The sequence below is a fragment of the Mytilus galloprovincialis genome, chromosome 12, assembly GCF_965363235.1.
Source record: "Mytilus galloprovincialis chromosome 12, xbMytGall1.hap1.1, whole genome shotgun sequence".
NCBI lineage: Eukaryota > Metazoa > Mollusca > Bivalvia > Mytilida > Mytilidae > Mytilus > Mytilus galloprovincialis.
In genome coordinates this window covers 46,495,532-46,740,102 of record NC_134849.1, presented here as the reverse complement: position 1 = coordinate 46,740,102, position 244,571 = coordinate 46,495,532, and the positions used below count along the sequence as shown (strand labels likewise).

The window sequence follows — 244,571 nt, the reverse complement described above, 5'->3', positions numbered from 1 at the left end:
TTAATAGCTCATCAAAGGTCATTTAACAAACTTTAAGCAGATTCTTGATTTTCTTTCTTTTAATTTGAGACCAAAATAATATCAATGCAAATATAAGGTAAAAGTCTGAGTCAGCCTTTTCCCGCCATATTTTATAAATCAAATATCTCGAAAAGGAGCTCCATGACCTATTAATATTTTTAGCTTATATTGATCCTCAACTAATACTCTTCCAGCTTACAATATCAATTTTAAATTCTTGATTTATTTAATTTCACCTAAGTGCATCCTTAAGTATTGTATAATATCAAAGAGTATCATATCCGTATATTTGATAAGAGAGTTTGTTTTACTGTACGTTAGAAGACGGCAACCAATTACACAAAAACAAAAGGTGACCAAGAGGTCCACTCTTCAATAATACAGTGTTAATCTATAATTTCAGATTTGCAATGAATTTAAATTATGTTTCTGAGGGCAAATGCTGTAATTTCACTCTCAATCAAATAAAGAATCCATTTACGAAGTTCAATGCTTGTGACTTGTAAGAAGACAGGACTGGTTGTTGGTAACCGTTACTTAACATCAACATAAGGCAAATATGAAGCAGACATGAGATGGGATTTTATCATCAAGAAGGTCACTAAAAACACCTTAAATTTGGTTGACATCTCTTTCGACGACATCAAACTAGAGACACTTAGTTCTCTTTTTACTTGACAAGATCTTAAAAGTCTTAAAATCACAAAAATACTGAACTGCGAGAAAAATTAAAACGGAAAGTCCCTAAATAAATACCAAAATCAAAAGCTAACACACATCAATCGAATGGACAACAACTGTCATTATCCTGACTTGGTACATGCATTATCGTATGTAGAAAATTATGGATTAAACATGGTTTTCATAGTAAGCTAAACCTCTCACTTGTATGACAGTCGTATAAAATTCGATTTTATTGGCAACGATGTGTGAACAAAACAAACAGACATAATCGGTATAAATGTAAAAATAGGGGTACAGCATTCATAATTGTTTTATATCTTAATCACTATAAAACAAATAAATATATCAACAAAACATTTACCATGCGCAACAACACAATGACAGGATGTATAAGTACAGAGCCACGTCATATGTGAGAAACACATACAGGCATATAGGCAAAGCATATCAGCAAAAATGAGCTACGGTAACGGTGTGTACAGGACAGTTACAGCTTGCTATAGACATATTGTCAAGGTTTCCTGTCTGCAATATTTTTGGCAGCATTTATACATTCTAGTTCTCGAAATTTGCCGACATTCTTCAAATCAAATGGGTTGAACCATTCTAATGGATTTAAAATTTGGCTGTATTAGTAATACGACTGGATTTATATCACATATTATATTTTACACATTTTTTTTTTCTAAAAGAGTCTGCATAGCTTACTTCCATAGAATGTCGGTTTTGTCCTCGTTATTTATTTTTGTATAAATACTCGATATTTTCAATTCCATGAAAATTACATAGTTGAGCCATACATGTATATGCATTTGAATTTGTGTTGTATAAGCTGGTATCGAATATTAGACCTTACAAAATAGAAATAGTTGTCTAAAAAATAATATGCATGATAGTTTGCCTGTTGTAGGAATAAAACAAACTCTTAAAATTAATTATCATGGAGTTCTAACAAATGACCAAAATACCGTGGTGCAATTTCGGTTTTAGTATATAATATCTTCTGTGTTATATTTTTGAATGCGTGAAACAAACAAAAAATCAATCCACAATAAATAACTAACAAATTACTCTGTCATCTTAAAAAAATAACCTTTCACACCAAAAGGCAACTGTCTTTCATATAAGTACTAAACAAAGTTAACGTTTAGACTAGATAAACTTTGCACAATATTTGCTTACAAATGTTACCCCTGATATAAGTATTCAGTAAACAAACAGTTGATGAGCAATTGATGCAAAAAATGTACAAGTAAAAGCATGATAAAAAGAGTTATACTGCACTCGTTCTATTTGAGCAGTCAAAATGCGTTGACTGTATATTTATCCTTATATCGTTGATATGTCAAGTCAATGCACTATTATTGTCTTTTTATATAAAATTCCAGAAAGATTTGAATCGAAGTTCATATCAAGCATGCAAATTCACAGAAAACTTCATTCGGTAACAAGAATAATGATGTAAAAGGAAGTCAATAAGCGGCAATGCTTACTTCATACCAAAGGAGTAGGTCCGGTAAGGACCGATTTTGGCCTCAAATTTCAGGTTCATCTGACGAAAGATTTTGACCACTTTTTAAACACTTAAGTGTCTATTTTATTTGAATTAATTAGTTTATGTGAAAGATTTTAACAGATTTAGTCAGTAAAAACGATCCGATTCAAGCTCAAATATGAAAATCTACCTAATATGCCGAAAAATGTCACTTTTCAGATGGTTTTTGGTAAAAATGAAAGTGGCCGCATCCGTGTTCATCCTCAACCTTTATATATGTTATGTATTATCATAAAATACAACTTACATTTCAATATTAAGGATGAACACGAATGCGGCCACATTCGTTTTACACGAAGACCGTCTAAAATTTAACTAAAATGCTAGAATTATGAGGATTTCAGTAATTTAGCATGACTTAATGGTGCTAGTACCGGATATATGTGCATTGTATTGTCAAAAACAGCTCATATTTATGTAGCAGAAGCATTCTACTGTCCAATAAATAACTAAAGGTTTACATTTTAAAAATTTTGTAAAACTGCTATATTTTGGGGCCAAAAAGGGGTCATACTGAACCTACTCCTTTGAAGAACTCCAAATAACTGTATAGTTCCTTATGAAAATGCGACGAATATTGCATAGGACGGTCAGAGGGACTGCCAGACACCAAACAGAATACCACTATTTTTCAGTGCGCGTTGGGTATAAAATACATTCTAAAGAAGCACTTCACCAATAATCTCAGACCTGTCCACAACCGTTTGTAAATATACCACTTGCTCTGAATCCAATCAAAGATTAATGTAACAGCAAGGTAAGTATTTCCATCTATTACATCCATTACAAAACCAGTGGATCTGCGTGAATGGTAATCCATTCTATCTAATTCCACAATGATACTTTAAACATTTAAAAACGATGAATTGCATTACATGTCTAACGAAATCTATATTGTTATGACCCGGTGAATATCGTGCAGGAGGACTTCTCACAATGTCACTGGAATGCAAGTTAAATTTGATACCGTAATTCAGTCCGTCTTTTAATTAGTTCAATGTGTGCTGTTTTTATGCCTTAAAGTTTCCTTTTCAATTTTTGGCGGAGTTTTAGTTTGATATTTGTGTAAAGTATTTCTTTCATTTTGAACATGAATTTTTGTTTCAAATAAATTATGTTTATCTGATATTTACATTTGAATCTCACTGAAATCAATTGACTGCTCAAATATCTACCATTACAATAATAATTTACTGGTATATGAAACATAATTATAAATATAGAAATATTATAAATATTTAAGTGGGGATCATGTAAACCAATTATTGGCCTTATTATATCCATAGAACTTTTATTTCCTCAATTTTCAGATTTCCTTTGTGAGATTTTTCTAAATTAGAATGTTATTATTTAAAAAAATTAGTAGTACATGTAACCGCTATACATACAAGTTGTTTGGGCATGAACAGTTTCAAGTAAATTACTGCCAAAAGGTAAAGTTTTGATTCTTTGCAAACAAACGTATTTTGAGTATTTCAAATAATTTGGTGAAAAGAGGATAAAAATACCAACGAAACAGTCAAAACTCATGATTCAAAGAGTGGCCGAAATGTTTAAAAACAAACAACAGGGTTTAAAACACTACATTTACAACTAAAGGTTGAGCAGCAAGAACCTAATAAAACCCGACCCTGGATAATTTCAAATGGTACAGTAGAGCAAGCATAGCCAGCTCCATAGGTCTCGGTAGATAGTATGTTTTACATAATTGTGAAGGGTGAATTGTCAAATTATATATTTTCGATGATGTTCAAAAAGGGCATTTCTCGTGTTTAAAGACTCAAATATTTCCTTAACAGGTAGTGTTTAAAAGCAGTGCCATTGCTTTAATACTTCAATGTAATCTTGGTTCGGCTTAGTTTAGGTATTCAGTCCAAGGTTCTAATTTTGAAAAGTGCTTCGAACGCACCATGATCTGTCATGATCTGTGCTGGTGTACTGCTTGTTTCCGATGTTTTTTCCAGCTCAGAAGTAAGTGCTTCAATTTGGTCGTAATATCGTTTGCGACATAGTTGTTCTTAATTTCCCCAATAATAAATTTACAAAGTATAATTATCATACAAGTACTCCTCAGGTAAAGCTGACCTAGCTTGATATGATAAATGTCATACAATATTTAGGTTTATAAATTGATACATGTTCAAACGTTTTTAACAGGGTACTTAGGAATTCTGCACTTTCATATTAAGGCTTTAAACGTTCTTGGAGAAGGTAAATCCAGATAAGCACTTTAAACAAATAAAACTTCAAATTTATTCTGTATTTTTTTTAACAATTGTCCACGATTGCTTAAGACAACTGATCATAGCTTATACAATGTACTTGGCTCTTAAGTCATAATTATTTTCAAAAACATTCACATATAGTATGTTGCAGTCACGATAAGCTTCTTTAATGTATATCCAATATTTGTACGACTTTGCCCCCCGCAGAGCTATAGAAAAACAGTACATTAACGGGTGTTACACGGACTCTTTTTAGATGATACACGGACTCTTTTTAGTTGTTACACGGACACTTTTTATGAATAGAATCACTCGTGCATGATCAGTGAGTTCATGGGCACTTTAACTTTCAATTAGATTTGAACTTTTTGGTTCACCGACTTATTTCCTGTCTTTTTATTGAACAAAATATTAACGTTAGCATCAATATCTATTTTCAAACATTTCCATTAAAATACTATTCATATCAGTACACTAAGGGATTAGACATTTAACTTCAAAGGGGGGGGTATGGTTTTTCCCTAAAAAAAGATATTTTGATCACAAATTTTATCACAAAAAAATTATTATGGTCAAGCAGATGACAAATTAATGTTTTGCATGATTCCTTGATTTCCGAATACCGTATACAGTGCTAATTTAAACAAAAACATTTGGGTGATGGCGTTGAAAGTAAATAGTTAATTAATGTACTAAAAAAAAAAGAACATACCGCCCCCTTTATGAAGCAAAATATTCGGTCAATAAACGTTTTCTTCAATATATGGATATGAATAGTATTTTGGACAATGCTCAAAGTAAAGCAATGATGATACTGACGTGTATATTTCAATAAAATTAAGACAGGAAATAAATAAATAAAAATCAAATCTTATCAAAAGATAAAATCCCTATCAACTCACCAATGCACGATTGATCCTATAAACAAAAAGTGTTCATGTAATACACGTCCAAATAAGCAGCAAATCTAAAAGAAAATCATTCAACTTATGTCATCAATTTTGGGCGGTAAGCTGCGATTGGATCATATAGTAACACGTGTTTATTCCCGATCAACACTTGCAGATCTAGAGACGAGCATGAATTTAAAAAAAAATTGAGTATATGCCTGAATATATTTAATATTAAGACAAAATTCATTTTTTCATAAACATTTCATTTACTAATGAAGTAGGAAATTCATTCTTTTGATACATTTATATTGTTATCGAATTTATTTCAGTGGCGGATCCAGGTCCAAATCCAGGACAAAACAGGGGGTCCAACTTTATGTCCCCATTTAAATGCATTGATCATCCAAAACAAGGCTGTTCCAACCCCCGGGACCCCCCCCCCCCCAACCACTGAATATTAAATTCATGAATTTGGCAACAAACGTATTTTTTTAAGGGGGGATGGGGGGATGGAATGGCATATCCTGCATTTTTCATCAGAAATAAAGATTACAGCCTGTTTATCTTAAAATAAATTAGCCCCCCCCCCCTTCTTCCCCGCTTTCCGTGTCATCCATAAAGATCAAACGTATATTACTTTTTTACGAAGACAGTTGCCTTTTAAAAGTCTAAAATGTGTACAACATTCATCTTTTCCTTTAAATGGCTCTTTTTTTTATCAAATAATTACCTAAATAGATTCCTGTTTTTTTTATTCTTTAAAAAAAATCTCGGTTGAAGGGAAATGAAAAATGTTTATACTACAACTTACATTTACTGCTTTATGGCTATCTAAATATCTCAAATGTTTAGTCTTGCAAAATGTATTATAACTTTCTTGAAACGTCGTACAAGTCAGATAAAAATCAAAAGTAACAAAGGAAAGAGGCCGGTAACAACCAGCCGAATAGTTTTTTCTGCACTTGTAGTCAGGTCAAGGTCCTCGGCTATCGTACATTAATTAACTATTTACTTTCAACGCCATCACCCAAATGTTTTTGTTTAAATTAGCACTATATACGGTATTCGGAAATCAAGGAATCATGCAAAACATTAATTTGTCATCTGCTTGACCATAATAATTTTTTTGTGATAAAATTTGTGATCAAAATATCTTTTTTTAGGGAAAAACCATACCCCCCCCCCCCCTTTGAAGTTAAATGTCTAATCCCTTAGTGTACTGATATGAATAGTATTTTAATGGAAATGTTTGAAAATAGATATTGATGCTAACGTTAATATTTTGTTCAATAAAAAGACAGGAAATAAGTCGGTGAACCAAAAAGTTCAAATCTAATTGAAAGTTAAAGTGCCCATGAACTCACTGATCATGCACGAGTGATTCTATTCATAAAAAGTGTCCGTGTAACAACTAAAAAGAGTCCGTGTATCATCTAAAAAGAGTCCGTGTAACACCCGTTAATGTACTGTTTTTCTATAGCTCTGCGGGGGGCAAAGTCGTACAAATTACAATAAATAATAAAGTTACCTACTCATGAAGCAATACAAAAATATGAAATTAAAAAAAATGTTGCGGCAAATATAAAAAAATGAATAAAAACGTCTATAACATCAAAAATATAAAATTGTAATAATAAATCCATATTACGAATATTTGTTTTTAGTTTTTTGTTATGTACATAAATCAAACCGTTAGTTTTCTCATTTGAATTGTTCAACATTTGTTATTTCGAGGCTTTTCATGGCTTACTTTGCGATTTGTTGTCTGCTAATTGTTAAATGCCATACGATGATTCATAGATATTACATTCTATAAGAGTTATCCCACCGGCTATCATTCTACATTATCTTATGTTTTATATTATCCAAGAGTTGTCTTTGTGTATATACATTTGCATATATCCCTGTTCCTCTCCAATCCTAAAGTAAATCCGTCCGATCAGAAAAAAAACTAGTTAAGCCCATGTGTTTGAGGATAATGTCCCGCTCTAGGAAAGTTTAATGGGTCTGGAGTAGGCCTGTTGCAAGGTAGATGCATTTTAAAGTAGCTGTCGAAATCCCGGCCTTCCTACTGTCCGACATAATAATATTGTAGCAGAAAATTATCTGTTTAATTCATTATTTTGTTCTCGTCCTGACAATGCATGACAAGTAAATAATCAGAGTGCCTTGTGCAATGATATGTCTCGCACTTGAAGCTCTGAAATGTCACGCTTGCTATTTAAGTTTTTTCATGTTTAAATTTTATCTGATTTTATTTTTTCCAATGTATAGCCAATTTGTTTAATATTTGGAAATACTACATTTGGATGAAATTTCAATATGTACACCAGATTGAATAATATAAAACAATTTATTACAAAGATTTTAAAGACGTTGAAACATTTTTCAAATAAAATATATAAAATGCTCAATTTACTTTCCACAAACTCGATAAATATTCTTTACCGCGAATCTGAACTTCCGGTCACGGATCCCGTATATAAACGGGTTTATGACACTATTGAAAAAGTATGACCATACAAATGTATAATACCAACGTGAACCGAATAAACTCATTGAGCAGTCAAAGTTGGGAATAAGGAAAATCAGAAGCGCAAGCAGATGGTGAGGCAGCGCACTACCAACATACGCAAAAGTCACTGCACATAAAGTATATGTTGCATTCCGTGCACTATTTCCATTAGTATTCACTGAATCTTTTCTTCCATTTAAGCGGGTCTGACACGCGATCTGCTCACCCCGAAACTTGTACTGTTTGTGAATATTTATTCCAATATAAATATAAATAACAATCAATGTACCAGAAACTAAGAAATAAAACAATATTAAACAAGCATTGTACATTGCTTGTAAATTAATTTTTGAGTCTTTAAAACTATCATCAGTGAAGCATCGTTTCCCTTCAAATCCTGGAACACCAGTTTCAACTGTACTTAGTCCCCACAATATCGGAGCAGGCCATGATAAAATGGCGGCAACAACTAAGCTCCCAATACAAAGTTTTATCACTGCACTTTCTGATAACTTTTCTTTAAATGGAAATCTAATTTTTCGGAATCTTTCTATTGCTATCGATACCAGTGATAAAGTACTTGCAATCGCCATATAATATAATATTGTTCTAAAAACTTTACAAAATATATTAGACGGATACATCAGCGGATGAAAGAGATACACTACCACCAGAGGAGCCACAACCGTACAGTTGATCACATCCAACATTGCTAGAAATAGCACATATATCCTATAGTTAGATTGCTTATATTGACGGGAATATACATATAACACGTGCGTGTTTCCAATCAACCCAACTACCGAAAAGCAGAGGAGCATAATAATTCCACCGATATTGCGTTTAACATGCAATTCATTGAGAAGTTCCAATGTGACATTTCTATCCTGCAATTCCGCTGGAATCCATGTATGACACGTACTGTTCTCCATGACATCAGTTACTGACTCCACCATTTACATATCTGAAAAGAAAACAGAAAGTTGTTATGAAAATTTGACATGCACTATGAATTCAGTAGTTATGAACTTATCGCCATATGTTTAAAAGATCGCTGTGTTCTTCATATCTCTTTATTGCCGTATTATCTAAATACGTTTCCTTACTTCAGAATTCGTCAATCAGCCTCATAACCATTTTAAATATGAATATGAAAATCATGTGCAAGTCAATTGAATTCTATACAACTGAATCATCAGGTAAAAAATATAAATAACTTCCCTGTGTTAACGAACATTAAAAACAAATGATTAAACACACAATGAACAATAGCTTTTCATGTAGTTAAACCAAATTTCATATTTACACTTGTCCCATGCAATCCGACCTGGTTCTATTGTATTTCGTTTAAAACCTACGATTTGAACATTTCAGTTAAAGGTACCTTTGTACACGGTATAATGTATACATGTACTTGTTGGCTTAGTGTCGGAATAATGTGTCCGCAACGGGAGATAAATCTTCCTGCTGTCTGTTACCTTGTAAGATTAAAGTGTTTTTAAAAGTAGTGCAGGTCTAGTACAAAGCAGGATATATTTATATCTTATTATTAATTAACATGTTATCGCCTTGAATACATATGCCGATTGACGTTCGGAAGTCATCGATTAATTAATCATGACACGATGAAAAATCCTCAAACCATTTTATAACGTATTACATAACCATGCCAGTTCTGAATAACTATCTACTTGGCATATAACACATTCAATTCATCAACTGTCAAATAATGAAAAGAAGTTACATTGTTACTGTTTCAATATGAACGATCGTTGTTTCCAAATCTGTTAATTGTTATCCATTTAGTTGTTTTCCTTCTGAAAGCTGTTCTCTTTGTATTTAATAAAGAGGCGGATGATAAAATGGGGACAAATGAATTGTAGTTACAATGTTACACTCAATTTAAAGATTACAAATCGAAGAAAAACTGACAACACTATGTAAACAAATTTAATACAAAGAAAAAAGACAAACAAATTCAAAAAATACTACACCTACAGGAAACTATAGACTAAGCAACACGAACCCAACTAAAACAGGGGTGATATCATGTGACTGTAATCATGCGTTGTATTGAGATGTTCCTACGCATTTGCCATAGATGTTTTGAGACATACCAAAACAGGGGGGGGGGGGGGGACTCTTAGGTGACTGTTAAGATGAGTCGTATTGACACATTCCTACGCAGTCGATTTAGATGTTCTGAGACAAACCAAAAACTGAGGTGATCTCAGTTGACTATTAAGATGAGTCGTGTTGAAATGTTCCTACGCAGTTGTCTAAGATATTCTGAGACAAACCAAAAACAACATTAGCACATCCTCCTTCGTCAATGCACTTAATTCAACGTGTTAGATAAATTATTCCAGGATTGACATGAATCAAGCAATTTGTTACAAACTCTCAGAATAATTATAAAGTTCATTCCGTTAAATCATGACTACTTTATACTTAAAACATTGATGATAAAAATCATGCATGGCAAGTGGATACTGTTCTATCAAAATCTTTATCTACAAACACAAAAAAATACAGAAGAATTGAAAGCATGCTTTTTTACTTTCCTTGTATTTAATTCTGTATATTGCTGGGATTATTTTTTTTAACACCTAAGTGTAAATGTTTTCTTGTTCCGACTAAATATTAATTCGTGTATTGTTTGTCTTTTGTCAAGATGGCTTCATTATCATTCTGTTTAAGCATGACTAATTTATATTCTAAATATTGATGAAAAAATCATGGCAAGTGCATGGATACTGTTCTATCAAAAGGTACACATGCACAAAGAATTTGATTTTACAAAAGTATTCATTGTATGCTTTCTTACACCTACATACATGTATTTAGATTTTTTAATAGATTCGATTCTCTCTATTTCTATCTTGTTTTGTTTGTTTACACCCAGATGTAAATTCTTTGTGTTTCGATAACCTTCTTGTACTGTCTATCTCTAATCAAAGTCAGTATACTTGTTGGACGATGCATTTATGATAGTATTTCTACGACAGGGACTTTGAACTAGCTAGAGCGTGAGAATACAACTTTTAGTTTGGTATTGATAGTGGTAAATGTATATGTTTGTAAATAGTATGTCGTCAATTTAATTTTATGAATATGTTCGATGAAATGACAATAAGGCATTTTTTCGTGTTAACGTTCAGTGTCAAATATTTCGGTCATATTCAATCAAAATATACAACAAAAACATGTATTTAGGTTCGGTGAAGTGTGTCAACATGAATGAACACTTTTCTAATTTGGAGCATCAGTTTGATAGCTCCATTTAGACTGGACAACATGGAGCTACATGTATATATTATTGCATTCTGCACGAGGAGGCTACCTAAATACTTGTACTATTACTGGACATGAGAAGTCTACATGACCAAATATGTATATGAAAATCAAAACTTTATTAAAACAAAATGACTTATGATGGATAAACATAAGCAAACAAGAAAAAAATCTGGTTTTGTAATTACGCATATTTGACATGCATTAATTACTTTTCTATTTTTGTACATGTATAGGCATTAACATTCTCTACCAGAACTGCTAGTTGATTGTTAGCGTTTTAAACTATAAGTTAATATTATTCATCTTAAAGATTAGATACGTACAGTTGGCACTGCTAAAGCTATTTAATTATGTTTTACAATTATCTTATTCTTGAAGGTCACCTTAATCCTCTCCCTTTCACACCGGTACAGCTTACCGGTGAAACCAAATTCAAGATTTTTTTGGGGCATTTAGACTTGTTCCATCGCCATTTGCTGACGTACAGATGTGGTTAAGGGCTCAAATTAATCCTCAGATAACCAGCAATGCGATGTAATGTGCATCAAACCTCTATAATTATTAGTTAATAAACAAGTCGCCCCTTACTGATGTGCAATTTTTCTGTAAAAACCATTTATTTTTCTTCGAATTTTGAGGAATATTCTCAAAAAGAAGTGTAAAGAAAACTGCTCTTTTAAGAGGATTTATAACTTTTTTCAATAACTGTGCAGTGAGTTCTAACTTGTACACTAGTTGCAAATGTAATTTTTAGTGTAGCAGCGCAATCACAAACTTGAAATGCGCTAAAAATCCGAAGTCATTTCTTAAAGATATGAGAAAAGAGACAAAAACCGTTAAAATATTCTGATTTTTTTTTGCAAAGTTGAAATAGATGTAACAAAACATTGTTTCGTAAGTGTTGCGGTATGATAAAGTTGAAAACACTTTTGTTTGAATAAAGGAACATGTATATTTCAATGAAAAAAATGACATTTTAAAGAGTGGATTCCTCCTAGATTTGCGTAAAAATCATGCATTTGGCAACAAAAAATTATCATCTGAACACATAATTCCAAAAAGAAAACAAACTGGGTGAGAATCTTTATATTATTTTTTTTTAATTTTATTTTTTTCCGTAGTAGTAGACTTAAGTACTTAAATTTCAATAAATTCTCTACAATGTCAGTGGCGCAGGGGTACGCTGATCTATCCCAAGACGCTAAGATTGAGAGTTCGAATCTCACTGCTGGAGATGGAAAAATAATTTCGTATATTAAATGCAACTTAACTTAACTTGCTCCATCGGGCTCGGTCAAGGGTGTCCCAGATCAAGCTAGCATTGGTAATTCAATGAATTTTCCCTTGTAAAAACAAAGCGAATGCAGTATTCATTTAAACTTCGATAATGACTTCGATAAGTAAAGGTCTAAAATCATGAAAGGAAAAGGGTTAAAGTTTTTTTTATACTAGTCCAGACATTTTGAGAGATAAAGTCGTTTCTAGCGGTCACAATGTGGCTCCTTCCTTATCAATACCCCTATAGTACCATCTGGCTTTAAGTGACATACTCAAACGAAACGGATAATGTATATTCTAAACTTGTGGTAAGCTAGCCTTAAGTATCTGTATTATCCCCTTATGGTTAATAAATTCCTGATAATTCTAATCATTTGTCTTTGAGTTAATGTTATTTCGCAGATTAGAAATGCTGAATGTGTCAAATTATTCACCTAAACCATCTTAAGAGAGAATATATTAATCTTTATTGCGTAGTTCCAAATTGGTCCGTGATAGAACTGTGTTAAATGTTATAGGTTGAACTGTTCTAGGAAAGAACTGTCTAAAGTTTACACAGCTGTCAAATACAGTTCTAGGAGAAAACTATCAGAACCATAAAAGTTTTCTAGGGTATACATAGAACTGTCAAAAATAGTTCTAGGATAGAAACGACAGATTATGTTGTAGAGTAGAACTATCTTTAAAGGTTCTGTAGGGTATATCTTAAAAAAGTGTTCTAGCATAGAACGGTCACCTTTTGTAAAATAATGTGCTAAAGGTGTCAGCCAGGAAATCTATTATAATATAGAGAAGGTATAACTAACCCTTAATGTCAGTATTCTTTGATATGTTATTCAATATTTGATAAAAAAAAAAAAAAATTGTCTACACATTGAAAATCAACACTAAGATAAAACAAAACAAACACCAACAGGTCAATTTTACGTTCTTAAAAAAATAACATTAGCATAGATGCTCAATGTACGACATGTACTAGGACTCGAGAATCTAATAACAACGCTCCTGTTCACACCGTTTTGTTTCATATCTGAAGACTCTTTTTTGTGTAACCTAGTATATTGAATTTATTTCAAACGGACGAAATCTTTCTTTCTGTTTCAATTGTATTGTACGAAAAAAAACACCATATAGAATGTGCATATTAAAATAGGACAGCACGTCACAAATAACACGAGCAAAGAAAAGACTGTTACTAGAACAAAAAACACAGCTCAGTTATGAAATTACTTCAGAAATAATCTTAATATAATATATAAAATTGAAGACACCAGAAAAAGTAACAACACATTTCAGTATTGCTTAAAACTATAAATAAGCAAATTTAGTTAGTCACATACAAAGAAAAGCACTAAAATGTTCAAAAGGGTATTTATAAATAACTATTGAATAAAAGTTCACATAATTAAATAATAGAACTTGAGATGTGCCTTTCTTTACACCAATAGGTTAAGCATTCAATTAATAGAACGCAAAATATTTAACTAGGTCGAATGTCCAACGTTCTTCAATTTCGAAGAAAACGTTACAATTTTCTTCGAAATAATTTTGTTTTTCTTACCTGTAGTTTTAAATTTATTATATGATCCATTATTAAACTATAATACACTGTTCCAAAAATCATAAAGTGTCAATGTAATTTATCCATAACAAATATATCTTTTATGAAATCAGCTTAGTATTATGATAAAGTTTGTTTGTATTGGACGTTCGTCAGCATACTGTCAAAATAGTAGAAACGTCTCTATGGTACAGTTTGTAATTACTGTCAGATTGTATTGACAATCAAATAAATTATGAATTGGGCAATTAGATCCGTGTTTAAAATAAGCTAAGAGTCCGATTTCTTTTACCTCATTCTCTTTGATGGCTTTAATCGATAGGTCAAATTACTTATCTATCTATATTTGATGTATAAACTCTCGTATACTGTGCGAGATGTGGTAGATAAAATTTTCAAACGAGAAGAAGATTTGAAACACAACGTGAACGTGTTGCATCTGTTCTTTGATGCCTATAATCGGTAGTTCAAATTGATTCTAAATTATATATCGATATATGATATATTATATATAAACTCTCGCATACTGCACGAGATGTTGTAGATAAAATATTCATACGAAATGGACATTTGAAACACAACGTGAACGAGCTGCATCTGTTGCCATGCACGTGGTTAGCAGATACTTTAATCAGTACTAAGTACTCGATGATTATTTGTCCACAAAATAATATAAATATGCTCAGCTGTGGACTAATGACCAAGCTATTCAATATAATTTCTATAATTCTATAATTTTAAACCAAAACCACGGGCAGTGTTTGATACAATTATCAATTATGGCATATTCAAAGAATTAATTTCCAAATGTAAATTCACAAACTAAATGATCCTAAATTATACTTTTGATGTTAAAATAATGTGTTTGTTTGTAATTGTTGGCTTTCCTTGCCGTTACTATTAGTCAGTTAACCAGATTCCTAACAGAGTCAGTTTTCTAGCAGACACATACAAATAAAACAGCTATACCAAGAGTGACAATATATAATTAGCTCTTTACAAAAAGCAGGAGGTACATGTATATCTAAAAAAAGATATGTTCAAATACACAGGACATAATTAATTGTGAAACATTTTGCCATTGACGACGAAAGACTTCTGTGAACACAAAGTTTGTAAACTAATACCATTCTAAGATAAAGATAAAAACAGATTTAAAAAAAAATTAAACAATAAGACCGTACTTTTGACTCATGTTCTCACAGATTGAACAAGATTGCGTTGTCAGTTTTTGAACATCAACAAAAAGTCACGCGATGTCGTGTAGAGTACATACCCACTCGTTATTTGGCATTGACGAAAAAATTAAAACACCGCCAAACAGGAAAATTAAGTGCATATAAAAAATAAGATGTGGTATGATTGCCAATGAGACAACTCTCCACAAGAAACCAAAATGACCTGAAGAAATAACATGTAGCTTAGGTACAATTTATCCGTAATTACAGACACAGGGGTTTAAATTCTCTCCTTTTTTCGATTTATTTTTAATTATTGGAACACCTCATCTTTTCAAAATGGATGGATCAGCGCCCGATTCTGACTGAATGAACAACTAATTCTCATTGACGGATCATGTGGGAGTTCCAGGGTTCATTTTCTCCTGTCTTTGGTTAATCATGTAAACGTCTGTCTCATGGTGTTCCATGGGCTGGAACCCCCTTGTAAAATGGTTGGATCCGCGCCCAATCCTGATAAAATCTAAAACCAATTTTCTTTATCAATTAATTCAATTCTACAGAAACTGAGAAATAAACTACGAAAGTTACGGACGGACGTACATGAACCAGGAGCTGATCCAGCCATTTATTAAAGGGGGTACCAACCAAGGAGAAAGTGGTATGTCAACCATATGCCCCCATTCAAATGCATTGATCGTTAAAAACAGACACCCAACTGGATCCGCCCTTGTGTATATAATTCAAAGTACGGATTATCTTAATGCAGTATAACAGAATAGTGAAAGTATAACACACGCACTGACCTGTAATTCAGAAGGTAGTATATCTAACGAGATGTAAACACTCGACTGAGGTAAACGACAACTGATTATAGGTAGATACTCATAAGTCAAAGTTAACCATGCACTACTAGGTAATATATGTTATTTATACAGGAAGTAAAACATATCTTAATAGCTAAATAAGACATCATGTTTTAATAAATAGAGATACATGACGCACAGCCATTCAAAGATAGCAGAACAATGTCTGGTTGTAAGAATAAACACAGAGCGACGCGGTGTCGACGAGTTTATCACGAAAATGCTCATACATTTGTAAAGTACAATTTCACCCAAGATGCAAGGAGAAAATTAGAATAAAAGTAATATTGAAATACCACACATGCATTATTTCAATTGCATAAAGATGTGAACTTTGTTTGGGTAGGGTAATACAGAGTTACTGGACTTGCTGGTGTTTGTTTATGTAGTGTGGGTGACCGTGTACTGCTTGTATGAACTTGTGCTGGAACTGCACTGAACTGGAACTTAGAATACTGGAATAAGAACAAGCTTGTATAAAAATAGATGTTTATTGTTTGCTGGTCACGAATGCAAGTGTATTATAATAATACAATGAACAATGAACATACATAATAAAAACATACATATAGAAACATGAATATAATTAAATATATCAGTAACTCTGGTATTTGAATAATGCGAATAAGAATAATTAACCCACCCAAAAGTATAGTTCACTTTAAATGAATAGGGGTAAGACTAGCTCACTTGAAATAATAAATGTGAATTGAACTGGGGGAATGAAATATAAAAATGAAATATAAATATGAACTTGAACTGGGGGAATTAAATATAAATATGAACTTGAACTGGGGGAATGAAATATAAATATGAACTTGAACTGGGGGAATGAAATATAAATAAAGGGAGATAATTTAAGATTGAAATATGCACTTAAAGACATTATTTTCAAATAGGAGACTTAGATTTGTACCAAATATTTACAGAAGCTACAGATTTAAATTTGATTAATTTCATTCAAACTCGGCCACTGGATTTACTTATATTATATTGTATGGTAAGCAAGGAAGAGGGGAGACAACAATTGTACTTGTAGACTAAGCATAAAATAGATGCCTTCTTAACGTATTATTAAGTTATCCACATGAAATAAAAAAGATCTACGTAAAGTGGAAAGTAATTTGCATCATGATGTATTCGTTTACTACTTATTTTCTTTTAATTACATTACATTTCTACAATGCTTGTTATCTTAACAAACATAAAAACAAAAACAGTGTTCATTCACGAGGAATGTATCACAAATGAAACATGTTTGTTTACTATATGTTTTCTCGAAAGATCAAATATAAGGATTTTCTTTATTAAAACACTAACATATGCAAAGAAACTACTTGAATTAAGTCAACATCAAGGCGTTAAAACTTCAAATAGCACTGCAGACATGAAAGGAGTTCGTAACAACGTAAATTGTTAAAAAGACTACAAAGCTAACATAATAGTTTTATCCTGCAAGAATTTTACATAGTGCCTTACAAGACGCCATTGTAACTTCTCCTGTTTCCGGTTTGCGATATTATGACTGAATAATAAATTCTTGTTTGCTTAAGCCCAGGGGCTAGTATTTCATACATATTCAGAATGAAACAGCAATTAATTGAAACTAAATGCAAAAAAAAAAAACAAGTATTCCAATACATAAAATTTTGACAATTATTACAAAAGATATGCCTGAAAAGTCGCTCGAACAGGATAAATGACTGTAAAGAAAGACAGAAATATAAGGAATTGTGGACAGCGGTCAGAATCTTCTTTCAAGTGTTCGTTACTTTTTCTTTGCGATTTATAATACATCACGTACAATCGAAATGTGTCGTTCTTTTTTGCAAAACTCGCATGAGAATATTTTTATAATCGGATATCCTTTGAAGTACTTCCGATATAATTTTTTTTTCTCATTTGAATAGACATTTCGAAGCCCTAACATAGTACTAGTAGAAATCAATTATATACAAAAAGCGTGCTTTAAAATTATCCGGACTATATGCACATGTAAACGTTTACATGTGCATGTATAAACTGCCAGTTCTGATCTGAAAATTCTGAAATGATCCAAACCATGAACAGTATAATATCTAGTAAACCTGATGGGATAATCTACGTAAGCTGGTTCTCGGTTGACTACTACACTGTATTCGCAGAGTGTAACGTAATACAAGCGGATTCCAGTTTAATAATATGCGATGCATAGTTCCATAATACATTAAACGAGTAACAAAAGACACCCTTACAATATTTGATAGAGCTTGGGAAAATGACTCCAGCTTATAGTAAATGTATTCCATTTATAGCATTTGAACTCGCACTTAATTAGCAATTCCAGTGTACATATAAGGTGTAATACCACCAAATCATGATACGCCACATCCGGTTGCATACGAAAGTAGGTCTAAAAAAATATTCCCTTGAATTTGACAGTTGTAGAAAATTAACCCTGCATTTCAATGCACTTAAATTTTTCTGAGTCATAAACATGTATGTTGGGTGTCTGAAAGCATCATTCTTTTTTTATTTGATGGTCTTATAAAATATTTTGGAAAGTTAAGGTTACATAGTTGCCAAAGCAGGTAACCAGTAAATAACCTGGTAAAAATGTGATTGTTTACTTCCGGTGCAGGTTACTTTCTTATATGCAATGAAATGTAGTGTGAAATTTTCACTGTAGCACTGGAAAGGATTAAACTTTATTCATGCAAAGTATTTCTTTGGTTGAAATAAAGGTAAATTCTGTACATTTTTTTTAAAAGTACAAATTTAACAAAGACTAATAGGGAAAAATCAATGGTGGTATTACACCTATTTAGGGAAACTACATGTGCACTCGTGACCTTATTGTACTTTCATTTTTAAAAGTTATTAATAAACCAGTTCATACATTGTAAACATGGACTATTCGGAATGGATTGAGACACAGAAAGCACGTTTGAGGTAAAATTGCCTTGAAATGGGGGTTTACGGGTGTTTTCTAAGTCAAATGGGTGGACAGACAAAGCTGTATTTAGTTTACTGTTTTAAATTTTAAATAATACCCTAACAGTTTTGTTTATACAACATGTGAATTTTTTATTTCAGTGTTCACATGTTCTGAAGAGCATTCTGTTGAAAAATCTTATATGTGAATTGGTCTGCAGATGACACTTCAGCATTAAAGTAAGTATCAACTATCATCATGTTTTTTGTGCTTTTTTTGGCCGCAAAAGTTTACAATTTGCCATTGTGCCATCTACATTTTGCACAGACAATAAATCATCTAAACACTTATTTGCCCTGGATTTATACACATCAGAATCCAGTCTCACATACTTAAACTTTATAATTCTTACCAATAATTTTTTTGTACCAGCATTCCAAGGGACATAACCCTTTTTAAAAACATTTTGAGGTATTTTTTATTACTCTTTCTCCCCATTTTCTAATGTAAAATACAAGAAAGTGGACACTTTGTGTAAATCTATTAGAAATATACTGTTATGAGTAAATAAAAAGACTTTGATACCAGTAACAATAAATGGTTGACTGAAAGGGAACCGTTATTTGTCACACTAGGTGAACAGACTAAAAACTCGAGTTACACATAAGGGCTTCTAGAAACTTCCGTGTAGACTGTTAACATTTATAGAGACAGTTCTTTCAACTAAAACACTTTAATTATTGATTTAACATTACATTTATATCATTTTTGTGGGGAAATAATCACATTTGTTTTATTTTTTAGACAAAAGATATCAAGTTTTGATGAAAAAGGAAGGAAGGAGGAAAAATGGACCAAAACAGACCAAAACAGACCTTCAAATGAACTCTAAAAGGTGCAATAAAATTGTTTATCATCTAAAAGTTGTCTTTTGTATTCTATTTAATTGTTTGAATGCATAGATCATGAGTTTTTGATCAGATATTAGTCAACACTGCATTTTATAATGATAAACTGAAATTTGGATTTGTCGAAGAAATTAGACTGAAATTGCCGTAGGATATGGCCTTACATTATAGTGATTTTCTCTGAAACTATAGATCTGACTGAGACAAAACTTGGCAGTTATGCTTGAAATAACTTGCAATTGGAGGGAAAAAAATTACATTAAGTTTATTTGACATTTAGGTGTTCTTTAGGTGTAATACCACCAAATCATGATACGCCACATCCGGTTGCATACGAAAGTAGGTCTAAAAAAATATTCCCTTGAATTTGACAGTTGTAGAAAATTAACCCTGCATTTCAATGCACTTAAATTTTTCTGAGTCATAAACATGTATGTTGGGTGTCTGAAAGCATCATTCTTTTTTTATTTGATGGTCTTATAAAATATTTTGGAAAGTTAAGGTTACATAGTTGCCAAAGCAGGTAACCAGTAAATAACCTGGTAAAAATGTGATTGTTTACTTCCGGTGCAGGTTACTTTCTTATATGCAATGAAATGTAGTGTGAAATTTTCACTGTAGCACTGGAAAGGATTAAACTTTATTCATGCAAAGTATTTCTTTGGTTGAAATAAAGGTAAATTCTGTACATTTTTTTTAAAAGTACAAATTTAACAAAGACTAATAGGGAAAAATCAATGGTGGTATTACACCTATAATGCATAATGTAAAACAAGTCCAAAGACAATTTATAGGTAGATTTCCGGATTAAATTATTATAAAGTCTAATTGTCGAAATAATTTTTCATGTATTTGACACTTTCCAGGATGAATTTTGCAGTTATGTCAACCTAAGACCAAACAAATGTTCATGATTCCTTTTTTCGATGAAAAAAAGGTCATTGATTTGAAAAGAAATTCCAAAGGCAAAAAAGAATAACCCATATAATTAGAAAAAGCAAATTTGAATGAATATAGGCCAAGATTTCAGTTACATTGTAACACATATGTCCTTCTGGTCATATATTTTTTTTCACAAAGAGAACAAATTCCGTAATAAATTCTTACCTTATAATTAGAAATATTGTTTATATCATAAATACTTCAAAATCCACAACGTGACTTCGAGGCAAATATATCATTCTGTGAAATTTTAACAAAGTTTCTAGAGTAAGTGTGGTTTCAAAATAGATCAATTAGTAGAGTGATGTAAGAAACACTGTCAGAACCCAATTACTGACAATGAGCTTTGGATGTTGGCAATTAATTCTAAACCGCTAAAAATGTTTCACTAACTGTTTCAAATATTGACTTTTAATTAAAAGTAAAGTTTGTTGCTGGTTAAAACGTTTTACTACACGTCATAATCCCACTCCTCCGCCATTACACGAATGCTTATTTTCCCTGTCACTCCTCGTTTAAAAATGCCATTGAAATTTGATTACATGATCGCTAATGATGACTTAACGAGTTTGTGTTACATGTAACGATAATTGTTTGTCAAAATGGCAAGTCGAGCAACATTTTGAATGGGACACCCATATATAAATTAGAGTTGCTGTTGAAAAGGGCGGATTTACCAAGAGAACATTCAAAACTCATCAGTTGAAAGAAAATTGACAACACCATGACAAAGAACGAAAGACGGCAAAAAAAAAAAAAATGAAGTGCACAAAACCACTGGTAGAAAATTGAACTGACCAAGAAAACCACAATCATAAACTGGATAGGTAATCTGGTTCTGCGTTAAATTGTTAATTTTTGAGAGATTTCAAAGATCAAACCTGTTTGCAATGTGTTGTTTTCGGGTATTTCTTGTTAGTGAGTCTAATCCTTTTTTAAAAATTTAAATTCTCGTGAGCGAATATTTAAAATATTTTAACACAATTGAGAAATTATATCGAAAATAAACTCTTTAAACGATTAATATTTCCCTCTACAGTTTTAAAACTCATTCAATTTTACCTTATGAATACTAGTTTATGACCATAATGATGGTCTTCAATCAGATAATAGTTTCCGAGATCTGAGATTTAAAAAAAATATACTGAAAGTTCACAACATAAACAATTATTAAACTCTCGGGTGATTCATTTCTCTCGGAATATTTAATATTGATAAGGGTGTCAGATCATCATTTCACTCCCTCCAAATTGAGAACGTATATCAAAAACCCTACTCTGACACAAAATAGTGCTTTCTATGTCATTGTTTACCAATAGTAACCAGCATTTCCAGAAATATAACTTTTTGTGAAAGAAAATATACTTAGACCATTTTGAACCAAAATGTACTTGTCTATGAGTTTGCAATAAAAATTGAGGTATAATGCGTTTCATATATAGCGATTTCAAGAAAACCAGATCTTATTTTAAGTATATAGATATAGGAAGATGTGGTGTGAGACAACTCTCCATCCAAATAACAATTTATAAAAAGTAAATCATTATAGGTCAATGTCCGCCCTTAACACGGAGCCTTGGCTCAAACCGAACAATAAGCTATAAAGGGCCCAAAATTACTAGTGTCAAACCATTCAAACGGGAAAACCAACGGTCTAATAGTATACATGTACTGTACTTGTCTTCCCAAAGACAGTTCGTCCCATACATGAATTAACGTTCTAGTAAGGATTTTTGAACTTCTTCAGTGGTCGTCCCTTTAACTATCAATATTTTGTTCGAATTAAATGCTGATGTCAAATCATTCAAAATTCGTTTCAACTTTTTCATATGCATATCCAACTATAGCAGTCATCACGTGACTTTGATGACGTCACACATCACCCGTATTAAGCCCAAGTAAACTGTATAGAAATGCACAGGGGCTTTCAAGAATCGATAGAATAAAGTGCTTTAAGTTCATGATACAAAAAGTGTGGGAATATATAGTTATTCCTCATATATTTAGAAATATATTTATGCCTTTTAAAAAAGTTTAAATTTTGGTCTTCTCCCTTCCAAATGCTTTCGAAAATTTGTCTTGTTGCCTCGATAAGTTCACACTGTTAATCATCCAACTCCGATAAATATTGGATTTTCTGTCGTGTTAAACCTAAAATTGCGATTTAAACCAAAACAGATGGAATAATTGTGGGAATATGTGCTTATTACTATATTCATAAATATTTGAAACATAGTATATGCAATAGTTTAATATTTTATTATGTCCCGTCCAAATTGATTTGAAAATCAGTCATTTTCAGAAAATCTGGTATTATTTTTCAAGATGGCGACCTCATTGACAGCGTGGGACGACTTGGTAAAAATATATTTTGTAGGATTGTTACATTGAAAATCAAATAACCGTTGGATGCTCGCGTTTTCAGTCATTGTCTTACCTTAAAGCAGCATGGAATCAAACATTGGTTCCTTTTGATAAAGCTGTTACATGCTGTTTATTTTATAAAATTTCGAAAAAAAATGGCGACCAAATAATTTTCAAACGTGGACGATGTTCGACACTTATTTTGTACATGCACATAATTCAATTTAATTTCACTGTTTACATTTCAATTAAATATGACATGTTATGGTCACTATAATGATAGCCAAGGGCATAGCTAGATTAAGGAGATACTAATTAAGTCATTACTTCAACGTGATCAAAGATTGAAAATAAACATGGCACCTAATCACGATGTAAATTTTGACAATACCTAATAAATAATAATAATACCAATGTAGATTAGTGTTGTCCGATTCTAAATGAAATTCCTTACGATATTATTTTATATTTATAAAAGAAGACCTCGAATGGATATTAAATAACCGAGGTAAAATAAATATATTGTTTAATTTTCTTTAAATCATTCATCGGGTAACCAGTAAATTTTACATAATAATTAAACCAGTAACATGCAGAGTTATCGAACGTAATTATGACTGGAATAGTTGCATATGGGTGATTTCAGTTTTTATTCGACCTGTGAGTTTTAATTTTAACCTTCCAAGTCCTTTTTATCTTGTCGTGTATATTCATATTTCATTAGAGTATGGATTATTTATGAACGATATACTATTACTATGCTGACCTTTCTATATGTGTGTTTTGATTTTGATTGTTGCCGGGTTGTCTCTCATTTAAACATATCACATACATAAGTATGTATCTCTTTTTATATTTTCAACAGTGTTTTCAAACTTGGTGTAACTGATCCAAAATTCCTCATTAAAAGTACACTGACAAACAATATCAGCTAATTAATCACAATCGGTATTAAAGTTCCAATTAGCTGGTCTGTTTTCATACGTTCGATTTCTCGTTTTTATTTTATATCGAAACCCAATCTCCGGTGTTGTTTCATTAAATAGATTTTTCCTTTGTCATACATTATACATTTATGCAAGCAGAGGCGGATATGAACATAGTTGCTAAACCGCAGTTTGATAAAGCTATTATTGGGTATTCAATTTGAAACTTTTACTTTTAAATTAATATTTCAGTATTGACCAAGATTCCAGCTGTTATGTCACGAATAGATACCGCGTGAATTAACAAACCAGTTAGCTTTTCATCATTCTTCACCTCAGAGTAGATGGACGGACAGACAGAATTCTTAAATATAGAATGGAAGGGTGTTTTCATATTAAAAGCAAGGGAAGGCGCTCTAATGTATATGTACATACTGTACAAACGTTAAATCTATGCGTTTTACGTTTTGGGAAAAGATTCAATTGTTATTTTAGGCGTTGCAAACAGAAATATCCTCATGAATATTTGTCGGTCAATTTCATTAATTCATTAAAGAAATGGAGCATATAGAACAGTTGACATCTATCCACTTTAAAGCTCTCGTGTGTTAAAATTTGTAGAAACGAAAATAATGTGGGGCAATATATTACAAATTCAGCTATACAAAGAGACCATGGTGCGCGTATATTCAATTCCAATTCATCCTTTTTTTTCATCTCTTTAAGCACTTTATGCTTATCAGTGCACAATAAATACAAATACCAGTTTATAACAAAATGACATAATACATCAGCGAAGCAAATAAACATCAAGTATATAGAAATTCCACATTAATTTATCCATAGTCGGATCAAGAAAAGTAAACACTAACCACAACTAACCAATCTTTTTTTCGGAATTACTTATTGATTAAAAAAACTCTTCTTACCTGGCATCTTGACCATGTCCACAATAGACAGCAATGACCTATAGTGTATTGGTTGTTTTCATGATAGCCTGCAATATGAGATTACTCCTATTAATTATCATATTAGCATACTAATTTTTAACATCCTCTTAGTGTTGTTCTTGATTGTGTGTTGTCCAGTGTCGTTCTCTGAAACGTAAACCGTTCGCACTGATTTCTCCTAGCTTATAGCATGATTGTTACTTAAAAGAGGGGCGAAAGCTACCAGTGGGAAAATAACTGAAAAATCCATTACTAAATAAGAAAAAGACAGACAAACAAACAAAAGTACAAAAGACACAACATAGAAAACTAAAGTCTAAGTAGCACGAACTCCACCAAACATTGCGTGTGATTTCAGATGCAACGGAAGGGTAAGCAAATCCTGCTCCACACGTGGCATCCGTCGTGTTGCTCGTGTTATTACAAACCCGGTAGATAGTATAATTCGGAAGGTCAGATTCATTGAAAGGTAACAGGATTGTAATTAACAATACCAAACACGAGATTGATTCCAACACATATTCAAGTACACTTACCCAATGCCAATGATTGTCTATTGTCACATGCACAGTCACCATTTTTTTCTTATTCATATACTACTAAAAATTGTGACATTCCCAGGCTTTTTGAGGATTAACGTCATGCAATGTTATTTTAATCTGTATATTTTTTTCTTTTTACAGCTGTATATTTTAGCGTCTTTTTATCGTATTCTTTTTTTTTTAGTATATTGTACATTGCACATCATATTTTCATATTAACATTACGGTTAAACATCATTAATGACATAACACTAAATTATTCGCAAGTTTGTTTCTATACGGATTAATCTTCCATTATGATCAACGATTTGATATTTATGAGTTTATGACGTCCAATATCACTGGACAAGCATACATTTTTGTTTGGGTAACACCTGAAGCACGCCTCCGGGTGCGGGATTTTTGATGCATTGAAGACCTATTGGTGGTCTATGGCTGTTTCTGATCTTAAGTCTGGTTGTTGTCTCTTTGACACATTTCACCAATATTTTAAGTCAATCAGAGCATGTATATCTAATGTTACTCTGACATGAATGTTTTTTGTTAAATCTTTTATTCAACCGAACAATACCAACCGAATCGGTAAAATGTATACTTTAAGCAGTAATGAGAATGAAAATATCAGACTATTTAACTTATTTAATCTTTAGTAATCAAATAAAATATTTTCTTACCATTTGCCAGTCCAAGACTATACGTAGAAGTTCTGTACAGTATGCAGGAATGGAAAAAAAAAACACTCCGAAAAGCAAAATGGCTTTCGTTAGGTAGAGTAGTTGAAAAAGTGTGTCGTTATACAATGGACACTGTATTTGAAATAATACATTTTCTTTTGTGATTTATATCTACTTCCTGTAATAAAGGTTTAATAGTATGCATTTAAAAAGCAAAACTTACATATCATCGAATTCACGTTGTTAAAATTGTGTTCTAGGTGAATAAGCACACTATTATTATATACTTGTTCAAAAATTGTAAGTCGATATCTATATACTTCGTTTTAAATTTAACCCAACAATGTTAGATCTGCAAATAATCTCATCAAATATACCAGAGTAAGTGCATTTTCATATTTGAGCCAGACCATCGTTTTGTCTACTGAGACTCAACAGTGATGGAATAAAATAACGTTTCTTGGATCTTTTATGATAAACAAAAGTAAAAACAGCTCAAAATTGTTGTTGTTAGATATAAAACTGTGCATTACTTTAATGATATAGGAAAATTTTGTTCCTTTTTCAACAGATTTTCGAACCCCCGCATCTGAGACATCGTGGCAACGCCGCCTGCACTCTAGACCACTCGACCAACTAGGCTACATACTCTAAATAATTTCGTTAGTCGTTTGCTTTATCTAGGGTGGTAACACAGAATATGATGTAAAGTGGCACCTTGCATATCAGCTGTTTTTTGTTAGTCGTAAAAGATTAAAATTTTACTTACCATGCCGTTACATCAAATGTATATTGCCAACACGTATACCTATTATTCTAAGATGTGCACTATTGTAGATAGATTCAATTATTAAAATAACGCGCACTTTTATATTTTATGAGAACAATTTTTAGCTGTTTTCACTTTTGTTTATCATAAAGGATTCAAGGATTGTTATTTTAATTCATATAACTGTTATAAGGCTGAGTCATAGAATCTTAGATGTTATAATGCAGGATTAAGTTTGGAAATTTGTTGTTATAGTAAATATATTTATACAGAAATACCAAACTATGCTCTGCACGTGTAGGCGAAACACCCTCTTCGCGAATAACTCAGATTATATAGTGATGCACATTGATTTTGATGAGTGCGTTCTAAGTTGAAGAGTCTACTCCTTCAATCTGCACCACTATGATATAACTCATATAAAATTCTAAGTAAACTTGATAATCTAAAATACCAATCATGATCAGTTAAAACGAGGGAGAAGCATTACGTGTATTACTAGGGTGATGTATTTAGAATGAACTAAAGATGATGCAGTGTTACATCAGAAAGACAGAAACCTAACGACACAAATATTCAAAAGAACATACAGTCTAAGAAGGATATACAACTAGCTCCTTTGATAAAGAAGTATATTCCTTCTACGTGAAAGCATTATCTATACAAAGTACAGTTAAGATATTTATTTTTTAATATGTCAAGCTCTAAATCGCCCGAGTCTAAAAAAATTGAAAAAATCATAAATAAACAATTGAAGATATGCAGTCAACACCACATACCTCAAATACCAACAACAACAAAACCACTAAGGTATGGCATAAGACAATTACTGACATATTTATAAACACCAATGTAATTTCTTCACAATACCTTCTTCCAACTGCATGTATACTGAAACTGTTATGTAAATCATCCAAGTTATTCATACATTGTTCTTGCCAAGTCATCTAAAACATATCTTTATCAGACATATTTGTCAAAATGTTTGTATTGTCTTTGCATTTTACCATCAGATTGTGGAGGAACTTATGGCAGTATTTGTGAGATTTTGTTTCATAGTAATTAAAATTGATTTATTGTTTGATTGGTGTTAAGCACCACTGTCATCACTTTAGCACTATATCGTTGCGGTCAGTTTTTATTGCTGAAGGAAGCTCGGGTTGATAAGAAAACTGACAAACGTAGTCAAATAAGATTCGAGTTGAGTCGGGATTCGAACTCACAACCCCAGTGTTGACAGGCTAGTGATACAGTAATTCGACAACTTAGACTTAATTTTCTGTAAACAATCATGAGTATGGGTCGTCGTTCTGCAACGAGGAGTGATCTGTTGATCAGGGTTAGAGACTTCAAAATCCCTTTGAGATGACGACCAGCAATAAAAACACTGATCCTTTTTAAGCTTTTATGAGTTGATACACCAGAATCACTTTATTATATCATGTTCGAGATATCGAGTTTTGAGGCATATTTGAGTATCAATCTTTCCTGACATTCGGTGCCAATATACGCTTAATTTGATCGCATTCAGAATCATAGGGTTGCTGAAAATTTGAGTGTTTTTTTTTAACTGATACATAATCTTTATAAGGAAAACTGGGGCTGTAGATATATCTTTGAGTTACAGCGTCTTAATAACGCTGATCAAAGATAAAGACTAACAATACATATCCTTGCGCTAATAAACAATATATAAATCATTTACTTGGGTAAAATGTTCACCTTCTTTCGACAGTGCAATGCATACTGTTCGTTTGGTTGTGCCGGAGGTAAAACTTCGCATTCACGTCCATTTGAAGATTGCAAACTTGCCCCCATCCGACTATCATTGAGTCCATCGGTAGTCGAGTTGTTTCGTCCTCTTCATGTCGTCATTTCAGTGTATTGTGTTAGTTTCTTCTCGTCCAAGAAGTACATGTTATTTTTGCAATTTTACGTTTGGCCAATAACAACCAATCAGAGGTGGATTTAGGGGGGGGGGGCAGGGGGAAGGCCCCCCTTTTGTTGAAAAAATTTGGTTGGTTATATTGGGAATCACTGAAGCGCGACGGGAGCGGGGCCCCCACTTATGAAAATTTCTGGATCCTCCACTGCCAATTCATCAAATAGACAAGATGATGTTTTGTTTTATTAGTAGAATAAATTATGCATTAGTTTCTGTAATTAAATTTTGATATATGGTACATGGACTTCATTTGACAATAGTGAGAAACTCAACAATGCTTAATTCTGATAATTCGACTAAGAAAACCATCAAATTTCAATATTGCCATTTCTATTCTAGCTTCAATTCAAAGCCAATTAAAGGATTTAGAAGAAGTTAAAGATTCAAAGGGACATCTTAATTTGCTTTGCTGATGTAAGAAGTAACATCAAATAAATAAATCTATGAATTATTGGGGAAAACCATAAACTATAATTATCACATAATCATAAAAAATGTTTGTTTTTATTGGAGATAATTATAGATGAAAAGTGAAGTATTAGTTCCGATGTAGGTATAATTGAGATAGTTATGTCAGAAAACTATAAGCTTTTGAAATATATTTATTATAGAAAGACCAGACGTGACATGTACTAAATACATCAAACAGAAAGTGCTCTCAATGCTTTTTTGCTGAAATTGACTTTTATATGGATTTTAAAAGAAATTTTGTAAGAATAAAAAGGATATTACCTCAGAAAACATAAATCCTTTCAAATATACACAAGTGACATCTAAATGCTACCTTTTTTTGTTATTTCATATTATAATTCATAACTCATAATTCACAAGTGCTTCTTTTACTTTTGCATTGAAATTATTCTGTATAGTTTGATCTAGTGCTATGTGTTTCCAAAGACTGTGTACTGTGGTGCTTTATTTGATTTTGATGTCTGAAATCTTCTTTGAAGTCCAGCTATCGATATTAGAGTGTATGCCAGTATGATTTCACATTAGAAAGTTAATCACTGTGTACCTGCTTTCACTTACTGCTAGTTTTCTATGACATAATATCAATGTGTTGCTTATTTCTAACTTTGCGTTTTTATGTTAATATATATTTTAAGGTTAGTTGAAAATTGATTACTTTTCCAGTACTTGCTATTTTATAAGTGCTTTACCCATCTTTTGTTACTCTACTGATCGAGATTAAAATAAGAAGGTCTTAGTTTTCGCACAGACCGTACTTTGACCTATAATGGTTAACTTTTATAAATCGCGACTCGGATGGAGAGTTGACTCATTGGCACTCATACCACACCTTCTTATATCTATGTATATTAGAATCAAAAACTGGTTTAACTCTGGTGTTTGCTCCTGTGATTGTCCCAAGTAAAAAAAAACACGAAAGTAGTTATCTTGTGACATATCGTGTCGTCATGTTGTATCAGTTTGATACTTTGGAACGGGTGTTTATTGTAAATATTTTTTTCTAAAAGGAGTAGGTCCGGTAAGGGCCGATTTTGGTCTCAAATTTCAGGTTCATCTGACGAAAGATTTTGGACACTTTTTAAACATTTAAGTGTCTATTTCAGTTGATTCAATAAGATTATGTGAAAGATTTTAACTGATTTAGTCATAAAAAACGCTCCGATTCAAGCTTTAATAGGAAAAATCTATCAAATATGCCAAAAAATGTCACTTTTCAGATGGTTATTGTCAAAAATGAAAGTGGCCGCATCCGTGTTCATCCTCAACCTTTATATATGTTATGTATTATCATCAAATACAACTTTCATTTCAATATGAAAAATTAAAACACAAACTCTCCATTTTGCAGGTGCGAGTGCTGCCTTGTACCCGGACATTAGCCCGCTCTTTTTCGAAATCTACAAGGGTGTCTTTAACGTGCAAGAGATATAGCTCTCTCGTAACACGGGTCAGCCATTTATTGTCCCCTTCCGACGGACTATCATCGTTTCCTCAAGACCATACTCGCAATGGAGCATGACTTAAGGATGCTAGTATCCGACATATACTGTGCACTGTATTGTCAAAACAGCCCATATTTATGTAGGAGAAGCATTCTACTTTCCATTAAATAACTTAAAGATTACATATTAACAATTTTGTAAAACTGCTATATTTTGGGGTCAAAAGGGGTCTTACTTGACCTACTCCTTTATACTCAACTCTTTCGGAATTTGGGTGATTTAGAGCCCGAGGTACTGTGAAAACATCTTTGTATTGTCGAATTCTAAATGATGTTATCTAGATAACTCCAGTTGTCACACGTAGATCAGAACCATAACATGTAAATATAGTAAACAAAGATCCTGCTGCAGCAAAACAATTCATAAAGGATAACATTCATTTTTACCAATATGTTATCCCCCTCTAAAATATAAATATCTCTTCCGATATCATAGTATGCGACACGCGTGTCTGTTGGAAAATCCTTCATCTTACTCCACACACACGTTTTAATAACGAAAAGAATAGAGAGAAAGAAAAAAGGTGTAATTGTAAACCGGCAATAGAATGGATAAGATTCTGTATACTATTGAATAATATGAAAACCGTCTACAAGACTGTATCAGGTAAATCAAAACACTCTTTTACCTATGGTAGATTGTATTTCATTAGAGAATTACCAACAAATCTAAATGCTTTCCTTGCACAATTTGGTGTATTTTTTTTGGGGAAAATACTTAAAATGGGAAGCATGACAGTTGGCTACTAACTGTTACACAAAGCCGTCCACCATAAAAGCATTTTCAACACAATCAAATTATTATTTTTTTCATTTTCATTTTTCTGAAAACAACCACTTCCGATTTTAAAATTTGTTCATGTAGTTTCATGATCATATGGATCTGTAAGATTTTCTAAAGTTGTTTCCCGTTGTATACGTTGAAAATTCACTCAACCTCAGTGCTATAACTACAATGTACTTGCATATATAATTATTCTCATACCTTACAATCTTCAACAAGAAATAAGAACCAGTCATACTAGGGAAATGCCAGGAGATTTGTAAGATCTTCTTTCTGTAGAATCATGTCCGCCATAACCCAATGTTTAGTGCTTTCTAATCAAAACCTGATCCTAGGCGTCATATTCTTAGCAGGGTTATATCAAACAAAATAATCATTTCACAACAAAACAAATACACCAGATTCCTGAAGCAAGGTTAGTATGTATTTCCCAACTGAGGAAACGATCATTATAAGCTTTAAAAACAATCTTTGTATAACTGAAGATTTCTTGTAATACATAAGCTTTATTGAAAATTTCTAAATATCATCTAGAAAATCTTTTATTACAATTATGTATATCTTTCTCCATTATATAAATGTATTTGATGGGGTCCCTCAATTCTGTGTTTTTTCTTATTTTTTAAGCTATTTCCCCCTATCTTTCTATATTTGAAATTTTGCCGATTTTCTTTTGTACACCCCATTATTCTCTGTTCTCTATTTTTGATTGCCTTTTTTCTCCTTTCTTCATTTTTTGTCTTTTATTTTGCACTTTTACCAATTATACTCTAGTATACACCCATATAGACCCTCTACATATATTTTTATATGACGAACTCAAAAGATTATTGAGGATATAAAAAATAGACAAAAACACAGACATTGTCAGATTTGCCGAATCAGATTTATATACGGGATAGATCCAGTATGTGAATTATTATTTCATTTAATTCTGTTTTGTATAACAAAGTGACTTCCGACCCCTTGATTGAAAATATGAATAAGAAGAATGTGTCCCTAGTACACGGATGCCCCACTCGTACTATCCATTTCTATGTTTAGTGGACCATGATCATGAAATTGGGGTAAAAACTCTAATTTGGCATTAAAATTAGAAAGATCATATTATAGGGAACATGTATACTAAGTTTCAAGTTGATTGGACTTCAACTTCATCCAAAACTACCTCGACCAAGAACTTTAACCTGAAACTTGCACTACTATCATTTTCTATGTTTAGTGGACCATGAAATTGGGGTCAAAACTATAATTTGGCATTAAAATTAGAAAGATCATATCATAGGGAACATGTGTACTAAGTTTCAAGTTGATTGGACATCAACTTCATCAAAAACTACCTTGACCATTAACTTTAACCTGAAGCTGGACGAACAGACGGACGTAGGAACGGACGGACGGACAGACAAGAAAACATAATGCCCCTCTACTATCGTAGGTGGGACATAAAAATATTTATAAAGTTGAAATAAAGTTTTATTTCAGCTTTGTAATTAGTATTAACAGCGAGATACTGAATAAAATATTTATAATTTAATTTTAAATGTGTTCCTTAACGCCGCGATGGGATGATTTAAAATTTTGAAACTACAGAAATCATTTGAAATTAATTAAGGCTGCATTTCTTTCTAACCAAACTTTTGCAGACGTTGTGTGGCGTTTGTTGTTGTTTTCTAAATGCTACAGAAGCAGAAACAAATACGACGTTTAATAAGTCTTAATTGATAGATATAGGAAGATGTGGTGTGAATGCCAATGGGAAACTCTCAATCCAAATAACAATTTATAATTTATTTATAAAAGTAAACCATTATAAGTCAAGATACGGCCTTCAACACGAAGCCTTGGCTCACTCCGAACAATACGCTATAAAGGGCCCCAAAATTACTAGTGTAAAACCATTCAAACGGGAAAACCAACGGTCTAATTAATTGACCCTGTTTGAACTTTCAATAATGCATGCACATGTTGTTGGTGAACAGACATTTTTTACAAACGTAGAAAAAATATATCGTTTAATCAAGTTCAAGTTAGAAACAAATGTAGCGTTTGTACTAACAAACGACGAACGACAAACTGTAGACGCTTCTTTAGCGAATGCATAGTTTGTCAAAGTCTAGGCAAACTTTGCAAACGTATGTTAGAAACAAATGGTCCAAACATATGCGCGCTTAGTCGTTTGCATTGTTTGTGATAGAAAGAAATGCACTCTAAATCAATGAATGTACATGCACCACAGCCATACACTCGTCTTACTCTTATTCCTCGTGCGGATTCGGAAAATGACTTTGTACATTTGGTGCTTTCGAAAGTTCCAGCTCCACTCAAGTAAAGTTGTCCTGAGGTTTCTTTTAATTGGATATCCCTTTTTTATTTCATTTTGGTCATATACAATGAAGTTCCTGACATTTCCATGCATTTATACCAAATGAAGTTAAATACAGAATAGCCCTTTGGTCGCAATGCTTTCATAGAAAATTATTTTCATTTACCCTTAACCAGAAACGCACAAACATTTAAAAGTCCTATATACATGAGCAGCCGTATAACCAATCGGGACCTATAAATAGACATGTATCTAAATTCATGACAACTTTGTCTGAGTTTATATTTGTTTCTATTTAGGTGTTAGTTTTTGTTATCGGATCTTGAGATTTTGTTGGTGTTCGTAATTTCGGAGCTGTTCTATTTTCTGTTTTTTTTTTGTATTCTCATTGACGTGTAAATTAGTACAAGCATAACCTTTAAATAATGCCCAGGAAAATGCTTGGCAATATGTGAATACTTAAAATAATATATTCTGTATATACTTATATGCAAAACCTATCGCAGGAATCTGATGTACAGTAGTTGTCGTTTGTTTATGTAATTTATATGTGTTTCTCGTTTCTCGTTTTTTTTTAAATTTTATATAGATTAGACCGTTGGTTTTCCCGTTTGACTGAATGGTTTTACACTAGTAATTTTGGGGCCCTTTATAGCTTGTTGTTCGGTGTGAGCCAAGGCTCCGTGTTGAAGGCCGTACATTGACCTATAATGGTTTACTTTTTTTTTAATTGTTATTTGGATGTAGAGTTGTCTCATTGGCACTCACACCACATCTTCCTATATCTAAAACCTATCGCAGCTTGAATATCATTCATTAAATGCTCAATTATTAAATTAAATAATTGTATAAAAGAAAGGACAAATTTTCCTGTGGAGTTTTCGGCTTTACATAATTCTTTAAAAAGGTAGGGAGCAAAGGGAATAATCAAGAACTAAAGCTTAAAAAGACAATAAGCATGCCCATCAAAACAACATTCCAGTAAACACCCGTTTTGTGTTGCAACTACACGATGTTGAACGTGTGTGGCTATCTAAACTATTTATAGTCGCATTTGCATTTGAAAATATTTTCACAGAAAATATTTCTTTCACAAGTGCATCAAATTTAAAAGAACATTAAAAAGCAATTGTATCGTTTCCGAATTTTTCAAAAATAGACAACCGTCTGATTTTTTTCAAATTTCTACTATGTAATATGAACTTCTGGTGAGTAACACATAACCAAAGTAATTTGTGTTGTAAATATATAACTAATAATTCAATGTCTTAATTTTTTATTTAACACTTATCCTCAAATTAATTTCTCCGAGAATAGCAACAAATTGTAGCAGTTGTTTTAATTTAAAACTTATGTCTTTCACATGTGCACGTAATTGTTGTTGTTATTAACAAAATACAACTATCCTTCTTATTTGTATGTTTAATTTTGGCACTGATAAATTAAATCTCAATTCTGCTATTAAGAAAAAAAAAAAAACACCTTCAAACACAGTTTGTTGTAAGATAGAAATATTGTACAACATCTCTCTAAGCTACTTTTTAAAACATGAAAAATAAAATTCGGTAAAGAGCGAGAGGTCGTTAATATACTTATAGAATGACTGTAATATTTTTTCTGTCTATTCGAAATAACATAAAAAATTTGGTGCACACTGAATAACGCGCGTAGCGGGTTATTTAACAGTGTGCACCACATTTTTTATGGGCTGATAACAAATAACGTCAGCCAATCAGAAGACGCGTTACATCCAAAATTAAATTATATCCGATATAAAACAAAACAGCCTTTTTAGGTATTTGATTGGCTTTGAACTAGATTTCTGTAACTGCGAAAACTAACATTTGAAGATCGTTCTCTATGTTAGTTTGGTTGTGCTTCGTTCCAATCTGGATAGTCAAGCAATAGATAAGAGCGTTTACATGTAGCGATCAAAAACAATTTGTTTAATCTTGCCGTATTCCATATACGACTGTCCTATAACAGGAGTCTGTAATTCAATGGTTTTCGTTTGTTGATGTCAGTAATGGGTTTTGCTCATTGTTGAAAGCCGTACGGTGATCTAAAGTCTATGCCACTTAGTCTGATGGGCAGTTATCTACTTGGCTTTATTGTCATATCTTCTTATTTTTATATACTAGTGGATCTTCCTTTACAAAATGTACACTTCGGGATACTCAAATTACATAAGCTATCATAAAAACATGGTTAATTTTGTTCTTTAATCTGCACAATCTAATTAAAAACCGATCTCTCATCGCTCCTGTTTCTGATATGTCGCGTGGGAGAACTAACGAAACCCGCTTTGAGGTCACATGTTAGTGACCTCGTAGGTGTGTCTTTTTCGACCAATGAAATTGAGTCTTCCACGATCTTGAAAGTTTAACGTAAGGTAAAGGGATGTAACTCATTTTATTTACGACTAAATCGTCAGTCAAAATAATTCATAAACTTTTTTGATTGGCTTATTAATAGGTCGTCAACTCATTTGCATATCATTATAAATTCATGACTTTTAGTTCACTGACATGTGACCTCAAAGCCGGTTTCGTTAGATCTCCCACGCGACATATCTGAAAACGGGAGCGATGAGAGATCGGTTTTTAATTAGATTGTAATCTGAACACTGCTCCATGAAACCTCTTTATCAATTATTCACTTTGCTTTGATCAGCACAATCCGAACTTGGATTTTAACTTTTGGTTCACAAATATATAACAAACAATTATGTATATACGAACATCTTGTTTTAGATAGAGGCAAATCATATATTGTGAAACCCACCCTGATTCAGACAAACAATTCTCTGAATTGGACATATTCAAGATGCTCGGTTTTTGTCATCAGTAACTTTTATTACGTTTTTTATACTACAGGCGGCTTTCATAAGGAATCAAACTTTGTTTCCCTTCTAGTCGATTTGTTCTTTGTTCATACGAGATAAATTTCATACAAGAGCTTCTAAATAAGGATGACAAAATCTAGCATTAATTTATCATTTATTTTTCTCCTTCCTTCCACTGTATGGCCTCTTATTTCCTCTCATTGAGTAGTTCAAAGTTCGAATACTATGTTTATACATCAAATACGTAGATTTTGCAAAACAGGATGACCAAATAGAGTAAAGGGAAATATGATTACATTGTACCCTTGGAATTAGAGGGTGATTGGTCAGGGACAAAAACTTTGCATGAGAACAGATAACATATGAGCCTTATAAAAGTTGCTGAAAGGGTTCTGTAACGTGCAGAAAATGTGATACTCTCTTCACAGATGGCATCACAATTTGTGGATTATCTCTGACCATAAAGACAATGGAAAGTATGTGACTTTCTCTGTTGCATTAAAGCGATAACTTTTTTGTAACAGATACATTTCATTATCGAAAATTAAGCAATAAAAGCATGTAGGTTCAAAGTATGTGTTCTTTTTAAAATGTTCCGAATAAAATAATTCTTATAAGTAGACTTGTCTTGTTTTCTTTAATATCATTTCGATATATTTGATGAAAATAATTGCATTGAAAATTCTTTTTGAAATATAGAAGTTAATGGATATATTCAGCGTTTCTTTTTGAACATGTTAGTGTGTTTATGCACAGTAATCTGTTCATTTGTTATTACAAAGTCATTATGACTATATCGACATAAAAATGATTCTGCGGTCAGTTTAATATTTAACATTTTAAAGTTTGCCTGTGAGTGTTAAAACAGTATGAACATCAATGCAGTTTGCAGAATCATCATCAAACAATTAACTCATTACAGGGATTGAGCTAACGTTTAATTACAATGCTTAATGTGAAATAGACCGTGCATAATAAAACTGCAATTAAAAGAGAGATATTGTAAATACTGCAGGAGATATTTATCATTGATACATCTGTTCTTCTTTACTTTCAAATTACAGGTCTCTGAACCTCAGTATGTTCGACAAACGAGCAAAAAATGTTTGTAAAATGTTATCTTTTTATCAGCTACCGTGTTATGTTCTATAGAAAGACAAAGTTGATAGCTACCAATAGACCGTTAAACTTTACGAACTATTATAATCAAACCACAGAGGCTACCATTTTTCAATTGATCTTTTTGATCAAACAGCATTTTTCATCCGTAGACAAATAATTTCTAAAAGGTGCGTTTAGTTAGTTATGCTGAATGTAATAATATGTAGTCACGTTCGGTCAAAGTGAAATTTTGCAGTTGAATTTATTCTTCGTGATGCCCCTTTTCTAGTACTATGATATTAACAACTCTGAAGACGCTTTGAGATATCCCTTAAAATCTTGAGTGCATACATGTAGATCTAGCTTCTAAACCATTTTGTCAAAAGCGTAAGTAATAAAATATAAATGAAACAATAGTTACTATGTTTAAGGTGACTGAAATAACAATTATATATAATGTCAATGAAGTAAACGAAAAAGCGTATCTTATGAAGTAACTGAAACTTTTGTATATAATGAAGTAACTGAGTCAGCGAAATTTATGAGGTAACTGACACAAGCGATCCTTATGAAGTAACTGACACCAGCGTATCTAATGAAGGTTACTGAAACAAGCGTATTAAATGAAATTAACTGAACCAAGTGTACCAGATGCACTTGGAGTGTGTTTTATGAAGTAACTGACAGTTACAAGCGTATCTTGTTAAGTAACTGACGCAAACGTATCTTATGAAGTAACTGGCACAAGTGTATCAAATGAAGTAACTGACAACCACGAGCATATCTTATTAATTAACTGACACAAGCGTATCTTATTAAGGTTACCGAAACAAGCGTATTTAATGAAAATAACTGCACCAATTTAAGTGTAGCTGTTGAAGTGTGTCTTGTGAATTAACTGACAGTTACAATCGTATCTTGTTTTAAAAGTAACTGACGCAAACCTGTCTTATGAAGTAAATGACACAACTGTATCAAATGAAGTAACTGACAGTCACAAGCATATCTTATTAAGTATCTGACACAAGCGTAACCAATGAAAGTTACTGAAACGAGTACACCAAGTACAACACAATCCATACCTTAGCGTGATAACTTCATACGATCTGAAATGGGGCGTTGCCGTTACACAAATAAAGAACTCCACACAACACTCTCTACGATGAAACCTCCGACACTGCCCAAATAATTGCACGAAACAAGCATATATGGGACATATTCGATTACTGTATGAATATTTATCAATAATTTGGGATCCTTACTACACCAAAGACATAAACGCACAACAACGCGCCCAGGAACAATCTGCGATGTTTACTAGCGGCGATTATACCAGCATAGAGGACGGTAGTGAAATGAAACTAATGGATCAATAAAATGCAAACTCTCCAAACTACACGCCGTCACAGTAGACTGGCATTCCTAAACAAGGTGCCTGGCATGTAGGACCTGCAAGACACTTAACTCACTTAGGATAGAGAAAAATGTAGCAAAAAATTTAGATAATTAAGTGACTTTAACACAACATATATGGTTGATAAATTTGTAAATAACAATAGCAGATGCTTTTGAATATCTTTCATTAGAACTGAACGATATAAATAGTTATTCTTTGCAAGAACAATTTTAGATTGAGACAGACTACCTGACAATGTCATGTGCGCCAAGACAATAGAGAGCGTCAATTACATTGTCTCTCTCACTTCGTTGGACTAATGATTTCATCGCCTCTCTCTAGTTCTTATAGATGCTCTATAATTGTACTTGGCTCTACAACGTGTTTATCCAGATGTAGATAGAGTTTCAGTTCCAGATCCAAACCTTCTATAAATTCTCTTTACTGCAAATCTGAACTTCCTGTCTCTAATACCATAAATAAGTGGATTTACGACACTATTGACAAAATAAGACCAGATAAAAGTATAATACAACTGCGACCCTAACAAACTTAAATTGCAATCAAAGTTCGGAACAAGAAATATCAGCGTAGCAAGGAGATGATGGGGTAAAGCACTAAGTACATAAGTAATTGTTACTGCACACAATGTTATTGTTGATTTTCGCGCACTATTCCCAGCAGCCTTTGCTACTTCCTCTTCCGATTTGAGTGTATTTCGCCGTTGAGTGTCTCTAAATTTGTTGTTTATACGAATGTTTTTACCTATATGAATATAGATAACGACTAGTGTACCAGATACAATGAAGTAAAATAAAATAAGCGTGGCATTGTATAATCCTTGAAAATTTATTTTATAGCTTTTGAAGTTGTCAGACGTGAAGCATCTTTGGCCAGTTACTCCTGGAATTCCGCTCTGCACGGTACTTAGACCCCACAAGATTGGTGCAGGCCATGTTAATAGCGCTCCAACAACTAAACTTCCTACACATAAAAGTTTCACCTGCCCAGTCCCAAATTGATCTCTAAACGGATGGCATATTTTACGAAATCTGTCAATCGCTATGGCAACTAACGATAACGTTGACGATATGGAAACAAAATATAGAATAGTTCTAAATACTTTACAGAATACATCTGATGGGAAAGTTAATGGGAAAAATAAGTACACTATTACTAGAGGCGCCACAATCGTGCAATTTATGACATCCAATATGGCAAGAAATAGAACAAATATTCTGTAATTTGATTTCTTATATTGCCTAGAATAAATATATAGCACATGCACGTTGCCAAGGAGTCCAAATACTGAGAAACACACAAGTATTGCTATTCCACCATAATTACGTCGTACAAGTTGTTCATTAAGTAAATCCAATGTGACATTAACTCCTGCCAATTCACCCTTAATCCAAGTATGGCAAGCTTTCGGTGCAGATGTATTTGATGTTGTGAAGTTAGCCATTTCTCTGAAAAAATAACAATAAAGATTGAAATAGTAGTCATGCCTTTAAGCCTTTTTGATTGGTTTCCCAAATTATGCTTTTTCAAATCTCTTTCGATTTAAAGATTCACATCATTAATAAATCCAACTTCATGAAAATTAAAGAAGCAAGTTCAATATATACAATGTATGCCACAATCCTTATTTCAAATAAGGAGAAACATACAGAGCCAGTATAGCACCTGCAATGTTATATGTCCTGTTCAATGTCTACGAAATGGGCTTGCATTGAATAAAAGAAGATATCGGCTAAAATTCAGTTAAAATAGCAACCTGAATACTGCGTAATAATGCAACTAAAATGTATTGTGCAATTGAAATAAACAAAAGCGTTACTTCTTTTAAAATTCTTTTTAACTTTTTAGATGAATAAAAAAAAAATGGGTGCATGTACGAGTACATGTAACGTAATGTTGTAGTCAAAAGCATACAGACATTATTTAAATGCAAACATGAGGATCAAACCTTTGAAAATCATATTTTTCCTGCTTCAGAATAGCAACAGATCAGCATCATTATTTTGTCTTTTATGTAACTCATTAGACAAAATGTACATTCACACAAGCCATCTTTGACTTTCGGCTCGTTATTGTTTTTAAAGAAACGTTTGATTTCAAAGCAAATCTTATGTAAATATACACTTGTAAGATGCAGAGAAAGAGAGAGAGATAGTTCATAAACATTCTCTTTGCGAATAGAAAACTTTGCATATTCATCCAGACAATTCGAAGAAGAAATGGAGGATTTTTGTCGTCGTGATTGTCTGTCATCAAGTTTTTCACACATTGTGTTGTCATAAACTTTAACTTTCATGAAGTGTTCGTTTTTCTTTGTCTTTTAAACTTCTTTTTGCAAAATAATATCAATTCTGTGGTTTGTCATTTCTACAATATCTTTTGGATATTCTCATTATCTTTTTCGTGTATTATTTGAAAAAATAAATTTGATCAAAATCAAATGTTGCTGCTCCACATATAATCCTGTAAGTTATGAATAAAAGATAAGACTAGTCTTTTTGAATGTCTCGGTATGGTGATGTGTCTTCGTATGACCTGTTCTATTGAGAGCTATAGCGTTTGAAAAAACCAACCCGGGATAAGTGTACAGGCAAACGAGTATAAAGCTACGAGGTGCAAAACGTTACAGTAGATGTTTTCGTCCTGAATTAGCTCGATTGATCATGCTGTGCCCTCTATCAGTCAGTGACCTCTGATCAAGCTATCGATAGTGAGTATAGGAATATTACGGCTGGATTTCAAAAAAGAATATGTGGTATGATTACCAATGAGACAACTCTCCACAAATGACACCGAAATTAACAGCTATAGGTCACCGTACGGCATTCAACTATGATCAAAGCCCATACCGCATATAAATAGTCAGCTATATAAGGCCCCAAAATGACAATGTAAAACAATTTGAACGAGAAAACTAACGGCTTAGTTTAATTCGCATTCGAAACATTTAACGTCCTAACGTCAATTCTAATTCGAATTGGAATCCGCGTCAAATTCGCTTTACTGTCCTAACGACGTTAGCTTTTAATTCGAATTAAAAAAGAAAAGTGTGTGAACGGGATTAGCGAATTCAATTCGCATTCGAATTAAAGGTACGTGTGAACGAGGCATAAAATCATTGAATTACAGGTTCCTTACTTGGGACAAGCACATACATAAAGAATGTGGCGGAGTTAAACATGTTAGCGGGATCCGAACCCTCCCCCTAACCCGGGACAGTGTTGTTACAGTACAACATAAGAACAAACTATAAAAATCAGTAAGTAGGGTTAGATTTGAATATGCATGTACACATAGTATATTGCAACTGGACGTAAAAGACCACTAATCGTTAACTCACAACCAACGACATAGTTGTGTGCAGCAGCTCATCTGCGAACCCAAAAGCTTTTTTTGAGATGGGAAGATATGCAACTTAATTTCTTTATACTCTCTGTTATTACAGCACTAACCGTTATTATTTATTATGACTGCTGATATCTTTGCGAAGGCTAGACTGACTAGAAAGTTTATTTATTTAGTCAAATTGTTTATGTTCAGGTAGCAGATCAATCAAATAATGCAATATGCAGTATGAATCTAGGCCAAAAAGCATAAGTTTCTTTTGAGAGAATAAGCAAATATTTTAGTAATTTCGATTTCAATTGCTAAAGCAGGGTATATATATACAATTGCAAACACAATTGAAGACAAAAGTTTGCGAACATTCTTTTAAGATGAAAAAAATCAACAAAAAAAATCAAATTACAAATACTCTTTTCTCACAAATTAAAAAAAAAGAAGAGATATACACATCACCTTTTACCACAACAAAGAAAAAAAATCAGTAAACAATATGTTAAAATATGATTTAATCAGTGGTAAAGGATATACAAATATTGACAAGACAACATCTGCACGTTATAATTAGTTAATCTACATTGTAAATAGTGTTTCTAGTTCGATCTATACTAAACTATTACGGGTTATATCGTATTGCATGTCTAGCCCTTGTGAATAATCATTTCACCCGAACAAGTAGATCAAATAGGCATGAAATCAATTTATTAATTTTTGACTAAATATGTTCTAAATTATACGTATTCATTTAATTGTTTGCTTGACAATGAAATCCATAATGTATGTTTGTATATATATACATGTATACGGTCATTGAAACGACCCTGTTTCAACGTCCAAGGATAGTCTACTAATTGTTTTATTATTCGAAGATGCAGAATGTAAAAAACAAATTTGTAGCCCTCTATCTTTTCCCTTAATATAATTTTATAATCAACTATTTTTATTATAAGCTGGATGCATATAGATGGACAGTAATATATTTTGACTGTCAGTTTAATTCTATTCAGATTGTCTCTGACTTGAAACATAATTTTATATAATACATCTAGCTAAATTCGCCCTTTTTATCAGCGATATGCACATTAATAAAATGTAAGCTTCTCATACTAGATGGCCGTTAGTTCTAAAACATGAGAAGTATTTTATCTTTTCTCTTGTTATAAAAAGAGAAATTTGTTTTCATTTGAAACGAAGAGCGGCATTATCTCAAAATTTCCAGGTACATGTTTAGTTTGTTTTATTATTATGAATTTGGACTGAATTATAATTCATTGCATCTATTTTTCTGTCATCAAATTGATACCTTATCGTGCTTTTGAATTGTAATATGAAACCCTGTACTATTTTTATTTTTTATAGTTTAATTGCCAATTTTAATTCTTTTTGCTGATAAATGATAACACTTCTATGTAAATGCATTTACAATGTAGCTATCCGTCAAATTTGGCTGTTGTTTTATTGGCTTCCATAATACTCGAAATAGAGTTATTTTCCAATGTTTTTCGAGAAATGTAATTAATTAACCGAAATGTTTGGAGCATTATATCTGGTTTAAATTTAATGAAGGTAACCATCAGATATTATACTTTATTGAAAAGCACTTTACGCCCATATGGGCCAATGGCTTAAAACATGATACATAATATACAGTTTGCATATACAAAGCAATGGAAGTTAACAATGCAGACACTTTGATTATAAACATTAGTTGCCGTTTCAATGACGTATAGCATACCCCACACGTACACATTTTATTTTTAATTTCATTGAGCGCTTTCATGTCAAAATAAGAAGATGTGGTATGATTACTAAGACAACTCTCCACAAGTGACTAAATGACATAGAAATTAACAAATATAGGTAACCTTTAACAATGAATTAAACCAATACAGCATGGTTAGCTATAAAAGGCCATTTAATTACAAATGTAAAACAATTCAAACGAGAAAACTACCGCCAGATATATTTACAAAATGATGAACGAAAACAACAACAAACTAAAAACAGATCATGGAACAGACACATACGCAGAATGTGGCGGGCTTAACTATATATTTCGGTAGATCCAACTCTCCCCATAAACTTGAACAGTGGTGTAACAGGACAACATAAGAACAAACTATAAAAATAAGTTAAAATGGGCACAACTCATCAAATCTATACAATATAATATCAAATTGAAAGATGTGTTTAAAAATTAGAAGTTCAATACATGTTATTTAAAAATTAATGAAGTTTTAGTGAAAACACTACAAATTAAAGTATTTGATAAAACAGAACAATTACGTACAATTAGACACGCTAATGGGTCTATAAAATCGAAACATAATGTCATTTGAATCCATTGTGACAATTGCTGATGTTCTTAGCTTATTTAAAGTTCACGAACTCCAAAATCTGTAGTTGACACAATTGTCAATTAGTCTAAATAAATAAAACGACATTTTGTGTTTTAAAAACCATTTCTGTTGTATTTTAGAACAATACACCTGCTATGGAAGTTAAGTTTGTTTTGTGACCGGTCATTTTATTCAGACTTTTTGCAGGTTTGAACAAATTTCAATTGAACAAATAACAATTTAAAGATATCATTTACTATGTTTTCTATTAAGGTTTTTACACCTAGTAAGTAATTAAATGACAATTCTCAAATCTGATTTGCTTTGAATAAAGAGATACATTGTATTTTGTTTCTTTCACGGGGAAGGAGATATCGGAGTATGGTTCTACAAGATTTCTTTAGTATGTCATTTATATATACCGTTTTTCTGTAGAGATCTGCACAGATAAGTATTTTACCTATAGTGCTTATAAAAATAACGAGACGTGTTATTAGTGCCAATGTACGCAACTATGCATAAACAAAGAACCTTTAACAATGAGCATAATCTTTATCGTATCACCTAATAAAGGCCCACCAATCATTCAAATGAGAAAACCGAAAGAGTAATTTAACCAATAACAATCAATCATAAACACGTATATGACAGAAGCAACCCTTAATGTCTATATAGTGAAATGACAATTAAATTTTTCTCATTTTTGGTATTTCTGTTCTTGTTATTTAACGAATGAATAGAGACACGAGATAAAACGTCATGTATGCAATAAAGCACGAAGAGGAACAAAAAAAAAAAAAAAAAATCATTCTGACAAAATCATTTGTTTTTTTTTGTGTAGAATTACAACAAATAGTTTTCACGACTGTCATAAGCCTCATATCGTGGACAGTAATACAGTGACAGGATTTCCTGATCTGCTCCTGTTTCTGATAAATAAAAACTTTTACTGGAATCATTACTGTGTCCTAAATAGAGTAGTGTCTTTCCAGTAATTGAGTGATCTTTGTAAGCGAAATTTAATGACTGAGTGAATCTGGTGACAACTATATATTGATGAATTTTAGAGAGAAACTCTTAGTTGAAGCAATACTTGCTTTGTAAGTTCCGTAAATGGATATCCTTTCTTAAGTGTTGTTTCCCTTGACAGGAAATAAATTGTACTTTTCAATGACGATACTGACCTCATCATAGATGCCAGGATTTTAATTTTGTATTTGCGCCAAACGGGCCGGGGCAGCGTAGAGAGCAAATTTAACAAATTGAATGCGTAATTTGTGTAATTTCAAAGTTGTTTTTTCTTCAAATATTTTAATGACATTTAATCTTTTGTTTAATAAAAACTTTTGATATCGGTAGATATTCTCCCTTTATATTGGGTAAAAAGCCTACATATCTCACTTTATGTATCATACTTTCCATAGACTTTGGTAATTGTTAAATAGTTCTTATGCTTGTTAATATTTTTCTTGTTTTCAGTAGATAGTTACAAATGTATTTAAAAAAATAATTGCTTTGTTTTTATCCTTTTATTCTGTAAAACTATAAAGGACTGCGTCTTACTATTAAGGAAGCATACCGTTAACGAACGATCGATGTTAATGTCATCAAACAGCGTATACTGTTTTATCTCTTAACGTTATATACACTCCGCACCAACACTATTGAATATAGGTACATCAAAGCAAGTCTGTATATATTATTCTAGTCCACGTACAGTTAAGAACTACTCGCCATACAATTCATTCGCTCAATTTACTTGAATTACCCTATTGAAAAAATAGTTTATTTCGTAATACTGATGATTTAAAGACAGAGAGAGGAAGTCACTTAAAGATCAGAATCAGCACTAAACAGTAGAAACATTCATTGTCAGTAAAACGTAGAGTATAATAAATGAAAATAAGACGAATCTGACTTTACCTAGCTTCAAATGTCTCTTTTTTCCACCGCTTCGGGAGTATCTTTATCTGATGATGATGGTACACAGTGTTAAAAGGCTTTTAATCATTTACTTAAGGTGGTACCTAACACTACAGGGAGATAACTCTGTAAAGTCAGTTAAAAGTTTTAAACACGTTGTGTTGTTAAAGGAATCAATGATCAAAATTTGTGTTTGTCAAACTGCTATATAACCAGTGTAATTTTTCTGACAAAACGGTTGGTTCAAAGTTTTTGAAATTTTTATATTTTTGTTAAAGAATTTACTTTGACAAAATTTTATGAAAATTAAACGAGCCAAATTAATTTTAGTGAAAGTGCTGGGTACCACCTTAATGACAAAATTGTAACCTCATAGTATGATTAAAAATAACAAAAACGTGGGGAATATTGTTTGTATATAACGCCGTAAAATCGAAAATACGTAAAAACTATTTTGGCTACTGATTTTTTAACATACCGCATTTTAAATTGAAAAAGAAATCGTTATATCAATTTGGGTATCCTAGAAAAACAGTAACTGTTGTTCACTCAGTTAACAAAATGACACAAATCTGGTAAGACAAGATAAGATCAGATAATCTGAATTTCCCACTCATAAGGTCCATGTATTTAACATGTAGAATTTGAAACAAAATCTAGTAAGCGCACATTCTACATTTTGTCTTTATTTATTGTTGCTTCGTAACGGGGATGGAAAGCGGAAGTATAATGCATATATCAACCAGTAAACCCCGTCATTATTAAGCCAATACTCAGACATTTTTGCGATTCTGTTCTCTCATTGTTGAGTTGTTTTTTTCTCTACACAAATTCTTTCAGACTACACTATGGCATCATTTACCATTAACTAAGATTTTTAGTTTTAATTCCTGTATCATTCACAGTTTTTAAAAATGCGTGCTTTTTGACATTTTTTTTTAGATTTTAATATGCCGAAATTTTAAGATCGAGTTATTTCCCTTTGTAATCCTGGGTCGAAGGGTATACTGATTAATTTTCATATTCGACTAACCCAAATTGATATAACATGTGGTACAAGCAAATCTGATAAGATATTCCAACTAGATCAAGGCTTAAAAACGAAAGTCAAAGATTTGAACGTGATAAAAGGTTAAAAACTTCATGGTAGCAAAGGGAAGCCATTTGCAATCTTACGTAAACTTCGTCAATCAAAATCGAAAACGAATTTTATTAACAATAATGTAAGTCATTAGACTCTGAAAATTCCTAAATCAATTCGCTACATATGAAAAGTTGCGTTGGATTTGTAATTTAAATTTTGAGTGATGGATATAATTATGATTGAATCAAGTCCAGCGTAGTAATTCCTATTGTTTTCTTTGTTCAACATTTTATATAGCAAGTGTCAGGTGACAATGTTATTGCGTAAAATCTGGATCTTTTCCAGGTTTGTGATTATCAAGAAAGAGATGTATTGTTTTAGATAATTCATTTTTGACCTAAATCACGTTTGTTAGGTAACAGCTTTGCAGATGCAGTGATTGAATTAAAAATTTTCGTTAAAACATGTACAATGAGGTCAGTTGTTTTAAAAGTCAAATTATTTTAAATATGATCTCATGTACATCTATCAAAATTATGTTTAACTTTAGTTCCAAATTTAACTGTTAAAATCTAATTTTACGATTAACGCTGGGAATTTTTGCAATAATTGCATTTCTCAAAATCTATGCAAGAATTCATGTAGTATCGTATCAAACAAATCCTTGGTCAAAGAAATAGAGTAGCAATAAATTAAACCAGAATTGATTGTTGGTTGCTTAACAATTAGCAAATATTTCAAAAGAATTATAGTTTGGATCTGATGAAATCGTTAAACTTTTATGAATAACCTTTTTTTGGGAAGATCGTTACTCAAGTTATTTCAATATAAGATATGAACCAAAAACACTTAAAGCATTTAAGCTTAAAATTTATATTAAAAAAAATTGCTGAGTTGTCATATAAATAGTACACACTATTTTATATTTGGTTGGTTGATGCTGTGCACTTATTATTGGTGAGCTACTGTTGTTTGACTCGTAGTGCTTTTGTAGTTTAAGAAGTGAAATATATCTAAATAAATGTAAACGAAAATGGAACGCACAATATTTAAATAGAACCAGTTTTAAAATTAAAATATGTTTGAGTGAAATTCAAAGCGTACTATCAAATTATTTCATTTGTGAAAAAATATAGCTCGGCATTTAGGATGTCAAATTTTATAATTATGAACTTAAATATGAAATGCAAATGAATTATTTAATATAGTTCTCTTTTCATAGATAAATAAGGAAAAGGAGTCAAATAATTAAACTATATGTATAATTAAAATATTATTTGATTTTGTGTGAAGTCAAATTATTTTAACTAAATGCATATGGTCTGCCGTCAATTCGCTATGGTTTACCAATAAAACACAAGTTGATATAAGTGAACAAAAGGATGTCAATAAAAAAAGTAAATAATTCATAAAAGCACCATTGAATCCTAGATATTTATTTCAAGTGCATTATATTATTATGGGATGATTTACCTGAATAAATATTGTTTAAACTAAGTATATATGATAATAACAGACAATGAAAATGATGTAAAAACCCTACCAGCATTGAAACATATGTCCGTAAGATTACACTAATCAAGTACATTCTAATCAGTGATATTGTAAAACTTTACAAACTTTTATATAGAACGTTGCAATCACATGGTATTAAACACATTACTAACTCTGATGATCGAATGCCAATAGTACACATGGGTAACAGTGATAGTAATCGAACATTACCGATAATCCAATACGTAAGGGATATCTAACATTTATTTTAACAGCAGCGTCATATTAACACAGTCACTTTTGTACAATCATGTACACCGGTGAACACAGTTTATCTAATAACTGTACGCTGTGCCGTAAAACGCATGCTAACAAAGTTTGCGGAAGATATGTTTGAAAGATTCTTTTTTCCCTAGAGACTCGAGTTTCTGTTTTAAACTTTTAAATAAGCAAAATGTTAGCTTGAAAATATTTTTTATAAACTTACATTTTATACATTGTAATCCGACAACTCTGGCTTCCAAATGATAAGTATACAGACGACAAATATCACTTTCCAAGAAAGTTATAATATATGTGTAGCAGAAACACTTTACAGAGCTTATATGTTGTATCGTTAATACATACCTGACTTTTATACTTATACTTATATTGTCCTTATTTTATCATCCATACAAAAACAATTTTAAGTTACGGAAAAAATGCGCCAAAAAGTTATGAATTTTCCAGGTATTTGTAATTGATATAAACTTTTAGATCTAGATCACCAAAACCATTCAAATGTATACCTACTTCTTATGACCATGTCGTTTCATAAAACAATACCAGAATTCCGCTTCAAAAATTGTAAGTATACAGGAGACAAATGACACTTCTACGAAATTCATTATACATTTTTTTATGTATGTCGTTTAAAAGCTTATCAGAGCTTTAACTGCCTAACATTGAATAGATCTTTTGTGCTTATGCTTATACTGTTTGTATTTCATGAATCACAAGAATATTTGTTTGTTACAGAAAATATATAAAAAATAAACTGAATTTTCCAAATATTTTGTAATTGAGAAACAGTTTTAGATCTAGATCATTAAAACCATTCAAATGTATACCTATTACTTATGACCATGTCGTTTCAGAAAACAATCCCAGAATTCTGCTTCAAAAATTGTAAGTATACAGGAGACAAATGACACTTCTACGAAATTCATTATACATTTTTTTTATGTATGTCGTTTAAAAGCTTATCAGAGCTTTAACTGCCTTACATTGAATAGATCTTTTGTGCTTATGCTTATACTGTTCGTATTTCATGAATCACAAGAATATTTGTTTGTTACAGAAAATATATAAAAAATAAACTGAATTTTCCAAATATTTTGTAATTGAGAAACAGTTTTAGATCTAGATCACCAAAACCATTCAAATGTATACCTATTACTTATGACCATGTCGTTTCAGAAAACAATCCCAGAATTCCGCTTCAAAAATTGTAAGTATACAGGAGACAAATGACACTTCTACGAAATTCATTATACATTTTTTTTTATGTCTGTCGTTTAAAAGCTTATCAGAGCTTTAACTGCCTGACATTGAATCGATCTTTTGTGCTTATGCTTATACTGTTCGTATTTCATGAACACAAGAATATTGTTTGTTACAGAAAATAAGTCAAAAATAAACTGAATTTTTCAAAGTATGTTGTAATTGAGAAACACTTTTAGTTCTAGATCACTAAAAAAATTCAAATGTATACTTACTAATTATGACCATGTCGTTCTATATCACGAGTTTATTAAACAATTCCGCTACAAAAATGATAAGTATTTAGACGATAAATGTCACTTTCCAAGAAATTCATTTAAAGAAATATTAAATATTAAATGTGTCGCTTAAAAGCTTATGTTGTATTGTTCATTTATACCCGACTTTGAATAGATCTTTTTTTCTGGTTATGCTAACATTGTCATTATTCATCAGACATATAAAAATAATCGAATGTTACAGAAAATATGCCAAAAATAATTTTGAATTTTCCAAGTATTTTGTAATTGAGAAATACTTTAAGTACTAGATCATTAAATTATTGAAATTTATACATTTTACTTATGACCATGTCGTTGCATACCAGTAGTTTATTAAACAATGCATTTTAAAATATACAAATTAATGAAGACCGTGTCTATACATACCAGTAGTTTATTAATCTATGGATTGATTTGCAGTATTGTTATATTGTATAATAAAAGTGTCTCAAAGTATGCAAAGGAACGATAAGGTTCAAATGCTTATGAAGTGTATTGTGTACCTGTTAGTTTGTATGTCGTTTAAAAGATCTGAATACAATACGAACAGGATAAATAAAAAACAAAAAACAAAAGAACGTCATTTTATATTATCTCATAACAAGCACATGACTACAAATGATTATATCTTCAAGTTATAAGACATACGATGTGGTATTATGATTGTCAATACAACACAAGGAAGATCTAGCGAGTGTCCTTTATCCGTTGATGATTGGTTATTATCTTGCATATACAATGATTCAAAACAGTGAATTCAATTTAAATAGCATTGAAATGGGGAAACATTTTTTGTAGATTTACAATGACAAATATTTCCATGTTGAACAATAGATTCAGTGACATACACTGTTTATTCTGTTTGATATATAACTTACATTAAAAATAAATTGGAATATAACCTCAACCAAAAAAAAAAAAAAAAAAAACCAGAAAAAAGCATTCGCAGGAATTGTTTTTTTTACACGTGAGAATTGAAAATGTATTTGTATAGGTTGAAACTATATCAAAATGGAATTAATAATGTATTTGTTTGTGAAAATTTAAAACCTATTTATATAATTCATTGTAACATAAGGAGATATTGTATGATTTAAAAAATTAAAATCATGACAAAATCATGTTTATTGTAACATTGTTAAACAAATCATTCCTTCCAATGGCATTTGCTTTAACTTTCTTACGATTTGTTTCAGAGAAAAAGTAAAACGACCATTATAGATCCTTTGTAATAATGTGGGTCATTTCTATAATTACTATGTACAAACGTTAGACAATTCGGGCCAGTTCCCTAATCACAATGCATAAAAGTATTATAACTTCGGGTCATTGCTTTAATCTGACATAATTGTTTGGGTCATTGCATTCATCAATCTATTTTTATGCAATCTATTTTTTTCAAAATATATAACCACCTCTTCTTATCATGTAATGGAAACGCCAGACACAATATAGGAAAAAATATGACGAACATAATATATATAATGTGCCGATTGAAGAAAAGACATTTTTCTCATTGTTGTTTTACATTTTCGATAACATAGCGTAAAATAGATATCAAAGGTACCAGGATTAACAAGTGGGTTTATACAATACAACTTCTGACTTGCCTTGAAAATGTCAGTCTTACATACATTATATTGATGCCTGCCACTAAAGTACATAACAGCGAAATTTATTTACTGTAACACATTAAACGTCTACAGTTTAGCAACAGTCGAATTATTACGTGCACTTTTACATAATCCTAAACATTAAGTCATCATATTTAATATTGCTAATTCGTGTTTATTGAAATAATACGCCTTTTAATCATTTTTATATTATTTAATCGAATAACTGGTTTAACTGTTGGTTATCAAAGCGGCGCCTTTGCGTTTTATGAAAGGTTACCGGTAAAACTTCATAAGTACTTTCATAACATGCTAAGGCGATTAATGTTCCTATTGATGTTAATTTCTATGTTACCTAAAATAATTTCCTTTTGGTGCTAAGGAGGTGATTTTAATCGATTACTCAATTATAACAAACAAAATCATACCTACAATGGATGTGTCATTTTTCTATGCTTTCCATAATTATCAATTGTACTTAAAAAGGTTAAAGATTGACTAAAACTTTACCATGGTCAGTCAATAATTCAATAACTTTTGGCTGTTGGACGACAATTTAAAACATTGTTTTTGTAAAATCACTGAATTGTTCAACCTTTACAAATGTTCATTCACTCTCAGTAGTTATGCTTTTTAATTTGACATTTTCGTCAATCAAACTATTTTCGTAACAATTATACCGGAAGAAGGAATTTTTACAATTATTGTCCGTGTTCAAATACATTATAAAACGAAATAAAGTATTTGTATTGGACCATTATCATAATAATATTTGTGGGGAGTATTCATAAAGCTATACAAAAGTTCAATATCAAACAAAATTGACAAGTGTGAGAAGACAATCAATTTACCAAGAATTGAACTGTATAACTACATGTGCAAAGTGTTATTGATAGTATTTCAATAACAAGAAATGACATTGCTTTCTTATTGAACTGTCTTCTGCCGTCTTCGTATTGACCCTATGTGTTGAATTTAACAACACAAGCATCTGACACAGCAACATTTACATCCTTGTCTTTGGTTTAATACCACTGAATTGTTACAACTTTTCTTGAAATCAGTTTCCAAGTAGCTACTTTTGTTAGTTTCACCTTGCTAACGTTTTAATACTATCAGATAAAATATTTATTAACTGTTCATAGATTGATGAAATTACGCTTTATCTTTGTATAAAACACATTTGTGAAAAAACTTATTTGTAGGCCCGATTTTAATGAAAGGTACGCAGTTTTTAAAGATTATACTGAAATGATTTTATAATGTGTAATTACTGATAAATCATAATTTAGATACTTATATTTTTGTTCCCTTTACGTGCTATATGCCTACATATAAGCACGTGTAGAGAATAAGAGCAGGAACTTTTCCACAAATTTTTTTTCTTAACAAAATTCATAGTATTTTTTAAATAATGTGTTTTCCTTTTACTCTTCTTGCTACATTATTATGCTTATAGTTGGAACAAATCCATGACGTGAATACTTTTTTTCTTTTTTCGTTTTAATTATTTTTAAAAATGAACGAATAAAATGATAATGATGATGCTTTTTTAAATGTGCTTAGTAAATAAAATTCAACTCATCACTTCACTAATATCATCTCTGGTAAAGCAGACTTTTATATGGCTTCATTTTAAGCTTATATGAAATAATAAACCATAGCAAAATGGAAAACAAAACTAATTTGCGACGGGAAAAATTACTTTCATAGCCAATTATACAAGTTTAAGTAAAAAAAAATATACACAAATGTCACAATGTGGGAAACCATTTATCAAACACATCGATGAACTGTAAACTACTTTTCTTTGGGACTGGTAAATTGAATTTATTAGTCACGAAAACCAAGTGCTGTATATTGACATTTCATGAAAACAATTAAGCCTTATTCACAGTGCCAAAGCTAATTATACTGTGCGGTAATTTATTTTTATATATACGTTTTAAAATTGTTCCAACAAGATCAGAAATATATCAAATGCTTTTTTAAATATCCTGATCAATGTAGTTTTTCGTGATATTTGTATTATAAAGTGACCGAATTTCGTTCCAATTTGATACTTGATATACATGTTGTGTCAAATAGTAATTAATACGGGATAATTTTGTGTCCCTTACACACTAAAATTAGTAACACAGAAGAAAGTTGTACCACTTAGTAATACAGAAGAAAGTTGGTCACTTAGTAATACAGAAGAAAATTGTGTCCCTTAGTATTACAAAAGAAAGTTATGTCTCTTAGCAATACAAAAACAAAAGTCGTATCCATCAGAAAAAACAAAAAAGCGGCGTCCCTTACTAATACAGAAGAAAGTTGTGTCACTTAGAAATACAGATGAAAGTTGTGTCCCTTACGGATACGAAAGAAAGCTGTGTCCCTTACATATACAGAAGAAAGGTGTGTCCCTTAGTCATACAGATGAAAGGTGTGTCCCTTAGTCATACAAAAAACCTGTGTCCCTTAGAAATATAGAAGAAAGTTGTGTCCCTTAGTAATACACAGTAAAGTTGTGTCCCTTATTTAAACAGAAAGAAAGTTATGTCTCTTAATAATACAGAAGAAATTTGACTTGCTTAGTTATACAGAAGAAAGTTGTGTCCCTTGGTAATACAGAAGGAAAAATTAGCAGTCTTGCACTTGCAATTATGTAATATAGAAATTATGTAGTGTTATACTGACAAATTGTACCATTAAACCAGTTAACAATTATCAGCATATTGTCAATTAAAACACCTGTTCTGGCAAGCAAATACACAAATTACTGTATAGGTCACATACCAACATTGTTTTAGCATAAGCTTTCATATCTTTTGACATATGTATCTTTTCTAGAATTCAGATCGGAAGTTATTGTTATAGGTATATGCAAGCATTATTTATATTATATAATGCATTGATGAATAACTATTCCGCATTTCAGAACTTTACGTTAAATATAAAAGCCATTGTATATTCTTAAAAAAATAAGTGATGAAAAGATTCATAGACATCAACAGTTGGTTTTTTTATTTCTTTTTTTTTTTTTTTTTAGGTATGACGAGTTTATGAAGATCAGCTTTGAATTGTACATAGAATACAGTCATTCGGCAAAAAAAATCAATAAATGTATTGAAAATTCTTTTCAAACTTGACTACAACTGAAATGTCAAAAATGCATAGAATAAGATCAAGGTTCCCAATAATTCCCCAATCAAACGTTACTAATCTGAAGACAAAAGAGTGGCGAGAGATACCAGTGGGACATTCACACTCATAAGTAAAAGAACGTCATTGGAGCGATCGCAGGTACTACGGAAGGTTAATCAGAATCTGCTCCACATGTGGCGCCGTCGTGTTACTTATGTTAGTACAGACCCGGCAATAAGTTTTATTCGGTATGTCACATTCGGAAAAGTGGCCGGGATTGTAGTAACGACTTTAGAAACATATCCGCTATCATCTGTAAAACGGATATTCCATAACCGTCATCACGCTCGTTTGGAACCTGTAAAACCGTCCAAGCGAAACGGAATGATTTCTACTTCAATACTTTGAACTATTGGTTTAAAAGCTTCCTTGGGAGCAACGAACTTCTATTAAGGAAATCATGATGAGAAATAGAATCTTTGGAATATCGTATCAGCTTGGAGATATGTACCCCGTATGCAGGCGCTACTGGAATGTTCTAACATAGAAATGGAACGGTCACAACTGGGAAGCTGAATCCATCTTTTTTGTCGTAAAGATTTGTTTTCAACCTAACCTCATTGTCAATTTCTAGATGAAAGTCAAGATATGGGACAGGCTTAACTGTAACTTTTGTATAAAATAAAAGATAATTATTACAGTATTCGCTGTTTTTGAAAAACGGATTCTAAGATAAGTTTCAAACATAAAACCAACTTTGATTTCCCCGGTAATGCCTTATAAGAAAAAATAGATGCATGAACACGATGATTTCAACTGTGTAAATGACGACTAATTTGTCATAAAAATCATTACGCTTCTTTAGAGTTGATAGGAACCTGCCTCAATTAAACTCCAACTTAGTAGTTACCAACGATAAGCACAATTTCTTGGTTAAGCATTTCGTGACGTAAACAATAAGGTAACATCAACGATAACCATGTGCACGACAAAATGTAAAGGGAAATTCGATGTGGTTAAAATTAAATCTTAGTATACCGGTAGGTCATAAGTGTTTTTCAAATGTCCTCCAGCTCTGACATATGAGGTATACTTACTTGTATGCATGCTACCTTTAGTATTTACATCTATAATTGGTATTATCAATCAACACATCTTTATGTTTTTTTTTACGTTGATTGTTTTGTAGTATTTCTTGTGTATTTCTTTTTCTGTCATAAATAAAAATAGAATCATTACAAAGGAAAACAATGTTCGTTAGATATTTTCAAAAAGAAATTGACTAACACCAAAATGTTTCTGTACTTTATGATTAAATGACAATGAAGATGTTTTAATCTGAAATAACCTAATTATAACTTTGATTAATGTAACATTCAATGGAATCAAAATGTTTTTAAATGCATGTTATTAGATTGCGGTAGGCACGCGTCACGTTAAATTAGTTCGGACTTAAAATGTGCAATTTTTTACACGCAATCAAATGAGGATGCCGAACATTACGGATTACCTTTCTCAACGGAACAGCGTCAATTCTATATAAATTTGATGTATCTTGGAATCACTTCACCATGATATCAAATAATTTCTTTTTTATCAACTAATGCATCAGATTCATTACATATAAAATGATGTTACAGCACCTATGGAGTTCAATCATGACTATGTATCTGTTATTATATTAAACGTATCAATTCTTTCATGTATTGTACTTACAAAAGAAGGTTATGACGAAATTGAATTATAAAAAATAATCAATCTAACTAGTGTTGGTAGTTTGTTCATGATTCTTTTAACAGAGGATGAGCGATTCTTTCATCTGATTATTTCTCAGTTATAGTTTTTTATGATGATATTCCTCACTTATTTCCGCGAAAATCACATGTACTACTGCAGAAATGCCGGTACAAATATTTGAACTAAGTTTATTAAATTCGTTAATGGCTGATTATTGATAACATCCATGAATTATTCTATAAATTTTTCAATTTTCAATCAGTTTCATGTCGAGCTAAATTTTTACGAAGTATCAACAAAACACAGCTAGTCTTTTATATAGCGATTTATCAACGCAACTTGTACAGGTGTTTTCATGTTTGGCTGTTACATTACGTCAACACGTTGCTAGAATGACAAACAATGTGCAAACCATAGTATTACTAAACGGACAAGTTATAAACTAAACATGCATTATAGAATGGGCTAGTCAGGAAATATGAAGTAATTGCTACACAGATTGTAAATTTACGATAATAATATAAGAGTAATTTTTTCTTCGATTTCATCTTTTTTTCGTAGTGATCATGTTAATTTTCAAGAACAGTTTCAATACAAGGTTCACAAGTGTTGAATTCGGACAGATAGAGGACAATTCATACTATAGCTGATGTGGTGGCCAATGTGTATTTTATTATTAAGTTGTACGTTAAAGAAATGATGTTTAAAAATAAATAAATATAAATTGCTTTCATTGTGACCAATATTTAAAATATAGTTTGGAAATAAAGTCTTAATTCATTTATATTCACATGATATAAAAGGTGTTGGTTATATACCCTTAAGATACCACAACCAAGTCCCTTTTGAAGCAGTTTTGTACAATTAGAACTATATATCAGTATATTTCATTTAAGTAAATCTGTATGTTAGTAACTTATTCAGTTCAACAACTACCAACGAAAAATACTCTGCGATATTTCTGTTACCGTAACATCAGGATGGTTTCTCTTTTTAAAAAAACTAAAAATAAAGGTGCCAAAAATAAATAATCTAAAAATTAAAACTAGGTATGAACAAATAATGCATCTAACAGATAAGATTAACCATCACAAATATTCAAAAGCGAAAATTTAACAAAACAACCACTCCCCCCCCAAAAAAAAACCCCATCCATTCCAACAATAGTTTCATAAACGAAGGATATCTAATCCCGAAAAGTATATTAATTAAATAAACGCAATGCATTATGTAAACTAAGCAAATACACCAAAAGTGTTTATTTCCATTTTATCTGCAATTTTACATGGACGAACACTGCTTTAAACATCACTGTGTTAAACACTAGTAATTCTGATTAAAAAACATATGTGCCAAACTTAATGTAGAATGGGATGGATACTTAAGTCTTTCATTAATATATAACTCTTAAGAGTGATTTCCACTGTTTTTTTTCAATACGGAAACCAAAGTTTTCCCATGCATCCACGCTTCCTCAAACAATATACTCAATCCATCTGCAGTTAAACATACAAATTTGCAATAAAACAAATCATCAGATCAACATATTTGTCCTTTCAAACTTTCCTTTTCACATTACGTTAATTAAATAAACGACAGATTTACTGGAAACATTTTCAATGTAGATTAAGATTATTCTGAGCCCAATAATTGAATTTGACGTCTCAATGTTAGTTTGTTCCAAAAAAAAATTATGTTAAAATTTAATGATATAAGACTATTAACTTGATGAGCCAGCGGAGCATTTCGTCTCTTTTAGACTCATTAGTGTCGCTCGAATCAAAACACTTTGAATAATTTGAACTTAAATTTACCATTTCTTGTGATTGCAATATAACTACTAGTATATGAAATGATAACCTACCAATTATATGGTATATTTAGTTGCTTTATCAGCCGCGGGACTCAACAGTGATGAGGTTTTAATAGTTTTATATCTTTTGTATTAGAATTTATGTTTCTAGAATTAAAAGAATATGTAAAAAAGATAAAGCTGATGTGAATCAGACATTTGCACTTTTAGGATGTCTTTAAGTGTTGCACGTTACATAAAATGATGAACTTCACAACATATTTTAAAGAATTTAAAGATGAAGTAGTACTGCACTTAAACAGCAATGTGAAAACTGATCAAAGATACCAGGCTAGTGCATTTGTACGCCAGATGCACGTGTCTTAAAAAAAATCACCAGTGACGCCCAAATCAGGTATGAAGTTGAAATGCATTCAGGACCACAAAATTCCTTAAGATTTTGACAAACACAGCTTAAGTAATCTATTCAGTATCGTAGAAATCCTATAAAATTTTAAACAGTTCAAAGAATATCTTTCTGACCTTCGTTCGGTCGTTATTATCAAAAAGCTTTTCCAATTCCAAAATACGTGTTATATAGTGATTAAGATTTTAACACAATGTTTACTGCTCTACCCCTAATTTTGATATTTGTATCTATTACTTCTGTTTTTTTTCACATATTGTTGTCAATATGATGGAATTGTATGCGACAGCATACAAGTTCGAGGTTAGTTATAAAATCCGGTTTAATCCACCATTATCCACATAAGAAAATACCTTTACAAGGTCAGGAATATGACAGTTGTTCTTCATTTATTCAATGTGTTTGAGAGTTCAATTTTGCCATTTGCTTAGGAACTTTTTGTTTTGAATTTCCCTCCGAAATGCGGTATTTTTGTTATTTTACTTTGTCATGTTTTAGTAACTACAGTATAAAATACACTTTTTGACTGTCACAAAATTTCCCGGATTTTTTTTCTCGGGTTTCAAACATTTATTAATCTTATATCGAATTTGTATGCACTCATTAATCGTATAATGGTAATTTATTACTCAGGCTATCAATGTGGTAAAATAAAACATGTTGCATATAATATATGAAATGGTATAAACAAATAACTAAATCAATTTCCGTTTCATATGTACATCTGATTAATTTGTTTAATTATATCTTATTAACTGTAAATATTTGAACAATCCATGGTAATATTACAAAGTTTGCAAGTTTCCAATTTTTCTTTTGTTGACTTGACACGTTTTTTTTCGTTAATTATGTTATAAACAGAAAGTATCTGTCGGCGTTTTGCCTCAAACATGGATTTGAAAGCTGCAATTTAGAAAAATATTCGAAAGTAATGTGAACTAGGTACCCTGTGTAATATAAACTCCTCTTTTTTTTTGCTAGAAACAACCCGTACGGCATTTTATTTTAGGGTGGTCTAGCAAAATGTTTTTGTAAAAGAGAGACAAGAGATACCAAAAGGTACCTAAGTCGTCAAGAGATTAGCAACACTATGGTTAACTAGTTATATAACAACGAATACTTTATTTCTCATAAAACTACAATTACATAGTTATAGAGAACATACATAAATATAATTATAAGGTACAATTTTTACAAGCATGTGTGAACAATACAATGAAATTAACTTGGAGGACTGACTTTCACATTTATAACTTTGATAAATTTAAAGTTATCAAAGGTACCCGGATTATAATTTATTACGCCAGACGCGCGTTTCGTCTACATAATACTCATCAGTGACGCTCAGATCAAAATAGTTGTAAAGCATTGAGGACCTAAAATTCCCAAAAGTTGTGCCAAATACGGCTAAATTTGTACAACAGTACACACATCACAACATAGAAAACTAAAGACCAAAACTGGAAGTAATCCCCTATGCTCCTGAAGGATAAGCTGATCTTTATCAACATGATGGCATAAATCGTGTTGCTCATGTGATAACAAACGGTTGATAAGCCTAAGTCGGTATATCCGATGAGAGTTAGAAATGCATTTGTAAGTTATATGCACTACATATACTCAATGCAATATAAACTTCCATTCGTTTATGCTTGAAGCAAACATTCACCATACCATTCTCAATTTTATGTTCACTACCACTGGTAAGTATACAGTCTAATTTTCGTAAAAATTGTTACGTTAGGAATACTTTTACTTGCATTAAACTCAAACATATTTGTTTGCGTCATTTGTAATTTGAATGTAGCGATCAAACACTCGTGCGTTTATTAGAAGGTGCATATATTAGTATTAAACAGTTCTTACACGCCAAACTGTAGTAGCAACTATTATCACATAAACTTCATTTACCTTGGCGTACAATTAATTGTCATCTGGACAATATTGCATTTGAGAAAAAAATCTCTTATCGGACCATACTATCACAAAAGAAGATGGTTACAGTACCTGTTTATTATCCCCCCCCTCTATAACCAATTTTACGAATCATGTCTTTTACTTACATCTAGAAATTGACAATGAGGGTCGAAACTGTACGACAAAAAAGATGATTTCAGCTTTCCAATTGTGAACTTTCAATTTCTAAGTAGCAACATTCCAGCAGCACCTGCATACGGGGTATATATCTCCCAATTGATACGATATTCCCGTGCTTGGATTTCCTGTCATGATTTTCTTGATAGAGGGTTGCTGCTCACAAGGAAGCTATTAAACCAAGAGTTCCAAATGGTGCAGTTGAAATCATCCCTTCGTAAATTTTACGGACGCCATCACGAGTTGGTTGACCGTTATGGAATAACCGTTTCACAAATGATATCGGATATGTTACTTACGTCGTAACTACAATCCCCTTCCCTTTCATGAATGTGACCTACCGAATTAGACTATCTACAGGATTTGTTATCACATAAGCAACACTACGGGATCTGCTTACCCTTCCGGAGCACCTGAGATCACTCCTAGTTTTTTTTTTTTTTTTTTTTTTTTGGGGGGGGGGGGGGTTCGTGTTGTTTATTCTTTAGTTTTCTATGTTGTGTCACGTGTGCTGTTTTTTGTTTGTCTTTTTCATTTTTAGCCATGGCGTTGTCAGTTTGTTTTAGATTTATGAGTTTGACTTTCCCTTTGGTATCTTTCGTCCCTCTTTTACTGGAAATGTTATTTCATAAAAAAATCGTGTCCATGAACAAATCGAACCATTTCCAAGAAACAAGGCGAGCCTTTATCCTTGCATTATTAATGTAACAAGCACTTTCAGAATCGTCATACTCCAGGATAATTTAAAAAAAAATTATGTTGCGTTTGTTCGTAATCCTAATTCCCGTACCAACTTAGCAGATTTTACTTTGCAATAACTAACTCCGAGGAAAATTCAAAACGTAAAGTCCCTAAAAAATGGCAAAATCAAAGATAAAACACACCAAACGAATGGACAACAACTGTCAACTTTTCATCTGTTCGCTCAACATGTATTGTAAGTGACGATTCCTACATATTAGTTACGCTGAGATAGACGTCACATGACGGATTCAACTAACTACCATATCCCGGAACAAAAAATAGATGTAATTTTCATTTAAAACAACTGTGCTGCTTATGTTCAAAAAATATCATGGATATACACGTATTACTACGTACGACCTCGACTACAATACGAAAATCTACGAACTGATAAAGATTGTCACTAACGATGCCGGAATGTATACCCGTAGCTTATTCGGTGTCAAATCCGTGAATGTGTGACTTAAGCATTAGGTAAAACACAAATGTGTGAACTGTAAGGCATTACATACCTGTTTAACTTAATCATTTGTCATACATCCATTCTGTGCAAAAAACATCCACTTTAAACTCTCTATAAAGTAAAATGTTTCAATATGCAATTTTTATCAATTTGAAAATATGAATATTATAACTCGCTTTGAGTAATTTTATAATTTATATAAATATTTACATAGTTACATCAAAGTCATTGTTAAGGCTGAATATTATAAGTGAAATTATTGTGTTCATTTCAACAAAAACGATTTTCAGGAAATGTTTAAAGTGTAGTTTTAAACTATTATTTAACATGAGCATAAGTAAGTATACAATTGCAATCAGGGTACTAGTATATGATACTATCTAGAGCTCAGTCGATTATTTTATAAAAAAAAAAAGTAGTTTATCATTAATGTTTACAGAACAAAGGTTTTTTTTTCAACTTTGCAAAACAATAGTTACGAACATTATAAAAATGAAATATCATTTAATACAATGCTATGCAATGTAATGTGATATCATACAATGAAGTCAGTATAGATAAAAATACAAATAAACTAAACGTGCAATTGATTAAGAATCATATGACAGTATGAATTAAACACACAAAGAAATGAATGATAAAAAACAGCAGCTATGTAAGTTACATTTATCGACATACGTACTAATAGTTTTTAGTAATTATAAAAAAGAAGATTTGGTATGATTGTCAATGAGACAACTCTCCACAAGAGACCAATGACACAGAAATAGGTCATCGTACGGCCTTCGTTAATGAGCAAATATCATACCGCATAATCAGCTATTAAAGGCCCCGAAATGAAAATGTTAATAAATTAAACGAGAAAACCAACGGCCTAATTTATTTACAAAAGTAATGTTCATTGACACACTTTAAAACATATCAAACTATTTTAAGTAATTTGAAGTTTTCAGATGTGACTGAGACAAAACAAAATTCGATTGCTGATGTAGAGGTTAACGATTTAAGGCAATGGTGTGAATAGAAAAATGGCGAAATAAGTTTGCGGGGTACAGTGAAAATGTGTGTCAGTGGATCTATAAAGATTTGAGCTAGTGTATATTGACTTTAATTTACATATATACATACTATAATCAATTCTTCTTTAGATACGGAAACCAATAAACTACTACCGTCTTCGTTCTGATGCAGGGGCCTCGGTTGCATAGCAGTCTAAGTAGTTACTACTGCAATCACTAGCCAGTCAACACTGAGGTTGTATATTCGAAGACCGCTCGTGCGGTTGCACTCGACCGAAACCTTAGTTGACTATGAATGTCAGTTTTCCTATCGAAGATCGCACTCCGGCTTCCTCCAACAATAAAAACTGTTTTCACGATATAGCCAGCACTCAATCAATCAATCTTTCTGTTGAATGCAGATATGAGATAACGAAAATATCTGTACCAAATCTGGAATATTGCAGTATTCTTCACTTTTTTGTTGATGTCAAGCGTTTGATTTTGTCAGATTGTCTTTTTTTTATTTGCATTGAAGTTCGGGATTTGTGTTATATTCTTTCGCTTTAAAGTTGATATTTATATATACACGCTCACCTCTACCTCGATTACATTTTTTCTCCTTCAAATAAACAAATACAAAGACCACAACTAAGCCATACATTGATTGCGTATTCTGGTTAAAGATACAGACGGAAACTCATCTATAATTTCCAGAGTATCATGCTTTCTCGTTTATAATAGTATTTGCTATACTTCCGTAGTTTTAATTATAAACAAAACGTTTACGTTTTGGCATTTAAACAAGAATATGCAAGACAAGATATAGAACATAGATACAAATTACCATATAAAAGCAGTAATAAGGTATCAATTTGATGACAGAAAAAAGGCGATTAAGATTTCATTCCAAATTCAAAATAAGCAAAACATTGCAAAACACAACATCTGAAAGTACCGCATCTGTAATCATAATGTATATTAGCGCAATTTGATTGTTACATTTAAAACATTTTTTAACATAACAAAAATCGTTATTACCCTATTGTCAACAACTGACCTGTATAGCATAGATATACTCTTATTGTTTTACATTTAACGAATTCATTTATATAGAAAATTCTTTCATGTCAATACATTCTGACGATAATTAGAGATACATTGGTGCAAACGTGCAACGACAAACATCCCCCATTTCATGCATGATGTTAAGAAAATGATCATCTCGGAAACACAAACAAAATGTCTAGACAAAATGATTGACATTGAAAACTTGATATCAAAATTCAATTGTTCCAAGATAATTGATATGCAATTTTTAACTGTATAATTCGACAAATATATGAAATAATCTACTACTATCTCTTGTTTTGTATGTAATAAAACTTTAGATATTTAATAACACTATCTTCTTACGTGAGATTAATTGGCATGTGGTAACATATTGTATTGAACTATCCTAAAAGAAATCACTGTATCTAAAAGAGATAAACTGAAAATATTGTCAAAATAGACGAATTGACCATTTACTTGAATTCCTTTGTAAATTTTACAGACGCCATCATGCGTTTATTGGCCGTAGTTAAAAGCCTATTTTACAGATGACGACGGATATGTCACGGTACTTTTCTATCCCAAATTCATGTACAAAATGTATTTGGTTTTGATGTTATATTGGTTATTCTCATCGGATTTTGTCTAATGCTTAGTCCGTTGCTGTGTGTGTTACATTTAAATGTTGTGTCGTTGTTCTCATCTTATATTTAATGCGTTTCCCTCAGTTTTAGTTTGTTACCCCGATTTTATTTTTTGTCCATAGATTTACAGTTTTGAACAGTGGTATACTACTGTTGACTTTATTGCAATTGTCGTAAATACAATTTCATCCCTTGTTTTCCAGAATATGACCAATAGAAGTTAAAATTGCACTGGGCTTTTACTAACATGAGCAACACAAATTGTGAAACAGAAGGTGTTTACCATAGCACCTGGGATCAGCTCCATTTTTGGCTGGAGTTCATGATGCTCAGTTTTTAGATGTTTATGTGGTATCTTGTGTACTGTCGGTTGACTGTTTGTCTATTTCTATTTTAGCCATGATTTTGTCCGTTTATTTTCTGCTTATGAGTTTGAATGTCTCTTTGGTAGATTTCGTCTCTCCTTTGCATTGATTTTAATATAATGTTAGCAGTACATCTGATTATAAGTTACAGTCTTGAGATATGTGTTTTTCGGGCATAATTGTTTGCAAATATTATAACAAATTTCAAGTACTTAATCATTTTATAAACCTACATCTAGAATAGATTGGTAAAAGATGGGCGAAAGATAACAGAGGGATATTCCAACTCATAGATCGAAAATAAACTGACAACGCCATGACTAATAAAAGAAAAGACAAACAGTCGAATAATAGTAAACAAGATATAACATAGAAAAATAAAAACTAAGCATTATGTATCCCATTAAAAACTGTCAAACTTTAACACTCCAACTAATAATTTTCTATTTTGTATGACGTCTTAATGCTAAAACAAGTCTACTCAAATAGGGAGCGTTACATTGTTAATGATTATCAAGCTAGAGTACTTTTATGAACTTAACTCAAAGTGACTGATCATGCTTATTGAACAGTATACCTAAAGTATTTAGGAGAATAATTCAAACAAACAAAAAGCGTAACTAAGGATTGAGAAAGTGCACAAAACATTACATATAGTGGGAGTTCCGTTCTAACCCCATAAAAGATAACAACAATAATTAAACGCCATTTGCAATTATATTGAATTACGTAATGTACTTTGTGTTTCCTGAAGATTTATGTGATAGCATTACAATTTACTATTTATCGTAATGCATTCTCCCATTTTAACGGTTCCTGGTCAAATTGTTTATTCAGTCGAAAAATTAACTCAAACTTTTGAAACAAATAACGGCGTGTTTTAAACCTCTATACAAATGGTTTTTCTATACAATCAAGTTATTTTATAGTGGATTATTAAATAAATGTTCATTTATCATATTACGATTTTTCGATGATTTAAGTACTTAACCGATTTTCATATCTCATAAATCTCATATATTGACTAACATCTAGAAATTGACAATGAGGGTCGGTTGAAAACAAAACTTTACGAGAAAAGAGATGAGCGTTGCTGCTAGAAGGAAGATTTTAAACCAAAGTTCTTAATTGTATGTTGAAATCATCCGTCGTAAATTTACGGACGTCATCACGAGTTGGTTGACCGTAATTGAATAACCGTTTCACTGATGATTTCGGAAATGTTCCTTACGTCATAACTACGACCCCGTCCCTATTCACGAATAAGACTATTTTCCGGGTTATTAATACCAGGAGAAACACAATGGGTGCCATATGTGGAGCAGGATCTGCTAAACCTCCCAGAGCACCTGCGATTATCCCCAGATTTTGATGGGGTTCATGTTGCTTAGTCTTTAAATTTCTATATTGTGTCGTGTCTGTTTGTCTTTTTGATTTCTAGACATGACTTATTTTTGATCTATGAGTTTGACTGTCCCTCTGGTATCTTTCGCCCCTTAAGAGGATTCGAGTCAAATTTAACTCTTAGTGGTACAGGACCGGGTGATTCGACGGGATAAACATGTCTTTGCTATGCATTTGTCTCCAAGAATGTTCCAAGACTCAGTCAATATGTCACTATCAAGAATACGACACCATTTTATTTATTTTCAAATATTCATTAGAAGCATTTAAAACAGGCATGATAGAAAATTCATTTAGTACATAAATAGACTCTGGCGATATTAGCGATACATGAGTGCAAACTTTGAACCACAAAATCACTCATTCTCTACATGATGATTAAAGATTTAGGCTGTGTATGATCATCTGGGAAACACCAACGAGATGTCTGGATAACAAATTGACTTTGAAGAATTAATATCAAAATTCAATTGTTTAAACATAATCGATATGTACTTTTTTTACTGTATAATTTGACAACTATATTAAATAATCTACTACTGTCTATTGTTTTATATGCAATAAAACTTTAAACATTTGAAAACACTATCTTCTTCCGGGAGATTTATTGACATGGTAACATATTTTATTGAACTATTCTAGAAAATCACTGTAGAATACATGTACTCAAACGAACTGAACTTAAAAATATTTGAAAATATTGAAACGGTAAGATGAATTGGCAATTTACCTGAACTCTTTCGTACATTTTACAGACGACATCAAAAGTTGGTTGCCTTTAATGGAATATCTGTTTCACAGATGACGACGGATACATATATGTTGTAATTGTCGTCAGTTCAATTTCATCTCCCTTTCCCCGAATATTAACTACCGAATATGATTCATCCCATGATTTGTAATGACAAAAGTAACATGACGGCTGTCACATGTAAAGCAGCATCCCTGTTTTTGGTGGGGTTTATATTTATTATACATTTATCCAGAAATCAGAAGCACATTATCCCATGCTTGGAAAGTTCACACAATGAACATCATATAATGATGTGTTAGTTTAAAATTAGCAGACAGTAGGCACTAACCAGGATTACTTTCGCGTTGTACATGAGTTTTAGTTTCTAAGCTGTGTGTTTTAGAATTTTCATCATTGCGTTTGAATTTTATTCTATTTGAGGACAAAATTCCTATTTCAATATGATCTTTCTCTAAGAATTTATGTAAATTCTTTTTGAATGATGATGGTTCTTATTTCAGTCAAACATTTCAAGCCTCCTTTAAGAAATAATTCCTTCATGTCATGCTATATGCTCATTTTAACATGGGTAGGCATTATATGTGTCGATATTTTACACTGAGCGTTAGCGAGGTGTAAAATATCGACAAATATAATGCCTATTACCAATGTTATTTCAACTGATCGGGCGGATCTTACGTTTTAATTTGCATTAGGACAGTCTATTTGAAGATGTGTGTGATAAGGATGATTGCCGTTATTATTATTGTTGATTTCTAATCACCTATCAGTGTCAATAAAGCAATTTACAAAAGAATGACTGGACACTTCATTGATGAGTTTATCCTAAAACACCTATCTATAGATGGACTGGTTTATAATGAGCGAACCGGTTAAACCCCGACCAGTCAAGTGAAATAAATCGAGTAATACCCATGTTAAAATGACCATAGAGCATGACATGAAGGAATTATTTCGATTGTAGTAGGACAAACACGGTATTTTTATAGGTCGAAGCGTACAAGAATACCTTAGGAATGTCTGGCTGTTCCAATTTCCTCCCAAATAAACATATACAAAATATACCGGAAAAAAGGGTTCCGCAATGGAATTATGATAGAAACAGATTTAAAAAACGTTTGATAAACAATTTTAACATTTATTATTCTAAAATAGAACAATTAGATATCAAACAACAAGTTTTTGTTTCTGTTCAGATATTTCTTTACGTCACAGCTCATAACGATGTTGGAAATGGCGGTTGACAGTTGCATATGAAGGTAAGACACATTTATTCCTTATTTATCACGTTAATATGGATTGTTCCCCAAGTGATTGGTGAAAATGTTCAAATCAGACAGTGGATTTCTCGCTAAAGAGGAAGAAACAGCGAGCTGGCATGAGTTATTCTGTGCAGATGTGGCGAGGGCATTTGATTCTGTTTTGTTTTCAATTAAAGTTAAATCAGAATTTGCGGTTGCTACTCCCTGTAGTGTATTGGAAAGCTCTCTGCGTTGTTTGTCAGTTGGATCTTCAATGTCTCTGTCCAAAGATTTGACATTTCGGTGTCCGTCACAGACATTATAGCCCGGTCATCGACCCCGCTCTTTTCAATCCTGTTGACACAGTGGCTCTCAGGCAGTGGTTTGTATATCTTATAGATAGACCAGCTTCTTCAGATATTTTTGACATCATACTGGCCAATTTGTTTTTGCCAATAGGTTGAGCAGCATACCATACAGTCGGTTTGGGGTACTGAAGTGCTTGCTGAAAAAATGCCGTACACCTCGGACTAAGCTTTCCTAGATAAAAGTCCAAGCTAAACACTGGACAGTGAATGTCCCCAGGTTTAGCGTACATTCTGACGTCCCTTGCGTTTTCTTTCGAATCTACACCATGGTGTGTTTTGTCACATTCATTGTAAGTCATTTTGTAGTATTCTTGACCTTTGTCATCTTTAGATTTGGCATAAAATGTTTTCTTTAAATCAACAACCCCCTCCTGTCCCCTCGTTCCAAAATTGAGCATAATGTCCCAGAAAACTTTATTTTGGAGAGTTATTGGGTGATCAGTACTGAATATACCACTGGAATATAGCTTTTGAATATCACCCTCAGCTACAGCCTTTTTATGTACTGTTATATCTTTCCCTTCCCTTTTCAATTTTTTCATCGTGATTACATGATTTGATGGCATAAATGATTTGTCAGTAATTATGTTAATGTCACGATTATATGACATTATTTGTACCATTTTTTTATGTTTTCAAGTAATTCTTATAAATATTTTATTCAATTGTGATGAATTACATATGGGTATAATTTATTTCATGTTTTAATTTAGCGTTTTATGCTAAAAGCATGTTGGTGTTTGTGCATACTTTGTGCATGTACATGTAGACTAGAGCGACCTACGTATACATGTACAGTATTCTATCAATCTTTTTATTTATACTAAAAACATAATATTCAGCTTGTCTTCTTTTCATGTACCAACATGTTCGTGTCATTCAAAATTAAAGAGGAAATAAGTTATGCTTTTGCTGCTGTAATACTTAACAAAACATTAAACCCTGGTAGTATTTTGGAAGTACACCTATCTGTAGGAGGATGGGGTTCGATTCCCCACCGAGGTGTTTTGTTTACTACATCAGCATGCTCATAACTGTTATAATAATTTCTTTAATATATTTTGTTTTAAGTATGCTTGTATATATGATAAATAACACTACCTTTAGTTCAGAAAAAAAAAAACAAATATCAAGGAATACTTTTATTTGAATTGCGCATCTTGACAGTGACAATCGAATTAAATCTCATTTAATTTTAAGAACACTACATTTTGGAATTTGCATCATTTGATTTTTTTAATTTCTTTTAAATTACGTTATACACGTAGTCCCTAACACTGAAGAGTGAATTTTATGTTTGAAACGGTAAAAAAAATATTGCTAGGTTGCTGACTCATTGCTGAATACCATTACCTCACGATTTTCTATGTTTATCATTAAAATGTTTTTATTTGAAACCAATTTACCATCAATTTATGATTGTATTTTCCCTCTTGTGTTATATTTTTGCATTTTATGGTTTTACCTCTTAAAAGTTTTACACCCCATAATGTCTGCTGGTTGGTTCTTGGCTCAGTTCTTGCCAGCGTTAACTTTTCAATTTCTTCTTTGCTAGGCAGCTCCATAAATCTTGGCTTTTTGGCAGGTGGTTCTGGGTTAATACAGTTAGCAGTTAAGTCTTCATCAATCTGGGATAGTTCCTCATCTGACTGTGACTGTTCATTATTTTCAAAATTGAATATGGTGTCCTCTGTCAAATTTGAGAAAACTGAACTAACTCTGGCATCACATATCTCGTGTCTGAAAACCCTTTTTGTTCCTCCATCAGCCATAGATTGTATTATGTAATGCCTAACAGCATTTGTTCCATGAAGTGGTCTGCTATTTTATAAGATGCCCCTTTATAATCTACTCTGAGTCCAATTTTCAACGGCGATACTGTGTATCTATTCATTTTGACAGCAGACGATAAGTCATCGAACATGTGCATTTACATGGGAGGTTGCTAAATGGACGGAACAACCATAACAACGATACCGGTTGCAGCAATTTGCAGGCATTTTCATATTAAATAAGCTTTTAAAAACTACTAGAGGGCAATTATATAATGTTTTATGTCAATAGCTAATAGATTTTATGTAAGCAGTTAAAATATATGAACTTTATGAAGATAAAAATGAAAACAACGAGAATGCAAATAGTTACTTTATGCGCATGTGTCAAACATATTTTTTGTGCTGATTAGTACACAACTTTGTTTACAAAGCGTAATAGGGACGTCATATTAAAATATATCATATCTTATTCATGTAACTTCTCTGTTTGTTTATTTTAAATTGTTAAATAGAAATCTTCAATGTTCACTAAATTGAAAAACGTTAATCTCAAGTTTATTTTTATGGAAATATACATCTAAATTTAAAGATCTTCTTGTATTCATATCAAAACCCAAGAAAATGCAAGAGAAATTTTCCTATTTATTTTTGGAATAAGTTGACTTTATTTATTGACCCACCAATTTGTTTCATCATTAACGTGCTACTTAGATGAACGGTTACTCAATGATATCACAGTAATAAGCAGCTCTAAATTTACATATTAGATACACAAATTATATTAAAACGCATCATTTAAAATTGATAAAGAATTTCCAAGAGTAAAGGGTGCACGTTGCTATGTATATAAATATCACAAACCAGTCAAAAAATTTACTAAATTTTATCATTGGAACAAGGACATCATTCGAAAATATAACTCAAAATGCAGACATCTTATTCGTTCAGGTATTTTACATCTAATCTTTAATGGTTATATTTTTTTCAAAGCACAAAAATGTCAGTATTCACCTCAAAAGCTAATAAAATCTTTAAACAGACTCATTAAAAAGAGATATAGGTACGATACTGTTGTCAGGTCATTAAAAATTGCATATTTTGGCTTTAATATTGATTCACTTATAGGGTTTTTGCATCGGATTTAAACACATTTATTTTAAAACCAGTTGTTGGCGATTTTTAATTTTAGTTTCTTGTATATAATTCGGAGTTAAGTATGACGTCTATTACCACTGAACTAGTATACATATTTTTAGGGGCCAACTGAAGGACTCCTCCAGATGCGGGAATTTCTCGATGCATTGAAGACACACTGGTGGCCTTTGGCTGTTGTCTGCTATATGGTCGGGTTGTTTGATACATTCCCGATTTTCATTCTCAGTTTTATATATTGCAGATGGGTTAATATAGACAATCATTGGGAACTCCATTTACAATTAAACTATGTCACTTAAGTCATGAAATTTTAAAAAAAAGATACATTGTAAAGGACAGTTCATATAAACTTCATTTTCTGGAAAAACATAGAGTTGTGTGGCATGTTTTTAAAAATCATATGCCTTTTATTTCTAAGAGTAAAATTATGTACGACAACCACACTTTTTGTGTTGAATCTTCATGAAAATGCAATGTGTCTGGTATCAAACAGTATTTAAACTAGTAAAATTCCGTAAAAAAAAAGTTTTGTCTCTAATATATGATACATTGAGATCATGTCTAGGAACTAGTATGTTAACAAAACAAACTATCTATCAATATTAAATATTTCCACAAAAGAGTCGTGGTTTGTTAGTCAGACAAAGCACCACCTTAACATTCAGACAAATAATTTACAATTCCGTATGACGTCTAAATGCTAAAGCAAGTCTGAGTATTTGAACGTTATATGGTAAATTACTATCAACTACTTTTATACATGGTATAACTTAACTTATAATGTCTTATCGCGCTAATTGTTTAGTATTCTGCAAATAATTCAGGAGAAACAATAACTCAAACACAGAAAAAAAGCATACTGACGTCAGGAAAAGATTGGGAAAATGAAAAAAAAAAACATCCAAATTACAGAATGTGGGAGTTCCGTTCGTAGCCCGTAAAAGATAACAACAATGATAAAACGCTATTTAGCAATAAATGTAATTTGTGTTTCCTAAAGATTTATATAATAGCATTACAATTTGCAATGTATCGTACTGTATTCTTCCGTTTGAACGGTTCCTGATCTAATTATTTGCTCAGTCGAGAAATTAACTCAAACATTTGAAACAAATAATGACATGTTTTATACCTCTTTACAAATGGTATTTTTATACATTTAAGTTATTATTTGGAGGATTATTCTATAAGTTTTAAAATCTAATAGCTTTATTTAAAAAAAAAGAATAAGTAATTAGTAACTAACCGATGTTCAATCTCTTCAATTGATTTTAGTCAAGGTTACAAACAACTTAGATAATTGCATGAACTCTTAGCGGTGCGAGACAGGGTGAGTCCACGGGGCAAACATGTCCTTGCTATGCATGCATCATCAGGCATGCCTCAACCCTCAGTCAATGTGTCACTAAAGGGAACAAGACGCAATCGGTATAATGTGCACATATGAAATTCATTCATGCTGAATTGTAATTCAACATCTATCTTATTTTAAAAGTTTTAAATCATATGATAACAAAATGTCGTCACAAAAAATACATTTTATATGTCGTATGTTGGTTGGGATTGTCCAGCCGAAAAAAGAACTGCAAACCTAAATGAAAATTTGAATAATATATGTCAAGCCAGATAAAAATGAATTTGTATTATAGGATTAAACACATTTTTCTAGAGGTTATTGATGTGTAAACCGGGGCGATTAACTCATAAACTGAATAAAAGTTTTATGTTAAGTTTGTGAGTAAGAGCCCCGGTTTACACATCAATAACCTATAGAAAAATTGTATTTAATCCTTATAATTCTTAGGCCAAATAATAGCGATTTTTAAAAACATTTGTTTTGTAAATGCTACTATAATAATCATCACAATTGACATGTCGTAACGAAGGAGCTGGCCCCCATATTGACTTTCTAAAATCCATAAATGTTCGAAAAATTCAATGGAATCTTAAATAAAATAGCACCTACCTCAAAAACTTCAAATTAATGAGATATAATATTCGAATTGGAAGCGTACAAGTAACGAAATAATCTTTCCAATAAAAGATTATATTCGTATGACGTTGTGTTTTGCCATGACGTAAATTCGCCAAATCATTTATGAAAGTTCGCGGAATCACTGTTATGCATTTGTTTTTTTAAACTCTATTTGTCAAAAATCCCGGGATCCCTGCAAGCTTGTGTATCGTCAATGAATAGATTACGAAAGTAGTTTCGGAAATATGGTTTATCGAAGTGTAAATTTAGAGAAAAATTCTAATTGACCAATCCAATTTAAGTATTTATCGATATGCAAATTATATAAGAATTATGCATTAATGTATTAATAATATTAAACTTCACAACCGATTAAAAATGAAATCATGGACATACAAAAATGACTTTTTTGGACATACAGACCTGATTTTGGCCGATTGTAAGTCTTTCAAAGTCACAATTACAATCAAAACTCTATGATCGTAGCTACTATTAAATGGCGTTTAACAAACATGGGATATCCCATAGTTTTCCCCCTCAATGGTTTATTTTGCAAAGAACTATGCAATAGCTAAGAAGGATTTTACGCATGCAGATTAAATATCTATTTAAACGCATATTTATAATGTACTAGTATTCTGTCTCCATTTGTTGCATATTGGTACAGAGAACCAGCTAATATGCACTTTATATAGAACATACATATAGAAATTATTGCTTAAGCATGTCAATATAATAGATCATTAAAACATAGATTTTCTGCAGTGTCAAACAGACTGCAAGCCATACGGTCATCAATATCTATAGAATATAGAATGTAATTATATCTGTAGGGACTTGTAAATTAATTTGATTCACCATTAATCCAGTAATGACAATTGACTTTTTTTCATTTCTGACAATGATTTATTAGATTTTTATTATTTACTAATGACATGGAAAAAACTGTCATGAATACAAGCGATAGTAACCACTATTTTGTTGAGTAATGAAGCTAAATCTTTATCTGAAGGTAATGCTCGATTTAACAAGTGTTTTTGTTCGCAGTCATTTTCCTGAAAAGGAATCAATTGACATATGTAAGTGCATTTATCTTTTTCGGGTCGTGAATTACAGTTATAGAAGAAAGAAGAAAAATAACAAAAATACTGACCTCCGTGGAAAATTCAAAACGGAAACTCCCTAATCAAATGGCAAAATCAAATGATAAAACACATCAAACGAACGGACAACAACTTTCATATTCCTGACGTGGTACAGGCATTCTCAAATGTAGGAAATGGTGGATCGAACCTGGTTTTATAGCGTTTAACCTCTTTCTTGTAGAAGGATTCTTCTCTTTGAAAACAGACATTTGTACTTTTACTAGCTTGAAAGCTTATATTAAAAATAAAAGTACTAAATCAGTACATTGGCAATGATTGATCATGTTGAAAGTTAAAGACAACGACTGCATGATTCGTTTAAATAATTTTTACAAGGATTCAACAAATCATGCATAATCTAATCCAACAAAAAAAGGAACACAAAACTTCACACCAAAAAAAATTAGCTCAAATCGGCTTTAAACTGTCATCTCGGCATATTTTTGTTCAGATTTCAATATCAGTTATTATATATTCTTACGTATAGTTATCAAAGGTACCAGGATTATAATGTAATACGCCAGACGTGCGTTTCGTCAACAAGGCACATCAGTGACTCTCAGATCAAAATAGTTATAAAGTCAAACAAGTATGAAGTTGAAGAGCATATTGAGAACCCAAAAATAAAAATAGAAATTACCAATTCACCAACATTCCAACTGACTCCATTTTCAGAAAACGACATCTGTAACAATCATAAACTATTAGCTACCGCTTTAGAAGCAGAACCAAATACAATGAAAGTCCCAACTATGTATTGGCTTCCGAAGCTACACAAAACACCTTACAAATATAGATTTATTTCGTCTTCAAGCCATTGTTCCACTACTGAATTGTCTATTCTTCTTACCAGTACACTTGGTACAATCAAAAACCTGATAATAAATTGTTCAAATAAGGACTTCGAAAATAGTGGAATTAATTACTTTTGGAGTGTCAAGAACTCGTTGGAAGTACTTGATAAATTGCATGCTTATATTGGTGATTTTGAATCTATTCAAAGTTTTGATTTTTCTACCCTGTATACCACATAGATTCACATTGTCATTAAAAAAATTCACCCACCTAATTAAATGGGCATTTAAAAAGTCAGAATGTGAATATATATGTTCAAACTCTTTTAGGTCATTTTTTAGTAGCAATAAACAAAAAAACTATGTCAATTGGACATGCTTTGATACTATATATGCCCTTGAATTTTTACTAGATTTGGAGATATCGTATATCGTCAGGTTATCGGAATTCCAATGGGGACTAACTGTGCACCACTTATTGCGGACCTGTTTTTGTATTGCTATGAGTTACAATTTATGACAAAAATCAGCAAAGACCCATCGAAACAATAATAATACTTTTAGATATTTGGATGATATTTTGGCTCTCAATAATGACGACTTCAGTATGTATACTTAAGGTAGCACAATACAAAGATTTTTTCACTCCCAATCAGACAACTTTAAACTGATGTAATTCATTTCATCCTTCTTTATATTTTATAAATGAGGTACCAAAAGAAAGAAGAAAGATTAATCTTTCAAATTGTGATAATTTCATTATGACATAATTATTACATAATTAATTATTATGTAATTAGTCGCAATATTGTGATGTCCACACTTGAATGAATTTAGCGTCTTTGTTTTTCATAGCATCCCAAAATAATTTATAGATTCTTGTACAACACAGCTTGACCTCCAAAACTATGTCTCAGATTTCCAAAAACATCAATAGAACAAATTTTATACCCATTTGAACTCAGTGGTCTCTAATGAATTGATGTTGCAAACTTCATTGAAGATTTATGACAGAATGAAATACAATAGGAAAAATCTGAGACACAGTTTTGGAGGTCAAACTGTGTTGTGTAAGAATCTATAAAAATTTTTAGGATGCTATGAAGAACAAAGAAACTAAATTCATTCAAGTATGGACATCACAGAATGGCAACTAATTACATAACAATTAATCATGTAACAATTATATCATAATGAAATTATCACAATTTGAAAGATTAATCCTTCTTCTCTCTTTTGGTGCCTCATTTATAAAATTTAAAGAAAGATGAGTGGAATTACATCAGTTTAAAGATGGCTGATTGGGGATGAAAAATCTTTGTATTGTGCTACCTTAAGAAATTTATCCTATTGAACTTACTTTAAATAAAGCTAATACTAACAATGACCACTGCCCTTTCCTCGATCTGAATATCTATATCACTAACGGAAAGCTTAATACTAAAATTTATGATAAAAGAGTTGACTTTTCATTTCCTATCGTTAATTATCCATTTTTAGATGGTGACGTTCCCTTGTCGCCATTTTACGGTGTTTATATATCTCAACTTGTACGATTCGCTCGTGTATGTAACAATGTTTTAGATTTTATCGAGAGAAATTTATGTATTACTGAAAAATTATTACACAAGGGTTTTCGATATCACAAACTAGTCAAAACATTTACTAAATTTTATCATCGGTATAGGGACATCATTCGTAAATATAGCTCAACATGCAGACTTCTTATACGTTCAGGTATTTCACATTCAATTTTTTATGGAAATATTCTTTATAAAACACAAAAATGTCAGTATTCACCCCAGAAACTAGCAAAACCTTTAAATAGACTTATTAAGAAGGATAAAGTTACGATACTGTTGTCAGGTCATTAAAGATTGCATATTTTGGCGTTAATATTGATTCACTTATAGGGTCTTTGCATCGGAACTAAACACATTTTTTTAAAAACCAGTTGGTGTCATGACACGGGTTATATTCTTCTCATATATGTTATGATGGTATGATACTAAACCCCTAACGGGAAGGATTGTGCCTGATATTCATATGATGAAATCATAATCTTTCAATCAGTTTAATTGAAGTCTGGAGCTGACATGTCAGTTAACTGCTAGTAGTCTGTTGTTATTTATGTATTATTGTCATTTTGTTTATTTTCTTTGCTTACATCTTCTGACATAAGACTCGGACTTCTCTTGAACTGAATTTTAAATGTGCGTATTGTTATGCGTTTACTTTTCTACATTGGCTAGAGGTATAGGGGGAGGTTGAGATCTCATAAACATGTTTCACCCCGCCGCATTTTTGCGCCTGTCCCAAGTCAGGAGCCTCTGACCTTTGTTAGTCTTGTATTATTATAATTTTAGTTTTTTGTGTACAATTTGGAAATTAGTATGGCGTTCATTATCACTGAACTAGTATATATTTGTTTAAGGGCCAGCTGAAGGACGCCTCCGGGTGCGGGAATTTCTCGCTACATTGAAGACCTGTTGGTGACCTTATGCTGTTGTTTTTTTTTTCTATGGCCGGGTTGTTGTCTCTTTGACACATTCCCATTTCCATTCTCAATTTTATTCACAATATGCAGTTCTTAACCTTCCTAGGGATCGACATTTGCATTTTGTCCTCACGAATCAATACAAAACACCTGACTAAATTTAACTGTATCTAACTAGTTAGGATAACGTAATGAATATAGTTACAACATCATAAATTGATAATTAGGTACAATACAAAAATGTATCAAAAACGTTTTATTATGAATAATTCATTGCTGTCTTTTTCCTTTTATTGAATTAAAAAAAAAATTATAAATAAACTGTATGTTATATTCCTTAACACTTTAGACTTCAGTTTGGAAATCTTTTTTATTTCTATTATACAACAATTGATAGTGCCATAAATAAAGACAACAGCAGTATACCGATGCTCAAAACTCATGAATCTACATAAAATATAAAAGTTAGTCCAGAATTGATGTCAAGTGATATCTTAACACGTAATCTTTCAAACTATTTTTTTTACATCAGTTTAAAAGGAATGTATTTGAGAATTTATTAATAGTAATGAGTTGTGCTAAAGCATACACATCATTTTGAAAACAAGACATCTTCATCTAATATTGCCAAACGTCATTCTAAATTTCAAACTGACATCCATTATCTTAATTGATTGTGATATCAGAAGGAAGTAATTGCTTACATATTGTCGATTGGTTCCTCTTTTATTAACATTTACCATTTTGCATTCAATACATTACAAAACTATTAATTTAAAAATATGATTCCACTGACATACATTCTAACCAGAGAATAATACACAAAATTTACAGTTTTATATAAGGGATAAAGATTATGGCATCGAAAAAACCTGAAAGTTAGTTTCACAATGCAACAAGTCAAACGGTTAAATTTTAAATTCAAATTATATCTTTCAGTTGCAATGTTTTATTTTGTATTTAGTTTTCACAAAGTAAAATTCATTATATGTAAAATAAACCTAGTTTGCCTTACACAAACCGTTTTACGGTTGTTTCATTTGTTTCTGAGATCCAACGTTCATTGAGAGAAGTGTAACATTAAATTGGGTTGATTGCGACAGAAGCTAATCTATTATATAAGACATGCAAATCCGTTTTCAATTTTATTAATCAAGATAAAAACGGAAGGAATTGCGGGATCTCCAATAGGAACTGGAGCAGATAAGTCGAGAGGCTGAGCATTCATTACTATGAATACAAATTAAAACTACAAACTACAAAATGCGAACGGGAATATACACATAATGGTATTTAGATAAAGGTCAGAAGGAGAAAAAACCTTTTCTTCTTTAGTTGAAACATGGCGGACACGACTTGTTGGTCAAAGCATTCAACTATAATAGTTCAAAGTATATAGTTATGTTTACAAATACTTGTTAACTTATTTATTAGGTCTTTCCACTTTTCTGTGGAAAGACCTATTGTTTTTCTTCTGATTATTAGGTCTTTCCATTTTTCGGTGGAAAGACCTATTGTTTTTCTTCTGATTATTTTTTTTTTCTTCCGCCAAATTTTGTTCTTGCGATAAACATTTGTTTCTAAATATGTCGCTTAGATATTTGGTATATGATATCGAACAGTTTATGCGCTTTTGAAATTTACCCTGCGTAACCGAATACTTTTCTTTGTAGGAGTTATCTCCCCAAACACTGTTTTCCTTGTGTCCACGACTCCTTCCCAACCGTAAAAGATTACGACAAATTTATTTTACAAAATTGCTCGTTATATCCTTATCATGATTTGTTCTATTTTGACCGAAGCGATATGAACGCTCCATATGAGAGTTATTTCCCCTTATGCATTTGATATAAGTGATATGCATTTCTATCTTGTAAACCATAAGTTATAGAGACCTAGGATCTTTTGATTTGAGGTCCTTGGTCCAAAAAAATGAAAATTAGGTCAAGGTCATATTCTAATTTTTGAATTTGGCTTATTTTCACTCATTTTCATTAACCTTATAAGATATCGACAAATTATTTTGACTAAGTTGTTAGTTGCGACATGTCGTAACTTAATAATTTTAGTTGAAAGGGTGCGTAGACAATGAATGGGAGTTTTCGCCCCTATCATATCTAACATTATATGTAAAGTGATATAACTTACTAACCATACATATTAGAGACCTAGGGTCTTTTGACTTGAGATCCTCATTTTGTGACCTTGAAATTGAGGTCAAGGTCATAGGTTAATTTGACGTTCTAGATTTTGACCTTTGCTTTAAATTCATATCTACATATCATAAAGCCATATGAACTGACATTTTAGACTGATTTTTAATATTTTAATATCAAAATAGGTATTAACTGGTGGAAAGACATTCAATTGTTCTCTGAACAATTGATTTTTAATTTTTTTTTTTCCTTCCGTCTAATTTTGTTCTTGCGATAAATATTTGTTTCCCAATATGTCGCTTAGATATTTGGTATATGATATCGAACAGTTTATGCGCTTTTGAAATTTACCCTGCGTAACCGAATACTTTTCTTTGTAGGAGTTATCTTCCCAAACACTGTTTTCCTTGTGTCCACTACTCCTTCGCAACCGTAAAAGATTACGACAAATTTATTTTATAAAATTGCTCATTATATCCTTCGCATGATTTGTCCAATTTTGACCGAAGCAATATGAACGCTTCATATGAGAGTTATTTCCCCTTATGCATTTGATATAAGTGATATGCATTTCTATCTTGTAAACCATAAGTGATAGAGACCTAGGATCTTTTGATTTGAGGTCCTTGGTCCAAAAAAATGAAAATTAGATCAAGGTCAAAGGTCAAGGTCATTTTCTAATTATTGAATTTGACTTATTTTCACTTATTCCCAAAAACCGTATAAGATATCAACAAATTATTTTTACTAAATGGTTAGTTGCGACATGTCGTAACATGTAAATTTTGATTGTAAGGGTACGTTGAACATAAAAGGGAGTTTTCTCCCCTCTTGTATTTAAAAATATGCGCATGGTGATATAACTCATTAACCGAATATAATTAAGATCTATGGTCTTTTGATTTGAGGTCATTGGTTCATGACCTTGAAATTGATCTCAAGGTCATAGCTTAATTTGACGTTCTAGATTTTGACCTTTGATTTTACCTCACATGTATACATGATAAAGCCATAAGACTTTTGGCAAAAGGTATCAAACCATTTAACCTTGAAAAAAACAACCGGAAGTGACCTTGTGTCAACCAGAAGAAGCTTTTTTTTTGGTACTTTATTAATATAAAAGTATATAGAATCAGATATTTTTGGAAGCAGTGTCAAGTAAATATTTAAATATTATCGGAAGTAACATTTTTCAAACCGGAAAGACCTTCAATATTGTTCTCTGAACAATTGGTTTTTAATTATACTGGTATTATTGACATAATCAAAAATTACAAAGTATCACATATGACGATGATTGGAGTAAGTAATGCATATAAACTTAAAAAAATCTTGTGTGTCTTTTTTAGCGTTTTAAACAGTTGTCTTTTTTGTTTATGTTAATTTTCTTATGATATAGAATTGCCCACTTGTTGTTTTCTCGTACATCTTTAAAATCAAGACGAAAATATATGCAATGCACTTTTCCAAAACCCTTGTCATGTGTAATTCTGTCATAGCATATTGAGACATTTTGTCTCAACCATGGATATGAAACTGCTATACCATTTTCACGAATAAATGCTGTTTGATTGGAAGTAATTTTATGAACATAGACATATTTCATTGTATGTTAGGTTATTGCGGTACAATGTATGATAGATCTAAATTTCAAATAAATTATCACTGACGAAAAATAAATATTTTTAATTGATTCCAACATCACATTATTTACAAGTCCAATACATTTAGGCCATATTTTTTTTTCTCAAAGGTAAACATAGTTTTAATTCATTACGAAGATACTCGGATAATATCTTATCCCAGGCATAGATACCTTAGCCGTATTTGGCACCACTTTTTGGAATTTTGGATCCTCAATGCTCTTCAACTTTGTACTTGTTTGGCTTTATAATATTTTGATATGAGCGTCACTGATGAGTCTTATGTAGACAAAACGCGCGTTTGGCGTACTAAATTATAATCCTGGTACCTTTGATAACTATTAACCTGATAAACGTCGTGTAGAATGGTACAATAATCAGACAGTTCAAAAATAGATGAACTCTGGGTCAGGCATCAAAGTAAACATCAAATCAAACAATACATTAATTAAAAAGTAATTGAAACGAAAATCACACAATGATATAAACACAAAGTCAACTAAATCGGAATTAAAATTAATCAAATCATATTTGTAAATGACAAAAGAAGACCTTTGCCACAATTGATTTGTAAAGTCATTCGTTTGTTTGTGATATTTAATTGTACAAGGATTGAATTGACCAACAGTGATTGCATCCCGTCACGTTAGATAAAACCATAGCGTATCATCATTTAATGGGTGATCTCTATTCATTATCTGAAAACATATAGTCAATAATATGGCCTTGTATTATTTTATTTTCATATAATTTGGACTAGAAAGAGCATGTGATTTCTGATTTATTATCAAAAGCATTATTGAGACAATGAATGATGATAAAAATTAAAAAGTAATTATATTGGAAATCTGCTGTCTCTATACGACTATAAGTAAACATCATTATTGCAATACATAAAAATATAATTATAGTACGTGGATGGCAAGAATCCAACCGTTTTGGTACTGACATTACAATACGGATATAGGTTTTATTAAAAGTGACTGTTTAACAATTTTGTAAATAATTTGAAGGAAAGAATGACGTATGTCTGGTCCATGCAAATCTCTAATTCCTTATCACAGCTTTGAATAAAGTTTGGGTTTTACATGTTCGGTTGGTTTGATATTGAAACTCTTTTTTTAAGAATGAAAATGTATTCAAAGAAGGTTTGAGTTGTCGTAGGCAAATAATACATCAGCGATCTTTTTTATAGCTTTTTTACTAAACTGAACCAAAAGGACTGCTAAAAGCGAAATATATTTTGTCAATATACTGCATTATAACAATGAAATTATGTTGTTTAATTCAAAGTTAATGTTCTTTAGTAATTATATATCAGTGATTGTATTTCGTTCCCCAAAACAAGGACTAAAGATAAACAGTTTAGATCAAAATTGAATTTTTAACCATTTGTAAAGGCCGAATGAAATAATTTTAACCCATCTGCAATAGCAAAAAATAGATACCAACTTTACAGTATATGGTTATGTGTTCTGTCTCAAGCGAAGTGTTTGAATCATTCTATTTTAAAAGTAATGGAAGATTAAATAAAATGCAGTATTCGTCATCTGAATTAAGACGCTTTGATTCGAGCGACACTGATGAGTCACACGTAGACGAAATTCACGTCTGGTTTACTAAATGGATAATACTGTGTTTTATATCCTGTGGTATCTGTCGTTCATGGAACACATTCGTTGATGTTCTACAGTTTGTATGTTGTGTCGACTATCATATTATTTATTTATGCGTTTCTTTGTGCTGGAATTTCTTGCGTGTTTGTGCTGTATTTCTGTCATGTGGTGTTCTCATTTTAACGAAATTTAACATTATCATGAAGCGGAAGGTTTAGCTAGCCATTAAACCAGGTTCAATCAACCATGTTTTTTTTTAAAATGTCCTGTTCCAAGTCAGGACTATGGTATTTGTTATCAATTGTTTCGTTTCTATGTATGTTGGAGTTTTGTAACAGTTATTTTTTTTTGTTTTCTCTTACAGTTGGTGTGTTTCCATGGGTTTAAGATTGTAACCTGGATTTATTATTTCTCAATCGATTTATGACTTTTGTACACCGGTATACTACTGTTGCTTTTATTTGATATCTCTAATGGGTATTCACATGTTTAAAACAAAAATGGGAAGCATAGAAGATCGATTGAAGACGAGCTTACTAATTTGTCTTTTAAGAAACAAAAACGACGATATCAATTTTATTCATGCGATAATTATTTTCAATCAAAATAGGAAAACATTACTTTTTCTCCTATATATCAAATACATGACATTTTAGTGGAATGCGTTTGAGAAAAAAATATCGAGGCATTTTCATGTTTTAAATGTCATGATATACAAAATTTTGCTAATTTTAAAAACTGCAATACTACACAGAAATTTATCAAACTTATATAATTAATCAGTTATAGTTTATTTCGTTATATCTAACCCTAGATATGCCTCTTATAGTTGTTGTAACCCATATTTGTTTTTTTATCAATCGATTTATGATCTTTGAACAGCAGTATACTACTATTGCCTTTAAGACCTGGTCACAACGAACCTACGACACTACGCCACGACATGAAATTTGGTCAAATCATGGGTGTCGTGGGACGAAAATTGGACATGCACCTTTTTTGCTTTACGATTGTTTTATCGTGTCACTGTCTTGTGTCTGTCGTGAAAGTGTCTTACATCGTGCGACTGTCGTGCGATAAGCACATTGTCGTGTGTATCAATGTAATGCATTTTAATAAAAAAAATCGTCGCACGACTGTCGTACGACAATCTCATGACTGTCGGAAGACTCTCGTGATACAGTCGCACGAATGTCTCACGAATACCAAATTTCGTACGATGATCGCACAACATTGATTGTTTGTCGTACGGCAGTCGTACGGCAGTCGTGCAACATATTTTCGTTGTATTTAGAAGAATACAATTCGGCGGGAATGAATCTTTGGAAAACCATACCGTCTACCGTTTAAACAGAATGGCTATTTCATCAGAATGATTATGCTTGGCCTTGCTGAATAGGCACCTACAACAAGAGCAAAATATGGTCCTGTTAGCGTTGATTCGAGCAAATGAACAATATAGGAATCCATGAAACACTCGACGTTGGTGGGTTAGGTCATGGATCATACGGCACCTGATGTTTTGGTAGTATAGTTCACTGATGTGAGATTTGGAGCGGGAATCTGCCGATGATTTCGTTGGATTCATGCGGATGTAGCCTGGCATGTTTCAAGAGCTTTTGTTGACAGTCGCATCACAGTGGCACGACAGTGAAACGACAGCGACACGATAGTGACACGACAGTAACACGCGCATCCCATGACATGAAAACCTGAAAAATAGCCCAAACAACTCACGATTCTCGTACGATTATCGCACGGCTAACGCACGGCTGTCGCACGACTGTCACACGACCGATTTGCAACAAACCCAAGATAGTACAATTACAAATCTTTTTTCTGTCTTGTACACATGTTCCTATCGTGGAACCATCGTGGACATGTCGTAGCTGATGTGACCAGTCGAAATATTTTTTTGACATTTTGCACGACAGCGCCACGACAAACTGTTTTATACATCTTCCACGACAAAAAACCGTACAATCTGTTGTGATCGGGGCTTTATGTAGACAGGAAGAGGCAAAATGCAACCAAAATATTATAATTAGTTATCAAAGGCTTATAATTTGATACGCCAAACTCGTATTTCGTCTACCTAAGACTCATCAGTGACGCTCAGATCGAAATAGTTAGAAAGCAAAACAAGTATAATATTCAAGAGAATTGAGGAACCCAAATTCCAAAAACGGCTAAGGTAATCTATGCTTTGGATAAGAAGATCCATATTATTTCGAATAATTCATACTTATGCAAACAGTAAAGGAGTAGGTCCGGTAAGGGCCGCTTTTGGCCTCAAATTTCAGGTTCATCTAACGAAAGTTTTTGGACACTTTTTAAACACTAAAGTGTCTATTTCAATTGTTTCGATTAGTTTATGTGAAAGATTTTAAAAACGCACCGATTCAAGCTTAAATATGAAAAATCTATCAAATATGCCAAAAACGTCACTTTTCACATGGTTTTTGTCAAAAATGAAAGTGGCCGCATCCGTGTTCATCCTCAACCTTTATATATGTTTAGTATTATCATCAAATACAACTTACATTTCAATATCATGAATGAACACGAATGCGGCCACTTTCATTTTTGACGAAAACCGTCTAAAAATTAACCAAAATGCTTAAATTTTGAAGATTTCAGTAATTTAGCATGACTTAATGATGCTAGAACGCGATATTTGTGCATTGTATTGTAAAAAACAGCTCATATTTATGTAGCAGAAGCATTTTACTTTCCAAAATTTAGCTTAAAGATTACATTTTCACAATTTTCTAAAACTGCTCTATTTTTGGGCAAAAAAGGGGTCTTACTGAACCTACTCCTTTATAGAAATGATCATATAATTGATATTCATGTCGACTACTGGGCTAGCGTCAAGCTTCCGAAACGCATGTCTTATTTACCTTCATCAGGGACATCTAAAGGCGATATTGGAAACAACAGATGTATAAAAATAATAACGTTGAAATATTTGACAAAAAGGATCTAAAATATTACCCACATCTGTTACAGGTCAATTTTGCCTGAGGGAAGTAACTTCAAAATTGATATACGGACACTTTACGACAGATTAATGATAAATAGTGTAAGTACTGAAGTAGATATACTGAATTTAAGTAAGATTCATGTTTTCACCATTGTAATAGGCATTTTGTTTCGCAACCAGCACATTATTTCTAGTACATTTAATATCTATCGCTACATGGGAGAGTGATTGAAATAATTTTGATTCAGCAATATAATATAAAAGTTAGGACAAATGAATGAATGATGCTGATTTCTGTAATGTAAAATTAACGCACTATTAAAATTGTCAAGATTTTCTTTTGAGATAGATCGTCGATGTTTAACCAATGATTTGATGCCAATGAGTTTTATATCTTTAGTTACATTTAGGTATTTTTAAAGGATGATGAGAAAAAAGATAGAGGCTTAATGATGTCATTAAAATGTAACATCATATCTTTTCTCAGAACATTTAATTCATTAAAATAGTATTAAGATAAACGATTTGCAAAATTAATCAAAGAAATTACTCTGTATCTCTTTATCATATTTCTATATTTCTATATATGAATGTGATGTTCGTAGGAATTTACTTCTAAAGTAATTTTCGCTAACAACCTTTGTTGTGATACATTTTTTTTTCTAAGAACATACAAGTTGTAGCCGTTGTTGTTTTTATTCTGTCTTGTTACTTTTCAGTTATGTTTGTCCTTTTTTGTTTTGATTGAGTTGTGGTTTTTGGTTTGTTGTTATTATTTTTTTATTTTTTATACATATAATTGATTCCGATGAAATGAAAGTGTTAAATAAAGGACTGAAATATACTCCAACACCTCCAGCTGACACTGATACACTCTCAGTGGATATCAAAGAATTTTGCCGAAAATTAAGACTAAAAAATCATTTTGGGGATAAAGAATCAAAGACAGCTGACGAATCAATTGTAAGAAATAAATCTACATTTACACCGGAAAAAGGAAAAAATAAAGATTTAGACTTATACATTAATCATCTGTCAAACTTTCCATTAATACCGAAGCCACAGGACAAAGTAAAAAATAATTTACCATTTAAACAACAGCAAGCTTTATACAGATTACAAAAAGATGAATCGATAATTATAAAAGAAGCTGACAAGGGTGGTGCATTAGTAATAATGGACAGAATATATTACCGAGACAAAATTCAGGAACAGCTCAATGATAAACAATATTATCGGGAACTCAACGACAATATGGAAAAGAAAACTAAGAGAAATATAAACAAACTTATTTCAAAATTTCCTCATTGTACTACTGAAAAGGAAATTGACTATCTTACAAAATTTGAGGTAAAGACAAGCAACTTTTATGGACTACCTAAAATCCACAAAAGTAAGGAAGTAGAAACAGCAGTTCAACAACAAAATTGCGCATATATCGAAATAAATTCACCAAAAGATTTAAAATTTCGGCCTATTGTTGCTGGACCGCAGTGTCCAACTCATAGATTGAGCCATTTCATTGACCTAATTTTGAAACCTTTATGCCAATATGTACCTAGTTTTATCCGTGATAATTTTGATTTTTTAAATTTACCAGCCGAAGTCAAAGAAGATGCAATATTGGTAAGCTTCGACGTAACAAGTCTTTACACCAATATACCGCACAAACTAGGATTAGATGCTGTAAAATTTTGGCTAGAGTCATATAGGCACATTATCGACCAAAGATTTTCGAATAATTTTTTGTTGGAGGGATTGAAAATCATACTAGATAATAACACCTTTTTCTTTGATGGAAAATATTATCTACAGATCTCTGGTACAGCTATGGGAACAAAAGTTGCTCCCACATACGCAACTCTCGTGATGGGATTTCTGGAGGATAAAATGTATCAACAAGTTGAAAGTGAATTTGATACAGCTTTTAAAGTGTACGTAAAATCGGAATGGAAGCGATTCTTAGACGACTGTTTTATCATTTTAAACAAAAGTCACAATTTAGAGAAGTTTCATAGTCTGATAAACACATTACATCCTTCGATTAAATTTACCATCGAATCTAGCGAACAAAGACTGCCATTTCTAGATATTTTAATATTAAAGAATGGAACAACCTTAACCACAGATATATATTATAAGAAGACGGACACCCACCAATACCTGAATTTTCATTCCTGTCATCCTTCGCATACGAAAAGAAACATCCCGTTTTGTCTAGCACGACGTGTATGTACAATTGTGAGTGATGATTTCACGAAGGAATTACGTTTGAATGAACTAAAGGTGTTTTTGAAAGAACAAAACTATCCAAACCCACTAATAGAAAAGGGAATAGAAAAGGCAAAAGCAATACCAATGACGGAACTCAGGTCCACAGCACGTAAAGAGAGTAATACAGAACTTATCCCGTTTGTTAGCACTCATAACCCGTACAATCCTGACATATTCAACGTCATAAAAGCAAATTTGCCAGTTTTACAAAAAACGAAAAAATTAAAAAAGCTTTTCCCTACAGAAAAATTCCTGAAAAGTAAAAGACAGCCTTTAAATCTTAAAAAGATTTTAACAAGGGCTAAATTTTATGACCCAAATGGAATACAATACAACGATTCAAAATGTAATGACCCTAGATGTGGTCTTTGTGAATATATGGCAACCGGCCCGCAAATAACATTGAAAAACGGCCAAACCATTGTTCCAAATGCAGACATGAATTGCAAAACGGTAAGCCTTATTTACTGTATTGTATGCAGCACTTGCAAGGAATGGTACATCGGACAGACTGGTAACTCAATTTGTCAAAGAGTTCGTGTTCACAGACAACAGATACGAGATCCATCCATACGAATGCAAGATGTAAGCGAACATTTCGAAACGTGCAGTAGTGGAAAATTTACCGTATATCCGTTCTATAAAATGAGCGTATCGAACAAATATAAAAGACTGGCAAAGGAAGCACACTTTATAAAGGACTTTCAGCCAAAATTAAACGGATCTACGTAAACACGTTTGATTTATCTCCCCTTACCGTTATTGTAACGTAATAAACGTAACCAACGGCAGTGTCGTCAAGGACATTGATAAAACGTCGCCTGAAGATTTCCAGAAGGCATGAAAGCGCTAGTGACAATATTTTAACGAACTGTTATTATTTGATGTGAAATGTAGTTTGCAAATTTAAAAATATATATATATATATATATATATATATGAAATATCCCTTTCCGAACCCATTGTAAAAAAAAAAAAAATAATCAACGTGTGGTTGTCGGTGATCTCAGAAGATGATTGGCTGAGTCAAAGGGTCATAACCTTTCTCAGCTCCCTGAAATGATCAAAATGTTCTAACAGGTGTTAATGAAATTGACAACTTCGTGGAAATTGGAAGGCACTCGAAGGGGATATTGGGTGGAAAAGAAGGAAATTTATCTTTTAATCATTAGAGAAACAGATTATTACATATCAACGCGTGGGTTATCGGATTTATTCAATCTAGATAGTTAAATTATAAATTTTAAAGTCCTCCCCAAAGCTCAGACTTTAAAATTCTTAATTTCACTATCTCGATTGGATAAATCCGATAATCCACTTGTATCAATGTTATATTCTATATATATATAGATATATATATATATATATATGTGTGTATTTTGGGAGGGTGTAAAATTTGCTGCGCTTATCATTTTCCAAGTTTCTTTGTTTCAAAAGGTTTTTAGATGAACTGCTGCTAATAATTTGCAAAAAATTAAATATGAACAAAACAAATGCATTTACTGTTAATAAATATTTGACCAATCAAACGAACTAATACCAAACTTTTTAGTCTACTTGTACACCGATCAAAAATGCATTGGTAGTTTTCTATTTATTATATTTATAAAGGTATATTTGTTTTTCATACGTTGATTGTCTTTTGCTGTGTTTTCGTACTTACAGTAGATTTGCAGTTCGTCAAAGAAACATGGAAAGTCAAAAAAGAGGGGCGAAAGATGCCAGAGGAACAGTCAAACTCATAGATCGAAAATAAACAGACAACGCCGTGGCTAAAAAAAAAAGACAAAGAGATAAATAATAGTACAAGACACAACATAGCAAACAAAAGACTAAGCCATACGAACCCCACCAAAAACTGGGTTGATCTCAGGTGCTCCGGTAGGGTCACATATGTAGACTTTATTATATGTACAGATCTTTTATAAGTCTTCACCAATAGCAAAAAGAAAAGTTATCCTCTGAGAAAGAGATTAAAACATTGTGTTAATTCTTTGACTCTTGTATGCGAATAGAGTGTAGGGAAATGATTTCCTGAATTTATACAACACTTCACTTAACAAGAATTAAAGGAAGTTCGCTAATCAGTTTAAAAAAACAGCTTTTCATAAAATAAGTTTACATTGTAAGGGGATTAATAAAGAAACCGAATGTACGAAAACAATATGTAGGTCCGTCTGCTTGTTTTCGAGCTATTAGCGATTGACATTTTAGCGGGAAAATGTTCTCTTTTGAATTTATATAGCTTTATCATCGACAAGTTTAAGTTCTCAAAAACTATTAAAAATAAAAAAGATTTTATAAGACTTTTACAGATGGCTTTTAATCATACACATAATTGATTTATAAAAAGGAAAATGTAGGTTAGTTGGCGAATTTTGTTAAGGCATTTAAATTGATAAAACTAGAGAATTTTTAAAAATCTGACAGAATTTCCAAAATATGAAAAGCGAAAATGGTTAAGTAATCTTTCCTCGTTCTTTATTTTATAATAAAATTTATGTGTGCTTGTTTACCTTGCTATGGCTACAAACGATGGGCAGATGCAAAGCTATAATATTTTATAAAAAGAATGTTTACTTATTTTCAATAGACAGCACATGTGTTTTAAAGCATAAAAATACCATTTATTGTACTTCAAGGTCTAGTTTTATTGCTCCCCCATTACGACGCAATTTGATTTTGTCAGTACTTAATCTTTAATTATCTGTCAACACGCTTAACTGATTTATATAATTGTTTTTGTTGATTATATTAATACTTTTGTTCATAATAACAAACCAGTATTTTACTTACTCGTTGCAACATTTAGCAATATATATTCATTTAGTTCAGAACGACGATTGTTAACAATTCCTCGTTTCACGTTACTATCATGCTTCTTATTATTTGATTGAGGGTATCAATTGTATATACAGCGAAAGAACAGTGAAATATACCAAAAGTGAAGATTCAATATTATAAGTCGAAATCAAACTGACAAAGCTATTGCAAAAAAAAAAAAAAACAAACAAAAACAAACAGCCGCATACAAAACAGAACATATAAAATGAAAAAAGGTGAACCAAACACCGGGTGTACTTGGGTGACTCGAAAGGATAGGATTATCCTTCTCTGTAAGTGGCCTCCATTGTGTTGCTCTTGTTAATACAAACCTAGTGATAAGTCCTATATTAATTTTTGGTACTTGTCTTTGATTCACAATAAGAAATATTGATTATTGAAAGTTATTTGCCTAACAATGATTTGACATTTTTCACATATTTGCATATTTAACACAAAAAGGAATGAAAATGATAAATGTGCTAATAAAATTAATGCAAAGTTGATCGAACAAGGGATATATGTATTGGAAATTAGGAATTAAAGTGCGGTTAATAATTCGACCTAATTGAATAGTGGACGTCATTTTAACCCCCTAGGTAGATACGTATAACGCATGCATTGTGCGTGTTACGTTCTTGAAAGGAAAAGAATTTCAACGTTGACAGTGAATCAAAGGTAAATCAGATAGACTGATTCGATCCACAAAACATCATTCTTATACAGGTAAAACCGATGATTTACGTATATTTTTAATCTATTATATGAAATTAAAAAAAGCATATAAAAATCCAATTGCACGAGTTCGCGTTCTATATCTAAGCTTACGTTTATATCAATTATATGACCATCAGAGGTATTCGGAGGTCAACAAGATAGTTCACTAGATGGCATCAAGACTAAAATACACACGAAATGAAGCTATATATTATCGAGCCCATGCCCTGTAAAAAGTTTATTTTAAACATTTTGTAATTTGGATAAATGTTTACATGATTATAAATCAAATATGAGAATTCGAGTCAAATCGGTGAACACGAATTTAACAGCTAGTGCCCCTTTAAAAAGTTTTCGATATTATATGGAGAGGAGCAAACATCCTTTATGTATAAAACAGCCAAATCACGGTACGTCAGATCCAGTTGTATACGAAAATAGGTCGAAAAAAATATTCCCTTGAATTTGGCAGTTGTAGGTAATTAATCCCACATTTTATTGCAGTAGAACATTTCTGTGTCATAAACATATGTCTTGGTAATTTTAAAGCACCATTTTTTTTATTTCGGATTTCTATAGAATATTTTGTAATCTTGAGGTAACATGGTTACCTTGTACACAGATAAAATAAGGGGAGAAATTTGATTGGTTAACTTCCAGTGATAGTTATTTTCTTATTTGCAATGACGTGTTATGTGAATTTTTTCTATAGTAATGGACAGGATATATCTTTACTCATGCCAAGTATTTCTTTATTTGAAACAAAGATAAATTCTGCTTATTTTTTTTAAAAGTGCATATTTAACAAAGACTAATAGGGGAAAATCAATGGAGGTATTACACCTAGTATGGGAAGCTGTTTGACCTTTGACCTGGTGAGTAATCTCGAGTGTTAAAATTTCTTGCTATCTAAGTGAAATATTACATAAAATTAAAAATTCTGTGTGGAGTTAGTCTCCAAAACACATTTTAAGAGAACATTTTCTTGAAATGGACTCTACCATGAATATTCAGCTGACAGAAAAAGCCATACTAAGTGTTTTCTTTTACCTCTGAGTTCAGTATTTTTGTGATTTTACTTTTATTATTCTTTTTTGGGGGAGGGACTTTTTCTCCTTATTTCTCATATTCTGCTATGATAGAACATTTTCCTAGGAAATACTTAAATAAGTATGTATAGTTATAAGTAATTGAAATCATTTTCAATGCTGTAACGACAAATTATTTACTAAATGAGAAGCCTTTCATGTCCCTCTCTGGGACGCGGCGTAAATTTAATTTTTACATAAGGACTTATTGAAACCTTATTGGAGACAGGCAACTTTTATTTGGATTGTTCATTCTGCAATTATACTTCAATTATTAATTTCTTATCACATTTCTATTATAAATAAGTGAAAGTTATTGGTCTTAAAAGTTGACAATTTGGGGAAATGAGAGGTATAAATGGACAAAAAAAGAGACCTTTTAAAGAAGACAAAGAGGTCCATTAGTGGTATTTATATTCATAAAATCATCTGTTGTATCATATTCAACTGTTTGTAGGCAGTTAAAATAAATATTTGATCATTTATTGGTCCACACTATAATCTATCTTGATGCGGCTTGAATTGTATTTCTCGAAGAAATGTTGCTTGAATCGTTGTAGATGTCGTCTTTCATTATACTAGATTTTTCTCTAACCATTGAACTGATTATGATAAAATTTAATAGAAATGCTTGAAATAACCAGTATTACAAAGGAAAAAAGTTACTTTTAGTTTATTAAACAATTATGTCTTCTTTAACATTAAGAAATAATATAATAAAAGAATATATGTGCTAGTTTCGCAACAGTTGTAATTATGTTTTCGACACTTTTTGTTTATTGAGGCAAGGCAAATAGAAAAAGCTAATGATGTAAATACAAAACGTGACAAGATAAACGAACTAATTGAAATCATGCATATTACAAAAATCAATTTCCTGTATGGAAAAAAATATGCATCGTTGCTGCAAAGAACTGTTAAACTAATGTTAACAGTTTGTATTTATAAAACTGCAATTGCATGATTTTTGCAATTTTTAAGACCATTAAAATTTTTATTTATACATCTGTCAAGTTTATAGTTAAATTATCTGCGATTAAAGTGAAAGCTTGTTATTGAAGAATTCAAACAAAACAAAAAAGTCCTCATGCATTTCTTTAAATACCTACATTGAAAACATTTAAGCTAGATTTTCAAGGATCAACGTCATTGAAACATATCAAATTACGATACTAATAACTGTGACGTTTATTTTGCAATTGTCTTTATAAAAAATGATTTGCATATATCAATATAAATGAAATTATCATGTTAATGTTTACCATTTTTTTTTAACAGTGAATTAAATTACTATGATCAAAAAGACTCGGTCTATCACTATAAAACAATTTCGAGTAGTTAGTTTGACATATCAATAACTATTTTCAAAACTACAAACCGATTGTTCGGAGAATTCATGAAGGTCCTTTCACTTACAAAGTAGCACTTGTTAATAATAAAAAATATATTATAATAACTTTACGGATTATTTCTTTCAAAAAACCAAATATTCACCTTTTTTAGTTTGATAAATTAAGGTTTCTACATATTTATATGCACAGTATAGAAAGTAAATTAATACTTCGTGTTTAAAAAAGTATTTACGGTTACATGTTATAGCTAACTTAAACCGATTGCAAATCTTATGACTTCTTTGTATTCTTGTCCTTAACTAATCAAATTTCTAACTCAGGTTTAAACAATGTCAATTCAAGTGTCAAATGTTTGGATACGATAAGTTGAGTCCACGAATACATGTTTACTATGTAGTGTTGTATAAAATGGCTTCTCCTGATTTACACCAGGTCGCTTCGGGTTTATCTGTTGAACTAATGCGTAAGACCCTAGGTGCACGATCTATAATTTACCTCTAAAAATCTGTTAGAAATGATATAAAATATGGCTTCTATAAATGTTTTCGGATAAATTTAATCTGAAAGTATTAAATTTTCTCAAAAATATCACAAACATATTGTTTCAATTTTAAATTTATATTGCTCTTTCTTTTTGATATGAATATAGATAACAAGCAAAGGTGGACATCTACCTCAGCCTTTGACCTGGACCTGACATTTAAAGTCAAAGATCAAATATAAAAAAATCACGTATCCGAATCTATGAATGATTAAGAAGCTATCGACCGACCACTTAACTTTACACAATAGCAGGATGAACTCATATAAACAGTCTCCAGAGGATTTCGGTCCATATTTATTGGCGTTGCAACAGGTCTACAGAAACAGCAAAGAAAGGTGAATCGTTAGAACATGACATTTACTTTTGAACTTGACCTCAACTTGCAACAGCTTTAGAGCTCGTTCATGAATTGCACCGACATACTGTTGATCATAAAAAAAGGAAGTAAGTCTTGAGCATTTTACAGGATCAGTTAGTACGAAACTAAACAGATCATACTGAGACGGTAACATAAATAACAATCTTTTCAGAGAAAGAAACTTCAGCGACATAGTTTACCGTTTCTGAGATGAAGCGATAAAAAGATAAAAAGGAGATAACTCCAATATGAAACGGTGTTCGGTATAAAAGTTGAATAAGCATTAACATTATCAGTATGAATGCATGAAAATGGTTTATATTTTAGAAGTATAATAACTGTATATTAAATATCAATAATATGTATAACAAAAAAAGACCTTTCAATAAATAGAAAATAATCACAGAACAAAAGTAAGCGGGTTTTCGTCAGAGATCGAGAAATACCTAATGACCTATATTATTATAACGTTCAATATATAATAGATACGGACAGGCGTTCTGTGAATGCTAAGGACATGGCCCATAAACGAGAACCCGAACGTTTAAGTTCATTTGACTTGTAAGTAGAGCAGTTTTCCATTCTCATGAATAATTCTATTAGACTATGAATGAACAAAACAAAAAGAGATAACATTTTAGCAATCGTTTGTTATGCATAAACAATATAATATACAAGCTTCCTTGTCTTCGATATAATTAACTGTCATTTAAATGAAGTTATTCTTATGTAACTCATTCGAATCGAATCAGATACTAATGCATTCGATATCGTAATCGTCAACTCATCTAAGACAATATATATATATATTTTTGACATAATTCTTAAAGCTTGTATATTCATATTAAACATTGATATTAATGATTAATCCCAACATCATAAATGTTATTCGGATTTTGCATAGTATCTTCCAACATATACATCTGTGCATTGTTTAAAGCGTCCGATCCAATATTTGTTTGCACAATGAAACATATTATGCTACTAAAAATAACTCAAATAGGCCAAAACCGTCTACGATGCAACTTATTTATAGCCTAAATGAAACAAATATTGAAATGTAAATTTCAGAATTTTGTCTATTGAGGACTCACCATACAGAATAATGAAAAAGACCCCGACATTAAAAAGTTAGAAATGTTGTGAATGTGGACATCAAAACGAATCGAAGTTAAACTGAAAACTTTATGGCAATAAACGAAGACAAGTAAAACACTTAGACGAAACATTGAGAAAAATAGTGAAGTAACAAAAAAAAAAAAAACTATAGGAGAAATTCAACAAGAAAAGTCCTATACAAAAGTGCAGAATCAAAATCCGAAACACATCCAACGAATGTAACCAAAACCTTATTATATCCCGACTTGGTACAGGCATATCCTTCTGTTATAAAGGATGATTGTCTGGCGAAAATACAAAATGTAATCCTGGTATCTATGATGAGTTTATTTACAACCACTGGGTTGATTCCACTGCTGGTGGATGTTTAAATTCCCCCAGGGTATCACCAGCCCAGTAGCAAGCACTTCTGTACTTCTGTGCTGACATGAATTATCATTGATATGGTCATATTTGTAATTTAACCGCAAACTAAAATTTTTGAATTTTTGAAATACTATTCTATTCTACCTCAGGAATAGATTACAAATTACCTTAGCTGTATTTGGCAAAACTTTTAGGAATTTTGGTCTTCAATGCTCTTCAACTTCCTACTTTTTAACTTTTTTGGATCCGAGCATCACTGATGAGTCTTTTGTAGACGAAACGTGCGTCTGTGGTAAATACAAAATTTAATCCTGGTATCTATGATGAATTTATTTGATTATGGTTTAACACCAACCCGCCCACATATTTATGATGATCTATGGGATCGATTAGAAAGTTTATCCGACCACTAGTGCCACCCGTCGAGTTGATGAGGGTAATAATGAATTCCGTATTTCTTATTCACTGACGTCGAATTAACAGCATATAAATTAAATGTAAAAACAAGAATGTGTCCTCAGTACACGAATGCCCCACTCGCACTATCATTTTCTATGTTCAGTGGACCGTGAAATTGGGGTAAAATCTCTAATTTGGCATTAAAATTAGAAAGATCATATCATAGGGAACATGTGTACCAAGTTTGAAGTCGATTGGCCTTCAACTTCATCAAAAACTACCTCGACCAAAAACTTTAACCTGAAGCGGGACAGACTGACGAACGAACGAACGGACGAACGAACGAACGGACGGACGGACGAACGAACGAACGAACGGACGCACAGACCAGAAAACATAATGCCCCTCTACTATCGTAGGTGGGGCATAATCAGTAGAAAAGTACTTGGTTAATCGTACCATAATAAATAACATAGCAAAGTAAACAAAAAGTACTGATCTAATATATTGAAGCTATTTCAGTTCTTATTGCTGCTCACCCGTTGGATGAAATAATGCAAATGACTTTACATCTCTTGCGCACGAGTTTCAAACGGCGCTTTTCTAAATGGTGCACACTAGTTCAAGTCTCTTGAAAACGAAGTTAACTAAAGTTTATGTCTCCCATGGATCGACCAGTTAGGTCAAATATGCGATGTTATATGTATAGATGGTTTTTTGAGTATAAAGTGTAATTTACTGAGAATTAAACCACTCTGTTTTCATATTCTAAAATTTTACAAAATTCTGATTCTGACATTTCTTCATCGTTATACAAAGTTTGTGTTTGTTAATATAAATATTTTCAAAATAATAATCTGGTATTTTTCTTTATTACAGAATCATATAATCTTTATGAGCATTTTAGTAATTAAAAAAGCTGTGAATAAAGATGTTTGGTAAAATTATTGCATTTCATAAACATCTAGTCAGTTAATGTGAGATGAAGGTGCATTTATATCGTGATAAGATTCATAAGGAATGGTGCATTATATTTTCTTTATGTTTACTCCTTGCTTGATAAGCAAAATTTAAGCAACCTTTCATCACGTTAGCATTGACGAAGCATATGTTCTATGTTAAGTTTATCTACTATCATAGCATATGAGTAGCTTTTTGCATCACTTAAGAGTCAAAGAAAACCTGTTTCAAATTAATAGTTTTACGTTTTAATATCTTTCCAACAGGAAGTAAGGGGCTATCCTACATTCACACAAGAGACGACTTATCAGTGTACTCACATGAAAGACAAATAAGTATTATCTCTTTACTACATTCATTATAAATAAAATGATTCTGACCTTCCCCTAATATTCCCTGAAGTAATACACACCTATCAGAATTAACATTGAAAATGCTTTTTTGGATAAAACAAACAAAAAACCCAACAAACAAAACCGCTGAAGTTGCGGCAATATATAAACTAGCATATTACAAACACATTTTAACGAATTATCAAAACCACTCTATATATCGTTATTGAAGACTAATATATTAAGCAGTAAGGATCGTAAAATAATATAAATTGAATGGAATGCAAACATATTAATCAAAACGAGGTAGAAAATACTAAAAGAGAGGGGAAACCCGTAATTCCAAAAATACAGAAAACCCGAAAACAGAAAAAACAACAATATGAACAACAATACACAGAAAAACACAAAAAAAACCCGAAAGGGTCAACCGTTTCTACAATATCAGAAACATTCAACATGTTATTATATTCAATGTAATTCTAAATGATTTTACAGTTGCGGTTTAGTTAGTCATCAATTTCTTAAACCATACATTTAGGTACTAGTATATGCAACTTAATTGCTAGTAAAAAGTCGCTAAAAAGTGTCATATTCAAAAATATCATTCCAGGGGAACAGATGTGTTTATTGCAATGACATACAGAACAATATCCAGGGTCAAATTTTACACAGATATTTCATAAGAGCCAAATTACGATGACGTTGCAAACACTTTGAAGGAGTGATTAACATTTACCCTTTTGAACCCTAGTCTAACTTTTGGTTACTCATCGTAAAAAGAAACCTTCTACATGTTCTATCAAGGCGGTATATAATTTATTGATCAATAGGCAATCGACTTGAAATATCTGCAATATCTATACCAAGCTAGTGAATCAATTGTAATAATTGTTGTTTTATATGTAACAAATGGATATGCAGTTTGATGGCTAATTAGACAACTGTCCATGAATTTAATTTAATGAACAGCTTTCAATTTATGTAATAAAATTTCGTTATTTAACGAAATTAATTAAAAAAAAATTGTCATTATAATGATACATATTAACGTACTAGTAATCAATGACCGTATTAGTAACTGTTTTTGTTCCTTTATTTTTACCTTGGCATTCTATTAGTTTATACATCTTCTTCTTATTCATGTTATACACATTTACAAATTATTTTATAAATAACATTTTACAATCGTTCTCTCTGTCACGTAATATCTAAAACATATGCCACAGTAGATAAATCGTGATGCCATCGATCAGGAAGTGAATTGTTTGAAATCTACTCTAATACCTACTATCTGGTATGTCATTTTTCATTTATCTGCACCGAAAAGCTTCATAAATCATTTGTAATTACTTTGATGGACAATATAATCATTCCCGTTGACTCCCGAGATATTTTCTTGTCTACATATTATATGAAACAAGAGCAAATCAAAAAAAGTGTGTATTGTTTAAAAAATTTATCTTTTTGTAAATTGTGAACCAGATGGCGCAGATTGTCTAATATTTCTAATGACAATATATTTTTTTCAATAAGACTACCGGCTGGACATTTTGGTGAAATTGATGATGAGAAAAGATAAAAGCCATAGTTTGGAAAGATCGGAGAATTTTCTGACCATATCAACTTTTGTTTCCAACAAAAGTCAGAGAAACTCTATTTTTTTCGGTTCACCCTAATTTCATAAATGCAATACTTAATGTAACCATTGACATGAAAACAAAACTAATTTATTTTCAAAATACACTCATATTCAAGTGTAATAAAAATAACAATTTCACCGTTTAAGTTCGAATCATTCAATCGCTTAGGTTTTAATGTTGCAATTAACTTTGCATTAAACATGTTAAACAAAATGAAAATATCTCTTTCAAAGTTCATAGATAGTTCATTCAAGACCGTTCTTTATCTTATTGGTCGTTGTGATTTTTATATGCATTTTATTTAGACTGATCTTTGTATCCTTTCATTTGGGTTGCTTAGTTTAAACATGTTTTTTTTTAGTGGATTGGTAAACAAGTTATTGCAACTTATATTAATCCCTTTCCACTTAAAGTTTGCAGTAGTGAGTGCTGCCTTGTAGCGGCATTAGCTTTCTCTTTTTAGAAATATCCAAGGGTGATTTTTACGTGCAAATGATATGGCTCTCTCTTAACACGGATCAGCCATTTATCGTCTCCTTCCGACGGACTATCGTCGTTACTAAAGACCATACTCGCAAATGGTGTCAAGGGAGAGTTGAAAATTCAGTTCCTGAAATTTTTCCCCCGGAACGGTGGTCGAACATGTTTTGCTTGAACAAGGGTATGAAATTAGATATAAACAAAAATGAGACATACCAGTTACTGTTGATTCAATTTTAGGTAGTAATTCGAAGACACCTGTTTTTGGTATACGATATAATGTAAATTAGAAAACAAATGTTTTGGGCATTAGAACAGTACAACCGTTCTGGAATTCTTTCTATATACATGTATTTCAAATTGCAGTAAGAATAGGTCAGATATTTAATCTAAACAGAATGGGGAAAACGGTATCAAATTTAACAAACATGCAATTCTAATCAAATTATCTTGTTTAACAAATCTTTGCAAAAGTATGAGCAATTTAATAGATATGCAATTTTAATATTATTGTCTTGATTGAGAAATTAAAAAAAAAAGGAAACGAATATAGTATTCAATGTTAAATTTAAAGAATTTTAAAAATTATATTAAATTCTTGTATTTTGGATATCAAACATGTTGCTGAAATAACGTTAAAAATAGAATTTGCTCTTTGATGAATCCGTTCATTTTGAAACCGATAAATAACTGCCATCTCAATCGTTTGTTGCCACTTTCAAAAGTTTTTTTGTGGCCTTTTGTGTACAAGGCTAGATATGCACAACTTGATACATTTTAAACATACATAGCGACCTGCGTTTATTTATCCAAATCAAAATTTTGTGTAATTTTCCTCTGTGTCAGGTAAGTGGACAATAGAATTTGAATCTTTGTTCTCTCTTTGATAAAACGATACATTAAAACGCCATGTATGAATAAACAAATATGTAAAGTGACATGAACATATATCTATTGGATTAATTGGTCGTCTTTGAATTTGTTGGTGTAGGTGGCAATACTAATTTTACGTTTATTTACGCATGATTGGGTCTATTGCAATTATTTAGAATTAAAACAAAACATGAATTATCGAGGTAAATGTTGAAAATTTAGTAACCAATAAATAAGTTAAGGTTTGTTTCTTTTGAATAATGTACATGACACGTGATTGATATGATTTTACTGACTAACGCAAATTATTTTTGAAATTGAATACACTGTATTTCAAAATATCTATTCACAGAAAGAAATCGTAGAATATGACATTGTTTTCGATACATTCGATACATTCATTGAATATCAAGTATTGAAAAATATCATGACTTTTACATTTCCTTACATAAAAAATCTTTAATTACTAAATAATTAAATGGGTTAAGTTATCGTTTCATCAGAATAATGCACACAACAAATGAACGAGAAACGCAAATTATATACTTGAATAAGTCAATATATCTAGTCAAAATAGGAAATTAGAAGAATATGACATTGGTTTTCGATACATTCATTGTATATCAAGTATTGAAAAATAGAATTTACATTAAAATTTTGGATTTTTTTCTCTATTATAACTAAATAATTAAATGAATGAAGGTATTGTTTCATCTAAATAATGTGCATATCAAATGATACTAAAGCAATAAATCATGAAGTTTAAGTGACATGCCAAAGAGGTACATGTAGAATATAAAAATGTTAAATTAGGGACAACAACAGGGGTTTACCGATTTCAATGTACACAAATCCATTCAGAAGAGACAAAAAAGAAAAGAAAAAGAAACTGCGAGAAAGGGGTTAAGGATGGTGTGTCGATATAGTAAGTGTCTCTTGTTAAACATGCATGTCGATATAGTAGGTGTCTCTTGTTAAACATGCATTAACCGCCAAGGGAATCTATATTCAGTCGAAATGTCACAATCAGAAACAGGACATAAATAAATATAACAAAAATCATGAACTTTAAGTCAAATTCAAAAGGAGGGAAGTCAACAGAAAATGCAAAAATTAAACACTTGCAATCAATAAAATATACGAGAAACAACTGTCATATTCCTGATTTCGCACTCAGTTTTGTGGCTATCCAAACACCCACGTGTATGACAATTGTCTATCGTTGTTTATTAGACAGGTTGATCACACCATTTGAATCAAAAGACAAATACGCCTTTTCAAAATCAGACAATCTGGACATTTTCATCGTTGGTAGACCAAAATTAGGGGAAACAAATTTAATAATTATATTTAATATAATATTGGTACAAACACTAATAAAGATACCGGGTTCATTAATTGCTACGCCTGACATGCGTTTGTCTACAAAATAACTCACCTTAAATGAGTTTAACGGCCAAATAAGGTTCAAAGAGTTTTTGAGGACCCAAACATAACTGCATAACGAAAGTTCAAGAGTTTTTGAGGACCCAAACATAACTGTGTAACGAAGTTTCGCAAGGTACAGCGTGAGGACTTCATTGCTTGGTGTAGAAAATCCTAATTATTTCGAACAATTAATATTTGGGTAAACAGTTTATTTATTAATATGACCATATAGATTAGAAAATAATTCATGTCAACCAATAAGTGCTTACTTCTAGACTGGTGATTTTGTAGAACACTTTTTGAAATATTACCTAGACCAAGTATGCATATTCTACAACATCGATGTGTAAAGGTTTATTCCGCAACAAGGGAAACATACGTCCAATATCCGACTGAGTCAAGCATATCACTTTGTTAAACTCAAAAATCACAATGAAGTCGCAGTTATCTCTTAATTCATTTTTTTCAACATTAACACCATTGAAATAAAATAAAAATGAAATGGATTTGCTTTTGATGTATTGTCGTGTTTACTCTACGCCAAATCGGAGCCAAAGGCGATAAAGCGATCCATGCAACGATGCAAATTATTTATCCGAATATTTTGAAACACAGAGTACTACATGTCATTAACGTTTCCTCGGTGACGTTATTAAGAATTGAACGATGGACAGTCTGCGGGCAGAATGCTTCTTACTACCTGATTGGAAGTTACTACGAGACGTGAATAATAAGAGTTCGTTGATAGGTTAGGACAATCTAAACCTAGTAAATGTCTTTCAATCCCGTAGAGTATCGGATTTTCCCCCTATATTTTAGCAATTAGATTTTGCCTGGTCATTAATCAATCATATTGGTACACAGGTAACTTTCATCTATAAATAGCCGAATCTTCTGGAGTTTTGTAACACACACAACGTTAAACGATTTACTACTTCATAACGTGGGACCTCGCGTGTGTGGTAAAATTTGTTCATTGATATGCAAGGCTATTCTAAATGAATTAATCTACAAAGCGAGAACACTTTCCATTTTCATCAGCTAAGAGACGACTAGCCTTTTTTGAAAAGCTAATGCTTGTTTAAAATATGCCTTCAGATCCGTATTCCAAAAAGAAACGCAACTACTTCCAGCATTAAAAGCATTCTTACAAAAGCATGCCCAAGAGAACAAATCTATCGCCGCTTTATTGCTTCTTTAAAGCATTTGATACTGTGTCATAAAATGAACGATAGTCAATACACAAACGGAAACACAATAGGATCCAAGGAAACGGAAACATACTATCTTGACTAACAACGTCCTAACGAAAAGAACAATGCGAATAATTGAAGGAAAAAATACAAGATAAAGCCTCAGTAGGCTATGGGGTAGCTAGTTAAGTTAGACGATTATTTTTATACAATTCAATTCAAATTCAATTCAAATCTTTATTGTCATAAAACTACATATTTATAGTTTATACAGAATTTACAAACTGACGAAGACAGAAGAATATTGCAAGCAGACCATAACATCATAGAACATTATATTGGTTGTGATGAATTATCTTGACTTCCCAGGGAAACAAAAACATAATTTGACATGTGAAATAAATCTGAAAACTTCAATCATCTAAGGTCATAAAACAAAGGGTGTTGTCAAGACGTTGTGGGTGACGTTTAGTGAATACTATTTGGAATGCATTGATAAACGATATAGTTCATCTCTTCTTTTCCTTTGTTTCCATTGAAATGGACATTGTCAATTTTAACAAAAGAATGACTACTCAAAAAATTCAAATATAAAAAAAAAATCAACTAGCTTCTAAACAACATCGAGTGAGTTATCTAATAGTTCGTTTCTATGTAATTTGCATTGTTGATTGTTTTTTGTTGCACCTCAGTGTTATGTTGTTCAGTTGTTTTCTTTTTATAGTTGAAATGTTTCCCCTGGGGTTTGGTTTGAAACCTGGATTTATTTTTCTCTCCATCGATTTATGACTTTTGAACAGTGGTATGCTACTGTTGAATTCGTGAACTAATGTGTTTTTTATTTGTCACTCGTTAAATTTTTAATCTATATTTGAAATCTTGGACTATTTTTTCTATAAATAAAATTAAAGCTATTAAATACATTATCCTCTCAATCAACAAAAACATCATAAAAAATTGGTATACTTAAGATCCACATAATCTGATAATGCAAGAGGTACATAAAAATACCCCCAAAAATATCAAACTAACTTGATTTGAACATTCATAAACACAATGTCTGCATGGAGAGCCCTTGAAATGTATTCGAACCAAGCCTGAAAACAGCATGGTAAGATCCTTGAAATGTTGAAATTTTACAACTAATGACCAGAAACGTATCCTTTAATTTTCTAAAAAAGACTCCATTTTGGTCTTTTGTGGATAGTTGTCTCATTGGCAATCATACCACATCTTCTTTTTATATCCAAGTGCTATAAAAAGGTGTAAGACAAGAATGCACTAATAAACTTACGTCAAAGTCATACAGATTAATGTGACTCTTCTTAAAATTTACAGATTCTATTGACTTGTGGCAATTTTCAGTTTGTGATATTTGATTAATTTGCACAATGAAACAATTAACAGATTTCCAGTTATCAACACGTTCGGATCTAATTGCTTTAAATCACTTAAGTTTATTTCATTATCAGCTGAACCATATGTTCTACCTATTAAATAACAAGAAAAGATAAATATTGTTGAATTGATAAATACATCTTAAATAACAGGTTAATAAATACAAATCAAATAGATATCCTTACTGATTATAATAACTCATGTTTCAATTGATGTGTACTTTAATGTGTTTCTAACTTTCGTTAAGTAGACATTCTTTGTATTTTTATTTTCAAATGTTGATATTGAAAAAAACCAATGAAAAACCTTTGATAAACGTTTATTGTCTAACTTCAACCTCAATGTTCTCTCTATATGGTCAGGACAAAAGACGTTTAACGAAAACCGAGAAGACGATAAGAATTTGCTATAAACAATTAGTCTTTGATCTATATGCCAATGAAACGAATTTACATTCCACGTTTCTGGTTTCACAGATACGTCTTTTGAATGTCCGATTAAAAAATATAATATACGAAAAACACTTCTAAAAATTAACCATCCACGTTTCTCCATTATATATTTAGTATATATCTAGTAAATAACGTGCAGTTGAAAATTTCGTAAGCACTATAAAATGTGCATATTCGTTATGACATGTGTGATGAAGTATAAAATTGAGAATGGAAATGGGGAATGTGTCAAAGATACAACAACCCGACTATAGAGCAGACAACAGCAGAAGTTCACCAACAGGTCTTCAAAGCAGCGAGAAATTCCCGCACCCGGAGGCATCCTTAAGCTGGCCCCTTAACAAATATATATATACTAGTTCAGTGATAATGAACTCCATACTAAACTCCAAATTGTACACAAGAAACTAAACGTTAAAATAATACAAGACTAACAAAGGCCAGAGACTTGGGACAGGCGCAAACATGCGGCAGGGTTAAACATGTTTGTGAGCTACATTTGAATACAATATATAATCATGACAACAAAAGAAGCAAGCAATCAAATGAAAGTATGACTATTCATCTGGAAATTATTCATCAGTGTTAGTCTTGCAATTGACAACCATTTTAACAAATTTTTATTTAATAAGATATGGTTTACAAAGCCAGACAAACCAAAACATTACTATTTTTAAACACCAAATGTTTCCTTTGCTTAGATTCACCGTTGCAAAAAATAACCTTTATGAGTATTGTTGATACTCACTGACAACCACTACAACTGATCTGCTTTGTTCATAATATGTTAACATGAATACATTGCACGTAAGTTGATAGTTGTCTATCACTATCAAGTCCTCCAGTCTTTACACTTAGGGGACGGCCATTTCACGTCAAATGGGGCGAGGGAGGCCAAATCCACTATGGGGTTTATTAAGCCTCTATGATATTCATAGGAGGTCATTAGCGAACCATATAACTTATAATATTAGATCTCGAAATGCAATAAATATAATAAAGATGTTGATGTTGACTGAAATTTCACCCAATAGAGCTGCCATTAAATATATTGTTATACAAACGATAGATATGAAACGGGTTCATTTACAACTATGGAACATTTTGATTTTATTTTGTTTTTATAAAGACACAACAGTGAAGACTTAGAGCCAATAAACCAAAGCAGGATAGTTTGTCAACGTTTTAAGTGAGAAATAGAATGCCGTTTTATGCCATCAAAATTTTCGTAGCTTTCAACATGTTCAGCCAGTGTTTACACAGGGCGCAGTTAAACAATTAAAAGAAGACGTACGTTTCAACACTCAACAGTTGCAGCAATATAGCTTAATAAAAATAAAGACAAACATTTATGTTGGAATCTGATAACCGTATGCTAGCATTATAAGGTGTTTTGATAACGCTTTTGAGAATGATAACATCTTTCTACATATCCGAATTATTATTTTTAGAGAGAGAGGGAATGTATGTATCACGAAATGTATTTTTTTACAGAAGTCAATCTTGCGTTCATTTATTGCTGAATTTGAAGCCTTGTCCAGTTTCCCATCTTAATAATCAATCATCAAGGAAAAAAAAGTGATACGAATGGTTATCCAAAATATTTATGCACTGGTGGATGATCAAAATGTGTAAAATGTAGATAGTAATATTTTTAGAAATTGTAATTTATGCATGTATCTCGAAAGTATAATTTTCAAATATAAAAATTCTTCAGCAAGAAAACTGCACTTATTTTATGATAATTACTGTCGGCTTTTAACCAGCGTATCCATTTTCAATGAACCTGACAACATCCTTATTTGACTAGCTGGCCTTCGGCTGTTTTCTACTCTTTGGACGGTTTTAATATTGTCTATTTGATACATTCCCCATTTTCATTCTCAACTTTATTCAATAGTAGTAAAATTTCAAGAACATGAATATTCTTATCTTATTCTTAAGTGTGTATATTGTGTTTTGTGTACAGGTGTTTGTCTGTTGATTTTCCCCCTTTTTAGACATGGCGTTGTCAAGTTTATTTTTCACTTATGAATGTTTCTTTTGTATCCTTTGCCTCTCGTATTCAAATTTCAAAAAATGAAACCTAATTCCATCTCTTTATCCTCTAAATCATTTTAAAAAAAAACATTATTTGGAGCATTTGTTCTGGCCAGAAAGAAAAAAAAGTGAAGGTCGTTGAGTAGATGTAGTTTTTCACATCTGTGTTTTTGGTATGTAAAAAGTTGACTGATGATATTTTTTTATATTTGAATACATCAAACACAGAACCTATAGAATGTTCATATCATCACTGCTGGTTAGGAAAAGAATATTAGGATAAACATTTAGTGAAATGAATGTAGATTGAGGTTATCGACATATTGTAACAATTGAGTGGGTGCTACGTACTATCAAGACTAGAATAAGCTGGAGTGTTTATATTATAGTATCCTGCATAGCCAAACAGAATCCAGTCTTTATCCTTTTTATTCGCTTTTTTTTTCAGCTGAAAACATTTATCAAAAAAATATGTGCAAGAAGTAATGGCAAATGCAAAAAAAAAAACCAACAGCGTAATATATTTTATTTATTTAAATTCATTTAAGTTACTGCAAAACGCTTATGTAATTTTCTTTCTATGATACATTTTACTCGACATATCTTTCTTTAAACAAGTCGTCTACTCAAAATTGTTAAGCAGAAGTTGGTTACATATATTGTCATTCGATAAATAGATATGAAATTAGTCTCAAATTCATTAATTTTTAGTTTTAATTAGTTCTGTTTGTTGACTATGTTATCCCCTCAAAAGTTATGTTGTATCGTTCGCCTCTTTTATTCAATTATATGAAAATGTGTAGTAATGGTAAAGTATTGTCTGAAACAGCACAATAGAAAAACCTACTTCTTGATAATGAGATATTATGATATAATTTACATTGCAATTTAACAAAACCATTTGAGGATTATCTATTGTAATAGCAATTTAAGGAGATAGACCTAGGTTATGGGAAATAACTCTTTAAAATCATCAGTTCGTTTACGTCAACCATTTTCATCAATATGTACTAAGCTTCTAAACCCCTAAAAGCCCATTCAATCGCAGAGTGGCTATTTGTCAACTAATTACATGATGTGTTCCTGTAATTAAATGTTCAAGCATTTCTCTAAGTATTGCTTGTAATTTTTATATATCAAATTAACTCTGAAAGCAACTGCCAAATATTAATGTTATTTATGTTTGAATACGGATGCAGCAAAAAGTAATTGGTGTCAATAAGTGAAAGATGATGATATCCCATCTGTTAAGTTATGTGTAGAGAATTGAAAATGCATGTTAATGTTGAAATGTACTAGTTAAAATAACAGAGAAATGCCATCCACAGCGTAAGCTAACAACTCATCATGTTATTGCTATTACATGTACCTAATTCAGTTTGAATATGACACATATTTTTTTTTTCTAATTTGATAATAATTAAGATACTATTAAACAGTTTTCTTTTCTTTTCCTGTAGCTAGCTGTGATATGTTTGTCTGTTTAGGCATTTAACATTATTTTTTTACAACTCGAGTCTCAGAGACCACAAACAAACATGAAATTCGTAGATACCAGATACTTTATTCCAAAACAAGGAGTGTAAAAGATTCCGATACAATTGATAATTCAGTTATATATTTAAAAAAAGACCATCTTAAATTAATTTACATGTTGTCGCTTCTAAACAAAGTTGATTTGAAAATTTGTGTTGCTGCTTTATTGAGTATACAACTCCTTTTCATAAATAATGATTAACTTAGTTCAAAAGATTGCCTCTCAAAGGACAAAAGTAACCATTATCATTTGTAAAGATACATGTAATAAATCATATGGAGATATATAAAACCTTTGAATGTGTAGGGTGTACTAATATATTTACTGGAGTCTTCATTGCAAAATCATTAGTTCAAACATCATCATCAAATGGATATCTAGAATAGACAAGGCACTACAGTCCCCTTTACAAAAGCTTGTGTACACGCATTCAGTCAGATTGTAATTCAAATATGAAGCATGTCTGCTTTGCAAGATTTTTATTGCAGTTCACCAAACAAATGTGCACAAGGTCATGTTTTTCTCTGACTGTTAATGACGTCTTTACACTAAATCCATTGGATGTTGGAGGTGTACGGATTGATAGTTAAGTCTTAGATGCATGATTTTTTATTGTTAGGGGTTTTGAACTAGCTGTCAGATAACTGTGAGTACTCTCAGATCTGTTCCTAGTGTCTTTTTGTTGTCGGGATGTACAAGTACCCGGCCACGTCCACTTGTATTTTTGTCCATCTGATGAGTTAAGCCTTTTTCAACTGATTTTTATAATTTGTTCTTATGTTGTTCAGTGATACCACTGTCCCAGGATAGGGGAGGGTTGGGATCCCGCTAACATGGTTAACCCCGCCATATTATTTATGTATGTGCCTGTCCCAAGTCAGGAGCCTGTAACTCAGTGGTTGTCGTTTGTTTATGTGTTACATTTTTGTTTTTCGTTTATTTTTTTTATTTAAATAAGGCCGTTAGTTTTCTCGTTTGAATTGTTTTACATTGTCATATCGGGGCCTATTATAGCTGACTATGCGGTATGGGCTTTGAGCATTGTTGAAGGCCGTACGGTGACCTATAGTTGTTAATGTCTTTTGTTCTCGAGTGGACAGTTGTCTCATTGGCAATTATACCACATCTTCTTTTTGATATATTAAGCTAGTTTGAAAATTATCTCTTCGTAGCAATATTTGGTTGTAGTTTAAAGAAAGCCAGATATACTACAGGAAAATGAAAAGAGGTCGTTTTTCGTTCTTTCCACGTATCTTTATAATTATACTGAGCTAGAATGTTCATAACTTATGTTACAGGAAATTTATTGCTCTCTTTTGAATTTTATATTTTCATTGATTTGTTTCATTTTACAGTGAGTGTCTTTACTGGGTTGTTAGAGTGCTTTGATTTACTTAAATATGCAATTAAAGGTAATTCAGTACTTTTTAATATTTTTAAGTTTCTATTTCAAATCTATTCATATGTCATAACTATGTTATTTGAGACGGTGGTTTTGAATCGTTTATCGTTATATGAACCAAAATCAATTTGCAAAAAAAATAAGTTAAAATCATTTAACACATGATAAAAGTTATTGAGGTAATAAAAACAGTCAATTCAAAGATAAGTTTACATTGAAATCAAATTTTAAATTGAAAAAATATCTAATTACAATCACTGTGCATCTGTAACTAAATTTTATATTCTGTAAAAAAAAATATTGATAGGAAATTTCAACAAAAAAGAAAATGGAGCTTAAATATTTTCATGGATCCATATCTTTATTTTGATTTGAGAGATACTTTGAGTCTTTTGAAGACGAGACGTGCATCGGGCGCAAAATTTTAATCCTGGTATCTACGATTAGTTTATTTATTGTGCATACAAACGAAAATAATAAACTTTACAAAATTTAGTCCTGGGTATCTATGATGAGTATATTTATCATGATAGGTGCGCGGCAGTGTCGAGTTAAACAAATTTCAAACCCATAATAATTTGCTTACTTCTACGTCATTTGGTGTCTGGTGTATAGTTGTCTCATTACATTTTCTTATTTTTGTTTAAAGGAAGAGTCCGTCTCATTGATTTAAAGATAGTGTAAAAAATCCGTAAAGTTCTTACGTTTTGAACCTGTCGTTAGCATTACAATCGGTGCCATTGCGCATTCAATAGCACCATTTAATGAAACATTAGGAGTACATAATCTGATGAACAGTAACTGTAGTGTGTTCAAGTTGTTCATAAATATTTCTCGATTCTCGTTTTTAATATAGACTAGACTGTGGGTTTTCCCTTTTGAATGGTTTTACACATGTAATTTTCGGGGCCCTTTATATCTTGGTGTTCGGTGTGAGCCAGGGCTCAGTGTTGAAGACCGTACTCTGACCTATAATTATATACTTTTACAAATTGTGACTTGGATGAGAGAGTTGTCTTATTGGCGCTCATACCACATCTTCGTATCTATATTTATTAGAAACAAAGACAAATAGATAAATTCTTTGGCGCATATCGAGTTTTTGTATTCATTATTTGAGTTTTACCCCGTGTATATATAATTTGTGTTGTTAGGTACAGGTTTTTGCGTCGTCCAAAACTTTCGTTAATTTTTATTTTAAATCTAATAAATACCATTGGTTCGTTTAATATCGACTGTTTTGACTGATTGGTTTTGAACCTTTTAGTTGTCTAACATTTACTATCTTTTGCTCCCTAAACTTTCGGTAACAACCATATACCTTACGCCAATCATGCCAGAAACACATGTGGTGCGCATTGAAAGAAACAAAGGGTGTCATACGTTAATTTTACTACCACGTGATTGTTACTGTCTTTGTTGAACTATCTGTCTATCATTCTCTGATGGAACCATCTAACCAGTTGCATATGCGTCGACACTAGTTTTAAATGGTACATTTTATTGCCAATTTTCAGTTTATTACTTCCGCCATTGTCAGTGTACTTCTACTTTTACCCAGGTGATATTGTCTATAGGCTATAACGGAAAGTTTCAACACAACACGAAATCGAATTGAACTTTCATTGTATTTTTTTTTTTTAAATTAATTCAATGGATTTTTATAGATCAATATTAGCTCTACATTATCTCAAAAAATCCCTTTTTAAGTGTTTAATTAAATCAACATTTCCAATAATGTTTTTTTTTCTAATACAAATACACTTTACGTGCAAGGTCTAAAAGCAAGAGTCTCAAATTACCTTTTACTGAAATGTTGGCAGGTGAAGATAATTATGAAAGTCAACATCAGATAGTCCTCTCAAGTGGTAATGGATCAAGTCATACAACTAAACTGATTGTGGCTGATTTTAGCAAACAGATAAATCCGATCTATAACCACTGTGCGCTTTTAAGTCAACGATAACCGTTTTTGCAAACATTTTTTTTTAATCGAGAAAAGAACAATATAATTATTTGCAAAACCTTAATTTTCAATTCTATTTTCATTAAATGGCAGCGTCATTATTATTATTATTTACAATATTTATATAGCGTATTATCTAATAAAAATGACTCTATAAAACGCTAAACATAAATCAATCAATTCAATACGAATCAAATACATTTTGAACACATATAAAAAGGAAACAGAACACTTGAGCACCGATAATTTAACTTTTGTGTGGTACAAAAGTAACATAACATATTTTTTCGGCTTTAATAAAAATAAATAACCATTATATTCAGTAACAAGAATGTTGAATGGTGATTACTTTTTTTTAGGAATATAACCATTTATTTTTGCGCACCCAACCTTCTTCTTTCATCAATAATGATTGGTCGGTGCTTCCTTTATATAAAGCAGCTCTAAGCCTCAATGTTGTTTTACAGTGCGATTCAAAAAAGAAAAACATTAGATATTTATTAACCATTTGAATTGTTCAGATATATCGCCTATCGCTGTTCTTGGTAACACTTATATTTTATTTTTCTTAAATGTGCATTTGCGGTAGCTTTGCCAAGAAATTGCACATTTTAAACGGATAAACGTCAAAACTTCAGCCTTTATCTACATACAGCTGCCGTAGCATACTACGTTCTGCATAATCCTTTCATTTTTTGCGGATTTTTTTTTAACAATTATCTTTCTTGATTTATTATTTTTCGTGTAGGCTTTTTTTATCCATTAAGCATAAATTCCTACTGCTCAGGCGCTTAAAGTTTAATACGAAAGTTAAAACCTGTTTCGTCTATCGTGGAAAATACGGTTCTTATGGCCATTACCTTTGAAATTTAAAATTTAATAAAAAATTGATTATACATGTATAAATATTTAGCTCTTAATTCAATATTACGTCATTAGTCCAACAGTTTTATGTTGTGGTTAATTTGAAAACAATCATTGAAGTGTTGTCTATAATTGAGCTTTTATACATCAATATAAACACTTTCTGAATGTTATCATACAGTAACATTGATATCATATAAAAATAACATATATTAGGCACGTGTAAGCACTTTTGAAGTGTTTTAATCATAATCTAACTTAACATGCTGTAAAGTTATTTTTATTTGTGAATGATTGTAAATTCGGGGGTTTGTCTGTTACAGTACATTATCTGCCATCAGCATGATCAGTTTTCAAAACTGTTTACACTAAATCTAATCTTATTGGATATGTAGTGATTGATATTTTAGTCTTGGAAACCTGAATTACATTTTTTGTACTTTGTATTTGTAAATGACTTTAAACTAACTTTCAGTAACTACCAGTACTCTTAAGTCGGTACTATGTGTTTAAAGTCTTTTTGCTGTATGTTTTTGTGTCGATCAGACAAGACAAAACGAGACTTTTGTCATGTCCTGGCATTCTATAACTTACTATACGCTATGAGATTCACTCATTATTGAGGACCGCACGGTTACCTATATCTTATTTCGTCTAGATTAATTGTTATCTGGCAATCATACCATGCCCTTGCGATGTCTTCTCGGCGTCCATTTAGTTTTACTTACCGAATGTATCCTCGATTTGAGTTTATAGGCGGAACTCATGAATATAAGTTGAAAATTGAATATAAAATGGTGAACTTTCAATGGTATGTTTCAACTCAGAGTACAGGTAGTGCTGTTATTGTCAACCCTACTGCAAATCAACCTTTGTTTTGGATTAGAAATTAAAACTCCTTTGTTTGGCCTTTTTAACATTTTTAGATTTGAGCGTCACTGGTGAGTCTTTTGTAGACGAAACGCGCGTCTAGGGCAAATACAAAATTCCAATCCTGGTATCTATGATGAGTTTTTTTTTTTACATTGATAAGCTTTCGTTTGTTTTCGTTTGTCGTTTGTTTATGTGTTACATATTTGTTTTTCGTTCATTTTTTTTACATAAATAAGGCCGTTAGTTTTCTCGTTTGAATTGTTTTACATTGTCTTATCGGGGCCTTTTGTAGCTGACTATGCGGTATGGGCTTTACTCATTGTTGAAGGCCGTACGGTGACCTATAGTAGTTAATGTCTGTGTCATTTTGGTCTTTTGTGGATAGTTGTTTCATTGGCAATCATACCATATCTTCTTTTTTATAATTTCAGAAAAATTACCAATGCATTTAAAAGTGTTGCGAATATTTAGAGATTTATAGAACTGCGTATATTATGTAATTTTAATTTTGTTTTATGTAATAGTTTAACCCCTTAAATCAATCTTCGTGTCTTATCCAAGCAAATACAAAATTAATTGTAAGTAAATTGGCGTATGCCATGTGCTATAAGAGGTTCGTCTATCTGTGCAATGTAATTAAACGCTCATATTTACTCTGCTATGTATCAAATAGTCAACTGCAGATGGTAAAACAGACGCATGGTTGTTTCAACGAAGGTTAAAAAAAGAAGACAAATTCATTCATTACCTACATATACAAGATCTAAGATCGGTTTTTTATTTGTTCAAGAATCCAGTTACTATGGATTCATTTGTTTTTCGTAGATATAAGGAAACTTGTATTCTAGTGAATATTTGATTTCGTGGTTTTACCAAGGTCTGCATAATTTTTATTGACATTTCGATAATTTGTACTTCGATGAACATCTAAATTTGTGGTCTCTACGTATACTCCCGAAATTCACCGAAACTGGTATATCATGATTATCAGTTAATCGGCAGTAAGGAATTTCATAGCAAGTTAAACGTGTTTACAAATTAGTTTGACGTGTGATTAGAACTATTATATGTCCTGTCCATTAAATCTGCCTAAAAGTAACATTATTCGAGTTTTTTTTCAAGTTGTATTGCTAAAAGCCTCAGTCACGCCTTACCGGACGCCTAACGGATGAAAATACAAGTTGTCCGTTGACAAAATTGTTATCCGTTGGGAGTCCGTTGATGTACTGACCAAATAAAACGGACGTGTAACGGATGCATAACGGACACACACCGAATATGCAACGTACGAGAAACGGACACGTACCGGACAGAACGGATGTCGAACGTACATCCAACGGACGAGTACCGCATAAAACGGACACCTAACGGAAGCGTACCGGATAAAACGGATGAACAAGATATACAAAACAATAAAAGGCGACAATAATAAAACATGTAAATCGCATAAATATTCAAAATGTTTCTGAGTTACTGGTTTTGGTTTGTTCTTCAAAATTCCGCCAAAGGGCAGTGTCTGAATATGAACTGCTTGATTGTGAATACGTGCCTATACTCTAAGATCGATTATGAATAATAAGAATTCATGAACCTTAAGAAATCTGACATACCAATAATTGGCATTTCTGACGCAAAATTTTCAATTGGCATTTATCCGTTTCAGATCCGTTCATTATCCGTTTTATCCGTTATACGTCCGGTAGAAGTCCGTTTCTCATCCGTTCAACATCCGTTTTATCCATTAAACGTCCGGTAGAAGTCCGTTGGTGAATTTATCTTCAAGACCGCCAACGGATGTATAACGGACACTTAACGGATACAAAACGGAAACGAAACGGACGAGTACCGTAAAAAACAGACGCCTAACGGACGTTCAACGGACATTTTATCCGTTGGACGTCCGTTCAAAGTTTTGAACATGCTCAAAATTTTCCACCGGACAGAACGAACGTCGACGGATAAAACGTACGCTTAACGGACATGCAACGGATATGGACGGACGTCTAACGGATAAGAACGGACATCTAACGGACATGAACGGATTGAAAAAAAAGTTATCCGTTAGGCGTCCGTTCGAGCTATCCGGTAAGGTGTGACCGAGGCTTAATCAATAGGATCAAATAAAATAGACTCATAGTACTGAAATATTCGTGATTTTTCACTGAGACGTCATGCATACATATATTAAAATTACTATGTTGGTATCATAAAAAAGACTTTTTTTCACATCGATTTTACAAAATTAAATATGGGTTAAGAAGGCCTTACCAAAAAGATATTTGACTAATAGTGGCATCATTGTATAATAACAAAAAAATATTCATCTTTTAGCAAAACATCTGACTGGGGAATAGAAATGATTTGTATAATTTGATTTTTAACAATGTGTTATATCTTGTGAGAGGATTTATGTACGTGTTTTAATTTTTTTTCTTTTGGTCCTTTAATAATCATTATCAATAAAGACAGATAGTACCTTTTTGCAATACACGCCAACTCTAAGTTATGACAGAGTTGAGTTTTTAAAAACCAATTGGAAAATTGAAGAGAAATCAATCGTTTTTAAAAAGTTTCATGTTTTTCTTGTTTAAGCATTATTGTAACCAATATATATAATTTAAAAGGATATAAATAAACATTATACAAACATAAAAGGCAATAAATAAAACATCAGTTTTCCATTTGTAACCTATTTATTTGTACAAATATTTCAAACAGTTTCAGAAATGATAAAAAATTCAATTATTTTTATATCAATGATCTTTTCATCACCAGTTACGGTTGTCTTTTAGTAATAGATTGGTATCGCTTGCAATCAAAATTGATACAGATCTTTAATGGCAGATAAATCAATTTTCTTTTTTTTAATGTGTAATTGTATGATTGCTTTTAATAGCTTTTATCAGTAATTAATCTGTTTTATGTAGTTTGCTTAAAACACCATTGTCAATTATCTCCTAGTACAAAAAGGATTTTCAACTGTTCAGGAATCAAAACGTAACAACAATCTCGACAACGTCATATAACGTATATTTATGTTGTACATATTGAGATCAATTGCTGCAGATTTGCTATGGCGCCGCCACATTTATTCATATTTAGAAGATTTTATCCTTAAAATTTTCATTCAGTTTATTTGTTCCTATATTGTAAATTTATACTACTCGTTTTTATAATAAACTTTCGGTCGATTATTTTTATGATGCTTCACACAATTGTAACATGTGCTTTTTAAAGCACATTTTTCCAATAAGATTCAATATTTTTATATTTCTTGTCTTTTTCTGATAAACCAGAATAGAGAAGTTTGTATTCATACCAGAAATACTATAAGGTTTGTAATGTTAATTATTGAATTTGAAATTTTGCCGACAACGACCAACTCGGTCTGCTTTCAAAGCTTTAGTCTAAGGGAAATAAATCAAATACAAATTGTAAAAAATGCAGAAAAGATTCATATAAATGGATTATTCTCGTGTATCATTATGCATAAGCAATTTAAATTCACGACACAAAGGAGGTTCATGCTTCATAGAAATAAAAGAAGCTGTAAAGTCAACAAGGATTTCTAAGACAGAGAAATTGTGCGTTCCACTTTTAAATGAAAATTACCCTCTATAGATTTCGTGCGTTTGAAGCGCTTCTCTGCAAACGTTTTGAAGCTGCAGTATTAGGACGACAACATAAACTATGGACCTACATGTACATGTAAGCACAACTAAACCATGGATTACCAGCTTTTGAAATTGTATAAAGCTTGTGTTGAATTAAGGTCATTTTTTGTCCTATTGGATAGTGCAACTGCATAAAAAAAAAACCATACATAGATGTTATAACTATATATAGTGCTTTATTTGTATTGACATACTAGTACATTTGTATGTTAATAAAAGCACAACTTATGCACTCACGTTGACATCCATGCACCGACGCGGTAACATTCAAAATTTCATCATATTTAAACTTTTAATGCAGATGTTTGCCTAAGAATTTTTTTTAAAGGGTCTAATAACATGTATTTCAGTAATCAAACAACGAATTCATTACGTAAGAATTGTATAGCCGTCTAGCCAGGAGATTTAAAAGCTATAACTAAGTAATCTTACTTGTGACTTTAGAAAACATTTTGCATCATTTATGTTAGAATTAACAAATGTTGTGAAAAGATAGAATACAGAAGCGTTAAAATGCAAAATACAATTTCTAAAATCCAGTCATGGACAGTATATTATTGTTAAGATATATAATGGATTTTCACTGCAAACTAAAAAATAGAATAAAGAATAAAAAAAAAAAAAAAACGGTCTCAGTTTTTATAGAATTGTATTGTACAAAATGTCTATAAAACATTTACCTTTAAATTCTTTAAACATATTATTTTATTATACTAATTAAATATCTTTACTTCTCGACAAACCAAATTACATAGTAATAATTATTGTTCTGGTACTAGAATAATGTATATGTAGAAAACGGCAACCAGTCAGACAAACAACAACCAATCAGCCATCTGATTGCATGAAGCCAACTTTGGCAAAACCAAGTCTATCTGTGTAAGTCCCCAATAAGCAATTACTGCATATTACTAGCATAATTATGCAAGGCATAGCATGTGAATTTCATTCAGAAATTCGTCGACATAATTCGATTTTAACCGAAATTTATCATGAAATTCAATCGACTATACAATCTGAAAATCCTCAATCCAAAAATCAAGCTCCCGAATATTCTCAAATGCTTTTATGTTTATGCAAAAGAAAATCATGTCTTCTTAGTACGTCTAACTTTAAAATATGCATTTAACATATAAATAATGTATTGCATGCGTTTGTTAAATTAAGCACTTATTCCACCACATTACAGAATAAAAAAGATACATGTATACACAAAATATATAAAGAATAAAAAGTCCTTCCATATTATGTATATATATATATGTAAATACTAGTACATGTATATATGTTACAGGGAATTTGTAAAATCAGGTATTTTGTAAAATCACTGGGCAAATCAGTGATTTTGTAAAATCACTAACAGTTTCAGTGGTTTTGTAAAATCCCTAAAATTGTTAGGGATTACACAAAATCACTGAAAATAGAGCTAGGGATTTTGTAAAATCCCTGATTTCAATTAAGTATAACTTGCTATTAGAAATGTATTTTTCTTAATATAAAAATAGACTAATGATCACCAATGATTTTTAAATATATGTGTTTATTAAACCTATGAGCTAGAACTAGTGTATAATGATAATGACTAAAAGACATGTAAACGGATATTTAGACCTGTGTGAATTTACTTATTTTCGCATGGCAAGTTTGGGTGGCATCTACTGTTACATAATTGCCCCGCTTTTCGATGTATGTCTTAAAGTTCCTTGTAAAGTTTGCACACTTTCTGTTTGCGCATTTTTAATACCATTTTATCCCTACCATCATGACCTATTGATATGTGAATTTTCTGAACTATGCTGTGCGTGTCTTCAAGACATACATAATATTTTTAGAACATCTTCATCTGATAAATACCGCTTTTAACAATTTTTTTTAGATATTTGCCACTGAATCATATACCCTAACCCACTCAATTTCTTATACCTAACATATGTGTTTTTCTTCTCTAATGACAGCAATCACTGTGACCTACATGTAATGTTCCGTTTAAAAAAAAAATGATATTATTGGTTTTATTTTATACAGTATTTACAGAAAAACTATAATAAACAGTAACTTTTTTTCAAACAAGGTAGTGATAAGAGCTTGTTTTGTCTTCTTTCTGTGGCTCATTGATAACATGTTCAAAAATTTCATCATATTTTCCCCGGTTCCATGTGTTGCACTCTAGTTTTCTGTCAATTATTTGAAGTAACTTTTGTGTGTATGCTCTTGATTCAAAGACATCTGTACCTGAGCCATTGCTCTACAGTATATCAGTTGTATAGTGCATGAAAACTGCTTGAACTTTATAGTAAAATAAAGGTTAGATTAACCTCCAATTGAGTGTTACTGTAGTATACTTTTTTCACAGAAATTCTTCATAAAAATGAATGAATTTATTTTACAAATTCCCTGAATTTAATCAGTGAATCTGTAAAAAAGATCTTAATTATTTCAGGGATTTTGTAAAATCACTAGTCAAAATCAGGGATTTTATAAAATCACTAATCAGTTCAGTGATTTTACAAATTCCCTGAAATGATAGTGATTCTACAAAATCCCTGAATTCACAAATTCCCTGTAACATATACACTTTTTGTTACTGTCAAAAATGATAATAAGGCCTTTTTTTGACCTATGACTTCAACGCATGTTTGTATGCAGTTCAGCATCAGTCACGAGTAAATGTTAAGATATACTTCAGAGTGCATTCTATGTTTCATTTTGCGAACTTTGTTTGTAAACTGTGCACGTGTGTGCGTGAAGAATTAAAAAAACATGTCTTCACTGGGACCTCTAGAGCTGAAACCTGAAGACTTCAGTTTAGCAGGGGCGTAACTCTAAAGATGTTTTAGTCGTTTTTTTGCAAATAACATCATTGTAGAAAAATTGTGTTTTCTATTAAAGCAAAATGTTTAAATAATGACCCAGATAGCATTCGAATAGTGACATTGCAGAGCATAGCAAGTAATTTGCAATTATTGAACAAAGAAAACACCATTTTCGTATAAAAATTAATATCCTATATACTAACGGGTCGTGGTAGTGTTAAACAACAAACTACACTTATAACAGTTTTGCAAAGTATTGCAACGAGTAATGACTTATGCGAATGGTAACTGCCCACGCGAGTGTTTGTATTCCAACCGCAAGTCCCATCCAATTTCCTTTAGATGCTATAACCCTGTCTACGTCTTGTCAATTGGTAAATAGATATTCCCCTTGTTTTAAGGTTATTGGCTATATCAATCCTGCCATTTTGTAACATAAATATATAGTCATTTAGATTATTAAACATCAACCATGTCCAGCGGCAAATATTACAACACTATCACAGATAACAGGTATTACATCAACAAACCAACATTATTTAAACAATACATGTAATTGGAACATGTATCTGCGAATTTAATTCATTTTTACCAAAACAACTAGCAACCAAATTGTTCGAAAGTATTGAAATACATTATTTGGAAAAAAGAAAGATAAAGCAACCGTCTATCATCCGTTGTTCAGGAAAAATAACAGACACTAAACTAATATCTTTTATCTTTGTTTCAAATAAAAAAAAAATCCATCATGGTAAAACTTATTTGAAAAAAGAAGCTGGAAGTGGGGAAATAGTATTTTTTTCTCTTTCCTGGCCGTAAAGTAGAGCTAGGCAATAGAGTAGAGCTTTATACTTAAGAATACACAATTTCGGCAATTGATTCTGTGGCTCAGCGGTAAGATGCGCGACTGACAGCTGAAAGATACCATGTTCTCGCCGCACTGCCGGAGGTAAAAATAAATAAATAAATAAGTACTATATTTAATGTAACTTAACTTTAATTTAATTTTAATTTCGAAAACGTAACCACAAGTAACTCATTGCATATACAAAAAAATATTTATATATATATATATATATATATTTCTGTGCATAACCGCACTCTTGTTTGTTTTACTTTGCCGTTAAACGTGCATATTGACTTTTTTTTGGATATTTTTGATGATGAGTTGCGGTAAATTGACGTAAAACTTATTGTCCATCTTACTGTCCAACTTGTACATAAAAGTCTTTTAGATATTTTGCTCGGTCCATAGTTGTCTCATTGACGTTTACCGTATATACACTTTTTGTTACTGTCAAAAATGATAATAAGGCCTTTCTTTTACCTATGACTTCAACGCATGTTTGTATGCAGTTCAGCATCAGTCACGAGTAAATGTTAAGATATACCTCAGAGTGCATTCTATGTTTCATTTTGCGAACTTTGTTTGTAAACTGTGCACGTGTGTGCGTGAAGAATTAAAAAAATATGTCTTCACTGGGACCTCTAGAGCTGAAACCTGAAGACTTCAGTTTAGCAGGGGCGTAACTCTAAAGATGTTTTAGTCGGTTTTTTTTGCAAATAACATCACTGTAGAAAAATTGTGTTTTCTATTAAAGCAAAATGTTTAAATAATGACCCAGATAGCATTCGAATAGTGACATTGCAGAGCATAGCAAGTAATTTGCAATTATTGAACAAAGAAAACACCATTTTCGTATAAAAATTAATATCCTATATACTAACGAGTCGTGGTAGTGTTAAACAACAAACTACACTTATAACCTTTTGCAAAGTATTGCAACGAGTAATGACTTACGCAAATGGTAACTGCACACGCGAGTATTTGTATTCCAACCGCAAGTCCCATCCAATTTCCTTTAGTTGCTATAACCCCCTCTACGTCTTGTCAATTGATAAATAGTTTTCCCCCTTGTTTTAAGGTTATTGGCTATATCAATCCTGCCATTTTGTAACATAAATAGTCATTTAGATTATTAACATCAACCATGTCCAGCGGCAAATATTACAACACTATCACAGATAACAGGTATTACATCAACAAACCAACATTATTTAAACGATACATGTAATTGGAACATGTATCTGCGAATTTAATTCATTTTTACCAAAACAACTAGCAACCAAATTGTTCGAAAGTATTGAAATACATTATTTGGAAAAAAGAAAGATAAAGCAACCGTCTATCATCCGTGGTTCAGGAAAAATAACAGACACTAAACTAATATCTTCTATCTTTGTTTCAAATAAAAAAAAAATCCATCATGGTAAAACTTATTTGAAAAAAGAAGCTGGAAGTGGGGAAATAGTATTGCTTTCTCTTTCCTGGCCGTAAAGTAGAGCTAGGCAATAGAGCAGAGCTATATACTTAAGAATACACAATTTCGGCAATTGATTCTGTGGCTCAGCGGTAAGATGCGCGACTGACAGCTGAAAGATCCCATGTTCTCTCCGCACTGCCGGAGGTAAAAATAAATAAATAAATAAGTACTATATTTAATGTAACTTAACTTAACTTTAATTTAATTTTAATTTCGAAAACGTAACCACAAGTAACTCATTGCATATACAAAAAAATATTTATATATATATATATTTCTGTGCATAACCGCACTCTTGTTTGTTTTACTTTGCCGTTAAACGTGCATATTGACTTTTTTTTAGATATTTTTGATGATGAGTTGCGGTTAATTGACGTAAAACTTATTGTCCATCTTACTGTCCAACTTGTACATAAAAGTCTTTTAGATATTTTGCTCGGTCCATAGTTGTCTCATTGACGTTTACCGTATATACACTTTTTGTTACTGTCAAAAATGATAATAAGGCCTTTCTTTTACCTATGACTTCAAAGCATGTTTGTATGCAGTTCAGCATCAGTCACGAGTAAATGTTAAGATATACTTCAGAGTGCATTCTATGTTTCATTTTGCGAACTTTGTTTGTAAACTGTGCACGTGTGTGCGTGAAGAATTAAAAAAATATGTCTTCACTGGGACCTCTAGAGCTGAAACCTGAAGACTTTAGTTTAGCAGGGGCGTAACTCTAAAGATGTTTAGTCGTTTTTTTGCAAATAACATCATTGTAGAAAAATTGTGTTTTCTATTAAAGCAAAATGTTTAAATAATGACCCACATAGCATTCGAATAGTGACATTGCAGAGCATAGCAAGTAATTTGCAATTATTGAACAAAGAAAACACCATTTTCGTATAAAAATTAATATCCTATATACTAACGGGTCGTGGTAGTGTTAAACAACAAACTAAACTTATAACCTTTTGCAAAGTATTGCAACGAGTAAAGACTTACGCAAATGGTAACTGCACACGCGAGTATTAGTATTCCAACCGCAAGTCCCATCCAATTCCCTTTAGTTGCTATAACCCCCTCTACGTCTTGTCAATTGGTAAATAGTTTTTCCCCTTGTTTTAAGGTTATTGGCTATATCAATCCTGCCATTTTGTAACATAAATAGTCATTTAGATTATTAAACATCAACCATGTCCAGCGGCAAATATTACAACACTATCACAGATAACAGGTATTACATCAACAAACCAACATTATTTAAACAATACATGTAATTGGAACATGTATCTGCGAATTTAATTCATTTTTACCAAAACAACTAGCAACCAAATTGTTCGAAAGTATTGAAATACATTATTTGGAAAAAAGAAAGATAAAGCAACCGTCTATCATCCGTGGTTCAGGAAAAATAACAGACACTAAACTAATATCTTCTATCTTTGTTTCAAATAAAAAAAAATCCATCATGGTAAAACTTATTTGAAAAAAGAAGCTGGAAGTGGGGAAATAGTATTTTTTTCTCTTTCCTGGTCGTAAAGTAGAGCTAGGCAATAGAGTAGAGCTATATACTTAAGAATACACAATTTCGGCAATTGATTCTGTGGCTCAGCGGTAAGATGCGCGACTGACAGCTGAAAGATCCCATGTTCTCGCCGCACTGCCGGAGGTAAAAATAAATAAATAAATAAGTACTATATTTAATGTAACTTAACTTAACTTTAATTTAATTTTAATTTCGAAAACGTAACCAGAATTAACTCATTGCATATACAAATATATATATATATATATATTTCTGTACATAACCGCACTCTTGTTTGTTTTACTTTGCCGTTAAACGTGCATATTGACTTTTTTTTTGGATATTTTTGATGATGAGTTGTGGTAAATTGACGTAAAACTTATTGTCCATCTTACTGTCCAACTTGTACATAAAAGTCTTTTAGATATTTTGCTCGGTCCATAGTTGTCTCATTGACGTTTACCGTATATACACTTTTTGTTACTGTCAAAAATGATAATCAGGCCTTTCTTTTACCTATGACTTCAACGCATGTTTGTATGCAGTTCAGCATCAGTCACGAGTAAATGTTAAGATATACTTCAGAGTGCATTCTATGTTTCATTTTGCGAACTTTGTTTGTAAACTGTGCACGTGTGTGCGTGAAGAATTAAAAAAATATGTCTTCACTGGGACCTCTAGAGCTGAAACCTGAAGACTTCAGTTTAGCAGGGGCGTAACTCTAAAGATGTTTAGTCGTTTTTTTGCAAATAACATCATTGTAGAAAAATTGTGTTTTCTATTAAAGCAAAATGTTTAAATAATGACCCAGATAGCATTCGAATAGTGACATTGCAGAGCATAGCAAGTAATTTGCAATTATTGAACAAAGAAAACACCATTTTCGTACAAAAATTAATATCCTATATACTAACGGGTCGTGGTAGTGTTAAACAACAAACTACACTTAAAACCTTTTGCAAAGTATTGCAACGAGTAATGACTTACGCAAATGGTAACTGCACACGCGAGTATTTGTATTCCAACCGCAAGTCCCATCCAATTTCCTTTAGTTGCTATAACCCCCTCTACGTCTTGTCAATTGGTAAATAGTTTTCCCCTTGTTTTAAGGTTATTGGCTATATCAATCCTGCCAATTTGTAACATAAATAGTCATTTAGATTATTAAACATCAACCATGTCCAGCGGCAAATATTACAACACTATCACAGATAACAGGTATTACATCAACAAACCAACATTATTTAAACAATACATGTAATTGGAACATGTATCTGCGAATTTAATTCATTTTTACCAAAACAACTAGCAACCAAATTGTTCGAAAGTATTGAAATACATTATTTGGAAAAAAGAAAGATAAAGCAACCGTCTATCATCCGTGGTTCAGGAAAAATAACAGACACTAAACTAATATCTTCTATCTTTGTTTCAAATAAAAAAAAATCCATCATGGTAAAACTTATTTGAAAAAAGAAGCTGGAAGTGGGGAAATAGTATTTTTTTCTCTTTCCTGGTCGTAAAGTAGAGCTAGGCAATAGAGTAGAGCTATATACTTAAGAAAACACAATTTTGGCAATTGATTCTGTGGCTCAGCGGTAAGATGCGCGACTGACAGCTGAAAGATCCCATGTTCTCGCCGCACTGCCGGAGGTAAAAATAAATAAATAAATAATACTTAACTTTAATTTAATTTTAATTTCGAAAACGTAACCAGAATTAACTCGTTGCATATACAAATATATATATATATATATATTTCTGTACATAACCGCACTCTTGTTTGTTTTACTTTGCCGTTAAACGTGCATATTGACTTTTTTTTTGGATATTTTTGATGATGAGTTGTGGTAAATTGACGTAAAACTTATTGTCCATCTTACTGTCCAACTTGTACATAAAAGTCTTTTAGATATTTTGCTCGGTCCATAGTTGTCTCATTGACGTTTACCGTATATACACTTTTTGTTACTGTCAAAAATGATAATCAGGCCTTTCTTTTACCTATGACTTCAACGCATGTTTGTATGCAGTTCAGCATCAGTCACGAGTAAATGTTAAGATATACTTCAGAGTGCATTCTATGTTTCATTTTGCGAACTTTGTTTGTAAACTGTGCACGTGTGTGCGTGAAGAATTAAAAAAATATGTCTTCACTGGGACCTCTAGAGCTGAAACCTGAAGACTTCAGTTTAGCAGGGGCGTAACTCTAAAGATGTTTAGTCGTTTTTTTGCAAATAACATCATTGTAGAAAAATTGTGTTTTCTATTAAAGCAAAATGTTTAAATAATGACCCAGATAGCATTCGAATAGTGACATTGCAGAGCATAGCAAGTAATTTGCAATTATTGAACAAAGAAAACACCATTTTCGTACAAAAATTAATATCCTATATACTAACGGGTCGTGGTAGTGTTAAACAACAAACTACACTTAAAACCTTTTGCAAAGTATTGCAACGAGTAATGACTTACGCAAATGGTAACTGCACACGCGAGTATTTGTATTCCAACCGCAAGTCCCATCCAATTTCCTTTAGTTGCTATAACCCCCTCTACGTCTTGTCAATTGGTAAATAGTTTTCCCCTTGTTTTAAGGTTATTGGCTATATCAATCCTGCCATTTTGTAACATAAATAGTCATTTAGATTATTAAACATCAACCATGTCCAGCGGCAAATATTACAACACTATCACAGATAACAGGTATTACATCAACAAACCAACATTATTTAAACAATACATGTAATTGGAACATGTATCTGCGAATTTAATTCATTTTTACCAAAACAACTAGCAACCAAATTGTTCGAAAGTATTGAAATACATTATTTGGAAAAAAGAAAGATAAAGCAACCGTCTATCATCCGTGGTTCAGGAAAAATAACAGACACTAAACTAATATCTTCTATCTTTGTTTCAAATAAAAAAAAATCCATCATGGTAAAACTTATTTGAAAAAAGAAGCTGGAAGTGGGGAAATAGTATTTTTTTCTCTTTCCTGGTCGTAAAGTAGAGCTAGGCAATAGAGTAGAGCTATATACTTAAGAAAACACAATTTTGGCAATTGATTCTGTGGCTCAGCGGTAAGATGCGCGACTGACAGCTGAAAGATCCCATGTTCTCGCCGCACTGCCGGAGGTAAAAATAAATAAATAAATAATACTTAACTTTAATTTAATTTTAATTTCGAAAACGTAACCACAAGTAACTCATTGCATATACAAATATATATATATATTTCTGTACATAACCGCACTCTTGTTTGTTTTACTTTGCCGTTAAACGTGCATATTGACTTTTTTTTTGGATATTTTTGATGATGAGTTGCGGTAAATTGACGTAAAACTTATTGTCCATCTTACTGTCCAACTTGTACATAAAAGTCTTTTAGATATTTTGCTCGGTCCATAGTTGTCTCATTGACGTTTACCGTATATACACTTTTTGTTACTGTCAAAAATGATAATAAGGCCTTTCTTTTACCTATGACTTCAACGCATGTTTGTATGCAGTTCAGCATCAGTCACGAGTAAATGTTAAGATATACTTCAGAGTGCATTCTATGTTTCATTTTGCGAACTTTGTTTGTAAACTGTGCACGTGTGTGCGTGAAGAATTTAAAAAATATGTCTTCACTGGGACCTCTAGAGCTGAAACCTGAAGACTTCAGTTTAGCAGGGGCGTAACTCTAAAGATGTTTAGTCGTTTTTTTGCAAATAACATCATTGTAGAAAAATTGTGTTTTCTATTAAAGCAAAATGTTTAAATAATGACCCAGATAGCATTCGAATAGTGACATTGCAGAGCATAGCAAGTAATTTGCAATTATTGAACAAAGAAAACACCATTTTCGTATAAAAATTAATATCCTATATACTAACGGGTCGTGGTAGTGTTAAACAACAAACTACACTTAAAACCTTTTGCAAAGTATTGCAACGAGTAATGACTTACGCAAATGGTAACTGCACACGCGAGTATTTGTATTCCAACCGCAAGTCCCATCCAATTCCCTTTAGTTGCTTTAACCCCCTCTACGTCTTGTCAATTGGTAAATAGTTTTTCCCCTTGTTTTAAGGTTATTGGCTATATCAATCCTGCCATTTTGTAACATAAATAGTCATTTAGATTATTAAACATCAACCATGTCCAGCGGCAAATATTACAACACTATCACAGATAACAGGTATTACATCAACAAACCAACATTATTTAAACAATACATGTAATTGGAACATGTATCTGCGAATTTAATTCATTTTTACCAAAACAACTAGCAACCAAATTGTTCGAAAGTATTGAAATACATTATTTGGAAAAAAGAAAGATAAAGCAACCGTCTATCATCCGTGGTTCAGGAAAAATAACAGACACTAAACTAATATCTTCTATCTTTGTTTCAAATAAAAAAAAATCCATCATGGTAAAACTTATTTGAAAAAAGAAGCTGGAAGTGGGGAAATAGTATTTTTTTCTCTTTCCTGGTCGTAAAGTAGAGCTAGGCAATAGAGTAGAGCTATATACTTAAGAATACACAATTTCGGCAATTGATTCTGTGGCTCAGCGGTAAGATGCGCGACTGACAGCTGAAAGATCCCATGTTCTCGCCGCACTGCCGGAGGTAAAAATAAATAAATAAATAAGTACTATATTTAATGTAACTTAACTTAACTTTAATTTAATTTTAATTTCGAAAACGTAACCAGAATTAACTCATTGCATATACAAATATATATATATATATATTTCTGTACATAACCGCACTCTTGTTTGTTTTACTTTGCCGTTAAACGTGCATATTGACTTTTTTTTGGATATTTTTGATGATGAGTTGCGGTAAATTGACGTAAAACTTATTGTCCATCTTACTGTCCAACTTGTACATAAAAGTCTTTTAGATATTTTGCTCGGTCCATAGTTGTCTCATTGACGTTTACCGTATATACACTTTTTGTTACTGTCAAAAATGATAATCAGGCCTTTCTTTTACCTATGACTTCAACGCATGTTTGTATGCAGTTCAGCATCAGTCACGAGTAAATGTTAAGATATACTTCAGAGTGCATTCTATGTTTCATTTTGCGAACTTTGTTTGTAAACTGTGCACGTGTGTGCGTGAAGAATTTAAAAAATATGTCTTCACTGGGACCTCTAGAGCTGAAACCTGAAGACTTCAGTTTAGCAGGGGCGTAACTCTAAAGATGTTTTAGTCGTTTTTTTGCAAATAACATCATTGTAGAAAAATTGTGTTTTCTATTAAAGCAAAATGTTTAAATAATGACCCAGATAGCATTCGAATAGTGACATTGCAGAGCATAGCAAGTAATTTGCAATTATTGAACAAAGAAAACACCATTTTCGTATAAAAATTAATATCCTATATACTAACGGGTCGTGGTAGTGTTAAACAACAAACTACACTTATAACCTTTTGCAAAGTATTGCAACGAGTAATGACTTACGCAAATGGTAACTGCACACGCGAGTATTTGTATTCCAACCGCAAGTCCCATCCAATTTCCTTTAGTTGCTATAACCCCCTCTACGTCTTGTCAATTGGTAAATAGTTTTTCCCCTTGTTTTAAGGTTATTGGCTATATCAATCCTGCCATTTTGTAACATAAATAGTCATTTAGATTATTAAACATCAACCATGTCCAGCGGCAAATATTACAACACTATCACAGATAACAGGTATTACATCAACAAACCAACATTATTTAAACAATACATGTAATTGGAACATGTATCTGCGAATTTAATTCATTTTTACCAAAACAACTAGCAACCAAATTGTTCGAAAGTATTGAAATACATTATTTGGAAAAAAGAAAGATAAAGCAACCGTCTATCATCCGTGGTTCAGGAAAAATAACAGACACTAAACTAATATCTTCTATCTTTGTTTCAAATAAAAAAAAATCCATCATGGTAAAACTTATTTGAAAAAAGAAGCTGGAAGTGGGGAAATAGTATTTTTTTCTCTTTCCTGGTCGTAAAGTAGAGCTAGGTAATAGAGTAGAGCTATATACTTAAGAATACACAATTTCGGCAATTGATTCTGTGGCTCAGCGGTAAGATGCGCGACTGACAGCTGAAAGATCCCATGTTCTCGCCGCACTGCCGGAGGTAAAAATAAATAAATAAATAAGTACTATATTTAATGTAACTTAACTTAACTTTAATTTAATTTTAATTTCGAAAACGTAACCAGAATTAACTCATTGCATATACAAATATATATATATATATTTCTGTACATAACCGCACTCTTGTTTGTTTTACTTTGCCGTTAAACGTGCATATTGACTTTTTTTTGGATATTTTTGATGATGAGTTGCGGTAAATTGACGTAAAACTTATTGTCCATCTTACTGTCCAACTTGTACATAAAAGTCTTTTAGATATTTTGCTCGGTCCATAGTTGTCTCATTGACGTTTACCGTATATACACTTTTTGTTACTGTCAAAAATGATAATCAGGCCTTTCTTTTACCTATGACTTCAACGCATGTTTGTATGCAGTTCAGCATCAGTCACGAGTAAATGTTAAGATATACTTCAGAGTGCATTCTATGTTTCATTTTGCGAACTTTGTTTGTAAACTGTGCACGCGTGTGCGTGAAGAATTAAAAAAATATGTCTTCACTGGGACCTCTAGAGCTGAAACCTGAAGACTTCAGTTTAGCAGGGGCGTAACTCTAAAGATGTTTAGTCGTTTTTTTGCAAATAACATCATTGTAGAAAAATTGTGTTTTCTATTAAAGCAAAATGTTTAAATAATGACCCAGATAGCATTCGAATAGTGACATTGCAGAGCATAGCAAGTAATTTGCAATTATTGAACAAAGAAAACACCATTTTCGTATAAAAATTAATATCCTATATACTAACGGGTCGTGGTAGTGTTAAACAACAAACTACACTTATAACCTTTTGCAAAGTATTGCAACGAGTAATGACTTACGCAAATGGTAACTGCACACGCGAGTATTTGTATTCCAACCGCAAGTCCCATCCAATTTCCTTTAGTTGCTATAACCCCCTCTACGTCTTGTCAATTGGTAAATAGTTTTTCCCCTTGTTTTAAGGTTATTGGCTATATCAATCCTGCCATTTTGTAACATAAATAGTCATTTAGATTATTAAACATCAACCATGTCCAGCGGCAAATATTACAACACTATCACAGATAACAGGTATTACATCAACAAACCAACATTATTTAAACAATACATGTAATTGGAACATGTATCTGCGAATTTAATTCATTTTTACCAAAACAACTAGCAACCAAATTGTTCGAAAGTATTGAAATACATTATTTGGAAAAAAGAAAGATAAAGCAACCGTCTATCATCCGTGGTTCAGGAAAAATAACAGACACTAAACTAATATCTTCTATCTTTGTTTCAAATAAAAAAAAATCCATCATGGTAAAACTTATTTGAAAAAAGAAGCTGGAAGTGGGGAAATAGTATTTTTTTCTCTTTCCTGGTCGTAAAGTAGAGCTAGGTAATAGAGTAGAGCTATATACTTAAGAATACACAATTTCGGCAATTGATTCTGTGGCTCAGCGGTAAGATGCGCGACTGACAGCTGAAAGATCCCATGTTCTCGCCGCACTGCCGGAGGTAAAAATAAATAAATAAATAAGTACTATATTTAATGTAACTTAACTTAACTTTAATTTAATTTTAATTTCGAAAACGTAACCACAAGTAACTCATTGCATATACAAATATATATATATATTTCTGTACATAACCGCACTCTTGTTTGTTTTACTTTGCCGTTAAACGTGCATATTGACTTTTTTTTTGGATATTTTTGATGATGAGTTGCGGTAAATTGACGTAAAACTTATTGTCCATCTTACTGTCCAACTTGTACATAAAAGTCTTTTAGATATTTTGCTCGGTCCATAGTTGTCTCATTGACGTTTACCGTATATACACTTTTTGTTACTGTCAAAAATGATAATCAGGCCTTTCTTTTACCTATGACTTCAACGCATGTTTGTATGCAGTTCAGCATCAGTCACGAGTAAATGTTAAGATATACTTCAGAGTGCATTCTATGTTTCATTTTGCGAACTTTGTTTGTAAACTGTGCACGTGTGTGCGTGAAGAATTTAAAAAATATGTCTTCACTGGGACCTCTAGAGCTGAAACCTGAAGACTTCAGTTTAGCAGGGGCGTAACTCTAAAGATGTTTTAGTCGTTTTTTTGCAAATAACATCATTGTAGAAAAATTGTGTTTTCTATTAAAGCAAAATGTTTAAATAATGACCCAGATAGCATTCGAATAGTGACATTGCAGAGCATAGCAAGTAATTTGCAATTATTGAACAAAGAAAACACCATTTTCGTATAAAAATTAATATCCTATATACTAACGGGTCGTGGTAGTGTTAAACAACAAACTACACTTATAACCTTTTGCAAAGTATTGCAACGAGTAATGACTTACGCAAATGGTAACTGCACACGCGAGTATTTGTATTCCAACCGCAAGTCCCATCCAATTTCCTTTAGTTGCTATAACCCCCTCTACGTCTTGTCAATTGGTAAATAGTTTTTCCCCTTGTTTTAAGGTTATTGGCTATATCAATCCTGCCATTTTGTAACATAAATAGTCATTTAGATGATTAAACATCAACCATGTCCAGCGGCAAATATTACAACACTATCACAGATAACAGGTATTACATCAACAAACCAACATTATTTAAACAATACATGTAATTGGAACATGTATCTGCGAATTTAATTCATTTTTACCAAAACAACTAGCAACCAAATTGTTCGAAAGTATTGAAATACATTATTTGGAAAAAAGAAAGATAAAGCAACCGTCTATCATCCGTGGTTCAGGAAAAATAACAGACACTAAACTAATATCTTCTATCTTTGTTTCAAATAAAAAAAATCCATCATGGTAAAACTTATTTGAAAAAAGAAGCTGGAAGTGGGGAAATAGTATTTTTTTCTCTTTCCTGGTCGTAAAGTAGAGCTAGGTAATAGAGTAGAGCTATATACTTAAGAATACACAATTTCGGCAATTGATTCTGTGGCTCAGCGGTAAGATGCGCGACTGACAGCTGAAAGATCCCATGTTCTCGCCGCACTGCCGGAGGTAAAAATAAATAAATAAATAAGTACTATATTTAATGTAACTTAACTTAACTTTAATTTAATTTTAATTTCGAAAACGTAACCAGAATTAACTCATTGCATATACAAATATATATATATATATTTCTGTACATAACCGCACTCTTGTTTGTTTTACTTTGCCGTTAAACGTGCATATTGACTTTTTTTTGGATATTTTTGATGATGAGTTGCGGTAAATTGACGTAAAACTTATTGTCCATCTTACTGTCCAACTTGTACATAAAAGTCTTTTAGATATTTTGCTCGGTCCATAGTTGTCTCATTGACGTTTACCGTATATACACTTTTTGTTACTGTCAAAAATGATAATCAGGCCTTTCTTTTACCTATGACTTCAACGCATGTTTGTATGCAGTTCAGCATCAGTCACGAGTAAATGTTAAGATATACTTCAGAGTGCATTCTATGTTTCATTTTGCGAACTTTGTTTGTAAACTGTGCACGTGTGTGCGTGAAGAATTTAAAAAATATGTCTTCACTGGGACCTCTAGAGCTGAAACCTGAAGACTTCAGTTTAGCAGGGGCGTAACTCTAAAGATGTTTTAGTCGTTTTTTTGCAAATAACATCATTGTAGAAAAATTGTGTTTTCTATTAAAGCAAAATGTTTAAATAATGACCCAGATAGCATTCGAATAGTGACATTGCAGAGCATAGCAAGTAATTTGCAATTATTGAACAAAGAAAACACCATTTTCGTATAAAAATTAATATCCTATATACTAACGGGTCGTGGTAGTGTTAAACAACAAACTACACTTATAACCTTTTGCAAAGTATTGCAACGAGTAATGACTTACGCAAATGGTAACTGCACACGCGAGTATTTGTATTCCAACCGCAAGTCCCATCCAATTTCCTTTAGTTGCTATAACCCCCTCTACGTCTTGTCAATTGGTAAATAGTTTTTCCCCTTGTTTTAAGGTTATTGGCTATATCAATCCTGCCATTTTGTAACATAAATAGTCATTTAGATTATTAAACATCAACCATGTCCAGCGGCAAATATTACAACACTATCACAGATAACAGGTATTACATCAACAAACCAACATTATTTAAACAATACATGTAATTGGAACATGTATCTGCGAATTTAATTCATTTTTACCAAAACAACTAGCAACCAAATTGTTCGAAAGTATTGAAATACATTATTTGGAAAAAAGAAAGATAAAGCAACCGTCTATCATCCGTGGTTCAGGAAAAATAACAGACACTAAACTAATATCTTCTATCTTTGTTTCAAATAAAAAAAAATCCATCATGGTAAAACTTATTTGAAAAAAGAAGCTGGAAGTGGGGAAATAGTATTTTTTTCTCTTTCCTGGTCGTAAAGTAGAGCTAGGTAATAGAGTAGAGCTATATACTTAAGAATACACAATTTCGGCAATTGATTCTGTGGCTCAGCGGTAAGATGCGCGACTGACAGCTGAAAGATCCCATGTTCTCGCCGCACTGCCGGAGGTAAAAATAAATAAATAAATAAGTACTATATTTAATGTAACTTAACTTAACTTTAATTTAATTTTAATTTCGAAAACGTAACCAGAATTAACTCATTGCATATACAAATATATATATATATATTTCTGTACATAACCGCACTCTTGTTTGTTTTACTTTGCCGTTAAACGTGCATATTGACTTTTTTTTGGATATTTTTGATGATGAGTTGCGGTAAATTGACGTAAAACTTATTGTCCATCTTACTGTCCAACTTGTACATAAAAGTCTTTTAGATATTTTGCTCGGTCCATAGTTGTCTCATTGACGTTTACCGTATATACACTTTTTGTTACTGTCAAAAATGATAATCAGGCCTTTCTTTTACCTATGACTTCAACGCATGTTTGTATGCAGTTCAGCATCAGTCACGAGTAAATGTTAAGATATACTTCAGAGTGCATTCTATGTTTCATTTTGCGAACTTTGTTTGTAAACTGTGCACGCGTGTGCGTGAAGAATTAAAAAAATATGTCTTCACTGGGACCTCTAGAGCTGAAACCTGAAGACTTCAGTTTAGCAGGGGCGTAACTCTAAAGATGTTTAGTCGTTTTTTTGCAAATAACATCATTGTAGAAAAATTGTGTTTTCTATTAAAGCAAAATGTTTAAATAATGACCCAGATAGCATTCGAATAGTGACATTGCAGAGCATAGCAAGTAATTTGCAATTATTGAACAAAGAAAACACCATTTTCGTATAAAAATTAATATCCTATATACTAACGGGTCGTGGTAGTGTTAAACAACAAACTACACTTAAAACCTTTTGCAAAGTATTGCAACGAGTAATGACTTACGCAAATGGTAACTGCACACGCGAGTATTTGTATTCCAACCGCAAGTCCCATCCAATTCCCTTTAGTTGCTATAACCCCCTCTACGTCTTGTCAATTGGTAAATAGTTTTTCCCCTTGTTTTAAGGTTATTGGCTATATCAATCCTGCCATTTTGTAACATAAATAGTCATTTAGATTATTAAACATCAACCATGTCCAGCGGCAAATATTACAACACTATCACAGATAACAGGTATTACATCAACAAACCAACATTATTTAAACAATACATGTAATTGGAACATGTATCTGCGAATTTAATTCATTTTTACCAAAACAACTAGCAACCAAATTGTTCGAAAGTATTGAAATACATTATTTGGAAAAAAGAAAGATAAAGCAACCGTCTATCATCCGTGGTTCAGGAAAAATAACAGACACTAAACTAATATCTTCTATCTTTGTTTCAAATAAAAAAAAAATCCATCATGGTAAAACTTATTTGAAAAAAGAAGCTGGAAGTGGGGAAATAGTATTTTTTTCTCTTTCCTGGTCGTAAAGTAGAGCTAGGTAATAGAGTAGAGCTATATACTTAAGAATACACATTTTCGGCAATTGATTCTGTGGCTCAGCGGTAAGATGCGCGACTGACAGCTGAAAGATCCCATGTTCTCGCCGCACTGCCGGAGGTAAAAATAAATAAATAAATAAGTACTATATTTAATGTAACTTAACTTAACTTTAATTTAATTTTAATTTCGAAAACGTAACCAGAATTAACTCATTGCATATACAAATATATATATATATATTTCTGTACATAACCGCACTCTTGTTTGTTTTACTTTGCCGTTAAACGTGCATATTGACTTTTTTTTGGATATTTTTGATGATGAGTTGCGGTAAATTGACGTAAAACTTATTGTCCATCTTACTGTCCAACTTGTACATAAAAGTCTTTTAGATATTTTGCTCGGTCCATAGTTGTCTCATTGACATTTACCGTATATACACTTTTTGTTACTGTCAAAAATGATAATCAGGCCTTTCTTTTACCTATGACTTCAACGCATGTTTGTATGCAGTTCAGCATCAGTCACGAGTAAATGTTAAGATATACTTCAGAGTGCATTCTATGTTTCATTTTGCGAACTTTGTTTGTAAACTGTGCACGTGTGTGCGTGAAGAATTAAAAAAATATGTCTTCACTGGGACCTCTAGAGCTGAAACCTGAAGACTTCAGTTTAGCAGGGGCGTAACTCTAAAGATGTTTTAGTCGTTTTTTTGCAAATAACATCATTGTAGAAAAATTGTGTTTTCTATTAAAGCAAAATGTTTAAATAATGACCCAGATAGCATTCGAATAGTGACATTGCAGAGCATAGCAAGTAATTTGCAATTATTGAACAAAGAAAACACCATTTTCGTATAAAAATTAATATCCTATATACTAACGGGTCGTGGTAGTGTTAAACAACAAACTACACTTATAACCTTTTGCAAAGTATTGCAACGAGTAATGACTTACGCAAATGGTAACTGCACACGCGAGTATTTGTATTCCAACCGCAAGTCCCATCCAATTTCCTTTAGTTGCTATAACCCCCTCTACGTCTTGTCAATTGGTAAATAGTTTTTCCCCTTGTTTTAAGGTTATTGGCTATATCAATCCTGCCATTTTGTAACATAAATAGTCATTTAGATTATTAAACATCAACCATGTCCAGCGGCAAATATTACAACACTATCACAGATAACAGGTATTACATCAACAAACCAACATTATTTAAACAATACATGTAATTGGAACATGTATCTGCGAATTTAATTCATTTTTACCAAAACAACTAGCAACCAAATTGTTCGAAAGTATTGAAATACATTATTTGGAAAAAAGAAAGATAAAGCAACCGTCTATCATCCGTGGTTCAGGAAAAATAACAGACACTAAACTAATATCTTCTATCTTTGTTTCAAATAAAAAAAAATCCATCATGGTAAAACTTATTTGAAAAAAGAAGCTGGAAGTGGGGAAATAGTATTTTTTTCTCTTTCCTGGTCGTAAAGTAGAGCTAGGTAATAGAGTAGAGCTATATACTTAAGAATACACAATTTCGGCAATTGATTCTGTGGCTCAGCGGTAAGATGCGCGACTGACAGCTGAAAGATCCCATGTTCTCGCCGCACTGCCGGAGGTAAAAATAAATAAATAAATAAGTACTATATTTAATGTAACTTAACTTAACTTTAATTTAATTTTAATTTCGAAAACGTAACCACAAGTAACTCATTGCATATACAAATATATATATATATTTCTGTACATAACCGCACTCTTGTTTGTTTTACTTTGCCGTTAAACGTGCATATTGACTTTTTTTTTGGATATTTTTGATGATGAGTTGCGGTAAATTGACGTAAAATTTATTGTCCATCTTACTGTCCAACTTGTACATAAAAGTCTTTTAGATATTTTGCTCGGTCCATAGTTGTCTCATTGACGTTTACCGTATATACACTTTTTGTTACTGTCAAAAATGATAATCAGGCCTTTCTTTTACCTATGACTTCAACGCATGTTTGTATGCAGTTCAGCATCAGTCACGAGTAAATGTTAAGATATACTTCAGAGTGCATTCTATGTTTCATTTTGCGAACTTTGTTTGTAAACTGTGCACGTGTGTGCGTGAAGAATTTAAAAAATATGTCTTCACTGGGACCTCTAGAGCTGAAACCTGAAGACTTCAGTTTAGCAGGGGCGTAACTCTAAAGATGTTTTAGTCGTTTTTTTGCAAATAACATCATTGTAGAAAAATTGTGTTTTCTATTAAAGCAAAATGTTTAAATAATGACCCAGATAGCATTCGAATAGTGACATTGCAGAGCATAGCAAGTAATTTGCAATTATTGAACAAAGAAAACACCATTTTCGTATAAAAATTAATATCCTATATACTAACGGGTCGTGGTAGTGTTAAACAACAAACTACACTTATAACCTTTTGCAAAGTATTGCAACGAGTAATGACTTACGCAAATGGTAACTGCACACGCGAGTATTTGTATTCCAACCGCAAGTCCCATCCAATTTCCTTTAGTTGCTATAACCCCCTCTACGTCTTGTCAATTGGTAAATAGTTTTTCCCCTTGTTTTAAGGTTATTGGCTATATCAATCCTGCCATTTTGTAACATAAATAGTCATTTAGATGATTAAACATCAACCATGTCCAGCGGCAAATATTACAACACTATCACAGATAACAGGTATTACATCAACAAACCAACATTATTTAAACAATACATGTAATTGGAACATGTATCTGCGAATTTAATTCATTTTTACCAAAACAACTAGCAACCAAATTGTTCGAAAGTATTGAAATACATTATTTGGAAAAAAGAAAGATAAAGCAACCGTCTATCATCCGTGGTTCAGGAAAAATAACAGACACTAAACTAATATCTTCTATCTTTGTTTCAAATAAAAAAAATCCATCATGGTAAAACTTATTTGAAAAAAGAAGCTGGAAGTGGGGAAATAGTATTTTTTTCTCTTTCCTGGTCGTAAAGTAGAGCTAGGTAATAGAGTAGAGCTATATACTTAAGAATACACAATTTCGGCAATTGATTCTGTGGCTCAGCGGTAAGATGCGCGACTGACAGCTGAAAGATCCCATGTTCTCGCCGCACTGCCGGAGGTAAAAATAAATAAATAAATAAGTACTATATTTAATGTAACTTAACTTAACTTTAATTTAATTTTAATTTCGAAAACGTAACCACAAGTAACTCATTGCATATACAAATATATATATATATTTCTGTACATAACCGCACTCTTGTTTGTTTTACTTTGCCGTTAAACGTGCATATTGACTTTTTTTTTGGATATTTTTGATGATGAGTTGCGGTAAATTGACGTAAAACTTATTGTCCATCTTACTGTCCAACTTGTACATAAAAGTCTTTTAGATATTTTGCTCGGTCCATAGTTGTCTCATTGACGTTTACCGTATATACACTTTTTGTTACTGTCAAAAATGATAATCAGGCCTTTCTTTTACCTATGACTTCAACGCATGTTTGTATGCAGTTCAGCATCAGTCACGAGTAAATGTTAAGATATACTTCAGAGTGCATTCTATGTTTCATTTTGCGAACTTTGTTTGTAAACTGTGCACGTGTGTGCGTGAAGAATTTAAAAAATATGTCTTCACTGGGACCTCTAGAGCTGAAACCTGAAGACTTCAGTTTAGCAGGGGCGTAACTCTAAAGATGTTTTAGTCGTTTTTTTGCAAATAACATCATTGTAGAAAAATTGTGTTTTCTATTAAAGCAAAATGTTTAAATAATGACCCAGATAGCATTCGAATAGTGACATTGCAGAGCATAGCAAGTAATTTGCAATTATTGAACAAAGAAAACACCATTTTCGTATAAAAATTAATATCCTATATACTAACGGGTCGTGGTAGTGTTAAACAACAAACTACACTTATAACCTTTTGCAAAGTATTGCAACGAGTAATGACTTACGCAAATGGTAACTGCACACGCGAGTATTTGTATTCCAACCGCAAGTCCCATCCAATTTCCTTTAGTTGCTATAACCCCCTCTACGTCTTGTCAATTGGTAAATAGTTTTTCCCCTTGTTTTAAGGTTATTGGCTATATCAATCCTGCCATTTTGTAACATAAATAGTCATTTAGATGATTAAACATCAACCATGTCCAGCGGCAAATATTACAACACTATCACAGATAACAGGTATTACATCAACAAACCAACATTATTTAAACAATACATGTAATTGGAACATGTATCTGCGAATTTAATTCATTTTTACCAAAACAACTAGCAACCAAATTGTTCGAAAGTATTGAAATACATTATTTGGAAAAAAGAAAGATAAAGCAACCGTCTATCATCCGTGGTTCAGGAAAAATAACAGACACTAAACTAATATCTTCTATCTTTGTTTCAAATAAAAAAAATCCATCATGGTAAAACTTATTTGAAAAAAGAAGCTGGAAGTGGGGAAATAGTATTTTTTTCTCTTTCCTGGTCGTAAAGTAGAGCTAGGTAATAGAGTAGAGCTATATACTTAAGAATACACAATTTCGGCAATTGATTCTGTGGCTCAGCGGTAAGATGCGCGACTGACAGCTGAAAGATCCCATGTTCTCGCCGCACTGCCGGAGGTAAAAATAAATAAATAAATAAGTACTATATTTAATGTAACTTAACTTAACTTTAATTTAATTTTAATTTCGAAAACGTAACCAGAATTAACTCATTGCATATACAAATATATATATATATATTTCTGTACATAACCGCACTCTTGTTTGTTTTACTTTGCCGTTAAACGTGCATATTGACTTTTTTTTGGATATTTTTGATGATGAGTTGCGGTAAATTGACGTAAAACTTATTGTCCATCTTACTGTCCAACTTGTACATAAAAGTCTTTTAGATATTTTGCTCGGTCCATAGTTGTCTCATTGACGTTTACCGTATATACACTTTTTGTTACTGTCAAAAATGATAATCAGGCCTTTCTTTTACCTATGACTTCAACGCATGTTTGTATGCAGTTCAGCATCAGTCACGAGTAAATGTTAAGATATACTTCAGAGTGCATTCTATGTTTCATTTTGCGAACTTTGTTTGTAAACTGTGCACGTGTGTGCGTGAAGAATTTAAAAAATATGTCTTCACTGGGACCTCTAGAGCTGAAACCTGAAGACTTCAGTTTAGCAGGGGCGTAACTCTAAAGATGTTTTAGTCGTTTTTTTGCAAATAACATCATTGTAGAAAAATTGTGTTTTCTATTAAAGCAAAATGTTTAAATAATGACCCAGATAGCATTCGAATAGTGACATTGCAGAGCATAGCAAGTAATTTGCAATTATTGAACAAAGAAAACACCATTTTCGTATAAAAATTAATATCCTATATACTAACGGGTCGTGGTAGTGTTAAACAACAAACTACACTTATAACCTTTTGCAAAGTATTGCAACGAGTAATGACTTACGCAAATGGTAACTGCACACGCGAGTATTTGTATTCCAACCGCAAGTCCCATCCAATTTCCTTTAGTTGCTATAACCCCCTCTACGTCTTGTCAATTGGTAAATAGTTTTTCCCCTTGTTTTAAGGTTATTGGCTATATCAATCCTGCCATTTTGTAACATAAATAGTCATTTAGATGATTAAACATCAACCATGTCCAGCGGCAAATATTACAACACTATCACAGATAACAGGTATTACATCAACAAACCAACATTATTTAAACAATACATGTAATTGGAACATGTATCTGCGAATTTAATTCATTTTTACCAAAACAACTAGCAACCAAATTGTTCGAAAGTATTGAAATACATTATTTGGAAAAAAGAAAGATAAAGCAACCGTCTATCATCCGTGGTTCAGGAAAAATAACAGACACTAAACTAATATCTTCTATCTTTGTTTCAAATAAAAAAAAATCCATCATGGTAAAACTTATTTGAAAAAAGAAGCTGGAAGTGGGGAAATAGTATTTTTTTTCTCTTTCCTGGTCGTAAAGTAGAGCTAGGTAATAGAGTAGAGCTATATACTTAAGAATACACAATTTCGGCAATTGATTCTGTGGCTCAGCGGTAAGATGCGCGACTGACAGCTGAAAGATCCCATGTTCTCGCCGCACTGCCGGAGGTAAAAATAAATAAATAAATAAGTACTATATTTAATGTAACTTAACTTAACTTTAATTTAATTTTAATTTCGAAAACGTAACCAGAATTAACTCATTGCATATACAAATATATATATATATATTTCTGTACATAACCGCACTCTTGTTTGTTTTACTTTGCCGTTAAACGTGCATATTGACTTTTTTTTGGATATTTTTGATGATGAGTTGCGGTAAATTGACGTAAAACTTATTGTCCATCTTACTGTCCAACTTGTACATAAAAGTCTTTTAGATATTTTGCTCGGTCCATAGTTGTCTCATTGACGTTTACCGTATATACACTTTTTGTTACTGTCAAAAATGATAATCAGGCCTTTCTTTTACCTATGACTTCAACGCATGTTTGTATGCAGTTCAGCATCAGTCACGAGTAAATGTTAAGATATACTTCAGAGTGCATTCTATGTTTCATTTTGCGAACTTTGTTTGTAAACTGTGCACGTGTGTGCGTGAAGAATTTAAAAAATATGTCTTCACTGGGACCTCTAGAGCTGAAACCTGAAGACTTCAGTTTAGCAGGGGCGTAACTCTAAAGATGTTTTAGTCGTTTTTTTGCAAATAACATCATTGTAGAAAAATTGTGTTTTCTATTAAAGCAAAATGTTTAAATAATGACCCAGATAGCATTCGAATAGTGACATTGCAGAGCATAGCAAGTAATTTGCAATTATTGAACAAAGAAAACACCATTTTCGTATAAAAATTAATATCCTATATACTAACGGGTCGTGGTAGTGTTAAACAACAAACTTCACTTATAACCTTTTGCAAAGTATTGCAACGAGTAATGACTTACGCAAATGGTAACTGCACACGCGAGTATTTGTATTCCAACCGCAAGTCCCATCCAATTTCCTTTAGTTGCTATAACCCCCTCTACGTCTTGTCAATTGGTAAATAGTTTTTCCCCTTGTTTTAAGGTTATTGGCTATATCAATCCTGCCATTTTGTAACATAAATAGTCATTTAGATTATTAAACATCAACCATGTCCAGCGGCAAATATTACAACACTATCACAGATAACAGGTATTACATCAACAAACCAACATTATTTAAACAATACATGTAATTGGAACATGTATCTGCGAATTTAATTCATTTTTACCAAAACAACTAGCAACCAAATTGTTCGAAAGTATTGAAATACATTATTTGGAAAAAAGAAAGATAAAGCAACCGTCTATCATCCGTGGTTCAGGAAAAATAACAGACACTAAACTAATATCTTCTATCTTTGTTTCAAATAAAAAAAATCCATCATGGTAAAGCTTATTTGAAAAAAGAAGCTGGAAGTGGGGAAATAGTATTTTTTTCTCTTTCCTGGTCGTAAAGTAGAGCTAGGTAATAGAGTAGAGCTATATACTTAAGAATACACAATTTCGGCAATTGATTCTGTGGCTCAGCGGTAAGATGCGCGACTGACAGCTGAAAGATCCCATGTTCTCGCCGCACTGCCGGAGGTAAAAATAAATAAATAAATAAGTACTATATTTAATGTAACTTAACTTAACTTTAATTTAATTTTAATTTCGAAAACGTAACCAGAATTAACTCATTGCATATATGTATATATATATATATATATATATATATATATATATATATATATATATATTTCTGTACATAACCGCACTCTTGTTTGTTTTACTTTGCCGTTAAACGTGCATATTGACTTTTTTTTGGATATTTTTGATGATGAGTTGCGGTAAATTGACGTAAAACTTATTGTCCATCTTACTGTCCAACTTGTACATAAAAGTCTTTTAGATATTTTGCTCGGTCCATAGTTGTCTCATTGACATTTACCGTATATACACTTTTTGTTACTGTCAAAAATGATAATCAGGCCTTTCTTTTACCTATGACTTCAACGCATGTTTGTATGCAGTTCAGCATCAGTCACGAGTAAATGTTAAGATATACTTCAGAGTGCATTCTATGTTTCATTTTGCGAACTTTGTTTGTAAACTGTGCACGTGTGTGCGTGAAGAATTTAAAAAATATGTCTTCACTGGGACCTCTAGAGCTGAAACCTGAAGACTTCAGTTTAGCAGGGGCGTAACTCTAAAGATGTTTTAGTCGTTTTTTTGCAAATAACATCATTGTAGAAAAATTGTGTTTTCTATTAAAGCAAAATGTTTAAATAATGACCCAGATAGCATTCGAATAGTGACATTGCAGAGCATAGCAAGTAATTTGCAATTATTGAACAAAGAAAACACCATTTTCGTATAAAAATTAATATCCTATATACTAACGGGTCGTGGTAGTGTTAAACAACAAACTTCACTTATAACCTTTTGCAAAGTATTGCAACGAGTAATGACTTACGCAAATGGTAACTGCACACGCGAGTATTTGTATTCCAACCGCAAGTCCCATCCAATTTCCTTTAGTTGCTATAACCCCCTCTACGTCTTGTCAATTGGTAAATAGTTTTTCCCCTTGTTTTAAGGTTATTGGCTATATCAATCCTGCCATTTTGTAACATAAATAGTCATTTAGATTATTAAACATCAACCATGTCCAGCGGCAAATATTACAACACTATCACAGATAACAGGTATTACATCAACAAACCAACATTATTTAAACAATACATGTAATTGGAACATGTATCTGCGAATTTAATTCATTTTTACCAAAACAACTAGCAACCAAATTGTTCGAAAGTATTGAAATACATTATTTGGAAAAAAGAAAGATAAAGCAACCGTCTATCATCCGTGGTTCAGGAAAAATAACAGACACTAAACTAATATCTTCTATCTTTGTTTCAAATAAAAAAAATCCATCATGGTAAAGCTTATTTGAAAAAAGAAGCTGGAAGTGGGGAAATAGTATTTTTTTCTCTTTCCTGGTCGTAAAGTAGAGCTAGGTAATAGAGTAGAGCTATATACTTAAGAATACACAATTTCGGCAATTGATTCTGTGGCTCAGCGGTAAGATGCGCGACTGACAGCTGAAAGATCCCATGTTCTCGCCGCACTGCCGGAGGTAAAAATAAATAAATAAATAAGTACTATATTTAATGTAACTTAACTTAACTTTAATTTAATTTTAATTTCGAAAACGTAACCAGAATTAACTCATTGCATATATGTATATATATATATATATATATATATATATATATATATATATATATTTCTGTACATAACCGCACTCTTGTTTGTTTTACTTTGCCGTTAAACGTGCATATTGACTTTTTTTTGGATATTTTTGATGATGAGTTGCGGTAAATTGACGTAAAACTTATTGTCCATCTTACTGTCCAACTTGTACATAAAAGTCTTTTAGATATTTTGCTCGGTCCATAGTTGTCTCATTGACATTTACCGTATATACACTTTTTGTTACTGTCAAAAATGATAATCAGGCCTTTCTTTTACCTATGACTTCAACGCATGTTTGTATGCAGTTCAGCATCAGTCACGAGTAAATGTTAAGATATACTTCAGAGTGCATTCTATGTTTCATTTTGCGAACTTTGTTTGTAAACTGTGCACGTGTGTGCGTGAAGAATTAAAAAAATATGTCTTCACTGGGACCTCTAGAGCTGAAACCTGAAGACTTCAGTTTAGCAGGGGCGTAACTCTAAAGATGTTTTAGTCGTTTTTTTGCAAATAACATCATTGTAGAAAAATTGTGTTTTCTATTAAAGCAAAATGTTTAAATAATGACCCAGATAGCATTCGAATAGTGACATTGCAGAGCATAGCAAGTAATTTGCAATTATTGAACAAAGAAAACACCATTTTCGTATAAAAATTAATATCCTATATACTAACGGGTCGTGGCAGTGTTAAACAACAAACTACACTTATAACCTTTTGCAAAGTATTGCAACGAGTAATGACTTACGCAAATGGTAACTGCACACGCGAGTATTTGTATTCCAACCGCAAGTCCCATCCAATTTCCTTTAGTTGCTATAAACCCTCTCTACGTCTTGTCAATTGGTAAATAGTTTTCCCCCTTGTTTTAAGGTTATTGGCTATATCAATCCTGCCATTTTGTAACATAAATAGTGATTTAGATTATTAAACATCAACCATGTCCAGCGGCAAATATTACAACACTATCACAGATAACAGGTATTACATCAACAAACCAACATTATTTAAACAATACATGTAATTGGAACATGTATCTGCGAATTTAATTCATTTTTACCAAAACAACTAGCAACCAAATTGTTCGAAAGTATTGAAATACATTATTTGGAAAAAAGAAAGATAAAGCAACCGTCTATCATCCGTGGTTCAGGAAAAATAACAGACACTAAACTAATATCTTCTATCTTTGTTTCAAATAAAAAAAAAATCCATCATGGTAAAACTTATTTGAAAAAAGAAGCTGGAAGTGGGGAAATAGTATTTTTTTCTCTTTCCTGGTCGTAAAGTAGAGCTAGGTAATAGAGTAGAGCTATATACTTAAGAATACACAATTTCGGCAATTGATTCTGTGGCTCAGCGGTAAGATGCGCGACTGACAGCTGAAAGATCCCATGTTCTCGCCGCACTGCCGGAGGTAAAAATAAATAAATAAATAAATAAGTACTATATTTAATGTAACTTAACTTAACTTTAATTTAATTTTAATTTCGAAAACGTAACCAGAATTAACTCATTGCATATACAAATATATATATATATATATATATATATATATATATATATATATTTCTGTACATAACCGCACTCTTGTTTGTTTTACTTTGCCGTTAAACGTGCATATTGACTTTTTTTTGGATATTTTTGATGATGAGTTGCGGTAAATTGACGTAAAACTTATTGTCCATCTTACTGTCCAACTTGTACATAAAAGTCTTTTAGATATTTTGCTCGGTCCATAGTTGTCTCATTGACGTTTACCGTATATACACTTTTTGTTACTGTCAAAAATGATAATCAGGCCTTTCTTTTACCTATGACTTCAACGCATGTTTGTATGCAGTTCAGCATCAGTCACGAGTAAATGTTAAGATATACTTCAGAGTGCATTCTATGTTTCATTTTGCGAACTTTGTTTGTAAACTGTGCACGTGTGTGCGTGAAGAATTAAAAAAAATATGTCTTCACTGGGACCTCTAGAGCTGAAACCTGAAGACTTCAGTTTAGCAGGGGCGTAACTCTAAAGATGTTTTAGTCGTTTTTTTGCAAATAACATCATTGTAGAAAAATTGTGTTTTCTATTAAAGCAAAATGTTTAAAAATGACCCAGATAGCATTCGAATAGTGACATTGCAGAGCATAGCAAGTAATTTGCAATTATTGAACAAAGAAAACACCATTTTCGTATAAAAATTAATATCCTATATACTAACGGGTCGTGGCAGTGTTAAACAACAAACTACACTTATAACCTTTTGCAAAGTATTGCAACGAGTAATGACTTACGCAAATGGTAACTGCACACGGGAGTATTTGTATTCCAACCGCAAGTCCCATCCAATTTCCTTTAGTTGCTATAACACTCTCTACGTCTTGTCAATTGGTAAATAGTTTTTCCCCTTGTTTTAAGGTTATTGGCTATATCAATCCTGCCATTTTGTAACATAAATAGTCATTTAGATTATTAAACATCAACCATGTCCAGCGGCAAATATTACAACACTATCACAGATAACAGGTATTACATCAACAAACCAACATTATTTAAACAATACATGTAATTGGAACATGTATCTGCGAATTTAATTCATTTTTACCAAAACAACTAGCAACCAAATTGTTCGAAAGTATTGAAATACATTATTTGGAAAAAAGAAAGATAAAGCAACCGTCTATCATCCGTGGTTCAGGAAAAATAACAGACACTAAACTAATATCTTCTATCTTTGTTTCAAATAAAAAAAAATCCATCATGGTAAAACTTATTTGAAAAAAGAAGCTGGAAGTGGGGAAATGGTATTTTTTTCTCTTTCCTGGTCGTAAAGTAGAGCTAGGTAATAGAGTAGAGATATATACTTAAGAATACACAATTTCGGCAATTGATTCTGTGGCTCAGCGGTAAGATGCGCGACTGACAGCTGAAAGATCCCATGTTCTCGCCGCACTGCCGGAGGTAAAAATAAATAAATAAATAAGTACTATATTTAATGTAACTTAACTTAACTTTAATTTAATTTTAATTTCGAAAACGTAACCAGAATTAACTCATTGCATATACAAATATATATATATATATATATATATATATATTTCTGTACATAACCGCACTCTTGTTTGTTTTACTTTGCCGTTAAACGTGCATATTGACTTTTTTTTGGATATTTTTGATGATGAGTTGCGGTAAATTGACGTAAAACTTATTGTCCATCTTACTGTCCAACTTGTACATAAAAGTCTTTTAGATATTTTGCTCGGTCCATAGTTGTCTCATTGACGTTTACCGTATATACACTTTTTGTTACTGTCAAAAATGATAATCAGGCCTTTCTTTTACCTATGACTTCAACGCATGTTTGTATGCAGTTCAGCATCAGTTCCGAGTAAATGTTAAGATATACTTCAGAGTGCATTCTATGTTTCATTTTGCGAACTTTGTTTGTAAACTGTGCACGTGTGTGCGTGAAGAATTAAAAAAATATGTCTTCACTGGGACCTCTAGAGCTGAAACCTGAAGACTTCAGTTTAGCAGGGGCGTAACTCTAAAGATGTTTTAGTCGTTTTTTTGCAAATAACATCATTGTAGAAAAATTGTGTTTTCTATTAAAGCAAAATGTTTAAATAATGACCCAGATAGCATTCGAATAGTGACATTGCAGAGCATAGCAAGTAATTTGCAATTATTGAACAAAGAAAACACCATTTTCGTATAAAAATTAATATCCTATATACTAACGGGTCGTGGCAGTGTTAAACAACAAACTACACTTATAACCTTTTGCAAAGTATTGCAACGAGTAATGACTTACGCAAATGGTAACTGCACACGCGAGTATTTGTATTCCAACCGCAAGTCCCATCCAATTTCCTTTAGTTGCTATAACCCCCTCTACGTCTTGTCAATTGGTAAATAGTTTTTCCCCTTGTTGTAAGGTTATTGGCTATATCAATCCTGCCATTTTGTAACATAAATAGTCATTTAGATTATTAAACATCAACCATGTCCAGCGGCAAATATTACAACACTATCACAGATAACAGGTATTACATCAACAAACCAACATTATTTAAACAATACATGTAATTGGAACATGTATCTGCGAATTTAATTCATTTTTACCAAAACAACTAGCAACCAAATTGTTCGAAAGTATTGAAATACATTATTTGGAAAAAAGAAAGATAAAGCAACCGTCTATCATCCGTGGTTCAGGAAAAATAACAGACACTAAACTAATATCTTCTATCTTTGTTTCAAATAAAAAAAAAATCCATCATGGTAAAACTTATTTGAAAAAAGAAGCTGGAAGTGGGGAAATAGTATTTTTTTCTCTTTCCTGGTCGTAAAGTAGAGCTAGGTAATAGAGTAGAGCTATATACTTAAGAATACACAATTTCGGCAATTGATTCTGTGGCTCAGCGGTAAGATGCGCGACTGACAGCTGAAAGATCCCATGTTCTCGCCGCACTGCCGGAGGTAAAAATAAATAAATAAATAAGTACTATATTTAATGTAACTTAACTTAACTTTAATTTAATTTTAATTTCGAAAACGTAACCAGAATTAACTCATTGCATATACAAATATATATATATATATTTCTGTACATAACCGCACTCTTGTTTGTTTTACTTTGCCGTTAAACGTGCATATTGACTTTTTTTTGGATATTTTTGATGATGAGTTGCGGTAAATTGACGTAAAACTTATTGTCCATCTTACTGTCCAACTTGTACATAAAAGTCTTTTAGATATTTTGCTCGGTCCATAGTTGTCTCATTGACGTTTACCGTATATACACTTTTTGTTACTGTCAAAAATGATAATCAGGCCTTTCTTTTACCTATGACTTCAACGCATGTGTGTATGCAGTTCAGCATCAGTCACGAGTAAATGTTAAGATATACTTCAGAGTGCATTCTATGTTTCATTTTGCGAACTTTGTTTGTAAACTGTGCACGTGTGTGCGTGAAGAATTAAAAAAATATGTCTTCACTGGGACCTCTAGAGCTGAAACCTGAAGACTTCAGTTTAGCAGGGGCGTAACTCTAAAGATGTTTTAGTCGTTTTTTTGCAAATAACATCATTGTAGAAAAATTGTGTTTTCTATTAAAGCAAAATGTTTAAATAATGACCCAGATAGCATTCGAATAGTGACATTGCAGAGCATAGCAAGTAATTTGCAATTATTGAACAAAGAAAACACCATTTTCGTATAAAAATTAATATCCTATATACTAACGGGTCGTGGCAGTGTTAAACAACAAACTACACTTATAACCTTTTGCAAAGTATTGCAACGAGTAATGACTTACGCAAATGGTAACTGCACACGCGAGTATTTGTATTCCAACCGCAAGTCCCATCCAATTTCCTTTAGTTGCTATAACCCCCTCTACGTCTTGTCAATTGGTAAATAGTTTTTCCCCTTGTTTTAAGGTTATTGGCTATATCAATCCTGCCATTTTGTAACATAAATAGTCATTTAGATTATTAAACATCAACCATGTCCAGCGGCAAATATTACAACACTATCACAGATAACAGGTATTACATCAACAAACCAACATTATTTAAACAATACATGTAATTGGAACATGTATCTGCGAATTTAATTCATTTTTACCAAAACAACTAGCAACCAAATTGTTCGAAAGTATTGAAATACATTATTTGGAAAAAAGAAAGATAAAGCAACCGTCTATCATCCGTGGTTCAGGAAAAATAACAGACACTAAACTAATATCTTCTATCTTTGTTTCAAATAAAAAAAAATCCATCATGGTAAAACTTATTTGAAAAAAGAAGCTGGAAGTGGGGAAATAGTATTTTTTTCTCTTTCCTGGTCGTAAAGTAGAGCTAGGTAATAGAGTAGAGCTATATACTTAAGAATACACAATTTCGGCAATTGATTCTGTGGCTCAGCGGTAAGATGCGCGACTGACAGCTGAAAGATCCCATGTTCTCGCCGCACTGCCGGAGGTAAAAATAAATAAATAAATAAATAAGTACTATATTTAATGTAACTTAACTTAACTTTAATTTAATTTTAATTTCGAAAACGTAACCAGAATTAACTCATTGCATATACAAATATATATATATATATATATATATATATATATATTTCTGTACATAACCGCACTCTTGTTTGTTTTACTTTGCCGTTAAACGTGCATATTGACTTTTTTTTGGATATTTTTGATGATGAGTTGCGGTAAATTGACGTAAAACTTATTGTCCATCTTACTGTCCAACTTGTACATAAAAGTCTTTTAGATATTTTGCTCGGTCCATAGTTGTCTCATTGACGTTTACCGTATATACACTTTTTGTTACTGTCAAAAATGATAATCAGGCCTTTCTTTTACCTATGACTTCAACGCATGTTTGTATGCAGTTCAGCATCAGTCACGAGTAAATGTTAAGATATACTTCAGAGTGCATTCTATGTTTCATTTTGCGAACTTTGTTTGTAAACTGTGCACGTGTGTGCGTGAAGAATTAAAAAAAATATGTCTTCACTGGGACCTCTAGAGCTGAAACCTGAAGACTTCAGTTTAGCAGGGGCGTAACTCTAAAGATGTTTTAGTCGTTTTTTTGCAAATAACATCATTGTAGAAAAATTGTGTTTTCTATTAAAGCAAAATGTTTAAATAATGACCCAGATAGCATTCGAATAGTGACATTGCAGAGCATAGCAAGTAATTTGCAATTATTGAACAAAGAAAACACCATTTTCGTATAAAAATTAATATCCTATATACTAACGGGTCGTGGCAGTGTTAAACAACAAACTACACTTATAACCTTTTGCAAAGTATTGCAACGAGTAATGACTTACGCAATTGGTAACTGCACACGGGAGTATTTGTATTCCAACCGCAAGTCCCATCCAATTTCCTTTAGTTGCTATAACCCCCTCTACGTCTTGTCAATTGGTAAATAGTTTTTCCCCTTGTTTTAAGGTTATTGGCTATATCAATCCTGCCATTTTGTAACATAAATAGTCATTTAGATTATTAAACATCAACCATGTCCAGCGGCAAATATTACAACACTATCACAGATAACAGGTATTACATCAACAAACCAACATTATTTAAACAATACATGTAATTGGAACATGTATCTGCGAATTTAATTCATTTTTACCAAAACAACTAGCAACCAAATTGTTCGAAAGTATTGAAATACATTATTTGGAAAAAAGAAAGATAAAGCAACCGTCTATCATCCGTGGTTCAGGAAAAATAACAGACACTAAACTAATATCTTCTATCTTTGTTTCAAATAAAAAAAAAATCCATCATGGTAAAACTTATTTGAAAAAAGAAGCTGGAAGTGGGGAAATAGTATTTTTTTCTCTTTCCTGGTCGTAAAGTAGAGCTAGGTAATAGAGTAGAGATATATACTTAAGAATACACAATTTCGGCAATTGATTCTGTGGCTCAGCGGTAAGATGCGCGACTGACAGCTGAAAGATCCCATGTTCTCGCCGCACTGCCGGAGGTAAAAATAAATAAATAAATAAGTACTATATTTAATGTAACTTAACTTAACTTTAATTTAATTTTAATTTCGAAAACGTAACCAGAATTAACTCATTGCATATACAAATATATATATATATATTTCTGTACATAACCGCACTCTTGTTTGTTTTACTTTGCCGTTAAACGTGCATATTGACTTTTTTTTGGATATTTTTGATGATGAGTTGCGGTAAATTGACGTAAAACTTATTGTCCATCTTACTGTCCAACTTGTACATAAAAGTCTTTTAGATATTTTGCTCGGTCCATAGTTGTCTCATTGACGTTTACCGTATATACACTTTTTGTTACTGTCAAAAATGATAATCAGGCCTTTCTTTTACCTATGACTTCAACGCATGTGTGTATGCAGTTCAGCATCAGTCACGAGTAAATGTTAAGATATACTTCAGAGTGCATTCTATGTTTCATTTTGCGAACTTTGTTTGTAAACTGTGCACGTGTGTGCGTGAAGAATTAAAAAAATATGTCTTCACTGGGACCTCTAGAGCTGAAACCTGAAGACTTCAGTTTAGCAGGGGCGTAACTCTAAAGATGTTTTAGTCGTTTTTTTGCGAATAACATCATTGTAGAAAAATTGTGTTTTCTATTAAAGCAAAATGTTTAAATAATGACCCAGATAGCATTCGAATAGTGACATTGCAGAGCATAGCAAGTAATTTGCAATTATTGAACAAAGAAAACACCATTTTCGTATAAAAATTAATATCCTATATACTAACGGGTCGTGGCAGTGTTAAACAACAAACTACACTTATAACCTTTTGCAAAGTATTGCAACGAGTAATGACTTACGCAAATGGTAACTGCACACGCGAGTATTTGTATTCCAACCGCAAGTCCCATCCAATTTCCTTTAGTTGCTATAACCCCCTCTACGTCTTGTCAATTGGTAAATAGTTTTTCCCCTTGTTGTAAGGTTATTGGCTATATCAATCCTGCCATTTTGTAACATAAATAGTCATTTAGATTATTAAACATCAACCATGTCCAGCGGCAAATATTACAACACTATCACAGATAACAGGTATTACATCAACAAACCAACATTATTTAAACAATACATGTAATTGGAACATGTATCTGCGAATTTAATTCATTTTTACCAAAACAACTAGCAACCAAATTGTTCGAAAGTATTGAAATACATTATTTGGAAAAAAGAAAGATAAAGCAACCGTCTATCATCCGTGGTTCAGGAAAAATAACAGACACTAAACTAATATCTTCTATCTTTGTTTCAAATAAAAAAAAATCCATCATGGTAAAACTTATTTGAAAAAAGAAGCTGGAAGTGGGGAAATGGTATTTTTTTCTCTTTCCTGGTCGTAAAGTAGAGCTAGGTAATAGAGTAGAGATATATACTTAAGAATACACAATTTCGGCAATTGATTCTGTGGCTCAGCGGTAAGGTGCGCGACTGACAGCTGAAAGATCCCATGTTCTCGCCGCACTGCCGGAGGTAAAAATAAATAAATAAATAAGTACTATGTTTAATGTAACTTAACTTAACTTTAATTTAATTTTAATTTCGAAAACGTAACCAGAATTAACTCATTGCATATACAAATATATATATATATATATATATATTTCTGTACATAACCGCACTCTTGTTTGTTTTACTTTGCCGTTAAACGTGCATATTGACTTTTTTTTGGATATTTTTGATGATGAGTTGCGGTAAATTGACGTAAAACTTATTGTCCATCTTACTGTCCAACTTGTACATAAAAGTCTTTTAGATATTTTGCTCGGTCCATAGTTGTCTCATTGACGTTTACCGTATATACACTTTTTGTTACTGTCAAAAATGATAATCAGGCCTTTCTTTTACCTATGACTTCAACGCATGTGTGTATGCAGTTCAGCATCAGTCACGAGTAAATGTTAAGATATACTTCAGAGTGCATTCTATGTTTCATTTTGCGAACTTTGTTTGTAAACTGTGCACGTGTGTGCGTGAAGAATTAAAAAAATATGTCTTCACTGGGACCTCTAGAGCTGAAACCTGAAGACTTCAGTTTAGCAGGGGCGTAACTCTAAAGATGTTTTAGTCGTTTTTTTGCAAATAACATCATTGTAGAAAAATTGTGTTTTCTATTAAAGCAAAATGTTTAAATAATGACCCAGATAGCATTCGAATAGTGACATTGCAGAGCATAGCAAGTAATTTGCAATTATTGAACAAAGAAAACACCATTTTCGTATAAAAATTAATATCCTATATACTAACGGGTCGTGGCAGTGTTAAACAACAAACTACACTTATAACCTTTTGCAAAGTATTGCAACGAGTAATGACTTACGCAAATGGTAACTGCACACGCGAGTATTTGTATTCCAACCGCAAGTCCCATCCAATTTCCTTTAGTTGCTATAACCCCCTCTACGTCTTGTCAATTGGTAAATAGTTTTTCCCCTTGTTGTAAGGTTATTGGCTATATCAATCCTGCCATTTTGTAACATAAATAGTCATTTAGATTATTAAACATCAACCATGTCCAGCGGCAAATATTACAACACTATCACAGATAACAGGTATTACATCAACAAACCAACATTATTTAAACAATACATGTAATTGGAACATGTATCTGCGAATTTAATTCATTTTTACCAAAACAACTAGCAACCAAATTGTTCGAAAGTATTGAAATACATTATTTGGAAAAAAGAAAGATAAAGCAACCGTCTATCATCCGTGGTTCAGGAAAAATAACAGACACTAAACTAATATCTTCTATCTTTGTTTCAAATAAAAAAAAATCCATCATGGTAAAACTTATTTGAAAAAAGAAGCTGGAAGTGGGGAAATGGTATTTTTTTCTCTTTCCTGGTCGTAAAGTAGAGCTAGGTAATAGAGTAGAGATATATACTTAAGAATACACAATTTCGGCAATTGATTCTGTGGCTCAGCGGTAAGGTGCGCGACTGACAGCTGAAAGATCCCATGTTCTCGCCGCACTGCCGGAGGTAAAAATAAATAAATAAATAAGTACTATATTTAATGTAACTTAACTTAACTTTAATTTAATTTTAATTTCGAAAACGTAACCAGAATTAACTCATTGCATATACAAATATATATATATATATTTCTGTACATAACCGCACTCTTGTTTGTTTTACTTTGCCGTTAAACGTGCATATTGACTTTTTTTTGGATATTTTTGATGATGAGTTGCGGTAAATTGACGTAAAACTTATTGTCCATCTTACTGTCCAACTTGTACATAAAAGTCTTTTAGATATTTTGCTCGGTCCATAGTTGTCTCATTGACGTTTACCGTATATACACTTTTTGTTACTGTCAAAAATGATAACCAGGCCTTTCTTTTACCTATGACTTCAACGCATGTTTGTATGCAGTTCAGCATCAGTCACGAGTAAATGTTAAGATATACTTCAGAGTGCATTCTATGTTTCATTTTGCGAACTTTGTTTGTAAACTGTGCACGTGTGTGCGTGAAGAATTAAAAAAAATATGTCTTCACTGGGACCTCTAGAGCTGAAACCTGAAGACTTCAGTTTAGCAGGGGCGTAACTCTAAAGATGTTTTAGTCGTTTTTTTGCAAAGTAACATCATTGTAGAAAAATTGTGTTTTCTATTAAAGCAAAATGTTTAAATAATGACCCAGATAGCATTCGAATAGTGACATTGCAGAGCATAGCAAGTAATTTGCAATTATTGAACAAAGAAAACACCATTTTCGTATAAAAATTAATATCCTATATACTAACGGGTCGTGGCAGTGTTAAACAACAAACTACACTTAACTGATTCCATTTCTAAAAGGGAAAATCCATTGTTTTCCTTTTTTATCTTTGTAAACCATTTTAAGATTAATTTAATACATTAAATGCTTTTTTAATACTTTATTACTAACTTAAGTATTAGATTTTTCATATTGGCTATAGAATTTTTACAAATTTTACAATATCTTGTAAATTTATTATGAAATGTTTCCTTCAATATACTAGTCCAAAGACCATTTTTAACATGTACACATAGCATAAAATTTGCTATCTGGTCGTTAGACCAAAACTGAAGAAGTGACTTTTTATTGTTGTAAAAAAAACATCAATACAAACTTAATAAATACCAAATGTTTAATCCACAAATGTTTTGAATAAATTATGTGGTCTTTCAACCAAAAAGAATGTTGTCAAACGATGTTGTATTATTCTGGTCTAAAGACCAAATATTCATGTATTTTCTTATTCATATAGAAAAAACAACCAAACAATTAAACCAATCTATAGGTTGTTTGATACTCATAAACTGGTCTTTAAACCAAAAAAAAAAAGAAAAGAAGAAGAAAATGATTCGGTAGAATTTTTAGTATTTACTATTAAAAACAAAAGATCAATATTAACGAATAAAGGCCAGATAATAAAAAACACAAAACACATCTAGGATTCACTGTCAATGTTATTCTAAGCGCTTTGGGTCTCTCACATGTTATCAATAAGTTACTACTAAGATATTTTGGAGAATAAAACAAATTTTATTAATGAAATATTTAAAATGTGTTCGAAACTTGTAATTACAACTGACAACTGTCTGAATAATATATAAGCTGGTTTGAAATAGAAGGATAGATATGTGATGTAACAATTCTTTCCCAAAGACTTAGGAATATTTTGAGGTAAAATATCAACACTAAATGCAAATATTCGTCTATCAAAAGATACATGAACAATGATTCTAAAAGAAAATATATCGCTAAGTATAATCTATGTTTTTGGTAATAACTTTTAGTTTTAAAAAAATAAATATATGAAGAGTAAATTTTTCTGGAAATTTCTTTAACATTCTTCTTCCTTTTCTTTGCTTGGCATGTTTTCTCTGAAATAGAAGAAACGATATATTTACATAAATTTGCTTAATGCATATTCATCTTTTTTTCTTCAGCTTTAAAGGAAGATATCAATATGAGGTTGAAAATGGCGATACCTTCGTGACTATTCACGGAAAAATTCTTGTCAATTGTCGCGATCGTAAACGATAATTTTTGGGCATACTTACCCTCCAATATACTTAAAATTTCTCAAATGATAGAACAAAATACAAATTACATAATACCTTCTGATTCTTTTCTATTTCCTTTTGATGTCTTTTTTTGTTGTTTTGGCTGTACTTGCACCTGAAATGTACGAGTTCATATACATTGTAGTTTGTTTGAACAAATCACGTTTCTTCATTTTGAAAATAACATCGAATGCAGATTTTTAAATATTTGATCTTTGACTTAACATATAACAGAAGACGATAGCGAAAAAAAAAAGGTCACATTTAGTAGCGTGATCGACTTTTTAACATTGCAATGATTTCCACAGAAACAAGTATTAAAATGTGTAGTGGGTCGGTCTAAAGTTTGAGCGATATGACTGGTTTTTTTTTACTTTGCTCCATGTTGAAGGTTCACTGTCACTTTCAAATGAAAAACGTAGAGCGCTGTTCCTTTGGTTTTTATTTCGTGACGTATAGTATTTTTGTGTCCTATATTGATAAACTATGTCTTATCTTTTAGTTTAATGAACTCTGGAAAGCATAATATACGGACAAACTTTTCACATCGACTTAAAGCATTATTTATATTGTGATGGTCTATTTTTTTTACTTTTTTATTTCAATACAATGAAACTAGAGATTAAATTGATTAAAGCCAGGATTTTTTAATTTGTTGGTTTACGGATCCGCCGACCCGATTTTTCCGATTTCCAGAATAAAAATAAAATTGACTTTTCATGCTTTTTTATTCCCGCCGACCCTAACAAATGCATTATCCCTGAAAAATTATTAAATAATTTTTTTTATGAAATGAAATGCATTAATCACTAACAAAATTGATAACACTTTCTGTTGTGAAAAAATAAAACTTCCAGTTTACGTTTCTAAAAATAGACAAATCAATTATAACTGACCTTGAAATGTCGTTTGCGCAAATAATATTGCGGAACGAAACTTGTGTTTAAAACCAATTACACAATAAGTTCGTTTCCCTTATTTGTCATCAGTCTGTAAGATGCATCATCTCATAGAATTAGACTTGTCCAAATGTGGACAGGGTAAAGGCATCAAGTTGAAGTACTGAATATTAACAAATCATTTGGAATTTTCTTGTTTCATAGATAATAAAAAAATCATCGTCCATTTGGATGAAAAACGGGAATGCGAGACAACAGATTAACCCGATAATCTCGTTTTCCAGTGGACGAGTCTATTAGGTTTTTAACACGTGTGTTGAAACTTATTTTCGTACGACGTTTTTACATTTTTTTCCTTATCAGTTTTCGTGCTTGAAGATCATTTTTCACCAAGTTTTCTGGAATTGATAAAGAGCTACGCGAATTTATTTTTCTTGTTTCTGAAATGACGATTTAATTTCGTCTTTGACCGTGCACCCCCCTTTTTTTACTGTAAATTATTAGACAATGTCATGCGATGTTTATAACAGTTGAGCAATAATATTTCATCGAACTAAAATTTAAGAAATGATGATAAAATAGCATAACAAACATATTGTTAGAAAGGTGAAATATATATTGATTTTGCGTATTTTTCTGTCTTCAAAGATGATTTTTTTCCTTTTTTTTTCCCGACCGACCGACCCGACTTTTTCATGGGGAAAATCCGTAAACCATCAAATTAAAAAACAGTGGCCAAATATATAAAATGAGAAATGTGAAAACTTATATAGATAAGAACTAGACCGACTTACAAAACATTCCTCTCGCTCATTTTCCAATAATCTCCTTAGTTCTGCTGGAATGTCTTGATCAACGGATGGTCTTTGTCTTTTCAATTGCTGTTTGGGTAACAAAGGGAGAATCCATTTTGCCTTTGATAGAACTTTTGTCCTTCTGTATGGCAGACTGTCTCTAATTTTTTCTAGATGTCCAAGAAATCCTCCCCACCACTTTTGCTCTGTATGTTCTATTTGATCAGTGAATAGACATTGCCACTGTGGTATTCTAGATTTGATCTTATTTATATCTATCTTCTCGAATTGAGGATTGATAACTTTTGGTATTCCCTTTGGTAAATTAGGTTTCCCGGAAATTAGTTGAATAATGCCATGTTCAGTTTTCCATTCGCTGTCTTGGAAAGCTTTGTACTGCATTTTCACATTATGTGTTGCTAAATCCCGGATAAACTTATAATGCAAAGGTTTAGTATGCTTACGAATGTCGTTAAGGCTTGATGTTATCCATGAACGAATGTCATAAATAGCCTCTATATCCTTAACGTTCGGAAGCATCTCCTTCAGACGAGGCATTGTTTCAGCATCATTCCTACGAAGAGTTTCAGCTATTCGGCTAAAAGCAGCATCCACATCTTCGTGTGTATGTCCTACTGGTAAAAATGATAAATGCACCTGAAAAGAAAATTTGCTATTTGTAACAGTAAAATAATTGGTGATTTAAATACGCTAACTTGTAATGCTAGAAAGAACTAACATTATAAGTGTGTAAAATGCCAAATTGCTTGTATTTTAAGAGTTTAAAATACCCATCGTATTGAAAGGCAGTAAACTTCAAAATGTATATGAATAAAGAGCACGTGATACGCCCGTAGTATTTTCAAAGAATTAAGTTCCAGTACTCCTAAATGTCATGTTATAAATCTATATAAAAAAAAATCAAGGTATGTTATATTGATAGATATAAACCAGCCTTCAAAAGTTTCATGAAATCTTTTTGAGTTGTTGTCCGAAAACTGACTAATCCCCATCCCTTTATGACTAAAACCCCACAACTAGGAACGGTAATTGCCATAATATATAACATCGATAGCATACTTCAATAAACACTTCACCAAAGTATCATGAAAAATGTTCAAAGCATTTGACAGTTATTATCCGAAAACACTGGAAAATACCCCTTTTAAATGGATAAAATTCCTATAACTTAATTGAACACGTAAAATCTAAAATTCATAAAAAAAGAGAAAGAGACTCACGTAGACAGATCTATATAAATAATGTTTGATGCAGATTGTTATTATCCGACATGTTGACAACGGACGGACGGACTAACGTTCAGCGGTATACCATAATACGTTTTGTAAACAGATGTACATGTACTTATACAAACTGTGAGTCAACTAGCCTATTTCAAAGATGTGTGTGTTAGCTCTCTGGTTAGAAAAAAGTTCCACCTAATTCATTAAGATATTAATAACTTCTATTCAATATAAGTTTCACTGGGAAAAACATTTCTAACTAAAATCGTAGAAGTATTTTACTTCCATGCTAAAACCTTATATTACAGGCATCATAACTTACATGATCAACCAAAAGTCACACAAAAAATCCCCAAAAGGGGGTCTTGTAAATGAATGTTTTACAGACAGACGTACCATTAGCATGTATAAACTATAATCAATGATACATACATGTGTGCAATTTCAATGGTAATTATATGGATAGGCAATAATTAATGTGTCAATTGATCATATATTTTCATAGTCTGGTAAGATACAATGTATATGTATATACTGTGCACTGTTCTTTTTATCTACTTGATGTGAATGACCCCATGTGGTTAGCATCTTTATCTGTGGAATTATTGTTGACACAAGATAATTAATCCTTATTAAGATGTCACAGATTATATGTTAGAGAAGAAATATATACAAACCATTAATATAGTATAACAAGAGGCTACGTTTTTCAAGTCCAGTCCTACATTTATAGTCCCCCCTCCTCGTGAAAAAGAAGGGTGAAGACGGTTCTGATCCCAAAATCCCGGGCTTAAAAACATGAAATCCCGAGGTCCCGAATTAAAAAAAAAAAATCCCGACATCCCGAACTTCGGAAAGAGAATTCCCGGGTCCCCAAAGCGTAAATCCCGAAATTCCGAAATCCCGAGCTTATAAACACCCCGAAAAATGTCCTGCCTCCCCTCAAGACCATACAATTTCGAATAAAGCAAATCATTGTATTTATTTCTCGAGTAATAATAACACATAAGAATTCAGTGCTGATGAATTTTAATGTACTATATTTTCAAGGATTTGAGGGATCACAGGACCTTATAATTATCCAATACCCACCCCCTCCCCCGGTTGGATCTGCCTATACATTATGTTTAACACTTCCCACAGTTTTAACCCTTAAACCAAACCGTTTTAAATCTTGAAATAACCACACCGTTTAAATCTAGCAATAGCTAATACTTATTTCTTGAAGTGAAGAGGAAGTCCTCAACAAATTTGCCGAGCGGAGGTAAGAGGAATATATATATTTGTTTTGCGTAAAACTATTTTCACCTTTAAGGGTGCAATCGCTCATATATATACCCACACAACCACCGGGTAACTGTTCCTTTCAATAAAGTAACAAGAATCGCAATGATTTGTAAATTGCAACTTACCTCATTGAAAATGCGTTGGTGAACAAGGAGTTCACAAAAACCCAATACATATCGATTTTTATTTTCCCGCCAACAATTATCTGCTTGCAAGTACAAAATAGGCGGTAACTTGTTACCCTACAAGAACAATAATCATAAAATTACTTCAGTATAGTATCTTACCACAGTTTTACCTTATAGACACATCGTTTTATAATAAACTTCTTATAATCACTCGTAATAATCCGTAAATGGCTCCCGAACAATTCATTAAAACTGTCAAAACTGTCGCAAAATGACCAAATCGTAAGGGTTTGTGAATGTGTGTGATCCTTAAGGGTTCGTTAGATAAGTTCGTGGATGTGAAACGGTGCAGGATAACTGGGATTGTCCATAGATCAACTCAAACCATCTACAAAGTCAACTCGGATAAGCCTATTCAGACAAAGAGATATTCTACTTTTTAAATGATTAAACGAGTGTCTACGAAGAAGACAATTCAGACCGTCAATGAAAATGCAGCGAGATTATTAATGATAATCATCTATAATAAAAAAAATTCAATTTATGGAAAAATTACGGATTTACATAAAACTTTTTGGGGGCACATTAACTCGATTTCAAAGGCAACAAGTTAAAATGGCAATTGTTATGCCCCACCTACAATAGTAGAGGGACATATTGTTTTCTGGTCTGTGCATCCGTAAGCCCGTCCGTCCGTCCGTTCGTTCGTTCGTGTACTTTGGACACATTCTCCAGTGGCGGATCCAGGGGGGGGGGGGTCCGGGGGTGCGCACCCCCTTTATTTTTGCCGATCAATGCATTTGTATCGGGACATATGTTTTGCACCCCCCCCCCTTTGCCCTGGGTGCCCTGGGTTAGCACCCCCCCTTTCGAAAATTTCTGCATCCGCCCCTGTTCTTGTTATGTTAAATATAACAATTAACCATTCAAAAAGCACAAAACTCTGTCATTCAAATTATATGGCTAATCAGACGAACTTATTTGTTTTGGGTGTATAGATTAAATATTTTTTAACAAATTAAAAAGATATGTAGAAAGGTGGATAACAGTAAAACTCGAAACCAATTCAATACTTAATTGATATGGTGTGCCGCTTGGATTCTGTTATCTCATCCTTTACATAATACTTTCGATTCAAAAAATGTATTACTTTTCATATAATGCCTAGGATAAATGCAACTTTTTATTGGTATGATTTTGTGTGATGTGTTCATAGGAGTTCAAATCTGAGAATCAGCTATTCCTTATGTCATGTTTACCTACGGCGAGACTTTTTGATGTGAAAAAATACAGGGCGTGTCACATAACAAGTAATTGGAACTCTTTTGACCTTATTTCCGATTGTTTTCAAATATATTCATATATTTTCAAGCTGGAAATGTGACCAATTCAAGCGGCACGCGCTGTCACTTTGTATATAGTATAGGGAGTGCTGATCACCACCCTCACCCCATCCGAGGTCACACATGTATTGCCTGATCATACGTTTAAATTGTGAAGTGTTTTACTTACCATAAGTTTTGAAATCTGGTAAAGAATTAGCATAAGGATATTCATGGTCAGGTTAGAGTCGTGCGGATATTGGTTCCAGTCGAGAAAGGTGAAAAATTTATTTTGTCAATGAGCTAAAACTCCGGTGACATGTGTCGTTAGTTGATCAACTTTATTCACAGCCTGCAATAAAACGTGTCAATAAGACAACTACATATATATGTAAGGACCAAAGTAAAAGATATATATAGATATAGATTCGTTTTAAATTAATTTTTTTTACTATACTAAAGAAATATAATAAAAAATGATTTACAAGGCATACTAAAAAGAGAAAGTCTGTAAAAAACTGACAAAATCAAACGCTGTGTACGGAACAAGTTGATTCGAAACACAATTGCCATATTCCTACATTTTTGTAGCTTGGTACATAAATTTTAATTTGAAAAAATGGAGGTACAATGTCGCGTATGACTGTATGGATCTGTCATTTAATTTACAGTTGTGGCGTGGTCGTAAATTCGCGAATAATTCCTCTCAAACTGCCGTCTAAAAACTTGCAATGAGATAAAAGCTTTGTATGATAAATTAATTGTACATAAAAAATCGCTCTAAATGGATAGATTGATTAATTGTACATGTTGGTTGCTTAACCTCTGGTGCTCTTTAAAAGAAAACGTTTGCATGGTAAAAGATACAAAATAATGTCTGCATAATGCCAAAGTTCCACATCAAACTCTATAATCGGAAGAAAACTATGATGTTCGTACATTTCCGAAGAGGGAATTTTCTGTTATACAAAATACCTAACTTACCTTTGCCATTCGACCAACAAAATGAGGAAGATTCGTTTTTGCTACAATGAAAACAAAATTTAAAGTTCATGTTATAAATAGGTAAAATTATGAAAAAAATAGGCAATCTGATAAACTGTTTAAATTGTCATTTCAGTCATCCAAATTTGATTTAATAGAATAACATCACAGTTAAATTCCCATTTGGAATACAAAAAAAAAGCGGAAAAAAATAATTCCTTATCGAATTCGTTTCATTAGTTTGAACAAAATAGAAAAGATTTTAACTTCAATGTTTTTTCTGTTCATTCCAGATCTTATTGGTTATGCCTTTAAAGTTATCAGATGCTCAAAGGCAATGAGAAATTGGCAAACTTAGTCAATAGTATATCGACTTATACAAAACTGATGCAATTTTAACTGACTTTTACAAAAATGACCGACCATTAATCTTACGGTCGACCCATTTTTCTCTAAAAAGTCCAAATATTTAGCCGTAGATCATAACTTACACTGATCCATTCCATCTATAATTAAGCTTAAATATTGTGATGGGGATGTCTTTGCAGCGTTTTTCTTTGTGTAATAGTACTTTCTTTCTAACCTGCAAAAATAGAAATTAAACATGTTAAAATATTAGTTTGCTGTTCAGCTTGCTTCTAGTAGCAAGCAAAGTCCACAAATACAACCCGATAAATTGATTGTCAGATTATAATTTTATTCATATTGTTAAATATCAGCTGCTAGATACGATATGGAGCTTTTTGAATTCGTTCGCTGCGCTCACTCGACAAAAAACTTCTTATCGTGACCTGCAGCTTACCATTAATATACAGATATTGTCAATGTAACACACAAACATAAACAACAGGACACGGTCGATAAATATTATTGGCTGTAGCTATAGTAAATTTATATTCTTCTATGTGTAGTATATATTATAACTTGACTTTGATGTCATATTTATTAATTGCATATTAATAATTTACATACATCTGTCTGCTATTGTGTTCTCTTCGTTCAGCTCGCAATTTTTCTCTCATCACTGGATCATGCGTGGTCTCTATCTGTCTTTCCAAACTTGTACATACTGTGCATTTCGAAAAGGAATTGGTCTGAAAGTGTAAATACAATTACAATACACATAGCATATACTGGCAAATGTTTGCACTACATACCAATGACTAATTTGTAACTATTTTAGTTGCACTTTCACATCTACATATACGTAAGAAGTCTGAATTTATAAGTTAAATCCACAGTTAACGTTTTGCGAATAATCAAGTCAGTGGCGGATCCAGAAATTTCATAAGTGGGGGTAGACTGACTGCCTAAGAGGGGGCCAGCTCTGGTCATGCTTCAATGATTCCCTATATAATCAACCAAATTTTCCAAGAAAAGGGGGCCGCCTAAATCCGCCTCTGCATATACAATTATAGTGAAATTGGTTAATATTAAACTGTCCAAAATATGTCATGGTTTACAGCATCACCTTTGTTTCGTAATGTACCCCATATAATGGAATAACAATTATTGGTACCATTTTTTTCACGCAAAGGAACGTACACGTTTCAGACCTTATTTTTTTTAATATAAGTTTTAACTTGATTAAAGATTTGTGCCTAACTTGTTTGTTTTAATTTATACCTTTTTGACTTTAAGATTGGGTAAATATTTTTTCCACATTCCGTAGAAGGCTGATGGCATTAAAAATTCTTCTGATCTTTCCTTCATATCTTCTTTATATCTTATATAAATCATGCACTGTCGTGTCCGATAAGGTAGTAAGAGTGTATTACAGTCGGGCATCCTGTCAACGTAATATGTAGCGTATTCTTCCAGCCAGTTTATAGCTTGGAGTGATTTTATGCTGGCACAGTAGTGTCTCTCCGATAAAGAAAAACGTGCTCCTCCTATGAACTTTTTTCTATTAGAGTAATAGAAATTTTTGTGAATTCCAAGCATTCTCATCTATGCCTTTGGACAAACTACATGTCCGTTCTGTATACGGAAGTATGGTGTATACTCCATATTAGTTTCAGAGAACTTTTTTAATAACCACTGGTTGCGACCATTTATTGTCTTTGACCAGAATTCCAATCGCATGTTTTTAACCTCCACAAGAGAGAATTTCTTCGTACAAACTTTACTACAACAGCGCCTACATGACTTTAAATCCTTCTGAATACTTGCTACTTTTGTATGACGAGCAAGGAGACGACTTCTCTCTGGATCTACAAAATTGAGATATGATAGTTTTGTTAATAAACTAAAACACTAATTTTATTTATTTATTTGTTTTTATCTATTTAAGCTCTCTTTGTTATTTTTCCCGCTTTACTTAAAGCTATACAATAATTGGATCATCAAACGTAATCAATCAATCTTATGTATTTGAACATGCAATTAACCGTAAGTGTTTCAACCACATGTGATTTAATCAACTGACTAAAGAAAAGATTAACGAACAACATGTAACATATGAATACTGATAAAGAACAATTGACCTTCACAAAATATCTTATGAACCTTTAAGACCATCAATTAACGTTAGCCATAATGAGCACTCATTGAAACATTATTCTCAAATCATGACAGATTTTAATAGGATAGTACAAATCATTGTTCTTCTTTTAAAACACGAAAACAATACGCAATAAATTAAATGCGTCCGATGCATTTTTCTAGATTAACCTCCACCAAGAACTCACAAAGCTTCGATGCATAAAAACGATACAGTTGAATAGCTATTTAATAATAAAAAAAATCACTTAAAAATAATAGCCAAAATCCTTCAAATCCTTCAAACGCCAACTTTGCCTAACGTAGTTGAAACGTTTCTAATTATGCTAGTAAACACCAAATTTTATTAAGGAAATTAACAACCATTTAATGTACTGAAACAAGTGTATTAACGTTTGTCGAGCAAAGGCAAGTCATATTTCTCTTTAGAATGAAATTCAAAACAGTGTGGCTGTGGCTATTGATTGACACATTAAATTCATCCATTGGCTGGGACAATTTAGGTGAACGTTTGTATGTAACAACCACTGCTCACTATGTACTTTTTAAAGACACTTAAACTATTGGGTCACCAAAGGTTCTCAACACCTTAATAAAGTAATTCGAAAAATTAATCAGAAATAACACGATGTTTCGATTTATACCAATTATATAAATCAAAACATAAAGGTTATTCCTGATTAATTTTTCGAATTATTTTATAAGTAAAGGCGTTAAGAAACCTTTGGTGACCCCACAGTTTAAATGTCTATCGTAGGTACGTCGTGAACAGTGGTCGTTACAGACAAACGTTCACGTAAATTGTCCCAGTCAATGGATGAATTTAATGTGTCAATCAATGGCCACAGCCACACTGTTTTGAATGTCATTCTATATTACTTTCTAATTTATGGATAGAGAGTTGTCTCATTGGCACTCATACCACATCTTTCTATATCTATTATGATAACAAACAAAAAAATAACACTTACGCGATTGCGATTCAAGCAAAGGTTTTGTTTCTTCTTGGGGAAATGTAGCTCTAACATCATGATACATTTCTGCCATACCAATTGATGCATCTGAATACACTGACACATTTTCATTTATACTGCTTTCTGAGCGAGAACTAGCAAGATATGAAGTTCCTTCAAAACCAGAAGATAGTGACAGTATTTCGGTTGGTGCTAGATGAAGTGTTTCCGTATCATCTTCGTTGAATTCATAAGGCGACGAAGGGCAAATATTACATCTCAGTTTTGTGCTAATTTCTGAACCCATATAACAAGAACTTTCATGTTCACTGCTGGAAATTCCGAACGCTGGTTCTAACTCGATTAAAGTTCTATTTACGGAATAATCAAACAGTCCAAAGTCATAATTATCATCTGATATGTCTGCCACCCCACTAATCACTGGTATTTTTCTTGGTGTACTGGTCATTAAAGCTTTGTTTGGCGATTTTAATGTGTCATAATTTACTGCATACTCTTCAAATGACTCTAATGTTTTTGTTTCTAGAATCAACGACAGGCTGGATTCAGCAGTGTTGCTTAAGTCTCCAAAACAATATGAATCAGACTGTCCAAGATTATGTAAATCAGAATCTCCAAGATTATACGAATCCCCTAAATTATGTAGCTCCGACAATGAATCTCCTAAATTTACCCCGTGTTTTTCGGTATAATTTAAACACACTACTGAGTTTTCCGCTGATTCTAAAAAATGAGAACCACCAAGATTACTTGAATTTACAAATGTATATTCATCAGTAGCGATCGATGCATCAGCGAAAACAGTCACATCGTTCAAAATTGAATCAACAGGTAGGATAATTTGCGGCACCTGAATGGAAAATGTCAATATTCGTCTCTGAAATAAACAATCGATTATTATGAGCATAAACTAAAAGTGACAATGAATATTTGTAGCCGTATTTTATTCGCTGAACTCCGGCAGTTTGTGTTGTGTTTCTGTTTTCATGTTTACCCACGATCTCTTTTTACTCGTATATATATTCATACGGTTAAAATCAGAAAGCTGATGAAGCCTTGTAACGTATGAATATTGAAAAGACTAAGTGATAAAATTAATATATTATATACTGCATACATATAGTGTAAACGTTTTGAAACTGTATTGCATGACTGTTTTACTATTGATAGTTTTAAATTCTTTACGTTTTACTTTACGTAAGTGAGTGTAGGGCAAAAAAAAAGGGGGGGGGGGGGGTCCTCTGCGCTACAATGTATCAATCAAAATTTATCTTCTTCAAAATTCAATAATGAATATAAGCTATAAGGGAAATCAGATGGATTTAAATTAATTTTTGTTGTCAACGGCCTCACACAAAAAAAAAATCAATCAAATTTGGGATCAGCATATATTTTTTAGGAAAACAAATCATAATCCCCTCCCCTTTGAAGTTTAATGGTCGTTCTCTAATTTTGGTGCTATTTTCACATTTCCTGACCGGTGTGAGAAAAAAAAAATTCTCCTCACTATTGAAAAATCTGTTCTCGGCAAATGATTGGTTGAAAAGTTAATTGTGACGTTTTCTTTTTAATTTAACATACACAATTCAATTGAATGTCTTATTTAAGTCTCATCCCTCAACAAGTACATGTAAATAAATACATTGTAACTTGAACTAACACTAAATAAAATGAGAGCCATTATCAGAGACTATAACATGCTTTATAGATATAATACACTAAACAATATGAAATAAAATACTATTTACACATGTACATACGGAGAGTGAAATCACTTTATATAATAATATCCATTATTCAGATGACGATAGGTCATAAGTTGGAAATAAGTACCGACTGTATACCATAGCAAAAAAGAAATTAAAAGAACAAACAACGGAAAAAACAACAACTACCAACTAATTTAAAACACTACATGGAAAATACGGAAATGGGGGTTAGCAATACGAGCGCATTAAAAAAAATCTTATCGCATGTGCTGGAATATAGAAAAAAAAAAGTAACTGTAGGTCTGAATAAATTACCTATTTTTTTTTTTTTTTTTATTTAGAGTTGTCGTCTTGCTTTATTCATACAATATTATATAGGCTTATTAAACAGTTGTTACAGTATAGCTAAAACAAATAGCAAAGAAACAATCACCACTGCTTAAGACGTAATCCCACTGAATGTGTGGATCGTAGCTTTTAAGTTATGCAATGTCCAGATAAAATGTTACAGAAGCTGCGCCCCGTGGTGAAAATTGCCGTAAAAGTAATGTATGTATACTAAGTATTCCGATCTATAACGAAAAATCTCACCCGCGATCACATCCTCAAAGCAAGAAAACACTTACATGTAATGCGATTAGCTCTCCAATTATAACATTTAGGAGGATTAATACGTTACTATTAACAGGATTATATTAAAGTCTGTTTTGTGAAAATTCGTAACTTGATAAACTTGTCTAAGTGGTTTTTTATTAGATGTCCGCTCCTGACCCCATACTTTTGAAATTTATCATTTGATATCAGTCCTGTGACTGAAAACAAGCTCAGCGTATTTTAAAATATACAGTGCTAGGAAATTTCACGGTCACAGGCCGTAGGAAATTGTATATGGAACGTCGAAAATAGGATAGGAAGGTACAAACATGTGCAGTTCCCATGAACATTTTTTTGTATATATAAAAAAAACAAAGGAAATATTTTAGTCTTGCTACCCACGTGTAACTAGCAAATCGATGTTTATCCTCAAGAATACCAGATTAACCTTTATTAATTATTTGATTATTAGGTTAATATAAGGTCCACTAATTTTCCCTTATCTAAATATTAAAGCATACCCAAAGAAAAGTGATATATACTGTATGATCTGTCTGCATTGAATATGTTAAATTCATTAAAAAGGAGTGAAAGATATAATCACAACAATAAATCATAATAAAAGAAGATGCGGTATAATTACAAAAAAGGCATTTCTCCGCAAGAGACCAAATTACACAGACATTAACCACTATATGTCACCATACGGCCTTCAACAAGACAAATGTTAATCAATTCAAACGAGAACACTAACGGCGTAATTTATGTACAAAATAAGGATCGAACAAAATAATATGTAAAACAGCAACAAACGACAACGTTACCACTGAATTACAGGTTCACGATCGAATAGGGACAGGCAATTTTAGAATGTGACCGAACCAAGTATATATAAGCGAACGCCTTACACCCCTCTTTTTTCTGTAGAGTATACATTCGGTTTAAAAAAAAACCGCCAATAACTACCCAAATGTATCTTGAAGTCTTTGATCATGAATATTTAAAACATTTTAATTATAATAATATATGTGAACCTCTATATTTTTGAATTAATCATTTTTTTTAAACTTTTTTAAAGATATGAATATTTCAAATTGACTTACCTCTGAAACTGGGTTGCAGTTCTCTCTTATATTCGTCTTGACACCATTCAAAGTTTGAACAGATAACAACACGCTTAAACACAGAGCCGATAAAAAAAATACAGCAGTCCATTGTGTTCTAATTGGAAAGTAAGAAACACATGGTTTAAAAATATACATTTAAAAAATGCGCACGTGTCTAGCAGGCGTGGCTTCGCAATGCGATTAAATATAACCAGTGGTGTGATATTGTAGCAGTCCACTAATTTTTTTTTCTAAATCGAGATCAAACGGTCATATTACGCAATAATGTCGGGTTCAGAGAGATGGAAAATCATGATTGAAAACGGAAGACTTTGTGTAGAGGAAAATGGTAGATATTTTGAGGACATCGACAATGTTGGAACAACAAGAGAATTTGGAATTATCAAGGTGACTATATAAACATTTTAGTAATTTACAATTTTATTTGGTCAATTGTGGATAAGAAAAGCCATCGGAAAAAAAACTACAAGCTCAACAAACTTGTATTGAAAGCAAATCAAAATATTCAAATCAAAATAATACATAAAAGTAAAGAGATACGTTTAAGTATAGAGTAGATAACTTTCTATTAAAAGTTGCATTTAACTTATATTAAGGGCGTCACTAACACAATTAGTGTACTACATGTATACCATTGTTTCTTTACACATTGTTTTGGAGTTGTAAACATAGGAAACTCTAAAAATATAAACTGAAATAGTAAAACTGTTTTCTTCTTATGTATTGAACATTGTTGAATTACATCTCCAAATGTTAGGGCAAGTACATTTAGATTTTGAATTCCTTGACATCATGTCAGTGTTTTAAACAAAATCATTGATTGATCTTGTACATCTCTCTACATAAATATCTCAACTCTCGTTTTCAGAATGATATGCTTATCCATCAATAAGCTGCATATTCTTTATTACATTTACTCTTGTGAAGTAACAACTGTTCATTTTATTGTGGAACGGTCATACAATTCACATTTGTTTTTATTTTAGACTTAACACAATATCAATCAATACATGTATATTAGTTTTCGTCAATACAGAAATACGACTGTTGGCACCATGTTCAATGTTTGTCAACGTTCACAAAAACATGATGTTTTCTTATAATTTAAGGTTACATATGAATCTGGAAAAGCAAAAATGTATAGTTTGAAAAACTTATGCGAAGGTCTTGGTTTTGGGCCAGCTGTCAAGACTCGTTCAGGTTTTATGAAAATATGGAACTCCTTGAAAGGTGAGAAATGTATTTAAAATGTGTGTGTTGTTCTTGTATCATGAGTACATAGTATATGTATGAGTATTTGCTTCTCTTGCATTCGTCACAACTCGGCCGATTCCGTACCTCCATCTAAAGATAGAAGGAGAGTAGCGGTGACTCCGAGGATTGCCAACTGCTACTCTTGATTTTGACATTTTGTCCGATATTCGGAATCCTCTAGTTTTATCCATGTAGTACCAATAAAAAAACACACTACCAACCCTTACTTTTTTATTCATATTTTTATTACATATAGTTAAACTAGTCATTCATGAAAATCTTATACAATTCTTGTTATTTTTTCATAGTGTTTGAAAGAAAAAAGGTACCAATTTTAAATGTGTGAGCATTCTAAGAGAGAATCATTTCCCGCAAAATTTTCAATTGATTATATCTTAAAAACAAAGTCGCGGACCTATTATTTTTTCCTGCTTTTTAGCCTAGGTTCAGTTATTAATATACTATCAATTTATACCAGTTGATCAAAAAGCTAGTTATTGTCAAAAAGAGAAGCGAATATCCTTAATCAAACTAAGGCCTTATTATAGTTGCTGTCGTATATATTTTAAACATTGAATTTTTGGCGATGTCAAGAGGCTGATATTGTTTTTAAAAAAATGACTACCATGAACAAACATTGATAATACCGTATTTCCATGACTAGTAATCCTCGCTCCAAACTCCGCTGGACCTCCTACGGCACCCGCTGGTACTTGTAGTTAAATATTTGATTGTATTCAACAAATTAATTTATGAACTGCATGTACGTGACGCTTATATACCAAATGGTCAATCTTAATCATCCGTGTTATTTGCTCTATGGGATGTTTGTAAAATTTCAACGGAGGCAATGTCTTGGCATGATAATATCAATGAGCTTGTATTCGTATATTTGTCAAGTCTTTGTATGTGTTTTATTTCGTGATAGGAGGGGGAAAAGAAAAAAAAGGTAAAAGGGGGTGGGTTATTGGCTGTCTTTGCCTACAACAATGTACTAGTGGGGTGCGTGTGAGTGCTTTTCTGTGTTTATTTGTCCAATTGGACTTGTCGTTTTTTTTTTACTGAAGAATATAACTGTAGCAAACAAGTTTCAACTATATATTTTTTTACAGCAAACGTAGACAATTATCAGCTACAGACATCTTCAACAGATAACATTGATCAGCCGGAGAACCAAGTTAATATGAATATTTCAGGTAGATGTGATTCTTTTAATACATATTTGATATTTACACACGCTTTCGTGAAATCAAGTTACTAAAGTAATCCATAAATATGATAAAATTCGGATTGAAAAACTCTTAACATAACCAATATTATTGCATAGCAATATAATATTTCACACAGAAAGTAACCAAAAGTTATCGTGCAATAAATTCTAATATTGCACTAGTGCAATAAATCATCAAAATTTATGACGTCATCAACAACAAAATCTTAGTTTAAACCAATTTATACTTTCAAATATTATATTACTATACAATAAAGGGGTTATTGCATGAATATTGGGGAATATTGTCCCTCGTAGAACAAATATTGCACTCGCAAGCTCGTGCAATATAAAATTCTACTCGGGACAATATTCCCCAATATTCATGCAATAACCCTATAATATTAATTCATATTTTATGAATAAAAGAAGTTATAGTATACTAGTATGCGTATGTGAGATGACAAGTAACGATTCTAGAGGTTCTATTATCGCCGTATTACATTTACGAATATTTTTTTTTAAATTGCATCTTCGCTTTTCCGCACAAACCCCCATAATACATGTACAATGTTCAAAAGGGGGGTGGGCTGTATCCGTACAATCTTCAACAATAATGGACAGGCCGTCTATACGGACAAAAGTGCAATCATTAAAAAGACGAGGTACATTTGTACGATAAGGCCCGTTTTTTGGCCCCTCCCCCAATTTTCTTATTTTTCAAAAACTGTTTTGGAAAGCTTGTTATCACGTTGACGTTTGTTTGGATGAACTTCAAAACCATTAATTTTAGAAAATGGTTGAGATTACGGGGTTAAAAAGGTATCAAAAACGCCAAATGATTGTTTGGCATTGTTTCTTTAAAAAATCTAACACGCGCCGGAGAAAATAATGGCGATTTAGACAGCAAAAACTGTTATTACATGACATTGGAGTTAAAAAAAATCCTGTGCCACGTTGGCGCTGGCACTTAAAAACTAAAAATTCGTTGTGCGGAAGACCTGCAAAGTGAATGATAATTACAATATTTGAATTATAAAAGGAAGTTTACCCACTCACCTCACCCAGTTGCTAGTATTAGTGGTTTTGAAGTTCATCCAAACAAACATTCAAACCTCAGGGAATATTCTAACATAAGACGTAGCTTTCCAAAACAGAATTTGAAAAATGGGAAAATAGGGGGGCCAAAAACAGGCCTTATCGTACCAGAATTGCCAGTTTTCCTGCCACACCGACTTCTTGCAACAGAGATTGGTTTTGTTTCTGTTATAATTAAGAGGTCTTTTTACTTTTCACTGAATCAAAATATGGGTCATGTGGTCAATTTTATTAGTTGAACTTACATGAAGTTCTAAAGCATAAAACATGACGCGGACGTTATGATTTTGTTCGAGTATCCGGACAAAAATGATACAAGAAATTGGTATCTGTTGAAGATTTTTTTTTTACAAAACATACATTAAAATTAACATTATAATAATTGTGTTTGCAAAGTTCCATTCTATTGTTGTGACAAATACGAAACATCTAATTCAAGATAATGCCTTTTTTCTGTGAATAGATGTACTAGGAGGGGAGGATTTAACCAGCACCGACAACAACGTAAACACATTGCATAATGTGCAAAGAAAATCCTCGACGCCAATATCACCAGTCCAAAAGAAATTATTGTCACCAATGGACAGTTCTGAAGGTATTTTTTTAATCCTCCTTCTTGCAAACAATTGATCTGCTGCGTCGTAATACAAGTCATGTGAATTCGGCAAACAAAAATCAATAGATATGTATGCAAGTAATATAAAATCTATTGCACTTAATATATATGCTTTTACAATAAAACTGGAAGAGACCAAGAACAAGTTAAAAATGTTAATGAAAATTATTTACTATTTGAATAAAAACCATAATTACGATGCGAAAATTTTATGTATATTTTTCTTTTGCAACAGATGCATCGACAGTTGAAGATATTCTAGAACGTAGCGTGATTTCTTGCATTGAAGCGCACATAAATACAGAAGACGCTTCCGATAGCACACCAGTTACAGTGGAGCAGTCAATTTTGGACGATTATTTAATAGGTATGATATACCATCTTCATTCTCTTAATAGGCGCTACTCATGGTATGAAGTATAGAAACTTTTAATATTAACTTTTATACTGACTATATGTTGAAGGCCGTATGGTGACCTATATTTGTTAATTTGTGTCATTCGGTCTCTTGTGGAGGGTTGTCTCATTGGTTATCATACCACATCTTCTTTTTTATACTTGTCTGTTATTTTGACATCGCCAAACATGTTTTATCTCTAGTTGCTGTTTTTGTTTAATGACCATTTAAGAAAAATCATGTGCAAGTCTTAGTTTTGAACAAACTTGGGGATCGAACACACGATTACAAGGATCACTTCCAGAGGCAAGTCCTCCGAGGATGTTATTTTTTTATTGCATATACGGGTACTGGAAACTATAACCATATCAACTTCAGAAATATTACTTTTACATCAAATGTTCAAACACTTGCTCATTAAATGAACAACATACTTTTTTTTTTATATATTTTGAACTCGAAAAATTACAGCGCCCCCTTACGGTCATTGTCCTCCTGGAGTGATCAAAGTGATCGTAATATAACGACTGGATTATTCGGGTTATTTGAATTGTTGATTTTCCATTCTAAAGTGATAGCATTTGTTTTCTTCTAGGAGACGCATTAAAGGTACATATTCAGAACTTAGTTATACCTGCCGATGATCGCTGTTTTCGAAATCTGGACACGAAACATGCTCACTGTCTAAAACAATTTTATGAAAATCAGCAAATGTGTCATACAATTCTCATTGGCAACATTGTCGGCGATGTTACTACTGATAAAGGTAATTTGTCAAAGTTTCTTCAAGAACCTGGCAAAGTAGCAGTTGAAACTTTAGGTGGTAATCATACAAGACATGCGCTACAATGTTTATTCGCAAGCCAAACGAAGCCTATTAGCATGGTAACATGTCGGTTATACAACAAATTACCAGACGAGTTGGCGCTACAATTAGGGTATGAACACAATGCATCTAAAACATTAGGAAAACCGACAAGTTTTGTTGATTTAGTAAAGATGTTTCGAAAAGAAGCAACAAAAATAGTAGGAGATACAGATATTAGCTGCATGCAAAGTAGTGAAGTAAAGCAATGGAAAGATATTATATGTACCATTCTAGGGATGGACAGAAAGGCGGAAGAATTTCATAACAAGTACAAGATTGTTTTAAAAATTGCAAAATCAAAGGATTCCGTATGGAGAAAATTTTTAGAATTCTGTTCCGCTTTCGAAATGAATGAAATTAGAAATACTCCAAGAGGATCCTTAAAGATTACACAGTTGAGAGATTTTTCAATGCTTTCTAGTGATAACCAAATACATATTTTGGAAGAAACTTTACAGACAAAAGACTGGAGAGTATTTAAGAGAGAAGTAGAAAGGTAAATAAATGCAAATCATGTCGTGTGTACTGGAAAAAAAAATTCACTGCACTACATGATTTTCTTAAATGTTGATTTTATATTTGTAACTTGGTTTGTAAAATATGCTTCATAAAAAAGGCATTCAGCATACATTTACGTTATATCGGGAATATTGTTAAAAAAAAAAAGAACCGTGGTTTTCGTAATTTAATTCACAGTTTAAGGAATAATTGGAGCATTTCATCAACCTTGAGGAAACTCATTTGTAATATTATGATATTAAAAATGAGTCATGAAAAAAGGAATGTACACACCCATTTTTAAAAATTTATCACCTATAAAATTGTTCACGAAAACAAAACACAAAAAAAATACCTAATAAACACCAAGACAAGAATAAAAAAAATGTACAGGCAATGTTAATGAGAGACAGCAACCAAAACGACACAAATAAACTAAAATTAACTAGAGACAACACATAGCCTTACAAATATAGGCGGTCTCCATGCACTTTATCAAGCTCTTAATTTTCCATTGTATACATCTTGTGAATAAGTTATACAAAGACTACCAAAGATCTTTCGTTTAATCTAAATCCCCCCAAAAAATGTATTTATGAAATGTCAATCGCAAAGTCATCTCGTCAACCTTCTTGATAGGTCGGGTATTTGGTGGTTGATGTAGACTGCAGCCTTGTAATTCTGTAAACTTATGTTTTTTTGTTTTTTTTTAATGTATAATTGGGCTAAAGTGCAATTTCAAAGATCTCATCGATATTTATGATAATAAGCCCACCTTTCATTTAAAAAAAAACCGGTATATTGAAATATTACAGAAAAGAGCTCACACTGTATATACATTGTATATCAGTAATGAAGTTACCGACTTGGATAATATCACTGGATTTATTTTGCAGTGTAAGTTCAGATCGAAAGAAAAACGATTGGGAAAACGAAAGCAGATCCGTCAGATGTTGACAGAAAGATAAATGAAAAGTATGTTAGCATTTTAAACGAACATACAGAATAAGTATCATGCATCCATTTATGACAATATTTTTTTCAGTTTTATCATTTCACTGGATTTCCAAATATCATTGATTTATATGATTGCGTACTTTAATGTTTGAACATCATTTGGTGCATTTCCGAACGTGCATCTAAATTATAAATTCCTACTGGCGGCACAAAACTGCCATTTTAATTTATTTTAGTTTACGATATTATTTCAAAACTGTCCTTTTGTTAATAACTGTTAAGAGATACTAGTATTGTTTTTGATTTTAAGGTTTTAATTTGTTGATGAAACTTTTCAATATTATATACCTGCAGACTCTCAAATTTCTGTTGCAAGCTGGTTTAACTGTAGTAATAAGAGAATAGTTCACTCCTCCTCCATTACAAGCATTTAAAATGTGCCTTTGCTTATTGTAATTAACCCATTAAATTATTGAGCATTTCATTATATTTATCTAGTGAATGTAAAATAAAACAACTGACTGCCGAAAGAGAAAAATTGGTAACTACTTCATCAACATTAAAATCAAAGTTGACAGAAGAACAAAAGAAAACAGAGGACTTCGAGACATTGTTGAATCAAGAAAGGAAAAAATGCAGTGCACTTGAAATTAAATTACAGCAACTGAGGAGATCAGAGAATGAACTCAAAGTTGTCTTGGATAAGCAGATTGATAAAAATGAAAAATCTAGTAATCTGCTACAAGTTGAAAAAACAAAATACCAAACCCTGGAAGAAATGTACAATAAATTGGTAAGTTGAGTACTCTGTTTTTTAGGGCTGTAATAGCCCTTTTGACAAAACGCTTATTATTTTGTTGATGATATATGGAATAATATTCTGCAACAGACTTACGATAGTTATCAGATCACATTAATGATGCATAAAGAGTTGTTCAATTGACCATGCAGTCTGATGATCTTGATCTTGCATTACATAATTAATCAAACATATTTACCAGCTTAGAATAAATACCAGAGACAACAAAGAAAAATGATTTATACAATAAACATCTTACATGTTATGTACTTGTATTTGAACATAATAAGAAAATATTCCTTATTCAAATGTTCTCAATACGCAAACTCTGAAAACAATGATGTTTTTACAGGAAGAAACAAAAGCTTGTTTAGAAAAGAAAGTTCAGGAATTTGAAGAATCTAGTAGATGTCAACATATTGAAAAACACAAAAGCCAAGTAGACAACTCTATTGTAAGTTTTATAACCTACGTATATATTTACCTTACAATTAAAAAAAATGTCCTTTAATTTTTGTTAATTGTTTGTTCAACAAATGATATTCACTTTGTTGGTCTGAGTGAACGTAATTAACTTAAAATCGGGAAGATGTGTTGAGTTTCGTACATAATTCTTCTTTCGATGTAAGTTACAAAATAATGTTGACCCCTGCGTTCATAATTTCTCATTTTTTTAATTTGGTCTGATTCTGTTATTCATATGCATTTGCTTTGCAAATGAATGATTTTCATTGGATAATTTTACAGTTTTTCCTTTTTATTATATTTTATCATAAATTTTAGTTCCAACGTGTGTATCGTCACGTTTGTTTCATCAACTAGTATCTATATCAGTCTATATCAAGTGTACGTTAAGTTTTTATGCACCACCTACGATAGTAGAAGGGCATTACATGTATGTTTTCTGGTCTGTGCGTCCTTCCGTCTGTACGTTCGTTCGTTCGTCCGTCTGTCCGTCCGTTCGTCCCACTTCAGGTTAAAGTTTTTGGTCAAGGTAGTTTTTGATGAAGCTGAAGTCCAATCAACTTTAAACTTAGTACACATGTTCCTTGTGATATGATCTTTCTTATTTTTAAACCAAATTAGACTTTTGACCCCATTTTCATGGTCCACTGAACATACAAATTAAAAGTTTGAGTTTCAGGTTAAAGTTTTTGGTCAAGGTAGTTTTTGATGAAGTTAAAGTCCAATCAACTTGAAACTTTTAAGACCAAACTAGATCTTTTACCCAATTGCACGGTCCATTCAACATGGAAAATGGTAATGCGAGTGGGCATCCGTATACTTTGGATACATTCTTGTTCAATATAGATTTGTATATTAAGTTTGTTTGCTGTTAATGGCTACATATTACTGTAACTGTCTGTGACGTGCCATTGTCTTTAGAAAACTTTTCATAATATCTCTTAAAAAGATATACACATTACATATTTGTATATATTTACAGGTATCTGGTAGAGATTCGACTCCAAAACAAAAACTAAAAAATGACTGCAGTCACAGTGACAACTTAAACAAGAAGAAAAGAAGGATGAGTTCAAAGGTAAATAAAAGAATAAAAAATGTGTACAAACAACTATAACAAAATCTCCGATTACAGAATAATTCTGGACAGTATTGGCGTAAATAGACAGTTGACAAATTTGAACATTCTGGACATTTCTGCCTCTCTAATATTTGTTTCTATCCAGAGCAATTTTGAAAAAAAAAACTCAAAACTTGTGCTTTACTCCAAGTCTATTTTAGCCATGCGGGCCATATTAGTTGTCAGGTGGGATAGATAGGTTTAGATAAATCTGGCAATGTAATTTCATAGAAGATTTGCTAAAAGGTTTACAGATAACGACAATACATGTTGTACGATATTGTTAACCTACTTTTAGGACGAGTTTAACTGCTGGACAGGTGGAGACTAGTCGGCCATGTCTTTAAACCTTGTCAATCTTTCGGGTCTAGACACAAAGTAATACACGGTGTGGTATAAACTCTATCATGTGTTTTGTGCAGTTGTAAGATGCTTATTTTTCATTTATGTTGTAGGAGTTTGAAGTTGGTACGTCTGTTGAAGCATTTTGGTATCCAGACAAGTGTTGGTATACTGCAAAAATACTAATGAAGACAGGAAAAGGTAAGTACTGTTTTATGAAAACAAAATTTGGAGGGCAAATGTTATCAGATATAATATCAGACTGTACAAAGATAATTCTGTCGTATAAAGAAATAAAAGTGGAAATGTTTTGTACTCAATCAACACATGTACATATAAGTTGAAAAATAATCATATTAATAAAAGTTTTCAATTCATGGTAGCTATCCTGATGAAACAATTCAACAAAAAAGACTTGACGTTTATTTTTACAGAGGAGCACTTGTACTAAACTATCGTTTCGGTATATATTTATTTAATAAACTTTTTTAGTTTATGAACTTTGTTTTAAATCCATTTGCAAAGAGAACGCCAAATATTAAATTTACGGTAATACAGATTTTTTTTCAAAAGTACTACTTTTAGGCGTTGCATCGTCCTGAACATGCTTGTACTATTTCCCGATGGACGTACTTTTTTTAGGCTTGTCACACTTTTTTTACGTTTTATAATGTTTTCTTTAAAATGAGCTAACTGCGAATGAGTTTTTTTTATATAAAAAGGACTTCATAATGGTCGAGAAGATGATATTCCAAAGACTCAATATGCTGATTTTTTTATGAAAGAAACAGTAGTTGCACCAGTAAACCGGTTAATCAGTTGATCAGTTAGGGTCAAACATTCAGTCAAACATTAAGTCACATTAAGTCTGGGTCAAAGTTAAGGTCAGGTCAAGCATATTTGACTTCACAAATCTAATACTTAATTTAACAAGGACCAGAGCAGAAGATATTGGCATGTAGTCATGTATTCTAAAACCAGGATTTATGACACTTAATCTATCTGAAAAAGTACCGATAAAAGCATTACATGCTATATAATATATAATCACACATACTCCTGTATTTATCAGTAATTTATATGGCCAGGGGTACTATTTTGAACCGACAAAAATACATCTTATTAATCGAAGTCAGTTACTCTTTACTATAGTATCATTATAGTTTCAACATTCAAGTAAAATAGTCCACAATTTATTATTGATTAAGACTCAGATCTTTTAAAAAAAAAAATGATTTTTTTACAGGCTATGAAGTAAAGTATGATGTTGATAAATTTGTCAAAGATCTCCCTTTAAAGTATATGAGAGCGGGAAAAAATTCTACAGAATAGATCGATTAGCTGAAACAAAGAAGAATGACCATCATTGGAGGAAAACTATGATGCACTTGCTAGCCAAAGTGGAGAAATATTTGACGAACATGTGTTTTTTTAATTATTATTGTTGTCCCTATAGAAATAATATAGATATTGTAAATAATGCGTAGTTGTTAATTATTGTCATAGAAAGTATCATATAGCTTTACTCTGCGTAAGGAATTTACAGCAGTCATTGTGACAAAGATGGGGATTTCTTTATCATTTACACCAGAAATTTGCGAAAAACAAAAAGAAAGCAATGGAAAATACCAATAATAATCAGCCACGTTTTGATTCATTGTGCTTATTAATTGCATTTGAAGTTGGATGGTGATGTTTAATTGATAAATGATATGAAAATATCATTGACTTTAAGTGTTCTACCATCTTAGATGAAGCGAATTAGTATCTACAACGCATATTTCAATATTAAAGACAGATACATACGACCGGTTCACAAAATCGTTAGAAAAATAAATCTAATTTCAAATAAAGAGTTCCAAAGTAATATGCAATTTCAATGTAATCAATAGATCTGAAAAAAGAAACATTTATATGAAATTCATCTTTAAATAAATACTTCGACAGGTATGGTACACGTTTTTTGTTTACCAGAAATATGCATCATTTCAGGGCCTTTTATTGTTGAAGATTCGGTATGGATTTTGCTCTTTTTTGAAGGCCATACGTCACAGTAAACCTATAGCTTTTTTTTGTTATGTCATTTGGTCCCTTGCGGAAAGTTTTCTCATTCGCAATCATACTACATCTTCTTATTGAATATTTGAAAACGAAAATGTTACCGGTTGATTATGATATACATGTATGTACCTTTCTAATCTATGAATAAGTGTGATTAGAGTAACGTTTTCACGTTGTTCTTGGTCTAAGAACCAAAAAGCAATTTACGCATTATATTTTACATTCAATTTTGTTCTTGGTCTAAGAACCAAAAACCGATATACGCATTATATTTTACATTCAATTTTGTTCACGGTCTAAGAACCAGAAACCGATATACGCATTATATTTTACATTCAATTTTGTTCTTGGTCTAAGAACCACAAAGCGATATACGCATTATATTTTACATTCAATCTTGTTCTTGGTCTAAGAACCAGAAAAAATAAGATTGATACTAATTTATTTGATATCATTCGTTTAGTTGGTCTATAGACCAAAATCTGGTGGACAACAGCTCTATCATCTGCGTGAATGTAACATTTTGTTTTGTTTAAATTAGTTAAATATAAACAACTTAGCGCTGACGCCTGATGTCCAAAGTGTTTCTGTTTTTGGTCTCGAGACCAGACTTTTTCAAGCATAAACAGTTTTATGCAAGTAAATACAAATAACAGTTTGTTGTGTTGTTTCAAATGATGGGTTCATGCAGGGATTTAGCCATACCAGTTTTATATTCAATGTGAGAACTTACCCGTTTTTTTATATTCTGGTCCAATGACCAAAATATGTATACACCGATCTAAAAATGATTCCAATTCTGTTAGACAAAACTGTTATAATTTATCAAAAAACAATTTGGGGAAATTTCAATGTCACTGCTAGTGATATATCAATGGTATGGGTGTTAGAATTTTCAAAATTATTCAAACTTTGCAATGAAGTCAGTTAAATATGTCGATCTGCATTGGTATTTTAACTAGTGCATGAATGTATAATGGTTGACATGTTTCAAAGAGGAAAAGAATGCATTTTCCCTTTTAGAAATGGATTCAGTTACTTATAACCTTTTGCAAAGTATTGCAACGAGTAATGACTTACGCAAATGGTAACTGCACACGCGAGTATTTGTATTCCAACCGCAAGTCCCATCCAATTTCCTTTAGTTGCTATAACCCCCTCTACGTCTTGTCAATTGGTAAATAGTTTTTCCCCTTGTTTTAAGGTTATTGGCTATATCAATCCTGCCATTTTGTAACATAAATAGTCATTTAGATTATTAAACATCAACCATGTCCAGCGGCAAATATTACAACACTATCACAGATAACAGGTATTACATCAACAAACCAACATTATTTAAACAATACATGTAATTGGAACATGTATCTGCGAATTTAATTCATTTTTACCAAAACAACTAGCAACCAAATTGTTCGAAAGTATTGAAATACATTATTTGGAAAAAAGAAAGATAAAGCAACCGTCTATCATCCGTGGTTCAGGAAAAATAACAGACACTAAACTAATATCTTCTATCTTTGTTTCAAATAAAAAAAAATCCATCATGGTAAAACTTATTTGAAAAAAGAAGCTGGAAGTGGGGAAATGGTATTTTTTTCTCTTTCCTGGTAGTAAAGTAGAGCTAGGTAATAGAGTAGAGATATATACTTAAGAATACACAATTTCGGCAATTGATTCTGTGGCTCAGCGGTAAGATGCGCGACTGACAGCTGAAAGATCCCATGTTCTCGCCGCACTGCCGGAGGTAAAAATAAATAAATAAATAAGTACTATATTTAATGTAACTTAACTTAACTTTAATTTAATTTTAATTTCGAAAACGTAACCAGAATTAACTCATTGCATATACAAATATATATATATATATTTCTGTACATAACCGCACTCTTGTTTGTTTTACTTTGCCGTTAAACGTGCATATTGACTTTTTTTTGGATATTTTTGATGATGAGTTGCGGTAAATTGACGTAAAACTTATTGTCCATCTTACTGTCCAACTTGTACATAAAAGTCTTTTAGATATTTTGCTCGGTCCATAGTTGTCTCATTGACGTTTACCGTATATATGTTACAGGGAATTTGTAAAATCAGGGATTTTGTAAAATCACTGGGCAAATCAGTGATTTTGTAAAATCACTAACAGTTTCAGTGGTTTTGTAAAATCCCTAAAATTGTTAGGGATTTCACAAAATCACTGAAAATAGAAGTAGGGATTTTGTATAATCCCTGATTTCAACTAAGTATAACTTGCTATTAGAAATGTATTTTTCTTAATATAAAAATAGACTAATGATCACCAATGATTTTTAAATATATGTGTTTATTAAACCTATGAGCTAGAACTAGTGTATAATGATAATGACTAAAAGACATGTAAACGGATATTTAGACCTGTGTGAATTTACTTATTTTCGCATGGCAAGTTTGGGTGACATCTACTGTTACATAATTGCCCCGCTTTTCGATGTATGTCTTAAAGTTTCTTGTAAAGTTTGCACACTTTCTGTTTGCGCATTTTTAATACCATTTTATCCCTACCATCATGACCTATTGATATGTGAATTTTCTGAACTATGCTGTGCGTGTCTTCAAGACATACATAATATTTTTAGAACATCTTCATCTGATAAATACCGCTTTTAACAATTTTTTTTAGATATTTGCCACTGAATCATATACCCTAACCCACTCAATTTCGTATACCTTACATACATGTATGTGTTTTTCTTCTCTAATGACAGCAATCACTGTGACCTACATGTAATGTTCCGTTTTAAAAAAAAATGATATTATTGGTTTTATTTTATACAGTATTTACAGAAAAACTATAATAAACAGTAACTTTTTTTCAAACAAGGTAGTGATAAGAGCTTGTTTTGTCTTCTTTCTGTGGCTCATTGATAACATGTTCAAAAATTTTATCATATTTTCCCCGGTTCCATGTGTTGCACTTTAGTTTTCTGTCAATTATTTGAAGTAACTTTTGTGTGTATGCTCTTGATTTAAAGACATCTGTACATGAGCCATTGCTCTACAGTATATCAGTTGTATAGTGCATGAAAACTGCTTGAACTTTATAGTAAAATAAAGGTTAGATTAACCTCCAATTGAGTGTTACTGTAGTATACTTTTTTCACAGAAATTCTTCATAAAAATGAATGAATTTATTTTACAAATTCCCTGAATTTAATCAGTGAATCTGTAAAAAAGATCTTAATTATTTCAGGGATTTTGTAAAATCACTAGTCAAAATCACTAATCAGTTCAGTGATTTTACAAATTCCCTGAAATGATAGTGATTCTACAAAATCCCTGAATTCACAAATTCCCTGTAACATATAATCGACAAGTATTTTGATAACGAAATTACATTTTGTACTATATAGAATCATATTCAAAACAGTGTGGCTGTGGCCATTGATTGACGACCTAAATTATCCTATTGACTGGGACAGATTAGGTGAACGTTTGTCTGTAACGACCACTGCTCACTATGTACTTGTTAAAGACACTTAAACTGTGGTGTCACCAAAGGTTCTCAACGCATAAATAACGCATAAATAAAGTAATTAGAAAAACTAATCAGGATTAACACGATGTATTGGTTTATATCAATAATATAAATCAAAACATAAAGGTTATTCCTGATTAATTTTTTAATTATTTTAATATTAAAAGCTTTAAGAACCTTTGGTGACCCCACATTTTAAATTCTATAAAAAGTAAGTAGTTAGCAGTGGTTTTTACAGACAAACGTTCACCTAATCTGTCCCAGTCAATGGGATAATTTAGGTCGTCAATCAATGGCCACAGCCACACTGTTTTGAATATGATTCTATAAAAAAGAAGATGTAGTATGATTGCCAATGAGACAACTATCCACAAAAGACCAAAATGACACAGACATTAACAACTAAAGGTCACCGTACGGCCTTTAACAATGAGCAAAGCCCATACCGCATAGTGAGCTTTTATGGTATGAGGGTGTCAGTATATGGAAGTTGAGAATGGAATGAACTGCTAGAAGTGTAAATATTTAATTACAACTTAGATAAGATAAGATAGTTTTATTCCAATTAAAGGGCCCATGAAGAGCAAAGTGATTTATTATAATAAATAAACAACTAGATTTGTATTTGCGAGCATTAACGAATGGCACCCTCGCCCTCCCCTTTTTGCAAGGACAACGGTAGCCATTTTGAAATTTACTAAGTCGAAAAGTATATGTACGCATACTCGAAAGAGTTATGATATTTTGGAAATGATATGTACGCGTTTAAATATATCCTCAGATTTTTTATTTTCTATTTTTTGTTAACACATTAACGCACTACAATGCAAATATATTTTTAATCATCACTTCATAAAATTTTTTCTCATCAACGGTAACTATAATGTTCATTAATCACCAGTGGCGGATTTAGGGGGGGGGGGCAGGGAGCCAAGGACGTATATTAGATGTTAGTTATACGTCCTTGAGGGAGCCCAGCCCCCCCCCCCCTTTTGAGAGAAAAAAATTGGCTGCTTATATAGTGAATCACTGGGGCGTGACGAAATCGACCCCCTCTTAGACAGCCTCCCCCCCCCCCCCCATTTCTGGATCCGCCACTGATAACTATATATAGTGGTCCTTACCTTTTATCCTGCACTTCAACCCTCCATCATCACACGCTTTTAAAACGAATTTGCACGTACTTCTTCAAATTCATTAAGTCACCATGCAAATGCAAGTTATATTATATCCAGAGGTTTAAGACAAATTCGAACTCAGTACCACATTTAAACATTAGTTAAAACCTTCTATTTCAGTACACATTTGAACATGAACATTTCATAAGACATGACTTATCTTACATTTTTCTAGTTAATTAACTACAACACAACAACTGTCTGTTTATGGCTATTACCATAATTCTAAAGATTTTAAAAAGGTCAATGATATACAAATATAAGTACTGATTACATTTGTAACACCCGTTATGTAAGATCGGGATTATAGACACGGTTTTAGTGATTTTTTTACTGATACATGTACATTATGTAATTATCATATGTAATATGACGTAATATAAGAAGTCAATTACTGGTAAATATAAATATTTGAAGATATAACATCACAATGTCACTCTTAAGTAAACGACTGTACATTGCTCAAAATAATGTATGCTAAACCATGGATGAATTATATTGACCTCCCTGGCTAAACCTATAGAAAAGTATTTATTGAAAAATCAGCTTTTGTTGAAAACGACTCAATAATTGGTAATTAATTCTAAATTATGCACGTAACTCCCGCATATGTTCGAGTATCTAAATGACATGTGTGTACAAATATGGGAACATTATGTCGACAGATTCTACAGGATGGTTCGAGGTGAATGTTTTATGTATTTAAAAAATTTCAAATGTAATACCAGGATTTAAACTGAAACCGGTATATGACTTTGTATATTAAGCGCTTCCAATTCCGATTATCCCGCTTTCAGTGGAAATCTTCTTTCTGTTTTCATCTTTTTGTCTTCGTCTCGAGAGCGGAGGTTGTAATCAAGTGGCATAGCAGTAAGAACAACGTCGGCTTATGGTTAGAAAAATATGTCAGAATAGGAAAACACGTTATAATGCAGGAATTTTATACATTGGATGCATGGTATTAAAGCTGTTTTGCTTGCATGTTTTCTTACGAACTATTCAAGTGACAACTAACAATTCATAATGCCGGTCGTAGTAGAAAACAACCAGCTCACGGTTTTCCAACAGAAAGCATCTCTTGTAGAGAGAAATCTGACTCGACGCTAATAACACTTATTTAGCATAGAGATGAAAATTAATACTTTTAGCTGGATGTTATAATGCTTATATCCACGTATAAAAATGTTTTTTTAGCGATTGTCCTTTACATTTGAAAATTAAGAACAATATGATTAAGGTAAGAGAGAAGATGTGTATGTGTTAAATAAAATCATATTTATTGAGATTAGAAACGCACATTTCAAATAATGTACGTCCTTAAACCTTTTTGTCGCAAACATGTATGCCATGTCACCCGCTATTCTAGAATAAAATACTTATAATTCATATATGAGACATACTCCAAACATGAGGTTCTCAGGAAGACTGAAAAAAAGTTAGAATAATCATCGATTGCACGTACTGTTATATAGATGATGCCCTGTCGCTAAATATAAGTCACGAACTCATCGATTCAATCGAACTAAAAATTAAAAAAAATACCCTATACATGTAAATTAACATGTATGCCTCATATCGTTAGCAATTGAGGACACCCCTGATGTTTGGTGAGGTTCTTGTTGATCAATATTTAGTAATTCTATGTTTTGTATGATGTTTGTCATTTGTTTTTTTTATCTTTTGCCATGGCGTTGTCAGTTTATTTTCGATTTATGAGTTGGAATGCCCCTTTGGTGTCGTTTGCCTCTCTTTTTCGACTTACACTTAAACGTTGACAATGAAGGTCATTTGAAACAATAAAAAATACCAATAGAATATCTTTAAAAAAAAATTACATTCACAGTTACGGCATTTAAATCCAATGTACAGAAACTACAGACTGGTGTCCAATTATATAGAGTACAGTAGCTATATATAACATTAACAGCGATTCAGAATAACCTAAGATGAGAGGGTTCTTGTCCTATGTCATGACCGCCTTGTTATACAGTCAGGAGTCTACTTCGTCATAATTATCTCCCCATTACGCCAGTTCATTTTCACAATCGTAATGGAAGCCATTGTTGGATGACGCGCTACCAATTTTGCTCATGGAAACCGATAAATTTATCCACATTGCACCATTACGATCCTTATATGTCAGTCGTATTTTAAAAGACAAATGTATCAACTAGCTAATGAGCATCAGTCAATGATCTTGTCTGCATTGATTCAATTTAAAACTATTGTCTGATCGGTTGTCAGGTGGAATCTTCGAAAATTCATAAACATTCAAAAAAAATTCTAATTAAAAATTTCGTGGAAGGGCAGACTAGATTTTTTTTAGTGTATACAGACTATAAACCCTAGTTTTCACACACACAATTTTTTATTTTTTCAAAGATATGCATTTTCATCATCCAACTTGAAAGACTGTCGTCAAGTACTTTCAGTAAAAAAAATAGCTATTCGAACACACCTTCTCTGTTTTTGTGACTCATTAAATAGGTATTTCACTTGACCCATATATTTCAACTTTTAGTACTGTTATTTTTTTGTGTTATAAAGTCAATCTGTAGCTTTGGTATATAAAAATAATAGAATCTGAAGCGAAACGATGTATGAAATAATCTTACTTTGTACGATATCAATACAAAATATTCAACTCAAACACGCCCTAACATAAAAAGGTGCACTCGATTTTCTCTTTTCGATATAATTGTTACCCATTTTTTGGAATTTTTTCTTGAGTCACATAATAGAAGGGCAGACACGAAAATTTTTGAACTAATAGATTGATATGTTTTCCGTCCGTGGTAATTTTTTCAAAAAAATCGGAGGTTATGCATTTTCTTCATCCAACTTGAAAGATACCCATGTCGTCGACTTGAAATCTAATTGTTTTGCTTAACTATGTACTAGATAAATTAAAAACTTATGCAAATGGTGTTTTAAAAATAAAACACCTCGTAATTGAGAAGAATATTGTAATTTTGTTTGTTTTTATTAACTTTTAAAATTTTTGTCACTATAGTAAACAATACAGTACACATTTATCGCCTTCTCTAACAAAGAGCTTCGATTCTTTTAATTGTTCTATTTCAACCGGGTTTCCGACTGTATAGAAACACCGGTCATAGATTAGGTCTGTATGTTTACCTATAGATGTATACTTATTATTTGTGTTGGGTAGCTGTCTTAATAAAATGTGATTTTTAATAAATTCATTTTATTTTTAAACACGATGTACAAGTATTCGTAAATATCAATGTTCATTAATCCTAATAATAAAACAAATACAGTGCAATTATTGTTAGTAATATGTATTGTTTAACTAAAACAAGGAAATAATAAAGTTTGTTTAAACAATTGACAATGCTTTGAGGATATATTAAAAATGTATATATGATAGACTATTTCCGAAAAACACTTGAATATAAAGTGGTATGGCATATTTCCTCTGAACTTGTTTCACATCAAGGTCATTATCAAAAAGTCTATCTGTAATCACTAACACCCACATCATTACTGTTGTGTGTTATTTTAGTTTGAGGTGCTATGACTTAAAAGACTAAACCGCAATTTTGTCACACTTTTAGCAAATTTTGATTAAATATCTAAAAAGAAATTAAGATGGCCAAACATTCTTTATCAAACAAACCAAATTTAAAGCTATATGTATATATATGCAAGATATCAATTGATTCATTTTGGTATCATTTTAAAAACTTTTTAAAAAATTGCAAATTTGTATCAAAATGTCTTCAACAGCAGCCTTTTAGGAAAATAACATATATAAGATAGTCAAACAAATGCTCTTTTAAATACATAACTTAAACTATCTTTAATTTGTTCTACTTCTGTCATATTCTTATGAAGTGCATATGTTTCTATCATAATTGATTGATTGATTGATTATCTTTATTTCCTCCACATAAATACTTTACAAAAGACATACTTTTTTTTTGAATAAGTTGACTTATTTTTTAAATTGAATAATTTATAATCTAAATATAATTAAAGATAATGTTTGAATATCATAAAGTTTTTGTATATCTTGGAGTTTCCAAAGTATTGGCTTTCACATGATCCGTCCTTACTGTTCTCATTTTGACGAAAACTTGCGTATGCTAAAGATTGCAGAAATTATTCAACGGAGTTTACATTGGTCTCCTGCTCTCAATTTATGAGCTTTGTTCTTTCGTCCGGTTCTTTTGAATTAAAATTGTCTAACTCAACCGAAGTATTTTCGTCACTGTCCCGTATTTGTAATTTTTGTTTACAATAATCTTCAACTAACTTCAGGATGGCTATGTTTTCTTGAATGTCTTCGTAGTTTTTATCCTTTAATAGTAACATTCGCCAGAGTTTAGGTAACAAACATATGAACAGAGCTGTTATAACCTGTGTAAGTGGATTCAAGTCAGTTAATCTGTGTAAAGTGACAATTACATGAGCAGCTAAGTAGAACATGAAAGTTATAAATGCAAGTTTCAAAAGAGAGAAGAAAATCTCAACACGTACTGGTTTATGGCGGGAAACAACGTACGTAAAAAGCTCACGCGAGATCATGTAATAGTCATCCTCTTCTTTTGCTATGCCTACTTCCGGAAATTTGTTTTTGTTCTTAACGACAACACAACTTTTGATGGTATATTTGAATAATTTGGAATAAGTTAACCTTATTTTATGAATTGATTCAGTAATATAAATTACAATTGTCATAGCAAATACGAAGTACGCATAAGTGCTACCCGGGTACGCAATGAAACCCGTAAACGTGAAAATCATAATCCTTGTTATAAAAAGAAGGCTATCCACAAATACAACTGTCAAAATATACAGATTGAAGACAAGTATCGCAAGTGTTAATGTCGTAATAGAGTATTGTACAACCCTCCCGGAAGTACCTAGATGAGACACCGATTTCTTGATTCCAATGTAATATGACATTATAGTGATCTTGAAAAACAAAATAATTGGTAAGCTGTAGTAAATCAGAGATAAAAACAACTCTGTGGCACATATCAAAACGAAATACGGAATGCCAAAACCTATTTTCACCACATTTGTCGCTTTTCCTTTTGTTATATTGTTCATTACTCCGGCAAATCTTTTCACTTGTATTTGTATCGCAAGACTCCAGAACGACGGATTAATCAACATATAGATGTGAGCTCTCATTAAATTATACAGCTTTGGATATCCCGACTGTCTTTCAAGATGATAAACTGATCCTAGTTTACCTTTAGTTTTTATGTCTAATGTTAAAGGAGACATCGATAGTCCTAAGTTATTCGGAATTCCTCTGTTGATGAACGTTTCAAGATCACGTGGTATGCAGACGAGCATCATGGTTGTAAATAAGTAGATACCGAGTCCTACATATGGCCCACCAATAGTTGGAATAAAATTTGTTTTGCTTCGTTTGTAGCCGGCTACCATTGATCGAAAATCCAAAGGAATATCGTGTTTGGCCAATTCAACAGTATAGTGATGATCAAAGAAATAGTGAATTCCTACTTGAACAATTACAACAGTAATAGTCATTAGCACAATAGCTACACGGCGTAATATTATTCTACAATATCGAAACTTGTTGTTTTGTGGAGTAATGCTTTGGCTCACAATTGAGAATAGTGACAATGGGTTACAAATCAGCCATTTGTTAGACCCTTTGTTCATGGTGTCATCAATCTGTATGTGTCCTCCTGTATTGGAACTTGCAACTTTCTTGAACACTTTAACTAAAAAAAGAGGAGAAAACGCAAACAACAGTAGTCCTAACACAAACGGAAACCCCCACCATGCTCCGTCGTAGTGTAAATTTTCCCCATTACAAACAATACTCGTCTCGTTAGCCGTGCAACATCTGTAACTTGTAGCTTCCACTGGACAGGATATGTGTTTACACAAAAAATATATGAATGGGTGTATAAATACTTTAGAGTTGTAACACACGGATCCATATAGAAAATCTCTTGGAGCACCTTTTATGGTAGTGCTTTTGTTAACCATTTCTAATACAGCAGTAGCTATTCGTTGAGTAGTTTCTTTTCCTCCAATAATAACAGGACAATTTCCATAGACGTTCACTTTAATATTCATTGAATAGGAAAACAGGTCAAGCAAACCAAATGACCATATACCATATTCTTTCGGCCATTTTAAAAACTCATATGCACCTTCTGGTGCCGGATATGTCCATGTCCAGATATGAGGTTCAATAGCACATTTGGTCTTGAAGACTTCTTTGGGTTTAAAACGTAGATTGAAACGAAACAACTCCCAATGAAAGTCTCTGCTTTTCAAATTAAAAAGAAACTGGGTAACACTGATGGGATCTATCTCCATAGAACAATTATCGAGTACTCCATTTTGAAAAGGATATTCTTTTCTCCAGTCTTCGCACCGAAATTTCAATTTAGTCATATTTTTAGCATTGGCAATGATAAGTACACTTAAAAACAACAGGAATATCATTTTTGTTGCTGCTTCTAATTGTTAATTCGATTATCATCTACTTCACTTTTGACTCCACTGAGGAAACAATTTTGTGACACATATATTCTAGTTTGTGTTGATAATATCCTGTCATTTTCATAAACTAATATGGCCGTGTTATTAACGTAATAGTTCCTATCCGAAAGTCAAAACTAATATGGCCGTGTTATTGACGTAATAGTTCCTATCTGAATCTCAAAGTAAGTACAAGTCAACTTTATTTACTATTTAAGGAAATAATAAATTAGTTGTTTACAAGTATTGGTTTCGTTTCCGGTGTGTTATATTTCTATCTATATAAAGCTATCTGTCTGTTTTTATTCATTTTATTTTTAAAAGAATTGTATATTTAACATTTGTGAGTCTAAAAATTAGTAAGGTAAAAAGGTAAAATTTGGTTCTAAAATATTGCAATAAAAAATTCATAATAGATAACAGGATTAAAATCTTGTACGCCAAACGTGCATTTCGTCTACAAAAGATTCATCGGTGAAGCTTGAATCCTTCGTGTTAATTTGTATTATAAGGATACGGCTATTGGATGTTCTGGGGGAGGGGCAGGAAGATGTCTTTTTATTTTCGTTACCATCTGTTGATTATTCCCATTTAACAAATCGCCCGTTGATGCTAAGCATTGGTATAGAAGCAAAGTTTTATATATCATTTGTTTGCGCATACACGAATAAACTAGGAATTTTTAGGGATTTTTAAAAATCATAACTTGGAATTTTCTTTGAAAATAATCCTTGGTTTCTCGTTTTTTTTAAATCAACATTTACACGGTAGAAATACATGTATAAATAAAGAATTTCAGAAAAAATCCCTATACATAGATGTAATTTATAAAATGTAAAATGTTAGAATGGAAATAACAAAAGCGTAGCCAGTAAACATAATTTGCGACCATCAAATCGCTAATTGAAATAAAAGCTTAAAATACAATACAGTTATCTCATGAACAGTGATGATGAATATTTGGTTCGTTCCGTGTAGGATGTATAAATTTTAAGCCCATCAGAATTCCTTATATTTCTAGTGGCCGCAAATATTTGTTTGTATTTTAGATATCATCCCAACCCCTTCTTCATTTCATGTTAATGTCATATGATCACTTTTAATTTCTTGTATCTGAATCATTTTAAACTGCTGGGGTAATCAAATAAACATTGGGTCCTCGATGCTCTTCAACTTCATGCTTTCTCACTTTTATGATTCGAGCGTCCCTGTTTTGTCTTTGAAAGACAAAACGCGTCAAGCATATTATGCAAGTTTGATCCTGTACATGTATCTATGATGAGTTTACTCCAAATGTCTTCATACTTCGTTGTAAAGATTCCTCCTACTGATAAGAATATATATTCGTTTACTGCAGGTTGAAACATTTAGATAGTGAGTCGTTTAATTTTCTTTATGACATCGTTTAAGTTTCGATAATACGCGTAAAATTTAGAGACATATCGCTTATTTTAATTGTGAATTAAATTAGCAAAAAAAAAAGTCATCACCACCCCAATCACTTAAAGCTATTGAAACAGAAACTGTAGTTCCGATCAAAAAGCTCAACCAAACTCCAATGAACTCATGTACTTTAAAATGGTCAGCAGCTCCTGTCCTGCTCCATAAGTCACATACGATATCCGTTTGAGAGTCACCTCATATACATGTATATAAAACACATTATGAATATATATAACATGTAATATGCGTGTTATAAAGTAAGCTTTAATCGACATGTTTTCGTCCATTTCGTAAAAATGTGTTTATTTGAAGAAAAAAAATCCGCACAACCGTAAACTTGAAAACAAACAATACTAGCATTCTCATACAGGTTTAAAAAAACTATTATTAAAATATTGTTCAACCTTAATATGAAATAAAAAAGACCTATCAAAATCCAATTGCGCGAGTTTGATATCTATTTATATATATGTTTATGTTTATGTTTATATCGGATTATTTAATCTCGACAGTCTTCGGAAGGTTTACAAGATGGTTAATTGGAATAGAAGGCGTATAGACTTAACTACAAACGAAATACAAATACATACTATCTATTTAATGCATCAATTATTGTTTATCTTAGACCTTTTAATTTGGATATATGTTTCAATATGTTATAAGTCGAGTTTGAGTCTAAGTGAAGACCATGAAATTTAAGAAAAATGCTTCTTCAATTATTTGATTTGACCTCTCATCATTAATTTACATTTTTATTGTGAGATTGCGCAGTTTGAAATAATGAGATAAACAAAACAAAAATGAATTTCACTGTTGCAGATTAAATTATTTTTACATCCTGGGGTTAATTAATAAAATCACGACTACAAGTGAAATATAAAATCTATTTCAAACATATTGTTGAGGTTTCCTGAATTACATTCACATTTGGCTGAAAACAAAAATTAATTTCCTGTTGAATCATATTGCGTGTTATTTTTTTCAATTATAAATCATTCATTGATTTCATTATATACACTGGTCAAGGAGTGAGGTACGTAATCTGTATTATCTATCAAAACTATTGTGATTTATATATAAAAAAAAAAGGTTTGTTCATGGAAAAAAAACGCAATTTGTTCAAAACATTACTGAAGCTTATCTGTAAAATGATAACAGCACTTTATAAATTCAAATTTGGAAGCAAAACGAGTAAGAAAAACGTTTCGAATCAATTTCTTTTGATGTCAGCTAGACTTATTATTTTGGTATGTATTTCTTAAACAAGCCTTTACTGTCTTTTTTTCAGATAATAAATATCTTACTTTGACTAAGATATGGCATACATGTATCGTATCTAAAAGTTGATTTGTCTACGAAATATGAAAAAAAAAATATTGTTTGTTCAATCACTAATATAAGTGAAATAAAGAGTACATATATAATCCGCTTTCAGATGTTTAGGAGTCAGTTTACTCAATTTAGTCAAAATAAGTTAATACAAAAATATCGATGATGCATTATTTACTTGCAAGTGAATAATTTGATCTCATTTAATCCTTATTAATGTGACCTTCAATTTAACGCCTTAGCTTGAGATGGGTTACGCATGTATTTAGATATAGGAAGATGTGGTGTGAGTGCCAATTAGACAACTCTCCATCCAAATAACAATTTAAAAAAAAGTAAACCATTATAGGTCAATGTACGGCTTTCTATTTAAAGGAAATTGTCGACATTGACAGTGAAACAAGGATAACCCGTTTGGCTGACTGATTCGTTCAAATGATGAACATAGTTTTAACCTCCAAATGAAGTATACCTGCAAAAATATGATTGCACGTGGTCGCTATCTATTTATCTAAATAAATGTATACATTTAAAAAATGTCTGTTTATATCGGGTTACATGACCATCGGCAATCTCCGGAGGTTATCTTGGTGTTCAATTAGATGAAGTAAAGCAGAAATACATGTCCAATACTGATTCATATCATCGAGTTCATGTATTGTTTATGGTTTATTTTCGACTTTTTGTTTTTGGAATATGCTTTTAAGTATGTTATAAATCACATATGAGAGTTTGTTTAATATCGGTCAACACAGGTAACATAATGCCCTTTTAAACATCTATTAAAAAGGAATGAAGACATTAGCAATGCTCTTCAACTGTGTCCTTATTTGGCTTTATAAATATTTTGATATGAGCGTCACTGATGAGTCTTATGTAGGCGAAACGCACGTCTGGCGTACTAAATTATAATCCTGATACCTTTGATAACTATTAGCATAACTGGACCCCTTTAAACGTTTGTTTGCGTGGAGAAATTTATATATATAGCACATGTTTTTAAAATTAAATGAAGGTGACGAATTTCTATTTTAATACAAGCCTTTACTGTCTTTTTTTCAGATAATAAATATCTTACTTTGACTAAGATATGGCAAACGGAACCTGTCACGCATGGATTCAAAAATATGTAAATGGGAAAAATATTACGCTAGATTTTCTTAATGAACTACACGTAAAGAGGAATATTGGCGGGATTACTATGTTGACCTTATTTTCTGTAGTTGGTGTTATTGGCAATGCGCATGTTTTATACGTATACTTCCGGTACTTCAAATATTCAAACTATAGGATATACGTTTTATTTCTCGGCATACTTGATGTTATTAACTGTGGTTTTGCTGCCCCTTTAGTGGTATTTTACTTATTCTATCCTCTTAACTATCCATCGCATTCATTCTGTAAAATTTTCAGGACGATTATTTATTTTATGGCAATAGCAAGCACGTTGTTGTTAGTGTCCATAGCAATTGAAAGATTCCGAAAAATCCGATATCCGCTAAAGGAAAGGTTATCTGCAACTGCTGTGAAAGGACTCTGTATTGGTAGTTTAGTAGGTGCTGCGGTTTTATCCTGGCCTGCGCCAATAATATGGGGATTGGGAACAGTTGAAACTGGGATTCCAGGCTTTCAAGGAAAACGATGCTTCACCGAAGACAGATTTCAGAACTACAATACAAATTATCAAGGAATTTATAACGCGTGTTTGATTTTGTTTTATTTCATTGTCTCGACTACCTTGATGGTAATGTATATTTATATCGGAAAAAAGATTCATACACAATATGAGCGCGATAGCTCACGGCGTGAAAGCTTACAGAGCGGAACATTTAATTGTAAAGAATCAATCAAATCAAACAAAAACAATACCCGGAAGTCGACAATCACATTGTGCGTGGTCACTTTCACATATGTACTGAGCGCACTGCCCCATCATATGTTATCATTTTTTATTTTTCTAATTCCAGATTTTGACTGTTCATTAAGTTTGATAGGTTCAATGCTATATTATACGTTTGTATGGTCTTACTTTTTCAATAGCGTTGTTAATCCGTTCATTTACGGAATTCGAGACCGGAAGTTTAGGTTGGCAGTGAAAAACATTTATAAACGGACATGATAGTAATATTCATACGGAATGAACGAAAATTAAGCTTGAAAATTAAAAGAAACATAATGAGAAAATACACATGTTATAATTTTAGTAGCTTCTTTGAGATTGTACAGCTTTAGGAAGATGGTTGCTCTAATTTTGTTCGCCAGAAACAATATTTCATAAATGATTATAACAGGAATGAAGCAAAGAAGAATTAAATGTATATACAGGATGGTTGTGAAATGTGATGAATTTACGAATAGCTTTTTCATCAATGAAATACATTTAGATTTGTAAAGTTAACATTGTCAAGTACTTATATATTTTTTTGTAATTTTATTTAGAGATTTTATTAACATTTTACTAACTGTTTAGAGTGCCAATGTCCTCTTCGTTTTAAATCTTTATTTTTCTTTATTTTTCTTTATTTTTCTTTTTTATATGATTGATAACTACATGACTCTCTATTAACTCATTTTAAGTAAACATTTTCAGACAGGAGCATATAGCTGAAATTGTTTATCTCAACCCTTTTGTGGATTAGCAATACACTCAAAATTTGAAGAAAAAAACATTCTACTTGACAGCTATTTTCTAGGTTTTAAACATACCTTTCCTTTTAACAAGCTTAGACGATGTTAGAATATTTACTGAATGATGAATACACTCCATGTAATACCATAACACGAGTTACAAACGGAGATTGGTCTGTACATAGGTACTCTGTTAGAAGACATATTACTGCCTATGATGATCTTCAGGAAATATGGACGATGGGTATCATTTTTAATTTCCTTGTGCATTATTTCACTATGATTGCCATTGCTTATGGAATTCGTTGCGACTGTCATAAAAGTGAGAGGTTTAGCGCTATAAAACCAGATTCAATCCACCATTTTCTACATTTACAAATGCCTGTACCAAGTCGGTTGTTGTCCTTCGTTTTATGTGTTTGATTTGATTAGAGACTTTCCGTTTTGAATTTTCCTCGGAGTTCAGTATTTTTGTGATTTTACTTTTTGCTAACGTTGAATAGATCTATATTTTTCATGTCGGGGCCTTTTATTTTCGGTTATTTGGTATATGATTTTCTAGTTGTTGAACGCCGTTTGGTTGTCTATAATTGCTTACTTCTTTCGAACTACGGTGAATAGTGGTCTTATCGATTATCCTACTACATCTCCATCTTCTTATATTGAATTGTTTCATATTTAAATGTGTTTACGGCCAACTTTTCGTAAAGACGTCAGACAATCATAGAAAACCATGACTTGACTGTGCAACACCCAAAATTTAGGTACGGACATATTTTAGTTCCATGCAAGTGCATATTTGTGTAACATTAATGCTTTGATTTGATTTGTTTTACATTTTAATGTATTGTATTGTATTATAGTTTCGATATTTGGATAGAAGAATAATATTATAACATAAATGCAAAGTCGGAATATATATAACTCTGGTTTCGAGATTTTTTTTATATATATCAATGTTAACAAAGTAAGGAATATTAATCATACTTGTTGTGTGTTGTATAAATATCTGTTGCTCCTAATTGAATGCACAATTTATGAATATTTCCTAAACTAAATTCAATATTTTTATGTCTATATTTAATTTCTAATTCCGGAATAGATAGGCAATTTGTATATCATTTTCATTGTTTTCTAAACTTTTACACTCGTACTAAATTTTTAAATGCCTTTAGCAATGTAAAAGAAACAAAGTCACTAAGCATGCTAATTCAAACTTACAAAACACATTGAGCATTAAAATAAAAAAATATAAAATGGCATACATCATTGTTGTAGAAATGTGCTGATAAATGCATATGACAGTCAAAGTTTAATATAGAAAAGAAGATTTGGTATGATTTCCAATGAGATTACTCTTCACAAGAGACCAAAGTACACAGAAATTAACAACTATAAGTCACCGTAGGCCTTGAACTATAAGCGAAGCCAATACCGCATAGTCAGCTATAAAAGGCCCCAACACTGCTTAAATGAGATGAAACCGATTATGAGTGCTATGTTCATTAAAACTATTAATATCCCACTCAGATAAGTAGACGAGTCTATTTAGATGATTTAAAATTGATAGAGGTTTATATGATTATTGTATATTTTGTGTACAAGTCATGATTTTATACAAATTATAGTCAAACAATTTGTCTAAAAGTGGAATAATTTATAGTATGGATTTTGTTATAAAAAAAGTATTGATAGTCTATAGAATGCGGTATTACATTTCACCAGATTCAATAAGTACCCTTAATATATTGTTTAGGGTGATCATACTGAGGAATTGGATATTACCCCCTTCAGTAAGATGGTCTTTACGATTTCGTGGTAATATATTTGGCTTGGGACTGTTGGACAGACAAGCGCACCTTTCCTTGTTGTGTGTTCCTGACACGTTTGATTGATGGTTCAATTTCACTGAGGAAAATTTCTATATTGATATTAGAATTCTGACTGAGGCCAATTTCTATTATACTATCAGATTTGTAACTGATGCCAACTTTTCTTTCATTCAGAATTGTAACTGAGGCCAATGTTCTATCAGAATTTTCACTTGGGAAAATTTCTAGTTACTATCAGAATTAACTGGCAGACATTTATCACTTATATTTCCTGTCTGGATATTTGTGTATTTTGTAAATAAGGTTTGTATCAAAGCATTATTATAACAAAATCCATACTAAAAATTATCGTACAAATTATAAGTGAAATTTAGTGACATTTTGTACAAAATTGAAATAAAACAAGCACTTTTCAAGTCAAAATACGAATTATGATATGTAAAAAATGATAACTGCGCCTTTTACAAGTTGAATTTGATTTCTCGACAAATGTCATGTAAAAATTCATACAGCTGTTCCAATGCAGTACCAGAATTGTCACTGAGGCAAATTTCAATAATACTGTCAGATTTGTAACTGAGACAAATGTTTATTATTCTATCAAATTTCTAGTATACTATCAGAATTAACTGGCATGCATGTATGAAATGTATTTTCCTATCTGTATCTGGGTATTTTTGTATTGTGTAAATACGGTTTATTGTGTGGTTATTGAATAAAAATTCTATTATGTGTATCTATGCTTTTTCATAACAAAATCCATGCTATGATTTATTTTAAAAATTATAAGTGAAATAATTTGAAATTTGTCAATTTATACAAGCAATTTTCAAGTCAAAATACAAACTATAATTTGATCAAATGATAACTTGTACACAAATCATATGTAAGTTTCTCCTTATCATATAAAAGGATCTCGATTTTCTTTCTTCTTTTCTCTGCATGTTTTAGGCATTATTTTGTTTTATCTCAACAATACCAAAAAGTAAAATCACAAAAATTCTAAACTCCAAGGAAAATTCTATAACGGCGACCTTTATCTATTGGCAAAATCAAAAGATCAAACACATCTAATGAATGGATAACAACTGTCATGTTCTTGACTTGGTACAGAACTTTTGTTATGTAGACCAAGACCCTTATTTACCGTCAAAAGGAATTTAGGTTGTATAAAATCAAGAGAACTGTAGTTTTCCGATTAACAAATTTCATCAATTGATAAAGAACAAAGCAAGGAAAAGAAATAAAAAGGTGAATTGCATCAACTTTTAACTGGACGAGTCGACAGGGTAATCATCTGCTACTAGGTATCCATCATCCACAATGTGAATCCATATCAATTTAGTATGTCTCAATCGGGAACTGGACACACTCAGTTTATTTAAAGGGTACTTAAAGTTACAACACTTCGAAACGTGTAGCGAATGACTTGAGAAGTAATACTATGTAGATATAAGAAGATACAATTAGTACCAATGAGACAACTCTACATCAAAGTCACGATTTGTAAAAGGAAACAATTATAGGTCTAAGCAGCAAGCTGTAAAGGACCCCCAAAATGACCAGTGTGAAATCATTCAAACAGGGAAAAAACCAACAGTCTTATCTATATAAAAAACGAGAAACACTTATGAACCATACAACAAACGACAACAATTGACATAAATATATGATTACAGGAGGTTATATAGAAAATCAAGAAAAAGATATCAAAAAGTACTATAATAGTCTAAATAATGAAATATATTACCTCGGCTAATAAAAAAATAAAATGACAAAAAAGGTCCACAAATAACAACAATGCATGACAGAATACTGTATTGAGTAACACGAATCCAGTTATTATCGGCAGTTACCTTGGATGCTCGGAAGTTTAAGTATCTACTAAGTGTGAATGCTCATGCCAAGTCAAAGTAAAATTCTGTGATGAGTCGCATTTCGTATGATTCAGTAGAGAAGAAAGATTGATTAGATCGTAGCAAATTGAAAGCATAAAGAAAATAAGGGATAAACTAAGGTTGTGACAAAAGTACAATCATGAATGATATGAATTATTCACTGGAAATTTATTTTACATTAGAGTTGTCTTTCTTTGGTAGATAGTATAAAAAAATGTTGAAAACAAACTTTTTTTTGTTTAAAATTTGTACAGAAGAAAGAAGACTTTCTAACTCATGTAAACGAGAAATAAGCTGTCGACGCTATGGCTGAATAAAGAAGACAAACATATCAACAACAGTACACAAAACACAATTTAGAACGTCACCTGAAACACCTTGGCGATTTCAGGTGCCTCGGAAGGTTAAAATTCCCTACACGTTGCTCCCACCATGTTGCTCATATAAGTATAAATCAGGTGATAAGTGTTATTCAGTATTAAACTAATTTGAAAAACTGTAACCGCTAATTTTTATATAGCGCCTCTACGTTATGACCACGTCTGGTCTGTATTATTTCTTGTTTTTTCGACTTGTATACAAACAATGCAAATGAACTTAGATTAGTGATTTAAGAAGTCCTGTAAGGTCGATGAGTATGATTTTGAAAATGACAGATTTGTCACGCGCTGTGTTAAATTGTATTTGAGAAACCTGCTTTAACTGAGTTTTATGTTTAAGGGAGGAATTCCATTATTTGTATTATCAACGTTATGCTACATGGCTTGCATTACACTTGGATCTAGTAAATACAGAAGTGTTTAATCCGTTGCCTTTCAGTGTCAACACAAGTGTGAAACAACAAACCAGATTTTGCGAAATATTCATAAAAATAAAAAAAATCAAATAAATAGAATTGATCATAGGAAGAACCAAACAAATTAAGACAAACTTTATTTTAAGAAAGAACATATCCCAAATTGCATGACGAAAACCAGGAATATGAACATCACATCGTTAAGATGTTGTCTTCGTATTCTGTCAAGTATATAAGCTTGCTGTAGAGATTGGCTGATTAATATGTAAATGCAAGATGTGTTGCAGTCAAGCTAGCAGAAACATAGCATTATGAAAACCTAACATGTGTCACCCATTTGTGTAGAAAGCATTCGACGATTCATCGATGGTTGCTTTTTTGTATAACGTCCAGTGGCATTAAGAACATAAATATTTGATAAAATGAGCAGGTTTTATAAGATTTACGGACGGAATCAAGGACGTTGAATCTTATTCAAACTGTTATTAGAAAATCAGTGCATGTTGGATAAGGGTAGAAGTTTTGCCTTCCATCAGACTTCTTTGGTCATTAGTATTCTTCTGAAAGTTGTTGCGGAGAGCTCGGCACCTACCCAACACGAAGCATCAAAATTTAACTTCCCCATTCCTAAAAGGCATGTCTGTATCTACACATTATGCACAGACAAACAAACACCAACCGACGCAATGACTTACTGCTAAATGAGAAAACCCAGTAGACGCTGGGGATGGGGTTAAATTGTAATGAAATGAACTCTCATTTGTCAGACTATGGATGTCCATTGTTGTAATTCAATGTATCAACAAGGTATTTGCTACATATGTACGTGTTAGATTATTCTGCTATATTTCATACGTCAATACTGTTGAGCTTTTATCTGTTACATAATATAAATGTTGGTATCAAACTTAATCTGTTATATAATACGTTAATAGTGATAAAGGTATAATCAATAGGCTTCCTGATCAGGGTTGAACCAACCACATATGCAATGATTATCTATTGATGTGGCCTAGAAAATATATATGAAATATGGGTGACATGTTTAAAAACAAACAATGTAATATTTTATGCAGTATCTTAAAATGAAACTATTATTATCTATTGACCTCAGACACTAAAGTGTAAACCCATCACTTTTTGGACCATTTTTACTACCGGGTAAGGCATTGTTGTGTTGTTTTAAACGTTTTAAACTTGTACCAATACAAACTACTACTTATGCACATGATAAACAAATTAACATATCTATTACATACAAAAGTGTGTGTGTTTTGAATCCGCGTTAAGGAACGAGGACCCTTTATTGCCTAAAAAAAACTCTAACGATACACATGGTACGGAAAATTTGTTGACCTTACACGTTTGGTAATTTATACAAATGCCGAAATATGGTTTGTACAGGTTTTGCATTAACAAATATCAGTATCATGGTACTGTGTTATGTTAGACGAATATATTATGAGTAATGATAAAAAAAGGTTTAGCAGTGGTACATTTTTCACTTTATTTTCTTTATTTCTAATATTTATCTGATTTGAAAACATGTAATTAACAACATTTTTCATTCTCTAATAATAATTAATATCTTTCGCTTACTCTTCTTGTGTGCTAAGCGAAATCACCAATTTATAATTTTTATTTGTCTGACTAGCAATAAGTGTTAGATGCCTTTACTTTTGATTACATTTTTACAAATATTGATCATTGTACAAATAACATCTTCCTTGTATATTAAGATAAACTCGGGTTTATTTTGAACTTTCAGATTGCTTTTATGTATTTTAACATTAATATCCAATCCTCTGTATATGCAAGATGTCACATAGAGATGACTACACATATGATGTAGAGCAACAATTACCCCTTCCTGAATTCTTCAGAAAGTACAGAGACAAACTACCGTTACTAGTGATTGTGACAGATGGATTCTGTGGCGAGACAAAGAATGACGAGTATGCATACGCTGAGGTAATTATAGATTATCGTTGATCATCTCAACAAGATTGATGTTCTCGCTTGGGCCGGGACGGCGAAAGTGATAAAGGCAATCGAGTTGAGATGACCAATGATAATCTGTTTATCGCTATTTTACCTATGACGACGTTGTCAATTTCATGTCAATTTCGTTAGCAACGCCACGTGCCTGCTTAGTTTCTATTTTCCATCTCAAGCGAGTAGCATGATATGAAAAATATCACAAAAAAAGATCAAAGGAAAAATGCACAAAATAGCGATAATATATAATATAAGACGCAAGTAGAGTAAATCAGAGTAAAAAAAAAGTATTGAAAGATAAATCGATATCCTCAAAGTAGACTGGACTGGCTATGCGAAATTCTACTGGATTCATGTGGGGAACTCCTGGATTGTAAGATCTTTCCATGAAATAGTCAATGTAGACTCCCCAAAAAGATATACTTATTACGTATTCCTGACAAAGCCATATACATGTCAATTACTGTCAGTTTATATTATTTTTTTACCCTTTAGTACTATAATAAACACTTTATAGGCACGCTTTACTTCTTACTGTCTAGATAATTCGTTTACACAAATCCTGTCAGCAGCTTAGAGTACTATGCAAGTTGTCGGCTAACGATGGTGCGAAAGAGGAGTTCCTTAGTATACCCGTCGATTGCAGCTGTATGTTTTCGGAAGTAAAAAAATTAAAACGAGGTAAGAATGGAATCTCATTTTATGTTTGTAAGTTATAATTGAAAATAGTTGCTGTCCTTTTATCATTTACCTCTAATAAGTGCAAATTAAAATGACCATAAAAATGTTGAGACATGCTATATGCAGGTGAAACTATTTTTGAAAATTGTTTATTTATATATCATTGGGGTATTTTTTATGAGATAAAGATTGAGCTGCAGTTTTAAATCATTTTCTGGTGTAATATTATTTTTAAAAATAACACATCGCTAAGAGGGTGATAGAGCATTTTTTTATACTGAATGTCTTATCATTATTGTCTTTTACGATGAATTTTATTTCTATGATGTCATGTAAATAACAACGTTACAGGTATTAGAAAAATCAACATACGCGAGGCAAGATGTTTTATTATTCTTGTATTAATAGTGAAATACTAGTAATACAATCTGAGCCAAAACGAAGAACTTTAGCATTGTCTTTAATATCGTGATTTAAATTCAATTATTTGTCCTTTAAATTATCGATTTTTGATTGGTCTTGACGAGAGGGTGACATTACAAAAAATGTCACCCGCTCAGCCATGTGATAGAGTAAATTAACACCCTCGTATTAGACAATCAAAATATGTCATTTTAACGTGAAATATAATAAAATAAATTAACACCCTCGTATTAGCCAATCAAAATATGTCATGTTGACGTGAAATATAATAAAATAAATTATCACCCTCGTATTAGCCAATAAAATATTGTATTCATACTTTATTACAGTTGGGAAACCCAAACTAATGTTAGAGTTACTCGCAAAGAAAAAATTACCATTCCATGTCCGCTATGCTAGCTCCTCTGATGGAGTAATTACACCTACTTTGCTGGAGTGTATTAAAGGAGTTGATATACTGTTAATGAAGACTTATATAGAAGATTTTTTTCTGGGAAACTGTTTGCAACAAGGTTTGTTATTTGAGCAAAGCAAAAGAGTCCAAGAAATAAAGTGATCAATAATAAATGGGGATAAAATGTTATATACACTCGCAGACTTTTCAGTATCCCTTTCTTCGAATAGCAATGAATATAAATATAATAAACAGCAAATTTGATTCTGAAATTCTTTGTATTGCAGTGAACTTGTCGTCATAAAGTCAGTTATACAATTTACTTTATCTATTAAACTATTAATATGTGTGATAATAAAACACTTTTGGTCCTCTGTAGAAGTGCATATGATGCACGAAACGCGTTTACTGACTGACATATTATAATTATACCGAATATCTCAAACAAAGAATATGATAAAGAAACAATATAAAAATTCGAAATTTAAATCTATCACAAAAAGTGTAATCATTAAATAGTCTTTTTTTTAAATTTTTTTGTAGAAGTGCTTTCGCCTATTCCGTCAATTGTAGCTCTGTGTCCAAATATTTCTTTGTCCATCATCACCGGATATGCCAATAAATCTCAAGATCAATTTCATGCAAAACTATGGTCTATGGAGGCTTTTGTTCAGCGAAACATCACGTTTTATGAGGGTTCATCAGGTGAGTAACTAGATTACATTTTTCTTGTGAATCACTTAATTTTTGTTTCTTCATAAAAGTGATATATGTGACTAAAGGAGGATTTATTAACTAGAGCCTTCATCTGGCTCCAAAATAAGATGATACAAGTCTTTAAGTTACCCAAAATCATGTTTAACAACATTACATTTGTAAAAGATAACATTACATTTGTAAAAGACAACATTACATATGTAAAAGACAACATTACATTTGTAAAAGACAACATGTTGTCTTTTAAAAATTTAAGGTTTTTACAAATGTTAATTTGTAAAAACCTTAAATTTTTAAAAGACAACATTGCATTTGTAAAAGACAACATAACATTTGTAAAAACATTAAATTTGTAAAAGACAACATTACATTTGTAAAAGACATATGTAATTGGTAATCAGTTTTAGTTTGTAACCCGGATTTGTTTTTTTCTCAATCGATTTATGAATTTCGGACAGCGGTATACTACTGTTGCCTTTATTTACATCTAGTTCATTTAAAATCATGTTGCCTAATATGACAATCCTATCCCTTCTCATAATTTATTTCGTCGTGTAAAAGAAAATATCTTTCCTTACGACATTTACTGTTGTTTCAATTTTAAGGTCAAGATCTTACAATGTTTTCCAGTTTGAAGCTCTTCAGCAAATATCTAATTTATAATACAATTTACAATTGTTTTATATAGTATCGTACTAAAGTCTTACTGTGCATGCTCTTATATGTGTTCGTCACATAAGAACGTAAATATTGGTCAATGCCAACGACATGTTATAAGACATTTTGTTCTTTATCAAGGCAAGCATTTTAATTTTGCCACAAGATTTTTAATATGCTACTGAACCTTGCATTAATTACAAGTTTTTGAAAAAAAATCAATTAAAAAAAAAATGTGATAAATTAATGATGCGTTCAATAAGGATATCCGAGAAAGCAATCTATACTGTTTTGCTAGCAATAAACTCTTTGTTTATTTATTTCTTTTAAAAAATACAATATGCTCTTGTGCTTTTAGAAATAACAAGATTCAACAGAAGTTCAACAACTACAGGGACAGGTAACCCCATACCAATAGATCTGTTACCTTTAGACTCTATGCACAGCAGCGACAAGACTGATACACCCCCAATGTTTATATCTAGGCAAAAGAGTAAAAGTTTCCAAGATGAAACATATGATATGTATGAACCGCCACCGTATCTAGGTTCAAATCAACGATTTTCAGAATTCGAAAAAAAACCATCGTCACTACCAACAGAGTCAGTTGAATATATGACGGTACTTGAAGAAGATTCAACCTACAGCGTTATAGAAGTAGGAGATACAAAATTTGGAAAACCATTTGAAAATATGAAATGTATTACTGAACCAATTGCTTCTGACAGTGACAGTGCAAACAACAGCTGGTCAGGTGGATCGTCAAAATCTTTTGTCACTGAGAAATCCGTTCACGACATACAACAAATTTTGAAAAGACTTAACTTGTCAAACTATTGTAAGACTTTTAAAAAAAATCTCATCGATGGTACTGTGCTTCAAGAACTAGACGAGCAAAGTTTGAAAAAAGACTTTAAGTTTATGCATGTTGAGGCTGTGAGACTTATGAAATATGTACGTGCAGGTCACATACCAAAATAACACTTTACAATAAAATTGATCGTTGTTTTTGAACACTTTTAAAACTCTAAGTGCAATTGGCTATATATGATTTACCAGCAGTTTAATAAGAGTTATATTCTCCCTCACTATGTTCGTCCAAATATAAAGTAAATATAGTCTATGGCCTTAACAAAGAACAAACGACATAATGTAGATGTGCTACTCGCTATAACCTTTAATTCTGTATGTTACATGTATGTATCAAATACAAACATAATAACAATAATATCATAATTACAATTACAATTTCACATTAAATCATCCGTGAATACATGTGTCTCTTCTTAGGTTTAAGCGAGAGTCGATGGTCAGAAAAATGACCGCACGAGTTTTAAGTGCAAACAAATGGTCACATGTCATGAATATTAAAATTAAAATTGTTTGTTTCTCTATAAATTAAGATTCCCTGGTTCGTGTATTTGAATATTTTGCTGTTTAAAAGAATGACATTTGTCTTAGTTATTGTATAGTTGATTAAAAAAAGATCACTTAAACGGTAATAATATCGTAATATCCGGATCCAGAAATCAATACCAATAGAATAAACACGAAAAACTAGACTTTGTGTTATATACATATTTTCGTTATGAATAATGGTTGCTAGTTTACAGTCTGGTATCTGTATCACTCCGGAATCGGAAAGGGTTATTCCGTATCCGGACTGATATTAACTCTCTCTTTTTTTCTCTCTTGTCGATGAGGGTAGCAGACGTTATTTTTATTTGAGTGCAATATATTACAACAAAAACTATCTTATTCGTTATTATATGTGTCCTTAATATACAAAAGTCCCCAAGGATACAGAATGGTGGAGGTACCTTAAAATAATGTAAATTTTAGACATTTACAGGGCTGTGATCGGTACCAATTATTTTACACGTGGTTATGAAAATCGAAACTGAGACAAACATTTCAAGGTTGCCATTTTGACATCATTACCAAAAAAATATATTTGCCTGTTACAACTTGGTATGACTCTTAGTAGATAAAGGGGTCAGATGGATTATACTACAAATACCTTTAAATAATATACAATGATTTACAACATTCTATAACAAAAAGGCGAGACTATGGCTGTTGAGAATTGTCGGCGGGTGGTGACCGACTTTGCATAATAAACAGTCAACTTGTGTGTGTATATACTATACTATATGTTTTTAATAAAACTGTAAATAAAGAGAATTTTGCGTTGTTAACATTGTTAAGAGACTGTACGGGTGTAGATAAGATTTCTTTGGTGAGAACAGTCTTGCCATATTCATCAAAATATGTTTTCGGTGAGAACAGTCTTACCAAATTTTGAGATTATTAATCGCATTACTACTATGAGTTAAGATACCAAATCGTCTTTACTTGTGGAAGATTCTATTGAAAACGGACCAGACTCGAAACAAAATGAATCGGTCTCACAACTTTTTTTAAATGACTCATTTTTGAAGGCTCATGCTTTAACTGAACTGTTTTGTTTTCAAACTCCATCACATGATTGATTACATGCGACAATAACTCATTCAACAGCAGCTAGACCAACAAATAAACTTCCGATTGCTGAAACTGCTGATATTCAAGAACTCCACCCTACACAAATATCATTTCAACCAGCATCAAGCGTCGGCGTTTCGCTTCCACACACATTTAATATGGAACGTTTGGCTACGGATATCCTGAAGATAATGGTAATACGTTTTTGACTGAATTTGAATCTTTCTCCACATTGCACGGTTTATCTGAATTTAATCTTACTGACAAGCGCATGCTAGCTGCTTTTCATTTACACCTCAAAGGTCCGGCTTTAACATGGTACAACTCATTAAGCGATAAAAGCAAATCAGTGATAGATTATGAGAGTGCCTTCATAGACTTCAGTTCACAAAAGAAGCATCAATTTTTGTACATGTTTTTTTCGATCAGTTGAAAGTGGCTGCATTAGTTGACTCTGGAAGTTCGATAAATATCATGTCAAAATCTTTGTTTGATTCTGTTACCGACAAGCAAAAATTATCATTTGAACAGTTGGATTGTTCCGAAATTAGGTTAGCCAATAATGACACAATTAAAGTAACGGGAACAGCCAAAATTAAATTGTACATAGAGACACGAGGGGAAATTGATATTGATGTGTATATTCTCCCAGTAACTTCACATCCGTTTATTCTAGGGACGGATTATTTGATGAAAAACAATGTTGTGTTAGATTTTAGCAAAATGTCATGTCAATTGAATACCGCAAATGTTCAATCTCATAAGCGACTTAGCCTTGAACCAAATACATAAACTATTGTTTGGGCTAGGGTTCCGAAATACATTACATTGTGACTACAAGGTGTGTGCTCCAAAAAGCAAGTTTTCGTGTAGTAAAGGTTTACTTGTAGCTAAATCTGTTGTAACCGTACCGTACAATAGGAAATCCGGTTAAACTTTTTAAATCCAACAAGTGAGAATGTCGTTATTCCGAAAGGCCGTACAATAGCAGAATTTAGTATACTAAATAACGAATATGAATGTGCATCATTTTCAGATCCTATACCGGAAGTACAGCATGTAGACGTTTCCAAAACTATTGACTCACCTCATTCAGAATTTACTTGCTCGAAACCCGACTATTCAAAAGTGAAGTCTCTGTTTACCTTACCCGAAAATTTGCAAGAAACTGAATCAGATAAACTAGCGTGTTTGTTGCATGACAATTTAGATCTTTTCGTCACAGAAGACAACTCGAATTTAGGCTTTACACGTGTGGTGGAACATAGATTTTACTAAAACCGGACGCCGTTGGCAAACACCAAAAGCCATATCGCCTCCCCCTTTTTGAGAGAGAAATTTTGAGAGAACATCTTGACAATTTATTAAAACAAGGTATTATTGCTCCTGTGAGTGAAACAGAAGATTTATTAATTACTAGTCTTATTGTACTAGTCACTAAGCGATCCAAGAATTCTGCAAAACCTTGCGCCCAAGACTTCAGATTTTGTTTTTTAAATTCACAAACTAGGGAATTCAAATATTCCATACCAGACTTACAAGAATTGACCGAATCGTTTATCGAAGTCATACCGAATTTTATATCGTCAATTGATCTTTCTTCAGGTTTTTTCCAAATGGGACTTTCAAACGACTCTAGCCAATATACAGCCTTCAACACATGTTTTGGTACTTACAAATTCAGTCGATTACCAATGGGTTTAAAAACTGCTCCAAATACATTTCAAATGGTTATGGATAAGGTCTTACACGGATTGAAATTTAAATCTTGTCTCTGCTATTTGGACGACGTCTTGATTTTTTCCGACATATTTGAAAAACATTTATCCGATTTGAAGGAAGTATTTCAACGATTCCGTGCTGCAGGATTAAAATTAGGACCAAAAAAGTGTTCTTTGCAGCATCATCTTGTGTTTTTCTTGGACATCTTATCTCTAAAGACGGGATCCGCCCGCCACCTGACCGTGTAAAGGCAATTTCAGATTACCCACCACCAAAGAATATCAAGGAATTAAGACGATTGTTGGGTTTATTTAACTGGTTCAGAAAATTCATACCGAACTATAGTGCACTGGTTTTTCCATTAACTCGACTTTTGAAAAAAGAGCAGATATTCACATGGCGGAGTGAACAGGAAACAGCATTTAAAGATTTGAAATATAAATTGGTGAATTCCGACATACTTAGTTTTCCGAAGTTCGATCTGACTTTTCGCTTAAGTGTAGATACATCAGCACGAGGTATTGGATATATGTTATATCAGCTTGACCCAGATGACGAAACACAAAAACCACGTATTATTAGGTTTGGCTCTAAATCGTTGAGTCCATGGCAACAATCTTACGGTTCAACAAAATTAGAACTTCTAGGAATGGTCGTGAGCATACTTGATTGTGCGGATTATTTGCGTGGGAATTCTTTTATAGCCGAATGTGACCATCAAGCATTGAAACCTTTGTATCAAAAACAATTTAGAGGTGCAATTGACGAACGTTGGATGTCAATACTTCAGCAATTCTCGTTTGAAATCGTATACAAAAAGGCAGACGACATGCAAGTTCCCGATGCCTTATCTAGATGTGAAAATAGCAAAGCGGAAGTTGTAGAGAGTCCTGTTGAAGATGACCCGTTTGTTCCGTTCGTCGAAGACGTTTGCGGTAAAGTAAAATTACCAAATGGTCAACATTTTTCGGAACTGATTGCTTCAAAAGTTGCCGATGTACAAGCAGTCCATTTAACTGACAATGCTTACGACGCAGATACCTTGATTAGTGACCCGTATGATGCCGATACAGATGAGAGAGACGATAATATCAGAAAAAAATCAGTGAGAAAAATGTCGAAACAGCGTCGAACAATGTACAAGTCAGATACCGGAATCGTTGACAAAACTTTAACAACATCTGTTTTTGAAAATTTATCAATTTCTACCGAAAACATAAAACAACTGCAACGTCAGGATATCACATTGACAAAAATTATAGACTATCTCGAAAATGACACTTTACCAGAATCTCAAAAGGAGGCTAGGCAAGTTCTTTTAAAATCATCTGATTACGCCTTGATTGACAAAGTCCTATTTCATTCTCGAGTTGCTAAAGCTAAAAGAACAAAATGATGGATCATTATCAAATCGTTATACCCGAGGCGTTAATTAATACTGTGCTTAAAGTTGTTCATGAGCCACCTCTCGGCGGACATTGCGGGATTAACAATACTTTGGACAGGGCAAAAGAACACTTTTTCTTTCCCAAAATGGGAAAAATCATTCCAGACTATGTACAATCATGTCGCCTTTGCCAAATTCGTAAGGTCTCAAATAAGAAAACAAAGCAGGAAAAAGTGTCTTTCCCAACGCCGGCCGAACAATTTCAAGTGTGGCAGATGGACCTATGTGGCCCTTTCCAGTTTCTGCTGATGGAAATATATATGTGTTTACAGCGGTTGATATGTTCACCAAACTATTATTTGCATACCCGTTGTGAAATAAAGATGCCATAACCGTATGTGAGGCAATTTACAGGATGTTTACTACTGGAGTGTGCCAAACTTTAATATCGGATCGCGGTAGTGAATTTACCAATAAGTGTACAGCCGAATTATGTAAATTGCTTGAAGTAACACAGGAGTTCACGCCAGCATTTGCCAATCATTGCTTAGGAGCGTGTGAACGCCAACATCGAACGTTAGCAGAACGTTTAACAACTCATCGTCTAAAAGGAAAATCATGGGAAAACGAACTACATTCCGTTACATTTTCAATGAACTCGTCTGTAAACAACAGCATTGATTTTTCTCCATTTGAAATACTCTATGGGAAACGCCAAAATTTTCCGCCCATACAATATAATAGCGCATCTTTCAAAGACATACCCGTAGATATGCGTACGTATTTTTAGGAACTCACTTGTAAATTAAATACAATACATGAAATGGTATCAAACAATACTATCGCATCCGGCTTACAAATGGAGGAAAAGGGGAATTTGAAAACTAATAACTTAAAATTATCAATTGGTGACTATGTTTATTTACAACGTGAACCTACTGGTGAAGGAAGAAAATTTCAACCAATTTTAGATGGTCCGTATGTAGTTATCAACAATCCGAGTTCACATCTTATCAAACTCCGCGACCCAACAAGGAAAAGAAAGCTGTCCGACCCCGTACATATAAACAGACTGAAAATAGCATATATCCGAGCATCCGACCCTGCGCATTGTTTAGCGCCTTTAAATATTGAGAGTACCGAGTCGGAAGAAAATGAAACTTTAAGTTCTAGTAAGAATGACGATATTGACAACCAACTATTGACAGTGAGCCTCATGTTAGGAGGTCTAAAAGAAATGTTAATAAACCATTGCGTTTCAGAGACGAAAACTTCGTAACTGCTAATGACATTGAAAGTTCAACCGATGCCAAATCCGAAAAGGTTAAACGAATTTTAGCAAAGAAAAGGAACGGAAATCAATCATTCCTATATTTAGTGCAATTAGTCGGTGAACCCTCACAAATTCGCAATGGAGGACGTTATCTCAACTATCCCAAAAAGCGCAAGATTTGTTAATTTCACGGCCGCCGCCACTAGTGAAATAATTTATTGTATCTACATAATGTATTATCTTGGTGATAACTGTATCGCCAATTATCTTGAATATTCCGCATTTTAAATTTCAACAGTGTCGTTAAAGTTCAATGATTAGTATATATATATATATAGTCAATGTGCGTGGTATTTCTTTGTATAGTTTTGTTTCTTCAATTTGGATTTAAAGGGTTTGGTGATAACTGTATCGACAATAACCACTGATTTTTTTTAAATACGTATTCGAATTAGAATTAAAGATCAATAATTTGCGAATATTGTCAAACTAGAATGGTCCATGTGTGTTATTCTGCATAGTTTTAAATGGAGTTAATGGTGTTTCATAAAACGGATGCGGTGAAAACTGTTTCGCCAAAGTAAATTTCGAATGGTGTTCTTGTGATTAGGATGGGAAATTTACAGTTTATGACTTGAATAACATTTAATGAACATTTGTTTTATACGTTGTGTAACTAATGATACATTTGTTTTATGATTGTGTGTTTATATCATTGTGCGTCTGCTACCATTTCATTCATGTAGTTTTTATACGTACATGCAATTGTGTATATTTATCTCTATGAGTAAGAACGAGTCAGAAAGTGGTGTAGGAGATGTAATGATTTGCTTAGAACGAAAACCTTTAATTTTTGATGCTGTCGTATGTGTTTAGACAAGCGAACTAGATGTGTATATGGTCTCCCCTGAGAAATCGTAACATTTATTATTCAATCGATGGAATATCTAAATACTGTATCTCTATTACACTATACTTTATATTTGGTGCATTTTTTTCAATATTTTTAATTGACTCTATATGATAGGTACACATGAATGTTTGGGTGCAGTGGTGAATGTTTGAGAAGGTTTTAGGAGAGAGAATTGTTTTATTAGTTGTTTTCAAATTGCATAATTATATGACAATATGTTTGTTAATTATTACAATGTTGTATTCAGTCTGTGAAACTAGCAACCATTTCGAAATTTGAAGAATTTCTTTCTTTCAGGGCGGGGATGTTATATACATTTTTTCGTTATGAATAATGGTTGCTAGTTAACAGTCTGGTATCTGTATCATTCCGGAATCGGAAAGGGTTATTTCGTATCCGGACTGATATTAACTCTCTCTTTTTTTTCTTGTCGATGAGGGTAGCAGACGTTATTTTTATTTGAGTGCAAAATATTACAACAAAAACTATCTTATTCGTTATTATATGTGTCCTTAATCATTGTTAATATACAAAAGTCCCCCAAGGATACAGAATTTGTTTGAATGATTGTTGGCTCCTGTTCATCCATTGAGGATTGTAGATTTTATAAAATACAAAGACAAAAAATTGAACTTTATCTGTGTACTGGATTTTGCCTATTTTAGGAGTTATTAAACCAAAAGTTCCATATGGTGAAGTTGAGATCATCCCTTCGTAAATTTTACGGACGCCATCACGAGCTGGTTTACCATAATGGAATAACCGTTTCACACATGATATCGGATATGTTCCTTACGTCGTAACTACAATCCCCTTCCCTTTCATGAATGTGACCTACTGAATTAGACTATTTACTGGATTTGTTGTAACATGAGCAACACAACGGTTGCCACATGTGGAGCAGGATCTGCTTACCCTTCTGGAGCACCTGAGATCCTCCCTTGTTTTTGGTGAGGTTCGTGTTGCTTATTCTATAGTTTTCTATGTTGTGTCATGCGTATTATTGTTTGTCTGTTTGTCTTTTTCATTTTTAGCCATGGCGTTGTCAGTTTATTTTCGATTAATGAGTTTGACTGTCCCTCTAGTATCTTTCGTCCCTCTTTTAAGCCTCCGTGAATTTATTTGCAAACGAAACGCGCGTCTGACGTTCAAAACTTTAATTCTGGTATCTATGATGTGTGTATTCAGTGAAAAACTTGAATTTTAGACAGAAAAATTTACTTACATTCAGGTTTTCTATCAAATTCATTTTCTGTACTGTATGCGATTATTTAATTACAAACATTTGATGGATTCAGTTTTTTTATGTATCATTACTCATCATTGCAAAATACTTGAAGGTTCTATTAGGTAAAATCAGGAATAATAGCACCAGAGAAATCAAAGTGTCAATTTTGTTACAAATGGTGTTTCTGTAATGAATACCGTTTATTATTATATTGATGTTTTGGGAGGCGACTTTCCTGGTGTGGAACTTGCGCCCTTATGAATATCGTAAATTTTGACCTACATCTAGAAATTTGACAATTAGGGTCAGTTGAAAACAAAACACATATCTCCCTATATACTATATTTTCTCGCTTGTATTTCCTATCATGATTTCCTTGAAAGAGGGTTGCTGCTCACCAAGAGTTTCAAAAGTGAAGTTGAAATCATCTTTCGTAAATTGGACGGACGCCATCACGAGTTGGTTGACCGTTATGGAATAACCGTTCCACAGATGATATCGGATATGTTCCTCATGTCGTAACTACAATCGACTTCCCTTTTCACCCAAAATGTGACCTACCGAATTAGATATTTTCCGGGTTTGTTATAACATGAGCAATACGACGGATGCCACACAGGATCTACTTACCTTTCCGGAGCACCTGAAATCACCCAGTTTGTGATGGGGTTCGTGCTGCTTAGTCTTATTGTTGGGTATTTTTTTAATGCTCTTCAATTTTATACTTGTTTGGCTTTCTAACTATATTGATCTGAGCGTCACTGATTAGTGTTATGTAAACGAAACGTGCGTCTGACGTATCAAATTATAAGCCTGATACCTTTGATAACTATAAAACTTTTTCTAATAATAACATGAAATATAAGGGATATCTTTTTGTCTTTACCAAATGCATTTTTAATTTAAATTTTGTGTCGTTGTGGAGAAATAAAGAAATACAGATAACTAGTATACCTTAACCACAGTGGCAGTTCACCATTTTATCTTTCAAATACACAGCTACATTTACCTTAACCTGATTCATTCGTAGTCAAGAACTATTCTAAATAATGGTCACAGCTCATAGCTGCTCGTATTTAAGCAGTTTAGAACGTTCCTATTTTTAAGAACAGACTCTGGTAGTATTAAGAAATTTCAATTTAAGAACAGTTTTGTACATCTATTCCCTTATAATTAATTCTGGCCGTTCTACCTTTAAAATAGTTTTTGGAAACTCGTTTGGTCTGCACTTGTATTTGGTGTCGGTTAAATTGTTTGACATTTTTTCATAGTGGTCTTTTTGTAGCTTTGGATATGGATTTTGCGAATTGTTAAAGATTTTTCAATGTCCTTTAATTGTTTACATCCTCTCTCTTTGATTTAAGGATGATACCGGTTGTTTATTAGTTATCATATCATTTCTACTTATTTATATTTCTATACTGGAGACACATATTGGAAGAAACTATTAACGACTAACAAAATCTATAACAATGATGAATGACAAAAATAAAACTGTTTATCAACAAATTATGCAATCTTCTTCAATTTTCTGGTATAAATAGATTTTAACCAAATTCCTTTTACCTGACATCTAGTACACCGACTGAAAGAATAAAGACAGTTTACAAGAATATTTATTTAACTTAAACAGGTCATAAAATGCAATAAAAAACAAAATGGCAAGTAATTAAACAAACAAGAATATAATTAACGAAAAAGAAACATGTACAGCTGTGCGCCGCTGCGATATGTTTTCTTATACACTATGGTACATGGCAATTGTGTAAATGTTGTTACCATTCTAATGCAAATTTGAATTTCTTAGAATAAAACCATGTATCATTAAGTGTATATACACAAATGATAAACATCAGTTTATAACCGAAATTGCAATGGAATTGATAGAATTCAAATATAAATATGTAACAAGATTGAGATTTCAAAATAAACATTATGTATCCTTATTTACTGAAAATCAAATCTGTTTCAATTAAAACTTAACGTATCCACTATCCTTGCCTGATAAATCTACTCTAATAGAATTATCCATAATAACATTCTATACACAAAATTATACCTCAGTTCAAGAGAACTATTGCATTAAAAAGACGCGAATGGATGTCATATATGAGTTTCGGCAACTCTTTATATCAAACATCCGCTTGATTTTTCGATATCTATAGTTTCGTTGGCATCATGTGGTATCAAATGCCAATGGAATGCTTATTAAAAATGTTTCCTGAATGCAAAATCTATCAAAGAACGATTTGAAAAACTCGCTTTACAACTTTTTATTATTTCTTTAGCCATAAGTCATATATATTTTCTTTTAACTTGCATAGTATAATTCTTTTCTTTTATGAGGATTCAATTATTCCAAATAATTTTACAACGTTTTATAGAAGTATCAGTTAATTTTATTTATACAAGTTTTTTGTTAGATACTTTTATTTTTATTTTGAAGTTGATTAATGTACAACATAGACATACATTACACTATATATCTCTGTTGACACAACGTTAAAATATATTGATCTTGATTACATTTCGTATCTTCTACTGACGAAGATTGTGACAATCTTAAAATGATTTAAGAAATGTACCGGATAATCAAATATGGCCAAACGTAAACAAAGGACAACTTATGTTATAAGTTTAGTAATACTATTGAAAATTTATTTTTTTAACGCCATTATAAAAAAAAATCGACAACGAACGATATTTGTGTATCGTTGTTAATCAAATAGTACATCTACGGTCTGGGATTTTGGTATTCGCAATTAGACGGATAAAAGAGGGACGAAAGATACCAAAGGGACAGTCAAACTCATAAATCTAAAACAAACTGACAACGCCATGGCTAAAAATAAAAAAGACAAACAGAAAAACAATAGTACACACGACACAACATAGAAAACTAAAGAATAAACAACACGAACCCCACCAAAAACTAGGGGTGATCTCAGGTGCTCCGGAAGGGTAAGTGTTCTTTGTTTATTTCAAGATGAAGAGAGAACTTTTATTGAAAATGCTCGAACTCATTTACTCTATGTCATGTACTCTGGATAAAAATTACATAAAAATCTTGTAAACTATTGAACGTTTTGTACTAGACTATCTTTTTTCAATGTTAAAACACAAGAAGCATGCTGCGTTCTTTTCACGTGCATTTGCGGAATCAAGATGATGATCTTGGAGTTGGAACCCTCCCTTTTTTCTTAATTTATTTTGTTAGTTATTTAAACGTTTCATTATGTTCCTGGGGTTTCAAACCCTCTTTTGAAAATAGCCTGATCTGCGCCTGAGGTATTCAGGTATATGTTGGTCTGCCTCTATTTTCTATGTTCTATTTTTGATAAAAAAAAAAAAAATAAAAAAAAAATAAACGTCTACAAAACTTGTTTATTAGTTTTGAACTGGATATTGTCTATTGTTTATTATGTTTTTTAAAAACTGTAATAATGCGAATTCGAATTACAATCACACCCTTGTCAAATTTACATTCGCCATTTATCTGAATTGTGTGCATATTAAAAAAAACCAAACACATTGAATAAATATTCTGAAAACCGATTGTTTCAACAGGGAAGTTATCAAAATTGCTTTTGTAAATTAGTTTGAATAAGCACAAGTTAATTTGATATTGTTCCTGTTTATTATACCGAAAACACAGATAGTTTTTGATACTGTTTGTCCGAATAAAAATCCTATTCCCAACAAAATGTTAATAGCGGGTGCATTGGTTGTTACTTTTGACGATTTTCTGCAGTTCATTCAGTATACATAAAAATATACTTTTGTTTGTTTTCTATCACCATGACACATGTTTGCATATTTTTTAATCGAACCAATATGCGAATACTACACCCGCAAAGATAGAGAATAACATTAAATCGAGCGCGATTAAATGTATTATTTCTACGGGGTATATTTGCTTATCAGTTAAATTAAATTATGTTTCTGTATTTGCACAAATCATCTTGTACTGTAAATTATAATAGTTCAGTAATTTCCTTTTAAGTTTTATAAGTATCCATAAAGGTTTCATCTAGAATAACAAAAAACTGCAATAAACGTGAGTGTCTTTTCCTTTTATTTGTTTAAATTAAATACCTTAATCATTTTAAGTGTTTGATGGTTGTATAATGTTTCTAAGTAGCTATGTTTACTTCCTTAAACATTAAAATACACCTCAATACAGTTTGATGTGAAAAGTGTAAAAATGTAAGAAAAAATAAAATCTTAATGGAAATGAAGAAATGATTAAAAAAAATTATTCTGGAATTGGACCATTTAACAACCTAATGTAGTTAAGTATAACTAAATTCAAATAATTGAGTTACTTAATTTGTCAATGCAACAGTACAATTTATACAGCTCAGTAATGTTATTTACAAACTTAAAAAAAAAACATTAAGATATTCTTACCAATAATGAGGATATGATGACCTTCGAAATAATGGAATCCCATATTTTAAAAAGAAACATACCAAATATGAATAGCCTTGAATAATCATGAAAAGCCTTATATTTCTTCAATTATTGTCAATTTGCAAAGATTATAATAGTAATATAACGAAACATATAAAATTCTAGTTTTTCAATGCGTAGCAGATGGTATATTACATCTTAGAATGATTTTATCCATTAATTATTTCTCCTAATTATGATAATTTCTCAATAAATAATGAACTCTGAATCAAGATATGCACATGAATCAAGATATGCACATGAATTCGAAGTTTGTTTGAATGTTTTCTTTATTTGGGAATGTGACCAGATCTTACATATTTCATAAGTCTGACAGCTTCAACATGCATGAAATTGAAATCTTTTCGCAAAATTTCTTCATTCAATTCCTGCAGAACAGCACCGTCGACTAGTTGGGCTGCGAATTCCTTGCAATACTTTGACAAGTTAAGTGTTTTTAGAATACTTAGTATCTCCTGCACAGATTTCTCAGTGACAAAAGACTTGGACGATCCAGCTGACCAGCTGTTTGTGGACGAGTTATAATCACTGTCAGATGCACATGTTTCACTGATGTACATATAATTGTCAGATGAGTCTAAATTCACACTTTCGTCTGCATGCATCACACGATAGTTCTGATCCTCCACAACTGCACTTAATGAATCATACGGTCGCGCTGGTAATGGGGGTCTTTTTTCTGCGGAATACTTTTGGGGTCGAGGCGGTAACCACTCTGGATCAGGTTCGGGTAAGGCTTCATAAATGTCGTCTTCTTCATCACTTACACTTTTACTTTTTTGTCTAGGAATTAGCTTTGGCGGTACATCATTATAGTCACCGCCATGACTGTAATCACGTGGAAGTAAATCTGGAGGTACAGCATTTCCTGTTCCCGTAGTTTTCGCACCTCTTTCAAATTTGGTAAGTTCTGCAAAAAAAATGTATTTTCTCTTATTAAAATGTAATCAATAACAATCAATTTATTTTTTATATCAACCATCGACATATACATGGATGTTTGAAAACTCATAGTGTTTTATTTTTATTTTTATTTTCATGTGGAAAAATGTTGGCTGGTCTTTTATACTCCTGCATAATATATTAATCAGGTTTTTAAATTTTACCTGTAATAATATAAACGTCACAAAAAAATACGTCAATCTTTGTGACGTATAGTTTATATTTTGTTTATGGTGTCCTGGTGTGATGTCGTAAATTCTTTGGAAGTGTACGTTGTTATTCTGCGGTGTCCAAGTTATTATGTACTTTTATTTCATTTATTTATGGATTTCTCTATGCTGGGTGTTGTAATTTTAGAGGTATTTTTAACATGACCATACATACAGGAGGTTTGGCTAGCCATAACACATGGTTCAACCACAATTGTTTTTTTTTCATAAAATGTCTTGTAACAAGTCAGAAATATGGCAGATTTTATCTATGGACACTGTATTTTACATCAATATTTCAGTTGGTTTTTCTTTATCGTTGGTTTGTACACTCACTGACATATTCCCCTTATCCTCTTTTATTCTTTTTGAAAAATACCGAATAACTTTGTTTTTTTTTTATTTCGTGATATATAATTTCATAAATGTACACAAACACTGTTCCAATATTAACCAACAGTAATATATGTTTACCTGGGCTACCTTCGTTATCCTGAAATTTGATATTCTTCTGTACAAAAATGTCCATTGATCTCAGCTTATCCTGGAACTGTTCTTGCGGTTTATGTGTGTATCCAGTAATGATAGATACTGATATATCTGGACATAGAGCCACCAGTGCTGATATCGGGGATATTACACCTGTAATTGAATATTCACTTTTAAATTGTATTTTGGATTTGATAGAATTGGCGTCACTTCTTTTACCCCAGGAATAGATTTCATTCGCTTCTTTGGCTAAACTTTTAGGAATGTGGGATCCTGAATCATCTTCAATTTTGTACTTGATTTGGCCTATAACTTTTTTTTATTCGAGCGTCAATGATGAGTCTTTTGAAGACAAAACGAACGCCTGGCGTAGACAGTTTTAATCCTGGTATTTATAATGAGTTTATTGTTAAACATTGAAGTTTTTAATTAATATACGCGAAAACATATCATTTATAATTTTTATTTTTGGCGTCGGCGTCAGCATGTGGGTTCAGTCTGTGGCAAAAATTTATAAGACATCAACAACTTTGTCAAAACTTAATGGAAGTTTATGAAACTTGAAAATGTCCTCGTATTTAACCAGGACTGTCATAAATGTACACAGTTAAAATAACGAGATATTAGCAACTGCAAATTTGGCGGGAATAAATCTCTCTAGAAAAATATCAAATATTTTATAAGACATTATAATATGACATTTTTTAACAATATGTAATCAAATGACAGAAAGACAAGCAGGGGTTAGCGGGCACACTTTTGAATGGCACAACATGGATAAAACCATAGGATTCTGAATATCTGGTGAAAATTCAAAACATCATAAGGATCGGGAAGTTTGCTCCCTTTGTGTTTTGAATTTTTGCCAGATATTCGGAACCTGTGGATTTATCCATCAGTTCATCTCAGACAACATTCGATTATCATGTCAATTTTCACACTTAACTGATGTATAAAAAAGAAGATGTGGTATGATTGCCAATGAGACAACCGTCCACAAGGGACCAAAATGACACAGAAATTAACAACTTTAGGTCACAATACGGCCTTGAACAATGAGCAAAGCCCATTCCGCATAGTCAGCTATACAAAAAATGTATATAGTATAAAAAAGAAGATGTGGTATGATTGCCAATGAGACAACTATCCACAAAAGACCAAAATGACACAGACATTAACAACTATAGGTCACCGTACGGCCTTCAACAATGAGCAAAGCCCATACCGCATAGTCAGCTATAATAGGCCCCGATAAGACAATGTAAAACAATTCAAACGAGAAAAGTAGTTTATTTATGTCACGGGAACAAACTATTTTAATTTAACTATCGTTGATATCTTTATTTGATTTATTCTTCCACTTTTTTGTCAGCCTTAATTCGAAGAGACAACAACACCGAACTTAATAAAAAATTGAAATAACCTCCATGAGATAATGGGCAACTAGTTTATCTTTTTTTAAATCGGTCACAGTTGCCATGGAAACAGTAACATTGTGAAACTGCAATATGTTCAAACTGTAATGACACTTAACAGAAATGTGACATGTTATGAATAAAATCATGTGCAGTTTAAGGGCTTGAAAGTTTCGAAATAGCTGCTGTTACCATATGACCAAAATGGCATCTGCTATTGCTTGTAATTGCACATTTAATTGCTATTCCTATCTTTTATAATCAATAAATATTTTAATAACACCTTATACTCTTTTAAACGTATCTTTTGACCGAATGTTCAGTGAGTATCTATGGTGAGTTTATGTATATTCAAATAAAATGTTGAATAAAACTGATTTTAATTAAACAAGGAAGAATAATTACTTCCTTCCTCATAATGCGTTATCTAATAAAAGTAGTAATCCTAAAATACTTCAACATTTTGTTTTAGCAATTGAAGACAGTGTTTTATCTAAAATGACTATCTGTTACGATTAAACGAATTGGTGTTCAAATATAAGTATTTTGGGTCCAAGAAAAATGTCAAAAGTACAAGATTGTTATTTAACCGATGAAAATTTCTTTTCTGTTAAAAAAAATCATATCAATAAGTTTGTTTATATACGTTTACTTTCGTCTTATTGATTTGCCCATTTTTGTTCAAAAAGATTAATGAAATTGATATGTACTTAAAATATAACCAGTTAAATTCGTAACTTGTTGTTCGGCGAATGCAAAAGAAACAGACGCTCTTGTTTCCATATCGATAAATAAGGAAGAACAATTGAAATGATTAATACGTGATAAAAATCGGACTCTCTTTTTACATTTGATTATCTGATTATCTGATTATCTGATTATCTTATTTATCAGCGTCGGCGTCAGCATGTGGGTTCAGTCTGTGGCAAAAATGTGTAAGTCATCAACAACTTTGTCAAAACTTCATAAAAGTTTATGAAACTTCGACATTTTCTTGCATCGTACTAAGACTATTATAAATTGATGCTATATAATTAAAGGAAATAAAAACGATAAAAAAAATATCAAGGATTTTATAAGACTTGCTAGTATGACATTTTAAACTATATCTAATCTCATTATGGAAATAAAAGTAGGGATGAGCAGGCAAATCTTTTAATTGCACTACATGGATAAAACCATAGGATTCTAATTTTTTGGCAAATTTAAAATAAAAACAAGAGAAGCGAACATCGTTCATTCAATCTCAGATTATCAGTCAATTTTCACTCTTAATACCAGTAGTACAGTCATGTCACCCGAAAAAAAATTATTTAATTTTACTATCACTATTCATATTAATCTTCCATTTTTTGTCCGCCTCAATTCTCAGAGACGACAAAACCGAACTTAGTAAAAAAATTTAAATAACCACCATGAGATAATGGGCATCTACTTTAATTTTATTAAATCGGTGACAGTTGCCATGTAAACAGTTACATTGTGAAACTGAAATATGTTCAAACTGTAATGACACTTAACAGAAATGTGACATGTCAAGAGTAAAATCATGTGCAGTTAAGGGCTTGAAAGTTTCGAAATAGCTGCTGTTACCATATGACCGGAATGGCATCTGCTATTGCTTGTAATTGCACATGTACTAATAATTGCTATCAGTAAATTTTATTATTAAAATATTTTAATAACACCCCATACCCTTTTTGACTTATCTTTTGATCGAATGTTCTGAGGGTATATATGATGAGTTTATTTATATTCAAATAAAATATTAAATAAAACAACTGATTTTAATTAAACAAGGAAGAATAATAACTTCCTTCCTTATTATTCGTTATCTAATAAAAGTAGTAATCCTAAAATACCTCAATATTGTGTTTAAACAATTGAAAACAATGTTTTATCTAAAATTACTATCTGTTACGATTAAACGAATTGGTTTTTAAATATAAATATTTAGTCCAACAGAAATGTCAAAAGTATATTTTTATTATTTCTAACAGATGAGATGTGACGATAACCGAGGAAAATTTCTTTTCTGTTAAAAAATGTCTATCAATAAGTATTTTTATTTACGTTTCCTTTCGTCACATTAATTTGCCCATTTTGGTTCAAATAAATAAATAACATTAGTGTGTACTTATAAATTTCACCAGTTGAAATCCTAATTTGCTGTTCGGCGAATGCAAAAGAAACAGACGCTTTTGTGTCCTTATCGATAAAAAAAAAGAAAGAACAGTTAACATGATTAATACGTGATTAAAATCGGACTCTAATTTTACATTTGATTATCTACTGAATTTATTTACTTGTTGATTAATATAATGCATAAATGTATGTAACAATGAACATTACATAATAAGTTCTGATATTCCCATAAAATACTTAAAGGGGCATTGGATGTCCATCTGTTTTCTTCGATTTGACTCAAATTCTCATATTTGATTATAACATACTAAAACGTATATCTAAATCATTAAAAGTCTAAAATAAACAGTTTACAAGGCATTTGCTCGATAATATGTATCATTTTTTCGTATGTATTTTTTATCTCAAAAACATCTAATTAGCTAATGAGTTTACCTCCGAAGACTGTTGAGTAAATATAAGCGATATAAGCATAGATGTGGATATAAATAGATAGCGAACTCGTGCAATTGAATTTTTCTAGGTCTGTGTCATTTCATATAATAGTTTAAAACATATGTTAATCATAGTTTTTACCTGTATAAGAATGAGTTTTTGTGTATCAAATCATCAGTCAATTAAATGATTTACCTTTGTTTCATCTTCAATGTTGACATTCTTTTTCTTTTAATGACGACTTAACACTCATAATTCAAGCGGAATCCATCTCTAGCTATATCTGGTTTACGCATGCATTATGCGTGTTCAGTCATCAATTGAAGATCACATGAAAACGGATTCAACCAGGTAGAATTGTTATTTTTTAGTTACATAACGAATAAGAAATAAGAACTTCAAATAAAAGCCTGTAAATACTATCGATCACCTAATTGTATACATTTTAGTATATTGAGACGTCAAAATGCATTATTCACTTATGGTCTTTGCTTATTGTTGCATTCGAAAGTTAGAACTATCTTTATGAACGGTGTTTCAATTTTTGGATGTGAAAATCTTATCTAAGTTAGCAATTTTCAAAAAGTTAATAATTACCATCTTCTAAACAGTTCCCTTGTATGTTATCTTCAACGTAAGTCTTCATGATCAGTATATTTACTCCTTTAATACTTTCCAGAGTAGATCTAAGCTCTATATTGTAGCTTGCATATCTAACTTGGACTGGTAAATTATTTTCTGCTAATATTTCTTCCATAAGTTGGGGGTTTCCAACTAAGTAAACATATAATATACATGTAAAATATTCTTTCATGGTAATAGTTCATAAATGACTATCAGACTAGTTTTAAATGTTGACCTGCATGGTATGTGTTCTATGAAATGATAACATTCATTGAATAGTTTTTGTTAGTTTCAAAAACCAATGGATATCTTGTACTTTTTATGTTTAAACTGTCATTCCACCAAAACGATGGTTACATTGAACATCTCAATATAATTCAAAAGATTTTCCATGCATATAAACACCTTCGTCAATACGCGTTTCGGGCGGAGATAATTTCTTTCCTGGTATCTTTGGTGAATTAATTTAATAAGTAACTCATTTATGATTGTTTTAATGCATTGCATGTTTTGGAGGGAAAAAAATACCTAATTCCAAGCCGTATTCAAAGAGGGGAAGTTCATAAAAACTGATAAAATCAAATGATATCAATTAGTATAGGTGTTGATGCACAATCTTTGCTAATTTTCTGTTGAATGCATATGCATCATTTATCTAGCGATTAACACAATCAAGTGGCTACATAAAAAGGCCAGGTTTACACCGTTCAATCGGTATGATGGCAATAAACATCTACATATATTGTGGAGTTTTGTAATGTTGCAATCTCATAGAATCCTCCTTACCTATCCTTCGATTGTGATTTTTCTCTCTTAATTTTAACAGTGATTGCAGGTGTTTAGCCTTTTAATGAATTCTGTTGAAGTCTTTTCGCAATCTTTGATAATGTTTGATAACAATTACAGAGTAGGGACTTTCCGTTTTGAATTTTCCTCGGAGTTTAGTATTTTTGTGATTTTACACACTAGGAAACAACCTTTCGGAACCAAATTTACCTTTCTTTGAACTTTTCACAACAGTAAACTTATATTTTCCATCAACAGGTATACTTAGGAACTCGTCTCTTAGATTTCCAGCATCCTTTGAAAGTCTGGCTAGAGCTCTAAGCTGTTGGCATGGTCGATGAAGTCGAATTATCTGTAGAAAAAAAAAAAAACATCTTTTGATTGTTTCAATGATTATGATTCCCATTTAAAGAACAAAGAGTTTCACTTTGTTACATCGTTGTGCGTTTTTTTATTTGTTTTCTTTTGTTTCTTTCCTTTGTTTCTTTTTTTGTGTTTTTTGTGTTTTTTGGCTTATTTCTTTGATTTATTTTGAAAGTTGTTGTTTTATTGATTTGGCAACTGTTGGAAAAGATCTATATTATCATATTCTGTTTTCCTAATTTAAAAGAGAGACGAAAGATACCAAAGGGACAGTCAAACTCATAAATCTAAAATAAACCGACAACGCCATGGCTAAAAATGAAAAAGACAAACAGACAAACATCAACCCTCTATCAAGAAAATCATGATAAGAAATGCAAGCACGGGAATATCGTATCAATTGGGATATATATATCCCGTATGCAGGTGCTGCTGGAATGTTGCTAAGTTTTCATTATGAATTAAATATGTTTTTTTTATCGAATACAGTTTCCCCTACATGCATGAAACGGGTGTTTAACAAGATGGCCGCCAGTGTAGTTGTGAGCTAAACTAGCTCTGCAGTTTTGGCAGTTTTTATAGTGATTTTTGATATTTTCATGAGATAAAATTTATACTAGAGTGTTCAACTTTTGGAATACAACCTGGATTTGGGCTTATTTATGGACATAATTTCAATTTGTGAAAGATACAGTTTGTAGAAACTTTTTTCTATAGTGAAAACATTTTTGAGTGATTACTATTCAGTGTATTGAAAGTGAAAACCTAAACATGCCACCACCTCTGGCCAATAAGATAAACACCAAGGACAATAAGGAAATTAAGAACAAAGATGGAAATAAAACAGTTCAGTCTTTATTAGCACCAAAGAAAGATCAACAAATAGCTAATCAAGGAAATCCACCACCCAAGCGTGACAAAAGAACTTTCTCAGATGTGTCAGAGGAGAGCCTAGAGGGTATTGATTTAATGAGTATTCATTCAGATTTAAAGGACATCAAAAAAAGCCTTCAAGATATTGTTAAAAAATCTGACCTGGAAAATCTTGTCAAACAAAAGGACTTAAAAGATCTTGTGACAACCATTGTAAGTAAGCTTTTGTCTACACTGAAGGAGTCAATCACTGAGGAATTTAACACCAAACTGAGGGAAAGAACTGGAAAGTTGAAAGACGAGATAGATGCTCTTAATATAGACAATGAGAACTTCAAAGAGAGACTTAGAACAAAAGATAGGCAAATAGAAGAGCTTCAGGAAAAAGTGTCAGATTGCAACCATAGATCCATAGATGCACTTAAATCTGCAAACTATAATGAACAGTACTCCAGGAAACATAATATAAGAATGGTGAATTTTCCAGAAAAGAGAAATGAGAACTTACGAGATGTCTTCGTGAAAATGGTGAAGAAAGACTTAAATGTTGAGATAGAACCATCAGATGTCATAGCAATACATCGAATCCCAGGAAAAGAAGGTTACATCAAACCTGTGATAGCAAAGGTCCGTAACACAGAAATTAAAATCAAGATAATGAGAAGTAAGAAGGGGTTGAAGAATGACATTAAATTTCATGACGATATAACCCAAAGAAATCTTGGACTATTAGCTAGACTAAATACAAATGTGATGCTAAATAATGCCTGGTTCTACAACTGTAGTGTATATGGTAAATTAAAGGACAGTGAGTACAGAATAAAATTTGATCTTTATGACAATATAGATGAAAAAATTAAAAAAAAACTTGCAAGCATATAAACTTTCAAGTATGTAAATATTTTCTATCTTATTAATTGTGGTAATTTTTTGCTTCTTTGTTTGTTCATAAATGGGAGGTAACTCTAATTATCAATAGTGGAAAAGCTTTCTTGATTAATGGGAGGTAACTCTATATTACTAGAATGTTTTATTATATATTATATATACTATAAGAAATTTTCACTCATAACTTTCTAAGGAAAATGTGTTCAAAGATTTTCTTAGAGTTGAATAAAACATTTTTAACTATATAATTGTACTAATTCTCCATTTTCAAAAACTTTATTTTTATTTTTATCATAAAATCGTTCTCAACACACTTAAAATTTATATAAATATTGAAAAAAGAAAATATTATACTAGGTTCTCGTTTCTGTTAATTTAAAAAGAAAATAAAGCATTTAACACCAAACTATCAGAATAAAAAAAATATGTTATTTATCATATGAAGCCAATCTGTAAAAAGTATCTGATGTATATTAAATATTGTTTCAAGCGCCATCTTTTGTGTATATTTGTGATGTATAAATGTGAAGTTAGTATGGGTATGCATTTTTATTTTAAGTATTGTACTGCTTTGCTTTTCTATTGTCTGATTGAACATATTACTTAATGAGTATTGATAATAATATTACAGTTTTATCTATGAATGTAAGGGGCATATTTTCAAGCAAGAAAAAAAGATTAGATATTTTTGATTGGGTAAGAGGTAAACATGCATCTATTGTTTGTTTTCAAGAGACTCACAGTAATGAGGATATCGAGAAACTTTGGCAAGATGAATGGGGTAATACATGCATTTTCAATCACTACAACAATAAAAGTGCTGGTGTTAGTGTGATGTTTAACAAGGGTCTAGATTTTAAGATTCATGATTCTAAGATAGACCAGAAAGGTCGTTTTATTGTTTTAGACTTATCATTATATGAACAAAGGCTAACCTTTGTCACTGTTTATGGATTTAATACTGATGAACCATCATTGTTTAGTGATATTTTACACAACATCTCTTGCTATACTAATACTAGCATCTTAATGTGTGGTGACTGGAATGTTGTACAAGATTTTCATATGGACACTTATAATATTCTGCACAATAGAAATTTGAACTCTCGTAATAAGATTGAGGAAATTTCACAAACTTTTGAACTTTTAGATCCATGGAGAACCTGTCATCCAGATGACAAAAAATTTACTTGGCGTCAAACCTCCCCTATCAAGCAGAGTCGATTAGATTATTTTTTAGTGAGCGAAGACTTATTTTCACTTATGAAAAATGCAAAAATTATACCTGGATACAAAACCGATCACTCAGCCATTGTTTTCACATTTTCTGCCAGTCTTGATAAAAGGGGTAAGGGATATTGGAAGTTTAATTCACAGTTGTTGAGAGATACTGTATATGTCGAAAAGGTAAAGATGTGTATTAAGGATACTGTTTCTGAGTTCTATCTTTCAGACAGTAGAGATGACCTATTTCATGTTCAATTTTCTTGTAACGATCAATTTTTTCTTGAAGTACTGAAGATGAAAATCCGATCCTTGTCCATTACACACAGTATATCTAAATCAAAAGAAGAAAAAAGAGCTACTCTGAAACTTGAAGAAGATATACAAAATTTAGATATAATTATGAATACAGCCCCTACTGACGCTGTACAGACCAATTTAAATGATAAAAAAGTGGAGTTAGAATCCATGAGAGAACAGAAGATAGAGGGTTTACTATTACGGTCGTGGGCAAACTGGCATGAAAATGGTGAAAAATGTTCCCAATATTTTTTAAAATTAGAAAAGAGAAATTTTATAAAGAAGACAATGGTTGAAATGATTGGTGATCAGGGTAATCATATATCTGACCAATCCACGATTCTCTCAGAACAACATAACTTTTATAAAAAATTGTATTCAAAGAGAAAAATTGATTGTTCAAGTGAAAGCTTTTTTTCTCATGATGTTGCCCTCACACAGGAACAACATGACCTGTGTGAGGGTAACTTGACATATGAGGAATGTGCTATAGCATTGAGTAAGATGAAAAATGGGAAATCCCCAGGAAGCGATGGATTTACTGTCGAATTTTACAAATTCTTTTGGAGAGATCTTGGACCATTTGTTTATCGATCATTATTCTATGGATATGAATCTGGACTTTTTTCAGATTTTCAATATCAAAGTGTCATAACTTGTATACCAAAAGAAGGAAAAGATAAGCGATATATTGGTAATTGGCGACCTATCAGCCTATTAAATACAGACATTAAGATAGCTTCTGCAGCTATAGCAAACAGAGTTAAGTCTGTATTACCATTTATTATTAGTGACACTCAAAAGGGATTTATCAAGGGGAGATTCATTGGGGAAAATACTAGATTATTGTATGATTTGATGCATTATCTTGAATATCACAACATGAGCGCCTTACTTTTATTAGTTGATTTTGAAAAGGCATTTGACTCTGTTGACTGGGTATTTTTACAAAAAGCATTAAAAAGTTTTAATTTTGGTCCTTCGATGTGCAGATGGTTCGAGACTCTCTACAAAAGTGCTAAAAGTTGTGTAATCAACAATGGCAATTTGTCAAATTTTTTCAATCTTGAGAGAGGTTGCAGACAAGGTGACCCGCTCTCCCCTTATTTGTTTGTTATTGGTGTAGAGTTATTATCGTTGAAACTTAAGTCAAACCCCAAAATTCACGGTATCCTCATTAATGAAAAACAAACACTTTTAAGTCAGTATGCAGATGATACTTTTCTAACTTTAGATGGTAGTGAGACATCACTACAAGAAAGCCTCAATTGTTTTGATTCTTTTTATATGTTATCTGGATTGAAAATGAACAAATCAAAGACAAGAGCTGTTTGGATTGGTAACAAAAAATATTCTGATCAAATATTGTGTCCAAATTACAATCTTATGTGGTCACACACAAACTTTAGACTTTTAGGAATAGATTTTTCGCTTGATTTAAAAAGTATTCTTGATATTAATTTTAGAAAAAAGATCAAAGAGGTTTCAGCTATACTAAAAAGCTGGCAACATAGAAAATTAACATTACTAGGTAAAATTACTGTAATTAAGACTCTGGCATTGCCGAGACTGATTCATTTGTTGACTGCCCTGCCAAATTTACCTCACTCACAATTAAATGAGCTGAGTGCTATGTTTTTTAATTTCATTTGGAATGGTAAGACTGATAGAGTAAAGCGTAGTACTCTTATTGCAGATTTTTCACAGGGAGGATTAAATATGGTGCATTTGCAGTCTTTCTGTACATATCTTAAATTATCTTGGGTAAAGAGATTTTTATCAAATTCAGATGGTTCTTGGCAGAATTTATTACTAGCAGAACTAAAACAGTTAGGTGGTGACAGAGTCTTTACATTACAAAAGGATAAGATTAAAGAAATTTCTAATCGCTTAAAAAATCCATTTTGGAAAGACATATTTGAATGTCTACACATGGCAAAGCCTTATACAAAGTTATGTGTTCCAGAAATTTTGTCATTGGATATTTTAAACTTTATACCAATATCTGAATACCCTGTTTATATGAAATGGAAGTTATATGGTATACAGTTTATAAGGGACATTGTAGATAGTCAAAGTAAATCACTACTAACATTCCAACAAGTAAGACAAAAACTTAATTTGGAAAAATTTTTGAGATACTATAGTTTATTATCTAACATTCCAAAATATATCAAAAAATACATCAAAGATTATTGTGATTTGAACTTAGAAAATTTTGTTCCTTTTGATGCATTTTCTAAAAGGATCTTGGAAAATAAGAAGTTAAAATTTGTATACAGAGATCTTGTAGATAAAATATGCATACTCCCATATGAGAAATTTTTAAAATGGGAGGATGTAACAAATTCTGAAATCTCAGAATGGTCTAAGTATTTTTCTCTTTTGAAAAGATGTTGTAGGGATACATATTTAAAGAATTTTCAATATAAAATATTACATAGAATTATACCTACTAATACATTTTTATATAGAATTAAGCAAAAGGAAACAAGTCTATGTACCTTCTGTAATGAGGAAGAGGAAACAATAGAACATTTATTTTATGATTGTAATGTTACATACAATTTTTGGTTGTCATTTTTACAGAAAATTAAATTATTTGATGAGCATTTCAGCATTAGTAAGACAGAAATTTTATTGGGATTTATTACTAAGAGTTTGTTTATAAATTTGTTAATAATTATAGCTAAAAACTACATCTTTAGATGTAAGTTAAGAAATATAGCTCCTAGTTTTATAGGACTTAAATTCAGAATAAAACAATACCAATCAAATGAATTTTATATTGCAAACAAAAATAATAGGGCAGCATCTTATGAAAGATTCTGGTCCTCACTACATACAATTTTTTCATGATTTATATTATCATTTATACTTTAAATTATACTATAGTGAGCAGTGATATTTTGAATTTTTACTTTATATATAGACATGCATGCATACTAAATGGTAAGATTGCAGCGACTGTGTGTAAGTAGTGAGAGAAAGTGTGAGTGTGAGCAGCTATATTCTTTTTTTTTTCTTTAATAACTATATTCTTGTATTATGAAGATAAATTTAAAAAAAAAACAAAATGGATAGTCTTGTATATAACTTTCAATATTTACCCCAAAAACCATAGTCAGGTGGTGATTGTAGGGGTATTGTAAAATCCTGACTATTGAAAAACAAATAAAAGATAAAAAAAAAATGAAACGGACATTGTGTTATTAAGTTTAATTATAAGAAACACCGGAATTTATCTCCCTCGTGCACAGCTATGATTACGTTTCCGATTTTGGCTATCATACTTTTTTTCCTTTTCGTTTTGCAAGCTCTTCATAATTTGAAGAAGTTTTTGAACGTGCAGAATTTTGCTCTCGAGCATCTCAGATAATATATTTATTGTCGAAATGAGTACCTGGTGCAGTAACATTGGTATCGTTAATGCAGTTTCAGCAAAGTTTAAAATATCCTGTGGTTAAACTTGTCTTTTAATGAAAGTTATGTTATTTCTATAATTCTTAAATTTGTATTAAGCTTAACCAACATTTATGATTTTCAGATCGAGTGTTTTTAAAATTGAAAAACAAAAACAAACACCATTAACTATGCATTTTCAATAAGAATAATAAAACAATCCGTGTGATCAACGTCTATTGTAAAAAAAAATGCAAAATATTAACTAGAAATGTTCAAATGTGTACAAATTTGACCAAAAGATACATTCTATTGCTCCTAGTTTGTTGATTTTGGATAACTTGCTTAAGTAAATAGTAATCAAAGGTACCAGGATTATAATTTAATACGTCAGACGCGCGTTTCGTCTACATAAGACTCATCAGTGACGCTCAGATCAAAACAGTTAAAAAGCCAAACAAATACAAAGTTGAAGAGCATTGAGGACCCGAAATTCCAAAACGTTGTGCCAAATACGGCTAAGTAAAAGTAATTGGTTCAAACATAGAAGGTAAGTGACATTTCAAACCGGGAAATCACGACATACAGCATTCCTAAGAAGATAACCTATCTGCCAATACGCACGTCCAAGGAAGTGTTTCAGTTACTATATTTAATAACTTTTAAATAACTAATTGGTAAAACCAGATTTTAATAACTTCAAATTTACTACTTGGGATTAATTATTATTCGTTGGACACCAATTTTCATGGATATCGTGTTAACCCGATACCAAAAATGTAAATGTCAAACGAATTACAAATTTTGTATACGAATGTATGTAGACGTTTGAAAAACCACGAAATCAAATATCTACGAAGTTTTCCTCAATCCACGAAAATTGGTACCATAAAGAAAAAATAAAATCCACAGAATCTGATATTTCAGGAATGTCTCGGAAAACAATATAGAGGCAGGACAGTGATTAACTGTATTTACTAGTCATTATAACATTGAAAGGTAGTTTTGATTACTAGTATGTGATGTACTGATCTGTACATTGATCTATTGAACATAGTCATGTATCTTCCACTTGTTTGTATTATTCATAGGTGAGCAAGGGATCACGGTCTTGTGATGATAAATCAAAATTTAAATATTTTTAAACTGTTACAATTAAAGTATTTTTCTAGAACTATACCAGAATTAAATGTATTTTATTATTGAGTTATTTGTAAAGGAAGTTTTCAAAGTTTAAGTTGTAAGGTATTTCAAATTGTATTACAACGTAAAGTATTTTGTCAGCTACATAACAGTGACTTACTTTACTATTGTAGCAAATAATCTTTCTTTAGATTTGGAAAACAATGATTTGAAAGAGAGGTTAATATTATTTTCTACTATATTTATGTCGAGTAACTGTACTTATGGAGAAATGAGGATTTTTTTTTACAGATTTAGCGGCCAAGAGATAGCTCAAGTATAGTTTTTCTCACAAAATAAAATATTTTCTGTTCATTGTATGTTACTTTGTATTAAGGTTTTGTTCTTATCCAAAGTGCGACAGTTACAGTATACAAATTTCTTTCATATTATAGGTTTGATCTAAAGCTTTAACGTTGGGAAAACAAGTGAACAACGTTACAACAATACATTCACAAAAAGTTTTCAATTTGATATAATGTGTTCAAATTATTACCTGGCAATCCATATTGAAGGCAGATTGAAACGCTAACGGACGCGTAAAACAATAAATCAACTTTTCTTCTTCGTGACGTATGTATACCGACACCAACGTAATTGAAATTCAGGACTAATTTTGAATTGATATGCATATTTGTTTAATCTTGATAATATTTAAAGATAAAGAATACAGTCAGCTAGTTGGTATTAAGTCATTGGGATAAACTGGTTTCTTTATTTGAGATTGCTCCCCTTACTGAGACATGTGAGATGAGTCGTACTGTTTGACTACTACACTATAAATAATCCCGTCGCAATAGAATCTGACAGCTATTTCATTTCCACTTTCTACTTTATATTTAGATTTTCATATAGTCACTGAATAATCGACAATTGCTAAGTGTACACATCAAATTAAGAATGTTAAGTACATTTCAAGGTAAAATCTCATCGTTGTAATTATTTGGTTTAAGTATTACAATTTATCTCAATTATTAAATCTTCATACCAAATTCATAGCGATAATTCGACATCGTCTGATGGTGTTGCGTTAACTATATAGATATATATGATAGAAATGACAAAAAAACGTATGAACAGATTTTCAAGAAAGAAAAACAAGAGCAACTATTTCAGACGTTTACCTAATTGTTTTAAGAGGTGAATCGGTATCAAATCCCTACACCTAACGACGCAACATTAATAAAACGTTCGTATACCGATCAGCTTTAGAATAAAGTTGATTTTTAGTTTGTAATCCGGGATTTATTTTCTCTCAATCGAATTTTAGCTTTTGAACAGCGGTATATTACTGTTGTATTTATTTACAATACAATGGTTGGTGTGATGTGAAATCTAACTTATATAATAAATCCCTATAGATGTAACAGTAAAATGTTTGACTTATAAACCATATGTATATCCCCGTTTTAAAATTTGAAAAATCCCATTATATCTATATTTGAGCATTGGGTGATATAGCTTGTGACATTTACATCCCCTATTACTTGGCCTCTCACGTAACTGAAGTAATCATTATGAGATCAATTTCCATTTTAAATGCAAAGTAACTAGAGCATATAAATTCAATTTACAAATAAATAATTTTACAAGAAGCACCCACAACGTCTGTTGAAAGAAATAATATCTTACTTGTGTTTAAGAATAAAGGGCTATAACACTTGCCCAAAAATCATTGCATCATGATCTGTTGGTTTAATGTTACAGTTCGCGAGTTCCAAAATGTTTTGGTAATGTAAATCTGTTTATATCCTTACATTGGGAATATCAACGTTTATTTGGTTACATGAAAAATAAAGAAAATACTAAGGGGGACTTTGAAAACTAAAATAAAATAAACATTTAGACAAACACCTAAAGAGAAAACAATATGTATCCAAAGAAAAACAGGGAATGAACTTAGTTTCAGCGGCACTAGAATCATCTTTCGTGATACTTTTCTCTTCAATGCCTTGTGCGAATTAAAAACAATTGCAAAAAGAACCAGATCATTTCGTTGTATCTTAATCGAGGGAAAGACAACGACTAAGATAACTAGATAAAATATGTATTCATCTGCTATCCAGATGTTTCAGATTTGTCAATCAAATTATAATGACGTCTGGAAAACTTTCGACATAACCATGAAAGCCCCTTGGTGAAAAAAGGTTCATTTAAAGCCGCAAGTCTCCATCGATAAAAGCAGTTTAGGCAACGTAAACCCTGACACATCCTATCAAATAGGATTATATGCTACTCTGATAGCCACGCTAGAACTTGACTACATAGAATTGGAATATAAAAATATAAAAATGAATTAATTGTAGATACCTAAATTTAAAAACGCATCAAGTATTTCAACTTCGAAAGACTCATCGGTACCGCTAAAATTGAAACAGTGACTCCGAAGGAAAAGGGTAAGAAATGGAAATGAATTTTGCTTAATAAAGGCAGCAGTAGTATACCGCTTCTCAAAAGTCATAAATCAAAAGAGAAAAAAAAACCAAAACCTATGGAAACTCATCAACTATAAGAGGAAAAGAACTGAACAACAAAAACACTGTGGTAACCATATTTGTTCAATACAATTGATGTGAATAAATGCAACCAAAATGGTTGCAAAACCATATTATTGAACTAATGCATTATCGATATAGCAGCAGTTGAAGTAGTCAGATGGTTCTAGCTTAATTTTTTCTTATAGTATGAAGTCTAACTAACATAAGACATCAAATGCGTTTAAATCAACATCAAGTGAAGCATTTTGAAACTTTAAGTTTTAGAGAACTCTTCGGGCTTCTGCCTCAAAATTATCTTAAAATTTCAAATCAGAATATATAGGAAACGATAGATTAACTTACCAGAGGAATGTCAACAAATTATTTGACAATGTATGATAGTTTGATAAAAAAAAAAAACCGACCTTTTTCTGTTATATTATATGTAAAATACAATGACAAACAAATGTTTATGTTTACTAACTAATACTTATGGTCAAACATTAAGATATGGTATATGCCCTTTGTGTTATTTAAGCTTTACCTGATCGTTAGCATAATCGTCATACTTTGTCTCACCATAGAATCCCTCTGTCACGATTATCAAAAGTGGTAGTTTGTCTTTGTACCTTCTGTGGAATTCGGGTAATGTTAATTGTTTTTCCTCAGAATACTCGTAGTCACTAGGTCTTGACATGGTAGCTGCAAGAAAATAAATACTCACTATTGAGCAATCTGAAATCAGGATTGAAAATTGTAATTTATCTGAAACATTTTTTATAAAAGGTTTGTATCAAATTTCGGGAATCCTTTAATTAGGAGATTCTGTAATAATCAGAGTCGTCGTTAACAATCATTTAAGATTTGAACAGTCTTGGTCTTATTGTAGTACGTAGCTGTGTTCAGTTCTCAATATTGAGAGCAGTTGAACTTAACAGTTACTAAACAATGGAGAGGGCTTACATGGGCTATGCCTGTTGCCCAATCCAATTCAATTTATTTGAAGAAAATATTGTTTAAACTTATAAATAAAATTTCTAAACAATGTTTAGATGTGAGAATATTTTTGAACTGGTTAACTCGTATTGAGTTATGATATACTATAGTCACCACGCACAAGTTGACTCACATGTAGAAAGTTTTGTAACAGAATATTTTTTAACATGCATTATTTATAATAATTCTCAAAATAAGAAAGACTCAAATTCAGTTTTTGATACAAAACTTTCGGATGCATTTTCTTGAATGAGTAAATCTTTAAATACTGTAATCAGTTTTTTTACTTTAAATTGATATTATTAAAAACACGATGATTTTGTTGAAATAGCTACCATTAAGTTCTGTAATAAGACGAAAGCCATATTATAAT

At 31.9% G+C, this 244,571-nt stretch overlaps 6 protein-coding genes and 5 long non-coding RNA genes across 17 annotated transcripts in view; 6 read left to right on the top strand and 5 right to left on the bottom strand.

Annotated features, from left to right (window-relative positions):
* Positions 1 to 7,712: 7,712 nt before the first annotated feature.
* On the bottom strand, positions 7,713 to 26,508 carry LOC143053979 (uncharacterized). Its single transcript, XR_012971526.1, has 3 exons — positions 26,294 to 26,508; positions 25,057 to 25,124; positions 7,713 to 8,857 (listed from the first exon to the last, which is right to left on the bottom strand). It is a non-coding gene; the product is annotated as an uncharacterized LOC143053979 (long non-coding RNA).
* Positions 26,509 to 39,598: 13,090 nt separating this feature from the next.
* Positions 39,599 to 190,849, bottom strand: LOC143053977 (trace amine-associated receptor 4-like). Of its 6 annotated transcripts, none has more exons than XM_076226803.1 (3): positions 190,621 to 190,849; positions 63,485 to 63,546; positions 39,599 to 40,900 (listed from the first exon to the last, which is right to left on the bottom strand). In XM_076226803.1, exons 2-3 carry the CDS (start codon positions 63,499 to 63,501, stop codon positions 39,817 to 39,819), a joined length of 1,101 nt encoding a protein of 366 aa, XP_076082918.1. In that variant the 5' UTR covers positions 63,502 to 63,546; positions 190,621 to 190,849; the 3' UTR covers positions 39,599 to 39,816. The 6 variants fall into 6 exon arrangements, with proteins under 6 accessions (XP_076082918.1, XP_076082919.1, XP_076082922.1 ...); XM_076226804.1 differs by lacking the exon at positions 190,621 to 190,849 and adding an exon at positions 92,126 to 92,219; XM_076226807.1 differs by lacking the exon at positions 63,485 to 63,546 and having other exon boundaries at positions 190,621 to 190,848.
* Positions 160,232 to 169,287, bottom strand: LOC143053973 (uncharacterized). Of its 2 annotated transcripts, XM_076226798.1 has the most exons (9): positions 169,018 to 169,284; positions 168,364 to 168,485; positions 167,883 to 167,974; positions 167,392 to 167,432; positions 166,598 to 166,759; positions 165,083 to 165,199; positions 162,427 to 163,083; positions 160,788 to 160,848; positions 160,232 to 160,550 (listed from the first exon to the last, which is right to left on the bottom strand). In XM_076226798.1, the coding sequence occupies exons 5-9, from the start codon at positions 166,640 to 166,642 to the stop codon at positions 160,249 to 160,251; spliced, it is 1,182 nt and encodes a 393-aa protein (XP_076082913.1). In that variant the 5' UTR covers positions 166,643 to 166,759; positions 167,392 to 167,432; positions 167,883 to 167,974; positions 168,364 to 168,485; positions 169,018 to 169,284; the 3' UTR covers positions 160,232 to 160,248. The 2 variants fall into 2 exon arrangements, with proteins under 2 accessions (XP_076082913.1, XP_076082914.1); XM_076226799.1 differs by lacking the exon at positions 160,232 to 160,550 and having other exon boundaries at positions 169,018 to 169,287.
* On the bottom strand, positions 169,354 to 174,364 carry LOC143053974 (uncharacterized). The gene is made up of 3 exons (XR_012971524.1): positions 174,274 to 174,364; positions 170,865 to 171,744; positions 169,354 to 169,604 (listed from the first exon to the last, which is right to left on the bottom strand). It is a non-coding gene; the product is annotated as an uncharacterized LOC143053974 (long non-coding RNA).
* Positions 174,538 to 176,784, top strand: LOC143053972 (uncharacterized). Its single transcript, XR_012971523.1, has 3 exons — positions 174,538 to 174,684; positions 175,407 to 175,527; positions 176,664 to 176,784. It is a non-coding gene; the product is annotated as an uncharacterized LOC143053972 (long non-coding RNA).
* On the top strand, positions 178,346 to 180,230 carry LOC143053971 (uncharacterized). Its single transcript, XR_012971522.1, has 3 exons — positions 178,346 to 178,454; positions 178,711 to 178,842; positions 179,468 to 180,230. It is a non-coding gene; the product is annotated as an uncharacterized LOC143053971 (long non-coding RNA).
* Positions 182,332 to 185,401, top strand: LOC143053687 (uncharacterized). Its single transcript, XM_076226474.1, has 4 exons — positions 182,332 to 182,448; positions 183,442 to 183,537; positions 184,035 to 184,122; positions 185,168 to 185,401. The coding sequence occupies exons 1-4, from the start codon at positions 182,332 to 182,334 to the stop codon at positions 185,251 to 185,253; spliced, it is 387 nt and encodes a 128-aa protein (XP_076082589.1). The 3' UTR covers positions 185,254 to 185,401.
* An 8,698-nt stretch (positions 190,850 to 199,547) lies between the features above and the next one.
* LOC143053970 (uncharacterized) lies at positions 199,548 to 205,137 on the top strand. The gene is made up of 2 exons (XR_012971521.1): positions 199,548 to 199,648; positions 201,007 to 205,137. It is a non-coding gene; the product is annotated as an uncharacterized LOC143053970 (long non-coding RNA).
* Positions 205,138 to 208,872: 3,735 nt separating this feature from the next.
* Positions 208,873 to 212,982, top strand: LOC143053969 (uncharacterized). The gene is made up of 5 exons (XM_076226796.1): positions 208,873 to 209,069; positions 209,639 to 209,777; positions 210,530 to 210,712; positions 211,138 to 211,299; positions 212,327 to 212,982. Exons 1-5 carry the CDS (start codon positions 208,917 to 208,919, stop codon positions 212,947 to 212,949), a joined length of 1,260 nt encoding a protein of 419 aa, XP_076082911.1. The 5' UTR covers positions 208,873 to 208,916; the 3' UTR covers positions 212,950 to 212,982.
* A 12,717-nt stretch (positions 212,983 to 225,699) lies between these two features.
* LOC143053967 (uncharacterized) overlaps positions 225,700 to 244,571 on the bottom strand; it is a 21,139-nt gene continuing 2,267 nt past the window's right edge. The window contains exons 2-6 of the mRNA XM_076226794.1: positions 243,747 to 243,904; positions 232,704 to 232,845; positions 231,681 to 231,857; positions 227,074 to 227,241; positions 225,700 to 226,358 (exon numbers count right to left, since the gene is read on the bottom strand). Of these exons, the coding sequence (XP_076082909.1) occupies positions 225,718 to 226,358; positions 227,074 to 227,241; positions 231,681 to 231,857; positions 232,704 to 232,845; positions 243,747 to 243,899 (1,281 nt within the window). The 5' untranslated portion in view covers positions 243,900 to 243,904 and the 3' untranslated portion in view covers positions 225,700 to 225,717. The remainder of the gene's footprint in view (positions 226,359 to 227,073; positions 227,242 to 231,680; positions 231,858 to 232,703; positions 232,846 to 243,746; positions 243,905 to 244,571) is intronic.
* On the top strand, positions 233,502 to 234,712 carry LOC143053968 (uncharacterized). The gene has a single exon (XM_076226795.1). The coding sequence runs from the start codon at positions 233,628 to 233,630 to the stop codon at positions 234,609 to 234,611; it is 984 nt and encodes a 327-aa protein (XP_076082910.1). The 5' UTR covers positions 233,502 to 233,627; the 3' UTR covers positions 234,612 to 234,712.

What these genes read in the sequence shown, in the direction of transcription:
- LOC143053973 (XM_076226798.1), bottom strand. Translation starts at nt 166,642, where the DNA reads ATGAATATCCTTATGCTAATTCTTTACCAGATTTCAAAACTTATG. An exon ending in ACCAGATTTCAAAACTTATG is followed by an intron (nt 165,200 to 166,597) that starts GTAAGTAAAACA and finishes TTGTTCTTGTAG; the next exon opens with GGTAACAAGTTACCGCCTAT. An exon ending in ACCAACGCATTTTCAATGAG is followed by an intron (nt 163,084 to 165,082) that starts GTAAGTTGCAAT and finishes TTTTCTTTTCAG; the next exon opens with GTGCATTTATCATTTTTACC.
- LOC143053687 (XM_076226474.1), top strand. Translation starts at nt 182,332, where the DNA reads ATGATGTTTTTACAGGAAGAAACAAAAGCTTGTTTAGAAAAGAAAGTT. An exon ending in GCCAAGTAGACAACTCTATT is followed by an intron (nt 182,449 to 183,441) that starts GTAAGTTTTATA and finishes ATATATTTACAG; the next exon opens with GTATCTGGTAGAGATTCGAC. An exon ending in ACTAATGAAGACAGGAAAAG is followed by an intron (nt 184,123 to 185,167) that starts GTAAGTACTGTT and finishes ATTTTTTTACAG; the next exon opens with GCTATGAAGTAAAGTATGAT.
- LOC143053969 (XM_076226796.1), top strand. Translation starts at nt 208,917, where the DNA reads ATGTCACATAGAGATGACTACACATATGATGTAGAGCAACAATTACCC. An exon ending in ACGAGTATGCATACGCTGAG is followed by an intron (nt 209,070 to 209,638) that starts GTAATTATAGAT and finishes CTTACTGTCTAG; the next exon opens with ATAATTCGTTTACACAAATC. An exon ending in AGTAAAAAAATTAAAACGAG is followed by an intron (nt 209,778 to 210,529) that starts GTAAGAATGGAA and finishes ACTTTATTACAG; the next exon opens with TTGGGAAACCCAAACTAATG.
- LOC143053968 (XM_076226795.1), top strand. Translation starts at nt 233,628, where the DNA reads ATGCCACCACCTCTGGCCAATAAGATAAACACCAAGGACAATAAGGAA.